Source organism: Desmodus rotundus, chromosome 8 (assembly GCF_022682495.2).
Source record: "Desmodus rotundus isolate HL8 chromosome 8, HLdesRot8A.1, whole genome shotgun sequence".
Classification (NCBI taxonomy): Eukaryota; Metazoa; Chordata; class Mammalia; order Chiroptera; family Phyllostomidae; genus Desmodus; species Desmodus rotundus.
This window is the reverse complement of record NC_071394.1, coordinates 12,974,842-13,208,680: the sequence shown is the minus strand read 5'-3', so window position 1 is coordinate 13,208,680 and position 233,839 is coordinate 12,974,842. Positions and strand designations below refer to the sequence as shown.

General features: G+C 43.5%; 1 protein-coding gene across 2 annotated transcripts; it reads right to left on the bottom strand.

Annotated features, from left to right (window-relative positions):
- Nucleotides 1-6,045: 6,045 nt before the first annotated feature.
- Nucleotides 6,046-202,673, bottom strand: SNTB1 (syntrophin beta 1). Of its 2 annotated transcripts, XM_071222214.1 has the most exons (8): nt 202,548-202,673; nt 201,272-202,052; nt 108,032-108,257; nt 69,563-69,770; nt 32,337-32,476; nt 17,123-17,319; nt 11,814-12,004; nt 6,046-8,937 (listed from the first exon to the last, which is right to left on the bottom strand). In XM_071222214.1, exons 2-8 carry the CDS (start codon nt 201,831-201,833, stop codon nt 8,845-8,847), a joined length of 1,617 nt encoding a protein of 538 aa, XP_071078315.1. In that variant the 5' UTR covers nt 201,834-202,052; nt 202,548-202,673; the 3' UTR covers nt 6,046-8,844. The 2 variants fall into 2 exon arrangements, with proteins under 2 accessions (XP_071078315.1, XP_053785906.1); XM_053929931.2 differs by lacking the exon at nt 202,548-202,673 and having other exon boundaries at nt 201,272-202,185.
- Between the last annotated feature and the right edge of the window lie 31,166 nt (nt 202,674-233,839).

The following is a 233,839-nucleotide window of genomic DNA, read 5'->3' as shown; positions in this document are numbered from 1 at the left end:
ATTTAATGATTGAAACACTACGACAGACGCTACGAAATGTGAAATTGTGTCTCACGGTGTTGATCTGCACTTCCCAGATAACTAATGATGTTGCGCATAGTTTCATGTGCTTACTGGCCATTTATATGTCGTCTTTGGAGAAGTGTCTACTCAAATGCTTTAGTCATTTTTAATTGGATTATTTGTATTACTGTTGTTGAGTTGTAAGAGTTCTTCAATGTTTTAGATTCTAGTCCCTTATCATATATATAATTTACAGGTATTTTCTCCCACTTTGTGGGGCGTCTCTTCACTTTATAGTTTTCTCATGTTTAGTGTATGACCCACGTGGAGCTAGTCTTCTGTGTGCCATGTGAGGAAGGGTCCGCCTTCGTTATTTTGCATATAAATATGCAGTTGTCCAGCAGTATTTATTGAAAAGACTATACTTTTTCCACTGAATTTTCACCCCAATAGGAAGTTCATAAAGCTTTGAGGAATTTGTATAACAATATAAAGAGCTCCCTTGGCCACCAAATTCCAGTAGGAAGGTAGCAGGGCGGGAAAACTATTTAGTTGCAAACAGGAACTATTTCTCATGGAAAAGAGACTTTTTAGAAAGTCATAGCCAAGAGTCCACAGGGCAGAGCCAAGAATAAGGGACTAGGGCACCACTTCCAGGTATCAGAATGAATCCTGGTCCCCATTCCCTGCCCCTGGCAGTGAGAACTGATCACGCATGCCCCGCTGGACTTCAGAACTAGTGTGGACCAGTGACTGGTCCTTAGTGGACAGGAGTACCTGCCGCAGTTATCCTGCCCCTCCCTTACCATTGCATGTCGGGTGCGTAAGTGGCAGTTAACTAGTTTAATTAGTTAATTATGTCACAATATTCTGGATTTTAAGAAACCACACCCTCGGAAGTCTCAGCCCTACCTGGACCAGGTGAAGATCATGAAATACCAGACTTGAGTTGTATTGGGAGGAAATGAACATAATTTGCATGTAGGAGAATGAAAATAATTGTGGCCAGAGAGTGGAATGTGGTGGTTAAATATGACCACAGCGCTTTGAGCTCTTCCCATGAGTTGATGGAGTCTGTTTCCCCAGTCCTTGCATCTGGACTGGCCACGTGACTTGCTTTGACCATGTATAGTGGCTTAAGTGACATGGTGTGAGCTGGAGCCCAGTCCTCAAGGACCTTGCAGCTTCTGGTTTGCTCAGAATCTGGCCCTGACTGTAAGGGAGCCTCCTAAGAGCACTGGTTTAGCTGACTGGGTGATGAGAAGCCAGGAGAGAATGAGGTGGCCCCTTTGACAGCCAGCAGCAGCTGCAGGACAGCGAGAGAGAGGCATCTGGGACCTTCCAGTCCAGCAGAGTGTGCCAGCTAAATACAGCCGCAGGAGTGAGCCTGGGCCAGCCCAGCAAGGGACTGTCTAGCCAACCCACAGAATAGTGAGAAAGCGTATGTTGCTAAGTCGTAAACCACCGGGTTGTGAGATGGTTTGTTTTGCATAAACGTTAGGTTCCATTCACATTGAAGAATTCATTGAGAGGCCAAGTCCACGAAGGAAAGTTGCAAAAACTACCTTCATTACGGCCTTAGTTTGAAGCCCCTACTTGCAGAAAGAAGAAAGCGTTTTGGACTGTATTTGCCTTTCTCCTGGGACCCAGAAAACTTGCCAAGGAAGCCATTCCTTCACCCCTTGTGCAGGTGAGAATCACAAAGCAGAGAAGCTGCAGTTAATGAGGCATAAAATGAGGGTCTTCCTTGGGTGTTGCCTTTGAGTTCTTGGAAGGAAATAGGCTTTATTCATCCAAAGAATTATAGTTGAAATTTGCTGAAAATATAATCGGCTATGTTTCTTGGGAAGAATGGAGTTATTTTTTTTTCCAGCATTCCCAGGCCCTGGCCCAAGTCAAGGCAGAATTGGAGCCATCAGGCCCATGGGCTCCACCTCAGAGGCTGGAGTCCGGGAGGGAGGCCTTGTCCCGGGGACGCCTTCTCCTCAGTGGACAGGCTGGTTGCGAATTGGTCCCCACCCATGTCTCTTGTCCCCTCTGGGGTTCGTGTGTGGCCATCCTCCTGCTCTGCTCCACTCCTCTTTCTTTGACACAGTCTGAGCGACGTTCTCGGTATCGAGCCTCACACTGTCCCAAGAAAAGGCCTTATTTATGTCCGAGAAAAAATGACTAGAGGGTAAGAGGCTTTTCTGTCGTTCTGCACATGAGATGCACACCCACTTGGACACGGCTTGACCATGTTGCTGAGGCACTGGACTTGCTTCCCCCGGTGAAGTCGGATCAGGTATAATTCAAGACCACAGGTGATGCAATCATTCAGTTCTGGCCATATATGCAATCGTTTTGTTCTTCAGGTTTTTATAAACAACTTAAAAACATTATTCACCATTATCAGCACATTGTTTACCCACAACAAGAAAACCTTTTTCAAAGGAGTTTTAAAATGCCCATTTAAGAAATTCACGTAATACAGAAGTGTATTAAGGTCATCCTCGTGGTGCTGGTCCTATTTTCCAGCAATAACTGATAATGAGGGCCATTTTTAAAAAAATACGTGCTTTCAGACATTTTTGCAAGTACAAGCATATTATGTGTCCATTTGTTTCTCCACTGAGCAAACCCAACACCCCATTTATAAGAAGTACTTTTAATGTCCCCTTTGCTGTCGAGGTAAAAGTAATAAAGGTCTTTGGACAAGCTCCCTAGAAAACAAGAGCTGAGTTAGGGATGAAGTGCTGAGGCTCTGTTTAGGAGCTCCAGCTTCAGGGCACTGGAATGAAGAAGCATAGGGAAGAATGGCAGGGAAGGCAGGAAAGCAAGGCAGGGCAGTAGGTCACTTCACTGGCCAGTGCTTCTTGAGAGCCAAATAGGCAGCCAGTACATCCACAGGAAGGAAGGTTACGTACCTGCCCAGCTCCTTCCTATTGTTATCACAAAGATTTCGGTCCCCTACAGTTCTTGGTTGGTCAGGTCATTTCCTTTTAGCAGCTGCTCAGGTTACTGGTCCTTATGCCCTACAGTGTGGCCTGCTGTCCAGGTCTGGAACTGATGACAGAGCCCAGAAATGCAAGCATGCATGTCCTCAGCCTGGCTACCTGGCCGCAGCAGCCGAGGGGGGAAGTCGGGGGAGGATGCATTTCCTGGCAAGCAGTTAGTTGGCTGTAAGCGGCAGAAAGACTTAGTTCAAGCAGAGCTAGTAGTGCCTAACATTGAGTAAGCAGCCCAGAGTCTAGGAGCCTGGCTGCTGGCATTGAGGGCATCCAAGGCGACACACAGGACATGCCTAGGATTGTCTAACCTACGTGCACTCAGGATTTTTTTTATTGCTATCCCCTAACTGTAAGCTAAAAACATTTTAGAAAAGGAAAGTAATGATAATAAAATGATACGCATCTCAACATGGAGGTGCTGGGGTACAACAGCTACACTCAAAGACAAAATGCAGTCATTCTTGTGTAGATTCAGCGTGAACGAGGCACATACAAAAGTAGTCACATGTATTGGTGACTCAAGCACCATCTTCACACTTGCCATCCGTGACTTGTTTTTATAAAACACTTTATAAAATCCCTGAGCAAAACAAAAATGTAGCCTTCCGTATCCATGGTAGTTGCATATCTGGTAAATTCAGCTCCTTTGAGCCGGACAAAAAAACGTTACGTCAAATGTGGTCAGGGTCTAGGCTCAGATAATTATGGTTTTGACCTGCGTGAATAACGCAGGACACGACCATTGTGTGAGGAAGGGTTCCCTTGTGTGTAGGGACTGCCGTCACTCTTGGGCAGTTCACCAACTCCGGCTTTTGTTCAGCAAGTCCCTAGAGCGTGTCCCTCCCCGCCAGGCATTGCGACGACAAAACACTGGCACAGATTTCCAAAAACCCCACAGTGCCATGCTTCTTGAGAACCGCTTCTTAAAGAACAAATAAAGTAGATAGTACATATCTGCATTTTCAGGACCTGCATTTACAAAGTCTGGCCATATTAGCACTTACAGAGGGCTCGTGAATGTAACAGTTGCAATATTCTGATGCATCAGAACTTATTTAGCTCTTGGTGGTCACGGCGGCCTTTTCAGCTTATTACCAGCAATGCTGCAAAGATGACCCTTACGCATTAGCCTGTGTGCACTTAGGCAGTTTGTGTCTCTAGGATGAATTCCTGTCAGACAGAAGGCACATGTATTTTTATTTATTTTATTTTTTAGTTTTTTGGCAGTTTTATAACTTTGACAATCAGCAGTTAGTTCTCATCCACATTAACTGTAGAATTTTGAAAGTGGTGACAGGTATGTAGGTGACCAACGTATAGAGCTTGTTTGGTGAGTCTTCACCCCCATTACTTTTTCTGGACAGCCGCACCTGGGTACAGTGCGGGACTTTGCTTACTCCTGCGGCCCAGATGGCTTTGCCGAGCCTGGGGTCAGCACGCACATCTGGAGCTCCGTCTCCTTCACGTCAGATTTCCGCATCTCTATAAGTGCCTGAGGGGCACGCTTCTTGAAGCCCACTCCGTGGATGCGCTTGTGGGTGTTGATGGTGTATTCTCTGGTCACTACCTGTTTGATGGCAGAACGGCCCTTCCTCCTCTCGCCACCTACTTTGCGGGAGCCATCATGCTGGGCCCAGGTTGGAAAGAGAGCACGTGCAAGGTGTTGTGGGAGAGGGAAAACTGGTACATGCATTTTTAGAAGTTTTATATGTATTGGCAAATTGCTATCCAAATTATTGCTAAATATATGCCTACTAATGGGTGGATATAATTGCTCGTTTTCCCATGACTTCCCACTACTTGGTGTTATGGAGGGTTTTAATCTTGACCAATTGCTATTTTAAAGGTGAAAATTAGGAATTATAAATGTCCTATTTAAAACCATTTCCAGATCATAGTATGTTACCTAGTAGTCCCCAGCTTTAACTTGTCTTTTTATATAAGACACTCGTGTGGGAAAGACTGGACTTGCAGTGTTTTCTAGGGTAGAACAAGGTGATGAGTGAAAGCTAGGCAGACGTAAGTTCTGGATCTAAAAATGGACTGTTGAACGACTGTAGCTGCCTCCACAATGGAGTGGTCTGCCTCGAGAGAGGGAGCTCCCTCCCGGAGCAGGAAATTTTTTTTTCCGGTGGAATGAGCAACTACAAAGTATGTTGAAGAAATTTCTGAGTTTAGTGGCATATTATACAAAGTCAACATTTTTGAAAACGTAGTACCTGGACCATAGCATGTGTGTGATAACTTTAGATGTACAAACTCTTGAAAATTTTTAATTGGTGTATATTTATTTTTATATGTATTTACTGTGTTGCTCTATTAACTAGCAAATCATATACTCTTAAGATACTAAGGTAGTATTGCTAAAATTACAAGTAAACTTTGGGCAATAATGTGCTTGATGACTTCTAAAGTCTCCTCAAAACTGAGACTCTACAGTTCTAGATGTAATCTCCATATTACTAAATTTTCACTTATTACAAGCAATTTATTTAAACACAAGCCAAGTTCTGATATTATAGAATTTGAGTATTAGGAGCTTGGTAGAATCCCATGAAAACTTAGTTAAAAATGAGATCTCTAAGCCCCAGGCAAAGATGCATCCTGAGACTATATAGAACTAAAAAAAAAATTGCTACGGGCACCCCCTTTCTCCACCAGCACCTTCTGACGGCCGGTCTGTAGGAAGAGAGCAACAGGCTGTGTTTGCATGCGCCCGTGTGCTTCTGTGGCCATCAGCAAACCACCAGCCAGTCCCCCGTGCTCAGAGGTGAATATTTATTTAACTCATATATAAATTTTACATGATATCCATGGTGCTATAAACATAGGCACATTTTTTTAAACTCAAGGTACATTCAAAAATTACTCCCTCACCCCACCCACTCCAATCCCCTCAAGACAGAGCATCTGATATTTGTAAAACAAGGGCCGGAGAGGCCCTGGCAGGTTGATTTTAGGGGAGCGCTTCTGCCTTCAGCCAAGAGAGGCCAACAAGCTTAAACAAAGGAGCATGCGTTTTTCAGCCTTTTCATTCCATCAGCTGACAGAATTAATTAAATGCCTCTGCCTGGATGCTTCTTAATGGGGGTATGGTTTTGTTCATCCTACCTAGTTCCAGTCAGAAAACAAGTATAGGTAACTATATTCCCATTGGCCTTTTTTAAATCCCTGTCACATGGCCTGAAGATGTGTCACCCAGCAAAGAGCTCACCTAAGCATGTCTCTAAGAAATGGGTGGTTTCCCACTGAGTACATACAGTTAAACACCACTCTCTTCTGTCGGGTTGCCCTGAGAGGGACAAACATTGTGGATTTAATAATTCATTGATTCACATAAGGGACAGACTGAGCACAGAATGAATTGGGCAGAAACAAATTCCCCAAAATGACTCAGATGATTCATTAATTATATCAGGCATGATCCAGACATATGAGTTTGTGTCATTTGCAACATTCATAACACATATCAAAACAAGATTAAGATCTACACCGTAAAGCCATTGTAACTTGTTCAATTCAAAATGAGAAAAAAATTGTTTGCAATTGATTCGTCATAGCCACTCTGATATGATACAGTAACTTGGAAGAAAATAAAATGATTCATATATACAATTCTCTTAGTAAAATTTTCTATTTCTTGCTAGTAACACATTTTAATTCAGAAAATGCATTAATTTTATTCAAATATATTTTTTCTAAAATATAAATATTTAAATTAAATTTTTATAAATGCAGAGAATGTAGTTTCTCTTGATCCCCACCCAGATAGTAATCAGTCCAAAACTTAAGTGATGAAGAAATAATATTTGTAATTATGATCATTTTGTCTATAAATATATAATAGGATCTTTGCAACTTAATTATGAGTAATTAACTCATACTTCATGTCCTACTGAGCACCTTAGATTACATATTGTTGAATTAAACTATTGGCATTAACATATGTATTTTATTATGTTATTTACAATCACGAGTATAATTCTCTTGTACAACAACATTCCAGTGATTTTGAAAATATATAGTGAAAGAGTGCAGTATAATTCACAAATGCATCAAAGCTTTCATTACTATAATCAGCCTGGGACTTCACTCTTCAGTATTTCAAAATAGGAAACAAACTAAACAAAAAATCAGTGTCCTAAAACTGTGTTTTCCAAAGTTTGGGGGTTTTTTTTGTTTTTTTTAACACTAGCTTCCCGAGATCCTCTGTTAGAAAGTTGTTCTGCAGGTAAATGTAGGGAATGGCACACGGGTCCCCCTTGGAAGCATCACAATGTACATTAAAGTCTCCAAGGAGGCCTGCAGTTGGGAAATGTGCTTAACTTTTCCTAACTTGGTACTTAGCAAACATTGTTGATTACCAGCCTCTTATTTCCATCCGCACAAAACACCACTCATTGCCCCTTGGGACTAGTGTTACATGATACATACTTTGGGAAACACTGATCTAAAATAAAATTTTGCAGCTCAATAATCACTTATGTCTGTGTGAGCAAAATCACATTCCTTTAACACAGTTTCCACTTTGTAAAGCTCTTTGCATAGCTATTTGCCAAAACATGATTCTGAAAAAGCATAAATCTAACCCAGAATATTTGTCTATGTAAACTGTACAGGAAAAGAAGGGTTACAAATGCTTGTGGAAATTCTAGAGCTAATGTTCATGGTTTGTGGAAAGTGACTCCTAAATCAAACATTAAGTGTATTTTTAATGAATTTGTCTTGAAAGATAAAAGCATGAAATCATTAATATGCTATGTGGTGTCTGAAAATATTCTTGTAGAAAAATATTAGGTCATTATATTCTTTCCCTGGAATTCCGAAAGACGGCGGATGCTGTCAGTAGATTTGATTATAATGCTGGGTCCGTATCTAAAACCCGGTATCATCCGCAATTACATGACGCTGCTCTATTACTGATTCGAAAATGCATGCATACAAGCACAGGCAGAAACAAGGGTCAGTAAGTTGCTCAGTGCTTCCACTGAAAACCAGAAAGTGGGGATAATTAGTTAACCCCACGCGAGTTGCGTACATATATCAAATCACAATCTTTTAAAAAAATACCCATACTTTGCTTTCTATAAATAAAGCTATCAGTCTTGGCTCCCCCATAGCAGACCCTGGTGTGAGTACAGCCCAGAATTAAGCATCCTTCATGCACACCACTCTTCACCGAAGCTTTGCAATTTAGGCAGTCTACTTTGGCTCAGATTCCACCAGCTTATAGCTCAGATCAGTATCTGAGGCTTTCTTTAATTCCTGCTCAGCATATGCTAATGAGAATACTTCAGAATCTTTCTACATCACTGAAAGATAATTCCTTTAAAAAAGTAACAGCTGTTTCTTACTTAAATAAAAGGTGGGGTTTCCGTTTAAAGTACTTTTCTCTCCTTATCAGGAAAGGTCAACTCAGAAGTTGGAAATAAATCACAATAAACAAGCGGTCGTCATTACTGGGGAGGAGAGAGGTCAAAGTGTCCGTTTCTCTTGCTATTCAGACCTTACTTACCTGGGCAAACCAGTTGCCTAGAAACTGGCGTGATTAAGATCGGCACGTGCTGTTCTACTGTTCGAGTCCTTGATTGTCAAAAGCTATGCTGTGTATTTCCAGTCGCCCTCTCCTGTTTACCCATTGTGTTTTTTTCTGATGTTCCCGGTGGTGCTTTCGCCCAGGCCACCCCCTTGCAGTTGGTGAAACTGGCAGGGGGAGTCTGGGACAGTTACTCAGGACTCTTGGGATGGAAAGTTGACTGTGGCATGCGACATCTGATGGCACGCGACATCTGATGGCACGCTTCCTGGGGACGTAGCAGCCCTCCTCTCAAAAGGCAGGTCGCTCCTGTGTTCAGGCCACCAAGCCCAGTCTTGTAATTTTAGCTGACAGGAAGGAATGGATGATGAAAACAATTGGCTTGGGGCAGGAATGAAGGTCCAGTGGCTGAAATTTGAAAAGAAGAGAGCGTGAGGGATTTTTCAAGTTAATGCTTGTTACAGAATAGCGATTTACACATCAAACGGAACTGTGCACTTCCTGCTTTTAAAAGTTAACTGGGGCAATTAATGTTTTTAAATCCTTCCCCTTCGAGGAGATTAAAAAATAGCCCTTTTGAACTTATTCCTTACATCTCATATATCTTTTTTCCTGAAATTGGTTCTGTAAAAACATACCAGTAGCATAAATACTGACGTTGCCCTTCCTGACTGTCTATTTATTTTCGGTACCACAATAGTGATACTGTTTACGTTGGATTTGGTACAGCATGAAGCAGCACTGAATCCCACATCTGAAGATTTGGTTTGAGTCCTGACTCTAGCCCTTTTCAATGTAGAATCTTGGATGACTCCCTTGAAATTTTTCTTGGTGCTACCTAACTCACAGGGTAATTGGAGAGTTCAGTGGGACACTGTGTGTGAAAATTCTTTATACATGGCAAACGCAGAACCCATGCTGCTAAGCAGCTGTGTCCTCACTGGCCTCCGCCCTGTCCTCTTGGATTGTTCTAGGCAAGTGCATCACCTGTCTGTTAAGGCCCCTTCTAAAGTCTCACCCTCCTCCTCGTGTTCCTGCAGAGCCGACACAAGGTCAGAGCATGAGGGTCAGGTTGAATTTTTATCACCCGACCCAATTCAGGAGAACAGGGGGAGTTGTCCCCGGTTCTCTTCTGCTGTCCCCAATTCTCTTCTGATGATGGCACTTCTGGAAAGTAATAACCTGATCGTGTGTCTACGAAAGTTAAGGTTTTACATATTAAACAGGCACTGTGCTGCACTTTCTACATGCTCTCTTATTTCATTTTCACAAATTCCCTATCAGGTAGCTCTGGTTATTATCCCTGTGATTTCCATGGGCATCTAAGATTTGGTTTAGTTATAAAACTTCCCGAGATCAGAGATGCTAGACCACCGAGAAACCACAGACTCAAACACAAGTCCGTCTGATGCCAGAGTCCGAACTTAACCACAGTACCCTATTTCACCAACACCAAATGCAGCTTTTGGAAGTCACCTTAAGGATGACCTACTTTAGTCCCTGTGTTTTATGGATGGGAGACTCAGATCAAAGAAATAAAAGGATTTGCCCAAGACAGTGGGCTATTAGCTCCAGACTTAGAGAACGCGTCTCGACCCTCAGTGCAGTGTGTTTCCCACGGTTCTCTGGGCCCTTCTCCACACCGGAAAGGCCTGCTGCCTGCTCCCTGGGGTTGCTTCACCAGAGACTTTGGGGGAGCTGTCTGTGAACTTGAGCTTATCAGAAAAAAAAACCACAACCAAAACAGTCCTTCCCAAGTCAGATCATAATTATAGACAAAAAGGCTGACGTTTAGACATAAACAATTTTCCTCACAGGCAATAACAGCGTTGAATTTTCCAGGCAAGGATAAAGCAGGAGACTGGTTCTTGTTCTTTTTAACTCTTCTAGGGAAAAGTACACAGCTGGGTGATTGGCAGAACAGCAACTGAACTAGAAGCATTCTCAGTAAAATGGATTTTCAGACCACTTACTTATTTCCAATCTGGTGCTCAGGTTGAATTTACTGAGTGGAACATACAAATAAATGACAACCCAAAAATCCCGTAAAAAGCAGCGGATCCATTGTGAAAGTTAGAAAAATGCCTGGCTGGAAAATGTTCTCCGAAAGTGAGCTCAGGTCCACTGTCAGCCGCAGGGCGTCAATCCTATCGTGACTGCCTGTGGCTTCCACAGGAAAAGCATCTGGTATTGTGTCAGGGTGGTAGGTTGGCATGTTCTAGAACAGCAGTGCCGCAGCTGTGGGACTAAAGGTCCCTCTGCTCTCTTAAGTGTGGTCCTGGTCCTTTCTTTCCATTAGCACCTTCTAGGTAACCCTGAATGCTTTTCAGAGAATTACCAGTGAAATAACTGGAGAGAGATGGGGGTGGGGAAGGATAGGTTGTGGAAGGCCAGTAGCTGAACTGAAAAGAGATCTTTAAAACTGAGATTTCTCCTTGTATTTTATATATCCCCCATCCTTGTTTTCATGTGGAAGTCAATAAATATTTGTTGACTAACCCAGTGACTAGGTAGGACCTAAACAGAGACTAGTTCTTAAAAAATCCCAGTCCTTTTTGACGCCGTGCATTCCGCAGTTGAAATGAGATGCTCTGTCTTCCTGAGAAAGGAAAGTGCAGTTCTCACCCTTCTGTGGGACTGAACTAATGCGCTTTCTCATCATGGTGGACGGTAAGGATCACAGGGAGTCGTGACTTTAAACACAGCGGCTATTTGCATCGATAGGAAAAGTATGTTACCTTCACTGGCAAATTTGCTAATTTTGTTGGACACTTGGCATTATCCCCAACTTCTGGACCTTTGCCTGGCCCTCTCTCCACTGCTGCTTGGACTGTGCCCGTGTCCAGCACCTCCCACCTCCATGCTGCCTGCTCCTTTGAGACCTCCCCGGGACTGCACGGTTCGCATCCCTGCATGCATCCTGACACTGAGCGCAATGCCAGGGTGAGATCAGATGCTTGATACTTTAAAAAAATGAATGTATGTTTTGAAGCTAGCAGTCCACTATATGAGAATAATTTAATGCTGACTTTGTAAAAGGCTTCTTTCTTTGGATTCGAATAGGCACATGGTATTCTAGTGGAAAGTAAGACTAACCTAAGGAACTGTAGAAGAATTGGATTCAGTCACTGTTTTTCAAGGATCGGATAAGACAGGAACCTGCAAGTGTGCTTCGTCAATAGTCCGATGCTAAATAACCACCAGGCAGCGTTATGTTTGCGAGTATGGGCGTGTCGTGCAATGAAATACAGGAAATCGTACTTTGTAAAGAAAAGTACACTTACAATCTCTCCATCTTTGCCTCCAAAATCTAAATACAGCATCCGGATTCCATCATCTGAAGACATTTTCAGCTTTTCATACGGAGCCTGAATGATTGTCTTGGGAAAGGCACCCTCCTGTGGTTCGGTGGTAACAGAAAACCCATTGTCATAATGTATGGTCAAGCGGCACTCCTGGTTTTTGTAGGTGCAAGCTGGGTGGGGAGAGAGGAACAGTGAGAGTCAGTCCGTTTTCCCGGGCACTCAATCTCCTGAGTCCCAGGGGCCAGCCACAGGTCTCTGAAGTCAAGAATTAGTAATTCGTGAAAATATTCTCCTTAGATTGATTTTATCTTGTCATTTGACTTGCTCCATGCAACTAAAGGAAATAAGCGGAGAGAATTCCATTCGCTGGGACTCACTGCATCTTATCTGGCCTCCAGCCCTGCTCCGACCATCTGACAACACAGGTAGGGAGGTGTACCTGTCTCAGGACGGGAAAAATTGACGTCTGATTTATAGTAAGCTGCCTCTGAGTCATCATTATCATCATCATCCTCATCATCCTCATCATCCTCTGTGTCTCCCCCCCCCCCAACACACACGGTCAGCCGGTGGTGTATCTCCCACCTGGTGAGAGTGCAAGCATCCCCATCACATCACCGAAGATAACAAATGTGACACAGCTAAGAAGTCAGGCGTGAGTCTTTAAAAAAAAAAACAAATTTTTAGTTTTAAGAAAGTGGAACGAAGCTCATTGTATACATAGAAAAGAGTGCTTTTTACATTCTCCTGATGACCCGAGGACCGTGGGTCCTGGAACAGCTGCCGCAGCAGACAGACGTCCCATGTGGCAGGTCCGTGAAGAGCGCTGTTTCCTCCCTCTGCCCTGTCCGCATGGAGGCTGCCGATCCAAAAGGACAAATGGACCTTTTGGTCAGGTCAGGTGCCAGCTCTCACGTGGCTGCTGCGCTCAGTGCATTTAGAGAAAGAGATGCACTGTGGGTGTCTGAGCTGGATGAAGGGACTGCCACCAGAATCTGAGGTCCCATTGAGGAAGACATGAATATTTACACCCTTGGCCAAAGAGTTCTGACAAGGGTTAACAAGTACCTATTGGATTTTTTGTTTTTTGGCCTCGCAAACACCACGTTTAACAGACCCTGGCAAACGATCAGCCCAGGCCTCCATCAACGTGAGAAGGTTCTTTAGGGACAGACAGACACAGCATGTTTTATTTGCTGGGGATGGGGTTTGGGAAGAGTAGGGTAAGGGCATTATTGATCGCTCCACACCATCATTAGCTCGGCTCAGCATTGTAAACCAAACTCAGTTTCACTTTCCCACACACTTCTGTGCCAGAGCCTTAGCTGAGTATTAACAGGTGAGAAAAGCAACGATGAGCAAGGGGAAGATGTCACAACCCAGATGGTGTAGATTTCAAAATTCAAGTTCTGTCCCCTCTGTGCCACGTAACTTCTCACACTCCAGTGCTCAGGCTGTGGAGGGGTGTGGGGTGGGACCTTGGCTTCACTGAGTAATGACAACAGTGGGGTGGGGGAGGCCTTCGAAGTGTGGCAGAGGGAATAGCATCTGTGTGCTCACAGAACGAGGTGGCTTCTAGTTGAAGGTCTAGTGAAAACACACACCCCTTCCTCTGACTGCAGGCAACTTTCCACTTGTAACTAAAGGCTGATGTTCCCAAAGGTGCCTTCTCTTACAGGTCTTAGTCCTTCCGGGCAGAGCCCTCAGTAAGTCTTGTCATCCTTTGCCAAGGGCCTGAGACCTCTGCCCGCCCTCCTGTCCAAGGGTGACCAAGGACAGCGGCAGAGATGTAGTTATGGCTTCTCATCTTCAATCCTCATTTTTGACAATTTTCACTTCTACAACCTGCAGAATATATGGGTGAATGGGCTCTAACTTTGGGTTTCTTTTTTTCCCTTCTTCTATGTTTGAACTTTAAAGCTATGCCATCAGATAGTCCGAATTAACTGGTTGTGATTATTTTTAATTCTAGTTGACTTCAAATGGTATTCATGGCCTTTATATAATGGAACTGCTTATCTGAAGAGGTTCTCAATCTACACAGGACAAATTGAACGCATTATCAAGTTAATTGAAGCTCTGATTAAAGCCTGAGCCCCTTTCCCCAACTCTGCAGGCATCTTTGTAACTGGGTGGCACCTTTGGTCGTTTCCATAATTTCTTTTCCCCCAGCACCCAGCTAGCTCAGTCCTCCGATTCTTTGGCTGGTCTTATCAACAGCCTCATTGTTTTCCTGTTGAAACAGAGTTCAGTTTATTGAGAGAAAAGGATTTCACAAAATTTGTGGAATGTCAGCTAAACCAAATCCCTTTGGCAATCTTTATTCTTTCCTAAGAACTCTCCTGAAGTTGGCGCAAGGAGTCTGAACTCTGATATTACACATAAACCTTCACTCAATTTAGTTTTCAGCTGGCTTGGGCCTTTTCCAACTCTCCGATTCAAAACCTCCAGTTTTTCCTGCCATGCAGAATAGGCACATGAAATTAAAGATTCAGTGATACCCCACAGAGGTTTTCAATGATGTTGGAGAATTTGGGGGACACTTACTCACTTCAGGGTAATTTCAGAAAAATCGATCACCTTGGAGATGCAGCAAAAACTGTACGAAATAACTGGTTTTTCATATTTGTGTGAGTAGAGGAAATGTGGAGAACCCCCACCACACGTTCATGTGTCTGCCATCTTTCAGAATGCTCCTCTTTGCCCGATGAGGCTGCTCGCTAGCACAGCGCCGCTCACAGGCCGCTGGAGCAGCAGCAGCAGCAGCTCCGCCTGGTGGTTTACTAGATACAAACGCTCGGGCCACCCAGAACTGTGGAACCAGATTCTCCGGGGGTGGCAGTCAGCAGTCTGAGGCTCTTCACAGTAAAATTTTAAAACTTCAAAACTTCATTTTTGTGGTGGTTGTCAGTGCAGCTGAAGTGCAGAAACACTGTGCCCATGACGGCACCTGGGAAATCCTCCAGGAGAGCAGAGCCGCAGCACAGGGCTTTACACCGCCACGGGAAGGCTGTGGATTTGCGTTGTCCAGTAGGGCGGCCCTACAGGCGTAAGCGGCGGTTGAGCACGTGAACTGTGGCAAGTGTGACTGAGGATCTTACTTACTTTTAATGGACTGAAATTTAAATAGCCACATATGACCAGAGGCTAGCGTATAGCACAGAAGAGGTATGGAGAAATAATTACAAGAAAAACCACTAAATACTTAGTGAGCACTTACTATGTGACAAGTACTAGGCGCTTTACATGGATTATTTCTCTCAATTCTTGATGACACCCTATGAAGTCGATACTATTATTTCCTCCTTTTTATGGATGAAAAAGCTAAGAGGTTTCAGTAAGAGATTGAGAAAGAAATAGAGCTGGAATTTGAGTCCAGGCATATCTGACTTTAAAGCCCACACTTGTCATTATTATCTTGTCCTGCTTCCTCAAAGACAGAGAAAAATGAAAGAAGGGGCAAGAAAACATGATAGAGCAGGGGAACGGAGATGTCAGAAGCAGCCCTCTGGCGCTCCAAGTTGGGTTTTCTGGAAGACTGTGGTTGAGGACAGTACGTACTATGGCACACGATGCCCTCTCTATGAGTGACCACGGGAGACCTGGAAGAAGTTGGTCTCAGATCTCAGAACCAGAAACAGTTTATGCTAGAGCTCAGAATTGGGTACAATGGTATATAGACATTGTTAACTGTGTGTTGTGCTGGCGGATGAAGCACACTGGGTTAGATATGGAGCCTACCTTAGCAAATGTATGAGATTTTATAGCCTGCATTGGGTTTGCTCTATCTATCTATCTATCTATCTATCTATCTATCTATCTATCATCTATCTATCTATCTATCTATCTATCTATCTGCCTGCCTGCCTACCTACCTACCTACCTACCTACCTACCTACCTACCTGTGTGAGTGGAGGGTGGCATGAAAATTACTTTTCACAGCAGTCTGAACAGAATCGTTTTTGGAAAACTGGCAACACAGTGAGAAGTTCCACATCTCTGTAGACAATGTCGTGAGTGAAGAATGGACTTTAGGGAGGCACAACACAGAGGTAAAGTCAGTTCTGTTGTTTATTAGTTGCGCGGTCTTGGGCAAGTTACTGAAAAATTTGCGTCTCCATTTGTAAAGTTACGTAGACAAGGGAATCGTGAGGATTATTAGATAGGAGACAATTTATCGTGATGTGTACATTTACACACACACACACGCACGCACACACCTGGATGGTGCTACAACACAGAACAGCATTTATACTGGTATTTCTATTCCAAACTATTTCATTCTTAAAACATTGGTCTTAATCCAGTTAGTTGATCTCAGGACGCCAAAAGGGTTGTTTCTCACGGTATGAGAAACACCAGGGGACGTGATATAGAATGCTTGGCATGTGACAAGTAATCAACAGTATAGCATAGAAGGGTTCTTCTGCACACACATCCCGTTTCTAACCCGTGCTTTCTTAGCGCACTACAAGCACGTGGATTGCACTCACCTGCGTGCCCCTCCGTCCTGCCTGCCTCTCCCTTCATGCCAGGGGCAGGGCTGACTGCTGACTCTCCCTGAGCATAAACCCTTTGCTCTGCTCACCCCCACCTAGATCCCTCTGGTGCCGGCTCTTTTTCAGAGCCTGGTTGTCCAGTTTTCTGATCAGTCTGTGAGCTTCCTAATGTATTTGCAGTGACTTTATTCTGTGATAAAATATTACTCAGAATCAGTTTCTTTTGTTTACAAGAACCTTGCTAGTTTATGCCTCAAAGCTTATACCTCCAGTAAGCGGCTTGGGATGATAGGCAGGAAAGTCACATCTCACTTGCCAAATCACTGTTCTCTTTTCTTTTTAAAGATTTTATTTATTTAAAGATGGTTAGGGAAGGAGAAAGAGAGGGAGAGGAACATCAATGTATGAGAGAAACACCGATTGGTTGCGTCTCGCATGCGCCCCAACCAGGGACCTTGCCCACAACCCAGGCATGTGCCCTGCCTGGGAATTGAACTAGTGACCTTTTGCTTTGTGGGCTGACGCTCAATCCACTGAGCCATGCTGGTCAGAGCTCTCTAAGTTTTCTTGAATGAAGATGGGGTTAGGCTTTTCATAGTCTAACTCTTAGGCTCCAAGTTAGTAGAGCATGAGGTGTGCCTTAATTTAGGAAAACTTGAGTTTACCCCTGGAATTTTAGGAACAGCATTTATGGGAGGCCAGTAATGGGAATTGAGGCCGGGTGAAGTAGAGGGTGCATTCCTCCTGTAAGAGGGTGAGACCGGGAGCCCGTGGCCAGCAGTGCTCACCTGTGGTGACTTCGGCGATGAGTTCAGCTGAGTTGTGGCAACCCTGCACTATGCTCCTTGTCCAGTGGGAGAGGTCCCTGCTGATCTCAGCCCTGAAGAGATGGGTTTCGATCCCCTGCCTGGTACCCGTTCGTGTTGCGAAGGACAGATCCACACCAGCCTGGGGCGATCCTTTCCCTGGCCCTGAATGGACCAGCCTGTTGAGAGAGAGAACAAGTGTTGGCAAGAATGTGGAGAAAAAGGAACCCTTGTCCACTGTAGGTGGGACTGTAAACTGCTATAGCCATTGTGGATGACACTATAGAGGGTCCTCAAAAAATTAAAATTAGAGCTACCTTATGATCCAGCACCCCTACCTCCAGGTATGTATCCAGGAAGTATAATCAGTATCTCAAGGAAATACCTGCGCTCCCATGTTCGTTATTCCCAGTAGCCACGCTATGGAAACAAGCTCAGTGCCTGTCGATGGATAAGTAGATAAAAAACGTGGTATGTACGTATAAATGGAATGCTCTTCAGCCTTTTAAAATAAGGAAACCCTGCCACTTGCAACAACACGGGTAAACCTGGAGGGCGCTATGCTAAGTGCCCAAGCAGCCGGGCAGAGAAAGACAAATACCGTATGACCCCACATGTGGGATCTAAAAGTAAAAAAACGTGAACTCATAGAAATGAAGAGCAGAATGATGGCTCCCAGGGGGCTGGGACAAATAAGGAGAATGGCCAAAGGGCACAACCTTTTAGTTACAAAAAGAATAAGGATCTAATGCATAGCCTGCTGACTACAGTTAATAACACTGCCGTTTACTTAAACTTTGCTAAGAGAGATCTTAAATGTGCTCACCATTAGTATTATATGAGGTAATAGATGTGTTCATGAACTTGATTGTGGTAATTATTTCACATGTATGTCAAATTGTCGAGTCATTGTACACCTCTAATGTATATCGATATAATATTATTTGCGCATTATATCTCAATATATAAAAAGAGAAGTCTCCTGAATCGCATTTCGAGGAGAGTCCAGGGCAGGGTGCGGGAAACGTCTGCCCACCTGGGCCCACGCACAGGCGGAGTCTACCAGGTGCACACTGAGTGCCATTCGTCAGGAGGGAGAAGGGCGTTTGGTAACGTGCGAACAAGTGCGGTAAGAGCTGCCGGAGGTTTCGAAGTTTGGGCGAGGGTAAAGGACACGGAAGACATTCTCAAAAGCCCGGGACAGGTTTTAAAGGGATTGAGGGTGAGGGAAATAGTCATTAAGAAAGGTGTATATATATAAAGCACCAATTTATATTGTGTTTTCTTAATTGCTCAAGAGTGTTTTCATACTTAAGGGTGTTTCAGTTTTAGTTGCGTTAAGAAATCTATCTAGTTTCCTCCTTTTTAACATCTTAAAATCTGTTATCAGTTTGACGTATCTGGTGGGCTTTGCGGTAAACTGAATAGAGATAGGGTTGGGAAGCACAGAAACCTGCATTTCAGCGCCATTCTGCCACTTGTGCAATGCCCCGAGGATCCCTCCCTCCTAAGGTACCGCGGAGAGGAAATGGAATAGTCTACGTACCGTATGTGGCACAGCACCGTAGCAGTATTCAGTTAGCATTATTTCCACCCTCAGTTTTCTTATTTTAAAAGTATCCGTAATTCCTGCCTCATATGATTAGAATTAGAAAACAAAATACATAAAGCACTTAATCCAGTATGTGGTGCATCTTAGGAAGCATTCAGAAAGAAGGGGTTCCCTTATGCCTTGCCTAGCCTAACATGCTCACTTTCTAGCCCCTAAATTTCCACCCAGGGGACGTCGACTCCGCCGCAGTCCAGGGCCACATAAATGTAACAGAGAGGCACCAGTGAAGCAAGAAAAAGATGAACCGCCCTCGTGGAGAATGTCACTCTTTGTGTGTGAATTTCCTACTAACATTTATTTTTCTCCAGGGAGACTGTGAAATTTAAGCCAATATAAACTGGAAAATGCAACTTGTTAGAAAATGGGCATTTAGTAGGCCTGTGTATAAGGAGTGAAATTACTAACAGAGTGTAACAAAGTATGAGAGCCCTGTAGCTGGTTGACCAATAGCATGCATGAGGAGTCCTTGATGGGAAACACAGCGTGTTATAGGAAGTAATGAGAAGAGAGCCTTTGGAAGGAGGCCTATATACTTTGTTATTCGTCTCATCACCAAAACCTCATTGATTGAAAAGGAAAAAGGAAAAAGTTCATTTTTCAACTATCCGACTGAATTACCTAATATTTATGTTAAGGGACAAGCTGATTAGGTATCTGGAGAACAGCAGACATGCTGAATTATGTATTCTTCTGAGTACGCCAATACCAGCTGGTGAAATGTACAGTCCTGTATGTAAGCTGTGAGATAAAGCAACTTCTTTCTTCTGCTACCTCGTGTGTGTGCTGGTAACAAAAGGGTCCTTTTCCCAGATTACAATCGAGTGAACTACATCAGATAGCCACAGGATACATGCGAGTACGCGCCCTCTGGGAGTCTTGTACAGACCTCGAAAATTACTGTATAAATGCATACATATCTATTGCATTTATAGATATGTATAAGAAGAGCTCTGCACATGCAATTCAAGTATGTAAAAGAAAAGCTTGGAAACAATTCTATTAAGATGTCAACAAGTTTCATGGGTGATTTCATTTTTTCTGGTGCTTTTTTTAATTCCTAAATAGTTTTTCTTTAAACAAGTTAAAGATTAGCTTTACAAGGCTGTAAGACCGAGATGAACCCAAATCTTCCACTTTAATTTTTTAGAATGCAGACTTCCATGGCACGGAATACATGCGTTCAGACTCCGTGTGGCGTTCACATTTCGTTCGTTTGTTTGATAGCGGCATTTCCGTGTCGGAAGGCTAGATGAGTTCATCTCTGTTCTTTTTGGCATTTGTTTGTCTCTGAGTTACTCGAAATTGTCCGTGTCTAGCTACTAATACCTAGTGCCTCCTGGCCGTGGCTGTGGAGCAGCCTTTCTCAGAATGAAGTTAACTGATCCACACGGAATGAAACCTACATCTGTGGCCTCATGACTCCCTTACACAGCCCTACTGGCCTCCAGCGAATGAGACGGGAGAAAGGCTGAGACCTTCCAGTTGAAGTTACAGGATCCTTCTGGATTCAGGGCTGCTCTGAGGGGCCTTAGAGGAGCTTCCTGCTCTGTTCAAGTCTCTTTTCTCCTGCTTCCAGCTGACCACCAAGAATCAATCCCTGAATCATTCATTTATTCAATTGATCATCATTCACTAGTCACTAACTGATACATCGCACTAATATGTATGGTGCACTGTTGTGGATTGAATTATGTTCCCCTAAAAGTTACATGTTGAAGCCCCAGTGTGACTGTATTTGGAAATCGGGCCTGAAAGAAGGTAATAAAGGTTCAGTGTGGTCATAAGGGTGAGGCCTTAACCCACAGGACTAATGTTGTTAAATAAAAAAGGAAGAGATACCAGAGAGTTCTCTCTCCCTGTAGCCACAGAGAGGAAAGGCCACGTGAGGACAGAGCAAGAAGGCAGTTGTGTACAAGCTGGGAAGAAAACCCTCACCAGAAGCCAACCCTGGCACACCTTGGTCTTGGACTTGTAGTCTCCAGACCTGTGAGAAAATACATTTCTGTTGTTTAAGGCACCTGGTTTGTGACATTCTGTTACGTCAGTCTGAGCAGACTAATAAAAGCACCTACTCTCAGACTCAGGACTAGGGGTAGTATGAGAACAGACACGGCCCAAGCCCTGAGGAGATGCAGTTCAACAGAAGAAATGCTCTCTCCCTTCCTAATTCCCACAGCCTCTTCACTTCAGGTTCAGCCCCAGTTCTTGGGAGACTCTTTCCTAGAATATGGAGCAGAGTCAGAACCAGCCTCTGGAGATCAAAAAGGAGGAGGATGAGCCAGGGCTGGGTGGATGTGGGGAAGTATTCCTCCTCATTGGGACAACCTGATTATTATGAAGATCTTCCTCCAGTGGGTGAGTCTAAACCACCAGGAAAAGCAATTCCATCACAGGATTGGAGAGCAGTGGATTCTGGGATAAGGACAAAGAAGGCCCTGCAGTTATCAACATACTTATTTTTCATTCCTAGCAAGGTGTTGAAAATAGACGTTCTTGGTTCTTTATATTATCCCAACTAATTGCTTTCAATTGTCCAGAGCAATAATTTGGGAATGTTCCATAGAAATGTGGACATTCCCCAGCTGTGCCATCTTGAGGAGGCTGAAACGAGAGTTGGATATTTTATAAATCATGGAGCTGCAAATACGACACACGGTCACCGGACAGGAGAAGACCCAGATCCTTTCTCTCACCCCTTGTTCTATTGGTGAGAAGTGTGGTGGCTACTAAGAAAAGAGAGAAAAAAACAGTGGAATAATGACGTTTGTAAAGGCTCTGTGAAATCTTCCTCGTGAGATGAATTTGTATCGGCCTATTTCCAGCTCCAAGCCAATAGAATGAACTGGATAAACAGTCTGGGAGTCTACATTGGCTAGCACCGGCTGGTCAGTGACGTCCCAGGGATGGACGAGACCGTGCTCATCTTGAGCATCCATGGTCTCATCGAAGCCATCCCTAGACTTGGCCCATCCAGGAGGAGCTGCACTTAGCGCATGTGACTTGCTTCTTGAGCTCCAAGTTGAGGCTGCCTAAGCAGGCGGTCAGTGGGTATTCTTGGGCGTCCACTCTGTAAGGTTTGGGGCTCATGTGTCAAAGCAGACGGCTCCTGGGTGAGGGGTTGTCGGGGATAACAAACTTGCCATTGACAGCATAGCCATCCGCTGGAGCTCAAGACCGAGCATTGTGTGATCTCCTCAAGGTAGGCGCCCCTCCTCTGGAGTCCCATGCATCGTTATCAGTCCATTTAACCCACCATTGTGAGCCTACCCCCCATCTCCCTCACTAGGCCTTGATGACCTTTGGGGTAGGAGCCTTGTCCCATCTCTCACCGATTCTGCAGTGTCTAGCATTACCCCTGACACATGTTACGTGTTCAATTCATGCAATTCATGTTGGTGGCTAACTAAGAATACAAGTTTTTCAAAACATTTTTAAAATGTGAATTTTGCACAGGAAAGTACACACACACACACACACACTTGACCTATTTTGAAATGTGGGGTGAAAGGTCTAATGGACTCTTCATTTGCAAACCACATTCGAGAACATGTTGCTGTAGCCAGGTTCTGGATACTAAGTACCAAGTAAATGTCGGCAGGATATTATGGTGTTAAAAGTCGTCATTTGGACATTTGGAAAGGTAGAGCTAAGGACAGAATCTGTCTGCCTGAGGTTTTTCCATTCTTCCAGGAGCAGCCTTTTTATATTACTCCCAAGATTCTTCCCAAAGATCTTTCCTGATCTGCAGTCTCAGGAGGGACTCTGAAATAGCTGTTATTTATCTTTCAATTATTTTACATTTTAAGCTATTTGTGTATCCTTAAAATTATGTCTGTCTGTCTCTTATCTGCCTCCTAAGAGATGATAATTTTCTTACCCATCCAGAAAAAGATACTGGCACCCTTGGATGGGCTTGCAAACTACAATTCACACCCAATTTCTAAGTTTTATCTGAAATTGCTTGAGAAGCCCAAGGACATGCTTCATTCCCTGGTTATAAAATTCAGATACACATTCCCATGGTTGAAGGCATAGTTGGAAGCAAAGCAACAAACTCCAGCAAGATTTTACATTTCCTCTTAGCTAGGAGTGTGCATAAGTGAACAATTGAGTAGGACCACATAATATTAGAAAGTGGAGCCTGGTACAGAATATTTAGTAATAGCCATTATTATCATTAGTTCAACCAGGGCAGGATTTTTATTTGAATATTCCCTGCTGTATGCCTGGCACCTAGACCAGTTCCAGGTACAAGACAGGCACTCAGTAAACATTTGTTAAGTGAATGATAAATAAACAGCTACACTAAAAGCAGGGCTATTTCCCAAGGAGTCTGTGATTGGTGATCATTATGAGATATTATGACTTCTCTCCCACCCTTAGTCCCTCAACAGCCTGGAACAGTAGCTGAGGCTAAATCCAAAGAACTTGGGTTTACATCACTAAATGCTAATTTCCAGATTAATTCAGTTCTGGGAAAAAACAAGTGATTTTGAAAGGGAGCTGGGATGACATGTTCTAGGAGATTAGCTTAACATCCATTTCCTGTTGCTTCTTTCAATCTGTTTCTTTCCATTTCCTGCAACTGGTGTTTCTTGTCGTGAGTTGGTTATTTAGGGGGTGAGAGTTCCTTTTTTGGGGGGGGTCTGAGAGTAGAAAGTGATCATTTTATTAAAAAAAAAAAAGACACTAGGATTTCACATTCATGGGCAGCATGGATCCAGTGTAATTTAAAGAATAATATATAAATGCAATGAAGCTCTAACCCAGATACAAAGAAAGGGCGAAATGTCTTAACACTACTTCAGATGTGCAAAGTGGTGGAATCTGTGAGGCTCAGCGTGGCTGTGTGATAAGTGAAAGCCACACTTTCACTCTCGGGTCAGATTCTTTGTCCAAGACTTGAGGAAACTTGGCAGTAGAAATACTCATTCCTGCAGGATACCAAACGTGTCTCTAGCAATAACTGTGGTAGTAGGCACATATTCTTTCTGGCTTTTCAGATATACTCCTATGTTTGACTGGATTTGATGACAACAAAAACTAAAAACCTGTCTCACCAGGTATGCTGATACACTAATTGAACTCTGGATAGTTGTTAGAGAATGTAGCCTAAAATATTCCACATGAAAACATTAATAACCTTAATTAAAACAAAAACAATTGCAATGCACAGATTCAGCCAAATTAGTAAAATTACATATTAGGTAACCGGGTTGCTAAGGATGTTACATCCCCATTTTACTTAATTGCTATAATTAGCATTTCCCAGCAGTTGCCACAATGCAAGCCACAAAAGAAGAAAGGAAAAACAACTGGCCTGGCGCTCTCTAATAGTCTCTCATCCAGTGCCCACTCCTACTGGAGCCCAACAGTCAACAGACTCCAGGCAAGAAATGATAGGGAGAGAATCACTAGGAAGAACCCAACTGGCAGGCAGGTGGGACCCGCCCAGGTACCAACCTCCCTCAGCCAAGAATAGCTGAACAATTGCCTCATGTCTGTCTGCTAAACTTCTTTCATTTGCATATGGTGGTGAAAGAGTTAGGCAAGCTCCCAAGTTTTTATTATTGAGGGATATTGACTATAAGAAAGACCAACTTAAGGTAGGAGAATGAGCAGCAAAAGAGATGGAAGCCAATTTCTGACCATCTGGTGGTATTATCTGGGTGAATTTTCAGAGACAGCTGATTGTCCTCCATACATTTTCCATGGTATCCTGAAATTTCACAGCCACCTGGCAGCAATAATGGGGAGGGAGGAAAGCACACGCCAAGTAGGTGAAAGTGGCATCGATACACTATCATTTGCACTGACTCTTTGCAAGTGGTATCAGGAGCTCCACTTCACAGACAAGAAATCCATGGCTCTGGGTGGTTAAGAAGCTGTCCAGGGTCACTGAATGAGTGTCAGAATTTGAGCCCAGGTCCACATGACTACAAAGTCTGTATCTTTCTATCATGTCAGGAAAAGGGGCCACACTCCAGCTTGTGAACTACAGGGAGGAAGGAAAGTGAAGTCAGATTCATGTCAGCCATGGGTGTGAATCGTCCCAGCGCTTTCCTTCTCCAAGGTCAGCAAGACTCACAGTCTGACAGATATTTTCACGTCACAATCGTACAACATCATGGGAAATTTCCTCTTTTCACTTCATAGTCTTTTTATTATTTAGCAGACTTAGCTAATTTTTATTTTTATTTATTTTTTATTGTTTATGATATTACAGTTGTCTCAATTTTGCCCCCTTTGCACCCTCCACCCCGGCCAACCCCCACTTCCCATAGTCATTCCCCGCACCGTCGTCCATGTCCATGGCTCTGTCATCTGGGTCGACTAATCCCCGTCACCTTCTTTCAAACAGTCAGCTCGCCTCCCCTCTTACAGCTGTCAGTCTGTTCCATGTTTCCATGCCTCTGGTTCTGTCTTGCTCATTAGTTTATTTTGTTCATTAGATTCTTCTTATAAGTGAGATCACACGGCATTTGCCTTTCACTGGCTGGCGTATTTCATTTATCATAAGAGTCTCTAATTCCATCTATGCTAAAAGTAGGACTTCCTTCTTTCTGCTGTGTAGTAATCCCTTGTGTAAATGTACCAGTTTTTTAATCCATTCATCTACTGACGGGCACTTAGGCTGTTTCCAAATCTTGGGAATTTTCAGGCTATCTTTTACATATTCCCTTAGCCCATCTATGCTTTAATTAGTTCAACATAGATCACAATGTGTGTAGAATATGGATTATGAACAGATCTTCAAGCACTTCATATAACATAATCACAATTAAAATTAGTCCTATTTTACTGGGAAAATGAAACCATGAGTGAATAACCTGAACAATTAGCTCCTATAGCACTTGGCTTTTATCCCTTATATTTCTCTTTTACATATATATATATATGTAAAATTCCCCTACCATCAGTCCTTAACATGAGCCTTTTAAAAGTTTCTTAAACAGAACATTCTTGCCCCAGGGAGGAAGCCATCCTTAGGTCACCAGCTGCCAGTGCTGTTAATGAGTAGCATTCAGAACTACCTTTGTGGTGTGCTTGAGGGGTTCCAATCTCCCCATTTCCCTCTCACACTTCTCTCCACAGCAGATAAGCCAACAACTCCTCCATCAGCCCAGTCCTTATATCTCCATGTGTTTGAGACACTATGGTCCCTGATAAATGCAGTATTACATACAGGATCAAATACGTCCAATCACTTATCAGTCATTCACACACTAATTTCCATTATTTTCTCCAATCTTAACAATTGCTTACATTTATCAATCACTTATTATGTCCCAGTCATGTGCTAAACATTTATATATACTGTGTCAATTGGTTCTATCAATAACTGCAAGACGTAGAGGATAGATACTATTGCTCCCTTCACGGTGAGGCTTGAACTCAGATTGATATTTCTCCCAACATCACATTGCAAGTAGTGGTCTCAGGATTCATCTTCCGGTTTGTCTGATGCCAGAGTCCATGGATCTCCCCGCTCTGCTAATTTCCACCAGCTCTGAGGAGCTCCTAAATTGGTAAGAGGGAGCCCCAGGCATATGGGGACACATGGGATGGATGGGTGCATAGGCAAACCACACTTTTCGGTTTGACAGAGTGTAGATCCTTGGGCATGTAGATACTTTTGTGCTACCCTAGGGAATGCCCATGGAAAATGCCCACACTCCCTAACAGTGCGGAGGCCCCCCAGGCTTCGTGTGAAAACCACAGGCAGGTTGTAATATAAATGTTTGACCAATGCAATTGGCCAAACTTCCTCTGTGGAAAGCATTCCTAAAACCCTGAGGCTGGCCCGAGGCGGCAACTACTTTTAGTACTTAGTAACAGGTGAGTTCCTTAGGCACCAACAATGATGCCACAAGAACGATTTGCAACCTTTTTCATCTCATGGCACACATAAACCAATTACTAAAATTCTGTAGCATGAGAAAAAAATGTATTTTTGGCCAATCTGATTTAAAAAAAAAGAATAGGTATAATTTTGATTCATTCACACCGGACAGCTATTATTGTGCCGGTCATTGTCATTTTTCATTTGACAGTCCGAGGGAAAGAAGGTCAGTGCCCCTGACTGAATAGACCTTGCATGCTTTAAAAATTCTCGCACCACACCAGTTGAAAATCGCTGCGCTACAAGTTTAGTAGAAAAGCTCAGTGTCTTTGGATCCCAAGTGGTGTCAAAGGAGAGAAGGGCACATTCATCAGTTTCTCTCTCTCTGATTCTCCGAACCTTTCGCAGGCCCCCAGGGCAGAGAACTGGGCGCAGACCAGCGTCACTCCCTTCACAAGCTCTGTGCTTCTGAACCTTTTGCCAACAAACTGGATGTGCAGAATTTCTGGGCTACCCCTCCCCCAGAATTCCAAAAATACCGTGACCTTAATCCTCACTCTCCTTAGGCCCATCTCACTCGCCAATTAGGATGGCAGTGACGGGAAACCAACACACTGACTCCATATGGGCAGACTTTATTGGGTTTTGTTTTGTTTTGTTTTGTTTTTAATGTTCAGCAACATCAAATAAGCTCTGGCTAAGCAAAAAATGTTTTCCCAAGGACTCATAAAAAGCTGAGGGATGGGAAGAGCTGAAAATACAACATGTTTGCAAACTTCCTGAGTGCGCTGAATATATCGCACCATCGACGCACAGAGGCACCGCCAACGTTCGCTGGCGGGACAGCCGACCCTTGTCAGCGTCTGTGCTTGGTGGTCAACACCAAGCACCCACAAGCACTTCTGGGGCTACTGCTGCGGGGCACAATCAGATTTTCACCTTCCAGAAAAATGTAAATTAGATATGTCTGGGCCTAAGAGAATAACCAAAACAAATACACAAATCAACTATGAACTGTTGAGGGAATAACTCAATTTTAGAAGAAACCCGTTTCTCACTGGCCGTAGTCCCAGCCCGTTCCTCTTGTGCAAGGGACAAAGACTGTCTCTGACATCTGAACAGTGCTTTCCAGCACGGCTGAGGCCAAGACCAGGGCGCTGACCAGTTGCTCAGTCCTGCCAGGTGCCAGGCATCATGCTAAATCAGGCTGCACTTACATCATCACTATGGATTGGATTCTACCCATCACCACCCCATCAGTTCTGTGGTGAAGCCTTAACCCTCATGAAACTGTATTTAAAGGTTATCATAGTTAAATGTGGTATGAGGAAGGGGCCCTGCCCTGATAGGATTAGTATCCTTATAAGAAGAGACATGGGAGAGCTCTCTCTCCCCACCCCGAATGTGCACACAGAAGAAGTTGTGGGAATACACAGCAGGACGCCACCACCTTCACAAACCGAGATGAGAGCTCTTACCAGAAACTGCCCACGCTGACACCTGGCCTTGGACTGGCAGCCTCCAGAACCGTAAGAAAATAACTGTCTATTGCTTATGCCACGGAGTCTAGGTATTTTGTTGTGACAGCCCCAGCTGACTAATACAGTCATCATATTTTAATTTTTGTAATCACTCTGCAGTAGATGTGATGGTTAAGTTGTCAGGAGAGCTAAGGAAATGTTTATATGATACACTCACGATATTCAAAGAGCCACTAAAACACCAGGGAATAAGAGCATGTTCTTGGGAGGCCGCAGAGAACAGTGGTTAGGAAGGTGGACTTGAATCAGAATCCTGAGTCTCTCTTCCTAGCTGTGGGACTGTGGGTGAGTTACGTCACCCCTACTTCCTCCTTTTGCTTGTCTGCGAAATAGGAATAAAACCTAAACATCATAGGGTTGTGGGGGCTAAATGTGGGAACCCTGAGGACTACATTTGCCCAGTGCTTATTAGACACATGTATTCCTGACTCCCAACCTGGCCAGCTGGGCCAGAATCACCAAGGAAGGGTCCTCAGGACAGGAATCTTCAATGAACAACCAGATAATTCTTAAATTGGACAAGTTTTGCAAACTCAGATAGACTCCATGTAAAGCATTTAGCCTTGACCTAGTCTCCCTTTACAGAGGTTATTCCTGGGTTTATCGCTGCCTGGTTTATAGTGAGTCTTCACTTAACATTGTCATTAGGTTCTAAGAAACTAACTTTAAGTGAAATGATGTAATAATGAAAACCAATTTTACCATAGACTAATTGACATACAGAAATATGTTTAAATCAATTAGTCTATGGTAAAGTTGGTTTAAGTCACAGTTCCTAAGAATCTATTTGGCCACATACGTGAGGACATAATTCTATTTGCAAATGGTACTACCACATGGCCTTCTGGATAGTGTCCCCCGGGGTGACTAAATAGCAGACACCTTGTAATACAATTTTAGAAGACATGGCTCTATACCCATAAACAAAAATTAAGCTGTACATTTAAGATGTGTGTACATTGCTATTTCTAAATTATACCTCAATAAAAGATTTTAAAGAGAAATTTAAAAAAGACAGAAGTCCCCGCCTTTAGGAAATGCTCTCGAAGACTAATGATGCTGCCAGATAGGCTGTGGGCCCAAATGCGCGTGTACAAAGGACACAGTTCCACATGCGACTGTATAGAACACACGGGAAAGAAGGTGTCACTGGATGAACCTAACTATGTGGCTATGGAAGCAGCCAAGGGGAACAGTGGGGCAGCCTCTGTAATGGAAGGATCCAGAGTTTTCCTTTGATTCCCAGCACTCTGGCAGAAATGAATGGCCTCAGCCCAGCCTCCGGCCACAGAGAGCAGGCTTTCCCTGTGCAGATGGAATAGCTCCGGGTCTTCAGCAGGGGTGCGCCCTGCTCCACGCCATCTCACTCCTAGGCCAGCCTGAGAGTGAAGAAGGGTACCCCTCCCCAGCATGGTCGTTCAGAAAGGGTCTTTCTCTAAGCAATCCCCAGAGTCGTGTAAGGAAGCAGACCAGGGCCAGTGCGGGTGCAAACCAGAGTGGCTGATGCAAAAGCCAGAAGGTCAGTTAAAGCCCAATTTCCCCAAAGCATATCGCCCCCTGGGCTTTGGAGCCAACCAAGCACATTTGACAGACAAATGCTGTGAAAGAGGGGGGATCAGCCCGGGCTTAAGCATCATCCTGGCCAGAGAAACACTGAGATGGAAACTCTTTCTTTTCCAGGCTGCTCCTTGGGAGCAGGAAGCAAATTACCCAGTAGCTCAAGGAGATGGAGTGAGAAAGAATAGCCAGCACTCTCCTAACACCTCCGACAGACCTTGCCTGGCAGGCTACAGCTGGAGATCAGGGTCACGATTATGGGCCGCATTTTACCACTGCTCATAAGGCAGATACATCTAATACCATTTTTCTCCTGCAGTTCAGTGGTCAGGCTGGGTCACCTGGGAAAGGGCAGTAAGTTGGGAGGTGAAGCACCACCTTTGTGTCTGCTTTATGTTTAGATGGCAGGCAACGATTTTTTATGCTGCATCTTTTTTCCTAAATGCCCAGTTTGCACTGAAGGGGTCGACATTTCCTGTTCCCATGCCGGATGCAGGTTTATGGTTCTAGGCTATTCCTGTGCTTTGTTCACAATCCAGACCAGTAGTCCCTGGGGCATGTGAGCCTATAACAGATGCATTTGGTGCCCCACCCCCTCCAAAAGCTCCTCAGTGTCATTTACTGTGTCTGTGCCCCTGCCCCCGCTTCTGGAAACTTTGCTTTGAAAGGTTCACATCCAGGACTTTCTTCAGGGCAGCCCTGCGACCCGGGAGCCCTGCGACCCAGGAGCCCTGCTTGTGCAGACAACCCGAGGAGCCTCGAGGGGACATCGCCGGGCAGCCGGGGCTTTTGACAGATGGCTGTGGGAGTGCGCAGCCAGTCTGGTCCCTGGCCTGAATCAGGACAAAGTCCGAGGTACTAAGTTACACTCTGGGGCAGTGCAGTCCAGTAGAACTTTCTGTGGTGATGGGAATGTTCTCACCTGTGCTGTACGAAATGGTAGCTGAGAGCCACCACTGCCGAGTACTTGAAAGGTGGCTACTGCAGCGGACAGACAGGAGTTTTGGAACCCTGAGCGAATGAGCACACGCGTGCATGAAGGAAAAGGCAGCCTCCTCCACTGGTCAGAAGGCTCAGAAACAGAGGAGAAAGCCGTGCCCCAGGGCAAGTTTTATTTCCATGTCGCCTGGCCGGGACTGAGAGACTCCTCCTTATTTAAACTTCTGCTCCTGAAAATCATTCCGAGGGGCACGAGTCCAATTTCTCTCCTTAGTAGCTGGAATACAGGGAGCGCGGCCTCATCTTTCTTTGGTTCCGGTGGTGAGAAAGTCTCAGACTCTGAACAGCAGTGTGCGTGGACGGGATTGGCAGGTGTAGCCCGCAGAAGATGGGGAGACCGGCCTGAGTTTGAACGGACCCTGAGACAGAATGTGAACCTCTGTACGGGCAGGTGAGGGTGTCTGGATTCTCATTATTGAGGTTTTTGTTGTTAACACTTAATAGCTTTCCTGCCAAAGATTTTGGGGCTTAGGAAACTCAAAAGTTAAATTACTGTTTAATATTATTTTCTTTATTTTATTAATTTCTAAGGGGTCTAGGTCTGGTTCCTAGCCCTTGACAGCTTCCTCTACTTCCCTCTGAGGCCAGTTACTGCCATCCTCTGGTCCCCCTCGCTGGTCTCCACAATCAGCCGGGCTGGAAGTAGGAGGAATTTCCAGGAGTGCCAGCTACGTTCACTACCACCATCTCCACTGTGTGTTAACCTCTTGCTCCGCCTCTGGGCCTCACTCCCTTCCCCACACCCGGGCCTCCACTGTAACCTATTTGGCACCTCAGTCCCTCCAGAACAGAGAACTTCTTGTTTCTGTCTTTTGCTCAGGACAGGTGCTCTAAAACCTCAGTTCACTATGCTCTCACTGCAGGACCAACTCCTCCCAGAGTTTGTCTCACATGGTTCAACAACTCATTGGACAAATATGTAAGGGCCCAGTACTGCCAGGCATTATCCCAGGGAACATCGTGTTAGCGTTCCTAGTGTCTAGGTAAAGAAACGGGTGTAGGAGTAACTTGAACTGAGCTCATTCTTATAAAGCACATGCAGAAAGGACGGCGATAGAAGCCAGGTCTGGGAGTTCACAGCTACTTGAAGGCAAGACTCAGGTTGGATGTGCTTTGTGCTCAGGATACAGGCCTTCAAAGAAGGGCAGTAGCGCACGATGCATTAAGATAATGTCCCATGAGCAAGCAGTGGGCACCGAAGGTCCTAAGGAACAGACATACACCGGCAGCCCCATCACACAGCTGAGGAAGAACTTGGTATGGAGTCTCGAGGGACCTTCACACAGGACATTCTTGGTGCTACCAAGTGAAGACGTAACTCTACCTGAACTCCAAGATTGGAAATACATGTGCCTCGTTCATCTCAAAAAGGAGGGGATGGACAGCCAGGAAGGTGACTGGGCTGGGACCACTTCATTGGTGTCACTGTCCCTTCATGAGGCATAAGCAGTGTGTTGTGTCTGTGTTTGGCCCCGTGTTTGGCCATAACTGATAATCTGGGTAAAAACGGGTGGCTATGTTCCGGAGGAGCTCTCAGCTCCTGTTGCAACAGTAAGCAGTCGTATAAGGTATTGCAGGCATTGCAAGCAAATAGAACAGTTCAAACTGCAAGCACGTCATTCACAACCACAAGGCCATGGCTACCTGGTGGCAATGAGAGGGTACACGTGAACGGGGCTGAACCAGGCTTCCTTCCGCCGCGGCATGCTGTCATAGATTAAAAGGTCCTTCTCGGTCAGTACAACCAGGGCTGGCTTCCACTGTCTCTCGCTCTCCCCGGGCACCTGAAACAGAAAGCAGAGAAGTGGCAAACCACAGCCTGGGAAAAGAGTGACTGCAAAGGGGAAGTTGGCTTCCCCTGAATCTGGACACCCAACAATGGGAACGTGTTTCAGTTCAGGTTGTAAAACTAAAATGCAGAGAAACCATTCATGGCCTCATGACTCTTGATCCTTTGAGGATATGTCTTCTCGAGGCCCCGAGATGCACAGTCAGTGCAGCCGCGGAGCAGCCCCGTGACTAAACAGCTGTCACTGTTTCACGCCCGCCAGTCAGCCCTGAAATTTTATTTCATTGTGGGGTGCAGGTGCTTGGGAAGTTAGGTGCTCCCGGGGGTTCCGGTAAAGTGCGTTGTTTTCCTTATGAAATGGTAAGGCTTGAATGCCTTCGGATGAATACCCAAAGGCTCTGCAGACGTATTATGGAGGCAAAGGTCTGACTGAGCAAGTGTGCGGTCCCACAGACCTACCCCCAGTCTTGCGCTCTTAGATGGTTTTTGCAATGCGGGCACCATCTTGAACCTTCCTTGTTCTAGAATGTTGAGTTGTATTCATCGTAGATCATTCTTTAGCTCAAGGGCCGAGGTGACCTGGCGGGAGGGATATGAGAGGATTCAAACATCACCTGGACGATGGGACCAGAGGACCCTTAAAGGCCCTTCCAATCTTGGGATTCTATGCAGCTCAGGTCTTGTCTCTGCTCAGGGTAGATCCCCGCAAGCCTCCTGAATGTCTTTTTGTCTATGAAAATGCCCTGCTTCCAATTTGAATTCTGGAATAAATGTTGATGCTTAGTTGGAACAACTCCGTGCTCTAGCCTTACCACTCAAAGCAGGGACCATGTTCCGGGAGTATCGGCATGCGGAAATGCAGAGTCTCGGGCCCATCCCAGGCCTGTTGAATCTGAATTTGCATTTTAACAAGACCTTCAGCTGAGTCATATACTCATCAAAGATTAAGAAGCACTGCTGCAGACGAGGTTAAGATTATCTTGGACAATGGCAACTAATTCAGTGGAGATTCAACCCTCTCGTAACAAACCACTACCCAAATCTATTCCGAATTAAATTAGACGGTAAGCTAAATAAATGATAAAGCAAACCCCTTCCCTTCTCTTGTACCGAGGTGGGAGCCAGGGTGTGCGGCTTTAGGGATGAGTGCTGAAAGCAGAGCTGAGCAGGATGGTGTGAGGGTCGAGCTTGGTGGGTTATGCAGTTGTATCGGTTGCCTGGGTCTGAGTCCCTGCTCTATTACTTATTGCCTTTGGGCAAGTTATTGTTCTGTGTGCTTCTCTTTCCTCACTGATAAGGATAATGTCCCATACAACAGTGCTTAGGGTGCTGACTCTGGAGCTGGGGTGCCCGGACCCAAATCATAGCTCTACGATCCGGGGCAAGTCAGTGAGTAGCTGCATCTCAGTGTCTGTATCTTTAAAATGGGGAAATCACAGCACTTATAGCAGAGGGTGGTTGTGAGGATTGAGTTAAAATGTCTAAAGTGCTTAGCACAGTGCAGAAGCAGCACCATTTAGAGCTGGTCAGGTAGCGCACACCGCACAAGGCTACAGTGGAGGTGAAATGAGACCGTGCGTGTAATGTGCTGAGCACAGTACCTGGCAGATGGCAAGGTCCTCAGTGAAACTCAGGGTGGGCAAACGGTGGCGGATTCACAGATTTCCAAGCTTGTCAAAAAAAAAAGGGTATTCTTTGGAAATGGCAACAATATGACAAAGTAATGATTTTCCTTTGGGAAAAATCATAAGGCCAGCCCATAATATCTTTGTTGCTGACAATGGCAATTCATTCTCCTTGGGTCCTTTCCAAAGTTTTCCCAAGAAGAATTTGTCACACAATGATCGCCTTTATTATTTAATGTCCCTCCTTCAAGAAGTTCAAATGAGACCTCCTTTTCTAGAAGGAAGAAATCCCCTGTGAAGCTATTTATACTGGAATGTGAATGGCTGCCTGGCCTATTTTTCCCTTTATGCATTTAATGAATACTTAAGCCTACTTTGTTTTCCACCAAAACAACAGCTTCTTTAAGAGATCAAAATGAACTGTTAGAGAAGATAAGGTACCAGACCCTACGAGGGGAATAAGCTGCGGTCTCAAGGCATAAAGTGTTTGGGAGGTTTGGAGTAAAATTTTTCCAGCCTCTACATTAAACCTAGTAAATTACTTTTCCAGCTCATTAAATAAGGCTGGGGAAGCTACAAATGATCCTCCCAAAGTGCCTGTCTTCCTTACCTAGTCAGATCTGATCCATTAACTTTGACTGGAACCAGTCATTTCAATGTGAACACAACGAAGCATCATTCTTCAAAAACAATATTACGTTTGCAAAAGAAACCTCACCAGTAAGCACCAACACATGGTACAATGCAGATCTTTCTAATGGCGGAATCACAAACTCACCCACATGTCACGTGGTACAAATAGGTATGAATAATTGCAAGCTCCTAAAACCTTTTGCAGTTTATTAAAGAACCTCGTGCGGACATGTTAACTTTGCTGTGAGAGAAGGTGGAGAGAACCTGTCCACCATCCCCGCACACACAGCTTTCATTCCCACACTCCGTGTGCATGTAAAGGTCAGAGTCTGCCCCTGAGGACAACCAACCCTCCAATGAGAAAAATTTCATGCTGAAGAACAAGGTTTTCAAACCATACTTTGGGCCACAGGAGCATTATATCACAAAGCCTTTTAAGAACATCTTCTTCAGATTTGAGTAGTGGTGCTGCTGTTCATGAAAACCTCCATTACAAATCCAAATTTCCTGGCACCCAGAGAGTCTCCAGTGTGAATGCATTAGCTCTGGAGATGTGTCTGCATTTTATTAAAACATGACTCCTGAACCAGATGTGAAGTGACTTCCATCTCAGCCCCAGCCTCCCAGATGCTGCAGCAGTTTCTTAAGAACTGATCATGTTTCTAATGAAAAGGGTGAAGGGAAAGAAACAGGGAAATAGACATTCAGTTCTGAAATTATTCTGAAGCCTAACTGTGAGCTGGATCCCATCCCCGTAGTTACTTCTGCAGAGCATGAGAAAAGAAGTTTACAAAATGACAAGAAGAATTTGAGAGAGGATGGAAAGCAGTCACTGGTGAGAATGGAGGGAAGTAGACAGGAATGTATCGACATGTTGTAAACCTTAAACTCCCACACTGTTACCTGCCAGTTATGTCTCAATTGAAAAACAGGATCAAGGTAAGGCATCAAGTCCTCCATTTGAGACAGGTCTCTTAAGTAGTTCAGTGGCTTTCAAACTTTTGAAATTCATTGGACCCTCTTCTCAGATGAAATCACAAGCCATAGAACAAAATGTAAGACAATTGAAAGAAGGTATTTATCGAGTTGTAGCCTGGTTCGGGTCCCAGACTTTGGTGGCTTCATCCCACCACCGCCCACACCCCTGGGTAGGGTTCCCAGAACCACTGGGAGACAGTTTGAAAACTACTGACCTCGGCCCCCTGAAATACCTAGAGTCTGCAGCTCATGTTCAAAGAGATGGTTTTAGCAAGTTTTCAGTGCCTTTTTCTGGTGGAAGGTATTTCCACAGAAAAGAATGATACTGTTGCCTGTAGGGCAGAGTTGCAAGGATTAAGTGAATTAGTACATGGAGAAGGCTTTGAAAAGTATCTTGCACCAGTGAGCAAGCAAGCCTTAAAAAATATGTAGTCCTTGCTACGATATCAGTGTAAGAATAAATTAATATCAGATTAAAGAGGTGGGCTAGAATTACTTGCTTTTGTGGGTCTGGAGTCCCCACCTACCAAAGAATGGGGTTAGACTGAATCATTGCCAACAATGTCTCCAACTTCAAAATTGGATCTTTTTTTTCATGTTAAAATCCCCTGCTACTAGGATGGGACTGCTTTAGTTGCTGGGACTCTCGCTTTACACCTCTTCTTTGTTCCGGGGACTCTGTTCACAGGACAAGAACAGTGTGTGTGTGTATCTGTTTTTCTCCCCTCCTGCCAACTCACTCTTCACAACGTACTTATTATCTATTTTCTACTTCAGCACAGGGCGGCAGGAAGAGCTCATTGTCTTTGAAGCCAAACAGCAATGTCTTCAAAATCCCACTGAGGGATCTGAACAGATTAGTCATGCACCACATAATGATGTTTTGGTCAGTGATGGACCACATATACAATGGTGGTCCCATAAGATCATAATGGAGCTGAAAAACTCCTGTTGCCTAGTGACAGCATAACCATTGTGACACCATAGCTCAGCAAATCACAATTGCCTACAGTATTCAGTACACTACCATGTTGGCCAGCCTGGGACATGTTGTAGCCTGGGAGCGGTGGGCTGTACCATGCAGCCGAGGAGTGCAGCAGGCTGTACCAGCTAGGTTTGCAGAAGTGCCCTGTGCGATTATCCACAGTGAAATTGCCGAACGCTGCCTTTTTCAGAACGCATCCCCGCCAAGCGATGCGTGACCCCTGAGCTGCTATGATCACTTGTCCGCTGATGTGTAACCTGCTAATAAGGGCTTCCCGTGCCTATTTTAGGAGGATTAACTGAGACAATGTATATAAAGCTCTTCCCAGAGGGCAGACACTGGAAATGGTACACTATCCCCATCACGTGCCTCACCGGCGCTCTTTCCTCCGGCTACCCTGATCAGGAAGGAAGGTCTCAGTATAAGCAGAGCAGAGTAAAAACCGTTCACCAAGGAAGAAGGTCAGTCGCATCTTTTGTGTCAGAGATGATGGGTATCTTTTATTTTACATCTTTTCACCTGAGATTTCTAGGTATTTAGAACAAAAGACAAGATAGCAGAGTAATAAAAATTAGCAGTTATTAACTTTTCCAAATGCTTTACAAATATTAGATAATCCAGCACCAACTCTCAGAGAGGCAGATAAAGATGACCTTCACTTTACCAAAGAAGAAAGGGAATGTAAGCCATAGACTTAATGAAAACCCAGATTTGGGGTTCGTAACTGGAGTGCTCATCGGAGTCAACCTACTACTAAGCACGGTGAGACTTCGGTGCTTGGTCCTAGTGAAACCCCCTCGGCTGTCAGTAGGGCCCCGCTCCCTGAGGGCTCTAGGGAAGACTCCTTCCTTGCCGCTTCTAGCGTCTAGCTGCTCCCAGTGTCCCTGGTGCTATTTGGCTTGAAGCTGCATCACTCCGATCCCTGCCCCCAGGGCTGTCACAGGGACTTCTTTCTGCGTGCCGTCATATGGCTTTCTTATAAGGACAGCGGTCATTGGTTTCAGAGCCCACCCTATTCCAATACGAACTCAACTAATTCGATCTACGACGACCCTATGACCAAATCAAGTCACATTCTGAGGTCTTGAGTGACATGAACTTTGGGTGGGCGGGGGTCTAAAAAGAAAATCATAAGAAAATGGTCAGAACCCATTACATTGCCAGCTTTCCTTTTGCCTTTGAATGCTTGCAGACATGGAGGGAATTCTGCAAAGTTATTTACTGAGCGTGCGGAAGGTCAGATGCTAATTTGCTCTCACCGAGGCCTTTGATGGCTCTATTAAAAGTGAAGCCTTGGTGTCGGGACTTCATAATAAAGCCAAGCTTAGGGCAGATCACATACACCCAAGGAGATAAGTGCACAGCCAGGGCTTTAAATCTCCTCTCATCATGCAGCTTCACGGGAAGAGGAGGCGGAAGGCAAGTGAAGGTCGAGTCCCTCTCACGCCAGAGTATTTCCACCCCAGCAACCTGGCCTTTGAACTGTTTTGCCTCATTTGCTTACTACTAATGAGACAGCTTTGAAATGGCAATACTCTAAGATACATTCCAGGCAGCGGTCTCTTCTTGCTTTAAAAAAAAAGCGTTGGATTCAACTCGGATTACTCTGTTTCACTGCGAGTTCAGGCTAAATGCAGTCATGTTGGGTTAATAAATGGGAAGAAGCAGATGCACTGACCGAAGCCTGTGCCTTGTTAAGTTTGGTGTGATTTTCCAGCCTATACCCTCCTCTGCTTTGAAAAGCAGGATGAGAGCCTTGCTGGAACAGCCGACCCCCTACCACAGGGAAGAGGAGCTGCCCCCCACACCCCTCTTTCTGCCTTTTTGTCCATTGCAATCTGTTAACTCCCTCTCCAAGGAAGTAGGTGAGTCCCTGTAATTGTTCCAAGCTGGGAACTGTCATTGGACCTCAATAGCGGGTACTGTGGTGCTTGTCAAAGGCGGGCGTCTGTGGCCACTACCCAAATCCCCGTAGCTGCAAAGTGAGAATGCATATGCCCCTGGGGGCAGGATGGCCATTTTGGTCCACATGGGTGGCTCGTTTCCATACCCAGGTGCCCTCGCTTCGACAGGGGCCATCGTGGGCCAGGTGCGTCATTCTCCCATGCTCCAAACAACCCGACATTTATTAGAGTTTGACTTCAGGGCTTATTGGACACCTGCTCAGCTGTTAATAAATGCATTTTTCTCTTGTTTCCCATTAGTACATTATTTCCTCTCACTCTCAGTTGGAGACCCTAGAAAGGAGAAGGGGTGAGTAGTAGTAGTATCTCAATCCACCGCACACTCAGCATTCTGGGAGAGATCTTGGCCGTGAACTCGGGCCCAAACTGGATTCTGCTGTGCCTGCTTCTTTCCCTTCCTGCATTAGTTTACAGCTTATGTTCTCCTTCCCTGAAGAGAAGCCCTGGGTCTACCATGACCACTAAACTATTTTCACCTCCCTCACCCAACTTTCTGGATCTAGACCAGCCCTCCTACCCGCTTCTTATTAGTGAGCCTCAACTTCTGGAAGGCTATCTCACCAACCATTTCATTTAGAGCGAACTTTTATTTGTTACCCCTTCAGTGCCTTGGCTCAGCTGGAACATCCTGGGGATTCTCCCCCAGGCCACGACTGCTTAGTCTGGACCACTTCAAAACACCAGCTGTTTGAAATGGAGACCCGCTGTGTGTTTGATTGCATGAAAGTGAATTCCTTGGGGTGCTCCACAGTGGTTTCTTCTTGTAAACCTGTAAACGTCCCCTTTTCATCTTGCTTACTTGTTTGCTCGGCTCCACCTTTTCTGAGAAAAATCCAAAAGTACATTTCCACACCATGCCCTGACTGTATTATACAATGTCATGATTGAGAAAGGTCAGACTAGTTTGAGGTTTGCTCTATGTTTGGGTTTCTTAAAAATAGTAGTAAGTTAGGGAGAGCAGTTAGGAGAGAAATGTTTAGAGAGAACGTGAGAGATTTTGAGTCATTTAAATCTGATGGCTTAAATATCTACATGGCAGGAAAAGAATTCTCTCGATCGAGGGAGGATGAGCCTGGGGGAGCAAACATGGTTTGAGCATCTACTTGAGATGAGCCTGGTTATGGGTGTATTGCCTTCTCTTCTCCCCAATTAATACGGTGCTGTCTTAACCCCTGTATCACAGGATGTGCCCATTTTTGGAAATACCGTCATTGCAGACATAATAGAGAGCTTTGATTACTCAGAGGAGGATTTAGTTAGGATGACATCATACTGAAACACAGTGGACCCTAACCAATATGGCCGGTGCCCCTAGAAAAGGGGAAATTTGGACACAGACACGCACACGCAAGGAGAACACTATGTGAACCCCGAAGGCAGACATCAGGGTGTTGCGTCTACAAGGCACAGGACGCTTCAGTTTTCCAGCAAACCACCAGAAGCCAGGAGAGGAGCATGGGACAGATTCTCCCTCGCAGAGCACAGAAGCTACTCACCCTGCTGACACCTGAATCTTGGGCTCCTAGCATCCAGAACCGTGAGACGTTTGTAGTAGTTTGCTCTGGCAGCCCTAAGAAAGAATACAAGCACCGTGCTCCGTGTCATCTCCCTTAATCCTTTCAACACTCTGAGGCACTTATTATCCCCACTGTACAGAAGAGAAAACTGTGGTTCAGAGGGGTCACACACCAGCCACGGTTACATAATTAGAGTTATAAAGACATTTACTGTGCCTTCTTGATTTCAGAGCTGGATATTTCCAGATCACAAAGTTGCCTCCCCTAAGAAAGGAACAGGGGGTGGTGTGGGGAAATGAGGGGAGAGGAGGGAGGGGAGACAGCTGGCAACTCAGCGGTGACGGCTCCGGCTGGCCGGACTGCCCAGGGTCCAGCTCTGTGCAGCTGTGCAGCCGGCTGCGTTTGCCCTTGAGATCCTTCATTTTTGCCCTTATTTCTCACCTCTCGGCACGTGAGGCTCCACTGAGGCCAAACATCACTTTAATACCAGTTCCTAAATTCCCCTCCGAATAATCAAAGATCTTTATTCCCCTAGTCCCACACCTGATTAAAGTAATTCGAGATAAAGATCTAAATAACTCATAACCCTTAGTATGTTGCTCACCAAAGGATATTTCTACTTATAACAAGTAGCTGGGGCAAAATTAGTCTGTTATAGTTACTCTTCATTGCACAATTGAAGGGTTAGTAAACGAAGCATAGTTTCTCCTCTAAAAGCATTCCATTATACCATAAATTCAATTTGCATGATTTTTTTTTTTAATTTTAGCAAACCATCTTCTTCACTGCTGGTGCTCACCCTAGTACAAATGTTCACAAATTCTAAGGTAGTAAAGTCCAACTTAATGTGCTATGCAGGTTTAAAATTAAATTTAGCAACAGAAAACAGACAAGAACTGTAGGCTATGAAAATGTGTTTGGGTATTTGAATCGACTGAACTTTTTTAGATATTTGCATCACTAGGAAGTTAAGTGGCTCCTGGCCCTTTCAGCTCATGGCTTAGAAACCACTAGATGCAAAATACACCCTTTCAGCAATGTTATAGCGGCTGATTAACCATAGTCTCCTAGACAAGGAGTCCCAAAGTCAGAGGACCCGTTATAGGGAAAAAATGATCCCACTTTGAGGTAGCTTGTTTTCAGAATTAGTTTCTCATTACCAGGTTGTGAGCCCAGCATCACCAAATCTCTCATCTTTCAAAGAAAGCCATACACCTACACTTTTAAACGTGAATTCTCCCTATTTTAAAAAGTTAGTGTGTTAGCTTCCTCTTGGTGCTCTAAGAAATCACCACAAATGAACATAGTGGCGTTTATTCCCCTGCTGTGCTGGAGGTAAAAGTCCCAAAGTGAAGATGTTGGCAGGGCTGCTTCCACCCGAGGGATCCAGGGAGAATCGAGTTCTGTGACTCTTCCAGCACCTCCAGGCTGCCTGCATTCATTCCTTAGCTCCCAGCCCAGAGCACGTTACATTTTCTTCCTCTGGCACTGAGCCACCTTTTCCTGCTTCTGACCCTCCTGCCACCCTGTTGTTAGGACCCGTGTGATTACATTGGGCCTGCCCAGATAATCCAGGAGAGTCTCCCCATCTCAAGGTCCTTAACTTTATGGCAACTGCACAGTTCCTTTTAGCACGGAAGGCAGCACATCCACAGGCTCTGAGGCCTGGGTGTGGACATTCTTGGGGGGATAGTCCTCGGCCACCCTCAGCTGGCAGCTGATTTGAGTCAGAAAAATAAAGTAGGGAGTGAAGGGATAGGAAGTTCCGCATTTGTTGTAAAATCTCCAGCATGCTCTCTCCTGCCCCTCTGCCCACAGATGGGAGATGGAGAAAACAAGAAGACGATATACTGATGATGATTAAAACTGGGTTATGGATGCCTGGAGGTTCATTATTGTTTTTTTTTTTCTTTTATGTATTTTCTGTAATAATAAAATTAAAAAGTAAAGCAAATGAAGACCAAGGAAAATACACCTGCCAGACAGACATGGCCCACGACGGCCAGATCTCTGTTAAATGACGAGCCCGCGCCTGGCGAGAAATACACAGCACACAGACAGCATTGCTGCGCAGCCATTCACAGATCTGGCATCTCGCTGGGCTGCGAGGAGTTCCCAGTTCCTCAAAGGCCCCTACGTTCTGCTCTAGTGCGCTTGTGACGTAAATTACTGAAGGCTAAGGTACGAGAATAGGTATTAGCTGCTGAGACTGGTAAGAGAAGCTTCCGTGCTCAAAACTCGTGTGTGTGTGTGTGTGTGTGTGTGCATGAGTGTGTCACTCGAAGTAGCCCAGCTGGGAGCTCCCTTGAAGGAAGACCATCTTTGTCTCTGTGAAAAAATGGACCTCTAGTGCAGGCTATGCAAGTGAAGGCACAGAGAAAGATGTGGGTGAGTGATCTTTCTTGGAAAACTGAAATTTAATGGAGAACATGTATATACAGTGGCTTTAAGATGGGGGGACTCTCAATTTTCTTGAACCGGCTCTCACCAAAGGCAAAGGTCTCCATAATAATCCTCTGCCCCTAACTTATAACCCATTCCTACTCCCTCACTTATTCCTTCTGTTGACCTTAAACAGACAGCTGGGTATTTCTCCAGCAAAATGGGTTTATTTGGGAACAACAAAGAATTGCAATTCGGGACATGAGGTCGAAAGGCAAGCAATTCACTGTCCTTCACGTTCTCGTGGTTCCATATTCTATTTAAGTATGCTCAGTGCCCACATAGTACCTGGGATGTAGGGGCACAGGCAGACCTCTGAAGGTCCTAAGTCATATCTAGGTGTCCTGGACCTCCAAACACAGTGAACGGTGTCTAACCCGTGTTGCAGAAAGGGCCCAGGGGCCTGCCATCTATGTGCCCAATCATAGTCCCAATTTGGTAAACAAGTTACCTTTGACTTCCAGGCTTTAATTCTCTAACGCCCAGGAAATGTGCCCTTAAAGGGATACTGATATGTAGCAGAAATTCATAATATTGTAAACAGTTATCTTTTGAAAGAATGACATTATCATTAAATCCAGAGTGCGTTCTTCAAAAAAAACAAAGGTCTCTGGTTCAGAAGTGTTCTGTTTTCGTTTTCATTGGGTGTGCCTCATTTCGTTGTTGATTTCCTCATTTTATTTATTTTGCAAAGCAGAAAGCCAAGAGTTCTTTGAAGGGAGAAGCTGTTGGAGCATCCAGCCTCAGCTCCACATCGGTATTTTCTAAAGTCCCGGCCTGGTCTGGCAGCCATTCGATTATGTCAGACATCATAATGCTATTTACTGTGTGAAAGAAATAACAACATGTTTACTTTCGGTTGACTCTATTAAAGACTGAGAACTAAACAAACAAAAGCAAAAGAAAATTCATTTTAGAGGAATCTCAAAATTTGTGTATCCAAGGACCAAGTGACAAATTCCAAAGTCCACTTATCTTACTTTAGTTTAAATGCCTTTGTAAAAGCTGCCCCAACTGGGAAGATTCATTTTTCTTTCTCTGACCTCCTGGAAGCAAGGAGGCAATCTGGTATTAAGAACATAAATCTTGTTGGCAGACAGTGGTAGTCTGCAAGTTCGCTCAGCTATTTGCAGTGTGATCTTGACCGAGTTACTTGTCTTCTCCACGCTTCGCTTTCCTCATCTGTGAAATGGGGGAGATCAAAGTCCCCCCCCCAAAGGACTATCAGGAGGACAGAGTCAGATAATGTGCATAAACGGCTTATAGCACAGGGCCCGGCGAGCTGTAAGTTCTCAAAAAACAGTGTTTCTCAAAGTTTGATCAGATCACAAATTGCTGCAATTTGGCCTGCTTCCGAATCAGCTGGGCTGCTCATTTCAAACCCTGAGTCTTTGTCCCCTAGAATCCATGTGTTCCAAAGTGCTGGAGGTGGCTCCAGGAGTCTGCACTTGTAGCCAGGGCCCTGGGTGAGTCTTGTGCATAGTATCTGAGAATATCTGCAGTGAGCGTCAATGGCCATGAGCACAATCCAAATATACATAGCGCTCTCATAGCCCTCAGTGATTTCCAAAGATGAGCCTCCTTACATTTCCTCCCTCGGTCTCTCTGGGGCACTAATTAAAAATGTAGACTCTTGAATCCCACATTCACTGGATTCTGATATCTAGGGATAGAAACAACACATTTCTATTTTTGTAACTTCTGGAGACTCTGATACACAGCCTGCTCTGGGATCCCCTGGCCCACATAACTCATTCTGACATTGGATCACAGCCCTTTACTTTTTAACCATCTAGTCAGTGTCTGCAATATGTGACAAAGGGTTGTGGTTGAAATGAGCTGAGCTGAACAGAGAAAGGAGTACCTGCCCAAGGAAACCTCCAAGCTGAGACAGGCTCCGCTCAGAGGTCTTCCCCGCCTCATTTCTTCCTAATGTTACATCCACGGACATTTGATTCCCGCATGGTAGTTTTCCCAAACTCTAGGGGTTAATGTACCATTTTCATAACTTTTGTGCTTTTATGAGAATAACTTCTAGTTGCCCACCCAATACCTGTTCTCTCCTTCTTTTTACTAAAAATACTCCAAAATTATTAAGAGTGGTAATAAATCTAGTTAAAAAATTATATTTCTTGGCTCCTGCTTATCTTTCATATTCGCCCTCCTTCAGCCATTCCAGTGTCGATGTGTAGGGTGGCCCTTTAGGCTTGTTCAAGTACCCAAGTTCGCACTCACTTGGTTGGATCACATGTGCAGGCACCTCCGACACTGAGAAGAGGTCTCTTTCATGTGTGCTGGGACACACTTTGTAGTCATCAAACAGGAAACCCTATAAGTGTTATTTCTAAATAGAAAAGGAGCTGTGGAAACAGAGGATGACATGTGTTTTTTTCTCCTCTCTCAAACCTTATATTCCCTTACGCAAGGCACATATTTGCAGCCAGCATGCTCTTTTTGTGATCCTTAAAAGAATCATGAGGATAATTCCAAGGCTATCGAACATTCTAGGAGAGCTCAGCAGAATTAAATGGGACATGGGAAGGCACTGTTTCAAACGTAGTACCATGCCAGACTTGGACTCTTTCCAAATATGGATGCCTTCTGGATGACCTTGGAACTATGCAAGGGTTTTTAATAACCGAGTTCATATAAAATGAAACTACCCTCATTCTAATTAAGTAGGATACCTTACCTCAGATTAATAAAACTGATAACACTGCCCACTAACTATTTAGAATCTTACTGCAGAGATGGGGAAGAACTACCTTGGCTTCTCCCTGTTCCTGCCTTCCAACTTCTACCAGTACCCCACACCGGCCTCATTTAAGGAGATATTAATGTCTCAGTCACAGGATAACTGAGAATCCAATGAGGCAACATAAGAAAAGTAGGAAGTATTGGGAGCATGGTACAGAGCATTAACAGGAGTGCATGTTGTAGAAGCATGCACTTTATTAGCAATGTTCCCTGGAACCCCACAGCCCCTCTTGCCTTGCAGAGCTCATCTGGTGTGAAATGACACCCACCGTCCTGTCAGTGCGTCCTTAACCCAGTCTGATCCCTGCTACCCCTGTGCTACTCATAGGTTTCAACTGAACTCATCAACAGCACCTTGGACTCTGTGGAATGGCTCGTCTGCGAGGCACTGCACTTCCCTAAAGAAAGCATCTGCTGAGGTGGGTAGCACAAAGCACACACCATAACCTGCCCGATACTGAGCATCATGGATCCCCACACACTGCCGTCCCGGATTTTCCTCGCTCCACGGACCACCAGTAAGTTCTCAAAAATACTTAGCCATTCCAAACTTCTCAAGCACATGCTTCATATCTTTTATTTTGCTCCCAACAATTTAGTTCTTATCTGCTTTTCATTTGCCAAACTCTGTTAGATTTAGTTGACTTCATTGCCACCTTTTGACCCTTAGAGAGTTGGTCATCTTTTTCATTATAGTCTCTTTCTTTCTCTATCCATCTAAAGACCTGAGGATCAAAAGCTCTTCTCGGTAGATTTGCCAGAGTTGCATAGCAACTCCGGGACATCCTCGCTCTCTGCCAGGCAGGAACAGGAATGTCTAAGAATTACTCTGGCTTTAGACTCACAATGTGGGGAGTGTAAGGTTTTGGACAGAAAACCCACTAACCGGGACAACGTGATGGGTTGTAGATAAACTGTAACTGGTCCCAACAACTGACCTCCTTTATGAGTCTGTAAATGCATTCCTTCTAGACTCTTCTCTTGTGCAAGACTGCTCTCGCCTCAGCAAATTTTGGGGTGCTTTCTAGCCTCATCACTCTGAATGTCCTACACAGTCCTGTCTGTATCTTTTTCTCTCCCATCTGCATAAAAACTTAGTTCTTTTGTCCTCACTGTGTGCAAAGGGGTATGACTTAGGTTAAAGGAAATCATTTCCTTAATATACAAGCATTTTGGTCTCAATGGCTGCAAAGATCCATTCTCATTAAATTAAATTGAAAAAGGGATTGCTTAGTTGAAGATGATGATGATGATGGTGAAACGAGTAAAAAAGTATACCACTTGAGTTTAACTTTAGTACTTTCTCATAAAGAGAATATTAGGAGATAATTTCTTCTTACTGCTTTTATTAACAGTCACTAATTATCTACATTTGACCCCAGTCATGAGAAAAGCTAAGTTATCGATGAACAGAGATTTTTCTAAAGGCCGAAGGCTTTGCTGGAAAACTACTGAGATATATATCTACATATCTATCTCTCTATCTATCTATCTATCTATCATCTATCTATCTGGACCCCTGTCAGAATAGTCGTTCATACCACTAGACTAGGCTATCCCAACTAAATGAAATAATATGCATTCATTCCTGTGACAGATACGTTGTGAGCATGTACTGTATGCCAAGCACTAGGAGCTGAGCGTGTTGTAAAGTAGAACCAGACGGCACTCCCAGATGGAACTTCCAGGCTGGAAGAAGGGGCAGACGTTGCATAAATCGTCAAACAATAAATATTCAGTTACACACTGTGGTGAATGCTGCCACTCATCGCGAGGCTTGCGCAGGAATGTACTGAGTCAAGTCCACCTTCTCCTCCTCCGGAGGCTTTGCTATTCTAAATTCTGAAATTCCCTTCGCACTAAATGCCATCAAAGGCAAGTGTTAACATGGTCAGTGAGTTTGATGCACACACACCTGGAATAACAGGTGCATGGATATTGCCAGCTTTCTCTAAATATTTCTGCAAACAGCAGATTCCTTTGCACATGATCCTTCAACCACACCCTGTTCCCATAGCTTTTTTTGGGTAAATGTTTATACAGCTGTTAAAATGAAAAAGGAGGGAAAAAACAACTTCAGGGACTAAAAAAAAAAAAATGTCCAAAACAGATCCTCCCTTCTTTTGCTTTGATTTTCCATCTTCTCAGACTGAAAATCAGATCCAGAGAGTTTGATTCACAGGGAGAGTAATGAAGAGGACTGTGAGGTCACCGGAGCTTCACTGCGGCCACCAGGAGTGACACGTAAAGTGTCTACCAGCCAGCGCAGCTGCCACTGGAAGCGGAAGCCATCAGAAAGCAAGTCCTGGACCCTAAGCTCTGGACACCAGCAGGCCTGGAAGGCAGCCTCGGCCTTGCACGTCACATTTTTTTTTCTTTTTTGCCTTTCATTATGTTCCAGCCCCCTTAGGGCTCACATCTGCTTCCAGTTTTTCAAAATCTTCCATCCAATCAAATATTTGTTGGGCACATCCTGCGTCACTGTACCCCAGGGACTGGATACTGGAAAGGTACAAGTAGTCCCTGTCCCTGTGGGACTTAGAGTCTATGGTGGAGTCAGACTGAAAAAGGAAGGAAGCAAACAAGTGATTAAAAAACTGTGACAATAAACAAATAAGGTGATAAGGGAGCAGGGGAGGGAATAAGAATTTAAATAAACTCATTCTTATAGGATTGTTATGGCTTAAAGGGTTAGTCTTGTAGGAGGTATTTGCATCTTAAGATGGGACAGACAATTAAGCCAAAGAAATGAATTGTTAATGGTGGAATTTCAGCCACAAAACGGCATAATGAGAAAATTATTTGGGGAGATGGCACGTTGGACAGGCGTTTTTCCTAATCCCATAAATCACTTCGTCTAGGAAGCCATCTGGGGAATCTATTTTTAAAGTTGGCCCAAATTCACAAATACGAAAAAAAAGTCCTCTTCTAGAAGTGGGGAAATACCGAACTGCTCAAGGGGGCTCCTTCTTAGGATGGGGCCAGGCAGGCAGGGAGGGAGGACTTCCATAGTTTTACCCAATTCTCTACCGTGCCTCTGACAAAGCGGGGGCAGGTCTCTTCTACAGAGCTCATGTCTTAATGCAGACACCCCACGTGATTTTGCTGTTTCTGAATTTCCGACGTTGATTTTGAAGTTGTGGCAGTGTGTCCCAGCAGCGGTAGGAAAGTGGAACAACTCAGGAGCGTTGATCTGCCTCCCACAAGCAGTGTCATAGATTTTCATCAACATGGGTGACGTGCACATGCCTGTTTGACGGCCAGGGCTCTTGCCAAATGGGCGTTCTTACTGGAGGGCAATTTGCGAGCACACCAGTGAGGAAATGAACATCCTTCACAACAGCACCACAAAGAAGGATCCTAATTAATGAGCTTGCTGATTGATCACCGTTTTGACTGGTAAGCTCTCTTAATGAGGACATAAGTCATCAGCTAATTATACAAAGCAAGCGTTTGGGAGCACCACTATCGGAGGAGGCAGAGCCCGCTAAATTGCTGATCTCTGCAGTCTGGAAGAGGCCAGCCTCTTGCGGAGCCAAAGCCACAGTGGTGGGGCAGCAGCCCCTGCCAGGAATGAAAAACGAATGGACAATAGTGTTGACATTGAGTGCACGTTAATCTTTTTAAATTAATTTTTTAAAACATCACTGAAATGAATGAAAAACAAACCATGTCAATCTCCTTGTTTATTCTCCCTCCTGTTTTGCTTGGCAGGAAGGGAAGAGAGATGCATCTCGATCGAATAGTACACGTCTACGCACACAGATGGTGCAGCAACGCTGTTCTGCCGGCTTATTTTCCAGGCTTCGCAGGAAACATTTGAAAAAGTGGCTCCATATTGTCAGGGACCATGGCACAGACCCTGTTGCCCACGTGAAAATATGTAACCCTAAAGGTCGTAGAGGTGAGACTTGCTAAATTCACATTTTCCACCCTCATCTTCCCTTTTGGGACTCTCCATGAGGCTGGGTCAATGTTGTCAGCCCGCCGGCCCCATAGGTGTCTGATTAATCACAGAAAGACTTACACAGTTATTCCACCCAACGGGACTCGGTTTTGCCTTGCACATTTTCCGTTGCTCGCTATTTGATCGTAGAGCTTCTCACTTTGTCGTGTCCTTCATGAATCCGCTTATAAACTACCTGAGAACTGGTCAGTGCTTCCCACTTTGTGGCCCACTAATGCCCTTGGGCAGGGGTGACCCTACAGGCAATTAACCTAAATTTGCTGATTTTTCTTGATAATGCTAAACAGAGCACTTATAAAATTAGTGGTGGTGGTTATTTGTTTTATCCACCACTAAGCTTGGGATGAATTAGACCATTGTTCACGGGGCTTACAACCACCTGTGGGCCAGGTGTCACAGAGTGGGGAGAAGGGAAAAGCAGCAAAATTATCAAATAGCAATTGGAAGCTCTAGAGGGGAAAAGTAATCAATAAAGAAACTGGAACTATGGTTTTAAATTATTTTTTAAACATTCGTGGAGTGCTTTTCAAGTTCCTTTTAATGGTCTTTTGAAAATTAAATCGTAGAAAGAATAATTAGCTCTGAGACACGAGGTGACAGGAAGCCAGCTCACACAGCTACCAAAAAGGCAGTGCCAGGTATGTAGCGAGTTCTTTTGGGTTTGTGGGAAGCACTCTTGGGTATTTACTTCCCTGTTTGTCAGCAGGGTGTGTTCTTACCTAGAAGACATCTGCTTCAAGGTTAATTCCAGTATCTTCTGTGTAGAGCCTTCCATGAGTCTCTCCAAGCAAAGTGAAACACTGGGTTGACTTCGCTCATAGGTCCCCTCGGCACAGATCACGGTGCCCGAGGAAGCTGCTCAGCTTCAGCTCCAGCGCTGGACAGTGAGCGCTTGAGAAAAGTGGTCCTGATTATTTTATGTTTCCACCTTACATAGTGGTCGAATAATAATACTATTATTGTAGTACTATTACTATTACTATTATTATTACTATTAATGAGACCTCATTATGTCAGATGTTGCTATGGTCTGAATGTTTATGTCTCTCTCCCAGCCACCCCCCCAATTCATATGTTAATGGGGCATCCAACCCGTGGCCCATGGGCTGCATGCAGCCCAGGATGGCTATGAGTGCAGCCCAACACAAAATCATAAATTTACTTAAAGCCTTTTTTTGTTCATCAGTTTTCGTTAGTGTTTGTATATTTAACGTGTGGCCCAAGACAACTCTTCTTCTTCCAGTGTGGCCCAGAGATGCCAAAAGGTTGGACACCCCTGGAAATCCTAATCTCCAAGGCGACAGTGTTAGGAGGTGGGGCCTTTGGAAGGTGAAGCTGTCATGAGGACAGAGTCCTCACGAATGGGATTAGTGCTTTTTTTTATCAAAGAGACCCCACAAAGCTCCCTTGCCCTTCCCCCATGCGAGATACAAGGAGAAGTTTCCATTTGGAAGGGGGCCTTCGCCTGACCACTCTGGCACGCTAACCCTGGACTCCCAGCCTCCAGAACCCTGCGAAAGACATGTCTGTTGTTTTAAGGGCCACCCCCACCCCCCGCATGTGGTGTTCTGTTACAGCAGCCCGAATGGACCGAGATGTTGTGATAAGCACTCTGCATACATTGTATCAGTTAATCTTTACAAAACCTTTGCAAAGTATTCATCATCCCCCTTCACAGATAAGAAAATGAGCTGAGAAATTAAATTAAAGCAGCTAGTGTAGCTCACACAGTTAGTAACTCATAAAAGCAGGTTAAGGCCATAGTTCATGCTCTTCTTTACCACAGTATACAGTGGTGGTTATTAAACGTCAGTGTGCGTCAGAAACTCCTGGGAGCTTGCTGAAAATGCAGATTTCCAGGCCCTGCCATCTGGGGTGATTCTGATGTAGTATATTTGGGGTAAGGCCCCCAAATACGCGTGTTAAACCAGTACCACCCACCTCCGGTCAATTCTGGTGGAGTCCCATGCCGTAGTCTTGTGAAGCCCTAGAGTACCGTTGCTTGCTGACCAGATGCCCAATCATTGGTGGTGAATGAGTGAATACAGCGTTTGTTAACATTTACATAACATGAGGAGTCCCTGGCATTCCTTGTGTCTGTCTCCATAAGGGTAAAGATGAAGAGTTACAATGGTGAGATTGATTTAGGAGACACCATGTTAGACGCATTCAAATGGACTTCTTTATATCCGGATGTCTTAGAGCCTGTAATGTCAGCAAACTATAGCATTTCTTTCAAAGTCATTTGATCGTGGGCTCTATTCCTTCTCTTTCTCCTATATAACTCCTTTCAAACTGTAGTAACAGAGTCTGGAAAGCAGTGTCTTGGCAAATAAATTAATAATAATAGCTCCCATCTATATGAGGCGCTAACAGTTTACAAAGCTTCACCTGCAGCCTGAGTACCATTTCCAGGGGTGGACGCAGGAGCGCAGAGACTGTCGGTGGTTCACCCAAGGAGAAAGAGCTCACAAGAGCAGAGTGAGAACCCGAACTGAGTCTTTTGGGCTCGGTGTCCACTGTTTATCTGTGGTATCATGCAGGTGCTCTTTACTCCTGGATTACCTGAGTGCTTAGAAAAAGCAGTGCAATCAAGTGCAAAGCCATTGATTCTCTCTTTGCCTCAGTTTCTTCATTTCTAAAATGAGGCATTTGCCACAAATTTAAGAGAGGTACCCTGTTCGATGTCCAACTGTGGCTGAGTTTACAGTCATTTTTCTTAACTCCTTGACCACTTGAACGCATCTGCTTTGAACTAGGAGCCGGTGACAGCGCTAGGCACTCTGGGTATAGTAAAATGTTAGGTACAATTCCCTCTCTGGCACATTATGTCTCTCGGAATGTGCTGGTAGAACTTTTTGTGCAACTATCTTTTGAAAAATTGCTTCCAAGGCCAGAGCAGCACACCGCTTTGTACCCTGGCACTGGGTACTGTCTCCCGAAAAAAACAAACAAGACAGTACAGCACTGCCTTGAAATGTCACCAGCCTCGTCATGGTCAGTGCCACATGGCCATAGCTGAAGGTCTTAAATCTACAGTTACTCAACAACAGAGCTGGAACTCAGCTTCTCTTTGGTAATAAAAGCTATTACCTGACTCTTTAAACATTCAACTTCCCTCCCTATTTCACAGTTCATAAAGCACCTCTCTGATGTAGAGGGATTTTTTTACTTAAGAGGAGATAGAAGACAGCATGCTTTTTCTACTTCTCGATGCTTATGGCTCCCCCCTAAGCTACGACATGCTAATTCTGCAACACACCTTTTGTAACTGCTCTGAACGTGCCTGTTAAGGTGCCAGTGCACTTGGGGTCTTACTGCCCTGCTCCTGACTCCGTCTCATTGTGCGTCTGGCATTAGCATTGCCAGAGCCGGGTTAATATGTACAGCATGCAGCTCATTAGCTGCACATTAGTATGAGAGCCAAGAGTCAACATGATGGATCCAATAATATGTTGGAGCCTTGGTCCAGAGTCTCAGCTGAGGCTCATTGGATGCAGAGGTCAGCAGCCCGGCATCGGCTCTGCCGCACCCGTGGAGCACATCGTGCTCAAAGAGGCCATCGGGGAGGACGGCAAATATGGAGCCTCATTAAAAATTGAGGGGAGGAAAAAATCCCTTGGCAAGAACCCCCGGGCTTCACGGTTATCGATTTGCCTTTCCGCTCACATGAAGAATTTATAGGGTCTATCACCAACATAAGAGGAAGCTGAGCATTCAAGTGGCGTTATCATATTTCTAGGAATAAAATAGTACCATGCTTCAGGGATCCAAGCAAAAGTTTAAGCACGTCTTGTTAAATTCAAATGTTATTTTTTATACTCTAAATAGCATAAGCTGGTTTAAAGGTAATGAATGGAAAATTATTACAGCATGTATTTCTCCTTCCTTCTCTCCTTCCTTCCTTCCTCCTCCTTGTTTTCTTCTTTCTTTGCTACCAGTTTCTTCCTTAACTGGATGTAGTAATAAATAACCCTTTAAAAACAAACTGTTCATCCCAGAGTGGAGCCTCTCAAATCTCCCCGGGTCACGCATTATTTGGCACACAAATGCTGCTCACATTCCTCATATCTCCTTTCCTTGGAGGGCAACAAAGCCTAGTGGGAGCGGCAAAAGTGCATTAGGAATGAAAAGCTTCCCCAGATCTCCAGGTCTGTTGTGTTTCAACATAATTACTTAACAGGACGTTTTGGGTAGGACTGTCACACTATTACTAGCAGTTCCTCTTTTATTCCCGGGTGGAACAGTGAGGCAAGAGAGTACCAGCTGTCGGTGATTTTAGAGATGATTACCTGACCCATCAAGGGTGCTTCATATTTGCTTGCTTTTGTAAGCCTGGTTTGAAACAGAAAAGAAAGAAAGAAAGAAAGAAAACCCTCCATGTTTAAAATTACAGAGCATGCAGTGTCCCCATTTTCATAAAACCACTTAAAAATGAAAGGCCAAACTAATCATTGCAACACTGAGAATCAGCTTTCTTGTCATCACAATTCAAAGACTAGCTTTTATGCTCAATGGTCGCAGCTTTTGGGGCAGAATCTCAATAAGCGCTTTGCACCATGACAACCAGGAGGCTTGCACAGCACTTCGGACGGAGCCCCTGTTCCTCCGGAAGGAGAGTGCGGCTCTCCGCAGAACAGGTGGGCTGCACCCCCAAATCAGGCACTCAACCTTGCGCGCAGGCGTTGGCTGGCTCATCAAGAGAACAGAACTCGCCTGGGCTCTGGTAGTTAAATGGTGAGGAATCGGTGTGGTCTCAGGAGTGTTAAAGGAAATGATGGTTGTGCAATCATTCCGTAAAGCACTAAGCAAATATTTAATGGTTCCTATGGTCTGAATGAGTGTCCCCCAACCCCTCTGCCCCCAAATTCATCTGTTGAAAACCTCATGCACAAAGAGATGGTGTTAGAAGGTGGGGCCTTTGGGAGGTGATTGGAACGCGAGGGCAGAACCCACGTGAATGTAATCAGTGCCCTTTAAAGGCGATCCCGTAGTGCTCCCTCGCCCCTTCCACCGGGTGAGGATGCAACGAGAAGTCCGCAGCTCTGACGGGAGCTCTCCCAGAACACGCTGGCACCCTGACCCTGGACTTCCAGCCTCCAGAACTGTGAGAAATGCATTTCTGTGTTAATAAGCCGCCTGGTCTAAGGTATTCTGTTATAGCCACCCAAACCGACAGATTGTTTGTTGTAATTTGTGTAGTTCTTAGAGGTGGGATGTCAAGGAAGACCATTTCTGCGGGCGAGACATCAGAATGCCCACTTCTGAATCTGTCTTGGTACAGTACGTAAAGTCCTAGACTATCTGGCAGAAAAAGCAACATGCTGCACTTCTCCAACTTTTTAAAAGACAGTCCCGAGCTCGCAGACTGATATGTACTGGGAGAATAGAGAACGGGTATGTAAAACTCACTAGAACTAATAGTATAACAGAAAAGACCGCCTGGCCCATTTTGAGTGGTAAGCACTCAAAAATGGTTGTTGAATTATTTTCCATTAAGAATGCATGGCATTAAAAAATGTTTATGGCAGTTTCCTCTTGCAGTTTGGGTGTGGCGCCCCTAGTGGTCAGCCTTAGTTGGCACAATAGCATGCCCAAACACTCCGAAGGCTCAAAACTCAGCTCCCAGGCCCTAGCTCTGAGAGGCTGGAGCTATCGTCTACCGCGGTGGAGGGTGCTGAGCTGAGCCAATCCAGGTGAAAGTGAAAAATAGTGAGAAGACATTTGGACTAAGGGGGATGCCCATGTGACTCTGAAGTAGATTTTCACACATTGCCAAGAAATTGTCTTTGAAGGCAATTCCAAAGAATTCTAAAAATGCAGTACAGCAGCATCTGAGTGAAGTTACAAATGCTGAAGGGGGTTGCTGAGAAAGTGCTCCAGACACCCCGGGTGAATGGCTGTTCTTTAATGAGGCTGTGCATTTGGCGCCTTAAGCCTTTGCACATGGTATTCCTGATACCGAGAAAGTCTTCCTTGACCTGATCTTTAAGATTTGGCTCAATACCTTTCTTACTCTCCTAGGCCAAGCTAGCTGATTCCTTCCTATGAGTCTTTATAGGATCTAATACAGAAATTATAGCAGGGATGGATCTCTATTTGAAATTCTTAGTTTCCTTGTCTATCTCCCCATTTATAAGTTAGTTCCTTGAGAATATCTTGGTATTTCCAACCCACTGCCTTGCCCATTATAAATAACTACCTGAAAGCATTTTCCTAGTCCCTGACATTCACATCACTCATTCCCTTCCTAGCACTTATCACAGTCTGAATTGTTTTTTTCTTCGTGCACCACCCAGCCCCGCGGCAGAAATGCAAGCTCCCATGCAGCCAGGGACTTGTCTGACTTGTTCACTGTTATATTTGCAGCACTTAAAGCTGCCTGGCATATTGCATGCCCTCAACAGGCATTCACCCAGTGAATGAACTATATAGGTGCACAATAATGTTCATCAAAAGATTGAGCAAATAGCTAATCGTACATTTGTTTTTTTTTTAAATCACTTGATTGTTTATAATCAAAAAGACGTTTAACCCCTGAACGATGGTGGAGAAGTAAAACACAGATTTCCTGTAACAGTTCTATCCTGAACTTACGGCTGTTGAATTCTGGAGGAAATGACCTTTCCTCCCTGTTATTATCCAAGCTAAGACCTTGGACATTGAAATGGAGGAAAAACGATGTGGGAAAGGGTCAAATGACAACACACCAAGTGCCATGTGAAGTCGACTCCTATAAAGGCCACTTTCTCAGAATAATATCAGGGTGTAGGGGGAAGCTGCCAGAAACTTGAATGCCTACCAGTTGTTTTTATAGGCCTTGTTTGTTATAAGAAAAGTGTAAATATAAAATGGAGAAAATGACAGAATACAAATCTATGGGTTAGTTTCTACAAAATTCATCAAGAATGCTAAATTCCTACTTGTTCCTTCAACTTTTGATCTCTTTCAATGGCAAGGAAAACAAGAATCATGAATATATTATTTTATGCCTTTGCTTGAAATTCATTTTTATACATTTAGTTACAATTGCTTTACTTAATCAAGTTTATGTAAACTTTGTAAAGGTGTTCTTCTAACTTATAGTTGATTAAATATGGAATTACTTCTACAAGCTTAATAACAAGGTTTTAGATAAAATTACACATGAAATTGACATTCTGTTTAGAAGGAGGTTGCTTTACATGACTTTGACTTACAACATCTTTTCCAGGCATCACGTAATATGCTACTGTATTTACAGACTTGCATTGTAAAATTTAGCAATGGGTCACATATGATCCATTCAAATTTTAAAAATCTTTCCACTTTAAATAAAAAATGCAGTATAATTTACATTTAATATTATATTAGTTTCAGGTATAAAACATAGTGATTCAGCATTTATATACCTTATGAAATGATCATCACGGTAAGCCCAGTTACCATACAAAGTTATTAAAATGCTATTAATTATATTCCCTCTGCTGTACTTTACCTCCCATGACAGTTTTTGTAAGTGTCAGTTCTCACTTCTTAATTCCCCACACCTATTGTGCCCACCCCCCACCCCTTCCCCTCGGACAATCATCAATTGACTCTTCGTGTCTATGAATCTGTTTATTCGCTGTGTCTACAGATCAGTTTGTTCATTTGCCTTGTTTTTAGATTTCACATATAAGTGAAATACATACAGTATTTGTATTTATCTGTCTTACTTAGTGTAATAGCCTTTAGGTCCATCCATGGTACAGATGGCAAGATTTCATTCTTTTTTATGGCTTAATAACATTCTGTTGTGTATATGCATCGCTTCTTTATCCACTGGCCTGTTGATAGACATTTATGGGGCTTCCATATCTTGCCTACTGTAAATAATGCTGCAATAAACATATGGGGTGCATTATCTTTTTAAATTAGTGTTTTAGTTTTCTTAAAATACATGCTGAGAAATGGAATTGCAGAATTGTGTGGTAGTTCTAATTTTAAGTTTTTGAGGAAGCTTCATACTATTTTCAACAGTGATTGCACCAATTTACAATCCCGCCAGCAGTGTATGAAGGTTCCCTTTTCTTTACATCCTTGACAACACTTGTTATTTACTGAGTTTTTGGTAACCTCTCTGACAGGTGTGAGGCGATCTCTTGCTGTGGATTTGATTTGCGTTTCTTTGACAACTCGGGATGTCAAGCATATTTCCATGTCTTTGCTGTAGACCCCTTCTTTGGAAAAATGTCTCTTCAGGTCCTCTGCCTATATTTTGATCAAATTATTCATCTGTTGATGTTGATTGGTATTAGTTCTTTATATATTTTGGATGTTAACCCCTAGACCAGTGATTTTAACCTTTTTCATCTCATGGCACACATAAAGAAATTGCTACAATTCTGCAGCACACCAGAAATATATTTTTTGCCTATCTGATGAAAAATAGGTATAGTTTTGATTGATTTAGAAAAATATAATAATAGTAATTACCCAACACCCTTTTTGCTCCAAAGTGACTTTTTAGAAAATCAGGTGCCTATGCTTATATACAAGGATTTCTGGTACCAAGAATTAACCGATAAGATGCAACTCTATTATAGGACCTATATATTTATAGTTCAGGATGGCATTCACGTGGATGTCTGTCGTTGAGTTCACTGTTGTCATTGTTTGTTACTTGACAATCTCAGGGAAGAGAGGTCAGTGCCCCTGACGAGACAGGTAGCGCATGTTTTAGAACCTCTTGCAGCACACCAGTGCGCTCTGGCACACAGGCGGAAAATCACTGACACTGTTGACTGCAGGTTGTCTTAGTGGGTGTTGTGGCTCTGTGTTGGGAGATCTAGGTATACAAACGGCATGTTCACCTGAAGTTCTCATGAGACACAGACATGCCAACGCGCTCCATCTTCACCGATCAAGTCCCCTGACACATGTTTTCCCAATGCCTCGCTCTCTAACAAGAATCCAATTTGGGTGGTTTAGATTTCTCCTTCTTTCATACCCATTAGTGGGGGTGCAATTGAGCAGAAAGCAGCCCTACCGTTGACAACGAACTAGGGAAAATGAGGTGTAGTAAAAAGTCTAGGAAACCCAACTAAGAAGAATCAGAAAAACCATAGTTTATACAAGATGTAACCTGTCTGCCCCTGACCGGTATGGCTCAGTTGCTTAGGTGTTGTTCCACAAAGCAAAGGGCCACAGTTCGATCCCGGGCAGGGCACAGGTGTGGGGTGTGTTTCAGTCCCAGTTGGGGCACATATGACAGGCAACCAATCGTTGTTTGGCTCCCTCTCTTTCTCCCTCCCTTCCTCTCACTCTACAAATAAACAAAATCTTAAAGATTTAGTCTGTATGCAGAGCAGAGAATGAGAGACCAGAGAGCGAGGAGCGGGGAGGTAGGTGGACATGTTTTGGAGCCACAGTTAAGTTGTTGGCAAATAAGTGCAATGATAAGTATTGCTGGCGCTATTTTAGGAGTCTTTCAGGACGGAAGGAAAATGCCCATTCCTCTTAGGGCAACAGGGGCCATGGCCAGTAGATCATTACGGCCACAATCCCAACTTCCTCCTCCAGATGCCCCCCAAGGTTTCACTCTTTCATTCCCTCTTCTCATTTCCCTAGAGATCTCTTCCACTCTTTGACTCTCTCTGCAAGTTACTCCCAGTCTCTCTTCCTACCTCTTATCTCACCAAAGTTCTAGACCAGTAGTTGCCATATTTCCCAGTTGTGCAACAGCAATGAAAAGAACACACATTTGCATAATTCTGAATAGTTCTGGCAATGATTTGCATGGACAGTTAGGTGCACCTAAGTACAGTGAATTTTGCCCTGGACTGAAAATCACAGATACATGTGTTTTAGTCTCATACCCAATGTAAACTAGCTGCTTGATTATGGTCAAGTAACGTAAAATTGCCAATTCAAGTTTTATTATTTTTTCTGTACATCCTAGCTCTAAAGCTCATATAAGAATCCATGGTTCTTGCCCTGGCTAGGTGGCATAGTTGGTTGGAGTGTTGTCCCATGCACCAAAATGTTGTGGGTTCAATTCCCAGTCGGGGCATGCCTAGGTTGCAGGTTCGATCCCCAGTTGGGGTGCGTACAGGTGGTGATTGATCCATATTTCTCTCTCACATTGATTTTCTCTCTCCCTCCCTCTTTCCCTGTCTCTGTCCCTCCCCTCCCCCTTATCCCCTCTCCCTTTTCCCCTTTCCCCTCTCTAAAATTAGTACACATATCCTTGGGTGAGGATTAAAACAATTTAAAAAAAAAGAATCCGTGGTTCTTAAAGCTCATGGGACAAGTAAGGCATGTATCTGAGTTTGTGTTAGTGGGGCAATTGAGCAACTAGCAACCTCAGCTTAGAGTCCACATTTCCTGACTTCTAATCAAGTGTCCTTTTCATTAAGGAGAACGATAGACCTGGCCAGTGTGGCTCAGTTGGTTGGAGCATGATCCTGTAGACCAGAAGGTCACAGGTTCGATTCCCAGTCAGGGCACATACCCAGGATTTGGATTTGATCCCCAGTCAGGGAGTGTATGAGGAGGCATCCAATCAACATTTCTGTCTCACATAGATGTATCTCTCTCTCTCTAAAAGCAATGGGGAAAAAAAAAAGTCCTCAAATGAGGATAAAATTTTTTTTAAAAAAGAAGAATGATAAATTTATAGAAAATAAAGAATAGCCACTCAAAGACCATCACACCTGCATCTGACTCAAAATTGAGACACTTGACATTTTCAGTACAGAAATCCCTAAGTTACATCAAGTTCATGGCCTGAGAGTTAGTATGTGAAAGGATGATCGTTTAAAACATAGAAATGAGGGTCAGGTGCCTGGACCTGACCACCGTGAACACATCATGTAAAACTGTAATTCATTCCCGGAGACAGTAGTTACAGTTCCTACTGACAACAAGGAATGCGTGTTCTGGCTGGTACCACCGGCCCACAGACTCACTCATGTGACGGACGTCGATTGCCCACCTACTCTTTTGCAGACCCTGCCTAGGCACTGGTGCTATAGGCCTAAATGAGGAATGGTGTCTTTTCTCTGCGAGGTTACAACCTCCTTGGCAAAGACAGATCAAGGAATATTTCGGGGCCTCTGTCTGACCCATTATGACAGGAGAGTGAGTGGGGGTAATGCTGAGAGGCCTGCTTGACCTCTGAGGCTCCCTGAAGATCCTCACTTTCACCTTGACACAGACCGTATAAAATATGGACGTTCCGAAATCAGGTTCTAGAACTCTAGATACACCTATATTTCTCTCCCTACTTCTCAATCAAATCAGTGCAAAGAAATTGAAATTTACTCACTTGATGAACCAGGGAACTGATTCAGCTTATAAGACCTGAAAATACCAACTTGGGGTTTCAAGACGAAAAATGAAATATGTTCGTTGGCATGGAGTTTGTAATATGGCGGCCTAGTCCTGTTAGAATAAAAAGCCCAAGCCAAGAATGTAAGCATGCAAAGGGGATTTAAAAGCCTAAAAAAATAATTGGTCCATGGTGTGAGGGAGGAAGGACTGAGTAAGTGCCAGGGTGAATTACTAAAATCTGAGTACAGTTATAAATAAAAGTACGCTTCTAGGTAACGGCTGCAACCATCAGCACGTTACAGAACTATCTTAACCCCTCTGCCACTTAAAGGTCCCATGTCCATCTGCTGGAATTTTTCCCCCCATGTGAACACCCCAGTGATTTTAGTAGCTGTTGTTGGCCCTCTGCCCAAAATCCCTGCACTAGGTGGGTGCATCCAACCCTCACCTCAGTGTACACTGACTGCTCACAGATTAACCCTTCTGCTTCTCTAAAGAATTGCCCTTGGCTGTTGGGAGTGGTTCCCAGCTAATGGCTGACCTACCGGGGCACCAAATCCTGGCGTTCTTGGCTCGAGGTAGGAGAGCTCTGAGCTGCCTTTCACATGCCACGTCTGTGCTTAGCTTCCTCCCTGTCTAGCTACTTCTCTCACTTCCTTACAGGTTTCTCCTAACAGTTGCTGAATTAAACAAAGAGGCCGCTAGACTGAGGTAGCCTGCATATCTGAGCCTGTAAATGCCTCAGGGTCACAAAATCAAAACCTAAGGACAGCCCACCACAAACAGCCAGCCAGGCTGGAGGCTGCAGCCGATCAATAATGTTCTTACTCTGCTCCAGTGCTTTCTCCGTATGAGCTCCCGTCAGCGCTGCCTTTCTGTTTGCTGCTGGCCGATTGGAATCGATTTTTGCTCAACTCTTAAGATTTTCAGCATGCCTCAGTTTCCCTTTTAACAGAGTCCTCGCTCAGTAATCACTCCCTGAGAAGCTCCATCTGGGACTCGGTCCCTAAAGAATTCTAAGACGTTAATCAGTGGGTTATCTATTTCATAAAGGAAGGACGATCTATAATGCCCAATAAGAAAAACCAAAGTTTAGCAGAGTCCGCTAGCCATACACCAAGGCACAAGGGGCTTTTTATCTCAAGTCCTAGAGTTTTTTCCAAAGCAATCGAATCCGGCCCTTACGACTTTGTGGGAATCAGCCTACAAGAAGGAAACCTGCACGTCTCCATCTGCCCTCCGGGGGCAGCTCTGACATTTCCCCCTTGGGGAGAATGACTCACATAACTAAATTGCACTGTGAAGTCATGCAGAAAAGTGGGTGTATTTTCATGCGCTTATATGGCTGCCTCTGCCACCTACCCAGCCACCCATCCCAACTGAACATCACAAGTTTTATTTGAGAGACTGGACGACGGGGGCAGCCTGAATCAGATTCACATGACTTTAAACATCTATAGTAGAAAACTAGCAGTAAGTTAACCAAACCGTTGTCAGGTTTTCCTCAGTCCTGCCCCATCTCACCGGTGATTCACTGGCGAACTTGATGTCTGCCTATGAAAGCAACACAAGAGGCCTATTAGCACCTAACTGCATTGATGGCTTGTGTTTCCCAGCGTGGCAAAGATGATGCAAGTCAGGGTAGCCTGGACAGTGATGCTGTTTCCAGTAATCAGATGGGAGTTCCCTCGGGTCAGAGACTATTTTCTCCCTGGAAGCAGTGGTGGGGAATTCCTACTTAGGTGAATTTTTTTATGCAGATGGTGGAGCTGGTATATTTAGAGGCTCCAGAAATATCATTCCATTAATTACACTGGCAAGGTCTTGATTACCAGTGGCCTGTTTTAGTCAGGCCCGGGCTATTTTACATTTACACTTGGGATTGTTCTGGTGCAGGTGGGCCATGTGGCTAGAGAATGAGATTGCTGGGTTGGTTATATTTACCTGGAACTTTCTGGGGTAAATAAATTGCTATTGCTGGATGTGAAATTAACGATAGTCTAGTGATATGTGAGAATACAGAAAATAGGTATATGAATGTAGATAGTCATGTTGACAGATATATGTCCATAGAGATGGATGAATGAAGATAGGTAGGTACACATATAGATGGATGAGTGGATAGATAGATATGGGAAGAGGTGGATACAGAGGTGGAGAGAGAGGAAATAGAGATGCAAAAGAAAGGTGAGGGGGAAGCAGTTCTGCCACTGCACAGTTGTGCTGGACAATAAAAATGATTGTGCAAGCTGAAGCCATACTAACTCATCTTACCAATCATTGGAAAAAATGAATCTTGTTCTATGGCCTTTGAAAATTGTTATTAAAACCTTAAAAGTTGACTTACTGTCAGTGATCAGTGCAGAGGAAAGTGAATAAAGTAAAACTGATGTTTACTTAGTAATCTATCATTTGCAACATTAAACAGGTTGAGAATTAAAGGGCCTTAATTCCAAGTCAAAAACTTATCCAGAGGAGTCTGAACAGCGCTTGTTGCCTCGTCCTTGTTTATAATTTACGACACAGAGCGAGCATCTTTGCTAGGCCTAGGAACGTCGTCGTCCTCCTTCCTACGTTTGGATCAGCAACGACAGTTTCTACTTTGTACTTTCAATGACATGGAATAGCTCTAAGAAGTCTGTTAATGTGAAGTTTTCCACGGGCATTGTTTCTTCTGGGGTGCCTTTATCCTCCGTCTTCCTCTACATTTAGAAATTTCCCTTCACTAAGTTTTTTGGGCTGTATATCAGGAGGCTCCTGAACAGTATCAATGCCTGCATTCCCATGGTCAGCTCTTCTTCTATAACTCCATGTACATATGGTTTGAACTTCACTTCCAGAGTTATCACTTTCCATTTTGCTGCCTTTCAACTTTTTGGGACAGTTTCCCTTCTCTATTGTTCATTCTTAGACAATGCCATATAGATTCATCCATTGGAGACAAGGAGAAAACACAGCCACTCTCTTTGCTGTCTACCTGTAAACTGACTAACAGATGCACAGTGACCAACCACAGGCAGCCTTGGAAAGAAGTGACACACCAGTCACTGATCAGAACGCATGTCCGCTATGTGTGGACTGCGGGGCTTTGAGCGAAGATTTTACTTTATGGAATTTAGCCACAGTTAATATACCATGGTAAAGGAATCCGAGCCGTGTTGTTGAGAGGCGGGTATTACCTAATGAAACCACAGAAACGTGCAAATCAAAGCCAGCTGTGTATGTGGCGTGCGTGTAATTTATACGCTGGTCTCCCCCTAACCTGTGTTATCCAGGATGCTTTCCGTCTTTGTAGGAACTGTTCTTTGGGTTTCACAGCACGTAACTAATGCAGAGGGTCATTGTGTGGAATACAAAGGGAGAGGTCTAGCCAGAGAGGTTTGGTTGATTGACGTAGCAGATGGGAGGACCAGGGGAGAGGAAGTCTGCTCCTTGATTCGTGTCCTGAGAGGAAGGAAAGCAGTTGACGAGTGCAATGGACATGGACAGAAGAGTAAATATTTCAGGAAAAGACTTTAGACAATGTTAGTCCTAGTGTGTGGATTCCTCCCGCTGTGGACTAAATGCCAATGTCCCCCCAAATTCATAGCTGAAACCCTACACTGATGGTATTTGGAGGTGGGATCTTTGGGAGGTAATTAGGCCACAGAGGCAGCACCCTCGTGATGGGATTAGTGTCCCTCTAAGAGAGCTGGCCCTTCCCCTCTGCCACGTGAAGGCACAGCAAGAAGAAGGCCGTCTGTCAACCAGGAAGAGGAACTTGACCATGCTGGCCCCTTGCTCTCAGATGCCCAGCCTCCAGACCTGTGAGAAATAAATCCTGCTGTTCAAGCCAGCCAGTCTCTGGTGTTGGAGCAGCCCCAATGGACGAAGACACCCCTTATTTCCATAAAGGCACATAAAGGATTTTGGGTGTTTTTGATATGTCTCTTAGTTCCGAAACAATGCTTTTGGTGTGTGTGATAATGCTCCGACACTGATTCTGGGGTGTCTCACTCCTGTAGAAACATATTCCCTGGGATCCTCAGCGTAGTGGAAATTTCTGGGCTTGGGAATTTGGAAGAAGGGCTCAAACTCTTTCTTGGCCACTCATTAGGAGTGCTGTTAGAAAAGTTACTCCATTTCTCCAAGTCTAGCGCATAGGACAGAGACGATTTTAAAGCACACTGCCTGAGACAGACTAGGAACATCATAAATACTAATTACCAACTTCCTCTCCGCCAGTAACCCCCTTGGGAGGCACAGTGATGGAACGCCCTTGTTCGAAGGAATCTCAAGTGGATAGGAGGAAGGCTGAGAACTGAACTTGAATCCCAGAGCTGCCAGCCAGGATTTGTTGTTTGGTTGGGTTGTGTTTTTGTGTCTTTACTCTGACAAGAAATAGTTTGCAGAGGGAGACAATGAGGTTACACAAAGGCAACGCCTGATGAACTGAGCACAAAACAACTCAAGAATTCTGCTGTGTCCCTGTTTCTTACTGGTTTTGCTAAGGAGCAAGAGAGTCAGAACTTGGTTTATTTTCCTCTTTTCTGTAACCAGACAGTTGAAAACATCTTAATGATAACTGCAAAAGGATTAATTTAAGGACAATGAAAAACTGTGGTTTGAGGCATGATGCATTTAATAATTCAGGGTGTGGATTAGCATTTATGGGCCCTTTTGGGACAGACTGGAGATTTTAATTCCCACAAGGAATTAAAATTTTTGAGACTAAGATGTTTGTGGAAAAGACTTTACGTCGTGCACCTGGCCCGTCTACAGGTGAGGGCACTCACAGGACAAAGCAGGACAGGGCCTGTCACTGCGTGTAGCTGATGGAAGCAGGAAGCCAAAGAGACAAGGAATATGGCCCCAGTTCAAAGGCTTCTGGCCCAGTGCTGACCTCGATATTGTAGGGACTCCAGAGAATGGCTACGAGAGTTCAAAGAAAGAATAGAACATCTCAGTGAATGAGTTGCAGTGGATTGTTTTATAAGTTAAATAAAGGAAATAACGATATCACAGCATTGTCCCGCTATCTAATTATTTCTGTATTTTTATTTACAGTGTAACTTTAGATAAACCACCTTCCATCCTCTAGGTCCCAGATTCCTCATTTTTAGAAAGACGAGGTTGGGTTGGATCAATCTCTTAGGCTGCTACAACAGAGGGCTTACATTTACCTCTCACAATTTTGGAGGCTGGAAGTCTAATAGCAGGGTGCCAACATGGGTTCTGGTGCAGACCCTTGCTGGCTTGGAGAAGGCTACCTGCTTGCTCTACCCCTACGTGGTGGAAAGAGAGAGCGCCGGTCCCTTCATTACCCGTAAAGGGACCGATCCCGTTATGTGCACTCTACTCTCATGACCTCATCTAAACCCAATTACCTCCCCAAGGCCCCACTTCCACCAGCAAGCAGTCCATAGCAATCACCCCTAAGTTTCCTTCTTTCTGGTTTTGTGTAGGAAGGTTCCCCACTGGCCACCAAGTCAAAATCAAACCATCTGTCAACTTTCACAACCTTCCAAAATGGGATGTCATCCAAGTTACTAAGTTTGGTTGTCACCTTCCTCCAGGATGCACCCTCTCCGCACTTGAGACAAGCCTCTGGCCCGCCCTCCTTACAAGCCGTGTTAATCCATTGCTTCCAGTTTTCCCCCCGTGCTTATTCTCCTGTCTTGGAGGGGACTGAATTCTCTCTCCATTGACTCAAGAACAAGCCATTTTTCGGGAGCCATTCCTCCAGTCCCGGACCATCTCCTGGGTAGTATAGAGGAGGGTTTAGGATTTGCACTGAACAGGATTTTGCAAGAGAAGTTGTTATTTCACATTGTTCTAGTTTCTAGAAATGCCAGTTCTAAAAACTTGAAATTAAATACAATATGTACAAATCTTGTCCCAGAGCCACTGTTATTAATCTACAAAGTCAAAGATGAACAGTATAGGAAAAGACAAAAGATATCAAGTGCAGCTGAATATATTTAGGATCGTACTTTATATCTTCAAAATACCAAGCAAATTTGCTGGTATTTGTGATAATATAAGAAAGCCACAGTATTAAGGATCTGCCATTCATTGTAACATTTTGCTAAAAACCATTCGTATGTCTCCACACTAGGATTTAGGATTTAGTATTGAATGTTTATTCAAAAGAGAATTCCAGTTTGAATTGGTCCCCATAAAATTAATTTGTGGTACTCGTTTGAGAAGTTTTTAAGATGAAGGCAGTAAAAGATAGTCTTGCTTTTGATATCTGATCATGATAAATCATCATTTCTCTTATGGATACCATGTATGGTACAGTTTAAAGAAACATCTGTAAAGATTACCTGAAATTATATCAAAACAACGATAATATTCTAAAAACAGGGCGAGCTTTGTTTGCACCTTTATTGCTGCTCCATGGAAATACCTGGTAATGTGTCTACTCATAATTTGGGATAAGCTATAGGCACAAGAAGACAATTTATAAGTGAGAAAATGGAACCTTTTGAAAAATTCATCAATATCATTAATGACCCAATACAATTTTCAACTATCCAAGTAGTAATGACTTTAAATGCAGTTTATATTAAAAGAGATGGAAGAAAAGGACCTTCAAGCAATGAGACCATCTCGCATACTTAGGAGGTGGAGAAATGTGTGTTCTCAACAGCCTCCCTTTGCCCCCAGACCCAGGCTCTCCCCCTTCCACCCCGTGCTGTGCCCTGGATCTGACCGTAACAGAGTGCATTGATGGGTGCCCCTTGTCTTTGACTTCCAGTCAGCTGCAGCCAATGGGAGACTCCAGCAAAAGATCAGCGGCAGGGGTTGGCAGGGTGGTGATTCTCTCCGAAGGACCAGCTCTTAGTGGGTGGCCCTTTTCTACAGCTACAAGTCTGCTCCTTTTGCTGGCCATTTCAGGTTAAGGGATGGTAGTGGCCACTTGCTGTTGTGAGCTCCAGGGTACTTGTCCATCTCTTATTGGTTCCCCTTACTGTGGCCACACCTTACAAGTTATTCCTGCAATAAGTCCTCTCCAATCATCCCCTTTGAATTTGCCATCCAACTTCTGCCAGGACCCTGAAACATATGATACGTCTCCAAGTCCACTCAGGACCTTAACCAAGTGAGGACATTTTTCATCCCAATCAACTTGCCTTTTCTCTCTATAGTCAATGTCTGTTGCTTTTGCTTCCCCAGAATCTGTTTAGTCTTTTCCTTGCACAGCAGCCTGATTTTCCATTAGAGAATCACCTCTCCTCCTCTCTCAGTGCACATGGCTCAGACGAGGCTGATCTCAGCTCCCACTCAGCGCTGATCATATGATCTAAGTCAGTTCAATTAGGCTTGGTCTTAGAACCTCTGTTGGAACTACAGGGGCAAGAAAGCCCCTGTTTCCAGAGATAGCCAACTATAAGGAATAACACAAGCCTGGAAAGGTCAGGCCAAGGAAGAGAACATGCCTGAGTGTAAACCAGCAAAGTGGAAAAGGGTGCAAAGAGATGGATGGGCAGGCCTATCATTATTTGAGTATGTGGATCTCACTTCTTATAAGTCTAGTGCTTGAAGTCTACCTCTAGACTTATAAGAAGTGGTACATCTCCTTTTTTGCTCAAGCTAAGTTGAGCTTTCTGTCACTTGCAAGAGAAAGCTCCCTAATAGGTCTTCTCCTAATGAAAACACATATATTTGGAGAGTGTTACAGATGTGACTTCTAAAACGACATCATTCAGATTTGCAGTGCTGTTTTCACGAAGACCCCTGACACAGAAGGTTACGGGAAGCTACCTGTGGTTTCTGTTTGTTATGATTTTGGAGCTACCACCACCTGTGTTGTCCCTTTAGTCCTTGAAATCTGTGAGAGATGGGACAATCCCAACCCAAACAGCTTCATTTAGTGTTAAACTCTGCAGGCTGAGTCCCACGCATGAACTGGTACAAACAAAGAACAATGATGGAAAACAGCCGAACTCTGTGCCTGAGTATTATTTTCAAGTGCCATTTGACTGGGGCTTCTCAGATGACATGGTTCACTGGCAGGAAAGCTGTTATTATGACAATCATTATTCCCACTTACTGCCTATTAGAATGGGAGTCACTGGGAGGTCAGACTGTCCTAAAAACCCAGTGTTCATGAGCCCTCAAGGTCAAGTTCAAGGGACAGCAATCAGGTATAGGGACAATGGCAAAAGCTCAATCCTTTGAAATGAACAGAAGGGTTAACTCCCAGGAGGTCACTGTAGAGTGAGCTTTACTATCTTCAACATATCACATGGCTTGGGGAAAAAATCAGAGTGACAGTGTTAACATGACCCCAGGTCCTGTCCTCGGCAGCTTCACTCTTCCCTGCGGACAGAGGCTCTTTGTTGTCACCACGTGCCCCGCCCCATTCCTGCTGAATACCATGCTGACCTCCAGGGTCTGCTGGCTTAAGAATACAGATAAAATGTAAGATGACATATGGATGGAAAGAGTCACCATGTAATTGCTGCTCAAAGAAATCCTTGCTGATGCTGTTATTGCTGTTATTTGTAAAGGTATCTGTCTTATTAACAAGCAGGTTCGGCAAAACTACACAAACCCTTTTAAGCAACAATTTCAACTTCCTTACCTCCCAAGGCAATAGCTCTGTTGCAAGTTTGACTTAATGTTCTCTGCCCTTCATATGTAGATGTGAGAATCAAACTATCCAACTATTTGCTCACTCACTCATTCATTCAGCGAACAATTAGTGACCACCCACCATTGGCCACATATTGGAGCATATGTGGGGAAATCAAAGTTGATTAAGACACAGGCCCTGTAAAATGCAAACATGTTTGGATATGGATGAGAAATCTAAACACACCGAATGAGAGAATCAGCCTATGGGATGAGGCGACTGACTTCAGTGGTTGCCACAAGTGCTGGGGACACCCTGGGGAAAATGGTGATTACAGGGGGAACAGTTTGCTTACCTTCTCTGCAAGCCAGCCAAGATGTCTGATCTCTCGGCTCCCGGCAATGCCTGTTTTTCCCAGCTGCTCTCTGACCTCAGCAATCACTCGGGTGAGCAGGTCACTGACGTTGGAATGGATGGCACTGAACCAAGCCTGGGCAGTGGCTGAGTCCTTGCTCCTTAGGATCACCGTGTGCTTAGCATCTGGAGAGTGGATTTCAAGCTGCCTAGAGAAGCAAAGAGAGATGGATTTGATTTTCTGGCCGATCATGCTTCTCCCAGTCCTGGGCTACAAAGGTTAACAAATTCTTTACTCTAATTTTAGACTTGGTCAGTTTTACATGGTTTATCTTAATGGTCTCATCATTCAGTCACTCATGTATCCATCCATTCATTCACTCATTCACCCATTCATTCATTCATTCACTTAGTGATTCACTCATCCATTCATCCACAAGTATTCATTTGAGGGCCCAGGAATTAGTGCAGATACTGAGGGCATAGCTATCCAAGTACCATATCACCTGAATTAAGGATGTCTGGTTTTCCTGTTATTGAGCTGGAGGGCTGATTAGTAGTTTCATATCAAGACTTCCAAACTGTGAGCTGGTATTAATTTCCCTTACCTCTCAATCCACAGAGTATTTTAATCACATGCTCATATGCTCGCTGCTGCTGGCAGAAAACAGATTGAAATATCTAGCCACATACTTAATCTACTGCTGTGTTAATTGTGAGTATGTTAGAGTCAAAGATGACCAAACTTTGCATTCCTCAGGAACCCTGCCTGTGGCGTGTGTACCTAACGCTAAATGCTCAGACATGTGCAGTGAAGAAGTGAAACGGCCTAGAAGCGGGTGACAATGGGAAGGCATATGTGCCAGGAATGGTACGTTTAAAGTCAAACACCAAAGCTTAAGCTAGAACTCCAACCGCATCGCCGGAGGTAGAGCGAGAGATCTGAACACTGTAACTGTGGTAAAAGGAGGAAATTCTAGACAGGTACTTTTTGTGTTTAATATTTTATTTTGAAGTACTTATAGATAAACATGGCATCCGTCTATAAAATAGTGCAGAGGTCTGCCTATGCCCTTTCACGCAGTGTCTCTGGGCAATGGTTATGTTTTATGCAGCTATAATACAATAACAAGCCCAGGAAGCTGACCTGGATGCAGTGTAAGTGTAGGGTTCTGTGCCATTTTATCGTGTGTAGCTTCTTATAACCACCACCACAGTCAAGGAACAGAGCTACTCCATTGTCACAAAGCTCTCTCCAGCTGCCAGCACTCCCCTCCCTACTGCCACCCCAGATCCCTGGCAACCACAAACCTGTTCTCAACGTCTGTGATTTTTAGGTAATTTTTCGTTCAGAGAAAAAAAACACATTTATTCATCCATGGGTATATGTAAATAAATACCATTTATTCATTCATGTTTGCATTAGAGAGACATAGGGATTAGGAGATTCAACACTGAGTAAAATGATCCATTTATTAATTTCCTTTCACCCCTTAATAATTAGGCTACTCTTCCTTGAGTATTTACTACACGCCAGGCAATGTTTAAATATTTTTATATTATTTTATGTAATTTTCCTAATAGCCCTCTGACTGATACTACTAATACCATTTAACGGAAGGAAGAACTGAAATTTGGAGGGAGGAAGTTGGTGAAGGGGTTTAGGCTCGAGAGCCCATGATTTGATTACTGTATTACACCGTCCCTCCTTTAGACTAGAAGAGCACACGCTGTCTTCTGCGGCTGCGCGAAGTCCTCATCTCCCGCAAACAAGCCCCGAAGTGTCCTATTTAGCTCCCAACTTCCAAAATGACAATTTTGCAGATCACCTGGAAATGAGAAGTCCCAAGTAACCTGGCCTCATTTCCATTTGAAACCAAACTTTTAGAGTGAGTAAACCTTTGTGCCCATAAACTTAAATTGTGGGGAAGGAATGGTGTAGAAAGTGGAATGTCTGTAGGGGGGTTTTAGCAATAATTAGCCTTTTTTTTTCGTAAGAAATTTACAAAACAAATCTCATTGAGACTCCAAAGTCTTTATGTGATGAAATGGGATTCTTTACATGACATTTGTCCCATCCAGGAGAAAAAATGTCATTCCTCTTAGGCACTTTTCAAAGAAAAGTCCATCTGGGGTGAGTTTTCTTCCCCGCCCACCCCCCCTGAAGTTGTTACTTGTTGGTGAAGTTGCATAGCCAAACCCAAACTGAGATTCTCAAAAAGTATTAACAAGAGTTCAACTTGCTTTTCAAATTATTTGATCAATATCTATAATTCCAGGAATTTAAAACAGACAAATATTTTTTTTACAGTTTTTCTTTTGAAAACCTGGATTTCTTTTTAAAGAAATGACAGCTTGGGAAGCAGCCACGCCCCAGGTATCTCTCTCACACACAAACAACTGATGTCAGCAAAAAAGAAAAAAAAAGTTTTTCTTTGTTGGGCTGCCAGCATACCCCTGGGGAAAAGCCAGCTTGTAAATAGAGGTACAGGCTAGTGAAGGAGGCCCAGGTTTTTGACATTTACTGTTGGGAACCACCCTGCCTGGTTTCAGAAGCTGTAAACTCCCGTGGCTAAGGCTGAGTGAAAGACCTTGGGACCATAAGCCACTAAGGAGACAAAGTTTATCTCCCTGGCAGGGGCACCACCTCTGTCCACTTTACTTCACCCTGCTTGGCCCCCAGTGCTGGACCAGTTAGCCAATGACAGGTAAGATTCCTCAAGGGAGGGATGACCTAAGACAGGTACGGCAATGAAGAGGCCCTCAGGAAAGGACTTGGGGAGCTACAGAAAAAGGAGATGATGGACCCTCACCCGCCGCCCCCCCCCCCCCTGGATTTGACAGAGCCTGAGTCCTCATTCTGTCTGCAAGAAGTCTCCTAATCTCTTGGCTGCCTTCCTTCCCCTGCCTGAGTTAAGCCTGAAACAATGCCTTAAGCCTGAAACAATGCTGGAGGTGGGTGTGACCCTGTGCTGGAAAGGGCAGATTCCCCAGGCAATTAGGCCTAAGAAAGAATACATAAAATCCTATGAAGCCTACTTTGCTAATACCCTCAATTTAAATGATAAGGGTCCAGGCATGGAATGAGTTTGTTCCCCAAAGTTTTATGGCCCTTTAGCTAACTGACCCTGACTCAGAATAAGCCGTGAGTTTTTTGAATGTTATCTATTATTTGATCATTTCTGCCTGACAATGATTGATGAGGTTTATGTGTAAGCTCTGTATTCCTACGCAAATTAAACCCAATAAAAGCCCATTGAGGAAAAGGGTCCTGGCCCCTCTCCTTTGAGAGATTGGCCACCTTTCCTCCCCAGGCAGATCATATCTTGGTAGACTTATCCTCATGGGTGGGGGAGGGCCCTGCAGGCAGAGCCCCTCCACAATTTACCATTATTATTAATTTTAACTATGATTTTAAGTATAATGTAGATAGAAAAGTACACAAATAGTGTCCGGCTCAAATGTATTTTTGCAAAGGAAACACACTCATGTAACCAATGCAGCAAGCATGGTGAGGATCTTGGACAATTTCTGAGGCCAGGTTTAAATACCAGGCCCAATGCTTTTTAGGGGTGGTTCTCCAAGTGTGGTCACAGACCAGATGTGGCAGTGACAGCATCACCTGGGAACTTAATAGAAATGCAGATTCTTGGTTCCCACCCTGGACCCACTGAATGAGGAATTCCAGGGGTGAGGACCAGCCATCACCCTCCAGGTGAATCTGTTGCAGGTTAGAGAAAGGCTGCTCTGTGAGTTCATGAGTACGAGTACAAGGCTGAGCTGGGCTGTCTGCTGGGTTCCCAGCGGCTGAGGGGGCCAGGCTGACCCCCCAAAGGTGAACCAACCACCCCACATTTGGTCTCTGAAGAAGAACACCGAGGACACAGAGAGGCCTGTGGTTTTTTGCAGTCAAAAAAAGCAGAAGTTCTTATTCAAACATATTCTTCAGACACCCTTGAACAGTTTTTTATAAAACATTTAATTAAATACAGATGCTTGACCCCATCCAAGACCCGCTGAGTAAGAATTTCTAGAGAATGAAGCCCGTGTGTATGCATTAAATGCTGCAGCAATTATGTAGATTAAGGGTCACGGCAACCCCTCGGAGTCCAAGCTCAAACCCTATAGAGAGCTCTGCATACAGGTGATTGTCACAAGAAGGGCGACACAACAGGGGTCTTGGAGAGTGTATTAGTAATGCATTGCTGAGTAACAAATGCCCCCAGAATTAGTGGCTTAAAACTGCACACATATGTTCCCTCCAATGAGTCTGTGTGTGGCATGACTTTCTGAGTGGCTGAGCTGGGTAGCCTGGCTCAGGGGCTTCCTGTTAGTTTGTAGTCAGGACGTCAACACGGGGCTCGGCTGAGGATCCGCTTCCCAGATAGGGGTCACGTGGCTGTCAGTAGGAGGCCTCAGTCTTTGCCACATGGGCTTCTCTAGTAGCTGCGTGAACCCCTTCATGACGTGGCAGCTGTTTTGCCCAGATTGCAAGAGGAACTACTATTCCCTTGATGACCTGGTCTCCAAAGTCACATACCACCACTTCTAGTTCATTCTTTTCATGATAAGTGAGTCACTAAGTCCAATACACACTCACAAGGAGGAGAGTTAGACTTTACCTCTTGAAAGAGTATGATTTCTTGAAAGAAAGAGAATCAAAGAATTGGGGATATATCTTTTTTCTAACATATATTTTTAAAAGTTTTTACTTTTAGAGAGAGAGGAAGGGAGGGAGAAAGAGAGGGAAAGAAACACTGATGTCAGAGAGAAACATCCATCATTTGCCTCCTTGCATGCCCGCCAACCAGGGACCGAACCTGCAACCCAGGCATGTGCCCTGACTGGGAATCAAACCAATGACCTTTCACTTTGCAGGATGATGCCCAGCCAACTGAACCACCACACCAGTCAGGGCTGGGGACATATCTTAGAACCATCACGGAGAGGCTTTAAATGAATGAAGTAACATTCTGGAAAGGGTTTGTTCCAAATGTAAAGGAGAGCGTAGTGTTCAGGACTGTTAACCAGCGGCCCATAAAAAGCCTGTAGATTCGGGTGAAGATGATTCTTTCTGACTAAACTGCAGCTCTCTGTTATAAAATGAGACAGACTGTGGACCCAGACACAGGGGTCAATGACGACAGGAGGGTTGAGAAAGGCTGCCTCATTGACAGCATATGGGAGCAGCATGAAGCCACCAAAAATGAGAGTGGGTTAAGAACTGTTGGCTGGTCTGGCACAGAAAAGATATCTGTGTTTTGTGCAAGGAATAAATTAACTCAGCAATCTACATCCACTTTATCCTCACCCCTAAAAAAAAAACCCAAGGGGAAGAAGTAAGAGGAGCATAAACTTTTCCTTTTAACACCAATGAGCTCTACTACCTAAAGCAAACAGTAAGTACCTGGTAGCACCAAAGTCCCCAGAACTTCTGGATAACAACCCAAGTTTCTAGACAAGGTCAAGTGGTAGTTTTATGTACATAATCTTAGCACATTACCAAGCAAAAATCTGAGATACAGACACTTTGGCCTAATGTGTCATTTAATCCAGTGCAGCACACTCTTTAGATTATGAAGAGATAGAGAGAGAAAGAAGTTCCATGCCTGGCCTGGCTGTGCCGTGGTTCCTCCAGTAACCCATTTCCTTGTCAATTGAAAGCCCATGCAGTATGAGGTAGTTTTTAACCACAGGGATTTTTGGATTCAGTCTGATTCTGAAACTTGTTGGCTATGAGGCCATAGACAAGCTACTTAATCTCCCTAAGCCTCAATTTCTTTACTGTAAAATGGCACAATACACTTGCCTCTCAAAGTTATTGGAAAGACTAAGTGAGATAATATATGCACGAGATGTCACAGTGCCAAGCTGATCTTGATCAATTCTAGTTTCCATTCTAGTTTACAAGGGATAGTCTTCCCAAATGTGTCCAGTAAAAAGGTAGTGGGTGAACAAGGCAGGGAGAGCCCGCTGGGGCAGTTTCTGGTTCAGCTGTTTTTCAGAGGATGTGGACTTGGAGGAACATGCAAACCCCAGGCAACACAAAACAATTATACAAGGACTATTTCTGACCTCCAGGAATGGAAAATATCAATGGAGGGAGATACATGAGTCTTCTGTGTATCTCTCTCCACTGGGACAAACCTGATAATACATTGCCCCTTATTCCACTACCTATTTGTTTTATCCAAATGAACTATGAGAAGCTCACACCAGAAGCACACATTGGCAGGAGTTGTGGCCATCCCTGGAGCTTCAACCACCGATTGAAGTCCCTTTGCTTGTTCAGCGGCCTGAGCAAACCGGTGACTACGGGGATGAAAAAAGATGGGAAATCGTTTCATCCTTGTGAAGTATGTTGCTGAAAACTAGCCCAAAAGAACCCTTTCGAATCATCAAATAGTTCAACTCATCCTTTTAAAAAGGTAGTCTCAACTTCAATAATTACTTCAATTTGTGAAAGTATGGAAGGAAGTAAAAATAAGGAAATGAAGTAAAAAGAGGGGAGGAAGTAGGAGGGAGAAGAAGAAAAGGAAAATAAAAACTCAAGGGCGGAGGGATGCCGGAGTGGTGTGCGAAGACGCCACTGTACTGGGGCTTTGAAGCCATTACAGTCACAGAACCAGCAGAGCCCAATGCCCTGGAAGTGAGAGTAGCACGTCCCTGATGTAAAAGCGATCTGTATAAATAAACGCTTGGGGATGTGGAGACTGTGCTGCAGAGGTGTACAGGCGGGTTCAGTCAGGGAGGAAATTGGGTGACAGGAGGACAAGGTCAGAAGGGAGACTCCCACTGTTTAACTCTGTATCCTCGGGATTTTGTTCCGTGTGTACCCACCGTGTACGCACTGTATCTGGACGGAAGAGGAGCAGGAGGCAGAGGGAAAGAGGAGGCAGAGCAGACCTGGCCTGTTGGTTAAAATCACATTGTCTCAAGTCCAAGCTCTGTCATTTGGAAACTGCGCTTCCTTGTGGACACCTGGGGAAAGCTGTCTGCCCAGGTCTCACCCCCATGCCCAGTCTGTGTGCTTGGGGAGCTTGGTGGTTTGAGGGTTGTAGGGGATCCAATCTGGGCCATGGAGACCCTGGCCCAGGGTTTCTGTAGGAATCATTTTTAAGGAGACTTTTCCCCCCCCTCATTATATATACACAGAGGGTCAGATACAATCCCGGATCTACCAATGGCCATCTTGCCCTCAAGGGCGGAAAACGAGAGCTGAGAGATGACAGACCTGGATCTGGGGTTCCCACCTGACACTCCGTATATTTTTACATTTTGCTCCTACCTTCCTTTTTTGGCATAAGACAGTTTAGGTTGGGTTATTGTCAAGTACAACTAAAAGTCCTAACTCATACACTAACCACAAATAGGTCACTTAATTTCTATGAGCCTTGAGCTTTTCTTTATCCTCTATAAAATAGGAATATTGATGATGATGATGATGAAGAAAGTGATAATAATAGCCTTCACAGGTTACCAGAGCGTCAAATGAGATCATAATTGTGAAAGTGCTTTGTGACTCGTAAATCTTGATGTTCGTAGTTGTCATTTATGCTTTTAACATTTTAAGACTCTTATGTTGGCTCAGTCTCTGGGAAAAGAAACATTAGTGAATACAATGCTTTTGTATTATGTTTCGTATTTATTGAGGCTCTCTCTTAGCCACACTATTAGCAAAGGGACAAGGCATGCATATCGAAACAGCAAATCCCAGTACATCTCCTGGGTTACAAATTAAAGTTGGAAACATGCAGCGACTTCTTTGCACGTGCACACAAAGACAGGCTGTAACTGAAAGCATTCCAGAACACTCACAGGTGTTCAGCATGTGTCGGGTGCCACAGAGGCAAGTAGAGTATGTGGTCCCTGTCCCCAAGACGCTTCCCACGTGTAGTAGGTTGAATAGTATCCCTGCCCCATCTTGCGACTGATTCAGAAATAGGATGTTTGCAGAAGTGATTAAAGTAAGGATGGTGGTGAGATCCTTTTCTCATTAATCTACCTGCTGGACTAGGGTGGGTCCTAAACCCAATGGAAGTGCCATTATGAGAGACAGAGAAGACACACGGAGACCCAGAGAAGAAGGCCACGTGAAGATGGAAGTAGAGACTGGAGTGATGCCACGGAATGCCACGGATCCACCAACCACCAGAAGCTAGGAGGGAGGGAGGGAGGGCGGGCATGGTTCCTCCATCAAAGTCTCCAGAAAGAACCAGTCCTGCCAACAGCTTGATCTCAGGCTTCCAGCCTGCAAAATTGAAAGAGAATACCTTTCTGTTCTTTCAAGTGTTCAGTGTGTGTCCACTTTGATATGGAAACCCTAGAAAATGAATACACCATGTAACTGTCTTCCTGTGCACAAGTGGGGACTGCACTGGCATTTCAAATACACAGATGCGACAGGTGACTTCCCAGATGCAGGTCCCTTAGAATTGTGGCGATCATGCTTTCATTTCAGTGCAGGTTGGAGTTCAAAAGGCTTCTCAGCCAACAAAACAAAACAAAAACCTTACTCTCACCTACATTTGATTCTATAACCCAGAAAGAAAGAGGAACCTTTCTGAAATGAGGGACATATATAAAGCACCTGGGGGTACAATGGCCTGTAGTAGGCCTCTGCTCAGTAATCAGAGTGCCTTCCACTACCTTCTTGGCATAAGGAAAAAAAAATCTAGACAACTTCCTTGCCAGCTGATGAGTCCTATATTTCTGGAACTGAGAAAGAGGAGGGAGAGAGGGGAGGAGGGAGGGAGTGGAGGAGCAATAAAGTCAGGCAGGCTGATTGGAGCTATTTTCAGCAGGCCGGGCTTTTATAACTCCTATTTTGTTCCCTGGTTGAACTGACCACTGCTTGATGAATTGTGTTTATCTGTAGTTCAGCGATAAAGTTCTCTTTTAATTCCCTGCTGAATAGAAATATTTAGGGCAATGCCACAGCTGTGTTTATTCTCACACTCCACCACGGTTATGTAAATACCGCCTATGGAACTATTTCTGATAAAAGCAGATACCAGCCCTGAGGAATTACACGCTCACTCTAGATGTTTGCCAAGATGAGCAGCTTCCATCCAGCTCGGCACAGCGCATGAATGATATCACAGCTTCTCAGAGACCGTTTGGCAAACCTCACAATAAAAAAGTAATTTTCCTCCTCTCTCACTCTCTCAAAGGCTCCCACTGAGCCAAGTAATATTTCCCAGCGTTCCTTACTCCCCCTGTTTAGAACACGGGGCTGACACAGAAAACTGGAAGCCTCCTACCACAAAATTAATAACTAAAACAAAACTTGCAACCTGGCAACAAAGGTTTCAAGTGACCTTACCCTCCAATGTGAGGCTGGAGGAAACACAGAGGAAGGTAGCGGGAAGGACGGGGCCCGTGGGCTTACAGTAACCACTGGGAACCAAAGGAGTCATTGCAGTCGTTTCCATTGCCATAAGCCCGTGATTCCTATCGGGGATAAGAAATGCCTCCCTGCAGACAAAGATACGACATGCCGTTAGCAGTGGCCATCTCTGAATAATGGAATTTAGAGGTATTTTAATTTCCACCTTTCTGCCTTTCTGTAATTTTCAATTTTCTTGCAATGTAATCAGAAAACTATTAGGAAAAAAGTTTCCTGCAGAAAATGAATGTGTGCACACCTTTTGCAATAATGTCATTAGTGAAACAATTCACAAGGAAAAGTATTCTTATGTGAAAAGGACAACACAAATGAGGAAATCGATTGTTTTTAAAATCATCGAATTGGTTGTAACTGAGAGATTTTCCAAGAAAGAGGTAGCACTCACAGTATTCACAGATGAGTCCTTGTCCTGCGGGGGGTGAACGCCGCCACTGCGTGGGTTCACTTTTCTCATGTTCTCACCTCCGTCCTATCAGGTGAATGGTTTTAATGTGCCTACTTCACAGATGAGAAGAAGTGCCTCAGAGGGGCTGGCTTGTCCAACATTCCAGTCAACAAGAAGCAAAGCTGGGCCCCGGCCAGGTAGCACTTGCTTAGAGCATCGTCTGGGTGCACCAGGGTTGCAGATTCGACCTCCAGTCAAGGCACACGCAAGAAGCAGCCAATGAATGCATAAATAAGTGGAACAACAAATCAATGTTTCTCTCTCTCTCTCTCTTTCTCTCAAATCATTTAAAGAAAAAAAAAGAGGCAAAGCTGAAACTGAAACCCAAGTTCATGTGACTCCAAAGCCTGTGTTTTCATCATTGGGTTCTATTTCGTAGGATGTTTGAGAAGAGTGGTGTGTTCAAGAGTAAGGAATGTCATTCATGTTGATTGCTGCTCAATGTCTTTCAACACCCTCCCTGTGTATTTGGAAAGTTTCCCAAATTCTGAGTTGAGCTTCCCCAAGAATGAAGCCAGAATGCATGTTCCCAGTCTCCCTGGCTGCTAGGGCACAGAGCCACTCACTGAAAATGGCAACTGTGACAGAGGCAATGCGAAGAAATAAATGCGTAGGGAATCCATCTTTTGTTAAGTATAGGGGTGGAAGCATCCAGCTCCTCATGGCTGCTGTGACAGAGCCTGGCCACTCCCAAGTTGTCACTGGTGCAAAGTGAGGCAGCTGTGTAGGCTCTGGTTAATTGTGGAAACAGTGATATTTTTTTTTTTCTAGAACACCCCTCACAATGCGGTTGGGTGTTGAGCTTCTTAGCCTGGCTATCTGAACTGTTCAGAGAATAAGTGAGTACCCTAGTATCCTTAGCCAGAGCTGATTCTGTTACTTGAAACTCCAGTCCCCAGCTAAGAATAGAGGTTTGGGAATCTGGTTGCCGTGATGGGAGCTAATTAGGCCATCTAAGGAATGTATCAAGTGTGAGCAGTTAGTGGAAAAGAAGCCGGAGAAGGTGTTCTGCTGTTTTTCTCAAAATCTCATTTCAAAAACAGGTCATGCATGAGATAGTATTCCGCTAAGCTCCGAGGGAACCTGACAATATCTCTCATGTTGGCTGGGTTTCAGTTTTTCAGTAACACATAACTTTACAAAATATGTGAAGAATTTCAGCATGCTGGCCTTTCCAAGGGGAATAATATTGTTATCAAAGTTCTAGAAGAAGAGTCAGCTAATGTCAAACTAGAGAAAACATTTTGTCTTTCCACTACACACTTTATCTGCACCTCACAAAATATTCTGTAGTTTGACCTTGCTCAACTGATTTTTTTTTTTTTTTGAAAAGCTATCTAAATATATAAGGTGCTCTGCAGGTCAAATACATGTACATTTGTCTCTAGAATCTTGGTCCCATACGTTGACAAAGAAATAATGTATTCATCGTCCAATGCAGAGTGTGGCACTAGCGTGTGAGAACCTATTTCCACTTCTTTCGATTGAGATTACTGGGGGCTAGGGTTGTCAGGTTGAGCAGATAAAAATGTAGGGTGCCCAGTGAAGTCTGACTTGCAGATAAAAGATGAATAATATTTTAGTGTAAGTATGTCCTGTGTAATATCTCATGGTAGAAAGGGTATAAAGTAATGGATTAGAAAAATGCAGAGAAAATAAAACCAACAGGACTTCATGACGGATTAGCTCTGAGGGGTGGGGAGAGAATGTGTCAAGGATATTGTCCAGGTCCCCAGCTTAGACAACCGAACGGATGACAGTGCCAACTTCTAAGACAAAAAACTGAAAATGGTTCAGGGTTGTTAAGAAACACTGTGAGTTTGGGTGAATCCTGCCATCTTCACGTAGGTGTCTTGTTAGGACCTCAAACTTGTAAAGTAGACACATGTCAGCTACTCCTCAACCGCCTGCTGATTCTATGGCTGTGATGTCTTCACGGCCTCAACATCTTCCCATTAATGTGGGTCAGATGACCTGATCATCCTTGATGTCCCCTGCCCTCTCCTCCCAGATCCCTTTCCGTCTCCAAGTGTTTTCACTATTACCTGGGGAGTATCTCCCATTCAGAAGAGACAGCAAGACTTTAATTACCAAGTTGTCCCAGTGGAGCTGGGACAGTCACTTACCTGGGATGGAATATAAATGTTTACTTTGTTGGCCAACTTTGATTGGCAGTGGTTGCCTGAAATGATGTCTTGAAAAGGAGCCTGAGTCTCGTTCTAGGCCGAGCTAGGGCAAGTGTCATCATCATTCACTGGTGTCTGCCAGGGGGTGGGGGGTGCGGGGTGCGGGGTGTGGGGTGTGGACTGGCAGCACTCACGATGTCTATTTGACATTTCTAGACAGTATTTTGACATGCAGCTCTCCAGAAACTAGGCCGCCCCTACTTCTTCCGATTGACCCACCTTTGGAGAGAGCCCCGGCTTTTGGTCATCTGGTAACTTCTCTTACAAGACTTATCCTTTTGTAGTTTCTCTCTCCCACTAGACCGTGAACTCCTTGAGGGTAGGATGTATACCAGAATCATCTTAATTTCACCCCCCTTGCCTGACACACGCAGGGAGGAAAAGCTCGGTATGTATTTGCTGGACTTAGTGAACGGATGGCTCTGTCTACTGTTGATAGCTTGTTCCACCTTTATGGTGTCCTCTTCCTAGTCAGAGTTCCATAACCACCTCCCTTTACATGTTTGTTTTCCTTTACTGGAAGTTAACCCTTTCACGCTTGAATAATGGCATTTAATTCTACGGTGCCAAGTACATCAGTTCTAAGTGATAAACGTGGTATATTAAGTAAGTCAAACATGCGTTAGAAGGCTAGTTTCCATGGATGATGTGCAATAGTGGTCAACTCGGAAATGCTTATTTTAGTGTATTTTCGACAACTTGCCATACACAATTTTCTTGGGCTAAAATAATTAATTTGTGATCTTGGGAGCCTTATCCAGATTAGAAATAAAAGCTGGCCGCCTCGCCAATGTGAAAAAAAGGGTAAAAAAAAAGATAATACAGAATTAAAGCAACTAGGAATATTAATCTGAAGTACTGATGTCTGAGAGGTAGGAATAGCAGCACGTGCCATCCAACTGTTACATCAGAGTTTCATGTAAAATACCAAGATTTATCTGTCTGACCCATTTACAACATTGTGAGATGCCTTCTCACTCATTAACTTATGAAATATTTGTCAAGGTCCTGGTCCCTGCTAGGTGTGACATTAGGCACACGAGGAGAAGATTCAGGACAGTTATGGTTCTTCTCATCACCGAGATTATAGTCCAGGAATCTTGGACTAGCCCATGCTTTCTTAAGTATCCAGATTGCATAAAAAATTCCTAACAGGAGAGAGTAATTTGTATCTGTTTCAGGGGCAGAGACTCTTCAGTTACATTCTCAATAAATTACTGAAGCAATAATTTGTCACGTGAAGTTGGCAGTTGCTCACACACAGGGCCAGTGCTTTACCCGTGCCATAATATCACTCATTTATTCAGTTTTAATTCCTACTAAGGTTTTCTTTTCAGAGAGTAGAAAAAAGGAAAAATAATGGCAAAGGAATTGTATGCATCTCTAAGACCACTATGTAAAGAAAGGTGTGTTATTTGTGGGAGGCAGCACATGAAGCCATTGATGTCCTTCAACAAGGATCACAATAATCACCATCTAGCAGAGAAGGGGACCGGGAGAGAAGACACGCATTGGATGGGACAGGAAGAACTTGAAGAGGTTCTATTATATGAAAGGACTAGAGTTAGCCAGGGAATTGTGTGCAGAAAGTGGAAAAGACCACAGGCAATTTCAGTCAGCATGGAAGAACTAAATATAGAGGAAAAGCTGAAACCAAAATTAGCCTAGTTAAAGGTATGAACAAATGAATGATCAAAGGATTAGCAATCAAGAAGGAATTTAGAGGTCATCGTGTCCAACCACTCATTTCAAGGATGAAAAATGAACTTTTGGGGACAAGTGATTGAGACAAGGTCATAGAACCCAGGCTACTTAAGAACCGTGTTTACCCACGTTCCGAGAATGAGGAAAGAGTGGAAAATTATGGTATGTTGGGAACCAACTTAACTTTATAACTTTCCTGAGTGTGGGGCTAGTCGCTCTCTCTGTGTCTGAAACACTCACTATGGTATTTTGAAGATATCTCAAGGCCAAGGCATTTATGAACATGACAGCTTCACAATTATTTTCTCGGCGAAGCCTTTGCGCAAAGGCGCTTTCACCTCTCTCGTAGATAGTGATAATCACTGTCATTACTTGCAGGATTTAAACAAGCACAAACAAATAAATCAGCTCCCCACAAAATTGCTATTTTTAAAGTATCTACATCTGAACGATCTAGACAAGTTTTAAATTGTCATGCAATCCTGTACTGGTTGCAAAAGAGAGCGAAAATCAGAATAATGCAAATGTACCTCCCAGCTTTCAAAAGGTCACACTATAGGAAGTCCAATCTTCCTCCTTCTTATAGTAAATGCTGAGAGGCCCAACCGGTTGGGAAGAGAGTCTATGTCTCTGTGAAGCAGCAAAGCTGAGGGTGAGATTTGTTTTGTTTGGACTTCATTAATTCTATTTTTATTTTTTCTTTTTTTAAGAAAAGAAAATATGGCCCTGGCTGGTGTGGCTCAGTGGACTGAGTGCCAGCCTGCAAACCAAAGGGTGGCCGGTTTGATTCCCAGTCTGGGGCACACGCCTGGGTTGCTGGCCAGGTCCCCAGTGGGGGTGCGAGAGAGGCAACCACACATTAATGTTTCTCTCCCTCCCTTCCCCTCTCTAAAAATAAATAAATAAAATATTAAATAAAACTAAAAGAAAATATGTATTAAAATACTGGAACTGGAAAATTGTTACAAAGGAAGGAAGGCTGCTCAAAGCTTTCTACTTCTTGACATGGAGGTGGAGGGATGGGGGGAGGGGGAAGGCCACGGGTTGTGGGGGCCAGAGAATGTTGTGACTCCTGTGCTTGTTGCCAGGGAGACCTGTGCTCCTGGGCTGGTCAGAGGCCTGCCTCTGCCCCATAGCATCACAAACGTTTGTTCCCTCCGAATGTGCGAGTTGGTTGATTCGACTTTCCATCCAACTTTGCATACTTGGGCAATCTGCATGAGGGCTGCTTACCAATTAGCCTGGGCTGTTTTACCAAGACTTCAATATACCTCCTCCAAAAAAAGAAACTAAAAGCAGCCAGATTTGGGGGTGGGTGGGGTGAGTACAGATAACCTAAACCACACATGAATCATTCTTTCAAAATATTTATTGAATGCCTGCTCGCTGCCAGGCAGTCTGCTCAGTGGTAGGGACAGAGTCCAACAACACGGCCATGGCCTTCAAGGAGCTCATTGTCCATGGGGCTGAAGGAGGATTCGTGGCAGGCAAAGAACCCACTCATTGCCGTCCACGTAGCACAAGGGTTAGTGTGCTCTGAATGGAGGTAGTCGGCCTTGGTCCAGCTACTGGCTATGAGCTGAGCTGCCTTGAACAGAGAACTGGACCTCTGCATTTCAGTTCCTTCATCTACAGACAGGAGTGCACTGAGTTATAACAAATACAATGCTGGGGACAGTGATGATCCTAAAGATTACCTTGGAAGCAGGAGGATAAGTTGGCTAAACCCCAAAGGAGTAGAAGCTGAGAGGAGACCATCCCAAGGAGAGGGGTTGCCTGGCAGATGTGGTTGACTGCACTGCACATTAAGGAAACCGCATGTGGCTCTTAATGGCTGAGAGGAAGTCCCGGGAAGGGGAGGCCGGGAAGTGAAGGTGCAAACAGAGAGAGAGCCTGAAGGGGACCTCTGACAATTCAACTGAAGCAAGGAACAGGATTAGGCTTGTACTATAGTAAGGTCATGCTGGGAAGTGGGGCTGGAGGGGAGACAGACTGGGGGCACGGGGACCAGGCAGGGCGTCTCTGCAGTGATGCAGGTACAGCAGAAATGTAAAGGAGAAAACACTTCAGGTACAGATTAGAGGACACCAGAGTAAGAAGTGCCTTCTATTATGGCCATTTGATTTCTGAACTAATACATTGGGAAACTGTGTTCTCCAAATACTGAATTAAAAAAACACAAAAACACCCATGCCTGGATACAGGAATCTGTTGGGATGGAAGAGGTGGGATACAAAGTTAAATTGAATGGAGTCCAAGCCATGCACAGCCTAGTGAGGGGGATGGGACCAAAGTAATTGCAATACATGGCAGAAGAGGTGTGCCATTAAAGCAGCAAGGCGGGCATGCTGCAGTGCAAGGGTCAGGGCACATCTGCAGGAAAATAAGGGCATCCGAGATGGGGCGTATGGAGCAAGAGGAATTTTGACAGGTGGAGAATGGAGACAGGACATTCCAGTCCTCAGGACACCATGACCAGGGACAGAGAGGCACAAACCGAGGACGTTCAGGAAGAGCAAACAGTTCAGTTTGTCTGGAAAGCTATTTCTGTAACTGCATTAATTTTTTAAAACAGTGTTATTTCGGTATAACTGACATAAGTAAACGGTACATATTTTAAGTGTACAATAAGATTAGACATACATTATACCCATTGTGACTCTTCTTCCCTACCTTCCTTTTACTATCGTTTAGTTTGCATCATCTAGAATTCTAATAATGAAATGAAACAATATATATTCCTTTTTTCCTGGTTTCTTCTACACAGCATAAGTATTTAAGACTCAATCGTTCATTCCTTTGTGTTGCTGAGTAGTAATCCACTGTATGCATGCACCATTTGTTTGTCTGTTCACCTCTTGATAGACATATGGGTCGCCTCTAGTTTGGGGTTATTATAAAGATGTCATTATGAATATTTGGTTTTTTGATGTACAGAGGGTTTTATTTCTCTTGAGGTAACAGCTAGGAGTGGAATTGCGGGATCATATGGTGGGTATATGTTTAACATTTAAAAAATTGCCAGACTGTGTATCAAAATGTTGGTACCATTTTTTTTCCATTCCCAATCAGTACTCTGTGGAGGTTTTAATTCTTCCACATCCTTGTCAAAACTCGATATGATCAGTATTTTTAATTTTAGGCAGATTGATGTGTAGTGGTATCTCACTGTGGTTGTAATTTGCATGTCTGTAATGACTAACGATGTAGAATGTTTTTCCATGTGCTCATATTTCTTACCCATCTATCTTCTATGGTTTAATGTCTGTATAAATTTTTGCCCCTTTAAAAGTTATATTATTGAATTTAGAGAGTTTTTAATATATATTCTGAATACAAGTCCTTGATCAGATATACCTGATAAACACCAGTCTGTGGCTTCTGTTTTTATTCTCTTACATTTTCAATTAAAAAAAAAAAAGAAAGACTACATTTTCAATTTTAATGAAATCCAATTAATCAATTTTTTCTTCGTGGATTGTACTTTTGATGCCACACCTAGAACATCTGCCGGACACAAATTCACAGAAGTTTCAGCCTGTATTTCTTCTAGCAGCTTTATACTTCTAGGTTGTACATTTAAGTTGATGATACATTTGAACTAACTTTTGTATGTGGTGGGAAGTACAGATTTAAGTTCGGTTTTTGCATTTGGATATCCCCTTTTTACAGTAAGGGGTGTCAAGAAGACTGCCCTTTCACCACTGAATTGCTTTGCACTTCTCTTGAAAATCAGTTGTTTATCTACAGGTGAGTCCATTTCTGGACTCCCTATTATGTTCCAATGATCTTCTCATCCATCTTGATATCAGTTCTCCACTGTTTTGTTTTTTGTTTTTTTAATTTTATTGTTGTTCAAGCATAGTTGTCTGTATTTCCCCCCACCCCGGCCAACCCCACTGTTTCGATCACTGTAAATTTAGAAGTCCTGAACGAAGCACTGTGGGTCCTCCAATTTTGCTTTCTTTGAAGTCATTTGGCCCTTGTAGGTCCTTTGCATTTCCATCTGAGTTTTAGAGTCAGTTTGCCAATTCGCACGGAAAAGCCTGCTAAGATTCTGCCAGAATCTTGGTATGCCTTTCCGTGCGAATTGGCAAACTGACTCTAAAACTCAGATGGAAATGGTATGACAATTGCAACTCAGATACAATGGTATGACATTGCATCTACAGATCAACCAGGAGAGAGTTTCCATCTTAACAGTATAGGATCATTCTTTTCTGTATATCTGTACTTGGCAGGTTTAAAAAAATTTTTTTTTCTTTTAGTGCCGGGAAGATACCACTTGACTGTCTTCTCACGTGCATTGCTCCTAATGAAGAAAAAAACCCACACAAACAAATGGTTGCTGCCTCGTCTGCTCAGGCAGCTATCACCGAGTATCACAAACTGGATGGCTTGAAAACAGCAGAAATTTGTTGCTTACAGTACTGGAGCCAGGGGAGTACAAGATCACGGCAGCAGCAGATTCCATGTCTGGTGAGGACCCTCTACCTCGTTCACAAGTGGCCACCTTTGTGCTGTGTCCTCACATGGCAGAAGGGGCCAGACACTAATCCCATTTCATAACGGTTTCGCCCTCAGGACCGAATCCCCTCCCGAAGGTCCCACCTGCTAACACCATCACACTGGGGATTAGGTGTCAACATAAGAACTTGGGGGCAGAGGACACAAACATTTAGTTTACAGTAGCTGCCTTCTCTTTGTTCCTCTATATAACGTGTCATTTTTCTTTGGCAGCGTTTACGATTTTCTTTTTATTGCTGGTGTCGAGCAATTTGATGATAATGTGCCTTGGAGACACTTTCTTCCAGTGTCACATACATAGGCTTTATTGAGCTTCTGTGGAGCTATGGGTTAATAGATTTTTTTAGAAAATCAAATTTAGACAATTCTTAGCCATTATTTCTTCCAACAGTTTTTGTCCTCTGCCCGCTTTGAGGACCCAACTACAGGTATATTAGGTTGCCTGAACTTGGACCATAGCTCACTGATTCTCTGGTCATTTCTTTAAAAAGTTAGCCTTTCTCTCTATATTTCATTGTGGGTAGTTTCTCTGACTAGGTTGCACTTTCTATCAACCCCATCCAGTGTGGTTTTTCATTTCACACACTGTAGTTTTCATCTCTGTGAGTATGATTTACATCTTTTTATATCTTTCTTGCACTTTTGAACATATGAAATACAGTTGAAGTAACTATTTTAATGTCCTTGTTGGCTAATGCTAACATCGTGTCATTTCTGGATCAGTTTCAATTGGTTGGTTTTCCTCTTCATAATGAATCCCATTTTCCTAGTTCTTTGCATGCCTGGTAATTTTTTTTGTAGATTCCAGATATTGTGAATTTTACCTTGTTGAGTGCTGGGTAGTTTTATGTTCTCAAGAGATTTCTGCCCCCTGTTCCCAGGGACACAGTTAAATTACTTGAAAAATATTTGATCTTTCCAGGGGATGCTTTTCAGATTTGCTAGGCAGGACTGGGAGGCGGTGCGTCTAGGGCGAATTCTGTCCCTCTGCTGAGGATACGCCCTCAGTGTACTCTACCCAATGTCCTGTGAATCCGACATTTCTTGGCCCCCCAGGCAGAACAGGCCTTGTGTGAGGGCCGAGCAATGCTATCTCTAACCTTTGGGGTCATCTCTTCCTTGGCCGTAGTTTCCTCGCACACACAAGCTGATTGGTACTTGGCTGCACTCGGGATCCTCTTTAGATCTGCTGCTTTCTCTCTGTGCAGCATTCTCCCCTCCGCTCTCCTCTGGGTGCTGGCTGTTGCCATCCTTCTGGACTCTCAGCTCTGTCTTCTCTGCTCAGGGAGCCTTTCTAGCTCCCCTGGGGCTCCCTCGTCCCGTGCCAAGGCCTGAACATTCTCTCAAGGCATCTTGGGGGTTGCCTTGTTTGTTGCCCACCTCTCAGGAATCACTGCCTAATGGCCCAGGTCTTAAGCACATATTTTGCCTGTTGTTTGGTTGTTTCAGGTGGGAGGGTCAATCTAGTTCCTGTTACTCTACCTTGGTCAGAATGGAAGTCTTGCACCTTCAGTTTTAAGATGTATGTCTTTAAGATATAATCTTTTCAGCATGGTAGTCTTCATGATGAAGGCATTATGGCCTTTGCTATCATCGATGCATTAAGTGACAGATTAGATTGTATTGGCTTCAGCTCAGTTCTAAGGCATTTATTGAGCAGCTACTATGTTATGTGCCTAGCACCGTTTCCAAAAATGAACCAGTTGCCAAAGGTGTCTGGCTTCCTGGCATCACGTCAGCGACACAGCAAACAACTTTGGAAGAAGCTGGCAACAGGGCTTGAATATTGTCCATGCCTTTGATATTCCCTCCTTCTTTCAGGTCCCTGCCCACACCGCCACTAATTCTGCATCAAGGACAGCTGGAGGAAATAGGCCTCTCACGTCACATGATTTTACTCCTTGTAAACAGCCCTTAGGCTTAGACTCAGGGGCAGAAGTTGAAACTCTAGAGCAGGGGTCCCCAACCTCCCTCCTCCTGGTCCGGTCCAGGGACACAGCTCTCATTACCACTTGAGCTCCACCTTCTGTCTCCTCCGTACCACCCTTGTCCAAGGAAAAAATGTCTTCCACAGAACCGGTCCCCGGTGCCAAAAAAGGTTGGGGACCGCTGCTCTAGAGGGAAATAGTTAATGCTGATGAGCTGTTGACCTCTCCGTTTCATGCTCTTACTTTACTCTCATAACCATAATAGGAAGTTGGCTCTACTTCATCTGGGAGGAAATGAAGCCTCGAATGGCTGCAGCCTGGGCCTGAGGGAACGAAGCAGGCTGGAGTAAGGATACCAGGCTGATGACACCAGGGGGCGGGGTTATGTACATATAACCATCCCCATAGCACTTTAAATTTTGAGATGAGCATTTCATAAATGTTACTGGGAGCAGGACTGACCTTACATGAGTTGGAGCAGCTGACATTTTACCTGGACCTGAGTCACGGTCGGCGCAATTCTAAATGAGAAACCAGTTATCCCATCTGCACCGGAGGAACTTTTCTGATCATTTGTTAAAGCTTTTCTTTCCAAGGGACTGAGTGAATATAATTAATTTCACCACCACCCTCCCCTCCTTAATAAACTCCTCACACGTGTGGATTCACGAGGAAATGAATTTCATCTCTAGAAAACAACCGAAAAAGGACATTCAGCTAAAGCATGAGAGATTCGTTTGTTGAAAGCCTAGTGATCTAGTCAAGATGAAAATGCCTCTCAAGCTGTAATGGGATGAATCATATGAAAATGTCGATTCCCGCTCAGCAAACCTGGAGTGGGGTCCCGAGAGTCCACAGTTTCCAGAATCCCCCAGGTAATTATGCTGCCGCCGGTGTCCCTGGCACACCTATTTGAGTAGCAAGGAGCTGGAAGACATCAAGTCTTCCTTTCATTCATGTCTCATTTTGCTCCTAAGTCCCTGGTGTAACCTGAGAACCCTTCTCAATTGGGCTTCAGTTTATTCCCAGTGTAAACTGTTCTCTAAGGTTCCTTCCAGCTCCTGAAGATGTATCATGTTCTGGAAAGAATGGGTCTAACTTCCTTGTACTCATGAATGCGCCCATTCCATTGGCAGCCGTGTATGGACCACCTACTATTTTGGGTCCGACACTGAATAAGGTACTGGCTGAGTAAGTGAGTGTGCACTAGACCAAACCCCTGCACTAAGAAGTCAATTTGGAGAGAAAATCAGGCAGTGGCAACGTGGTGCCATGCATGCTGCAAAGCTGCTTAACAGGGGTTGTTAGGAGCCCACAGAGGTCTGGCCCTCTGTGTTTTGGATGCCAGGAGGGAGGTGTGCACCTCTCTGGGCCAGTCCTGGGACTGTTGATGGAATCAAATGGATTTGAATGACCTCAAATCCATTCTTACACTTTTCCTGAATTTGCTCAATATGACGGGGGTGTGATTACTTGAGACTTCTATGTCACATGGCTTCCGTCCATAGGAGCCACTATCCATAGGTGGATACGGGAGGGCAGGAGGAAGGGAAACCCCTGGTGGCTTCTCAGCTCTCCCTTCACCATTATGAGTAACTCCCTGTATTCAAATCCCTCCGTTTAGAATGCCAGAGCAGCCTGTTTTCCTGGTTGGACTCTGGTGGAAATGCTTGTGCAGGCTGGGTTTTGATTTCCTGTGATTGTCAGCCTTCCTCTCTGCAGGGGCTGTGTAGGGCAGTGCAGGGACAGCTGGGTGATCGATCTGGAGCCGCGCAGACTCGGTCAGACTCCCAGTAGTGACAGTTCTTGGGGCCCTCTAGCACCAGTAGGACTATAGCTCCGGGGCCTCCTGGGAAGAGAAAGCTGTTGACCTTCCCAAGGCCAACCCCAAGGCCAGCCCTCCCCCCACCAGCTCCTCTGCCCTTGAGTTCACAGCCCTTGGGGATTCTAAGCTGAAGGACTGTAACAGCAGTAAGAGCACTGGCCACTGGAAACAAGGAAGGTACTGGGAGCTCATCACAATATTAAACTTCGCAGCTCTTACAAACAGGCCGACAGAGGTCACAGTTCTGGTTCCCCTGGAAAAAAATGAATATGCTGCAATGTGGTCAGAGTTAAAGGATATACTTCTTCTCATACATGGTGCCTCATAGTTTTTGAAACCTAATATACTGAGGCAATCACTGTAAAGAAGGATTTTTCCATCTGGGGACCAGGAGTATCTTGGGAAATTTCCAAGGCACCACAAGGATCATCGTTAAAGAAATTCTAAACATCTGTTTGGCTCTGCCAGTGGCAACGTGGAGACTGTGGGAATGCTGAGTGAGAGAGCCAGGAAGCTCTTCTCTGTCTCCGGGGGCTTCCTGGTGCTCCCTTTCCCTTACCCACTCCTCAGTCCATTCGTCCGTACGTATGTTCATCCAGCGAATATTTATTCAGTGCCTGCCTTGAGCGAGCCACTGGGCTGGGCGATGGGGATCAGAATGACAAACAAAAGCAAACAAGGTCACTGTACTCCCGGAGCTAGAGATCAGATGTTAGACAAATAAAGGCACAAACGAGTGGAAAAGCACCACGTGATAAAAGCTGCAAAGGGCTAACCTATGGAGACTCCAGTTGGGGAAGCTTTGTGTTCGCCGTGGGTCCGAGGGAAGGGGTGATGCGGTGTAGCCATCTTCAATGAGATATGTTTTGTCCTTACATTTGTATAGTTCCTAGCTTATGTAATACTTGAACATACATAATCTTATTTTATTTCCACACTGATGCTGCAATGAGAAGATTTTTTTTAAAAAGAAGCTTGAGAATGACTGTAATGGAAGTTAATTCAAATGAAACTATAAGAGAACAGGTAAAGGGGTAAGGGTACATAAGAGAGTAAATGTTTTCAAGTCTCTGTTCTTCATTTATCAAAAATTGGTGGTCTTATCTTCTAATGTTAGTGATCATAATCTAGAAAGGCAGAAGTGCCACCAAAGTACACACAAATTCTAGCAGTTTAGCTGTGGCAGAATTTGGTTACATTACAGTTACATCTAGTTTTGCTGAAGCAAACAGAGGCAAAGCTACTTTTGGAACAAAGGTGTCCTCTAGTCCCAGAGAAAAGGAGCCTTGGCTACAAATAACGGTCTCCAAAAGCAACAGCTGTAATTGCAGTAACAAAGGATGCTTTTCACATGTTCTGAGTGTGCAAAGGCCCACTGTTCCTTCATCTGGTATCTTCAGGCCTGGCTTATCTACTTTAATGGCTTCAATGAAAAAAACAATGTGGTTGTTTTCAGGCTTTATATTAAAAACTATACAAAGTGGGAAAAAGCGAGGAAAAGTTTCATTTACTAAATACTCCTAAGCTTCAGGAGAATTACTGGGGTCGTCCAGTATCATATTAATCTGCTTGACTGAATGGTTAGTACATTTCCATGATGATCATATTAATTTTGATAAGGTAGATTTATGCTGTCGTATCAAATCATCTTGAAATCTCAGTCATCTAACATAACCAAACGTTATGAAAATAAAGTGGATATTTGCTGTATGTCCAAAAACGATCTGAGGTAGGTGGGGTGTAGCATCTGTCGCGTTAGGTCGCGCAGGGAGCCAGGCTTAAGGAAGCTCCACCAGTTTGTTCGTGCACCTCCACTGACTCAGCCCAGAAGGGCCCACATCATTCCTGCTTATATTACAATAGCCAGAATCAGTCACAGGGCTCAACATTACTAAGGAAGGCCTGCATTCAAGGGAACAAGTGGGCTGTTTGGTGAGCATTACCATTTCTGTCACTATAACGTATTTCCAGAACTCTACAAAACTGGTCCAGCTTGGCAGCTACTATTGTTGCCACAGTGGCCCAAAGCACACCAAAGCACAGTTTCCTGTAAGCTCTTGAGTCTGTACAGGTGAAGGGAGGGTAACGAGCATTTTTTGAGCTCCTACTATGCAGCCAACACTTGGCATGACAGATACTGTGAATTGACGTACTCAGTCTCGCTGAATTCTTTTTATGATGTTAATGCTTAAAGAACAATCCATCTTTCCAGATTCCCTTGCAGCTGTGTTTCTGGAGTCATATTAGGTTTGGATACACACATGTGGTTCCCATGAGATTTGGAAGGTGGAGGTGAAAAGGAGGACACACTCCTAATGTTTTGACTGCTACTGCAGGCAAGCAAGGCTGTCAGTGTCAAAAAAAAAAAAAAAAAGGCAATGGCACCTGGCTTGAAGCATCAGTGTCCAGTCACCTGCTTTCCAGGTGTCAAGAGGCATTGCGAGGTGCCAGCACCCTCAGTGCAGTCTCTTTTTTTCCGGTTTCACTGTTCTGGCAGTGAGTTCCCACGGCAACCTCCTGCTTCCCCACTTTCTGGTTATGTCAGTTTTATAGAGTTCTGAGGATCATTAATGGAGACCCAACCTAGAGTCTTCCCATTTTTTTTTGTAAGCAACTAATTCCTTATATAGGCATATCTCATTTTACTGCATTTGGCTTTATTACACTGCATAGATATTGCATTTTTTAATGAATTGAAGGCAAGACCCTCCACCAGCAAAAAGATTACGAATTGCATTATTGCAAGACACACTTTATTGAGGGGGTCGGGAACCGAGCCCATAATATCTCCGAGGTATGCCTATATTGAGTCCTTCTCTGCTTAAATTACCTCGACTGGTTTCTGTTCTTTCACTGGAGTAACATTTGCTAAATACTGTTATGTACATGAGTTCTTCTAACTACTTTCTCTCTGAGGACTCTTAATGGTTGAAATGAGTGAACTTATACTTATATAGAGTCTAGGTTTGATATAAAATAACTACAAGCATACATGTGTTTCAAGTCTCTTCTTTAGCTTTAAATTCCATGTAAACAAGCTGTATAATAAATTCTGTTCTCTCAAAACTCAGAGCAAAATTCATGTATACGTACCTTATTTTGAGAGGCATTTAATCTCTGCAACAACTCTGCGAAGTAGGTCATATGATGCCCATTTTGTAGATGGGTTAACTGGGCCTTAGAAAGGTAAAATAAGTTGTCTAAGACCACGAAGAACTAGGATTAAACCTAGGTCCTTCTGTTTTCAAAGGCACGAACTCTTTTCACTACCACATGCTGACTTCTAAAAGAACAAGCATTCATTAATTCTCAGTTGCTCTGAACATTGGTTTGTAAAGAAGGGTTGGTTAGTCCACTTAGCTCAATGCTGATAGGTACTAGTAAGGTGTTCTCCTCACCACAAATATCAAAAGCTATAAACATCTGCCTCAAATGGTGTACTTCTCACCTTATGAAGGATTCAGAAAGAAAAGATGAATGCAACACAACTGAAGTTCTGCAAACTAAAAAAAAATGACTAAAACACAAGGTCTATACTGCTGGTTGCATAAAAATAGCACGATTATAACTTTGAACACAGATACAATAGATTTCTGAAACCCGGAAACCTGATGAAAATTGACATCAGTGGAATACTGGGGTTACTACTGTATCAGCAGAAATATTTTGGTTAGCATCCCTACTCGGGCTCGTGCATATAGTTTTATCTGTCACTCTCCTTCTCTACATATGTGACAGCAGGCTGGAGAATTCTGTCATCAAGACTGATGACATAAAATGATATATGGCCTTGGTAGGAGACTACACCTTCTTAGGGACTCAAGTGTGATCCCTGTCTTTCCTGGAGAAATGAATCTAAAGACACCAGTGCACGCCGACCCAGTTCTGCAAACTGTCAGCTGTACCGACGCGGGGTCAGAGAAGTCATGCCGTAGCTTTTCTTTCATCCACCCAAACAGCTGTTTTATAGTTTTCAACACAAAATTTTACCCAAGGCTTTCCCAGCAGTTAATAAAATGATCTAAAAAAAAATTTCACACATCTTCATGACCCTGAAGGAATCCTTTGATGATCTCCTTACGGACAGACGTTACTGACAGATGGATTAATGAAAGGAAAGAGATTGCATTTGCTAAGTGCCTACACGTCCCAGGTATTAGGTGCATATCAACTTATTTAATTCTTAAAACAATACATAGATAGAGACGCTATCACTCTCATTTTATATATTAAAAACATCAGGTCAGACATATGGGGACAGAAGGAGACTAGACTTTGGGTGATGAGCACGCAATGCAATATAAAGATGATGTATTATAATGTACACTTGAAAGTTAGATAATCTTATTAACCAATGGCACTCCAATGAGTTTAATTTTTTAGAGATTTTATTTATTTATTTTTAGAGAGAGGGGAAGGGAGGGAGACAGGGAGAGAAACATCCATGTGTGGTTGCCTCTCACACACCCCCTACTGGGGACCTGGCCCACAACCCAGGCATGTGCCCTGACCGGGAATTAAACCAGCGACCCTTTAGTTTGCAGGCTGGTACTCAATCCACTGAGCCACACCAGCCAGGGCAATTTAATAAATGTTTTTTAATTTGAAGAAGTTAGACCAATTAACTAAAGTCACCCAGATATAGGTGGAAAAGCTAGTAATAAAACCCAGGTTCACCTGGCCTGAAAGTCAATCATCTAGTCACAGCTGCACAAAGCAGCTATTAAAATTATTGCCAGAGAGCTTGAGAAAATAACTCCAAGAATTCTAACTTCGGGATCTAGTTTCGTTTCCAGGTAACATGAGAAAACATTTTCCAATTGCCTGAATATTTAATAATGCAAGAAATGAAAACAAATTGCAGCCCTTGGCCTTCACTGCGTGTTTCGTAACAGGAGGAGGAGGAGAGGGTTTTATTCCAGGGGGAAAAGAAGCAGCTCAGTACCAGTGAAAGTGCATCTACGAAGGGCAGGTGATTCGGCATTTCAGATGAGAGCAAACGAAGATTAAAAAGATTGTGCAGCCTGGAGTTTTAGGTCAAGGGTTACTGCTCAAATGTACCCCTTCCTCAGTCTATCTGTTGCCTTTTTATGGCTATTTCCCTCAGAGCCAGGTTGGTATGGTGATAGCAACATTCTTACCTATGCCTTCTCCAGGCCCCAGCTTTGTCCTAATGGAAGAAGACACTCCCTCTAGACCTCTGTCACTTTCAGAGGAGAGGGCAAAAATCCATCACCAAGTCCATTTCATGGCTAAGCTGCCTGTCCACTCCCTGCTGCCCTGCTCTTGGAGGGAATAAATTGTCTTTCTCTCTGAGCCTTTCGATGCCGCCTCTACTTCCAGCTGGCATCACGGTGACTAAGAATTCTTGATCCAAACACTGGACGGGGCACAACATCTTTTATTCAGCAGAATCCTGTACATATTGATCTGGGACTGTCCAAGGTGTTTTTCTCTGACAAGGTCAGGACATGAAGTGTTTGGGTTAACCACATTTTTCTTATAACTAGTTAGCACTTGTCATAAACATGTCAGATCTATTTGCAAAGAGGCAGAATATAATTACACTTTTGTGATTTTTTTTTTTTCCTATTTCTGCCTCCAAAGTCATTCTCTGCCCTTCTCTGCCTTGGTCCGTGCTCCAAGATGTCAAACTCTATGTACTAATCAGAATCACTCAGGCTCTCTGGTCTCTGGCTTCCGGTTGTGTGCAGCCAATCAGAAGCCTGGGTAGGAGATTCTAGGGCCAGACCGCGGTGTTGGTCTCCCAGCGCTCGAGTCCTCACCAGGCAGCGGTCACTTGCTCCTTTCCTTCCTAAGCCCTGGGTGCGTCTCCATCCATTGTTGGTTCACTTAACACAGCCTGCTCTTCTGGAAACAGTGCCTTCACGCAACACTCCCCAGTGAGCCGTTCAAGAACGCGCACTGGCGGGGCCCTGACCGACACCACCGTATTTAGTGAGTGATTTCTCCGTGCCGTTCTAAGAACTGCGGCAAATACAAAAGAAAAATAGCCACGCTGCTGTCCTCACCAAGCTCGACATTTCAGTTAGGGACATAAAATTCTCAAAGGCAAGTCATACTGTGACTCCCAATCCAGGCAGTATCTCCGAAGATCTAAGCTTGTCCTATGCCTCTCCCTACCCGGATCTTCGGTCCCACCCACTTGGGCGGTGTAATCATCCTGGAAATAGGGCCAGGTGTGTGGCTGACCTTGGCTCTGTGTCCATGGATGACAGGGCAAAACTGGTTCTGGACTCCATTTTCTTTATCCCTCCCAGCCCATTTTATCCCGAACTTCTGCAGAGTCCTTTTCTTAAAATCTCTCATATTCACCCGAGTTCTCTTTATTGTTACTGTCCTACTGCAGTAGAAGCCCAGGTGGTTCTTCATCTCAGTTTCTACAATAAGCATCCCGTGGCCCCCCAGCCTCCAGTCCTGCCTCCTTCCAGTCTGTGCTTCGCCATGAAGCCACTGCTTCAGATCCCTCCAGGGATAAAGCCCCAAAGCTGATCATCACAACCTTTCTGGACTCCGGACGCTTTTTTCCTCATGTGTATAGATTGCTCCAAGGACACTGAACTTCTTCTGGTTCTTAAAAACTATGTTTTCTTCTCACCTTGCTGCCGGAACTCATACTATTTCCTTTGCCCTTCTTGTTTTCCAGTCCTAACATTGGACCTGGCTAACTTGTATTTTATTATTCAAGTCTCAGCATAGACATCGCTTCCATGGATGTCTGCCCCCTCCTCCCAAAAACAGAACTTTGGATTAGGCAGCTGCCCGTGAGGGAGCTTGCCTAGCACCCTTCACTCCCCCCAGTGCCTTCCTCTAGTCCCGTTTTGTAATTGCCGGCTGGTTTGTACAGATTCCCTCTGGATGATAAGCCACGTCAGAGCAAGGACTCTGTCACTGCCAGAACCTGAGCCCCTCACAAAAAAATCTGAATGGTCAAAACTATTTAAAGCTTTGCCTTTAAGAAGGGGAAAGAAATCTCAACCAGGTTTAATGGACCAGCAAGGTCGAAATTCTTATTCTAGTATTAGTTAGGAACGAGGGTATTATCTGTCAACAGACACAGCCCCTGTTGTCCAACTAGCTACATGCAGCTGTCTGTGCCCACCCTCCAGGAAGGAAAGTAAAATTCCACACATATGTGGAAGGGAGGGCAGGGACCCCCTGTGAAGCCCCCCGCTCTCCCTTCTCTCCATCCTGTGCCAGGTGATACCTACTTGAGTAGAAGATGCCCGCGTGATAGCATTGGGGTTATTTTCAGAAGCTTCATTATCTCAGCTGGAAAATCCTGGGACAGTTTTTTGCAAACCAAATGGAATTCAATTAATGTACCAAGAGCAAAGGATCGAGACCTACACACTGGGAATCACATTAGCAAAAATCCCTCAACGCCCTGATGGTTGAGTTCAACCTTTTGAAGTATGCTTAGAAGAGGGGAAACTGAGCTTTTCCTGCAATGGTCCTTAGAGGCACAGGCAAGAGCTGAAATGAACTGATTTTATTGTGTATTGAAATCACCGGGCCATTCTTGGCAAGCCCTCTTCTCCACTCTTTTTCCCAAGGCTGACCAAAGATAGTTCAATTCCTTTATTTTAAACTAGCTTTCTATTGCCAGGGAAACCTTACTAATTAATCTCCCACTGATTAAAAATGTATGATAATTAGGACAGATCCTGATGTTTATCTTTGGAGAAAACATTTCTTAAAAATAACAAGGCTCTGAAAGTTTCTTAAGCTCATTAAAACGAACCTTTTGTGCTCTCTGTTGTATACAAAGATGCAAATTATGCAAGGGTCCTTATGGGGAAAAACAATATCGGCTCGGCCATTCGCGTTCACTGCCTCTCCCTTAAAAGATCCCAGTAAAAAGTCGGTAACATAGGTATAAACTCACAAGAGAATAAGAGGAGCAAGGACAAACAGCAATGGAGTCAGTCAGGTGGAGCCAGGTGACAGAGTGCGGAGTGGAGGGAGAGCCTGGGAAGATGTGAGGCCCTGGGCTCTGCATAACCCGCAGAGGCCTGGAACCTGCAGAGAGAGACCTCGGGGCAACGCGGGGCTGGGGCTGAAAACGCAGGTCTCGTGAGGTCTGCAAGCTGAGTGGTGGGACTCTCGGAAAGCTGACAGATGAGTGTTCTCCCACCCTCTCACCTCTTCCCACTCTCAAGGAGGGAGACTGGATGCATCTGCTTTAAGGAACTCAGTGAACAGAGAGAAAACTTCCAGGCACCAACCAACATTTGCAGTCGGAACGGGTCTCCTAGTAAGGCTCACTCGCCGAGCTGTAACTGCACCAGAATTCTCACCAACTCGTCAGTCTCCCTCCCCATACACAGGCTCCTTAGTCTCCGTGTAAAAAACGGGCAGTTAGCAAAAGATCACTGAAACCTCCAGCAAGGAAGATGAAGACCCAAACAGACAAACAGAAATATATTAGCTGGAGAAACAAAGAGCACGAACACAGAAAACTTTAAAAAACTAATTAATAGTCTCCAACAAGAGAAAATAGGGTATCCAGAAAACAAGAACACAATTCTGCTAAAAAGAAACAGAACAAAAAGAGCTAAATATAATTGGTGAAATTTAAACACAATATATTCATAGGAAAGGTCAAACAAAGTTTAAAAATGTGATGAAAGTAATAGAGAAAGAAACAGGCTTAGAAAATCAATCCAGGAAGTCTGCCAACATCCCTCCAACAGGGGATGTAGTGGGGGGCGGGGGGGGGGAGAAGAGAGAAGAAAACAGGGGAGGGCGTCATCAAATAATTAGGAGAAAATTTTCCAGACCTCAGACATGAGTCAGTGAATTAGTTTACAGATGGTCTGCAAAATAAATGATAAAAAGCCATTGCTTTTTAAATATACATCTTTTATAAGTATTTGATTGTTAAATTATCTACCTTTATTTCTTGATAACATATAAACTTTTATTTAAAAGTGACTTTAAAAGGGAGTATGTTATCTATTTTCTTAGGTCTGTTATGAATGCTCCAAGACATACCTCCTTACTTTGTCTCGCTATGTACACTTAAAAATAATATAGCTCTTTAGGGTTTCATTTTTTGTTTCAGTTTTCTGACTATTTCAGCCCTGAACTTCCCCTTCCCAAATGCCTTTAAACAAATTGTTGAAATATTACTATATACTTTACTTCCTATATTTCTCAAATGGAGAATGCAAGCACCATTGGACCAAATATGGGAGTCACCGCTCTTTTTATGAATACCCTTTTTATAGCAACTAAATGTTTCACTAGGGTTGTCTGAGTAAGAAGCAAGGATAGGTAGGTAGAGAGAGAGACAGACAGACGGAAAGACAGACAGACAACAGGTACAGATGAATAACCATAACCAAAGTGGAGCTCCTGGTGGCTGGTAGAGAGAAGTCCACACTTTCAAATGAAAGTGCTAGATTGTCTAAAATACAATACTCACGGCCTTTTGTTGCTTATTTGTTTGTTTTTAGTTTTAAACATAGTAAAACATCAAGTCATTTTTTAAATTATCGCTGATGAAGTAGAACCATGGACTTTTGTTCACGGTGTACATAGTCCATGACAAGCAATTCCATAGCAACATGCCAAGGCTTCCAGTGCCAGCAAAATGGGGTTCTACAAAAATTCAGAGGCCCTGCTTCTATGAACACCTGGATGTTTTAGGTAAGATATAATAAGAAAAGTTTGCTTGCTTCGTTTTAATGTACTACTTACTGAACTTGCAGGACAGAAAGGGAAATTCCCAGGTATTCAGAAAGGGCACAAGGGCAATGAAAACCAGCGAAGCGAGCATTCAAGCTGACCACAAGGCATCCTGGGAAAGTGGGCTGGGGTCATGGCAGGTGGTGGGTTGAGTAATGGTGGGTGGGCTGAGGACTTGAAGTCTGACACAGAGACGATAGCCAAGGCTTTGCAATCTCCCCAGTTGGGAAAACTGGAGCTGAGGTTCCTGCAGAGTGCCAGAAATGTCAAAGACGGCGTCTTACGAAACAGTCCCGGCCTGACAGCTTGGGGAGACGACCTGGACACTCCTCTCTGCTGGGAAATAAAAAACTCGCCCCTCCCCTTGCACTCAGATATGAGGGTACTTTTTATTGAAAGCTGCATTTATGCCATGGTTATGTTGCCAGGAATGGGAGCATGTCTTCACTAAGTCATCCAATCATCGCAATGATTACACGTGGTCAGTATTATGAAGCACATTTTATAGGTGAGGCATCAGAGAGATTCGATAATTTACCTAAAGTTAAAGGCACCAAGGGACAGAAGTGGAATTCAAAGGCATATTTTCTAGAGTTTTACTCGGTGATAATAGCATGTAGTTAATTTGGGCCTCTGTTTTAGATATTTAAACTGTGTTCACTTACTACAGCACCATTCTATGTTAATCTTAATTTGTCCTTTGTTTCCAAAACATAAATGTCGATCACGATGAGCTGGCGATTGTTTCAGTCACAAGGTCACCAAGATCTGTGCAACCAAGAAGGAAGACAACAGAGCCAGGAAAGCACATAACATTGCAAGCCCCTAAACAGAAGCACTTTTCGCAGGGGCTTACTGTGCAGAGATGATGGGTATAAGCGCCTCATGAGTCTTCATTCTGGATGCACTGAGGGGGGGAGTTTTCCAAACGTGGTCCAAGTTTAAAGAGCACAGTTGAGAATGCTACATATGGGAGGGGAGGCAATAATGTGCCTCCAAATACTGGGAAAAGGTGCAAATAAGGCTAAACTAGTACCATGATGACTCTCTTGCTGGTGGTGGCCATCAAAAAGACTCTGTCTATGAATGAGTAATTAATATATTTGAGATCATCTCAAACTCTAGACAAGGTGACACAGTAGGAACTTCAGCGAGCCAGGACTGGAAAACAAGTTAATTTGGTAAGTGAAAACTAGTCCACTGTTTGGAGGCCCATCAGGAATAAGACTGTGTGAACAGCAGAGGACAGAGGAGAGCCCCGTGGGGGAACCCCGGCCCATTCATGTACAGCGCAAAGGAGACAGGAGACGCAGGAAGCAGAAATCAACACAGCGGCCACCTTAGCAAGGCGCTCCTGGTCTGGGAAGGGACAGCTTCCAGCTTCTTGTCTGAAATATACTGAAGGTCTAATAACATCAGTTGTATTGATAACCTTGGTGACAACTTAATTTCTCAGATTGCTTAGGCTGATGTAATGGCTCATAGTGCTTGTGTTCCTTGGTGTCCTGTTCTCCTGCTTATATTTTCATGTGTCTTCCAGTACAGCCTGCCTGTCACGGGAGGGCATGCAGATCCTCCTCTGTGGGCATTTCTGTTTGTCTGACCATTGCATCGCTCGTTACAAATGAATTCTGGCTTGTTTGGTTAAGGTGAGCCCGCCTCATAGCGATAATCCAATGTCACTGTGCCACTGACCAGGCTTCTGATCCCTGTGGCTGAAGCTGGGGTGCTAGGTGGTATGACGTCACTGAGGGCACATGGTGGGAGCACGTTTGCGCGTCCTGTTGGGCTGTTCAGATGGCTCCTCTCTGAGTCCCAGTGTGATGAATGGAACTTGTCCGTTTGAAACCACAAGAGCGCCTTCTAGAGATGTGCACCATTTTTAAAAAGGTTGTGTGCATAGCTCCATAATTTAATGGTGAAGGTGCACAGTGGTGTGTGACAAAAGCTACATATACCGCCCATATCGGTCCATTAGATTCCAACCTAGTGACAGTTTTGGTTAATGGATTGTCCTGGTTTTTTCAAGTCTGCTCAGCTTGACAGGACAGAACAGTGCTTTTATTTATCCTCTTACTCCTGAGGCTATTTAGTGGAAGATTTTTTAAAGAGAAGTAGCTGAGCCTTGGCTGGTGTGGCTCAGTGGATTGAGTGCTAGCCTGTGAACCTAAGGGTCACTGGTTCGATTCCCAGGCAGGGCACATGCCTGGGTTGTGGGCCATGTCCCCAGTAGGGGGCTCACAACAGGCAACCACACATTAATGTTTCTCTCCCTTCCCTTCTCTCTAAAAATAAATAAGTAAAATCTTTTAAAAAAAAGTAAATAGAAGTACATGAAAAGGCAAAAATACCAAAAATGGAAAGATCAGTATGCCGTTTATTATTTGTTAACATACATTGGGATGCCTGCTTTGAATCACAAAATGTTCTAGAAGCTGGGGTATTCAGATGAAAACATGGGATTCCTCAGAACTCATGGGTCTTATGGCTTTAAGAACTGGGTACTTGAAAGAAAATCGCATGTCATCAAGGGTCCTATCCTGGACGGACCTACCCACACGGTGTAGTGGGACCGTGTTTCACCGGTGCTGAGGCTTCAAGGGTGACAAGGAAGTTGTCAGGGAGGCAAGAGAAGGACGTGCACAAATTGTGTGCGGGCTGCTGGAGACTTGGGGGAGATCCGAAACCTTACGGGGTTTCATGCCAAGCTGAGGAGTTTCCACAGGTGACAGGGTGCCGTTTTGACCCAATGGCTAAGTTCGGAGGATTCACACTCCCTTGGCTGGCTGGGCGTGGGGCAGATGATAGGGGCTGCAGAAAGAGCAAACTAGAAACCAAGCACCTGGCAGGAAGGATGTCCAAACGGCCTGGAGGACACAGAATGTGGCCTGGACTAGGGCGGTGGCTGTGGAGACAAAGAGCTGAATATGAACAACGAGATGTTTTAGAGGCAGTATTTTAAAGAATGTTGTATCGTTGACAGCTCTTAGTAGTGACATGTCCTTGTGGACTCAGTACCTGCTGGGTGACCTTTTGCACAGAACGCGCAGCGATCCTGCCTGCTGTTCAACGCCTGTGTCTATTTGAGAAACCGAACATGAGAGATTTTAATGCAAACTGTAAGTCTCTGTGTGTCCCCACCCGCGGGGATTAGCCCCATGCTGGTGTGGCATTCGGCATGGGTTCTCAGGCTTTAGCAGCCAGGAGACCATGAGGTCCTGGCCGTGGGGCTTACAGTTCAGGTGAGCTGCTCTGCCAGGTGCCCAAGGCAGAAGCAACAGGGTGTCATGATTGAGACATTGGGCTTGGCGTCAGTCCGGCCCGGGTTTGAATCCCAGGTCTACAGTTTGCTTCTACTTTCATTTCTGACTAAGTTTCATGGTCTATAAAACAGAGATTAGACTCCCGGCTCCCTGGGTGGTTATTTGCATATACAAGATACTTGTTTAAATTCACGCTTAAGGGATGGAACTGAGATTCCATCGTGGATGCCGCTGACTGCAGAGTCCGCACACGCCTTCGCCCCCCTTTCTCTTTTATATTTCAGATGTGCATTATTGTCATGATTATTAATTTTTTAAGAAATGCTACAATTTCAGTTTCTAGTTCCCCCTTTGACCCAAGAGTTACTTCATAGAGAGCCTTTATGAAACCATGAAGAAAAGCTTTCTGTGCTTTGTTTTTTTAATGGATTTTCTGGTTTTTTCCCCACTATCGTCAGAGGATGTTGTTTGTATTATTTCTGTCTTATGGAACTTACTGCATGTTTTGCAAGCTAATCTATGGCTAATTTTGTGAGTTGGAACGAAGCGTATTCTTCATTATCAGGGTACAACGTTTGTGATGTATCCAGATCTCCCCTAGCAAGTATGTTGTTTGGATCTTTTATATCTTTCTTTTCCTTCTGCCACTCGCCCTGCCCATGGCCTGAGAGTGTTGCGTTAGGTTACCTAATGTCAGTGTGTTTCTGTGTCCTCTTGCATCACCTGTGGGTTCTTCTAAAGGTCCCCGCCGGGGCATGTGGTGTGCATCCTTGGGAACGCTGGCCTTTAGTGTAGGTCAGTCCTTCTCTGTCTGGGTTTGTGCTTTTCCATCTGCATTTCACGCTGTCACACACCAAGATCAAAATCGATGCTCTCTGTTGTTGTTGCTACCTGGCATTTGCCTTGGATGCTTCCATGTGTCTTGTATTTGGCACGGAGTGCGCAGTTCTGACTGGGTCCACTGCACTCTGCCCAGCGCATAACTGGAGCTCCTTTGTTTTTTCCTTTCTTCTCCCCTTCAGCTGAGGGCAAGACTCACCTAAGTCCCTAATATTTTTTTTCCACTTCATTTGGTATAATTGATAAAACTGTAAGATATTTAAACAGTGTATGTTGGTGATTTGATAGATGTCTACATTGGAAAAAGTTAGTTTTATTATTAGAAGTGTTGGGTCAGCCTGGACTGAAGTCCCCCTCGGACCCTCTGGCTCAGCGGGACTGTCACTCCAGGCCTGCCCTGATGGCTGTCATGCTCCAGCAGGACAGGCTGTCCCTCACCACCTGGGAACCTATGAAACTCATCACTGGTGAACCTGGGGAGCCCTGATCTCAAAGTTTAAAACCACGTTTCCTCAACTGGCCTGACCGAAAAACTCTCAGTATTTGAACTAAGACACGATGGCTCCCACAATATGCTTTCAAATATAATTAAATACCTTGGGAGAAATGTTATAAGATGTCAGTCCAGAGCTGGAAGGAATCCTAGAAATCATTTACTTGCGCTTTCTCCCCAATGCATTAATCACTTCTACAGTATACCAAGTTTCCTAGTCTCCGCATTTTTCTGGTAATGGTGAACAGAGGCATGAGTCTGAAGCCCAGCTATACTATCGATTAGCGACACGATGTTTGGAAACTTATAGAAGCACCGAGTCTCAGTTTTTTAATCTATAAAATGGGGACAGTGACCGAAACTCAGAGGGCTGTTAAGAGGATGAAGCAGGGTTACAAATTCAAGGACTGGGCAGGAAATGTGCAAGACCAGGCAGGTAGTGAAGAAGAGAGTTCATTTCCTTGTCAAAGGAGAAGCCTTTACCAGACGCCAGTAGATCAGAGCCCTACCTGCAGCAACGTGGGCCGAATATCAGCAGATTTTCCGATTTTCCTAGAAAAGCAGAAACCTGGCTTCTTAATGTAAAATTCCCAACTATTCAATGTGACCACTAGATTGGATTTCCTTAAAACACTGGATAGACCATAAGAAAAACATGTGTGGGCTGAGTACACCTGTAGGCTGACACTTTTCAGTCTCAGATCTGAAGTACAAGACAGACACGCGGTAAATTATAAATTCATCAGATCTGAAACCTTAGACCTCAGACTCTTGGGAGAAAGGACAGGTCTGATAGGTTGCTAAGAGCCCAGGGAAGAGGAAACTCTGAGTAACCAGGACATCAACGGTATGCCCAGGAAAGCGGCAGAAATTGAGGGGATACAAACCAGAGAACAGATGGGAGTGGATTATCTAAGGATTCTGCCTCCTTCCAGCCTGCCCTCTCTGACGCATCTTTTGCTGATACCCGCTGGCTCTCTCTTACAACTGCAGACCTCTGATCTCTGTGTAGATGTAACTGACATAGTGGGGGCCAGCGGGACAGCAGGGTGGATCCTGCAGCTGGCTGGAGTCAGAAAGGCTAGCAGCTTCCTTAGACCGAGCTTATTAGGGAGGAAACAAAAAAAAGCATTGAGCAGTGAGCCAAGGAAGCATCTTTCGCCCTGCCCCCATTCCCTCTGGCTTTTTCCCCATGGACTCTGCACCTAGTCAGACAGTTCCGACTGGGGTGGGAGGCCACGGTCCCGTACACATTAGAAATAAGGGCCAGCGGCAGTTCCTATTTTTAGCATTTGAATGTGGATGCAAAGGTCACCAGGATTCCCCACTTGCTGGCTCACTTCCCCCCTCTCTTCTCTACGTTGTCTCTTATTTTCCTCCCAGATGTATGTTTTCTGTCCCCACGAGGTAAATATTTGCTTGTCTTGGCTGGACTCCTTATAATTTCCTTGGCTTGGGTGATCTGTCTGTCCTGTGGCCTGAGAAGTCACGTACAGACTTTGGGAAAAGCACCCCAGGTTTGGGCCGGAGCCACTTCTTTCTCTCAAGAGCTCGAACAGAGGTTTATAGTAAAAAACAGCTTTATCCTCCATCTGATTCTCTAAATACATAGTTGAGGCCCAGGGAGGCTGATTTGCTTATTGCTGCCTACCACTGATAATGAATGATATTATAGCTTCCATTCATGGAAGGGTTTCCTGTGCTAAGCTCCTCACATACATTTCCTCCTCTAGTCTTCACAATCGAGGTGTATGTCTTGATTATTCCCATTTTACAGGTGACAAAGGGGAGATCTAGCGGTTTGAGAAACTTGCCCAAAGTCACATAAGCTGACCATGGCAGAGACCCAGAGAAGACACTTAGGATTCCGACTCCAGGTCTCCGTTTCTTTTCCCGAGCCAGAACTCAGTGTACATGCAGGTTCTTCATGAGGATAGAAGAAAGGAGGAAGAAGGATGGACCATGAGAGGGAGGAGCCTGGCTCGAACACACACGGGCCTCAGCCGTTGCCCTTTGAGGGTGTTCTATGGAAACCACTGCGGTTTCCAGAACACGTGCACCTCTCGGGCAAGAGCCCCCTTGAAATCTCAGAGGCCGAAGAGCTGCTGAGCCTCCGAGAGCTTCGGTCCTCTTTACCTGTTCTCAGGGTCAGCCAGGGCCAAGCTGCGGGTGACGTAGCACATCTTGAGGGGGATGCTCTTCCGATCTCTGTGGAAGGAGAAGGACTGCGATGACGTTGACGACAGAGCCTCCGAGGAGCCGCCCCCTAACCGAGGGGATTCAGGCGGCGGCGTTTCCCACCCAATCTCGGACACCGGGGAGCCTTTCTTCACGTAGGGGGTGGCTTCGCGCATGTACTTCACTGCAAGCAAAAACGGAAAGAGACAAGAAGCTCCTTTCAGTACATCGGGGCTGAATTCCTGGAAAATCTGATTGCATTTTTGAAACTTGGATTAGACAAGCTCTTAATACTGAACAAGATTCAAACATTCTGTTCCTCTCATAATAGTTGCCTTGTTATTTAAATCATATACCAACCCAGTTTTTAGAAATTGCTATTATGACGACCTGAACTTGAGAATTACATTCAGCTTTTTTCAACTAGGACAACTTTTATCTTTTCTGACTGTAAGGTGCATTCTGGGAAAGAGGCTGAAAACCACATGGGCAGAGAACAAGAAGCTAACAGGCTGAAGGAGATGTAATTTGTCTTTACATGCCTTCCCCTGTAAAAGACGTTCAAAGACAAAGCGACTCTGGTCACCACATTCACTACCCATGTCATCATTTTTCTGTGGAGAAAGAGCAATGGGCTTTTCAATTTAATAGTGCTAAGAACATAGATGCAAAGAAATGCACAGGAGAACATGCACTTTTAATGGCAAAAGTCTGCAATAGCAAAAATATTATATTAAGAGCTGAAAACTAGGGACAACTTAAATGCTCACTAAAAAGACAGATTAAATAAATTGGAAGACAGTTATATAGTCATTTAAAACATAAAATATAGATGTGTTGATGTAGAAAGATCTGTAAGATCTATTATTAGATTTTAAAAGTAAAGCACAGAACATACACTGTAATCTTTTTGTGTATAGAGTCATAACTATAAATGCTTTTGTATCTACAACAACTTCTGGATGGAAACAGCGAAAGGTTAGGTAGTGAGCTCTGAGGAGTAGCAACAAAAGTCAGGATGCTGGAGAAATAGACTGTTCCCATTCCTTTACTACACTTCTATACCATTTTCATATTTAGTCAAATGCATATATTACTTTATAACATGTAAAGAATAAAAAATAATTTAAGAGTTAAACAGGCTGAAATTCTGCTGTTCGACCTTCTCTTGGTCTCAGGAAGTTACTCGCCTATTCCAAATTTAAGCAAGTGGTCCTTAGACACCTTCTGCGTTGACAGGGCAACTAGATTGTTGGAGCACATGATATAAACTTCCTGTGCGCTCATGGTCTAGTTCTCTGCTGCTTGGGGAGGACCTGGCTAAGTCCCTTACAGGTACCTGTTATGACAAATGGCAGTGGATTGGAATGGGTGCAAGCTAGAGGGTACTTCCTCTAGATCTTAGGTGAGTCGGTTCCACAAACTGGTGCCTTCGCTGGGCAAGACACAGAGCCAGGGTTTTAAGACTGCAGAAACAGAAAACACGTAGCACGTGTACTCAGGAGTTACAGAATCTGGGATGACTGTCATTGCTGCTGTCGATGTCCCTTCAGATCCCTTTTACCTGTGAGGCACCTGTATCCAAACCACTGTGTGTGGGGTGAGAACAACTCATATCTGCCCCCTGCTCTGCAGAACTCTTCATGGCCTTCCAGAAGCCTCTCTGCCCCCAGACACAGGCACTGCTTCTAGGGAACCGCACCTAGGCCACAGTGATGTAAGCCAAGTATATAAACTATGGCACAAAGCAGAATAAAGCTAAGTTTTATACAGGAATAAAGTACCTTGGAAGAACTCGTGGGAAAAATGGATCTAGGAGCACTAGTGACAGATTAGGTTCACAGCAATTTAATAAGCAGACCAAACATACCCACAGGCATGCAATATGGATCTATACTGGGAGAATCAATCTTAGATATCAAAAATAGCCATATTAATTCAAGACAGAGGAGATGTCATTTAGCACCAACACGTATTTGAAAATATGATTTCAGGGTCTTAACTGACATCACTGCAATTAGGAGAAAACAGCTCAGTGGTCGCAGAAAACTTATTAGCATAGGATGCAGTTATAGAAGAAGAGAGGTTATTCATGGCCACTGTATTTTGGGAATATTATTTATTTCTGTGCGATATATTTAAAGAGAGCCACAGACATACCTAAGAACAAGTGTAGAAAACTTAGGGGGACAGATTTAAGCTGTCCAAAGCTGAAATAAATAGATCTCTTTTGAAGATATGAAATCTTTCATCTCTAAAAATGGTTTAGTAGAAGCTAGAACACTGTTTAGCTTTGTATATTGTAGAATTATACTTATTGATATATAGGAAATACAAATATCAGCTGAAATTGTTTGAAGATTCTTTTTTGCTAGAGAAGACGCAGCAAGAAAGGACACCCCATTGGAAATGGGAAATGGTATCTAATAGAGAGTAATCCTTTTAATTGACCAACCCAAAATACAGATAATTGATAATCAGACAGACAGAATGATAATTTAAAGATTTATTCCTGCAGCCAAAATTCATCAATTTTCATGTGCTGAGGACTGTGCTGTCCATGAGACATGATAAGACATGGTCTCAGATTAAAGGAAGTTCAAACCTAGAAAAGGAGGAAGGCAAGTGTGTAGATGATGTGAGGTCTTGCATTAAATCTTGAACTTGGTTTAAGAAGGTCCCAAGATGGACAAGCCTCTACAGGCCTGGCAGAATCAAGTGCAAACACTTTGTAGAGAAAGGCATTTTCATCCTAGGCTTCAAAGAACCCCTATGAACCATTTTCAAGGGCAATGAGCAGCATAAAATCTAAGAAAGTGTTGCAAGCGAGGAAACAATCTCCTGTGAACAAAAACTCATGAAAATGCTGACAGCAGTAGCAGTCCCACACAGATGACAAAGCGACAAGTATATTTACTATGTGTCAAGGAACAAATGAAAGCTTGGGGAACTCTTCTAGAGACTATTTTTTAAAAGTGACCTAACAGATTGATAAAATAACCAAATAGAATATCCAAATACTGAGTGTGTGGTCGAATTCAGGGAGGGTAAGGTGCTACCTAAAACTAGATTTGACTGCCACACGTGCCCCAAATTATAGTGTATTAAATAACATAGAGGGTTTTTTCTTTTACCAAAAGAAAACAGTAAAAGAAAAAGGCTGCTAGGGTAGCTCTGCTCTCCGAAGCTGTCAGGGCCTCGGATTTCTGCCCCCTTCCTGCTTTGCAACCCTAGCCTGCCTTCTCATGACCCAATAGGGCTGCTTGAGTTCCAGCCATCATGACCAAATTCCCACCAGTAGAAAGAAGGAAGATGGGAAGGATACACCGTCCTTCTTCTTTTAAGGCCACTTTTCAGAAGTTGATCCATTATATCTGCTTCCAATCCACTGGCCAGAAAGTAGTCACATGGCTACTTCTAGATGGAAAAGGAATTTACTCTAAACTCTGGACAACACTGTGCCAAACTGTTTTAAATCTGGTGAGGAAGGGAAATTATTACTGAGAAAAAAAAAAAAAGAAGAGCATAGATATTAGGGGACAACTCTCAGCTTTTGCCATAGGGAAACATCCCTAATTCCATCAGCTTAACACACTGGATTTTGTAACACATACATACATGTAAGTGCATTGGAGCGATCAGTCAAAGGCACGATGACTAGGTTCCATGAACTTTGTTAACTCGCTTGAACCTTGGAACCACCCTGTGATACAGACGTTACAACCATCTGCATTTTACCAAAGACACTGCAGTAACAAAGGGGCTACATCATACACCCAAGTTACGGAGCTGGAAAGTAGCAGACACATGAGTCAAACCAGGCAACCTGGTTCCACAGACCTACTTTTAACCGTGAGGTAACACTCTTTCTCAAGCTTCAAAAAATTAATTGGATGTGTGTGTGTATTTAAGCCAAGGTTTTTATGTACTGTGAGAAAACATCCAATTAAAAGGCTATTGCCTGTAACATAAGAGAGCATAATTTTGTAAGCCTGAACTATTAAATGATGGCATTTCGATAAATTCCTTTTAAGACACTGTGATATGTATTCATAATAGAGGGCTAACCCTGGCAGAACGGAACAGCGAGTGTCTGTGTAATTACACCTCCGTGTGCACACAGGCAGTCACTTCGGGCAAAGAGTGGCCGAAACCAATCAAGAAGCAGCCAGGCCCAGGTTCAAGGCATCTCATAATCAGAACTAATGAATAACCCATCTCCTTTCTGGGCATCACGAATTAAAAACTGTGGGTGAGCAATTAAAATTCCAATCTTCAGTGTAAAAGAAAGGGGAGGAGAGCAGTCAGAAGTGGTCTTCAGACCAATAGCCCACCAAGTCATTTTGCCAGGTTTTCATCTGAAGGACAGGCAGTTGTGGAGTTTTCAAAAAAGCATTCAGTAAAGACCCCCTTTGCAAAGACCCCAAGGTACAACAATGAAATCTTTGTTGGGGCAGCCAGGTGACATTTGAAAGGAAAAGCACACACAGGCTACTAATGAGGAAATGCTTGGGGCAAATCCAATCAACTCTCCTGCCAGCCTGGTTTCTGAGGAGCCATGGAGTCCCTCTGATACACGCAAGGTTTCTTCCTAAAAATAACAACAGAAAACAACAAAAACCACAATTTCCAGGTTACAGGAAGGAAAAGAAATATTTCATTACTGGACGGGATGTGAACACAAAATGTATATATTTCCTACTGTGATTTAGGGAAAAGCTGGAGGCAAGAAACCTGCATATTTGGACCTTCAGTAAAACGTTCAAGTTGGGGACAGTGGGATTTGCTGACAAAATGCAATCTTAGACACTCCCTTAATGGCATTTTCTAGGTCATCTTAAAGGAAAGACACAGAGGGAGATCATCAATATTTCCAAAAAGACCAAGAAATGATGAAAGTGGTAATATTGGCTTCACAGAAGCTATCGCTAATCCTTCAGGAAGCTGAGAGGGGAGGTGGAAAGAGAATTGGCTCCGGGAGCTGGGGACACGGATCACAGTCCCAGCCTGCCACTAACGAGCTCTCCAGCCCTGGGCAAGTTGCTTCACTACCCAGAGCTCATTTTCCTCACCTGTCAAGGGAGGGAACCAAGGTCCCTGCCCTTCAAACAGTCTATGATTCTTTGGGAAGCCGCCTCTTCTGACAAGGTTTTTTAAAAAAGGAGTATTTCTTTTCTCATCTTACCGGCTGTGTCATCGCCAACAAATAGCCTTGTCAAAGTGTATTCTTAGGCCTTAGGCAGGGTGTGTCTTCTGACTTTTCCCCAAACCCTACGGACACCTGACAAATATGAACATAAGCCTGCTCATTGATAAGATCGATGTGCTCGAGTTACTTGTCCTTTGGTTTGGCAGAGTTGCCTGTAAGAATCATCGTTTTTGTTCACTTACCACTACTTAGTCCTCTTCCATGCCACCAGGTGGGTCCTTCATGGTAGGATTTTAAAAGACATTTGAGGGACAGGGACCAAAGGGTTCTCACGAGGTCACAAGGACATTGTGGGCAAGGGTGCTGAGTTTTAGTATGTGGAGTCAGGAGTACAACAAACTGGGTATGAATTGCGGAGTAATCTTTGGTCTCCAAGAAAATAGCTCCCTCAAAATTACCTTATTTCAGTCAGTGCTGTCATTCACTGGCACCGCCCTCAATTCTCCAACTAAGTAGGACCCTTGCCCCCAGAGACACCAGCTGGGCTCAAGGAAAGTGTCTAACTACAGTCACACCCACCCACAGGTGCCCTGGTTGGTTTAGTTACCTTAATTTAACAAATGTTTAGTGAATTCCTACTCTGGGCAGGGTATCCCCGTGAACAGCAGAGCCCGGGCGCCTGGCCCCAGTGCTGCCAGTCCAGGGTACATGTGCCCATGGGGGAGGGCATATTAAACAGACACCTATAGGGCACTGTCCCGAAAGAGACACACACTAGAGGACCTGGGTCTGTCCCAGTCCCCATTCACAGTCTGGCCCCTACCCCTCTCCTGTCTTCCTCTCAGCGGACTCCCTCTTAGTCACCATAGCTCACCTCCCAGCCATAGAGAAACAGTGTTCAATTCTCTGAACACGCCACGTTCTTTCCTGTCTCTGTTCTTTGCACATACGGTCTCCTCTGCATGGAAATCTTTCTGGAAAACTCCTCTCTACATCCTGTGAGTCTCAACTCAGGTAAGACCTCCTTCTTGAAGCCTTCCAGGCATGCCTCCCTTCGGCTCCACCCATGCTTTGTGGCCACCTCCAATGCTAGCAACAGCCTCAGGACAGAAATGTTGTGATGCCAGCTTATGCCACACAAGGTGCTGTGCTGATCATCTTACACACATTTCAACACGTACACATCACACGTGGTTATCTGTTTGCACATAGCTGTCTCTGGTGGAATCGTAAGGTTCCCAAAGTTGAGGGACTGCTTAACAGAAGTTAAAACGGTAGAGTCTTGAATGCATCAAATGTTGACTTTGCTGACTGTGGCAGTTAGTTAACTGTGAGGTTAAGTTCCCTTAACCTCTCCATGTCTCCATTTCCCCATCAGTAAAATGGGGTAGGTAGTAGTGCCTACCTCAGAGAGTTGCTATGAGAATTTAATGAGCTAACACATGCACGGGGCTTAGCACGGAGTCTAGCACATGAGGAGCACTCATTAGTGTTAGAAAAACAATTGATATTCACATCTCTATCCACCAATTAACACAAATGTCTGCCTATAAAACATGGACTTGTTGAGCAAGTGAATAACGAAGTTAATAGGATCTCCAGGATATCATTCTTTGCATGCTTGTTCTTTAAGAAGAGGAGTCTTTGACTGAAAGAGCAGAGGCCAGAGGTTTAAAGACAGAGAAGTAACAGATGAGAGGTCAGCAGTTCACGTCCTCTCTCCTGTACAATGGGGGTTGACAAGCTTTATCTGGAAAGGGCCAGATGGAAAATCTGGGGGGGCTTTGTAGGCCTCAGGGTCCCTGTCACCAGCACTCCATTCTGTTACTGTAGCATGAAAGAGGCCACAGGCAGTGTGGCCGCATCCTAGTAACACTTTATCAGTCAAGGGCCTGGTCAGACCTGCAGGCTGCCATTTGTCAGCTCCAGCCTTAGAACAATGATAATAAGTAGCAAATATTGACTACTTATGACATAGTGGGCCCTACTCTAAATGACTGAACTATAAGAGCTCATTTAAAAGCAATTCTGTAAACTAGGAATATTATCATGCCTCCCTGACAAGCAAGGGGAGGGTGGCATGGAGAGCTGAAATGACTTGCCCAAGGTCACTTAGTGGCCATAGGCAGAGCTGGGATTCGAACTGTCAGTCAGCTCCAAGGCCTCCAGTCCTAGTGGCTTTGCCTTAGGTCCTGGCTGCTGCCTCTACACACGGCCAAATGCTCACGTCCAACCACAGACATTTTAAACACCATGCTTTTAAAAAGATCTTTTTGTCTGAAATGTCCTTCTTATATCTCTTTTCTTATATTAAACTCAAATTTTACCCCCATAATTTGTATTCACCGATCGTGGCTCTACTCTGAAGAAATACACAAAGCACCCCGAGCAGCTTATAAACTGATGAAATTTAAACACTAGGCTTTCCACAAAGAAACAGACAATCCCAGTTAAAAGGTCAGATGTTATTGGGCTCCTGGCCCGCATCCTCTCAGAGCCTGAAGGTGGTGACTGATGAACCTAATGTCTGACAGGCATGGAAGGTGTTGCTTTTACAGAGATAGGGGCTGGGAGAGACAACCAATGCCGGAGATGACAAAATTAAGATCTGAAGTTTTACACTGGCCCAAACTAAAAAGGTAACACATGGGGGGGCAAAAGTGGGTACGCTGGAAACTAATATAATAATATATGTCAACTATAATTGAAAAATAAAATAATTTAAAATATAATCAACAAGTCTTGCACTCACAAACTGGGTTTCTTTGAGTGGGGTGTGGACTCTCTGTAACTCAGTTTCCTCAGCTGATAATAACAAGACCTATCTTGTAGGATTGTTAGGAGGATTAAATCATTTAAAAAAATAATATAAAGCCCCTTGGAACAGTTCCTGGCAAATAGCTGGAACCCAGATTTCACTATTACTGTTTGTTGTCGCTGCCATTGTTGCTATGAAATCTAAACAAGAAAAATGTATTGCAAGGACAGCAATCTCTTTTCTAACTCTATCAGCATCATAAGTGCTTGACAGTATCACTACATTTATTCACTCACTGCACACAAATTAAGCCCTGGCTCTGTCTACTTTGGGGGGCTAGACATTGCAGGGTGAATAATCAGTTGGACATTCAATTTCCTGCTTCTGAGGGTTTTCTGATCTGTTGGGGAGAAGCAGCATACCGACCAGCAACCTGGGAATTGCCATAGAATGTAATCGAATACACACACACACACATACAAATAATAAAAACAGTCTAACCGGTATCACTGATTATGGAGAGTGCCGGGAGGACATGGATTAATGATGTTTACTGACTTCGTCCCTCAGCAATTTGCCAACAGGCTCCTCCTCAGCACAAATAACTGTAATTTCTCTTCCTTGGGAAAACACAGTAACTATTTTACCAGCTACAACCTAACTTCTAAAGACAGGAAGTGAGTAGCGGGCAGAAAGGATGTCTGAATACTCATGTCCTTTCTCCTAGACGTAAGAATGTATGTAAGATTTTACGTCAAAAGGCAGGAAGTGTTGCTCTCACTTCCTCCTTACAGGTACCTCTATAATATTATTCCAGGTGTAGCTTGGTAATAACATCCTGCAAATCAGACTTGGGGCGCAGTAAATTTGCAGTTACTTTTCAGTGGCAGAAGCCCAGAGTCATAAAGCTTTTCCAAAGGAAACCACATGAAGTAAACAAAATATCATTACCCCGGGCGGATCAGCCCAGGTCTGAGATTCGTTTTTCCCCACGCTAGCCTGTAGGCGCTGCAGACCCAAAGCAATCATAGAGGTGGCTGAGGGGAGGGAGATGGGGAGTGGGGCTTTGAAACATCAGGGACCATCACACTCAACCATGTTATAAAAACCTGCTATTTTGAAAGTGCTTTACGGTTGAAAACACTTCCATGTACATAACCTCCTTTCACGCTTTGTCATCTCATCTGCCCTATGCATGAACTTGAAGTCCGGTAAGAGTCTGTGCATTGATTTCCTGGTGACTTCCATGGCCCAGGGTAACAGCCTAACAACTTTCCCCATCAAATTCTACTCCCTCCAAGCACACACATACACACCCAACCACATCTTGCTCAACAGAGCTAATGGCTATTGGACTCACCAGATGTACTGGACTTTCTCCCGAAGGCCAAACTTATCTTGGTCTCATTTGCAACTCTCCGGGGAGAGTGCCAAGAACTGCGAGAAATAGCTCAGGATGACAGAGGGGAAGCCTCAGCAAGCTTCTGGATCTGACTATCAGACCGGGAGAATAACACCTCACATGTTTTCCTCTAAACTTCCAGAAGCTTCAGCTGACTCTGAATAGTTGATAGAGGGGCATGTTTTTGTGGTCTATTTTGCTTTTTAAACAGGTAAGGGGGGGGCAAGCATCAGCATGCAGATAAACACATTTTATAATAAACAGACCCATAAGAAAAGGTAATAATAAAAAAGGTGGCAAATTGAGGTTCAGAGAGGTTAACTATCTTACCTCAGGTAAAAAGCAGACCTGGAATTTGATCTCTCATGTTCCAAATCTAGTATCAAATCTAATAACTCTAATAACCACAGTTGTAACAATACAGGTGGTTCGAGGGACATGAAAGCGCAGACTAGGTTATTGAGGCTAGTGAGTAATGAGTTGCTATTGATGTTGGGAAAATCTACAGATACTGGGGGGATTAAATTAATAAATATACTCTGTAATGATTATAATACAATTTGAATTGTCAAAATATTCCACATCTGTCATAAGGAAACTATCTAAAGGTAAGATAGGTTGCCTAAAAAATAGACCACCTCTGGAGCGTTTGATGAAATAAAAAGGTAACAGAAAATCAGTATTCTAAGTAGAAGAAGAAATAACAGACACAAAAGAGATTTAAAAGATAATAAAATAATACTTTGACAGATTTATGATAATAAATTTGAAGACTTAGATAAAATGTACAAATTCCTAGAAGAAAAAAAAACAACTACAACTGACCTAAATAGAAATGGGAAGTGTGGCTAGTCCTATAACTTGTAAAGAAATGGAAACACTGATTAACATTCTTCTCATGAAGAAAAGACCAAACCAAAGCATAATAGTGAATTCTACCAAATTTTCAAAGAATAGATCATTTAAATCTTAATCAAACTATTTCAGAAAATAGACAAAAAAGCCTCCCCAATTTAGTCTTTGAAGCCAATGTAACATTAATAACAAAACCAGAAAATAAAGATTTCAGAAAGGAAAGTTGCCAACCCATTTCATTAACAAATATAAGTCCAAAAATTCTAAACAAAACATTAGCCAAGCAAATCCAGCCACACAGAGAGAAGACGGTGCGGTCTCGGTCTGAGGAAGCTGTGGGACCTTGCCTGAAAGGGTTGGGTGGACTCTACCTTAGGGTGACAAACATTTAAAGTATATAAAAATTTTTAAACATGATTTCTTAAAATCATGCAATATTTAGAAGTGATATTTACTCTGATACAGTTCAAGTACTCTTTCAGCTGACAGAAAATCGTTGGGTTTCGTACCTAGAGGCAGTAGACCACACCGCTCTTGTCTATACGTAACATCATGAATCGTGAAGTGGGTTGGAAATATTTTTCAGGCTGCTTGTCCCAGGCTTGTTAAAGTTCTGGTTTAGTATCCAACAATAATACCTGGGTCCCCATTCTACCACATTCTACAGAGTTTATCACAATCGATAGCTTGTGCTTTGCACAAGTCAAAAAGATCTCTGGTTCAGATTCTTCTGTAAGTGCAGGCAGATATGCCTGAAAATTTTCTGGTGATTGTCTTGAGATTCATATTGGTACCTAGGCAAAAAAAAAAAGCCTTTTAGAATAGTTCTCAATATGTGCTAAATATTATCCAATTGACCGTTTACTGCAAATACAGTTAAGTCCTCACTTGACTTTGCTGACAGGTTCTTGGAAACTTGGACTTTAGTCAAAATGACGTACAATAAAACCAGTTTGATCTTAGCCTAATTGATATAAACAAGAGTTCTGTTCCTACAGCCTGTTTCTGCTCACAAAACCATCACCAAACTTCTAAATAAAGACCCAAACCACTTATAATATTAAATACTGAAACTAATGCGAGCTATACATATATTTAAGAAAGAAGAATAAAAACAAGTAAGATAATGATTTTCCAACCCACTTATTCCAGTTCAGGGTCATGGGTGGCCTGAGTCTATCCGGGCAGCTCAGGGCACACGGCCGGGTCCATCCTGCACATGCCCTCCCATCCCAGGGGGCACTCAGCTTCACTCAGATGGGGACAAGGTAGACACGCCAGTTCACCTCACCTGCCCATCGCTGGGACATGGCAGGAAACCAAAGTCCTGGGAGAAAACACATGTAGACATGGGGGAGAACATGACAACTCCACACTGACTGGGGCCCACGCTGGGAATCAATTTTGCTTGTCTAATTAACATGATAATGAAACAATATTGAACGAAAGGACAATATTCGAGTTCCTGCTGTATCTGAGTTACACGTTATTATTAACGCCTATTAACAGTTGCAGATAGTGAGGCTTAGGAGGTCAGGAAATGTTCTGTGGAGGAGGAATGAGGATCATAAGCCAGGTTGGCCTGGAAAAGTTTAACTGTATTGGTTCTTGAATAACCCAATACACTTCCTGTTTAGTTTGCGCTTTCCCTTCACAACACCCACAGCCTGCCTCCTGGCCTTTGCTGCTCCCAGATTAGATCAGGGAACACAGAGAGTGTTTCAGAACAGAAGGAAGGTTAAGTCATCTATCTGTTCGTGTTCAACAGCTGCTTCCCTTTTGAGCTTTGATCTTTACCCTTTTGCCCTTAGCTCGGCCCTGGTCTGTCTGCAAAGAAGGCAGGGCCATGGTGGGAACATGGATAACTTGGAACATTAAGAAAATGTCACCAAGGTTGGAACCCATACAATGGTTCTAGGGTGTTACACAGTTTCCAGCTCCCTCTGTCCTTCTGTGCCTGTTTGTCTTGGTCGGAAAGGACAGAAGGAGCTATCATTTTTGGCACACTTTTTTTTTATACTAGACTCTATACATATATTATCTGGTTGAACACACACTGCAACCCCATGAGATTAGTATTGTAAAATGGGAAATCCTGGCTGCGAATTATAGATTTAACTCTCTCATTGTCCATCACCCTGGATGTCCAGGCTTCCTTCTGTGCAAACGTACCGTGGAAACAGTAGCTGCAGATGTAGTCAGGTGTCTTGAACCAAAGAATTCAAAGTATTTCTCCATGGAAAAATGTAAGTGCTTTACTCTCTATTAGAGTCCAAATTTTCACTGCTGTTTTTTTGTTGTTCAACAGATAATGCTGATCTAAAATGTATTACCTTTTAAAAATTAAATTCATTAGGGGTGACATTGGTTAATAAAACTGTATCAGTTGCAAGTGTACAGTTCTATGATACATCTGTATAGTGCATTGTGTGCTAACCACCCAGAGTCAAACCTTCTACCTTCACCATATATTTGACCCTCCCTACCCTTTGCTATCTCCTAAATGCCCTTCTTTTTGGCAACCACAATACTGCTATCTGGTGTCTATGGCTTTTTATTTGTTTTCTTGTTTGTTCATCGGTTGCTTTCAGTTTAATATCCCATATATAAGTGAAGTCATATGGTTCTTAACTATTTTGTCTGACTTATTTTGCTTAGCATGATATTCTCAAGATCCATCCATGTTGTCACAAATGGCAGTGGCAGTGTTTTGCCCTTTCTTATGGCTGAGAAATGTGCTCCACTGTATAGGGACCACATCTTCTGTGCCCAGTCATCTAGTGAAGGACACTTTGGGCGTTTCCATGTCTTGGCCACTGTGAATAATGCTGCAATGAACATAGGGGGTGCATACACCCTTGTGAATAAATGTCTTCACATTTTCAGTAGATACCCAGAAAGTGGGTTGCTGTGTTATATGGTGACTCTATCCTTAATTATTTGAGGTGCTTGCATACTGTTTCCCGTAGTGGCTGCACCAATTTACATTTCCACCAGCAATGAACAGGGGTTTCTTTTTTCCACAACCTCTCCAACCCTTGGTATTACTTCTCTTGTTAAAAATAGCCATTTTAACCTGTATGAGGTGGTATCTCATTGTAGTTTTGATTTGTATTTCCCTAATAGTTAGTGAGATTGAGTATCTTTTCATACATCTGTTGGCCACTTGTATGTCTTTTTGGAAGAGGTGTCTGTTTAGGTCCTCTACCCATTTTTTAATTTGATTGTTGGTTTGTTTGGTTTGAGTTGTATGAGTTCTTGATATATTTTGGATATTAGCCCCTTGTCAGAGCTGTTGTTTGCAAATATCTCCTCCCATTCGGTTGGTTGCCTTTTTGTTTTGTTAGTGGTTTCTTCTCTTGTGCAGAAGCTTTTTACTTTGATAATAGACAAGAAATTTACTCTCCCATTCACTTATTTTGCCTTTACTTCCCTTACCTTCAGGGTCAAATTCATAAAATCTCCTCTAAGACCAAGGCCCATAAGTTTAGTACCTATGTTTTCTTCTATGTAATTTATTGTTTCAAGTCTTATGTTTAGGTCTTTCATGGCTTTTGAATTAATTTTTGGAAATGGGGACAAACAGTGGTCTAGTCGCATTCTTTTGCATGTGGCTTTCCAATTTTCCCAGCACCCTCGTATGTCTTTGTCTTCCCTGTTGAAAATTATTTGTCCATATACATGTGGATTTATTTCTGGGCTCTCAATTCTATTCTGTTGAACTGCATGTCTGTTTTTCTGTTAATACCAAGCTGTTTTAATTATTGTCACTTTGTAGTGTAATTTGAAGTCAGGAAGTGTGATTCCTCTGAATTCATTTTTTTCCCCCCTCAAGATTGCTTTGGTTATTAGAGGTCTTTTATGGTTCCATACAAATCTGATCCTTTTGTGTTCTATTTCTTTAAAAAATATCAGTGGAATTTTGATGGGGATTGCATTAAATCTGTATATTGCTTTGGGTAATATGGGCATTTTAACTATTCATTCCGGGGGCACAAGGATGGTTTCACATACACAAATCAATCAGTGTGGTACAGCACATTAACACAATAAAGGATAAAAGTCAAATGAGCATGACAATAGATGCAGAAAAAGCATTTGCTAAGACACAACATCCATTTATGACTCAAACTCTCAATAAAATGGATATAAAAGGAAAGCAGCTCACATAATAAAGACCATATATCACAAACCCTCAACTAACATCATACTCAATGGTGAAAAACTGAAAGCTTTTCCTCTAAGATCAGGAACAAGACAAGAATGCCCACTCTCACCACTCTTATTCAACATAGTTCTGGAAGTGCCACCCAGAGCAATCAGGCAAGAAAAGGAAATAAAAGGCACCCCTACTGGGAATGAAGAAGTAAAATTGTCACTTTTTGGCGATGACATGATTCTTTACATAGAAAATCCTAAGGACTCCACCAAAACAAAACATTTATGAGAAACAATAAACAAATACAGTAAAGTTGTGGGACACAAAATCAAAGTACAAAACTCCACTGCAGTCCTGTATACTCACAATGAAATTTCTGAAGAAGAAATGGAAAAAATCAATTTCTTTTGCAACTGCAACAAAAAGAATAAAATATGTATTTACCTAGGAATAAACTTAACAAAGGGTGTGAAGGACCTATATACTGAAAACTACAAAGCATTATTAAAAGAGATTGAAAAAGACACAAAGAAATGGAAAGATATTCCATGCTCATGGACTGAAAGAATCAGATATTATCTTTTAGGGTAAGTCTACCAGTCATGCATAGGTTACCACCCGAGCAGGCTCAAGAGGGCTCTGATACATACGAATCAAAGATTTACAGTATAAAATGCTACAATAACAGAAACAGCACCCAAAAAACAAACTTTTGCCATCTAAGCAGTTTATTCTCTTTGTCATGTATCCAAAATAATAATAATAATAATAATAATAGAACTTTCTCTTCCTTTTTTATCTTTAGTTGATGCTCAAACTCTATTCAAATGGATATTCTGCTTTAAGTAAGTCCACCCACATTAAACAATATCCTAATTACTTCCAAGAAATAACTCCTTCTAAGAAATAATTTCTTCTAGTTCTACAATCATTTATGAACACTGAGACATAATTCAGGGAATCATACCCAGAGTTCATGGAATCATAGATTTGTAAGTGAATTACACTGGAAATGAACTTTCTCCGGGAACTTAGAAATTCATGACATTTGTCACAGAGTGAATGACATACATAACATTCTAAATTGTTGCACAGTGCCTCTTGCCAGAATAAGGAGGTCAGGGAAAGCTGTACTGGAACTGAATTTTGGCTTTATATGCATTTCTCTAACATGATAATAAATTAATTCTCTAGCTACTTGGGCAGGCATGGGACAGACAGAGACATATCATGAGACAGTAAACCTGTTAATACCCCCGGGGCATTTCTTTCTCCTTTAACCAAAACCGTGAATAATAATGGGAGACTTCATTGATAATTCACAGACACTTATGAATGGTCTACCAGTGACGACATGTATGCCCCCCAAAGACCCACTTTATATGTGAAGACGCTGAAGCTCAGACAGGTTGACGTACCCAACATCACATGCATACTAAGTTGCAGAGTGGGAATCTGAAACCACTCTCTGGTGGCCCCTCGAGCCATTAACCATTTACATGCTGCAGAGCTTTGATGGTGCCCCCACCCCCAGCCCTGTTAAAGAGTAAAGGCTCCACCCAGGACCCAATCCTGTGCTTTCAGAAACCCATCTCTGTTTCCAGTAAGAAAAACAATGGACAACAGCGTTTTTTTTTTTTTCTGGAATGCATGCACTGACTCCACAGTGGAGTGGTATAAATGCTATTTTTATCATTCTCAGAAATTGTGTTACAGCAGAAAAACATGGGCTTAAGAGTTAGGATCACCTGAGTGGAAGCACAGCTCTCTCCTTCAGCTGTGTAATGATGGGCTTAATCTTCCTAAAACTCTGCCTGCTTACCTATATATACTAATAGAAATCATACTTTTTAATATTTCAGCATAATTTACAGAGGGAAGTGCTCAGACCTTAAGTGCACCATTCAGTCAATGTGGAGGGATGAACATTACAACACAGACCATTTCTATGATCTCCCTCAGGCTCCTCCTCAGTCAACCCCTTCCCGCCCACCTCCATCCCAGAAAAGAAACCCGATTTGCTTATTCTAGAATTTTCTATAATGAAATTACACAGTATTTGTGTGTGTGTGTGTGTGTGTGTGTGTGCCCGGCTTCTTTCACTCAGCATCATTATTTTTGAGATTCACCCATGTTGTAATGTGTAATAACAGTTCATCCCCAGAAACAACAATTTGATATAAGCATTAAGAGATAATCTACATTATTACCTTTTGAAGGTACATCAAAAAATGTTTATTATTATTATTCAAAAGAGGAAGCCCAGGAACTGGAGAGTGCTAGTCCAGAGGAGAAATATCACTCACAGGCTGGGCTATATTTGGAGAAAGGGGTTCACTACTAGTACCCCTAATATCATGTTCTTTATGTGTATAAGGACATCAATACCAGAATCACGTGACTCTGGCATTATATAGTGTGAGTGGATTGAATTTAGCCTCCCAGACCAGAAATTAATTTTATGCTGTGCAGAGACAAGTTTGGTAGCGTACCTTCCCAGGATATTTCTGAAGCATCCCTTTTTGCCTACCACAAAGATGGGGGCCCACCCACGCCAGAAGATTACATTTGAGAGACCTGCATATAAAAATCCACCCATAATGCAAGCCTTCAGCAGGGGCCAAAGCCTACGCTGTCAATTCTGTCCAGCCCTGTAACTCAGTTTTCCGCAGGGAACTGGAGTTCGGCCCTCACAAATGTAACACCGATACCGCACTTTGCAGATTTGGCCTCAATAAATGAATCCATACTCTAACAGGGGTGTCCAACATTTTGATGTCTCTGGGCCACACTGGAAGAAGAAGAGTTGTCTTGGGCCGCACATTATATACATTGCAACATATAATCACACACACACAAATCTCATAATGTTTTAAGAAAATTTGTTTTGTGCTGAGCCACATGCAGCCCGTGGGATGCAGGTTGGACACCCCGGCAAAGAAAATAGAATCAGTGACATGCATATGTTAAGTCCTTTCTTTCTGGGCAGAAGCATTCTTCCCTAAGAGCATAGTCTTCAAATCTAAATGGGAAACAGGCACCATTCCCAAAGGGTTTTCCCAAGAATCTGTCTTACAAAGAGAGAGATCGAAATAATATAACTTCCAAACCCTCAAGCAAAAAGTTCAGAAGCCTCCGTTCACTGGACTAACAGATGAGCTTTGGAAATGACCCCTCCTTCAGGTGGCAACTTGGGCAAGAATGATGCCCTACAGGGAATGATTAATATATATGAAGTTTATTCAAATATCAAGTCACATTTAAAGCCGGGTATCGAAGAAAATCTCAATGTTACCGAAAGCCTGTTGGTGAAAGTTTCTATGCTGCGCCCTGCAGGAGCAACATCTGTTCTCGCATTCAACATGAGACACCTCCGATATTTGCTGCATTTGCTGACTGCCAAAAGGACCTGAACTGCTAAACCTCTTGATCTGTCAGCAGTCTTGGGATTTCTGTGAAAAGATGAGCTAAATAATAGCCCAAATTGGAGAAAGTCTATATACCCCAAAGCCATAGATCCCCATCACAGCAGAATTCTCTTTCAATACACAACCCTGAAGAAGTTGTTAAGAAAAATATACCCAGGCTTCACCTTAGAACCTTCTCTTCTTTTCATTTTCCTCTACGTGCATAGCTCCATGTCCTTTCCAAAAGGTACATTCAACGTCATTCAGTCTTGACTTAACTCATTCACTTCTCCAAAAGAAATTTTAGGTTAAATGCTTGAAAGTCAAAGCATGTGCAAGGTCTCATAAGCTCACAAAATGCTTATGACAGAAATAGGAAATTTCATTCATTATCCTAAGTGTTAATAAGGGACATATTGCTTAGACTCAACTGTTTATATTTTACTTTTATGCAACGCTCAAGTTTCTTTATTCTCACGAAAACAATGAGGCTGGCAGTTAATTCAGCAGAGCCCAGAAAACAACAGCAATTTCATCTGCATCACGTGAGTGAGTTGTGCGTCTGGGGGAGAAAAGTAGTTAAGAAAGGGAAAAAGAGACTCGGGTTTTCATGTAAAGATGTTCGCTTTCAAGAAGTGATAAGCAACAGGAGATGCCTAGAAGGTGTGGCAAACAAACGGGGTGGATAACATTTGATTAAATTTTTACACAAGATTTCAATGCGACGTCATGGGCTGAGAGGGGATTACTTGACACAGAGCAAAGGACCCCATTCCCAGAAGCTGAAAAGACAGCGGTGGCATTCTTCTCCTTGCTTTCTTCTCCTCCTCCTCACTTCACATTTATTAAGCACTGCCTGTATTCAGGTTCCCGACCTGCTGGCAGGGCACTGGGAGAAATGTTTTGAGAAACTAATCAGAGTTTACATTAATCAAAAAGCCAAGCTGTAACTCATCAAGGCACTAGGGATTCAGGAGAAAGCAATGAAGAGAACCAGCTGATATTTGCCTGCGATGGTCCCATTTATCTTCGGGAATTCCTTCTGACTTAACCCAGGTACAGTTCCTCAGTCCCGGCAGCAGGCACCCTGGGGATCCTCTCCTGGGAGAGTCATACCGAAGGGTTTACATCATCATCTCTCCCACTAGACTGGGCTCCTTCTCAGAGGCAGAAACTCGCATCTTTCATCCCTGTCGTTTTACAGCTGAGCTCACAGTGGGTACCCAATCAATGTCTCTGTGAATGGACAAATAACAAACAAAGGAATACATTTTCCTACCTCAAGCACATCTGCCGCAGACTGACTGCAAGAGGATAAAGAATATAATCAGTGCAGAATTCCATTATTATTATTATTATCATTGACAACTTTCACTCAAAACATGCTTCAAACTGTTTTCACATGTGAATGACCTTACATTTTTATCCCTACTGAAGCTATTATATTACATTATGTTGTTTTCTTCACACTTTCACACAGAACAGAACTGATTCCTTAGCCAACATGCTAGGCAAATTATTCTATTTTGTCAAGGTCAAAACTTGGAGTTCGTCATCTATTCTAGCAGCTAACTTTTCAAATATATGTCCTCCCTTCTTTGGGGAGGATGCCAAACGCTGAAAAGGACTGTTTTGGGACGCTGTTTTGGGACAGTCGACACTCAGGATTTTGATAGGTAATAAGAACTTTTAACAATCAGAAATGCCCCCAGCGACAGAGAGTACCTCGTCATTGCAGGGTTCTCAAGGAGGCTGGAAGTTTGCTGGGCAGCATCTTGGAAAGGAGTCAAACATCACATGTCAGTTTAGATGCCCTTGACCTTCTCTTCAACCCCAAATTCTAAAATTTCATGATCTAGCACTGGAAATAGAAGATTTTGCTAAATTCTATGAAGTAGTTTTGGGGACCGCTAAATAATTCCCAGGAGGGCAAAGGCCAAAAGGCCCAGATCTTTGATCTCTCTGAGCAGCAATTTCCTCGCCGATCTCTCCACAGTAGTTTTCATGGATTTTAATATTCTGGCCAAGGAAGCGGATCTTCTCTGCAGGAGTCCTCAGGTTTTCCCAGAAGTGACCCTTCTGTTCATAGTTCCAGGCCCTTTAACTAGTCACTGCATTCTTGCCCTGGCTCATCCTTCCTCATGCATTCTTGTAGATCACTTTTTTCCCCTAGGAAAGGTGGTTCGACCTTGCTATGCAGACTAATCTTTGGCTGCCCAGGAAAACATTAGGCAGACTGATTAGAATGCTTGGATTTTGATCCTCCCGCCACTAAGGACTCACTGATAATGCAGATGCAGTGTAATGGTCCTTCCAGTTCTCTCTAGATGATATGAAGTATCACCTGTTATCACAGAACCTGGGATGCAGCCCGCGGAGCTCCACTTAAACAGGCCCTATTATCCCACCGTGCGGGTCAAGAGCTAAGACACTGATCCCTTGCAGGAGGGTGGCCAAGCTAAAGGAAAGTTTAGGTGAATCCAGTGGCCCAGAGAATGTATCGAAAATGCCTGCTCATCATCTGATTTCTTGTACCCGAATTGCCACAGCATACTCTCTCTCTGATTTCAGTTTTCCTGGTGTAGATTCTCAACTAACAAATAAGCTAAACCTCCAGAACACTGATGTTTGCCATTCTCCAACATGGGGAAGTTTCCTGCTTTGATGGAGAGGGTGGGCAGGAGCCTACGCACTTGGCTTGCATTGTCTGATGGGTTCTTCCCCCTATGCAGATGGTAAAGGTCAAAGGTGGAAGGGAGCCAGGGATGGTCAAGATGGTCTGTCTAGTGTGCACTGTACTCCAGACACAGAAACAGGGCCAGACTCAGAAGCTGCTTATTCAATCCCCACACTTTTAGAGAGAGGATCTTCATTGCATTTTTAGAGAAAACAAAAATGAGATGGAAAACACAGCTCTCTTTCCTCACGTGGCTCAAAGCAGAGAATACTGAAATGGTGCCTGAAGATGGGCTCAAGGTAGAGAAAAAGAGGTCCTACCCTTTGAGCCAGCTAAGAGAGGCTGTTGCCCAGAGCTCTACTCTAAGACGGCTCCGCTCTGGCCCTTTCCCTGCCATGCACCTCTCCCGTGGTTCCCTAGAAACTCCAAATATTATGAGCACTCAGGCAGAAGAGTGTCATTTCTACCCGAGAAAGGAAAATAGAATATTTTCTCTGCCTGGACGTCTGTGATTCCAGAACTTCTTTGATACCAGTGGGTGAGGAGTCCGTCAGGGCAAGGGGATGTACCCATTTGGACCCTGTGCCCCCCTTCAGCTCCCTGTAATTTCCTGTCTAAATAGCCCCACATCTGACTCCTGGGCATGTGGCCATCTCCTTCTTGCGGATCACTGAGCTATGCTCATGGCTCTACGGTTCCAGACTCAGGGAGGACAGCAGGGACACGTGTTCACAGTGGTAGGGCATAGACAGAGCTTGTGTGGCCTGGGGTGTCTGCTTGTGAGCAAAAAGTGTGGCATCTGTGGAACCTGGAGCGGGAAAAGAAGGTGGACAGGCCTCAGGCCAGGGCCACATCTCCCCCTGGTCTCCCATCAGCTCCCCTCCACTAGTTTCTGGAGTGACACTCCAAGGTATCTCAGAATTGTAAATGTGACCCAGCAAAAGAGGTGGCCGAACATTAAATACGTTCTATTTAATGTTTGTCAGTTTGATTGATGACATCAAATCTTTAGACCTATAATAGGTAGACCTTCATTTGTATTCATGCCCAGGACTCTTCAAACATTAAGAGCGGGCCAGGTTCTCAGATGTACCCTGCTCACTAACTGCTTCCGGGAAGGAAAAGGAAAGAAAGACTAAGTATTATTTGGGAGGTGGGAAGTGAAGGTATTGGGGGGCTGGGGAGGAGGCACTATGGAGCCACTATAGCCATTTAAGAAGTTAAAGGAAATTAAAACCACCAGGAAGAAATAAAAATAAAGCACTTTCCCCCTGCTGTGGTTTCCTATAAACTCCAAATGTTACAAGCACTCATATAAAAAACGTGGCAATTCTTTATAAGAAAAGAAGAAAGCATACTCTCTTCTGCCTTGGCTCTGTGATTTCAAAGCCCCTTTGATACCATGAGCAGAAAAGTGCAAATAAGGGCATGCATCAGGGTCTGCCTCAAACCCCATCTCTCCCACTATTTCAGAAGCAACCAATGGAGTAAAAGAAAGCCTTGTCCAACAGCAGAAGACTTGAATGGAGAAGGAACTCATTACCCTGGGAATACAAGTTTTCCACAAGTAGCTTCCAAGTGACCATTCCCAGCGCTGCCCCTCTTCACCCCACGTACGTTCCCTGCTCCGGGCACACTCTCACTTTCTGGGATGCACGAGTAATTGGCTGGGCCAGGTCTCTCTGGTTTGCTCAGAGTGAGATGGCTCATCTGGCTGAAGCTCACGCCTTCCATCATCACCCCACATAATGTTCTCTGGAAGCTGTGGCACAGCCCATGGAAAAAGATGGCCTCATTGTTGACTAACTGTCTTAAGTCTGGCATTTGTCCAAAGCAGAGCCCCAGACTAGACTTGGGCACAGGTGGCTTATTTGAGACATGATTCCAGAAGCACAAACACGGATGTAGGGGGAAGACAGGGATGGGAGAAAAGCCAATAGGGTGTGCTGGTATCTCAGTGTACTATTCAGCCAGGTTTTACCTTTTACAGTCATTCCTCATACCATGGGACCTCTGACCTTTCTCTCTCTCTCTCTCTCTCTCTCGTGCAAGAATCCAATAACATGAATAGTGGCCAAGACTCAGAAAGGCAAAAGCTCTTATCCTGTTTGTAAAATGATTTCAAACTATCCACATACTTCAACAAAAATTTTATAGTCACTATCAAGATTAAAAAGTAGCTGCAAATTTTCTGTTTATTTATTTTTCAATTACACTTTACATTCAATATTATTTTGTATTAGTTTCAGGTGTACAGCACTGTGGCCAGACAGTCACATACTTTACAAAGTGTTTCCCCGATCCTCGGTATTTCCAGGGCCCATCTGGGACCATACATAGTCATTACAATATTATTGACTATATCCCCTTAGTGTACTTCACATCTCCATGACTGTTTTGTAACTACCACTGTGTCCTTCCCAATCCCTTCACCTTTTTCACCCTGTCCCCCACTCCCTCCCCTCTGGCCACCATCAGTCTCTGTCTGTATCTATGAGTCTGTTTATGTTTTGCCTGTTTAAATTTTTCTCTAGATTCCACATATAAGTGAAGTCATACGGTATTTGTCTTTTTCTGACTTATTTCACTCAGCGTAATACCCTCTAGGTCCATCCATGCTGTTGTAAGCGGTAACATTTCATTCCTTTTTGGCCAAGTAATATTCCATTTTATACCATGACTTTTGTATTCAATCCTGTATTGGTGGGCACTTGGGTTGCTTCCAATGAATGTAGGGGTGCATATATCCTTTCAAATTAGTGTTTTGGGTTTCTTTGAATATATGCCCAGAAGGGGAATCACTGGGTCATAAGGCAAATTCATTTTTAATCTTTTGAGGAACATCTATATTGTTTTCCATAGTGCTGCACCAATCTGCATTCCCACCAACAGTGTACAAGGGTTCCCTTTTCTCCACATCCTCACCCACGTTTGTTGTTTGTTGATTTATTGATAATAGTATAAGTGTGAGGTGATAGCTCATTATGTGGTTTTAATTTGCATTTATCTGATGATTAGTGATGTTGAACATCTTTTCGTATGTCTATTGGCCACCTGTTGTCCTCTTTGGAGAAGTGACTATTCAGGTCCTTTTCCCATTTTTTAATTGAATTGGTTTTTGGTGTTGAGTTTTGTAAGTTCTTCATAAATTTTGGATATTAACCCCTTATCAGATGTATCATTGGTGAATATGTTCTTTCCATCCGTGCATTATCTTTTCATTTTGTTTATGGTTTCCTTTGCTGTGCAAAAACTTTTAGTTTGATGTAATCCCATTTGTTTATTTTTTTTCTTTTGCCCAAGGAGACATATCAGAAAAAATATTGCTATAAGAAATGTCTGAGATTTTACTGCCTATGTTTTCTCCTAGAAGTTTTATAGTTTTGTATCTAACAATTAAGTCTTTAGTCCATTTTGGGTTTATTCTTGTGTTGAGGTAAGAAGGTGGTCTAGATTTATTTTTTGTGTGTGTATCTGTCCAATTCTCCGAACACAATTTATTGAAAGACTGTCTTTACCCCATTGTACGTTCTTGCCTCCTTTGTCAACTATTAGATGACCATATGGGCAAGGATTTTCTTCTGAGCTCTCTATTCTGTTCCATTGATCTATGTGTCTGTTCTTATGCCAGTACCATGCTGTTTTCATTACCATGGACTTGTAGTGTAGTTTGATATCAGGTAGCATGATTCCTCCAACTTTGTTCTTCTTTCTCAAGTTTGCTGTGGCTATTTTGTGGTTCCACATAACTTTTTGGATTATTCTAGTTCTGTGAAATACTCCACTGGTGTTTGATAGGAATTGCGTTGACTCTATAAATTGCTTTGGGAAGCATGGACATTTTAATGACATTAATTCTTCCTATCCATGAGCATGGTATTTGCTTTCATATATTTGTATCTTTTTCAATTTTTCAGTGTTTATAATTTTCTGAGTACAAGTCTTTTACCTCCTTGGTTAAATTTATTCCTAGGTATTTTATTTTATTTTTTTTAATTCAATTGTAAATGTGATTATTTTCTTAGTTTTCCTTTCTGATAGTTCATTACTGGTGCATAAAAATGCAACCAAATTCTCAATATTTATTTTACACCCTGCTACTTAACTGAACTTATCAGTTCTAGTAGTTTTTAAATTTTTTTAGTGCATTCTTTAGGATTCTCTATCTACAATACCATGTCATCTGCAAATAATGATAGCTTTACTTCTTTCTTTCCAATTTGGATGCCTTTTATTTCTTCTTGTCTGATCGTTGTGGCTAGCGCTTCCAGTACCATGTTGAATAAGGGTGGTGAAGGACATCCTGGTCTTTTTCCTAATCTTAGAGGAAATACTTTTAGTTTTTCCCCATTGAGTATGATGTTAGCTGTGGGCTTTTCATATGCAAATTTCCTTATAAATCTGGGCTACCACCACACCACAGCTTCTGACAATAGGTGATGCAGTAAATATAAGGACAAGGGGAAAGGGGCAGGCAGGAAGATAAAGAAGAGCTCACTATATAATTTAAATTGCCTCCTGGTATGCCATGTCCAGGACAGCCCCAGCTATACCAGAATACTACAGGCACAGATCTCCATATGCCCTTTGGGGTACCTCGATGCTAAGCATAGTAGACCTTACCTAGCCAAACTCTGAAGCTCTCCTCTCCCCCAACTCCCCACACAACCCCTGTCTGAGGATCCGGCATCCTGTTTCTCTCACAAGCCTGACATGTGCCAGAAAGGAAAGGACAGATTTAAGTACCCTCAGCACAATACTCAGCCAGCCAGTGTCAAGCCCCCTTGACTTTCTGACCTTGTGGCCCCATTCTGACAACTGCACCTATTCCCTACTCCCCAACTCTGCCTACCATCCACAGTGCCTATCTGGGGCAAGTGAACCCAACTTCTCACACAACTGGTTGACTCAAGTGGACAAGTCAACTCCTGGCATTCTGCCCAGCCCACTGCAATCGCCTCCTTCTCAGACCGTGTTTTGACAAGATGTCTTAGAGGCATACATCCTGTGCCATGAAAGGCACTGACTAGGACCTTTTTACAAATCGAAACTCTAAAAATATAGTGAGTCAAATGTCTTCTATGCAGAGATCACAAGAAAGTTATCACTGCTTCGGCAGGACATCGGGCTAATCAGAAAACAGGGCTGCCTAAACTAATCACAGATAATCACCATGACAAGTCAGGAATGGGTGAGAGAAAATACCATCTTTCTTTGGTGAGGAGGGTAGCCAATGACCTTACCCTTCCAGAGAAGCCTTGATCTATGAGTCATCAAGGACTTTCCAAGCGCCTTCTATATACTGTGCTAAATTTAGTAGTTTAATAGACTTGAGTCAGGCCTGGGGAAAAATTTTCTGGCCATAATTAGCAGATTTACATACTTGGGTATATTTCTGAGGCAGTCTCAGGCAGCCTCCCTGTTTTCTAACTCCTGTATGTTTGTTAGACTTTTGAGGGGGCAGGAGGATGCCAAATCAGAGGTCTCCTAGCTGAATTCCAGAAAACCCTAGGATGTTTTAAAGTCCCAGATTTCTACAATGCACGCTTTAAGATCTGATTAAGATTTCACTTTTTAATGAAAATTTACATTTTGGGAGGAAATTTACTTTTGACCATTTAAAAAATGGTAAATAAAAAATGGTGCCCCTGCATTTATTTATATGCATCTTAGATGTTGAGCACACCAAGGCTTGGTGGGCTGCTACAAGGTTAATTCATGTGTGTGCAGACCCTGGAATCAAGCTTCTCCCGCAGCACAACCCCAGCTAATTGCAGCGGCATCTGCTAACTAATGACGACTGCTTACAAAGACTGACCTGTGCGGGCCGTCATCCTCCCATCACACACAATCAGAACGAGGTGCTGAGGAGGACGTGAAATTGCCACTGCTGTCCCTAACTCCCAGTTTGAAAGTGCTGTCTGATCAGAACAGCCTCATGACTCTGGGTGGCTGGCTTCTTAATAAGTAAATGTGAAAAAGCTGCACTTATGAAATAAATTCACACAAACATATCTCTAATGCCACTTTTATTCATGCTCTTTATTGGTGTTCTATATAGATTTGTTTGGAAGAACTAATACGTCCTGATTAAAAATAAGTTGGAGACCACTGACGTAGATGAAGGTAGGGGGTGACCTCCAAAAATCCAAACTGATCACGTCATCACAACACTGCTTCCAACTATATCAGAGAAATGACATTTTTAAATGAAGGAACACTTATGCGTTATGGTATTAAATGAAGAGAGCCTGTTCAGATGAGCTGCCTGCAACACGATATTCTATATCTAGACAGTTGACCCTGGAACAACATGGGGGTTAGAGGCGCCAGGCCCTGTGCAGTTGAAAATCCACATGTAACTTTGACTCCCCCCAAACTTAACTACGAATAGCCTACTGTTGACCAAGAACTTAAATAATCCATGAACACATATTTTGTATGTGTGCTACATACTGTTTTCTTATAGTAAAGTAAGCTAGAGAAAAGAAAACACTATTTAGAAAGTCATAAGGAAGAGAATAAACATTTACAGACTTACAGAAAAAATCCACGTATCAGGGGACCCGCACAGCCCAAACCCATGCTGCTCGAGGGTCCACTGTGCGCACACCACATATTGCATATGCTAGAAGAGACCAAAAACGTAGGTGCCAATGGCGTGAACTATCCAGAAGGCCAGTTAAAACTATTTTTATAAGGCAATGGAACATGGCATCTCCTCAGCATAGAAGGATGGGTGTGATTGACATTACGTCCAAATACAGAAAGTGAATGCGTGGGATGAGCCTGGGGTTTGCTAAGTCCATCCTGGGTGCTTTTTCACTCACTCCTAGCTGGCTGCTTGGCAAAGAGGCCCATGTACATAAGCAGTGAGATGGCCGTACAGCTCCCTGGTTGTGGGCACTGGCTTAGAAATATAGGCAACTGGGTCCAGATTCAAGTTCCAATTCTGTCTCTTAAAAGCTGTGTAACCTGGAGCATACTTGACCTCTCTCAACCTCAGATTTTCTCATCTATAAAATCAAGATGATAATACCTCCCCAGCAGGACTATTGTAAAAAATATTAAATATACTTCCTGCCCTAGCACCATGCCTCACCTATATGGGATGTCCAATCAGTGGCAGCTATTCCTGCTAGGCCACATTTCATGCCTCAAGGTGTTTCCAGTCCAGTGAGGAAGGCGGCAGACATGTGAACAGATAAATCACATGAATACCCAATCGTCACTGCCATGGATGCACAAACAATGTGTTTTGGGACTGAAAGGAAATGTATGTGATGGAGTGAGCACCAGGGAGTCTGAACCTCTAGGTCGTTCACCATCAAGGAGAGATTACTGCAGGCTTAGCCAAGATATTTTGGGTCCCTGAGCTGGCAAGCCAACCCATGGAAACAGAACGCAGAAGGCTTTGGAGATGCGTCAGCTTTTTTGCTGCAGGTTGAGCCTGAGTGCTCGGCAAAGGTGCTCTGTTTCAGGGCCCATTGAACATGTGAATGGGTAGTATGGACTGTCAGAACTCTTGGACAGCCCAGTAAAGTTTGGGCTGGAGTGGCAACCGTGGGCCCAGGCCTGCCTGCTCTAATGAGTTCTAGTTGGTGTACACCTTCACTGTTACTACAGAACGTGGAGTTCCATCATTTTGTGTCACCTGCTAAGCAGGGTGTGTGTCTCTGCAACTCAGAATAAAGTTCTCCCCCCAACACGCTGAACTCCTCAGCCCACACCACATTCCAGCTTTCAAACTCGGAAAGCTATTTTCAGTAGCTGTTCCCTTCGAGGGAACAGGGAGAAGGGATGAAGTTTGAATAATTTGATAGAGAGGAGGACTAGATTTTAAAGACAGAGACACAAATTAGCTCCAAACGTCTTGTACAATCTCTCATGCAATGATTTGAGCTTTGGAGATCACTTTTTTTTTCTTATTTGGTCTTTTGCTGTTTTGATGATATGGAAAGCAGACAAGAAAGATAAGGCCCCCGAACAAGGATGACATCAGCTAGCGAGGGAGACAGCGGGGGTGGCAGAATCACACAGTTGAATTAGTAATACAGCAGGCATAAAGAGTTGGGGATGAGGAGAAAGCTGGGAGACTTAGTAATGGACCGCTGCGGCCCGTGGGATGACGAGTAGTAGGCAGAGCGGGAACAGTAGGGAAGCAGGCTGGGCGGTGCAGAGTGAAAGGACTTAGGAGTTCGCAGCTGCCAGTGGGGTTCCATGCCTCATTCCTTCAGCCTCTTGCGACTTGAACCACATCTGACTTCGGCTCCCTCAGTAGACATCCTTTAGACACTGAAAACCTCCTACCTTAAGCCTTCTCAACTACTCAGCTCGTCTGCCTCAGAACTTTCTCCAAAGCTGCAGAATATTTTCAGCCAAGTGCAGAGGAGTGAATGAGAGTCAGGGAAGGGAGAGGTTAGAGAGGGAGCAGAGTTGGGGTGAGGGGTTGATGGATGATGTTCCGGCATTCAAACCTATCTTGGGGGACAATTACTCTAGGTGTATTCTAAACAGTTCCTCAAAGGATCACCAATGAGACATAGTCCCAGTTGCCCAAAGTGGCAACCAGCTCAATATTTCAAATATTATGTTAGCAATATCGATGGGGTATCAATCTTTCTGCCTTCATTCCAGCTTCTTGAGAGCACCTCCCAAATAAACTACCTGCACCTAAGTCCTATCTCAGACTAGGCTTTCATGGGACCCCAAAGTAAAAGAGGATTGAAGGCAGGAGGTTGGTGGTGGCAGCAGCCTCAACAGAAAAAGAACAGATATGATATACACATGAAAATGTCCTGCAATGTACAATATTAATCACAGGAACACAGGGCCAAAAGGAATCTTAAGATGGTAGTCCGCATTCTCACCGTAAGGCAGCTACTTTATCATCCCAGGCAGGGGAGACTCTCTGAAAAGTTGCTATGTGAAAATATCATTAACAACATCGATGAAGTTAATCATTATCATGAACACTGACAATGAATTAGACCTCTAGTGCCAAAAGCCTGAAACAGGATTATCACTGTTACAAACCAATCTGATCAATGATATGTGGGAGGTCAGCGTGTGAGTTATTTGCTCATTACACTAAAACCACCACCTCGCTCCCTTCCCACCTCAGTACGGGCTTTTGTTTTTACCACGTATAGCCTTCAACAGGATCTAAAGTTTTCCCAGCTCACCGGGGCAGGACCAGCAAACCTGTTCTGCTTACTCTCTTTTAAGCACTTGGTGTTCATTCAGTGTTAGAAGTCCAGTTTCTAACAGATTTCTTTAAAAGTCACTTAAAAACCCGAATATGATTTTAGCCCTTAAATTATCACCCTTCTAGTTTCTTAGACATTCTCGGGGACATTGTTGGCCAGTGAGTAACCATTTTATTGGATAAGGATTCGATTTGTTGCTCTGTAAAAGAACCATGTATTTCTACAGCAAAGCTATTTCCTTGATAAAATCACCTTCTGTGGATGAAACTCCTCTTTCAACACTGATATCAAATATGGAATTCCCAGAATTATTCAAATGGTGAAATAAAGTTATAAATGAATTTCAGATAACATGTAAGATGAGGGTGGACCTTTTGAAAGTGTCTTGATTAAGCAATCATTACAAGGCAAATCACTCTTCAGCAGAAAGAAAGCATGGTGTTTTTTTTTTTCTCCCTGGTGCATAAGGAAAAAATATATATGAGTTCTTAGAGGGAAAATTAGAGCCATTATCTGGACTATTTGGGACAGAGCTGTGGATTGAAGAAAGCTATTCAAGATCCACAATCTTTAGCGAGTACATGTAGCCGGTTGTAATCGACAATGAACTTCCAGTCGCGTTTTGAAGAGGCACATAGTGGCAATGTGCAGTAGTGGTGGTAATTAAACAGCTATAAAAATCTGAAATTGGCATATGGACAAGAAAGCGGCCTGGCATCGCCAGCACTAATGGTCTAATAGCCAATCTGCAGGGCTCCTCTTCAGTTTAAATAATGTCAGCCCGCACTCTCAGTCAACACTTCTCTCCCCTTCTTTTTGCGTTACACTGCAGGAATTGTATAGAGCCTGCTGTGATCGGGAGATGGAAAGGCAGGAAGGTTCTCTTGGATAGAAGTTGGAGCGATCAGAAAATACACCGCATACAAGCCCTTTCTGCTGACCCGCACAGGAAATCATAATACGAGAGTGTGGGATCTCTGACGTAGGGGGGTCAAAGTGTGCCTGGCCTTGTTGCTTGTATTTGCAACAAATTAAAAAGCTGCGTGAAATTGCAGGGGTGCGAGCAGAGAACTGGGCTGCGGTGGTAACAAGTTCATTCCTTCTCTGTGATGGCCGAGGGCTGTGTCTGCAGAGTGCGAATCCTTCGGTCGCAGACTAGCAGCAGGAGGGTGCGTTAGGAGCATGCGCATTGCTGTCAAGCAGATCAGGGTTCAAGTCCTACAGCGGCCACTCACCTGACGGGTGACTGTGAGAAAATTATTTTACTTTTCGGCTCAGTTTCAGCTGTGAAAAATAATGGGGATAACCCTGTAGGCTTTCTGAAAGCCTTGAATGTGCTCGTGTATGCAAAGTGCTTTGTACAGCACTTGGCACAGTAATAAATGCTGGCTACTGCTTCCAGAGAGGAGGAAAACTGCCCGGTTTTTCTTCACTGTATGTAGAATATGGCAGCAGGGCCCAGGTTGGAGTAGAAGCAAAACATTGTAGAGGAGATTCACGACAGAGGATACCTTTCTACCATTCCGGTGTAATATCCACCAGGTGTCTAGCACGGGGCTGCGTGGTTTCTGATGAGACTCTCCACTTGCTGGGGGAGTGACCGGCAAACGCGCTCTGTGTGGTCTGATTCCAAGCCCTGTGCTCTTTTTGCCGCACCTCGTGGCACCTTACTGTAGCGCATAGGAAAGGGCAGGGGTGAGATGCCCGCTTCCTGAGCCCATCTTTCCGAGCATTACTATGGGGTGATAGGACCATGCAAATATTCCTTCTCCTACCCCCTCCCTCTTGCCTGTTGTTGCCTTTGTGAAGGGGTTTGTTAAACAAAATATGTTTTAACTGGCCCCTATGTGTGCAACAATCTTAAAATTATTTTTAGAAAATTCTATTTCCCAAGATAAGAATTATATGAAAATTGTGGGGAAAATACATAAATACACATGTGTAAGTATTTTTATATATCTAGAATATTCTGGAACAGACTGGTGCTTCTGAGAGCCACCATGCCAACGACCGTGCCATGAGGTCCAAGTGCAAACGTGGCAAATGCAAAGGCAACATCTCAACACAGCGCACAACAAAAATGCACTGCCCTTCCCATCACAGACCCCATAGTGGTGTCCCACACATGGACCCCATTCCTATGAATCCACGTGTCTGTTTGACCGAACGGAGAATGTACCACAGGCCAGGGACTGTTGTAATGAACTGTTAATATTCAAGGGGTCAGCTTACAAGGGACCTCAAAATGAGTTTCATTTTGCAACAAACTCTTTTACAAGTGGAACAATTACTGCTACTTATGTCTCTTCAATATACTTTATGCACACCTATATGTACACCATATGTACGGTTCACCCCTGGGGGAAAGTGGAGTCTCAGTTCCGTCGCAAGTGGAGTTGACTCCAGTCAAGGTAATATCTTTGCACTTCGATGTCATCTGTTGTAAAATGGGCATGACAATACCTATCTTTCATGGCGACTTAAAGGTGTTAAATAGTACCTATTTAGAGAGAGCTTAGCACAGTGTCTGCCATGGTGTGGCTTAATAAATAATAGCTAAGACGTTTTCAGTTAAATGAATGGACTGCAGTTTTATAAAACCAAGTCAAATTATGCCCTCTCTACTTTAGTTTGCTCAAGGGGACAGAAAAGAAAAAAGAATGCTTAGCTCTTTTTTTCCTTTCACCACTTAAAAGAAACTACACAACCACAACATGAAGGGACCACACATGGTCCATAAAATGGGAAGCAGTTCCTTCTTTTCAGATCCAGAGAAAATAAAGATGGCCAATGGCAGAGCATTAGCAATGAATCAATAGGATCAATATCATCGCTCTGGGCCAGTGTATGAAGTCCTGGATGAAGCCCGTTTGGAAGAGGCGACATCTGAGACTTCCTAGACTGCTTCATATTTCATTAAAGGAGACACGGTCCCTTATGCTGCTGAGAGTCCTGGAACATCGATGCAGGAAAGGCTCGGTGTCACAGTGGAGGCCACTGGGGCCCACTGAGAGGAGACTTGCCTTGAATTGCTTGGTGACAAGTACCAAACTCAGAACTCAAAGCCAAACCTGCAGATGTCCCCAGCAGAATTCACCAGTCTATCACTCGGCACTCTAGCTGTTACCAGATACCATGGGCTTAATTCTGGGTAATGATTATGACTTGTTAAATTTTTAACTACCCCTAAAATGAACTTCAGCTGAAAACACTGAGCATCCCCAAACGCTGTATAATTTCTGCAAAGGCGGCTGGTATGGCGATTTTATTTCTTGAAAATGGGGAAACAGACTGTATAAGCAGTGAGCATTCTTTCAAAACAGGGGTTTCCTTTGACAGCCCGATGAAGCAATTTGGCTCCTTTGAAGATGCTTATCTCTCCATGAGGGTATGAAAATTAAAAGTTGGGAAGCTCAAAACCTTTGTAAAGAGTTTTTATTACTGTCACTTTTAATAGGACACAGCAGCTGTGTTCTTTTCTTCAAAGCACTGATACGATTTTTGGTTAAAAAAAAAAGGCTACTTTTTTAAGTCTCCTTGGTCTAACCGCTTGTTTCTGCAACCTTGAACCACTGAGAGGAAGACAGCATTACAGCTGAGGGCTTTTTTAAGAAAAAGCAAAGGCACCCAAAATGATGTTTGCTGTCTCTTATGGAACTCATACTTCATACTTTTCCTGTTACTCCTTAGTGCAACCAGGGAGGCAGAAACCTCACTCTGAGGATGTGGGTTCTGGGTTCTTCAGCATGCAAAGTTTTTTTTTTTTCTTTCATATCATTACACCATGTACCTTGGTGCAGAGTTGCTCTCTGAACAGGGAGCACACACATTTCCTTGAGACACTTGCAGGCTGCCAAACTGGGTATAGCTGCCTTCCTAATGGGCATAAGTTCACTCTGTGGGATCAAACCCATCACTGCAAGGGACAATCAGAACCACAGCCATTAGGCCATATCAAGAATGTTAGTCCCTGCGACAAAGATCACAGGGGTGACAGAGAACACTAACTTTACCCAATAGGCCCCGATTAGGAGTACAATTATAGGTTTGCAAAGGATGGGGGCAGACAAATATCATTTCTGAGAAGTACGAAGTGGAAAAACATTGGTGATTTATTTCAGAAGCATTAGGTGGCCTGTTCCTTCCTCTTCTGGAAATGAGTCATCGTACCTGAGGGATCACATACGTGTACGGACAAGGATGTCTATCTGTGTTAAAAATCTGGCTGTGGTTTTCAATCGACGTCTAGGAAAGGTATCTGTGGCTGGCAACTGGTGATAAGTGCAGAGGCATCTTGGCCATTTTTCTCACTAGAACATTAGTTCATGTGCAGGTTACAGCTCCATGGGGCTGCAAGGCCCAGGCGCAGTGACTGACTCTGGGTCTCCAAGCAACACATCTGCTCTAAACTTCCAATGATCCAACCAAATAATGTTTCTCTTTCATCAGCTGCCTTCTGGGAGGGTGTTGACTAGGAACTCCAAGCTCTTTGGGCCCTTCTAAAGGCAGGAAGGGAACATGGGACCGTGTCTCTTATTTCCTAGGTAATGTCAACTAATCAGCTCCAACCTAACAAACACGAATAGCCATATCCTTTCCATTCTCTTCCCTCCCTAAGCTTTCAAGAGTTTCATTGATAAGACCCCTAGGGGATTCAAGAGGTTGGTTATATAATTCACAACATGCGGTGCTGAGCAATCATAAGGCAAACTCTATTTAAATCTCTAGGATCTGGTAATTACAACGGAGAAGGAGGCATTGCCTCAAGGAGAAGTAGGCTGGTGTGATTATTTTATTGTACTTACTAGCGTAACGCCTGACTTTCCCACTCTACTATGAGCTCTGGCAGAAAGGTATTGCACAGTATCTGCCTCCTTCAAGGCTTTGGGCTCAAGATCATAAAGTTTGGCAGTAATAACACCAACCTCAAGGCTTATCATGAGGCATTAAACAAGATCAATGAATGTAAAGACCTTAGCACTGTGCTTATTACATACCAGATAGTCAATAAATATTTTGTTCAATAAAAATAATAGAGGAGCACAAAGGAGAAGAAGGAAGTTTATAACTTAGGAAAGTCAAGATTAAGTTTTATTGACATCATAGTCATGAAAGCTAATATTTATTTAGAGCTTAGCATGTGCCAGGCTTTCTACCACCTTGTTTCATTCCTGAGAGCAGGGCTAAGAAGTAGGCACTCTCATTACACTTCTTAATAGTTGAAAAGGCTGAGGCCTTTGGGAAGTAATACTCTCCGTTACAACTCCCCATCATTCATCCTGGCCCCATGTGAAAGCTGCCACCGAACATCATCAACCAAAAGCCTCAAAAACAATACTTCAAAGCGGAGAAGATCGTGCCCACGAAAGTCCCATGCAAATCGCAAAGCTCAGTACAAACATATGTAAGCTGGCCTCTGATATTTGCGTGCATCATCATTAAGGGTTTTTTTTTTAAAGCAAAATGGACAAGGTTTTTATTTTGTTTTTCCACCAAACACATGCCAGCCTCAAGAATTCCCAAATCTATGCTCCATTCTGTTCCAATAAAAAGTTATCAGAAAACTTCACTCGTCAACCATTTCTGCAATTTAGGACTAAAACTGCAAAGCAAATTATTGTTCATAAGAATTGGTCTTCTGTTTGGCAGCTGAGGTGGGTGTAACATGGGCATAGCAATGAACAGTGGAAGCAAAAATTATTCTCTGAGAGTGGCAAGTCTCCCTTGTGAAACTGTGGCCAGACAAGCGTTTACTGAAAAGCTCGTATAATTTCAAGAGAAAGAACAGAGCTCCTCTGGAGAGGGCTCCATGCATTATTAATATATTAAGAAAAATAATATCCTCCCTCCCCCATTTCCCTAAATAAACCCTTCTGTCCTCGATCAATGAGCCCGCAGACAGTGGCAGATACAGGGTGTCCCTAGTTCCCAGGACCCAGTATGGGTATGAAGTTGAAGGGAAATTACTTTATCTCCTATCCATGGAAAGAAGCTAGCCTAACGAGAAGACAGAACTTTAACAATGGGGGCTTTTCTGGAACAAAGGCATGCTAACACAAAAGGGTACTTCCGTTTAAAACAAAAGGAATTTCCCAATGAAGCCTGTTTTTCTGCACCAGCTTTTAGGAACTGAGGAGGGAGAGTAGCACATGGGGAGTCCCAATGAGCTGGCACTACCTTCTGCGGAGGAATTCAAATAAACTGTTTTTTTGATGTTGAATGGAAAATACTTGGGCATAGTGGGAGAAGAAAACCAAAAAAAGGTGGAAGGGTCAGAAAAGTTCAGGGTCCCCAATGTTTGGATTGAGGAATTAAACACATCTAAAGAGCTGTCATAACAAAAAGATTAACATCAGGTTCCACAGTCCACTGACATTTACCTCAACTACTAAGTATTAAATATTTACAAAGCATTTGGGCTTGTAGAGTGCTTTCTAATTCTCCTTCAGATTTTTGCCTTCTGTCCAGACAGGAAAGTGCTGCTATTACTCCTACTTTTATTGGTGAGGAAGTGACTTATCCAAACTTGCAAAGTTAAAGGAAGAGTTGGGGCTGGCGTGAGTGAAAAGAATACAGCCCATGTGTGGACCCATATTCCCAGAGCACGCAATCCATGCCCAGGGGAAATTCTGTAAGAAAGTAATTATCTGCTTCCTTTCTACTAAAAAAAGGGTAGAAAGAAAGATACTGGGTTCTTTTTTTTGATTCTTTATTGCAGTGACATGAGAAGAATGGAAAGTGATGTACTATCTATAAATATGGCCAAGGCCAAGGTGAAGTTCATAGTGGCTGCTGCCCTGATCACTTTCTCTGCCTTCTCAGCTATGAAGCTATCAGGGTCAGGAACCTAGCACCTGCTATATTTTCAATAGAATAAAGCAACCAAATTCAGGTTCTCCCATTGCCTCCACATCCTTTTTCTATAGAGTGATCTTAAGAAAGCATCATCCATTTCCTTTATGGGATTCTACAGTCAAACAAGAATAGCAGCCACAATAATAATAACTAATGGTTACAGAGCATTTGCCATGTGCCAGACACAAAGCACTTTACATCTAACTGTTCATTTAACCTTCACAGTTGCACTCTAAGTAGTTACAAGTATAACAGCCACTTTACAGATGTGGAAATTGAGGCCCAGAGAGTCTGGCTGATTGCGTCACAGCTAGACAGTGGCAGAGCAAGGATCTGAACCCAGTACTCATGCTCTTGGTCATTAGGCACAATGACATCACACCAACGTCGGGCGGTGAGTTTGCAGGCAGGATGCGTCTTCTCTGTGTTCGGTGCACCACCTCCACTTCTCATGGCTCTCTTCCTCTTGGATGAAGCCCGATCCTCAAACGATCATGGCCCAGCTGTATGTCCAAGCCTACTGAGTCTTGGTGGCAACACATTGATTTTATTTCCTTGTATTAAAAATCTCTAGGTAATTTTGATTCAGGTTCTATGCATTGATATTCAGATAAGTGTGGTTAGAAGCATGTATTTTACCCATTCCTAATTTTTAAAACTATGAATCTGAATCCGAGCATCTTCCCCACTTTTATTCTCTTATGTCCGGGGTGTCTACAAGCTGACTCTTGGCCTGTATTTGTAGAGCTGGCATGCTAAGAGAAAGGAGTATGTGATTAAGACTGGATGTGACCTACAAAGCCTATAATATTTACCACGTGGCCTTTTCTAGAAAAATAAAGGCGGATGTTGTATTTTATATAGTTTCTAAGGTTCACCAGAGAAGTGTATTTCATATTTCTCTAGGCATCTTGCTCTTTCCATTGCCAAACTCAGATGTGCTCTTTATCCGATTAGCTCGTGTGAGAAAATAAACCAGAAAGAGATCGCAGATGTGATCAACAGTTAGTGGGGTGCTGGGAGCTAGCTTGCACAACCAATTTGTGCATATCTTGCCAGATCAGCATTTGATGATTCTGCACAGGCAACTGGGAACCAGCCATGGTGGGAGAGTATTTACACCATGGAAATTAGCAAACACTACCAATGCTACCCAATCCCGTGAGAGAAAAATACATCATAACTCCTCATTCTCCAAAAATATCCTAGGATCAGTGTTAAATGGTGATTTGTAGGAGATACTGAGGTGAGCATATAAATATTGACTTTTTAAAGAAAGTTGAGAAAGTTGGTGTTCAAATCATGAGTCCGAAACCCAGATAGTTCCGGCGGCTGGGCAGGTAGAATACACACAGAATGGGCTGCATGAAAAACAATAGGAAATGACAGAGCCTGTGGAAACCAGAGAAGAAAATCAAAGACATTCAAATTAAAGGGAAAAAATTAAGCCCTTTGCCAGCCAAACAAAAGAGTGTCTGCTCATTTATGGCCTTGGCTTAAGGGGAAGCATTGGGAGGTAGAAAATTTTGCCTTTAAAAAACAGTCTTGGCTGGTGTGGCTTAGTGGATTGAGTGCTGACTTGCAAACCAAAGGGTCACTGGTTCAGTTCCCAGTCAGGGCACATGCCTGTGTTGCAGGCCAGATCCCCAGTAGGGGGTATGCAAGAGGCAACCACACATTGATGTTTTTATCCCTTTCTTCTTCCCTTCCCCTCTCTCTAAACATAAATAAATAAAATCTTAAACATTTTTATGCCTCTCCTGAGCATTTTACTGCATTGGTTTTAAAAGCAATATAAGAGATTTTCATAAGTAAAAGTGTACCAACTCAGCATTATTGAATAAGGGACAAGTTATTGAGAGAGGTGATTGGCTCACCTGTTCTGGAGGATGTTTCCAAATAAAGGCATGATATTAAGCTGAGGCCATTTATTTTTCAGTAGAGGCCAAGAGATTGATTGACAGGAGGGCCCCTAAACATCCTGCTGAACTGTGTGACTCCTAGACAGACTGAGCGTCCTCTTATGGATGGGGGTAGAAGTTTTCCACCTGTTGGACGTTTGCTAACTATTTCAAACTGCATGAGTGGAATTTCATTAAGTGTTCCTTTCGAGAGCTTTTCATGATATCATCATAGACTAGAATAATGGAAAAGGCAGAAAACTGTACTTGAACAACAATAAAAAAATTTTTTTAAAAAGTTCAACAAGTACCTATCTGGACAATAGAACCATTCTTCCATTAGGATAGCTATCAAAACTCTAGCTGTTCTTGGAAGATAAAGTCTAAAAGGTTCTTCCTTGTCTGTTGGGCTTCTGCTCATTCCATGATTATGACCATAATACGAATTAATAGATTTGCTTAAGCTATAAAGTTGGCAAATCACTCTGATACCTTTGGGTTCTAAGTCAGTGACTGCATTAAGGAAGCGGACATTTTTTAGGGGTCTTTCTGCACAATGGTACTTTAGGGAAACCTCTGATTCGTAGGGACAAAGTATGTGAGGGCAATCCCAATGAAGCTTAATCTTAAACTGACATCGAGTGTCTGTGTTTCATTGCCACTTGGCGTCTGGAAATTGCACATAACAGAGGTAATTACAAAAACATGCTCAACACCCTTTCCTGAGCTTCTTGATCAATGCTCCTGATACCTGGCCATCATCACTCTTGTAAATTGATATCTGTAATGCAAGCAGGGGTAGTCAGACTATGAACAGAGAGCTGAGGGAAGGGACATGAGAAGGTCTTTGGTTAAGGCACTGTGAGCAAGGAAGGAAGCTGAAAATCTATGGAGTTTGATTTCTTTACAAGTAAGTCCCTGTCTCCTGATAAAGTAAGACACCCCTTGTAATCTAAGCATCAGATATGAAATAAACAGCAGGTCACCTAGCTGGTAACTGGGGGACTTTTAGAGGGGTGGGGCTTTTGTGGGTCCTCATTCTTACTATGTTGGCAGGTAGTGGTGCTGAAATTACCTCTCTGTTCCTAAGTTTGTGCATCTCAGACTAATACGCAGAGCACAGTATTATTATACCATAGGGTTCGAGAGAAGAAAATGTGCTTTTGGGGAAGAGATGGGTGGGGGGGCAAGAAATCCCTCCTACCAGAAGCTAATGGGCTGGGCAAACTCATGTCTTCACCTCTATTTATTTCTGGTTCATGAAAAAGAGAAGCCGATTAAACCAACCCATGAAAGATGTGTCTGCATCTCTTACACTAAAAATTAGCCAGTACCTCTCAATTCCCTCTAAAAGTGAGCGGGTCCCTTCAAGCAAAGACCCAGGCTAACCACGCAGTCCCCTGCTGCAGAGAGGTGTACAGCCTCCTTGGGCTGCACCGGAAGATGATCATGAACTGTCGTTTGCCTTGGCTCCTCCGCCGACCCTTCTGGAGAAGATGGGTCATTCTTGCTCCCTCAGAATACAAAACTAAACTTGATGTGGCATTAGTTCAATTTTTTAGCAGTAAATAAAATGTAATTCTATCTATGATTACAGGGGACTCAATGGGAACAACTCTTTCTTTTTATTTCAATATTTTATTATTATTATTTTTAGTATTGGTAGTTTTTCCAGGGCAAAAGAACCTGTGAATAGATGCCTCCCATAGATTAATTAGGGGCATACTTTAGCCTCTTAAAACCAAAACAAGAACAAACAGAAAATGCGAATCACACATGTACCTGTTGCCTACTCCCCCTTTCTTTTAATCTCCAAAGCACCTAGGATTACTGCATGGTTTAAAAACAAACGTAGGATTAAAGTAATATGATATTAGTTTTTATTAAATCATTTGGCAGATATTTTTAAAACCCACATATCCCAAACTCTCCAGTTTTCCAATGATGACCTTTCTTTGACGACCCAAATAAAATGGCTGGTTATCCTCCATTAGAGCTCCTTGCCCCCAAGTCCACTCTGCCCCTCTCGGTGCCCTGGGAGACTGACCACTGTGGATGCCAGTGCCCACGTTGTTGCTGTCTGCCTTCCATTCAGTCCAGTCCCTGGGAGCAGAGGCAGGAGAACAGCGATGGGAAGAAAGAGGTCTGAAAGTACTTGCTGTCACAGCCCTGTCCACCTGGATGCCCCTCTGATCCTGGCCACACACAGCTGCAAATGCTAGCGGGGGGCCTCCTGCCATGGCTGCAGTTCCCATCGCCCCTGGTGACATGGCCGTCCTCCCTACCTCCCCAACCTAGGAACGCTGCTGGCTCCCTGCTGTTGCCAGTCCCTGCGTCCATCCCCATCTCCGTGGGTTCCCTTAATCCAGCACACACCCCTGCTCCAGCATTCCATCTCTTTTCATTCAGGACCCTTCCTGATACAGCCTCATCAACTGAGAAAAGTCCAGCGTCCCTCCAGGACTTCTGAAGATGCTGCAGGAGAAGAAAGATTACATTTTCCAGCCACAGTTGGTCTTATTCCTTCCTCCAGATTATTTTTCAAACATTCCATCTGCCATGGTGTCACCTGCCATGCTCACTTCTTTCCACCTACTCCACCCACGGAACCATTCCTGTTTCCCTCATCCTCAGATGCACATGACCCCAAGGTAGCAAATGTGGCCACATCTCACTGCAAGGCTTGAGAAGGATGGAGGAGGACTCCTAATTGGAGTAGAACAGGAAACAAGTTAAAATTAATCTAAGAATGGTGAATATCCTCAGCCAGATTTATTCTGTCACCCACATACTAGGGAATTTCTCTCTGGCAGGCTTCTCCTTAAGCCTTGCTAGCTGCCATGACAATGGTCCTCTCTCTCCTGCCCTAGAGTCCTCTGCCGGCCCCTGCAAACCTTGCCTGCCTCACACCTGAGAGCTCTCTGGGCACCAGTCTCTGCATCCCACAAGGTACTTCTGCTCTGACTTTGCCTCACTCTTATTCTTACAGACCACGGCAAGGGTCTGGCTCAAGGGGTGGAAAACCACAGCCCGAGGGTCAAATTCTCCTATGTTTATAAATCAAGTTTTGCTGGAACACAGCTCCAACCATCATTTATGGCTTCTTTTGGCTACTATAGAGGTGCGTAGTTGGGACAGACACCTCATGGACCACAAAGCCTAAAATATTCACTGTTTGGTCCTTTACAGAAAAACTTGGCCAACCCCTGGTCTACCCTTCTTTCTCAACTAAAAAAGTTAAACAGTTATTTTCCTAAATAAAAGTCACAGTCTTAAGATTAATTTTTTATTAAACTTATTAGGGTAATATTGGTTAATAACATACAAAGTTCAGTTGTACAACTTTATAACATAACATCATTTTGCCGTTCATCAGAGTAGCAACCAAAATGAAGGAGCGAGCTGGCTTTTAAAATGATGGTTTTCATTGTACTGCTCAGTATCACGAATGTTCAGTGTTGAAGGTTGGAGAAATCCTATATACAGACTGTGGGCGTTTCTGAGGGCAGTTTAAACTCGAATACATACAGAGCTGCTAGCAGTTTAATGCTACTTTTCTTAATTTATCCTAAAGGAATGAGTAAGCAGTGAATAAGGATTTGGCTACAAGGATGTTAACATGGGTAGTTTGTCATAGATAAGTAGAAAACAAAATATATAGCCAACAACTGTTGTATATCCATTCAAGGAATACTCTGTAGCAATGAAAAATAATCATGTAAAGTTTTTTGCGTTCTTCCTTTTTTTAATAAGCAGACAAAGGTGTCCATGGTATATTTTTAAGTAAGAAGGGCAGGTAAAAATACAGAATATGGGTTATGGCCTTATTTTTGTAAGTATATTTCTGTATGTATTTGCATACCCTTGTACACATATATGCGTACACAAAATAATCCAGAACAATATACTAATTTTTAAACATGGTTATCGCCAAGTGGAGAGATAAAAAGTGGTTAGTTTTCCTTTTCTTCCTTCTATTTTTTCCCCACAAGAAATGCGTTTTACACTTTACGAGGCATTTTCTGTTTGATGAGATCTTGAATAGACTGCTGGTTTGCCAGCGTTTCACTGTTGGCTGCCTGCTGAAGAATAACTCTTGGCTTCTCCAAATAACCCACAGCTTTCACTCCCCTTTCTCTGCATTCAGGCATTCTCTCAGAGGCATTACAACCTGACTCTATTCAAACAAGTTCTGTTGTAGCAACAGTTGGCATCCTGTCCTTTCTCCTGGTCCTGAAGGCGCTTACATTCTCTGTGTTAGATCAGGGAGTTGTTTGTTTGGGAGTGGGTTCCCCGCCCCCGCCTCCTTTTTAACTTGCTCTAAAAATATTATCAATCCATAAAAATAGAGATGACGGAATACAAAAAATTTGGTCCTCATCCTTCCGTGGTCTGGGAATTGTGGTCTGGAAACTCCATACAAAGGATCTGTTTTCTGAAGCATCTGGCACATGCAGGACTTGTAAAGACTGGAGAGGAAGAGGAGTGGTGAAAGGGTCCTCTATCTGGGAAGGTCAAGTTCCTGTGTCGGACACCACAGGCCCACTTTGGAGCTACCCAGAGAAGAGGAGACAAGTTAGTTCTTGAATTTACTATGTAACTTCAAAGGAAAAATAAAACTCTGAACCTTTTTTCCAGGGCTTATGTTAATAGTTCAGTGCCCAGCAGAAGATGAGAATGGTGTTAAGGACACAGCCTTATTTCATGGATCAGGGCGGGGTTCTCGTTTTACGAAGCCCCAAGCAGTGGGGACAGCCCAGGCCTTGCCGCCAGCCGGACTCCAGCCTCTGAGCCCCAGCCATGTAACTTCGCAGCTGCGGAGACTTCGATGAAGTCATTTGCATTTCTTGGGGCCTCCATTTCCTCTTCTAAATATAACAGAAATAATACTACCAACCTCACAGTCATTTTGTTGTTAGTAATTTTCTATGTAATGGGTAATACAGTACCTGGCATCCACAAAGGAAAGAATAAAAGCTAGAGCTTTACTAATAGTATAAATATAAGTTTAAAAAACATTATTTCCAATGCTGGCAATAAAAAAAATAATCTAGTTTGCCTGTTTTTCAAACTCTGAATCAGAGGAAGGTCTGAAAATTTCCAGGGCAGGCTTTCGGGGGATTGATTGGAAGGTCTGGGTCAGAGCCTATGTTTAGGTAGTTCTTCCAACAACCTGTTTTTCCTCAACTTTTTAAAGGAACTGCTAGGGAAAACCTTCAACAGTCTTCTGGTTGCAGAAGGGAGAGAAAGAGAAAAGTTGCAGAATCTTGTGTCTGAGGCTAACTCTTCCATTACTCCTTCCTGTGTGTGCTGCTGGCCGTTGACCAGACTGCGTACTGAGAAGCCAAAGTTTTTTTTTTAGGCTACTTGAATTGATCGCTTTTTCCAAGTGTAGGCGTTGGATCAATACACTCTACATAACAATTAGAGTCCCTCCACGTATTCTGCGCATTTGATTCTGCTGCTCCAGTAGCAGCTTGTGGTTGTCTGAATGCCGTACTTCTCTTGTGGTTGCCTGTTGAGTTTTTTTGCTTATTATGAAAGTGTGAAAAATGTCGAAAAGGGTTTGCAAAAAAAGAAAACTGAAACAGAGTTTCTATTTCTCCTGAAAGCCCAGCTAGGCGTGGCGCAGCAGCTGCCACCCTTGAGTTGGATTGAAACATCAGTACGGAAAGGTCCGTGCTGGTCTGAGAATCCCCGTCTGCTGAGGTGCCAGTCTGTGAGCTTACCCCACTCCCCGTACGTCTGGGTTCTGTTTCTTTGCGTCAACAGACTGTTCAAGTCTTTGTATCAAAGTCATTACCTGATTCTTTCCAAGTTTTAAAGTTTTCATGTAATCATTTTCTAGTAATCATGGGATGTGAACAGAAATTCCTACTTTCAGTTCTTCAGTTGAATCAATTGTATACATGATTATTTTCATTATGAAGAAGTATTAAGAAAGTTCATTTGATCTTTCAAGGCCAGCCTGCTCTACTAGAGACAAAATTACCCCATTACTTTGGCTAGTAATTCTTCCTTCTTTCCTCCTTGCCTCCCTGCCTCCCTGCCTCCCTCCCTCCCTGCTTACCTTTCTCCCTTCTTTTTCATCACGTCTACCTCCTTCATTTACACATTCATCAGTGTACACTCCACAAAGACAAAGACAGCTTCATCCCTAACTCTTAAAATAATACTAGGCACATCATGAGCCTCTAATGCATACTATTTAAATGAATGAATAAATAAGGTCCCTTTGCTCATACAGACAGTCATTTTGTTATTACTCCACAGTAATGAGAGTAATTTTTACTCCACAGTACTATATAACTATGTAAAGCATTGATTTTTTTAAAAAATAATTATCTTTTGTAAGTATTACTCAGCATAGGTAGCTAGCTATTAATAAAACAGAAGAGAGCAAAATTGGCTAAGCTTAATTAGTCAGCTACAGCTTCACATACTCCAGGGGAGAGCCACACCCCCACCAAGGGAATTAATATCTAACATCCATCCGCTCCCCCATACACACACTGTAGGACAACTTGCTAATCTTCCAGGCAACCACTGTAAAGGGGGAATTCCTCTGCTGGGGCATGCACAGCAGAAGCCAGGATGGGGCAGAAGGAGGTCCTTCTACTTTGCAGCATGCGCAGTAGGAGTGAAGATGACCATAAAGGGGAGGTACCTAGCCTGGGCAAAGGGTTGAATTGAATGAGAGACACAGACCCTCAGAAGATTCAGGAAAGGAACTGGATAGGGGGAAGACCCAACACAAGCCATGAAGAGCCATGAAAGAGATTGGTTAGTTCAAAAGAGAGCCAGCTCTTTCTCAAGCCCAAGGTAATATAGTCAAAGCTTAACAAAGGCCCATTTGGTAGCATGCATTCATTCCCGTGGGCAGCTGCACGGGCACAAGCGTGGGCCCAAGTGGCAGCATGGTGCTCACCAGAGGGCAGCTGGGAACAGAGACCAAGCCAGCCGGACGGTGGTGGAGACTGAGCTGGACTAAGCTAAACTACAGCAGCTTCAGATTCCCTTCCAATTCCGGGCCAATGGCAGAGATTTCCTGGACCCCTTTTTCTATGCTTGGTGAAGGCAAGTCTGGACTGACTTCACAGTAGGACAGAGCTGGGCCACCTGGTTTTGGATGAGACATCGGGCACCTGGGGACAGTCCTTTGGTTTTACTGCACTAAATATTAACCACTACACTCCATCCTTTCATGTGTGGGTCCCCAAAATGCTTTTCTTGTGACTCCGTGGAACAACCCCATGTCCACTGGCAACAACTCCAGGGTTGTTAAGGTCACTCCTGCAATGTCGCAGTCACTATGCTAGCTGCTTGGAGTTGGGGCAGGTGATGCCATGGGCAAGACAGACAAAACCTACCCCTGCTCCCTGGGAACTTACAGTTGGATGATGGTAAGATACACTGAGCAGATAATTCCACGAGCAATTCGATTATTATATGTTCTATGGTGAAGAAGCATAAGGATGTTTTGAGAATGTATGTAGGGAAACCTCATATGTGCACGAAGAAATAGGGGGTAGGGCCAGGGCAGGGCACGGTACCCTGAGTAGTGACAATGAAGATGGGACCTGCAGGGGTGGCAACAGGGAAATTAAGATGTAAGCCAGGAGACAGCATGTAGGAAACCCTGAGAAAAGAGACACGCCTAAGAACCGTAGAAGGGTTTCAAGGAATGAAGTGAACTAGAGAAAGAGTGGTGCAAGACCAAGATGGAAAGGAGTGAAAATCAAGAAATATTTAGAATGAGGAATTGGCAGGGGTTGATAATAAACTCGTGAAAGGGTAGAGACAAAAGCAGCAAGGATGGGCTCAGGATTCGGGCCTTAGTAACTAAGTGGCTTTCTGTTTAACTCATTCTTAGAATTGTAATTCATTGTGTTAGGTTTTGCAATGACAGAGGATGTAAGTGTATACAAATTGCTTAGCTTGCCATGCAAAGTTGCCTGCCTCTGACCTTTCCCCATCTCAGCAATCCCTTCCCCAAGACTGAGCTTCAGGCAAAAGCCCACCTTTCTCCTAATAGTTCATGCATTTGCTTGCCTTTCCTTTTCTGTCCCCTCTGCATGGAATCTCCATTCACCGTTTCCCACCTAATTAAACATTTCCATTTTTAACAACACTGGAGAGTCACTTCCTCTCTAACACCTCTCAAAATAGAACTGACACCTCCCTCCTTCATTCCCCACTGCACTCTACAGCAGCGTTTTCAAACTTGAGTGCTTAGAGTGGCAAGGAGGCATACACGCAAAGGAGAGTCACTTGTGTGTAAGTGACTGTGTCTGTATTGTCCATGGCGTGGGGGAAGGAGCAACGTTGGCTGTTCTAAGACAGACTACCCTATCGCAAAGGCTGCCTGGCTTCAACTGGTTCTTACAGTGAGAACTAGGGGCTAGTGTTACCAGATATGAGCTACTCAGAACAAGCTCAAAATCAGATGGGTGTACATGTACAGGCATGCATGCATATATGTGTGTGCATGTGTGTGCGTCCCAGTTTTTTAATATTGACTCAAAACGACATTTACTTTTTGACCACTGAGAAGACCATTATAAATATGCAGTTTATACCCTCTGATCTGTAGATTGCATCTTCATTGTGCTTACTTGTTCTCTCATGTCTCCCTATCATTTGTATTATGTTTGTTTGCCTCTTAGCCTCGTGTGTCTTCATGGAACCTTCTTGAAGGCAAGCACAGTGGTGTATTCATTCACTGCTGCCTCCTACGGCAGTGTCCCCGGGCTGAGCCCAGTGTCTGGCACATAGCAGGCACTTAAGAAATATTTTGAGTTAATGCGTTTATATGGTTAATCATTCAACAGATTTACTAAGTGTCCACAGTGTGAAATGACTTGCCGAGCTCCTAACCACCTCTAACACCTACCGGCTTGTCTGAAATTCTTTTGTTAATGATGTAGTTGTCGAGCTTGTTTCTCTAGATGCCACCATATGTAGGTAACACACAAAGTGCTTATTATCCATTGATCAAAATCAAATTAATCTTTTCATATCACTCTCTCCTAAATTCCTGTCCTCGGAGGCCAGCCACTATGCTCCAACTTATGATAATGTTGCCAATAGATTCTGTGGAGCGCTCTCTGACCCTTGGGAAAAAAAGATGCTCCAGAAAAGGTAATTGATTGTAAAATAATTGAATACACCCTGGTGCGTCTGGCCTTCTGTTTCAATGGAATAGACTCTCTAAGGGTCGTGAACGCTCATTTGTTCAGAGAAGAGGGATGCTGAAAGATAAGAATGAGAAGCAGAAGGGACAGCTCCATCTGTCACAAAGTGCCAGGTGGAAAATGAAGGGCTGGCTTCTGTTTTACCAGCAAATCCAGCTTTACACATGAGCAAAGGGGATTGTAATTTAAGTACGTGAAAGGCTCCTGGCAAGTTTAGAAGCCTGCTTCCTTCCTTCAACCACTCTCCCAGCCTAATATACTACAGTCCAAATGTTGAAATCTCACCAAATCAGCCTGCTGCCTAACTACGACGCCACCATGCTCTAAGGAGAGAAATCAGTATTGTCTCTGGCTAAGGGATCCCATCTACTAATGAACCCGTGACCGTCAGCTTTGGAGAACAAAGGAGCGAGGGGCAGAGTCATAGAATAGAAAAGTTCTGATGGACAGGACAATGAAATGAGACTCGGTACACAAGCAAAAGGTCCAGCGAGAACACTGAGTTATCTCAGGAAATGGGACTGAGTGTGAAAAGATAAACTTTGAATTTTGATGGAATCTGGTAGACTACAAATGTGTGGCCCATGTTACGATGACACCTGGGGAAACTACGCAAGGACGTTCGTCACTAATGAAGTTCAGACACGACACCTGGATAGAGGAGATAATTTGGGACGTGAAGGTTTTTCAAAGTCCCTCAAGTCACTCCTGACATGTGTTTATTTCTACTTCTTGTTTAAATGCCACCCCTTCGTATCTCCAAGCCAATGAAAAGCCAGAGCTTATGTGCAAGAAGTCGGTCCCCACAATTGTGTCTCTACCTGCAGTGGTGACAGTATAGTTATTGGCACTGGAAGAAAACGTCTGGTCTCACAGCTGGTCCTTTTTTCTTTTCCCTTTTGTGTTTGGCTCATGATTAAAGCTTCCTTCCCTCGTGGGCCAACAGACTATTTTATATTCAATATACATTAAAAACGTCCTCAACTCAGCAGCTCCAGTTATTAGTTATATCATCTTGAGCTACCGACTTAAACTCTCTAGGCTTCCATTTTATTTTCTGCAACATGGGGAGACTAGCAGTATGAGGATTAAGAGAGAAAGCTGTGAGCGTTGAATAGACTGTCTGCACACAATAAGTGCCCCGTAAATGTCAGCCATTGTGATCAGACAGCTTTTCCAACCTGTTCCCCTTCGTTCGTGGTGTTCTAGCTTGAAGCAGTTACCACAAGTCGCTCAACTCAGCACCCAGCTCAGCACGCCATTTAAAATGTTTTAGGGAATCTTGCCGTTATAACCTGCTACCTGTTGTGGGTGATGGTTTTGTTTTTTTCTTGCACATAAACCTCCCCGAAATACTGATTCATGTATTTATCTCATTAAAAATGATATATACAGTGAGAAAAGGAAAATATCAAATGAAAGAGATAATTAACAAAAGCCAAGTCTAATAGAAGGGTGGGTTTACTGGGTTCATTAGACAAAAAGAGAATGAAAATCCAATTTGACATCAGGTCATGTGACTTGGCTAAGTTAAAGTTCCCAGAAACACAGAGGTTAGCAAAAAACAAATAAAAATAATGTGAAAACCATATATGAAGTCTGTCCCAAAGGTATCCAGCCATATAATATGAAAAATAGTGACATTTCTTGAAGAAGATACAAGATATAAGAAACATTGTACATAGGACAATGACACCTCAGTCCCCTTCAAAGTGGGCACCTTGGGACCTCACACAGTTCTCCTAATCGCCATCAGCTGCCCCATCATAGTTTCCTGAATCTCATGGACAGTCTGAAACCTCTTCCATTTCAAAGGTGATTTTAATTTGGGGAAAAACCAGAAGTCACAGGGCACCAAATCTGGGCTGTAGTGGGACTAAGTCACCTGGGTGATTTGATGTTTTACCAAAAATTCTGCACAAGACGTGATGCATGAGCAGGCACTTTGTTGTGATGAATTTGCCAGTCACTAGTTGCCCATGGCTGTGGCCTTCTGAGTCATCCAAATAGTTTTTGCAGAGGAATGTTCAAGCTTAATGCAAAATTTGATACAGATTCATTGCTCTACTCAGTCATTTTGAATGCATGGCCACATGGTACACATGCTCACTCAATGGCGTCTACCACTCACTGACTAGTGCAGTGAAGTCATCATTGTTCACCCATGCGTATTCCAGTCCACTCTCCCTGGCCGCCAGGTTACATCAACATCATGCAAATTTTTCTTGTTATATTAACAATGGATGGACTTTTTCTGGACAGACCTTGTTGTGTATACATATGTAAAAATATATGTGTATATTTTTGATCCAGTTAGGAATGCACATATGTGGAGGGCTGCTTAAGTCATACTCAGATTTCCCACTGAACAGGGGGTCAGCACCCCCAGCTCCCATGTTGTTCACGGGTCAACTATTATATATATGTAAATATTTAAAATAAATGTTATATGATTGATTGATATACATAATTTTGGAAATCAGGATCTGAGATGGTAGTAAGTAGTAACAAGTGGTTGAGCTGGAATTCAAACCAGGTTAATCCAACTCCAAGGTGGATAGTGGTGTATCACTACAAGCAACGGTGTATTGCCTCTCTGGTTAGTCATCTTGCGGAGAGCTGTCAAAGAGATCCCTAAATTAGGTGATGCTCTGTGCAGTATGACTTTTCATTACCTGATCCTCCAAATCATTAAGATTCTAGGATCCATGATGAGCTTATCTAACATTGCCACTCCCTACCCTGAGCACCCCAAGCATTGTTTTCCATTTCTGTGCTTTAATTTTCAACACAACATTTAATGCACATGGCATAAAAGTATTTGTGTGGGCTTTTTTTCTGTTTCTTTCACTGGAATGTAAATTCCATGAGACTGAGAGCTTAGTGTTGTTTACACAAGTTCACATCAACAGATTGCAACAAGGGGGCTGCTTTGCTATGAAGGACACCCCACCCCAGAAGCAGGACTTCCTATCTGCAGCCCTAGTGCCTGGAATAGAAGAAGAAGAATAAAATAGAGCAAATGTTAATTTGTTCAATGAAGGGATGGGTGTAGATGGATGGATGTGAATGAATGGATGGATGGATGGATACATAACGTAGTACGTATTGATTTTGTTTGGTGAAGGACACCCACTTGGGTAATGATATAAGAAAATTTCAGGGGTGCTTATTCACAGGATGAGCTTTGGGGACAGTAAATTGATCTTATTGAATGTGTAAAAGGTCAGGATAAGAGAGCAGAGGGAATTAAAGCAGGAAAAGTAGGCTAGAGTCAAAATTTGGACAGCCTCAAATGCCAAGACATTTAGCCAGAGTAAGAGTATGAAGACCGCCTTTCTTCATTCAGGCGCGTTGAGAGTTGAGCTGGCACTCCCAGTAAAACGCCAGAGAAGAACCCTGTCTACCTTTAGGGTCTCTAATCGCTGACCTAGATGGAATTTGCACTCTGTCCAATTTCCTAGCTTGGGATAATGGGGCTTTTATTTCCCTCAAGACAATTGACTTAAGACCCGAGGCAGAAAACAAGAGAAAATCAACTGCTACTTTCCCAGTGGCCAAGGTGCTGAGATTGAAACCTAAGCCTGCGGGGGGGGTTGGGTGGGGGGAAGAATTTGAAGTTCCAAGGCCTATTTTTGCCTGGCCACACAGTCAGGCCACATGTTTAAGTTGTCTTTTCCAGGGTAGGAGGAATCTCTTTGTCTGTATAGGCACAGTAAAACGTCTCTAACCACATGTCCCTTAGCTGGGGGGATGTCAGGAATGGAGATAATGATGACAAGAACCACAGCTATCTTAATGGAGTGCCTACCTGTATACCGGGCCCTGGGCTATGGTCTAGGTGCTAAGTATTAGTCAGCTACCCTTACAGCAACTCTGCAAAAGGCTCAGGCAATTTCTCAATGTCACACTTTTACTCAGTGGGAAAGATGGAATCAAAAGATATCTATCAGGTTCCCAAACCTGTTTGCTACTGAAAGGACTGCATTCCTGCATGATACTGAGTAATAGGTGCTGCAGCTGCCAAGGCCAACTGAGCAACCATTAAGGGGAACTCTGAGAACTGGGGCAGGGCTGGGTGGAGTGGCAGGGTGATTAAGGAGGCTGAAGAAAGAAGCGTAAGTAGGGACAGATGGAACAGGGTCCAATGGGGGTGAAAGGTAACTCAGAGACAGGAGACCCAGGCCAGGAGGTTGTCACAATGGGCCGAGTGGCCAGACATAGAAGCTGTATTTAAATATTTGAAAGGCCTCAGGAAAGAAAGAATTGATTTTTTTTGTTCTAAAGAAATTTTAAGAATAATTTAATTAATTTTGCCTAATTCTTTTTTTAAGTTACAGTTTATATTTGATGTTATTTGTATTGGTTTCAGGTGTACAGCATAGTGGGTAGACAACCATATACTTGGCAAACTGTTCCCCCTGACTGGCACCGTCCATAGTTATCACAGTGTTGTGGACTATAGGACCTATGCTGTGTTTTACATCACAAGACTATTTTGTAACTTCCAATCTGTACTCCTCAATCCCTTCACCTTTTTCGCTTCATCCTCCAACCCTCCTTCCCTCTGGCAACCATCAGTCTGTTCTCTGTATTGATGAGTCTGTTGCTGTTTTTATTTTGTGTTTTAAGAGGAAGTAAAGTTAGGTAGTATACCACTCATGAAAGCATTCCCAGTCACCCCAGATGTCTCTAATGTCCATCTCTAGTTCCATCAGCTGAACGCTCTTCTCTTCTTTCATGAAAAACTTGCCTCTCTTCCAACCACAATGTTCTAGTGGGAGTGTCCTTCCTTCCTGGCCACCATGACCATAGGTATAAACACCAGAGGGAAGTTAAGCTGATCGGATCTCTCCTCCACAAAAAGAACGTGGGGCACAGAAAGATCCAATCCCAAACCCTTTGGATTTGTAAAGCAGGGATACGTGAACTTGGGAAATTGCTGGTGGCCCTGTTTTCTACTAAGTGGAGGAAGCCAGTCTGAAAGAATGAAGGAGAAGAACAGAGAACACCAGTGATGGAAAGAGGAGAGGAAGGAAGGGAGGCAAGGAAAGAAATGGAGAAATTGATGGACATCCAGAATTCAAACCCAGTTTCTACTTGTCCCTGAAACTTACCCTTCCCAAGTTTTGTCAAGAGATCTAAAAAAAAAAATGTTGCTTTTTTCTAAAACTAGTTTGAGTTGGATTCTGGCATTTGCAGCCACAAGATCTCTGAATAATGAGTGGTCTTTAGTCAACCTTAATGTCCATGAGTTGAGGAGAGAGCACGAGTTCCCCTCCTCCAAACATATTCGAGAAGGGTCTGGGTGATGGTAATAAGACACGGGCTTCATTAAAGTGATCTTTGAATTGAGTTGGCGGTCCTGATCAAATCTAAATACTAGGAGACCTGTGAGACAGTCAAGAGCCTGCTCCTTATTTGTGCCTCAGTCACTTCTACCGGGGCCTATGCTTCACTGTTTCTCCAACCCCATTAATAGGCAATGTGATATGTTGGTGGTCCACTTACCAGACCTCCTGGGGGGATCGCACAGTCACTCTAATAAACAATATAAGAAGGTGGCAAGGGAATATACCTTTGTTTCCATGCCAACCCTTGGCATAGTGCGCAATCAGGGTTGCAGTTTGGGTGCATCGCCAGAAAGACTCAAAGCTACTAGTTAGTCATGCACTGGATCAATCGTAATACTATGAGTTCCAACGAGGGCCCAAGAGGCTGGTGTGGTCACCTCACTTTCCTAAAGCTCACGGGTCTCAGGGAAGTTTTCTTTAAATAAGGAAGTCCAGATTGTACCTCTGCTTGTTGCCAGTACCCGTGCTATTGTATAACCCACAGACACCCTCCTCAGCATCAACCCACTTCAGATAAGGACGTGTTTCTGATGTCTTCCAGCCATTGTGCATAATAGTGACTTAAAGAGTTTGTAACGGGTCACAGTCAAGAGTTCCAAAGTTCCGGTTCTCCAGGGGAGAGCATAACAGACCCACTCTGTATCACAGGAAATATGTAACAGTTTGTGGTTTAGTTTCTTTTCTGATATGAAATGTTTACAAAATTCTCCCCGTTCCTTGGTCATTACTTCCTGCGATTAGGTTGGTGGTCTGCTTCAAGAACTTTTTTATACATGAACCCACTCTCTCCCCAGAGCTGTGTACTTCTTGGTAACATAAGAACTAAAAATGACATTGCAGACAGTTACGCATATTTGAAAGTGGCACTATAGAACTGAGGGGGCCACAGCAGTCACTGGGCATCTCCAACTGTTAAAGGTTGTTATGGAGCCAGAAAGTGCAGCACACCAATGTCCCCCTAACCTGGACATCCCTAAGAAGGAAGATCCAGCCCTTGGTCCGTCATCAAGTTCTTCCTGTTCTACCAAATAGGCTGAGCTCCAGGGATTCTCTCTCTTGCCCAAGACTGACTCCAGTGTTCTTCATTCAGAACCAGTCTAGTACATGCTTATTTGCTGACCCTCCTGTATCCCCCACAAGCCTGTAAGCTCTTTGGGGGTGGGCCTATGTCTTCATTCATCTCTGAATGTGATGACCCTCTCCAGTATTACAGGTGCTCCATGTTGAGCTTTAAATCAAGTGGAGTGTCAAAAGGATTTGAACTTAAACTAGACCTCTGTGCAGAGTGTGCTAAACCAGAGGGCAGCCAACTGATTCTGTAAAGGATCAGATGGTAAATATTTTAGGCTTTGCTGGCCAGAAAACCTGTGTTGCAAAGTCATAATTCTGCCATAGATAATACATAAATAAATGAGTGACTATGTTCCGGGAGAATTTTATTTCTGGATACTGAAATTTGAATTTGATATAATTTTTACATGTCACAATATATTATTTTAAAAAGTTTTTTCCAACCACTTAATAATACAAAAACCATTCTTAGCTCTCAGGCCATACAAAAAAAGAGAAAGAGGTGGTGGACTTCAGTTTCTGGTTTGATGTATAAAGAACCTGGAAGTTGTCACTCCCATCCTCACAACAAGAAAAAGCTGAGAAATTGAATATCAACAACTCTTCTTGGGTCCATTAGAGAGTCGAGGTCACAGGGCAAATCACCAGCGCCAAACCTGGAAAGGCAGGGACATATGGAGAATCACACCTTACCAGAAGTAGAAAGTCCACAGAGCCAGCATGTAGTAGAAAAACTTAAAGTTGTGATTGGCTGAATACCCTTTAATACTAATTACTGGAGCCTGCACTTGGCCTAAGTTGAGAGATTAAAAATTTCTGGAGGCCTAATCTTGAGGGAGCCCCACACTTCCCTGAGTTTTATCTTCACCCATCCCATCAGGTTCTCACTGTGAAGATTAGAGAAAGTCCCTTCATGCTTCCAACAGGGAAAGAGGAAGTGCAACCATTCTGAAATACACCTAGACTGTTGCGTTCTTATTAACACAACCTGCCCTCAAGGAAAACTATTTTCCCAGAGTCTAAACCATTGGGACTTTATCAGAGCCTTACTGCCCTGGAGAAGGGAAACACCCACCTCTGGCCCTTTCCAGTCCTCCAGTCTCACCTAAGAGGTGAAAAAGTGTTTGAGGACCACTCGGGAAGACTTTTATAGTCAAATTTACTCATCTTTTGTTCACTTTCTGCATGGGAAAGAATTCCAATGGGAATTGCAAATGGGAACCATATTCGCAACTGATGGGAGGATAATTTCCTTAAACTATCACAAACTGCCTACGGAAGCTAATCAACCCAACAGGAAAATAGGCAAAGAATATAAACAGGAAAAGAAATTAAAAGGCGCTTAAATCTACAAAGATAGAGGTTCACTGAGGACTGAGACCTGGTCATCAGATGAAAGAAAGCTTCCCCTCCCCCCTCACCTTGCGGTCACAGCAGTGGGGCTCCTGTACAATAACGTGATCACAGCTGAAAAGAACGGCAAGGCTCAGATCCTATCTATGAAGGAGTCTCTAGGGAAACCCAAGACAACAGGAAAGACAGAAGCAGGACATAAGAGGAAACGTAGCCTCTGACACCTGTAGCTATAGCAAACAATAAACACAGCCCAACACCTAGGAGGATAAAACAAAACAAAACAAAAAAGGGTGGTGGACCAGAACTGGCCCCCGGGCCATGGTTAATCCACCCCTCTGCCTAACTCTAAGTCGGTTTTAGCACCCTTACACTGGCTGCACACCCCCGGCAGCCCCTGGTGTTTCAACACCAATCTTAGCAGTAGCGTTTGGAAGCTCAGGCCCACGTGGGAAGACTGGCCAAGAGCCTGCCCACAAGGGAGAATGATGGGTGCTCTGCAGACTCACCCAACCACAGCTCTTTGGTTTTCAGTCATTTTATTTTCTACAGCACATACAATTTAGAAAGAAAAAAAGAAAACTTTGAACACATTCCCTTACCCAAACGTATCAAACATTTTTAATGGAAGAGATGTCTTGCAGCCCTTGCCCACAACCACGGAGGGCGACCACAGAGTAGAAGCAGTAGAAGTGGGCTTTTTCTGGCCGTCAGGTCCCAGATGGTTTTCCACGCTGCTGCACAATATTTATCAATATAATTTTGAGTGGGTATGGGACATCCCATGAAGCAACCAGAGGCTTTTAATGCAAGAGTTTCTTTTTATCCAAGTGATACAGGGTTCCCATGAATGCTGGGTTCCAGCCACCCATGTTTTTATGGCCTCAATGTGTCCCTCCCTGCCCCGTGTGAAGACATTAAGAGGCGGGGCTTTTGAGAGGTGCTTAGGTCACGAAGGTGGAGCCCTCGTGAATGAAATTAGCACTGTTGTTTTAATAATAAAAGAGACCCACAGAGAAATTCCTTGTCCCCCCTTCTACCATGTGAGGATATAACCCAGAGGAGGGCCTCACCAGACCACACTGGCACCCTGATCTTGGACTTCCAGCCTCCAGGTCTATGAGAAATACATTTCTGTTTACAAGGCATCCAGTCTGTGATATTTTATCAGAGCAACTGGAAGACTGAGACACATGTCCTTTTGTTAAGCAGAATAGATAGTAAACTGAGGCAGGTGCGAGGCATGTCTGACCTGTTGATTCAGCAGTCCTGAGCCCGGTCCCATAAGATTTCCAGGCATTCTAAACATCCCAAGTAAAGATAGCCCAGGAGGAGGGGAGTCCTTGAGACTCTGTGTAATGGGAAAGGGAGCCTCTGTAGCAATTTCACTGAGACAGAAATCCTTTACTAGCTGAGAAAGAAAGTCTTTGTAGCTGTATATTAATCCCAAGGTCTAGAAGGAGGAGAAAGAGGGGTACCTAGAAGCTAGCAAAAGCATATAACCCCTGAACCCCAGTAGCTGGGGCACTACGCTTAGCTGTAGCCTTTTTGCTCAAGTGTATAAATAAACTTACTATCTCTTTTCCACTATACATGTTGTCTCTCATGAGTGAGGCAAGAACCAGGGAGATGGGGAAGCCCCGCCCTGTCTCAGGTCTCCCTGGTAACACTTCAACTTATGAATTGCCATTTTTTGTTTTGTTTTGTTTTAATCCCCCACCTGGGAACCTTTTTTCATTGCTTTTAGGGAGAGAGGAAGGGGGTTGGGGAGCGAGAGAGGGAAGGAGAGACACTGATGAGAGAGAAACATTGATTGGTTGCCTTCTCATATTGCTCCCCAACTGGGGACTGAATCGACAACCTGGGTACGTGCCCTGACCGGGAACTGAACCTGCAACCTTTGGGTTACAGGACGATGCTCCAACCAACTGAGCCACACCAGCCAGGGTATGGATTGCTGAAAAAAATAAAACCATCGAAAAAGAACCCAAACAATTCTTTACAAAAATATCTGACCCATTTTCATAAACAACCTGTTTTGCTCAACTTCTCAGAAGTTTTCCACTCTCGGTGGGACAATACCCATGCTTAGAAGCCACCACCACCTTGGATTCCAGAGCACTGAGTTTGATTGCTCATTATGCCCTGGCTCTACTTTTCAGGATTGATTTTAGTGAATTTCAAGAGTCACATGAAAGAGCACTATTAGCACCCGCTGGCACCGGGCATGGGACGTACCAGCATTTTTATAAATGTCCTCCCTGTCACTACAGCTCTATTCCCTGACAAAGGCCCTGCTGTTTTCTACCAACTGCAGCTCCAGCAAATGGCACTTGACGAGGGTGACGGTTCTGCAAAGCAGGCAAAATGTTTACCCGGATGAGACCAGCCAGGAAACCCATTTCCTTTGTCCCCTAATCAGGATGAAAAGAGGGGCTGCGTCATGAAAGGCTGTGCGTGAGGACCTGATCCTGGGCTGTCATCTCTTGTTACCTGAGTGAAAGAAGGGGATTGTTTGGGTTTGGGGGGGTTAGGGGAAGCCTCTGCTTGATTTTCCAATCCAGCTGCTATTCATGCATAGGCTCATTGCCAACATAAATTACTTTGCCATATGTGCCATTCATTCTCTAGTTTAGATTATAATCTAGAGTTTGCACAGTGCTTTTGGCCCATTGCTCTAATAGTGGATCTTATTCATATTTTGTCCCCCTACCTCTGTACAACCTAAGACTGTGGTCTTTGGGAACAGGTTTAATCTTCTTTGTTTATACCCCAGAATCCAGTATAATGTTTAGTACACAGTGGGCACTCAATAAATGCTTGCTGAAAGAAAAGAAGATCCTTGGCAATGGAATTTTTCCTAAACAGGATATTAAAAATAGCTAATACCTGAGCATTTAGCTTTTAAGAGTGCCTGTCAATGATCCATTGTAGTTGGTAGTATTAGTATCCCCATTTTATAGGTGGGGAAACTGAGGCCCAGAGATATGGAGCCAGGCACACAGCTGGGACTGAATTAGCCCCTCTGACTCTGAAACTCACACTCTTAGAGCGACACGGGACCGACTGAGAAACTGCTTCCCCCAGCACAATGCAGGTGACTTCCATGGAAGGCCATGCTGTTGATGTTTTGACAATATGAGTCCAACATCTCTCATTACTATATGTGCTTATTTTCCAAGAGCTGCTTGGTAATGATGCCCATTGTAAAATGCAAAGCTCTTCTTAAAAAGCAACAGTGGACTTCAGAAATAAGGAATGCAGAGCCTTCCTGGAATACTCATAAAAATGGTTGGCTTACGAAGCCACGCACACATAAAAAATCTGCAATAGGAGCTGACTCCATTGTTGGACTCCAATTGTTAAAACGTTCTTTCTTCCTGGATGAGCGGAAATGGACTTCCTCATAACTTGCATTTTGGCTGATATTTTTGTCCTAACAGAATTGACATACTTCTTCTCCACAACACCCAGGCTCATATCTGGAGCTAGTTCCTGGTCTTTCTATACTTAGTTTAGACACCAAAAGGCATATCATTAGTACAACTTGCTTTTAGTACATAGAATGTGTAAGTCATTTTAAAACAATGCACCTTCAACAAAATAAATCACAGGTAGATCAAGATGTAAACTTACATAATAGAACCAAAAATATATTACAGGAAAAATAACCTTTAAAAATAATTGTGAGGTAAGGTAGGTCTTTCTACATATGACATAACACATGAATTTATTTTTTTAAAAAAGATTAATAAATTTGATTATGTAAACATTTTAAAAAAATTTCTGCATAAAACACCAATCCAAAAGAACCTATGCACCCCAATGTTCATAGCAGCATAATTTACAATAGCCAAGTACTGGAAGCAACCTAAGTGCCTATCAGCAAATGAGTGGATCAAAAAATTATGGTACATTTACACAATGGAATTCTACGCAGCAGAGAGAAAGAAGGAGCTTATACCCTTTGCAATGGCATGGATGGAACTAGAGAGCATTATGATAAGTGAAATAAGCCAGGCAGTGAGGGACAAATACCATATGATCTCACCCTTAACTGGAATATAATCAACAAAAGAAAAAAGCAAACAAAATATAACCAGAGACATTGAAATTAAGAACATTGTAACAATAGCCACAGGGGAGTGGGGAGGGGATAGTGGGTAGAGGGGTCTATAGGAGCTACTATAAAGGACACAAGGACAAAATCAAGGGGGATGGTAGAGGTGGGTGAGGGAGGTGGGACTGGCTGGGGAGGGGTGGAGGGAAGGGGAGAAAATGCAGACAATTGTAACTGAATAAAAATAAATAAATAAATTTAAAAAAATAAAAATTAAAAAATTAAAAAAAATAAAATTTCTGCATAAAAATACCATTAAAAAAATCAGAAGACAAATGGGAAACATATTTGCAACTAAGGAGAGGCTAATTTCCTTAAACTATAAAGAACAGCTAGAAGAGTTCATCGACCCAACAAAAACAGGCAAAAATATTAACAGAAAAGACTTTAAAAGGCTCTTCAATCTGCAATGACACTCAACCTCACTCAAAATCAGGGAAATTCAATTCAAACCTATTGTTGTTGGTGGTTTTTTATCATTGATTAGATGAGGGAAGATCAAAAAGTTGGGTAACAATGTAATGGGCAAGGGTAGGAGGGAAAACGCATTCTCAGAACTTTGTTAGTGGGGTGTAGAATGGCACAATCCTTCCAGAGAGTAGTCTTGCAATATTCTCAAAGTCCTAAGTACACGTACCTTTTGAGTTGGGAGAAATTCTAGTTCTTAGAGTAGTTTTACCCATATACAAAATGACATATTTCTGAGAATATTCATTACAGTCTTGCTTGTGATAGAAAAACATTGGAAACCACCCCACGTCCACCCACGAAGGTGTGGTTAAGTAAGTCATGGTGCACACAGACTCATCAGGAGAACGAACAGTGGCACATCCACGCAGCGATTTACCAGGCGGCTGTTAAAGGGACGAGGCAGCTTCTTCAGTGTGACTTGGGAAGATCCAAGAATTCTTGTTAAGTGAAGTAGTCAACGTGCAGGGCAGTGTATCTGGTATGCTCTCATTTGTTTAAAAAAAAAAAAAAACTAGAACACATACCCATACGTAAATTCAGAGACTGTATCCAGAAATCTACACAAACCCTAATAGTGGTTGGCAATAGTGGTTGCTTCTTGAAGGGAGCTCAATGGCTTGGAGCCAAAGGTGGGAGGAAAAATTACTTTCTTAAATTTTATTTATTTACTTTTAGAGAGAGGAAGGGAGGGAGAAAAAGCGTGGCAGAGAAAGAAAGGGAGAGAAACATCTACATTGATCATCATCAGTTGCCTCTCGCACGCCCCCAGCTAGGGACCTGGCCTACAACCCAGGCATGTGCCCTGACTGAGAATCAAACCGGTGACCTTTCAATGTCCAGGCCGGCACTCAATCCACTGAGCCACGCCAGCCGAGGCAGGAAAAATTACTTTTCACTTGTACTTCCTTTGTGTCTGTTGAATTTTTTACATATATTTTATACAATCAAGTAAATTAATAAATGCCATTTCAATAATCCCTAGTCACCCTTAATTGCCCTGTAACTTCTAAACTCAATCTCTCAGACAAAATACGTCAGGTGGAACCCACAAGAGAAAGCACTGTGGTCACTTTGGGACCTCACTCAGGGCCCTGCCCAGTGGGAGTAAACCTCCTTGAAGGCAAACCAATAAATACAAGTGTAGAGTTTCATATGTGAAGCATGAAGTACCCATCCAAGAAAACCATCAGTCATTTTGACAGATAGTTTGCTGCCTCCTGAATATCAATTCTTCCTTTCCTCACGAACATTAGAACCTCTCTAATTCACTTGGGGTGGCTGAATACCCAGCTAAGAAGAAAATCGTATTACCCTGCTGTCCTTACAAGGAGTGGATGGTGAATGGAATGAGACGTAAGCAGAATTTATGGGCAGGGATTCTAACAGGGCTTTTAAAGAGAGATAACTCAGGTGGAAGAAGTGTCTTTTACTCTTCCCCTTCCCCTTCCTGTGACTTGGATTGTGGATATAATGGCTTGAACTTTAACAGCCATTCTGTGACCTTGAGCAAGAAAGGAAAGTACTAAGATTGAGAAGGAGCGTGAGTCCTTGATAACTTCATGGAGCCGCCCCTGGACCACCTATGTCTGCACTTTATGTAAGAAAATAAACCCTTAATTTTTAAAGCTATCACAGTCAGATCTCTGTTACTAAGCAGGCGCAGAGAGCTTAAGTGATACACTCCTTTTTAAAATTATTCAGTATTCAGCAGACATCTTTAATATCTACTTCAATAAGGCTTTATACTGGCACTGGGAGACTGTGAAATTAAAAACGCCTGGTGCCTGCCCCGGGGTATTTATTGACCTAGTGCTGAATAACTGCTAAGAACAGGGCTCCTCCCCACTACTTCCTCCTCCCACTCTCCCCCTTGTCTTCCTTCCTTCCTCTTTTGAAAGTTCAAGGGCTGGTTGGGAGGAAAGGCTAATTACTGTGGGCTAGTATTTTACCTACATTTCCTCCGTTGATTTTCACAACAATGAGATTATTCCCGTTTTTGCAGATGATGGCATTGAGACTCAGGAAGGATAAATAACTGGTAACAAATAGCTAACCGATAGCAAAGCCATGATTCAAATCCAGGTATGACTGATTACAAAGCTCATATTCTCAACACCAACTCATCTCTGTATTTCTAAGTTCTTGATCCCTATGTTTTTTAGGGATGCTTTTGGCACATGAAGTTTCAAATCTATTATGTCTTCACCATCGATTCTACCATTTATCAATGTGGAACCACACGCTCTCTTGATTAAATACTTTTTCCTCATATTGTTATACACTCATTATCTTTTGATTACAAATCATTTACATATATTTGAGTACCAATTCTACAATGGCAATACCACAGTGAGTAAGACATCAAGTCTGTCTTCAAGACAATTAGAGATGATATTAACTAATAGAATACTGTGCAATGCAATAATTACCTAGACAATTTTTATTCATTGGGCAATGAATGCGAATTAGTGCATATTGCTTCATAATCAACTTTACAATATTTTATTATGCTTTACTAGAAGAATTTAAACCTATGTATTTGCCATAATGCATACACTTTGGGGTTTATTGTTGTTCTACATAGACTGTTCCGTAGCCTACACCCAAGGTCAGGTGAATGTCCATTCAGAAGATGGACATCTTGTTTTTAGTTACACAAATGGTTATCACAGAGTTTTTTTCACTAACACAAAAAGTCATATTTATATAATCTAAACAAAAGTGACAAGATTTTAAAGATGAACAGAAATTTAGTGCTTATGTATCTCTCACCTCCACTGGCCTCCATTATCCAGCCTTTATTAATTTATCTAGGTTTCACTCCTAGTCACTACCGTGTTTTTTTTTTTTTTTTAAGTCTCTTAAGAACCTTTCTTGTCTTTTGTATTCTAGTTGGTTTCCATAGTTACAGGAATTATTAGCATCAGCTCTTATGCTGGCCATTAGTATTTTTATTCACCTGACCTTAGAGTTCAAGCCGAGCTGGATGATGATTCTCTGGGGATCCCTGCACTGGGTGGGAAGTGGAATAAATTGCTTCTAAAATCCCTTCCCACTCCATCACGCTCTGTAACTATACACCATGTCTGTAAACTGTTCACACACCCATCATGCCTGTGTATTTCAGTAATACAAACGCCTTGCATGTGTGACGTATTACTTGGATTGCTTGTCCACTGTGTAGACCTTGCAAATGCTAACAACAAAAACAACAACAAAACTAAAAGACAGCAGAAAGATCTAGTGGTGTAGTTGTTTAAAACACAGGCAGTACAGCTGGACTATCTTGGTTGAAATCTGGGCTCTGATCTATTACTGTGTAACCTTAGGCAAATCACTTAGCATCTCCATGCCTCAGCTTGTTCACCTGTGAAATGGGGGTGATGGTCCCTCACAGGCTTGTTCCGATCCATCAGTATGATAAAATACATAAAGCCCTTGCAAAAATGACTCAATAAGAAAAGAGACTTTTTTTAAAGGTTTTGTTTATTTATTTTTAGAGAAAGGGGAAGGGAGGGAGAAAGAGAGGGAGAGAAACATTAACGCGTGGTTGCCTCTCATGCACCCCCAACTGGGGACCTGGCCCGGAACCCAGGCATGTGCCCTGACTGGGAATCGAACCTGTGACCCTTTGATTTGCAGGTCAGCACTCAGTCCCCTGAGCCGCACAACCCAGGGCTCGATACAAAAAAGACCCTATCACTATTAGGCTTTTATCAGGCTTTGTTGTTTCTTGAGCACAGCGGTATCATTATTAATATACTTGTAACTGCAGTTTAGCTCTTTTTGCAATCCCCAACACTGACCTCTCTCACTCTTGATAAATTATAAATGAGGACTCAGAGGAACGCAAGGGAAGATGCTACTTCTCTACCTCCCCAGTAGTCCCTGCTGGGATCAATCGGGAAAGATGGTCACAGCCCAGCCAGGCAGCGCTACCCTTTCTGGAGCCTGAATTACTTAACTGCAGCTGCATTTCATTGCTTTGTTGATCATCCCAAGCGCCAGACAGTCATTGTGCTGTTCCAAGTGCACTGCTCTCTGTGCAACTCACACAGCAAAGGACAGCCCAGCCAGGAACTGTTAACCAGAGACCAGGACCACCTCGCTTAGACCTGATCACATCGCGGTCTCCCACAGAACACACCGTCCTCATGCAGCTCAAGTTCGGGCGGAACAGCACCAACCACTGGCCCCTTCGCCATGTGCCAGCACCCCAAAGCTGAGAGTGATTGACACATGGCATCCCACTGCATGTTCTGACACTCTCCCACTGAGAGGTGGGTCGGTTTCTCTTCCCCTTTAATCTGGATGGGTCCTGGGGCTGCTCTGGCCTACAGGGCCCATGGCAGCAATGATGTGTGGTGCCAGTTTCTGGGCTCAGGCACCTTGGAAAGCTCACTCTGGGGATACCAGCAGCCCTGTAAGAAGTCCAACTCTCTGAGCCCACGATGCTGTTGGGGGGAGCCCAAGCTAGTCACAGGGAGAGGCTGCAGAGAGAGCTGCTTGAAGAATCCGCATCTGATCCAGCCATCTCCGCCCAGGTTGCAGACATGTGATTAAAGCCTTCAGATGCTTTACAATTGGACTGCAACTATATGGAGGGGCCTCCCCCTGAAAAAAAAGACTGCTCAGCTGAGCACATCAACCCCTGAACTGTGAGAGAGAATAATACTTTTTTAAGAAGTTACTAAGCTTTGGATGGTTTGTAACAGCAGGTACCCAGCCCATATAAAACGCCAAACAGAATGCTCAATATATTCCTGATGCCAGATGTTGTTGTTATGTGACTTACCCAAACTCACATGGCACATTTGCTGTTGAGAAGGGCCTAGAACTTAGGCAGGTCTGCACTCTCAGCCAGGCACTCTCTCTACGACAGGAAGTTGTTCTCACTAATGAGTTGGCAGTGGTTATAACCAGCCACTGGATTTTATGGGAAACATTTCTGTGCACCCTAGCTGTGTTTTCCGTCATGAAATGTATCTCTGTCCTTAGTAGTTTATGTCTATGCCAGTTTCAACATCTAACTCTACAGTAATCACTCTTGTGATGCCTTCCTTGTCAATCATACATTGCCAGATTGATCAGCAAACACTGATCATGGTGGAGAGATGGGTGCAAAGAGACAAGAGAAACAACCACCATTCACTTCGCAGACAGTGAGGTCAGTGTGAACCCTTTTCTTAAACCCCCAACATCCATCCCTGCCTTTGTGATATGAACCAGGCTTAATAATCGGGTATTTCTTTGCCCCATTTTGAGTGCTTACTGAAAAATTGGACCTTATAACAGTTTAGCCTTCGATATTAAAACAGAGAATATAAATCTTGAGTGCAAGAAATACCTCTTAAGCCCTGGCTGGTGTGGCTCAGTGCATGGAGTGACAGCCTGTGAACCAAAGGGTTGCTGGTTCAATTCCCAGCCAGGGCACATGCCTGGGTTGCGGGCCAGGTCCCCAGTTGGGGGTGCATGAAAGGCAACCACACATTGATGTTTCTCTCCCTCTCCTTTCCCCTCTCTCTGGAAATAAATAAATAAAATCTTAAAAAAACCCCAAACCTCTTAAAATGCAGACTCTTGACTACAAAATCTCTAACTTAAATGGATCATGCTTATTTTCTTAAGCAATTTATTTCTGGTATCGATCTTTTTATACACTTAAATTTGTCAGCAGTATGGAGTGGTCACCCTAGAATGCGAACAGGAAGAGTCGCTTTGGATGGACTCTTTCCAGATTGTTTGCTCAGTGGAAGGGTGGTGGCAGTCACGTGGCAAGGTCGAGCGGACTGGACTGCTCGGTGACGTTGGCTCTGAGGCTGGAATAGAAAGGGGCCAGCAGCCCAGCAGCCCCGAGAAAGGAAACGACTCTGTCCCAGAGGGAGGTGAATAAGGTTTTGGGAAAAGAAGCCCAGGGACCCAGTCAAAAATTAGAATCTCAGAATCAGGAGGATGAGATGAAAGAGGGTCAGAATGTAGAGAATTAAAGAAAACGGGGGGTGGTGTTCTTTTTCAGTTTCTATTATTTCTGTTACCCAAAGGGTGGAGAAACAATTATTCTTCATGAAAATGCACGTGAAAAATTTAGGTATGCATATACAAATAAGAAAAGGACAGATTTAGGGAGAGATGTCTAAGTAATTTCTTTTCTACTAGATCACAAGTGTTTAATCTCTTTGTGAGAAAGTGAATAAAATGAAGATTATGTAAATGCAAGTAGAATACGCTCACATTTCTTTCTAGTAGTCAGTCAGTTTGGACTGGAAAAGTCCTTAATTGGTTCCTGTCTTCTTCCCAGTTAATCATTTTCAACTCAAGGGTCTGAGTTGAAAACAATGGGAAAATATGCTTAAAACAAAATAAAACCAAACCTTTTCTTTGAAACTTAACCCCAAACACAGAGCTTTCATCAAGCTCCCCAAACAAGTTTATAACAGAATTTAGCCCTACATACAGAAATCTTCAAAAATATGTTGCTCTTACAAGCTCCTTTGGGTAATAATACATGTTTTAACTCTGTCGTCTCAAGAATCTCCTCAGACGTGAGGTCAGGGGCACACTTGTTGTTTTCAATGTGTGGTGCAACAAAGAAGAAAAATGTCTCGTGGCACCCCATACTGCTGGAGTCCACAACGGGGAAATGAGAAGGGTGGGGAACACCCACAGCTGTGTGTGCCTGCCACAGACAGCACAGAGGAGAGAAAAGGCCCTCAACTTACAGGCTGGGGCCCAGAGCAGAAATGGAAGTTCTCTGGTCTAAAGCAGTGACCAAGAACTTTCACTCAAAGCCGGAGGGGCCCTTGGAGGGAATGGGAAGAGAAGAAAGAGGAAGGGAACTGGGAGAAGAGACGCCACCACTAGAGACTGCTGGGTAGTAACAGCTGTCATCAACAGCATCACATGGTGCCACAGCTGGTGGTAGTAGCATCATCACTCCCAGACCAGGGAAGAGGACGGTCCCCATCATTTCCACAATCCACAGAGAATGCACATGCATGATGCTAAAGGTTTCTTTTAAAAACGAATAAGGCAACAGGAGCTGAGGTCTAAAGAAGCAGCTGAGGTTTTAAGGAGCTGTCTGAATAGACTCGGGGCAATAAGGGGGCAAGCTTCTTGGCCTATTTTGAATTGGTCCTAAAAGGCAATTGGCATAGGTGCATGACTAGGGCAGCATCCTAGAAGAAACTCAGACTGTGTTGTCAACTGCAGTTCAGACCTAAAGCTTCAGACGAAATGCTCCTGGCTTTATCCACAGGAAGAAATACCTCCTGATTGCTCATTCTGAGCTTCACAGTAGTAGCTGAGGATGTAAGTGTGAGTAAAGCAGTCTGGTCCTTTAGCAATCTTCAAGTGATAAGGAAAAAAAAGCATGTGACCGATACAGACTGGCAAGTGTGGGAGGTGGGGGAGAGTACAGCCAGCTTCCAATGTGTGATTGCTGTGTGCCAAACACGGTAACTTTATACCTACCTCATTTGATATTCCCAGGTGCCCTCTGAGATAGGTGCTCTGAGTGGGAGATGAGGGCAATGAAAGGACGGTGATTTGCTCCAGCCAATGTGTTTGAGGTTGCTGATAGAAGCAGGGGGCGGGGTGGGGCTTTAAAGACATGTTTTGCATTCAGGGCCACATTCTTTTAACCACTATGAGGTATCTCTACAACGTGCTGTGGGAAGGAAACTAATATTTACTGGAAACAGTGCTATTTTGTTTAATCCTCTCAATGACTGTACTAAGTTGGACCCGAGTCCATGTTATAGACGAGGCCCGTGAGAGTCAGGGAGGACCAGGTTCTCAAGGTCTGTTTGACCTGACGCCAAAGCCCATGTCCTTTCTAGTAAGCTGTACTCCAGATCAAAGGATGAGGCCACCAACTAATTGGGAGTCCTCAAAAGACTTGATAAAAGGCAACAGAGTTTAGCCAAATCTGAAAGAAAAAGTAAGATGTGACCTGTTGTCAAAGGATATTCCAGGTGCCATGACTCACACCGGAGCCAAGATAGAGAAGCATTCGTGAGCTTGCCCCAGGAAGGCACGGTCCTACATTTCGTGTGGCTGCAGAGGGGTTCTCACAGGGCTGCCCCCAGGCTGTGCAGGACCATGTGTAAGGGCATGGATGTGATCCTGAGTCTGGGGGATCCTCAGAGCTTCTGAGGAAGGAGAATGGCACCATCAGCTCTGCATTTTAGACCAATCTCCCTGGCAGCCACGTGGAATCAGGAGCGGAGGAGAGGCAGTAATTGGATTCACAGACATCCAGGTTGTAGAATTGACAGAACATGTGAGTGAGAGAAAGGCAAGTAGGATGAACCCGTGTTTTCTAGCTTGGGAGCCTGGTGGCAGATTAGAAAACTGAAGAGGAAGAGCGGGTTTCGAGGGGGAAATGGCACACTCAGTCTTGGCGTCTTGAGTTTGAAAAGCTTCTGGCACATGGACCAGTGCTATCCACGAGGTAGTTCAACGAAAATTCTGGGACTCCAGGGAAAATATGGAGTTAAAACTTCTGTCGTATTGCGTGTATCTAAAACTTGAAGACAAAGAAATAATAAGAACAGGATGAGACAGGTAAATGGTCCCTCTAGCTGAGTTTGTTGTCTCTTTCCATTTTGGGGGGATAGTGGGGTTGCTCGCTGGGATGTTTTCCCTCTCTCTCTTCCTCATATAGTGGGATTTACTGAGAGAAACTGGTTGAAGACTTTTAGTACAAGTGATACTTGCCCTGCCACAGGCTAACCGCATCCTGGCCGTCCCCCGCTCCAGAGAGAACAGGGCCGCGAGTTCACTGTTGTGGCGAAATCCTGCTCTGCCCCGGGCAGGAGAGTGGAGATCAAAGCTCCCAACACAAATACTGTTCTGATTAAAACCAAACGGTCTGCTTTTGATGTGGGTCAACCTCTATTGTTGGCAGTAACAATGCAGTAGTGTAGCAAGAACATACAGGCAGTAAGTATAAGCCAGGATGTACTCAATTAAAAAAATAAAGAAAATGAGAGAGAGAGAGAGAAGGAAAGGAGGAGGAGGTAAACAGGAGGTAGGGCATGAGGAGAAGGATAAGAAAAAGAAAAGGAAGGAAGGAAGGAAGGAAAAAGGAAGGGAGGGAGGGAAGGAAAAGAAAAAAAAACTGCAGTCAGCCTACGTCCCCAGGAGTGAGGACACTGAAAGGATGGAGCGTGGAGGTCAGTACTTTTTGTTGAGGGTCCATTCTGTGGAAGTAGGGCGTGGACAGGAGCAAAGTGGATTGAGAAAGCGCCACTCTAGTCTCATTGTGCCATAAACCAGCTGTCTGTGGGACTTGAGGATGCCCTGTACATTTTCAGTCTGTTCTCCCTACCAACACGGGAGGGGGAAGGTAGAGGCTATCTCCAGCTCTTTCCAGCATCCAACAGAGGTGCTCTCTTATCCAGGCATGCCGCTTTCTTTCTTCCTTTCCTGGGGGGAAGGATGCCTGATGTCCTGTGGGAGGGAATTTTAGCCGCTTCTACAAATCTCAGAGGTGTAAGGGGCCCAGGCCACTTCCACGGTTGAAACTCCCAGCATGTTAATAACTTAAGAACTGCCAAAGCAGGATCAGCAAAACTCAAGTATATTTTTTTAAATGCTTGTATTTCACAAATTACCTTTATTTACAACCAACATAAAACTTCCTTTGGGAACAATGTCAACAGTCTCAAACTGAGGCCTTTTAGAATATGAAACCCAGGGCTAAAGAGGCCCCTGCTCTTTCCTCATCAGCCTGGTCATTCCAGAACCCTCAGGAGCTCAGCACACTGTTGCCATGTGGTGGGTAAGAAAGAAGAACTTGCTACATGAGTAAGTGCACACATGGAGGAATAAACAGTTTGCCTGTCCTTGGGCTCTGCAAATTTCAGTAGGAAAATAAGATGGCAATAGGGTTCCCGAGAAGCATGTTGGTTAAAATTAGGCCCCAATACAGGACGGATCCTCAGAAATCACCCTTAATCTCTAGATCTAAGGGACACAAATAAGACTCTTCACTACACTTGAAAGTAGGAAAAGTAGCAGCTATAAACTGTAAGTCAGCTATAAGCATGCAATACCAATCTTCAACTAGGATACATTTCTACCACTCAGATTTGGAATGACGAAGGACACAATTTCCCAGAAGCCAGAGACTGCATCCCTTTAAAAGAGCACCTGCCACAGTTTTTATTCATAGATGTTTTTGAGGGAATTGAGAAAACAGTTGGTTAAGTAAATCCGTATTCCATGGATAAACAGGAGACTCAAAAAATTGACAAACATGTTGAATTTGGCAAAACCCCAAGGTCATGCGTCATGTCTTGATGTTATGAGTTATCCATTCCCCATCAACCAAACATGTAGTAGTTGTTCTCAAAGTTTTATTTTCAGCCAATGTTTCCTCTTAAATTTACCGAGTGAGGACTTCTGATTGGTGGCTGTGGAATGAAGAGCCATTTTGGAATTACAGAGGAAAAAAAAGAATCAGCTGCTAAATGTTGGTTTCATACACCTCATCACAACAGGGTCACTTCCCCGGATTGGCCACAGATGTGGCCAAATTGCCTGTGCAAATCTGTGCTTCAGATTCACAGCCCTCGGGAGGAGGCAAGTGCGAAGTGACGCCTACCTTCCTCTCCCGGTTCACAGAGAGGATTAATGAGTTAATAAGCATTAAGTACTTTGCAAGCCACAGGTGACTGGCAAACATTATTAGGACCACATTTTTCCTCCCAAAGTGGTTCAGGCTTTGAGCAGAAGGTTAAATCCCAGGAGAAATGTCTGCTTCTACGGCAGGAAACTAGATGCCAGCTCTCGGGTAATAGGCTGCCTGTGCAGGTGCCCTGCGGTGTCCAGTCACTGGTGGCAGGGACGGATTTAGGAAATATGAAGGCAACAGTATCCCCCAAAGTCCTCCTGGATGTGAGCAAAGTAATGAGCAATTCCAGCTAACAGTGGCATCAAAGCAGCAGCAGGAACACTGGTGAGGCTGGTGTTTCTCTCAACACTTTCCTTTCCTCAAGTCTCAGACTTACTTAGCTGTTTTGCAGACTACAATTCTGGTAACAATGTCTGGTCATGGGCTTCAGCAATACCCAGACTTTGTGTGCAATGAACAAAACCTAGCCGGACTGCAACAATTATGTGTTCTCGATACAACTGAGGTGGTTTCCAAGACTCCTGTAAGCAGGGAACGTGCAGAGGCATTAAGTTCGTGTTAGGCTTAGGCATGTCTCCCTCATATTCCCAGAACACTTCTTTCTGTCTCTGTATTTACTCTCAGAGAACAAACACCACGCGATGGTTAAGTACCTAAAATTTATTGAAAGATCTCCTGTATCCCACCGAATGATGTCCTACAGGGTGAGGCAAAAGGAGGTTTACGTTTGTGAGTAGGAAAAACACAGTTCATTCATATGTTATTATTTATTCATTATTGTATTATTTTCCACACGAACAACTGTAAATCTACCTTTACCCCATGCTATATTTATTTTGCAGCCTAGGGTGTCTAAAACTCTAAGATGACCAGAGTCACCAAAAAGGGAAAAACTTCAGAACTTAAAGAAGGCAACGACCTCTATAAAAGGAGGCCCCGCCCCTAATTTCATCAATGTCTGGCATTGCTGCGAACTTTTCCTTTTCAGGACAAAAGGATTAATCTAGAGGGCTGTGAAGATCAGATTTCAGGATGAGAGAAAGGAGGTGGGGAAAACACATAGGAAGCTATTGTAGAAATTCAGAAGAAAGATGAAGAGATTGAAAGAAATTACGGGTGGCGACAATTCAAATGTGAACTGACTTCCTATGTGTGTCAGCCTCCGTGCTGGGGCCGATCCTCATTGCCATAAAGGGCCCCAGTCTCTGTGAACTCCCAGTGCACAAATAAATAACCATGACATATATTAACTGCTATGACTACGGTGTGAATAAAATGTCCCAAAATCACAAATTGAGAGGAAACTGACTGAGACTGGATAGTCACGAAAAACTTCCCAACAATGACATATTTAAATAGGGTTTCATCCATTTCTGAAGGAGGGAAATTGTTTCCTGGCAGCATGAGATATTTATTCATTCAATCATTCCTTTATTCGTTATTAATTTATTCATCAGGCTCTACCATGTGCAGGCTCTGCATGGGACCCGGAGTAAGTTATATTGAGTAAGCTCAGTGGGGACAGATGAAAAGTGGCAGATGTCAGGATGTGAAGTTTCAGTTGTATCCTGAGAGTCACTAGGGATCTTGCCAAAGATTTCTGAGCAGGCAAATGACAAGATCACAACTTCTATTAAGCCAAATAGTTCTGGCCCCAAATAAAATTTTAAAATGGAGAGTAAGAGAAGCTGATGACTGACAGCTCAACTCAGCAGACACTGCTACAGCCTAGAAACAGATGGTAAGACTCAACCAGGGCAGGAGCCGCAGGCACAGGAAGAAGCAGAAGGATTTGCGGATGGTGTGAGCAGAATGAACAGAACTCTGACAGGTGGGCGGGTACAGAGACCAGGCCTCAGTTCTCTGGGGTGGGTAAGTGGTTAGAGAGTGAGTCTTCAACCCAACGGAAGGGCACAGGGAGGAGGGAAGTTTGAGCAGCAGAGTGAAAGATGATGATTTGGAGTTGGGGCATGTCAAGTTGGAGACATTTCTGGGTCATTCCTGCAGAAACATCCAGTGGACATGCCTGATGTTAAGACGGCAGCAACAGCCAGAGAAAGGGATCTGAGAGTTCTGTGCAATTGCGTAAGTGACAGCTGAGAGTGTGCAAGGAGAAAAGAAGTAGATTACGGACGGGACCTTCCCAAAGCCTACTAGACGCATAGGTGGGATGATGATCAGTGAAGACAGGTATGTGTCAGAACAGGAGAATCGGAGAGGATGCTACTATGAAGTTAACAAGGCAAGAGAGAGTTTCCAGAAAGAGGGCTGCTAAGTAGCATGAAGTGATGAAACACAACCCCTTCTACATTTCTTTTCATACCACCACTAAATTTGTCCCATTAGCAGACACAGCCTTTAATATCTCCTTTTAAGCCATGCCTTCCTCCTATCTATCTGTGGCTACGGCAAATATAATAGTTAAATCTGAAACTCCATTAACATCAGGGTTTTCTGCCTGCACGTTGGTGGGACGTCCAACAGGATCAAGAATGAAAAAGGCACAGCAGACGTGTGTCCGATTATTGGCGTGGGCTCCAAGGAGCTCCATGTGGTCCACAGGAAGACCTCCATCTAGTGTATTTTATTGCCACTATGGATAATAAAGAGGTTTTCTAAATCGTAAGTCAAAGTCATTTACTTAATAGCATTTCCAGAAAAATCTGAACTGTGGAAATGCTGCATTTCCAAGAAACGGTAATAGTTTCTCCAACTCTGTGTCTTACTCTTTGGATAACCAATGGCAATCTTCTAAGAGAAACCGGCAGAACCAAATCAAGCTAGCGCCTCAAATGAGCTTGACCCGTCGACCCTGCCACGGCAGTCTGGTTAGCACCTGATACCAAAGAATAAAGCATCTTACCTCATTAAGCACTTTTTGTTGTTGTTGTTATAAGCTAACGGGATAATATTTTTCCTTTTTAAAAAAGGAGCTTACAATATTTTACGTTCAGTTTTTGTTTTATTTTATTTTATTTAAATATACACAGAAAAGTAGGGGGGGGGGGGAGTTAGAACATAACAATTCTGGCCCAATTAGAGCCTGAGTAATTAAACCAAAATTTTCTCATTGTCTTGTGCTTGCTATGCCCCGTGGAAATAATCTAATCCCTTTCTCCCTTTGATGGAAGCTGAAGCTCTTTTCTCAAATTAGATCCATGGAGAGTGAGATGCCTAAAGAAGCCAGTTGACCTACAGGCTATCAGGAGTGTCTGCTGAATCAGTAATTCCTCACTTTAAATCTAGTAAGTGGTGAGGAGTGAAGAGATAATGCCTAGAGTCGATCATCAAGGCAATGTAGCATAGGCATATTATTAAAGTTAGGGCGGTAACCACTGAATGAGCTAAATATGGAAACTGCGAACCGTGGTTTCCTCTGAGAAGTGAACCGGGGATCTGGGAGGGTGGGGGTGGCTGAGGCAGGAGACTGCTTTTCATGGAAAGGCGTTCTGTACTTCACAGTTTATTTTAACCAATGGCATTTTTATTTGGATAACATAAAAGTAGAAAAAAGCAGTTGAATGTTATTATGGCATGAATGCTAGCTATTATTTTGACTTCTGTAATATAGATTTCTGACTTTGCATTCACAAAGTCACAAAAATATACAGAACATCTTCTGTTTTGCAAAATAAAAGAGTAACATTCAGGGAAGTTAAGTGAGCTGCCCCGGCCTATGGAGCTTAGAGCCCAAGAAGCAGCTTCTCTGGGAGGTCTGTACCCACATACGCCCACATACACCCAAGCTCCTTCGTGGTATGAAATTCACAATTCAGGGAACGGATTCATTCTTCTTCAGGACTTTTCAGACTTACTATAGGTCCTCCTGCAAAATTATTATATTATTGCTCGACCTCATTAGACATTATAAATCACTATAAATGTCTGATGTTAAAGAGAAGACGGAAAGTCCCAGGAGCTGAGGTGTGGAATTGGAATTTCCAAATGAAAGTGGGTCTCTAGGGAGGGTGGAACATGGCTCCCTGTAAACCACTGATGATGTGATTCCATAGCCAGATGTATCAGTCAGCTAGAGCTGCTATAACAAAACATCACAAACCGGGTAACAAAAAGTTATCCAGCAACGAAAAGTTATGTGTCTCAGTTCTGGGGACCAGAAGTCCAAAATCAAGGTTTTGGCAAGGGTGGTTCCCACTGAGGGCTCTGAGGAAAAAATCCATCTGGGCATGTAACTGCCCTCTCCCTGTCTCTCACAAGGTCTCCTTCTGTGCGTGGCTGTGTGTCCAGATTTTTCCCCTTCGTATGAGGATGCCAGTGATACTGGATTACAGGTTCGCACTACTCCAGCATGAGCTCATCTTCCACATCAGCAACAACTCAATTTCCAAAGAAGGTCACCTTTTCAAGTACTGGGGGTTAGGACTTTAACATATGAGTGGGGGAGGGGGACACAATCCAACCTATAATACCAGGAAATGATCAAATCCTTACATCCTTCCCCCAAACATTTACAGTGTTTACTGATGGGTATTTTTTTTCTGGGAATGTATCCCATTAAAAGTTAAAATCAACTGGAAAACAATATATATTCACTTTGCATTTGACTATTTTTAAATCGTTTGTCACATAAAATGTGATAACCATAAGATTATCTTCACTAAAGGCGTATACATTCTAGATGCTTCAGGATCAAAGAAACTATGTCATAATAATTTACATTATAAGTTACACACACACACACACACACACACACAAAACGTTATGTTATAAGCAGAGAAAACGTTGTACAACAAAGTCATCATCCAACAATGTAAAAGTATCCACCCAATAGCTACAGGCAAAGGTTCAGCCCTCAAGTGGCTACATCATGTTTTAAGGGGTCTTGTCAATTCTAACTGTACCGTTAGCTGAGGTCTGAGCCCCTCAAACTGGAAAACACACATAAAAACGTTAAATCCAATTTGCCTTCTCATTGAACGGTGATACTTACCTTTTGCTTTTCACTCAGAAGGAGTGAACGCTCATTTCCAGTCCACTCCTCTTGTGCCAGTCTTCACACCAGGAACACTTCGCAGGCCGTTTTAAGGGGGAAAATTTCTTCTTACTAGGCCTATCTAAACAAAGTTCTCCAATAATATGCAGTTTTATATTAGCCTATAAGGTTTTGCAACTGTGCGTATCTAACTTGGGACAACTATTCTGGGTAAATTTTGAAAACAAATTCTGGCAGCAAACTAATAGACAGTAGCAAATATTTCTCATAAAACTAAGTTATATGAAGCCGATGGGGTTGTGCAGGGTGGAGGAGAACAAAGGGGGGGAATGGGACAACTAATATCATAATCAATAAAAAGTATTTCTTAAAAAAGTGACAGTTTTCCAAATACACCAACTTCTCGTTTTTAGTTTATCTGTTTTCCCCAACACACTCGTTCGCTCACTCACTCTTCACGGAGTCATTCAATAATCATGGATAAATCCCAGCTTACACATGAGTTGCTTTCCTTAAATTTACAATAACACTGCCTGGAACTGGAATGCATCATTTAAAACAAAAGCAATGTTACACATGTAGACGGTCTTGGGTGTTCAATACATGCCTATCCAATCATAACGAGATTCTGAGAAAAAAAATATGTCAATACCTATAATTAAGCACAAAATAAAATGAATTATGTTTATTTAAAAACTCTTTCTCCTTATCTTTAATCTTTTTTAAAACACTCCTTCTTCCTCCTACTTGCTCTGACGGAAGGCTGGCTTCCCCCTGAAAATACTACTTCCTTTGTAACTCTTTCCAATTCTGGCCACTCCTTCAACCTCTATCCAACTTCAAGGGCAAAGAAGAAAAATCAGCAAGCTCCTTGCTCCTTAATGCCCCTTCCAGGTACTTGATCTCCTGCAATCTTTCAACAAATTCTGTTCCTGAAGCTATTTCGAGGTGTGGCAGGCCCTACTCATGACCCCCTTGCCAGAGCGTGTTCTCAGAATCCCTGCTGAGAGAGCACCGGGCTCTCTGGTCCAATTTCCTGGACACAGCTGTCTGGACACAGCTGTCTGGACCCAGGACAGATGCCTCACCCAAGTCACACCAGTCAGATCCCTTCTTTCTCAGGAACTGGGGATTAGAATATGCTCGGTGTGTAAGGCTGTGAAAAATGGTGTTGACAACAGCATGGGAGAGGAAGCCACACATTCATTCACACTCATTCATTCGTTCACCAAATATTTAGTCATTGCCTTCTCTAGCCACGTGCCACAACAGGTCCTTTATTGTACAGTCTTTTCTGGAGGTGACTAGTGGCATAATTGAGCTAAAGCAGAGTATTCATGTAGGAAGAAGAAAAGTAGGCTGAGGCGAAAACTGGGGCAGGTTCTAATGGCAGATGATGAATCTGAGGTTTTCTCCTGCAGTTAAAATGAAAAGGTACTGGTTTTAGAGAATGTTTCTTAAGAAGTCCTCTGCTTCTCCATCACATGGCTTTCAAGACTTCTCCTTTGAATGTAACCCAAATTGACTGAAATAAAATTCCGACCCATCCTTTATTCCAAGGATTGAACTACCTTCTACACTGTGGTTCTCCCCGACTCGGTGCAAGGCAAACGCTAACAGAAAAAAAAGAGAAGAAAGTGGCCATTCTCTAGGGCTTTCCCCCCAGAAGATTGTAAGCACCTTGAGAACTGGTGCTTGGTTCACATGCTTCTCTCTCTGGAACCTGCTATAACACTCACTACCTAGGAAATGCACTAAATGTGTAGGCCAGGACTGAATAGGAAACACGCATCATGAGCTTGGAGATGCGACTGGGATGAAACGAGTTAAAAAACAATCACTACAGATTTATGAAAGAGTACCTCGCTGGGTGTGCAGACTAAATCTGGGAAATGTGCCTCCTTTGGCATAAAGAGGGGCTGGGAGGCAGAAGAGCTGGAATGACAGCCAAATACTTTCAAAGAGCAACATTATGTCCTAAGGACAGGGTGATTTAACGGTATGCAACACACCTGTGCTTGCCCAACGGCAGAGTGATTGAGAAATACTGTTATCACCTTCAAAAGGAAGTTTTGTGAAACACATTAAATACGATAACCTCCTGGTAAATTTCTCCACAGCTATTGAAGCAAGCACTTCTAATTGTGCTGCTAAGAAGCTAAGGCAAGTTGAGACCTAAGGGAGAGGAGGACGCAGGCTGCCCATGAAGAAAGGCTGTTCCCAACTGTAATCCAAGTCTACCAAGTGCTGTGCTCAAGGGACCAGCTCCAGTTCAAAACATTTTTTCCTTCCAGAATCTGGTTTCTTCTGAGAACAGGGCTAATGAAGGTTTGGGCGGTGCGAGGCCAAGGAGCTGTGCAACTGGAATCAGCCTACTTTAACTCCAAACCCCATGTTGTTTGAATGAGTCTAATACGGGTTTTTCTAAGGTGATTAAAAAAATCCTGTTCACAGGTTCTAGAACACATTATCAAAGATGTAATCTGAATTTTAATGCTGCCGCCAAAGAACCAAAAATTTATCAAGAGTTTTTTTCATCTTCGTATAGTTGCTGTTTGAAGCACATGAAAGAATTTCTGTGAAGTGTGACTAGCTCACAGTGTCTTTCTCAAAGATAAAAACAAGCTTCAACTTATTTTTAATACAGGTCAAGCATGATCATTTTTTTATGCTGTGGATGGTGGGGGGAAATCCTGCAGCTGGTTTAATTATGCCAATAGCAGGGTAATGCCCAGGAAATGAAGCTTTCTCCCTGTGTCCGTCATTCCCCTTCATGAATCAAAGTGGAGAAATGAGCAGGCAGCTGGAGAACTCAGCCCGAGGACGGCAAACGCGAGAAACTACAGTCCTCGGGAAGTTCTTTAGACCGTACAACGTTCTGACCCCTGAGTCCACTCAATCACTGTGGACATAATGCTGGAAATTTTTGAAAAAAGGATGTTGCCTCTCTAAACTTCTCCCACCATGGCACTGAGCCCCCACCAGCCCAAGTTCATTTACAACAGCAGAAATTCCCCAAATTTCACGCAGAAAGCTCAGAGGGGAAGGCCTTTGTTTCAAATTGATTAACTAGAGGGTCTTCCGTAAAGCCTTAGGTTACATTCATTCATTCATTCATTCAGTATTTATTAAGTGCCCGCTACATTTCAGGTAATCCTCTGGGTGTTGAGCATACAGCTTCGAAAAAGGGGAAGGAGACATGAAACCAATAAATAATATATAGTATAAGGACTATATATACTGGGTGGGGCAAAAGTAGGTTTATAGTTTGTACAGAAAAATACAAATTGTTAAACAATGATACAAGAACAGACTGTGTTTTGCATACCTACAACTTAAAACCTGCTTTTGCCCTCCCTGTATACTAGAGAAACTAAAATACGTACTGTGCTCTGCGAGAAAGAAAGCAGGTACAGATATGGGGGGGGGGGCTCTTATTGATAACAATCTTGTTCACCAATTTTACAACTACAACACCAAGATACCAATTCTTAAATTTTCAGATGAAAATTGCCGCAGGTCACATTGGTAAGGATTCATTTTAATTAGTAATTCCGTCAGTACTGATTCTAGATTTACAGTCGTCTTTTTCCTTGTTCTTTACCCACCCCAATTTCTTCGTTGCTGCTTCAAACTCTGGTTCCTCCCAGGTTGGGGATGAGGAGCAAAGGTTTGAGAGAAGGAATCACACCCTCCTATCTTCTCCTGAGAAGGGCCTGAAAAGGGCCACAGCCGCACCTTCTGAGCAGCTTCTGGATTTCTTTCTAACTTCACAACACCGTTTTCAAATGATTCACCCTCTGACTAGCATGGCGGATTTGTCACTGGCTGCCTGCTGGCTACGATTTTGAAAGCCATGTAAATAGGGTTGTTGGCGCTGGCAAATACAAGCAGAGGATGTCCAGTCGAATTTGACTTTCAGATTAGCCACAGATGTTTTTTAACATAAGCGTGTCCCATAAAACATTTGGGACATTCCTCTACGTAGAAAAATTATTTGCATTGAATAACTGTATCCTATCCAGCAAACCTACACGTGAAGATTTTGAGGACCTACGTTAATGGTTTCAGTAGCATGGGTATCAGGTTTCGACTCGTCCAGACTGGAGAGAAATTGCTCCCAAGTGACCGTCTTAGTAGCAAGGCTAACGTGCAGGAAAGCAAAATGTAGCAGGGCCATGCGCGTCGTACCAGAGAGCAGTCCCCACCTGTTTTGTGAACACAGATCAACCTGCCATAACCTTTGTTGTCATCCAGCCCTCTGGGTGTGGACTCACATACCCAGAGGTGATGAGGAATTCATTTGAACACTTCATAAAGTCAAATGGTGTCATTAGACACCTGGCAAAGAGAAAAACAAACAAACAAACCTGTGCTAGAATTCAATTACTATGCACTCGCTCCTTAAACGCCTTGCTAAATTTCAATCACGTTTATTCCAAACCTTGTAGAGAAGGTGTCTTCATTTGCTAGGCCTGCTATAACAGAGCACCACATGCTGGGTGCTCTTTCAGCCCTGGAGGCCAGAAGTCTGAAGTCCGGGCAGAGGCTGGGCTGGCTCCCCCTGAGAACTGTGCGGGGGAATCTGCTCCAGGCCTCTCTCTGACTTCTGGTGGTTGCTGGCAACCTTCAGAGTTTCTTGGACTGTAGTAGCATCCCCCAGACCTCCGCCTTCAGGTTCCAACAGTGTACTCTGTGCATGTGTGTGCGCCCCATGTCCAGATTTCCCCTTTCCATAAGGCTACAGGTCATACTGAATTAGGGGGCTCACCCTACTCTATCTTAACTCATCTTAACTAATTACATCGACCTCATCTTAACTAATTACATCGGCAACAATCCCATTTCCAAATGTCACGTTCTGAAACACTGGAGATTAGAACTTCAACATACGAATTGAGAAGGGACACGTTTAATTTACAACGGGGGGTGAAATCTGTCCATATGTTAGAAAGACTTGGAGAGGGAGCCAAAAATGTATAAAACAGCTTTAGATATGAAAACTGGCAGGAAAACATGCGAAGGGGGAGACTCCAGGGGCCTCGGACCTGCCCCCCAGTATCCAACGGTTCCACCCTGCAGGGAGAAAAGGGCTGGTGGGGAGACTGACTAAAGCCCACTGATTTCACACAGCATGGGAGTCAGCAGGCAGCGGTAGACGGAATGGATTACTCTGGGTCCAGTTCAGGTTCTGGCTCTGCAAAAGCATTCCTCCCCGTCCCCAGCACTCAGGACCCCTCCCTTAGGTGTAGCACGAACCGCCTGTAACCCAGACGGTCCGTCACTCAGCAAAGCTGTCGTAGAGCATTGCACGTATTTTCCATGTATGTTCTGTCTCCCCCGTTGTATCACATATACTTTCCATGGTCCCAAAGTATATTTTGTGTGCATGTTTTACGTTATGTGCTCTCCAGTATATAAATATAAACACACCTAAAAATATTAAGTAGCCGAGAATGGAATTTTAAAAATTCATGTCTGAGATGCATTTTTTTTAAAGTTTCTTCTTTCAGACACTTCTTCCAGGACTTATGGGCATTGCTAGAGGATGCACAGCTTATTCGGTACTTGGAACGGTTACAAAGTTATATTCATTTTTCCCTCATAAATAGAGATGATAAGCACACCAAATGGGAAACATAGTCTCCTGGCACTTGATCATTGTGGAGGCAAAGATACATTTTTGGAGAGTACGTTTTCCAGTCAAATGAGGAATAATGATTCTGGGATACACGTTATAATTTAAAATAAGATGTACTCATATAAAAATCTTAAAGTGTTAAAATATTTGAAATCCAGTAAATCCCTTTCAAAATTCTTTTTTCCAAGTGTTAGAAGTACGGATCGGGGTAGCGGAGCTGGCTTTGCTCCTTTGGGCCGTCTTTCTGCCAGGGCTGATAGGACGCAGGCCTGGGGCCTGGAGACCTTCTCGAGCCGGTGTTGACCCAGAGCCACGTACTGGACATTATTTCACAGTCAGTAAAGCTCGCCAGCTGGAGCCGCTTGCTTCTGTGGGTTGGGCCCTGGCTAATAACCAGCAAACAGCTGCTAATGGGCCAATTCTGTTCACTTCACTGAAGATTCTAAGATGAACAAGACCTGATTCCTTCTCTTAGGGTCATCCCGTCCAGTGCAGGAAGACAACTGTATCAATAATCACCAACATACTTTGAACTGTTCGTGCTAGACACTGTACTAGCTTCTGTATTAACTCTTGTAGTTCTCCCGTCAGCCGTGCAAAGAAAGCACTACTGTTATCCTCGCAGCACCAATGAGAAAACTGAGTTCTGGACAGGTAAGGCTATACTGCTCAAGGTCACAAAGCTAGTTTGTCTGCTTTGCTCCTGCCTCGGCCCAGCTTTTGACCATCAGTCACTTTGTGACTCAATAGTTTCTTTGTGGCCGTAATAGAAACAGAGTTCTGAAAAGAGAGGTGTGCTGCTAATGTCTTGTGTGCGATCCAAAACACAAGTAAAGGAAAAGCAATCCACAAGACCCTGAGATTCCAGGCAAAACAGAGAAGACATCTCATGCACATGGGTAATGAAGTGCCAGTGAGACTGAGTCATTTCGAGCAGGGACTTGGGGCTGTTCCCTTCAGCATCTCACGTCCCCACCGCCCTACTAGTGGGTCCTGGGATGATGTCCCAGGCAGTCGTCTGACACTGAGAGCCACGTCACAGGTTCTGCCTCTGGGGCATCACAAACGGAAAACATCTCAAAACAGTTTAAACAAACAGATATGCATACCACGCTGAAAAATGAAGTAGAGACTCAGTACTGTGGGGACATCTGAGTCAACACCGGTATCAAAAAATCTTAAACTATTATTACTATGTTCAGGGAGATCAGCAAGAATATTGTACCCCAAAACAAGAGGGCACTACAAAAACGTGAGCAATGAAAACAAGAAAATGTTCTTGGAACTTAGAGATAAGACAGATGGAATTTAAAAAATCAATACAAGAGTTGTAGATACAAATTTAGTCATTCCTCATGAAACAGAACAAAAATAAAAACAAAGGGACAATTGGAGGAAAAAATAAGGCAACAACAAAAGTCAGTCTATTAGAGTGTGGATACAAAGTGTCCAACGTCCAACTAAAAGGATTTGTGTCCACAGAGAGCAAAGAAGATGCAGGAGAGGAATCGTGGAAGAAATAACACAAGGAAATGTTCCAGAACTTCTGTGTAAGACTCTTCAGACCAAAGATCCCAACATACTCAGTAGATGGCACCCCTAACATATTAGTGCCATGACACTCCTAGGCCCCTAACATACCTACCGATACAGTTTATTAAGTAGTTAAGTCCAAATGACACAGTATGTCTTCATGTCCTAAAAACCTATCGTCTGTTGGGCTTGTAAAACCTGTCAAATCTTAGAATCACAGTAGGTCCTGCCACCCTCACTTCCAGTTCCATGCTGGTTTCCCAATACCTGTATGCCATTTGAATACCTATTTTTTTAACATGAAAATAGGTATTTTAATATTAGAATATCTGTTCTAACATTCTGTGAAACGGGAAAGACGGTATGGGGAAGGGTGGGCAAAGAATGCTGTAAGCATGTATTATTTTGATTCAGACAAATTCTAAAAGTGAAGTAGAAAACAGAGGACAATATATGAATATTGCAAGCAAAAGAGAGAAATCATTAACCTTGATTTTCACTGCCGATGATAGGATGTTTCAGATGAAAGCATTTGAAATGCAGGTCCCGAAATAGCCAAGCCACTCCCTGTATTTTAAATTTCACTCGGCGGTCAGAGCCCTACTACGTCAGTCACCTCTTCTTGGGGCATTTCTTCCCTCTTCAGAGAGCCTTAGCGCCCCAAAAGATCTGCTACAGCATTCGCTCCTCACATCTTACTGTTACTATGATTATTCTAATACAATGGATTCGTAATTCACATAAATGTAATTTATTACTCTACCCCCTGCTTCCCCTCTGGACTGCTCTATTTTAGAAGAACAAGAGGTTCGCCTCTTTCTCTATAGATTTTTGCTTCCTGTACCAACAAGGTCCAACCTTATAAATGCTTACAAGAAAATGAATTTTAATAACTGCTTATGCGGTGATTATACACTGTATCTCATCAACTCAAACTGCCCATTTACATCATAGTTTATCTTCTCTGATGTGGGGAATGTGTCTTATAATCGCTGAAGGCGTGGATAGAAGCCAAGTTTCTTTTTTTAAAGAATATTTTATTTATTTTTAGAGAGAGGGGAAGGAGAGAGAGAGGGAGAGAAACATCAGTGTGTGGTTGCACCTCATGTGCCCCCTACTGGGGATCTGGCCAGCAACCCAGGCATGTGCTCTGACTAGGAATCGAACCGGCAGCCCTTTGCTTTGCAGTCTGGCACTCAATGCCATGCCAGCCAGGGCAGAAGTGGAGTTTCTTCTAGAAAGTCTTTCAGTGGTCCTGCCATTCATCTGGGCCCCCAACCTGAGACCACGTTAGATTGAACGGTCTGCCTAAGTATTTTTTTAAACTCACACTGACACTGGAAATTCCGACCCAAATATTTATTAGAACTGACTTGCAATTCAAAACCTTAGCAACATTGTTTTTCTTCCTTCCACCAGTAGCAAATTTGAGACATGTGAGTTCCTTTGCTGTCCCTTCCTGTCTCATGGGTTTATTTTTTATTTATTCCTGTATAGAAGGAACAGCCCCTGGGTGCTCCAAATTTAAGCAGGTATCCTATTCCAGTCTCCATCGTGGACATTTTTTTCTTTCTTAAGGACACATAAACAGTGAAATATCTTCCACTGGCCTCTGGAACTCCGTGAAATACAATACTAGATAATAGAATAAAAAACTAATCTATAATGCTGACTTAGGCCAATATTTTATATTTTTAATTTAAAAATCGGGCTCCTTTTTGGTTAATAAGATACCCACAATTCTATAATCACTAGAAAATGTTTCAGAGAAAATCTGAATTTCGCTGTGTAGGTTAAATCCCGACGAACCGGCTTTCCCTTCACAAACCGCTTGCCTGCATGTTCCTGCACATCAGCGTTTTAAGACATAGTTCACATTTGCCCACCAAGAACCACAGCAGCCTACGCTGTGGTTGGGTTGATGGGAAACATCTGAGGCCTCTAAAAGTCATCAATGAAATACACCCCTGCAAGCTCCTGATTCACCCCTACAGGGCAGACGAACTAGGCCATTGGTTACATCACCAGGTTCCCAACGCGGCGATTCCCAAACCGTCCCGTCCCCCGCCCCCCGCCCGCCAAAGCCTTCCTCTAACATATAATTGAACCCTCTCTGTAAAAGTAATACTTAGCTAAGCATGAAATGTGACATATTTTATAGTCAGTAATTATTGAGTGCTTACTATGTTCCAGGCAATGAACTAACCACTTTACATACATAATCACTTTACTCCTCCCAGCGAACCTACTGGTTAAGAAATTGAGGCTTGCAGTTTACGGAACTTGCACAAGATCACACAGATAGAAAAGAGCTAGAACAAGAACTGAAGCCCAGACAGAGAGACTAACTGCAAGGCCCACCCTCTAGCCCACTGCGTGATGCTGTTTTGAGGAGGGAAAAAGGCTGTGGGGAGAAACAATGGCAGTTTGAACAGCGATGCAAGCAAACTGACACAGCAATTTCATTAACGCTCGGCAACCCGTCAGAGTGGAGACAGATCTTGGCACATTTATCCGCCTGCTAAGAAAGATGCTTCACACCACAGGGAGAGGTACCAATAGTATTAAACAGTACTGAGCAAAAGTACAGCTCATCATTTTAATTTCTGTTTACGATCACTATTTACCGTGAACTTTTTTTCTGGTCTATCCCATGGTTGGAGTGGGGCTCATTTGCACGGGTCTGTTCGGACATTTACTTTGTGGTGTGTATGACATATTTTCCTCCCAAGTCTCACTCTGCAGGCCAGAGCTGAAGGCAAGCCTTATTATAGATCAAAGCCAGTGAAGTGGGTAATGAGGTTTGGTACATAAAACACTTGGTATAAATGCAGGGGAGATTCTGGCTTTTCTTTAACATTAACTGCATGGAAATGCATCATTTGAAATTGAATCCTGAGGAAGAGACTAGCTACCGAAGAATCATTTCCCTTCACCTAACAGACCACTGGCAGCTGGGTGCCTTTCACAAACTCGGAGCCCAGCGCACGAGTTATTTTTAATGCCCACTCCACGGGGCGACCGCTAAAATGCATCACTGGACATGAAGAGCATCGCCCGCCACATCAGAAGTGGAGAATTGAAGGACTGTTCACGTCAGCTTCACTTAAGGACTACGGTCTGAATTCTTGGGCTGATGGAGAAGCTTGAAAAAGAAACAATGAAAATATCTAGGCAGGCCGTTTTCATCTCCTCAGGTAGAAAGTGTTCTTACATATTCAGACTTGTAAGTCCCTGAGCCCCAGCAGGGCAAAGGAAAGGTGGTTATAAATATACCATTAAAAGGATAATTACGTCTTCCGATAACTTTTAAAATCGTGTCTGGCTCCTCTTTTGTCAACTGTTTTTCAAGACGGGTGTATGTTAAGTAAGTGCTTCCCAGGCCGATAGTCCCTTCTTTATTTCTCCATAGCAAGGTATTGTTTTCATTATTAGTACCAAATGTTTATCAGCATGAGTGGTGGAGGATGGAAATCATAAAAAAGGGTCATTAATTCCCCAGTTCCCTCCCCCCTTTCCTTTCCCTTCCTCCCGCCCTTCCTTCCATTTTTTTTCCTTTTTACACATTTTAACAGCCTAATATGCTCCGGGTGCTATGCTATATGTGCCCGGGTAAAAATCAGACTATTTGTATGACTAACCTCAGGCATTCACAGTCAGCTCCGAATGCCCGACTGCATAGATTACTGTAAGCTCGTGGACTCAGAGGCCATGGCTGATTCCTCTGAGACTTCTTTCTGCCCCTGCACGATGCCTTGACTTTGTGTCCTATGCGGCAGGAGGAGTTTGTGGGGGTGTTAGGTGATCTGATGTCCGGCTCCCTCATGCACAAGCTTACCCCGGATAAATCCCCTAACTTCTGGCACTTCCATTTCCTGCTGTACAAAAGGGAGATCCTAACACCACTCCAACGATCCCCAGAGGGGGGATCTGGTGACAAAATTCGTAACATGAGTGAAGCCACTTTACAAACCTAAGCCTTGCTCGGGGAGGTGCTCCTAAGTATAATTCAGGGTCACGTGGCAGAGTACCAGGGCAGCTGCGTGGGCACAGGGAGCTGGGTCATTTCACGAGAGCCTTGCCAGCCTCGCTCTTGCCACTCGGCAAGGTCTGAAGGTCACATTTCGCCCGCACAGCCACTAAGTTAGCCATAGTGCCTGACAGGTGCACCCCCCTCATGGCATGGTGAGGTGGCGCTGGGCTACTCCTGGCCTTCGGACACTACGTAGGTCAGAAGGGGGATCATGGAGCCGTGATGACGTCCTGTCTTCCACCCACGCATGTAAAGCCTTTCCCGTCTTCACTAAGCACTTGCCGCTCACTGTGGCTGTAACTCTTGCAGTGTGCGGTGTGGCAGCCAAGCTAGCATGGAAGCGTGGATCTCTTTTTCCTTCTTCCCACTTCCATGGATAGAAGATTCATTCTTCCCCCCTCGGCATATGATTTTTTTCTTTCATTATTAAGTAGCGAACTTCCACCTTTTCACGTAAGAAAAGCACATTACGGCTTCTAGTTGGCATATCCAAATGGCCAGCATCACTACTCTTGTGCTTTGGGGCCATTATTAAGTACAATGGGGGTGACAGTGGATCTGATAACCAGGACGGGGTCATCAGTGACTAATGGGCGGGGAGCATGTGCACAGTGTGGAGACGCTGGACCAAGGGATGATTCACATCCCACGCTGGACGGAACAGCGATGTCATCGTGCTGCTCAGAATGATGCATAATTTAAAACGTATTAATTGTTTACTTCTGGAATCGTTCGTTCAATATTTTTGGACCATGGTTGACCGTGGGTAACTCTCCGTGGAATGAGAAACTCTGAATAAGGGGAACTACTGTACTTGTTAAGGAGACTTTTTTCCCATCATCTGTACTGAGGGGTCGGATATTATCGTGGACCTGCTGATGGCCATCCTCCATCAAGAGGGGAGGACAGCCGAGGTGATGACAGACCTGGACCCAGTTGTCCCTGACACTCAGTGAATCCTTGCACTTGTCTCCTGCATTCCCCTTTTTGAGTTGGGTTATTGTCAAGTACAAATGAAAGTCCTGACTCATACATACACTGACCACAGATCGCTCTCAGTATCTATGAGCCCAGAGCTTCTTTACCTGCTATAAAATTGGGATGATGATTATGAAAAAAGTGACAATGACTATAATGACGGTGATAATAACAACCCTCACAGGGTTACCAGAGCACCAAATGAGGTCATAATTGTGAAAGTGACTTGTAAAACCTGATGTCAGCAGCTGCCATTTATGCTACTCAGAATGGCGTGCAATTTAAAACATGAATTGCTATTTCTGGAATTTTTCCATTGAATATGTTGGGACCGCGGCTGACCATGGGTGACTGCAACCATGCAAAGTGGAACTGGAGAGGAAGAGGGACTGCTGTAACTCATTATAACAGCAACAGCGAGCTAGTGCTCCAGACGAGGAAGGAGACAGCCTCACTGGGACACATCACTGCACCCTTGGTGTGTCACTGTCCTGACCAACACGTCCTAATCTGCTTCCTTCATGAAGCTGCTTGTGAGGCTCAGGACTGTAAGGCCTGTGCTTGCATCTCAGCCTCAGCACTACTTCACTGTGTTTCTTTGGCAAGTGGCTTAAGCAATCTGTGCCTCGTTTTTCTCATCTGTAAAGCAAACGTAGTCATAGCATTGGGTTACTGTGAGAATCAATGATTTTGTCCATGTAAAGTGCTTAGAACAGCGTTTGGCACAATGCAAGTATTAGGTGAATGTTGGCCACGGTGACATATATAAAAAAGGGTTTGCAGAAAGTTAGCTATTATAAACTGGTGGAGTGGTACTACCATTCTTATAGAGCACTGGTTCTCAAAAGGGTGTAAGGTCAATGCACCCCTCCCCGGTGGCAGTTCAGAAATTTATACGGGCACTTTAGAGGTCCAGGAGTGTGGGGGTGGCATACTACTAGCATTTAGTGACAGGAGCCAGGGGTTCCTGCCCCTGCACATCTGGGGCAGTCACCTGCAGTGCAAGCTTTTACCAGATCCCAAATGACAGCACCAACTCCTACCCACCGTCACCTGTAGCTGAGCTTGGCTGGTGACATTGCAAACAAGTGCTAGCACCTGTCCCCTTCATTATAACCTCTGTGATCCTTGAGTCATGCATTTATCTTCCGAAGCATTTCCAAAAACTCATTTACTCCATTTTCCACCATATGAATGTTAAAAATATAATAATAATAGGGCATTATATGGATTTTTAAATTTAGAGTTGGGTTATATGATTTATAAAATTCATTTCATGGTAATAAAGAGAGGCATTGGAAAAATGCTGGGTCTGAATTGGATTTGAGGTGAAACAAGGTTTAGATTGGCTTAACCCAGCCCCCTAGCTTTCCGGTGAAAATCAAGGCCCAAACACATAAATCATCTTGTAAAGAGTAACAATTAGTTACAAGATAAGTAACCCAAGTTTTAAGACTCTGTACATCTTCCAAAAAAAGGAAAAGAATCTGTACATCCTAAATGGAGTAAGACTTTTTTTAAAGATCAAATCCTCATCCAATCCTGAGTTTTTACTCTAGCAAAGTCTCAGCAAAATCTTGGCCCCTTCCTCGCACCCCACATCCCTGGCCCACCACCCCCACTACCACCCCTGGAGAAAGTGGTTGTGAAAGTCACATGTGAAAGCCAAGCATTCCTGGGAACAGTCTGGGGGAGAAGCTTTGATGGGCAGGGTCAAGGTCAACGATTGTCTCTGACTTTCTCCTTCAGCTTTCCCCTTTTTCTGGTTCAGTTCCTAAGGAGATCTTTTGGGCCCGGGGGTGATGCAGTCCACCCCCAACCTCCAGAGGCCAATATGAGTCTTCCAGAACACCCTGTACTCCTCAATCTTGACAGAGTTATGGAGGAACTAATTGTGTTGTAGCTTCTACTTCTGTTACAAAAAGGCTGACATGTTTCAAATTACTGTTTTACTAACACTCAAGGGGCAAAAAATACCCTCCTACTGTTCCCACCCAGAGAGGCCATGGCTGCTTATATAGATGTGCCCTGCTCCGCCCAGAGGGTGCCTTTCACCTGGCGGCCTGTGGGAAAGGTGCCCCCTGCAGTGAAGGGTACTGAGTGGCCACTGGCAGGGTGCCCGCTCCCACTCCCCAACATGGGAAATGAGTTCACAGTGGGAAGATTTTTTGATATGAACCTTGTTGACTAGTCCGTTAAACACTGACTTAACTGGCACCGTTTAGCCACTATTTTAAGTCTGAATTATAGTTGAGTCTCCTTGCAGGCCCTGTGTTCAGTGAGGGAGGCCCTGTCCCCTTGGAAAGTGGGGTCATGCAGCAGCTCCCTCTTCATAACCAGGGAGGATGTGGTACCCAAGGGTTTTAGCTCCCTTCTCTTTCTTGCCCCTCCCTGTCAAATACCCCACACAATGGCTGTGTCCTGCTCAGGGTTGTTCCAAGCACTTCAGCATACTTGAGGAGTGGGGAAGGCACCTTGACCCAGGACCTCAGGAAGCTGCCACTGACCCAAGTGCGCAGTTCCACCCAGAAGCTCTGAGTATCAGTTTCGCCTAGAGGTTACACGTATGAGCTTTTAAGTCAGACCTGGAACCTCTCAGCTTTGTTACTTGAAGCAAATAACCTACTGTCTATAAGCTCCAGCTTTCTCATCTGCAAAACAAACAACAGCATGAGCCTCCTGGAGTTACTGGAAGGTAATGTGGACAAATGCACATAAAGTGTGTTACATTTTAAGTGCGTAGGAAATATTAGCAACTGTGATGATTCTTAACATTATAACCTCATAGTACAAAATACAGTTGAATAAAAATAAGGAACATAAACTCTAGTGAAGAATAAAGCAAGGATTATCCCTTGGAAAAAGCAATTTCATCTTCCTTTTATTTGAATTATAAAGATAACTCATCACAGCAGGCATCTGATACATGTGGGTTTTTTTCTTTTATTCTCAGAATGCTCTTCCATACAGCAGCCCTGTAAAGTAAGCATGGCCAGCCGGTATCTTTATTCCCATTCTTTCAGGGGGGTTAAGATGATTCCGTGGCATTGAAACTTGCTGTTCAGTATTTTGTTTTGCAAGGTGTTCCACCTGTAGAGTCAGGGATTCTCCACTAGGGGGCACATGGCATGTAATGGAGTGTGTACTGGCAGCCATGGAGGGACTACACTCATTTCCATCAGCTCCCCCAACAAACCAACCAAAAAAAAAAAAAAAAAAAAAAAATTAACCCCCCCCAGCAATCTAAATTAAAAATCAGTATATTTGCCATATGAACATATCTTTAAAATATCTCCCTTAGCCCTCTCATCCATCAAGGTTACTTCTGCAAAGCCTTTCCTATGTGGAAATTCTAGAATCAAGATGGCGTGTGAGAATATGAGTGAGTAGGTATGTGTTTTAAAAAGCACTGCCAGTGGCCCTGATAAGCCCCTGGGGCTGGGAATTTCTGCACTAGGCTGAGCTACAAAAGAGGGATGTGTGCTATCTGACTTGACGGCCTATGGCCACTCCCACCAAATCTAGGACCAACACTTAGCCTCAGAAGTTGCGGCACAGTTTTGAGTGGGGCCTCTACTTGTTCTCTTCATAGGAGTCAATTTCTGACAACTCAGGCTGGAAATAAGACCGCCGCCCTAGGCAGCTCTTGTCTAGAAGGCCCAGAGGTCTTCCCCAGGAAAAACATCATGTTAGAGGTTTTTACAAAACTCATTTTCAGCTGCTGCATCAAAAAAGTCACATAACTACTCAGGGTTTATTTTTTTCACTTAAATTTATTTTCAAGTGCAGGGAGCTGCCTTTTCTTCCTCTTTTGGAGTGAGAGGTATGTTTTTACCTCTTTGCTAAGTCATTATTTATTCAATGAAAACCAAGAAGAAGGAAAGAAGGGGCATAATGAAGGGCAGTGAAATAAAAGTGACCTGCCTTTGTCCCCTTGTTATTTTACAGTAAATAGTGCGAGCAGAGCAGGTGTCTAGCCGTTTATAGTCCAAACTACACGGGCCCCAGGTCCCACCTGCCCCTTGTCACACGCAGCAAAACACACCGGAGAAAACTTTTTTCTGTTTACTTATGTTAATCATCAAGCCAAAGCAAACAGCCTTCCACTTTCTGTGTCCAGGGTAGCAATTAAATATGAAGACATCACGAATCCTCTAGTCAAATAAGTGGGGGGGAAAAACCCTCTGCATTCTAGGTCAGAGGGGAGGCGGGGGGTTGCATCAGCTGTCACACATAACAAAGCTGATTTCCCAACTGGGAACTTCTCAGTTTCCGCAGGGCAGCACCACAGTTGCTGAGCAGAATAGTTACTGGAGTCCTGAATTTAGGACTTAAATCAACTACCAGTTCACAAGGTCTCACTGGCGCATGGCATGGAGCACCCAAGCTAAGGCAGAGGACGCATACCTAAGTAAAAGACCCCAGACCCCTCCATCTCCAGGTAGAGAGAAGCCGGGTGGGAAGATGAAGTAATTACACAAACAGTGCCGACAGAGGCGTGGCCACAGCCAGCGAAGTGGCAGCGAGACAGACAGGGAGTGAGAAGCGCAGCTGCCGCGGAAAGGGAGCATGCTTTACCTGCTCACTGCCCTACTGCTCTTCTCCCCCACGTAACCACACACGGGGCCTAAACACACCACGCATTCTATTCTCCGTCAGTGACGAGGGGGCTGGGGACAGCACATCTCAAGAGAGTAGTTTCTAAGATGCCTCACAGGAAGGGGACACTGTTTACAAATGCGAAGTTGTTCCCCCACCCCTCCGGAAAAGTACCCGAAAATGTAGGCAGAGAAACCACTTCACCAGCCCTCCACGCAGAGCAACCCAGAATGCAGACTGGCCGACCAAACACCCAAAGGTGAACGCTGGCAAAAAGCCGCAACACGCTCCCAGCCGGTGGCACAACTCCCCGGCCAGAGCCCCAGACTCCACTTTGAAAGCAGGGAGGTGGAGAAGGCTGGTGGGAGTTTTGACGTGCAGAGCTGCCACCGCTCTGGGGTCCCTTTAGGATTCGGCCCTCTCCGCTGGGTTGTAGGGGCTGCTGAGGACGAGACTGTGCGGAAGAGGAAAACTCTCTGAGCTGTGGTTACTCCGCCGTTCGCTGCCTAACGTGGACGGGTGACTCTCTACGTCTGCCCTTCCTTTCCAGCTGCACTTTCCAGTCCCTACACTCCACGTGGATTATCTGCAGATAAAAATAAGGCAATGTGCACTACGCACGCGACCCCGTGCTTGGCACACAGTAGGAGTTCAAGAACCACTTCTGGCCTGGAGTTTCACACACACCCCTACTGGGTCCAATCCTACAACGGCTCTACGGTGGGGATAAGTTGCCCCCTGGTCGGTAAGAGTTGTTAAAATCCCACGTCACCCTTGACATCCCGGCCCCCTGGGGTGTGAGAGCACGTGGGTGCGAGTGTGGGAGCCCTGGGAGCGTGAGTGGGTGTGCGCGCCTGGCACAGCCCGCGCGGCGTTAACCCCTTACCTTCCAGCAGCACCTCCTTGCCAGCGCGCTTCAGCGCCTGCACCGCCTCGTCGTGGGTGGCGTCGCGCAGGTCGGCTCCGTTCACCGACAGGATGGCGTCGCCCACGTACAGGGCTTGGGTCTGATCCGCCGCTAGCCCCTTGAAGATCTTGCTGATGAGGATGGGCATCTTGTTCTCCTTGCCCCCCTTAATGCTGATACCCAGCCCGCCCAGCTCCTGCTTCAGCACCTTCACTCCACGCTTCTGGTTCGAGATGGACTCGGGCACCTGCTCCGGCAGGTCGGTGAAGGCGGTGCGCACTCCAGCCGGCGAGTCCGGGGGCTGCGCGCTGCCCGCGCCTGGGTGCCCGGTGCCCCTGCAGAATGTGCCATTGGTGGTGGTTCCAATGCCGTTGTACGCCGCAGCGCCCTCCTCGCAGCTCAGGACCAGGGCGTCCTCGCTCAAGTTCACCAGAACTTTGTGCCAGCGATCCCGCACCAAAACTTCCAGCAGCCCGCTCCGCTGCGCCCGGCCGCCGCCCCCACCGGCCGGCCCCGCCGCCGCTGCCGCCGCTACCGCCATCTTTCCGGCATTCTTAAAATGCCATGTGATTGCAAAACGGGAGGAAAGTGGGGAAGGGTTGCGCGTGGAGGCCTCGGGGCCCGGGGTCGCGAGGAGAACGCGCCCAGCTGGCAGGAGGCAGCACGCGGGACTCCACTCCGGGAGTTCGCAGACGCGCGAGTTGGCAGCCGCAGCCCAGCTGGTTCCCCCCTCGCCTGATCCTGGGCGGGGTGGAGCAACCTAAAAGAAGAAGGAGAGACAGAAACGGGAGGGGAGAAAAAAAAGCCAGCTGCCAGTTGCAAAACCCCAAAGCAGGGGAGCCGCGAGCAGCGAAGCGCCGCGGACAGCCGGTAGGAGGCACGCTAGCGGGCAAGGGGAAGGGCGGGACCGACCGCTCACCTGTTCCAGCCGCCGCAGCCCTGGCGGCCACGAGCGGCCCTCCCGCTCAGATCCTCCCCGCCTCCCTCCTCCAGGAGCACGTCGCGGCAGGGACAGCTTCCCTAGAGCCTTCTCTCCACCGCCCCAGCCCTCTCCTCTTCCCCCAAGGGCTCCCACCCCGCACCTTCGCTGGGTCGGTGTGTCCTGCCTTGGTCCCCTCACTGGATGTTCTCGAGCTCCCTCCTTCACACTCTCCGTTGAATTGTCTCTTAGTCCTAACCCGCAGTGTCTCTACATCCAAGTCTCCTCACGCTGGCTTCCCCAAGCGAGGCTTGGCTTCTTCTGCTGAGCTCTTACCTGCCACTCACTCCTTTTAGCAAGGCCTCTCAGGTGGACTCAGACCGAGGCCCAGAGTGCTCTGCACGTGGAGATGGGAGGCTGTCCCAAGAACCCGGAATGAAGCGTCAGCATAACCCAATCCCCCCAAACTTCCTCTCTTTAAATGCAGGACATCTTTCTGCCGCATCGCTGGAGAGGTGTCTCTGCTGGCTGGGGTTTCCAGCAGGTCGCTGCCTGCCCCAGACCCCAGGGACAAATGTTCTTCCAGTTCTAACCCATTATATGCTGTAGGCTTCTCACCTATCCTTCCCGGACGCCCCCCCACCCCATATTACGCAATATGCTTCCTGGGACTTCCCAAGATTGACGCTAGGAAGTCCACCATTAAAGAACTCAATTGCAATGGCTTGCATCTCAAAAGTTTCCTATTTAGAATGCAAGCTGCATTTTCCCAGGGGAACAGTAGTGTAATTGTTGGTTACCTTCCCAGGTCCATCTGGAAATGCCAACATAACTCATGTCATCGCTCACCTTCCCAGAAACCTGCTGGTCCTTGAACCTCTCGGATCCATCCCCACACTGAGCAAATCTCATGGGCCTCTCCAAGTATTTCAGGGTCTCAGTTACCTCCCCTTCTCACGTTCTCCCCACTCTCTCCATAAACAAAACTCACAAATCTGCGAATTCTAAAGGTAAGCGGGATCCGGCCAGGTGTCAGGAGGAAAGAAATATTGAAGTCATCGCCCCTGATATGTGCCCTCACTGGAAGTCCTCAAACCCTTCCAGAAGGAGTCACACCTGTCACTGAGAAAGCTGAAAAACTCAGACAACCCCCTACAGGGTGGTCGGTATTCCAGGTGGGGTCACAGAAGGAAATGAAGACCTTTGGGCACTTTTTTTTTTCTTTTTTTGAGGAGGAGGAGAGAATGTCCCTGCAGACAGGTCCATGGGAACCCTTGGGTTAATGCTTCTCTTTTTCTCTAGTTTTCACCCACCAGTTTTCCAAAAGCTTTTTTATGCTTTCATGTGACATTTCCTGCCGCTGGGACAGCAGCCTCTGTGCACAGGGCCAGACAGGGAGCTGGTTCAGGTGGCACCACTGTTGGGTGGGAAAACTAGGCAGGACTGGCCCCTGCCTTAGGGACTGAGGACTCAGGCACATAGCTCTTCGGGGCACCCAGAGCCTGAGCGTCTGCGTTCTAACCCCAGCACACTAAGGTGGAGATGGGTACCAGAATGCCAGTGTGATGACTTAGAAACCAAAACAGATCTGCCTCGGGACCCAGATCCTCCATTCGCATCACACCTGCACCTTTTGCCTCTGTGGCCCAGCAATGTGGGAGGCCCAGGTATGACTAGAGAGAATGTTATCAGTCTGCCATAAGATAGGCAGGCTCTGCAATGGGAATTTCTCAGAATCTCTGTGATGAGCACAATTTTTCTGTGTAAGCAACTTGCCTGAGAAGCGGTAGGTTGCTTGTTGAACGTGGCATCAGAAGGAGGGAAAACAGACATTTAATACCATTAGGCCTGAGGCATGTGTGATCGCCAGAGACGACGTTGCCAATGGAATTATAAGGGCTTTACATGTATTAACGTAATCCTTCCAGAATTTTGGAGGGTACTTACTATTATCATCACTCCCATTAAACAGTAAGGAAGTGGAGATACCTGTTTAATAACTTGCCTGACACATAAGACTAGTCTTGTAGCTAGTAAATGGCAGTCAGGACTTGAAGCCAGCAATGAAGAGTCTGGATTCCACCATTGTCCGACACGCTTCTGCAAATACTCAGAGCCTGGTGTGTGTAGCCCCAGGGCCCACGTGGCACTGAAGCCTGTCTTTCCACATGAGGGTAGCACTGAGGGGAAGGGCCTTCTCCTAGACCACATGTAGGAGGGTCCAGCCAGCCCTGGCTTCTCCTTCTTCCCAAGGTTACAGAATACCCTGCCCTTCCCTGACTGACACTATTTTTTTTTTCTTCTTCAGACATGTTAATATGTTGAAACTGGCAACTACTGGAGTTTTGCTGGCCTAGATGCCCTATCTTATCTTTCAGACAGCCCTGCATACCTGGCCTCTGATTAGTGGTTCTGACTCTCAAACGTATACCTTATTGACCTCATTTCTCCGTTCTGGGTAGGACTACCGCACCGCAGCCCCTCAACACTCACAATTAGCACAGAGTACACTCTCCTAGGTCTCCCTTTGTAGTGAATGGCCACTAGAAAGGACCAAAGAGACTTTCAGTTTCCTCACTTGTGTAAGTGTGGCATTTGAAGCTCACAGCAATAGCAGACCCAAGGCCACATAGGGAGTTCATGGCAAAGTCACAACTCGGTTACCATGGGTATGTGTCCAACTTTAGCATTCTAGACATTATACCTGATGTCTTACCCCACCACCTTTTTCAACCTGATTACTTTTGCTTAGCTCTGTCTCTTGTTCTGTTTCCTCCTTCTCTCCTACGTTGGGATCCTCCTGTGTGTGCCCCTTTCCCGTGGGAGATGCATTCTCCTACAGATGTTTGAATGAACTTAGACTTGCGGGAAACAGGTCACACAATCGTCAGTTCCTCAGAGCTAAGGATCCATGCCTGTCCCTCCAGCAGCGTGTGCAGGAAGGGGTGGTGTCCATCCATTTGTTCCACAAGCACCATGTCCTGGGCACTCTTCTAGGTGCTACAGTAATGGCAGCCGACAAACTGACAAAGGCATGCCCTGGGAGGCTTACACTGTAATGGGTGGTAGAGTGGAGACAGAGAGAGACTGCAGACATGAGACACTTTCATGGAAAACTAGGAAGATAATAAAAGGGAGAAATAGGATCAAGGACTAGGGATCAAGCGACACCTAGGGGGCAATGGCTGTCAGGGAAAGTGTTTGTGAGAAGGTGACTGTGGGTCTGAGATGTGGATGGTAAGAGGAGAGTCTCACAAAGATATAGGGAGGTGGGTCTGGGGACAAGGAAGAGCCAGTGCAAAGCTCCTGAGACAGAAGCAAGCTTGTCTGGTTCAGGGGACCAAAAGCAGGTCTGGGTAGCTGGGGCAGCCTGTGGGAGGGAGAGCGAGGTAGGAGAGGGGATCAGAGATGGCTGGACCAGATCACAGGTAAGGCCCTGGAGGACTGTGACACAGGCCATCCTCCCTGTCTTCTTCGAGGTTCAACAAACATGGTATTTTGGGCTGTCAGGGATTATCTTGATTTCAAAGATTACTTCCTCATACCTACTGAGTAAACTTCTAGTGGTTAGAGCACATGCTTCAATATTTAGGTTTGGAAAATATAATCATTGTGTTTTTGGCACTCTTCCCTAAACAGTGGGTTGAGCATCTTTAAGGCAATTATCCAGTGGACAGGATGGACAGTGGCTACATGGTGAATAGTGAAGAAATGCAGGGCTCCTGGATACCTGGGGGTAAATTAGAGGAAAGAATGAGGGAGGAGCAAGAGAGCTGTGAGAAATGTAAAACTCTTAAGGTGAGTCCCACCTATGTAAATACATGTTGACTAAAAGCTAATTGACTGCCTACTCTTGTAAAATCATAATGCTGGGTTAGTGATTCTTATTTTAAAGATGAAGCATTGAGACTGGTAGATGCCCCAGGTACAGAAGGCTGAGCAGATTCTTTCTTCTCTGGTGTGCCCCAGTCGGCTAATAGGCACTTCATCAATATTAAACGGGTTGGCAAACACCCTGTATTGCACATTCCTGGCATTTACCTGGGCGGGTCCTTGATAAACTAGATAGACCACCACCTAGACTATCAGCTAGCCAGTCAGTCAGGTGAGAGTTACTTGGTTGCTCTCTGTGTTTAGAATGTTGCAGAGGGGACTTTTCCTGTATCAGGCTAGTCCAAGGCAGAATTTAAAGCACTTCGGTGTTTACCCTCCACCTTGTCTAGTTGTGATTCACTCCTTTTACTTCCCTTCCATGCTAACCTGCTGTTGAAACAAACCTTACACCAGCCTTTTAAGATCTGTGATATAAATTGAAGTCGCTTTTCCTAAGGGTTTATACATTTGATCCTTTTTTAAAAAACTGTAGAATTCTAGGTTAGAGCCCATATTAAAGACACTGAACATAATCTAGGAACTTTTTAGCAACTTGGCCCAAATAGGCGTACAAGGTGTCCTGGTACGAAGGTGAAGAGGAATAAGAAGTTGAAGTTTCTCCTATACACATCTTTAAAAAGTTATGAGATGAAATTGGCATGAAATTTCAATAAATAGTTCAGGATCCTGCTAGGCTATCCTTTAGACTCCAAAAGCGGTTGATTGTTAACGTACTTTCGGAACTTCGGAAGCACCATCTCCACCACTTACTGTATGGAATACTTCCTGTGCATTCTCCCTTGATCCACGAGAAACTTCTTCCCCTTCTCTGCCTCACAATCTGATAGCTCATTTATTCCCCCATCACCCAACTTATTTCCTCCACTGCCGCAGATTCTCCCAGATAATCTCTCCATTTGTACTGAACCCTTAGTCCATCAATATGGCCACAAATAGCTCCTCTTTTTTCCTGAACTGAATTCTCATCTTTTCCTTTTATTTCCCAACTCCAGCTGACACTTGGGTTAGTTCCCAAATACTCTGTCTCCCGCCCACTGTATTCTCTGGTAAGAACCTCACCTTCTTTGACTGCCCGGGAAGTCTCGTGAAGGTGACACCCCACATTTCTGATGCCGAGTAATACTTCCATATCACGGCGTGTTGATGGCCTTGCATTTTTCACCACTTAGCACACTCTAGTACTTTCTTCAAGTTGTGTTCTATCTTTTCCTCAAAACCTCTAGCAATCTAGAAATTTTGGGATGATTTAATCTCTAGGCTCTTTTCCTTTTCAATATATTCCTCCATTATCATCAGTCTGACGTAAGTATTTTTAAGGAAGCTTCATTGTATTCTGCTTCTAACTGCGTTTGTGATTTGGAACCAGTCCCTTCACTTCTAGAACTTTTATTCTAATTTGGTAGATTGATAGGAAATAGCAAGGATTAATGACCCAGTTAGTAAATAACTATCAAGTGACTTTAGGTTTTAGAATCGAGAGTTTAAATGTGAAGCTAAGAGAGTTTGTTTGTGGCGGACAAACTGAGTTTCATAAAAGAAGAAGGTTTTGAGCCGAGTCCTCCGGAAGTGCAGACCTTGGAGAATGAGATAAGAGAGAACAAACATTCCTTGCAGAAGAAACTACTCGGTCAAAGCAGGAAGAAAGGGAGGTACAGATTATCATTTAGCAGTGGGCCGGTCAGCTTAGATGGGTGTTGGAAAGAAGCACAGCAGGGATCTGGTGAAAAGACAGTATTCTTAGCCAGAATGTTTGGCTCCAAATGATAGAAACCCAAACAACACTAAACACCGAGGGAAAAAATGCACCTGCTCAAGTTGCCTGTCCAGTAAGGCTAACCTCAAGTGCAGCTGGAATGGATGCTAGCACACCTTATCCTCTCAACTGCACAAGGCCAAACCACCACCACGGGCAGCTCAGCTGCTGGGAAGAAAAGGGCTCTTTTCTCCTTATCTCAATTAGAAAAGGATTCAAATGAAGAAAGAACTCAGATAACTCAGTGTAGGTCACAAATCTACACTGGTGGCCAGAGATAGATACCATGATTGGCAGTCCCCAATAGATCCCCGATGGCTCGCATGGAGATGACAAAGAATTCACCAAAAAAAGGGATACAATTATCAGAAGGAGGCAGGAAGAGGGCTGGGCCAACCAAATAGCTCTCCCTGTAGCTCTGTGTCTGAAGCTTCACTGTATCTGTATCTCTCCACTACAGATAGGCTGGAACCTATCTACTCTGTCTGTGGAATTTCTCCTAAAAGTACTGATTCTCCCTGTTCATGGGAAAGGTATAATTTAAAAAAAATACTGGGTAAAATAAATCTTTTGACAGAATGAGGAATGGGTTACTGGGGAAGGATTGAAGTACCTTAGCGTGATTTACTGCATACAATAAGAACACAAATCTTTGGGGGTACTGAAGACAGGAAAATAACTTCGAAAGGTTATTCAATAGCCTAGGCAGGGATAATGAAGAATCTGTATCCATGTGGAAATAAAGGAGATGGTTTAAAGAAAGATTGAACAGGTTGTGGTAATTTACTGTGGATAGAGAACTAGGAAAAGGAGGAGTCAATGAATTAATTAGCTTTTATTAAATCTTCGCACTGTGTTAGGTCCGGTATGTGCGTAGTATATCATTGGTTACAGACTGCAACCATTTGACGTAGGTAAGGTTACCCCCATATTACAGATGAAAATGTTGAGTCCAACAAGATCACACTGCTGATAAGTGTTTGAATTAGAATTCAAGCCTGGTAATAACTTTGTTCTGTTTGACTCTAAAACTCACACAATTTATTTGTTACAGTAAACTAGGTATGAGCTTAGGTGGCCAGGAAGAAGGTGACAGAACTCATCCAGAGGTGACATGGGCTCTGTTTAGATTTGTTGAGTTTGTGGGAATGGTAGAGCAAGCAACAGATCGTATCCTAAAGGCATTGAAGTCCAGAGCCTGGGTAAGGGCATTCTGATGTCGTTTGCTTAGAGTAAAACCTAATGTGATCACAGGAGAAACTTCAGGAAGAAAACGGTCGTGGCTCCCTTGGTAATGAGAGCCAGAAAACAAAAGTCAAAGAAGGATGCCAGTAACGTGTTGAAAGCAGAACTGACAAGGCCTGCCCATAGAGTTGGATATGGGGGACAATGGCAAGCTTGGTTATGGAGAGAGTAATTCATAACTATGGTAACTTTTAAATTGTTTCTTTGCATAATTAAACTAGAATTATGTAAAAATAGTACCAATTAACTGCAAAACTTGGAAGCCCAGAGGCAGAACACACGTCTAAAGTCAAAGGGCTACTGCCCTACTTCTGAAATGAAAAATTAAGCCCTTCAAGGCATCACAAGACATTGTGTTTACATACAGTGTCTACTGGATGAAGCCCCAAGCCTCAAAGCTCTGGTCTGGCTGGTTAAAGAACAAAGAAACTAGAGCAAGCAAAGGGCAGAGCCTGGAGACGGTCCCAGGCAGCCACCTCCTTCCTCCATCTCCATGGGTGTAAAGGCTTTGCACTGCAGGGGCGGAGAATGGCGGGGACGGTGCCCGGGAAGGAATTCTCCCAGGACCACATTCGAATAGAATGGCCAGTTTCAGGAGTAGCCCGAATGACTAGAGCAGAGAACAATGAGGAAAAATACTTCCAGAAGTATTTTAAAGGAGAAAACGAATCATCACAGGCTGACTACGATTTCATTTTTCAGATATTTATGTTAGGTCTTGGTTTCTTGAGGGCAGGGGCTATGTTTAAGATTTTTTAGCTATTGCCCTGGCTGGTGTGGCTCAGTGGATTGAGTGCTGGCCTGAGAACCAAAGGGTCGCTGGTTCAATTCTCAGTCAGGGCACAGGCCTGGGTTGTAGGCCAGGTCCCCAGTAGGGGGTGTGAGAGAGGAAACCACACATTGATGTTTCTCTCCCTCTCTGTCTCCTTCTCTTCCCCTCTCTCTAAAAATAAATAAATTAATACAATCTTTAAAATATTTTTTTAAGCTATTACAGACTTAAAGAGCTTCCAGGTAACATCTAATAGTTGTTCCCAAACTTTGGAAGGATTTAGAATCATCTAGGGAGCATGTTAAAAAGACAGGCATTGAATTAAAAAATTCTTTCTACATTTATTAGCAGACATGCTTCTAAAGTGAGAAACTTTGTTCTAGATATAATTATTTTGTTGCTGTTGTTTTTAATTTCACTATAATATAGATTCTTATTTAAAATGCTACAATCCATTAATACCACTATTTTGTTTTCTGCTCAGATATATGAAATTTGGCCAGAATGAGTCTCTTCAAGGTCACTTCTGTGTTCTTTCAACAGATCCCTATTGTCTTTAAGCACATTTTTCTTGCTCTTTTTCTTTCTGGCATGACGAGCTATTTCAGGATCAACTTGTATTTTGTCTGTTGAGCTCCAGGATCAACCATTCCTTAAGGAATTCTGGTTCCTTTTAGTGTGAAATGTTATTAAAAGCCAATATCTGGAGACTAAATGTGCTTGTTTCTACTGTTATAAAAGATAGAGTTTGCCCTGGCCAGGTAGCACAATTGGTTAGAGCATCGATCTGATGCACTAAGGTTGCAGGTTTGATCCCTGGTCAGAGCACATAAAAGAATCAACCAAAGGACGCATAAATAAGTGGAACAACAGATTGACATGTCTCTCTCCCTCTCTCTTTCTCTCTTTCTCAAATTAAAAAAAAACCAACAAGATAGAGGTCATATTCATATTCCCAATTCAAATCCAACACCATAAGGTACTTCGTTACTTTTTCTTATTCCATAGTTGTCTCTCAATATGGAGAATGTGAGAAATCTGGCTTTCAAAATGCCAATATATTTATTCATTTTACTATGTCCTACAATATAGGAATAAATTGTTTCATAAATACTATTACTGTTGCAAGAGCAATGCCAACAACAAACCTACTTAGTAAGTTCAAAATGTCTTTGCAGTTTGTTTTTTCTTAGGTTATATTCCAATAAAGGTGCTCAGGGTACCATGTAGATGCTTGATCCAATCTGCCATCTAAATATCTGCACGTGGGGCAGCCTGCAGACCCACAGGGTGGGGCATTGCAAAGCCAGTGGCCTGCGCTCCTCCAAGATGCCGAGTCATGTGAGACAAAAACAGGGTGGAATTTTCTAAAGGCAAGGAAGCTAAAGAGACACGAAAACAAAATGAAATGCGAGATCTTGGATTGAATCATCAAAGAAAAACTACAAGGGCATCGTTTGTGGCAATTTAAGACATTTAAACATAGACTGTGTATTCAGTCAGGTAATTGCATCAAGGTCAGTTAAATTCCTTGGATGGGATAATGGTCCTCTGACTGTAGAATAACCTTGTTCTTAGAAGATATGTGCTCATATGTTTAAGGATGAAATGATGTTTCTAACAGACTTTCACATGGAGAAAGAGAGGAATTATCAAGAAAATGTGGCAAATATAACTGACTCCAAAATATAGAGAGAAAAAGAGAGAGCAAGAGAAAGAGACCTATGGAGCAATCATGGAAAAAATTAATAAGTTAATCTAACGAATGGTAAAATGGGGGTTTGTTGTATGATTCTTTCAACATTTTGATAGGCTTAATACAATTTTTTTTTCAAAATAAAATTGGGGACAATAATGAAGAAATCCAAGCCTCACCTTAAAAGATATTAAGGATTTTGGTCTTGGGACAGGTCTGGAAAGGTACATTGTATCGCAGGGGTTCTGATACAGAAAAAGTGCTCTTTAAGAAAGGCTGAGCAGATACTTGACATTTTATAGTTGGAAACTCAAGGCCGAAGACTTCCTAAGGTCACATATCCTTGGGGGCAAAGCCAGGACTAAAAACTCCCCTTTCCTAGGATTCGGTGGTTCTAGATCAGTCAAACCGAGAGAATACGGGCTACTCAATAAATATTTAATAATTGCTGGGAAATCATGAATGGTAGGGTAGAGAAAGTAGAGGGAACTGGTTTAGTGCTAATTCTGACCCAGGCACTTTCAGACTCTTCCACCACTGTGATCTTTCCAAGAAACTAAGGTGTAGATGAATAATACTCCTCTCCTCTCCTCTCCTCTCCTCTCCTCTCCTCTCCTCTCCTCTCCTCTCCTCTCCTCTCCTCTCCTCTCCCTTCTTTCTTTCTCTTTCTTTCTTTCTTTCTTTCTTTCTTTCTTTCTTTCTTTCTTTCTTTCTTTCTTTCTTTCTTTCTTTCTTTCTTTCTTTCTTTCTTTCTTTCTTTCTTTCTTTCTTTCTTTCTTTCTTTCTTTCTTTCTTTCTTTCTTTCTTTCTTTCTTTCTTTCTTTCCTTCTTTCTTTCCTTCTTTCTTCCTCTCTCTCTCTTTCTTTTTCTTTAAGAGAGAATTTTGTTTTGCCCAATAAAATCTACTAAGAATAAACAGACTGTGTCATAACAAATCCACTATAATCAGGGAGTTCTTAAACTTTTTCAAAGCTAAAGTTATTGTGTTTCTACTTTGGAGAAGAGAGAAGCTGTAACAGTAAGTGAATGATGATAAAGATGACGGTGATATATCAATTTTCTTGAAATCCTCTGCCCTCTGGTTTTCTAATCAGGTGTCCAAATTGTGATAGAGACATAAATACAGAGGAGATATTTCTCCATTACAACCCCCCGCCACACACAAATACCATGATAAATGGCCCCAGTGCTGGGTAATTCTCAGTGGGGAGAGATATATGAACCTGGAGTGCACACCCTTCCTGTAAAGGGCCGGCGCCACTCAATGACAGCCAGCAATTGCTGACATGTATGATGGCATAAGGGCCAGATCTTCCAATTTCCCAAGATAATCAAGGAATATACTGTTCAACAAGTTTTAAAGTTTGGCTTAGCCTCTTAGAATTGCTGTTATCAAAAAGACAAGAGCCAACAATGCTGGCGAAGACGTGGAGAAAAGGGAACCCTGTGCACTGTTGGTGGGAATGTAACTTGGTGCAGCTACTGAACAGTACAGGGGCTCCTCAACTCACGTCTGGGTATTTACCCGAAGAAAGTGAAATCAGGGTCTTGAAGAGATATCTGAGATATCTGTTCTCCCACATTCATTGCAGCGTTATTCATAATAGCCAAGATATGGAAACGAGTGTCCGTGGGTGAAAGGCTGAAAAACTGTGGTGTATCTCAATACAGCGCAATATTATTCAGTCATAAAAGAGAAGGAAATTCTGCCACTTGTGACAACAGGAGGGAATTATGCTAAGTGAAATAAGTCAGACAGAGAAAGACAAATACTGCATGATCTCTCTTATGTGTGGAATATTAAACAAACAAACAAACAAACTCATAGAAACACAGAGTACATTGCTGGTTGGGAATGGGGAATCAGTGAAGATGGTCAAAGGTCATGAACTTTCAGACATGAGATGAACAAGTTCTGGGAATTAATATCTAGCATGGTGACCATAGTTAACAATACTATATCTTATACCCAAAGGTTGCTAAGAGTGTGGTTCTTAAAGTTCTCAGCATTAAAAAAAATTATGTAAGGTGATGGATGTGTTATCTGCCCTTATTGTGATAGTCATTTTGCAATATAAACATATGTTGTACCTCTTAACCGTAGACAGTGTTATGTATCAATTATATCTCACTGAAGCTGAAAAACTTGGCTCATATTTATACAAAATACCATTTGGCTTCACAAATACAATAAAATGAAAGACTCACACAGGCTGGACTTGGTTTTTAAATCATGACGTACCTTCCTATATAAGTAGCTGTATTGGGAGATCTGGATTTCTTTATCAGTCTCTGGGAAAGTTTGCTGATGGTAAGGCCATCCGCAGTACTCTGACACAACTTCGTGTTCTCATAGAATCAAATTTCTGAGCTCCAAGGACTCCTCATCCCTGTTCTCACAATAAATGTCATGTTATAAGACAGGTTATTTTTGGTAACTAGCCAGCTGGCCTTGCTTCCAGGTCATGGCATCTTCCGTCAACCTACACCAGTGCCTGAACAATGGACAGAAATAAGGCGTTAGACTCTTCTGGTTTCCACTGTATGGTTCAGCACCAGACTAGATGCTTTCATATCAGGTTCTTGCAAAAAAGGAACAGAAGAGCTATCAGTGATTTTCCACCTCTTTCTAAATTCCCAGTTATCACAAGGCAAACAATTCCACAAACAGGCAGCAAAAACAAATGAAAAGAAGCCAAAACAACATCATCTAAAAAGTGCTAAAGAAGGGACTTCACAGAGATGAAGTTTGAGTTTATTTAAATCTATAGGTGTTCCAGAATTTTCTGTACTTTGTATTCTCTGTAATCATAGCCCAAAGTAAAATTCTGGGTAAGTACCTGGACTTCGCTTTCCCTAAATGCCCTAATTATTTTAGAATTTAACTTTAGCCACCACAGGCTTCACCCAGGTGCAGGGGCAGCATTTAAAGAGCTGGCAGATCTGCTTCTGAGCAACATTGGGAAGTATAGCCTGTCCCTCCATCACCCAGGGAGTATCAAATTATGTACACATTTCAAGGCTGCAAATTCTAACGATGGTCAGAGATAGGACAGTTTCCAAGAAAAATAGCCTATCTCTTTCTTTCTTTCCCAGGTAATCATAAGAGGTTCAATTTACTGAACCATTCTCAGGTCCTTCATTTTTATATTGTATTACTGTTTGAAAATGTTTTTATATTGATCCTCAAAATGTCCTGGAAAGGCAGGCAGGTCAGATATTGTTAAGCATCATTTACTGATGATGCAAAAACTTAGCAATGCGTGTTACCTTACCAAGGTTACCATACCTCAGGTTTTGTGAGTCCAACGTGTATTTCTTCAGTATCTGGAACACCACAGCTCTGTACATTACTGTGCCAATTCTGTTGAGGCCATCAACTTTTAAATCTGATTCTCACATGTCCCTCTCACCTTTGACCTCAGTATTATGTAAGAATCCCAATAATTTCAGAAACAATTATTGACTAATCCATAAACAGCCTGTGCCAGATACTTTTGTGGCATTAAAAAACATAACGCTCCCAAGGAGTAGACAGGTTGGATTTTAAAGAAAGGAATTACATAAAATTACCAGGAAATGGAGGTAAAACTAAGAATTCTAGCATGAGTTGAGCACAGAGCTAAGTACTTTACACATATTATCTGACTTAATCCTTGGAACAACTCTCCAAGGCAACTGCCATTATCCATCTGGCAATGGAGGAAACTCTTAAGTAACTTGCCCAAGGTCACAGCTGGCTAAAGCCAGAGCTGGGATCCCTTGCTCTTCTGCCAGTTGTCAAAGTCCTGGGGAGTTTCACCATGCTATTCTGACTCCCCAGACACACACGGGAGCCCATTGTGTTGGGGACTGTACACTTCAATGTTCAGGGAATTGTGGAGGGTGGGCATCCTAGAGAAGGGCAGAGCTAGAGAAGTGAGTGTTGAATCAGAACTTGAAAGAAATGGTGAGCATGGATTGGTGCAGACCCGGTGTGAGGAGGGTGCGGGTGGGTTGATAAAGCATGAGTAGTGGATAGGTGATTGGTTGGAGCTGTGTGGCACAAAGTCACTCTCCGAGTTCAGGTGGTTTACCTAGCTGGAGAGCTATTCATTAGCACGGCCTGTTCTTGGAACTTGGATTTGGAACTGTGCCCCTTTGTTCTGAAGGGTAATTTGTTGCTTTTGCCAAGTGCTCTAACGTCCTGAGTTCAGGTACCCCCTGAAGTGGAAGAGAAGCAAGATTTTGCAACATCCGTGGGAGAAGAAGAAAGGGACTCCCAGGAGTAAGGAAGAGTGGGTTGTACCATGTATTTTCCTAGGGGATGATGAAGGACAGTTTAAGAGGCCTCTGGAGGGTGTTACACACAAGTTCTTGGAAAAGTGACTCAGATTCTTAGGGCTCGGACCAAGTGCATGGTGTTGAATTGGATATAAGACAGTCCACCATTCCCTCTATTTCCTGTAAGTACCTTCTCATATTCTTCTTCCTTAAATACCTCGGACCCACAAAAGGAATCATTTTCTATTGTTAGAATTACCAGTGTACACATGAGAGTTGAAGTCAGTTGAGTAGATTAGATAATGCAAAGAACACATAGAGTTGATTGAGAAGAGGATGGAGGATAACAGTTTGGAGAACACTGATGTTAAAGAAATAAATACTGTTGGGCTATGGGTGGAGTTAGGAGAGAACTTCCTTCCTCCTGGTTCATATTTCTATGTTAGGGGACTTCCATTAGATTAATAGTCTTGACCTCTCACTTCGCTGTCAGAGGGTAGAAGAGTGACATATCTGATTGGCGAGTTTAAAAGGAAGAACCGAGCAAGGGAGGCTCAATCTCAGTCATTTATTCCCCTTTGGTATCTACCACCCTACAGAGAGCCCTCTGAAAAGCAATAAAAAGTGTCTGCCCCTGGGGGGAGGCCTGTGGATGTCCATCACTGCCTGGGACTGAGTGCGTAAGTCTCTCTACCTCTGAGTTTCAGTTTTGGGATGCTCATTATTGCTGTACAACTAACCCACATCCCCAGTATAGCTTCCATCAATAAATGTAGCTTGCATTTTTATCTCCACCTGCCTGACTCCTCTACCTATCTCCCAGTTGCTTTCAAAAAGATGCAGAAAAAGGGTGAACTATTCATTGGCCTTCACAGACATACAAGAGGAGAAGGAGTTCTCAAAAGATACTTAAAGTTAATAGCCAGAAGGATAGGAAGAAAACCAGAACAGCATGTATCAGAATGACTAAGTGGGGTGAGCTCCTCAAGAGTGGTCAACAGTGCTCTCTATCTTGGCCAAGAGGTCAAATAAGATAAAGACTGAAAATGCATTCATTGATATTAGCAACCAAGAAGATGTTAGTAACCATGGCAACAGCCACATCAAGGTCTTGTGGGTAGGGATGGAAACGTCATGATGCAGTGGGTTGAAGAGTAAAAAGAACAGCAGGCTTTGATTCCTCTTATAAGAACCTTGGGGAAAAGAAGAGTGATTAGAGTGTAGATAGAAGGAACTGGATTTGCAGGATGATTTGCTGTTTATTTTAATGGAAAGGACTTCAGTTTGTTTACAGAGAGAAAGGGATGAATAGAGAGAGAGGTTGACGATACGACAGAGAGAGTGATCACTGATGGAGGAAGCTTTATGAGAAAGCAAGAGGGATCCTGTGATAAATTGTATGGTTGTTTGGATTGTATATTCCCTCTAAGATAATTATACATCCCTATTCCCCTTGGCTGGGTTTTTACATCTGACATGCTTTGGTCAGTAGGATGTGAGTGGACTCGAGGTACATCATCAGCTCTCTTATTTTTCCCTTTACCATGAAGATGAGGTCTGCTCTCCTAGCCTGCATTCTGGAGTTAGAAGACTTATGGAGTAAGGGCCATCACCTAGCGTGAGCCATAGTTGGTCCACTGATAACACATAATGTGACTGAAAATTACACCCTTGATGTAAGTCCCTGAGTTTTTGGAGTTTGTTATTACATCAAAGCTGACTCACACATATCCCAAGCACAGTCAGGGATACTTGCTTTCAAGAAGAGAGGAAAAACAATTTTCATGCAGAAGAGTATCAATGGTGGGAAGGACACTATGGACACAGATCATTTTTTAGTGAGGGAAGCAAACAAACTGATTTCTGTCAACGTGGACACATGTTGAGAGCACCAGAGTCTCACCCACACTCTTGCTTATGTTTGCATTTATTTTTCCTTAAATGGATGCTGATTTTGCAGGGTTTGTTGGCCTAGCAGTAATTTTCAGACTATTTCCACATCAGAATTGGTACAGGCCTTAGCAGTCTTGCATCAAACTTCCTCATACAGAAGGAGAGAGAAAATAGGCCCACCAACTTTTTGCTTGATAAAAATTTTGCTTTTTGCTTTATTCATTCATTGTCTTACATAATCTATATTTACTGAGTCAAGTACCATACTAGTTACTAGAGACCTGGGACATAACGACAATATATGCCCCAGGTTAATTGGTTAAGACATCCATTTTTCTTTTCCCCCTTGTATTTTCCACTGTTTCCAATTGTACCTCATCTTGCCTCTTGTACCAGGGAGAAGCCTGAGCCTTAGTAAAGCAACGTGAAGTCAATAATTCTTTCTATCTCTTATAAATGCCATAGGTATTTAAAAATACTGTGTCCCAGAGACAGAGGTGAAGTTGTTGAGAGCAAGGAAAAGGAGAGAGATTTGAGTGTCCTCAGGCTGGTAGGGATCCGTACACTACATACTTCTCTGTGGCTGCCCCTGAAGAGGAAACAAGAACTTAGAAGTTAAGACCTGATGAATGCCTAGAGAGGTGGGGCTGATACTGTGAAGGTTCTCTGCTTTAGAAAGAGTTCCCAGACTCCATGAGAGTTACATTTGCAGCCAGAGGCTACTGTGGTCCTTATAGAGAGTGGAGATGAGAACTCCTTTCCTGTACTTTTTTTAGAAATAACTTACGTATCCCAAATTGTGATATGCAAACCTAGGACAGAGAGGGGACCATGATAGTACCTGAGATTGAGTAGTCAGTCAGCCTGATAGGAAGGAGCAGAGGATCAGAACTAAGTTGAATTCAAGAAAACAAGGGGAATGATATTTTTTCTAGTTCTCAGTTTATGCACCCTGCATCATGCAAATCTTTTCTCCCCAGCATCCCACTCTCCTGACAAGTAATCTTAAAAACAGTTACTTTTTAGATCTTTAATAGCTTCCCAAAGCTCCTAACTACCATGGATTTCTGGGCAGAAATGTTTCCCTCTTCCTATAGGGAGTTTGGCAATGTAGTCTGTGGTATCAAATGGATTATGGGAGGATGCTCTTTTTGTTAGGAATGATTCCTACTGCCAAGAGCAAAGAGCTCAAAGCAATAAAGTGTTCTGAATCTAACACCTATGTTTCTGGGAGAACGATTTTGAATTAGCTGAGAAAGCCCAGAGGCCAAAACTAAGATATGATTCCTCCTGCCCAGGGCTAGAGGCAGAAGACAAAATCAACAACTTTGGTAGCATCAAACATGAAAGCTAGCAAAGCCAAATATTGACTTCTGTCCAAAGGGCAGAAGAGAGAGGATCCAAAACAAGACATGAAACCAAATGTCACAAGCCAAGAACAAACTGGATTGAAATGGCAGAAGTTTGGAAATAAGCAGAACTCCCAGCTAAGCCATGTCCAGACTCCTGACCCCACAAACCATGAGAGAATAAATGCATGTTGTTTACAAGTCACTAAATGTTCAGTAATTTGTTATAAAATACACCCTCCTTAATATAACCTGATCCTTGGGCATCTTTTTAAATGGCTGTAATATTAAAGTGTAAATACATGTGTCTTCAGAACCTCAAGTCTCACTGTTGTCCTGGTGCGCTTAATGTTCCAATCACCCTGAACTTATACAACTCTCCAAATCTGTCATCCTATTTCATACCTCTACTGAGATGCCTCTCATTCCCCTAGTCTACCTAGAGAAACTCCTCCTGAGCTTTCAATCTTAGTGCAAATACCTCCCTGGGAGTCTCTGAGCTTCCCAAGTGGAATCGATCACTCCTTCCTTTCTGCCATCAAGGCACTTAGAAGCATGTTTGGTCATGGTGCTTGTTGCATCGTTTTATGACTGCAGATATATGGGTCTGTCTCCCCTCTGGACTTGAGATGATCGACAGCACAGGCTGTGATCTGCCTGTCTCATTTGCATCCAACGCCTACTACACGATGTAAAGGGAAACTTCCCAATTTTAAATTACAGCCATCTCTGCAGCCCCCTCAAATTCATCTAATGAACTTCCTTGATGGTGGAAAGTGTCTTTGTCGAGCTATAACAATTCCTTACTCAGTGGAAACTCATAAACCAATCTGATCAATTTTTGAAATTAAGACATTTGTTTAGAAACCAGATTCTCAGCATCACATATCATCCAATTCTGAAAAATGTCAGTTCTGTTCATTTTCTATATGGACCAGACAGATGGTCTCAGGATAGAGTCTGGTTGCTGACAATAATTTTGGTGCTTTTCCTTGCTCCCTTAGCTCTTCTGACCCTGGGGTGCCATTTAATAAATGGGTACTTCAGTCCATTAGAAGCCACCTGGGTGCATGAAAGAGTTGACCCAACATCCCCACATGCCTACTTTACAACTAGCAAATTGCTCACATATTAGGCTGTTTTATTTATGGAACAGAGGCTTTAAGGCTAATTTTTAAAAAATGAGACATTTGGATTAAATTTATTTCTAGAATATTCTCTTAGAACAACTGCTTTTTTCTTTAAACAAGTGTCATGAAAAGGCTTATTTTTAGACAGCAGGTTTGTAAGAGCTGTGGTGTACTTGGCTCTATGATAGATTTTTATAGACCTCTCACTTTTTCAGAGGAGAGGGCTATTTATGTTGCTTTACACATAGTTTTGACTCCGTAGGGAAGGCTTATAAAAATTATTTTAGCCTTTGGAAAAAAATTTAGTCAGTTCAAGTGCCATATCAAACATTCGATAGCCAATAAAACACAGTGTGGATAAAAATATAATTTGGGGGAAAAAATGCCAAGGAATATTTGGATAACATTATAAAGGGCATAATATTCTCTCTTTGCATTTTAGAAAAAAACCTGAGATAAATCTTGTTACTGCTTAGTTAGTCATTACTGTTATTTTCATTTCAATACAGAAAATATCATTTAATAATTCTTCCCCCTCTACAGAAACAGGATAGAAATAGCATAACACATATTCATGGGCCAGGTGTTGAGAATGGGCTGCTTCAATAAGGTCTAGTTTGCTGAGAAATATGGAAATATTTCTCACATATATAGAAACAATGATATGGAAACAATGAGAATAATGGGCTTTCTCCTGTGGCGCCCACACAGCAACATTCTGTTTTCAGGAGGTGCAGAGCATTGCCAAAATGTTCGCTTTCAGTGCAGTGAATTCCCATCGCTATTGTAACAGTAAAAATAAATATATTTTTGCATATGAAGCCTTCACTTGTGACTTCATAAATAGGACGTCTAGGTATGTTGTTCCCAGTCATCGATGCAAAGGTGAAATTGTTCTTTCATGGCAGGTGGGCCAGTTAGCATCTTTGAAAGGAGCCATCAATATGGTAACAAAAAACTTGGGTTTGCTGATGAATAATGGTTTCATCTCAAAAAGCACTTTGAAAACATTGACTAATTAATATAACTGAGAAGACAACAAAAGTATGTTTTTTGCTCTTAGGCTTTTAGTTCAACAGGAGCACTCTGGGAAAGAAAGAATGATCAATAGGTGAGTCCCATTTCTCCTCTGCCCGCTGTAATGTCAGTTAATGCAACTTTTCTGCAATTGTTTATGTCAGAACGAAGACAACTTAGGTTTTACTACAGGAAACATTTAAAAATAATAGTCATATTTTATATCTGAAAATATGGTGGCAGAGATAACCCAAAACTGCTAACAAAAACGCCTCAAAATGGTTAAGTTTAGACAACATCCTTTTGAATGCTCAGCTTAGATTATCAGTAAGAGGGACGAAAGGTAAAATTATAAATACATGCGCACCAGTATCTTTACAGAGATTCTAAATTTGAGATTGCAATTAGTTGCAGTCTCAAACCAATTTTTTTCTAGATAAAAAGGGACTTATTGGCTCTTAAACTACAACTTCAGATGGGTCCCAGCTTCAGGAGGGCTGGATCCAGTAAGCAGTCAGATGACGCCGTCAGTAAACTGCCTTGTTCTCTCTGTGTCTCTACCTGGCCCCGCCCTCCTCAGCTTTGGATTCATTCTCATGAACTGTTCTAATGTGGTGGTTAACATGGCTGCCAGAATTTCCAGGCTTACATCATTCTCATAGCTAGCAATCACAGAGAACAAAGAACTCTTTCCCAGAGTTACAGCAGAAGTCCTGAGGCTGAACACTGATTGACCTGCTGACATCACATGCCCATCCCTCAATGCATCCTTTTGGCCAAAGGACATAGTTCTCTGGCCGTATGTCTCCCCTGAATCAGAGGGATGGAATTCATCTTTTCCATGCCACATGGACCAAGTTTTGGGAGAAGGCATGATCCTATAAAAGGAAAAGATGTGGTGAGAAGCAAAACAAACAAACAAACAAATAAATATATATATTTAGTTATAGATATATCTCTATATCTATATCTCTATATATAACTAAATAAATCCAACTGTCTATTGCAGTTGCCACTTATGCAGAGGTTACCAGATAACTATTTTTATTTTATGTATTTTTCATTGATTGATTGCTTTTAGAGAGAGAAGAAGGGAGAAAGAGAGAGAAATATCAACTTGTTGTTCCACTTATTTATGCATTCATTGGTTGATTCTTGTATGTGCCCTGATTGAGGATGGAACTCTCAACCTTGTATATCGGGATGATGCTCTAACCAATGGAGTTGCAGGGTCAGGATGAGATAATTATTTTTATCTGCTTTATCTTTAATCAGGGAAACCAGGGACCAGCAATGCATACAATATCAAGTGGCAGAAAACAACTTGTCTTTTTTCTCCTTTTCTTGCCTCATGTTAGCAATGAAGCTGAGATATTAATCTAATTTGAATTTACCTTTATACATTGTCCTGATTTATTTTTATTTTTCCCCAGCATTTTCAAGAGCTGGGAGAATGGTGCCATCTTTAAAATCACCAGCTAATCACTAATAACATAACGCAGTGCATACTCAGCACAGGTGGAACTAGTAACTAGGTGCACTCCTAGTACCACCCCCCCTTTTATTTAGTACCCTACTGGAAGAGGAGAAAGTGCTGGACCCTAGGTCAGGAGGAAGGAGGTGGCTTTCCCTTGGCCCCATATCCAGTATTTAGAGAAAAAGGAGGAACAATAGGGATGAAAAGATAGGAAACATTGGAGGGAGACTCAGAAAAAGTTTCTGTTGTTAATGTGGGTCACGGGCTGCCTTAATTGAGGGCCATATGGAATTAAGTAATATTCAACAGGGTGATAAAATCAAAACATCATATATTGAGATTATGTCAGTTAAGTATTTGATAAACTGTAAGTTACTATGTGAATTTGAGAAATTCCACTATATTTTATCTGGAGTTTCTCTCTCTCTCTCTTTTACAAATACAACTCACCAAGATGTATTCCACAGAACATTCTGTGACATAGACTGTAAGAAAATATTTTTACAAACACATAAATTTGGTAAATCCAACGCATTTTGTACTTACTTTGCCTTACAGTTCCCATTCCATGTTAAAATTTATAAATACAGAAAACTTCAAAGTTTACTTAGGCTAGTGTTGAGCGTAAGACCTCCTACCCATCCTCCTGTATGTGTTTGTGTAGTAAAGCTTGTTAACATCATGTCTTTTACACATACTCTGGGAAGAACGAATTTTTTCACGAGGGAACAAAACGGGACATCGATATTTGACTTACGAGTAGATTTTTGTGCTAATACTTCCCCTTTGTCTGTCGCCTTTCCCTCTCCATATTCCATTCCCACAGCCGCTGACCTCTACTAAATGATCTTAATCACAAAAATGCTGGTTGCCTTCCGACAGTCTCCTTCACACTTAACAATGAAGCAATTGGCATGTGTCTTTATGAATAAAGGGTGGAGGGGTCAGAAGCTTGCCGGAGGTCATGTGGTTAAGGAAAGCGATAATGACTCTGAATTACTGCTAAAAACAAAAAATAGTACCAGCATTGTGAGGGTGTTTAAAAGGATGGTGAGCTTTCTGGAGACAAGGAGGTGAAACCTCTCTGTCTTCTTTTTTAAGCTCCCAGTGAGAGGTTCTCATATATGGGAGTCTGCTCAGTTTGTTATTACCCCAAATGTTGTTGCCTTAACTCATTGTTCTCAAGGGTACTTGGAGATGAAAGGCCACTTATATGCTCACAACAGATACAGCTGTGGTGACAATTATGTGCTCCATTAGAGAGTATACATGTTTATCTGTATTAACCAACCCAAATGCCTAAAATAGCTAAGATACAAGGTAAGGGTACGGTTTGGAAGATGTGATACAGTTAATATATCATGGTCGGCCCAGGTCAGGTTTGAGGTTATCCCTTTTGGATTATCGGAATGAGAATATGACCACATATCTGCCAATCAATGACTGAACCAAACATCTGGCTGGCTAAATACAGGGAGTTTAGTAGTTACATACTACCAGGGGAAGGAAGGGATGGATGAATAGAGGCACGGAAAGCAGGTGGTAAGCACAGGGGGCAAGTCTGCTCATCTCCAGGGTCCATGTTCTTCCTACCACAGGACCTTGAACCTATTAGGCTTTATCAAGTGAGTCCCTCAAACCCTGCGAGTCTTAGTTTTTCTATCTGTAAAATAGGAGTGGCACGACCGTTTTTCATTTACTTTGCAGGACAGTTCTAAGGCTGAACAGAAAGAGATGAGACATGTAAGGGAGTTGCTGTAAGTGGAAAGCAGTACGGACGTCTCTGTACATTTCACAGCACAGCCATGTATTACATTTATATCCGCTGTGGACTGGGAGGTGTGATAAATATAACAAGCATGCGGTATATGTGTGGGCCAAGTAAGGATCTGCACCTAAGTGAGCACTCTCTCTGCGGTTGGACAGATGGACTACACAAAGTACAGGGAAAAATCTTTAAAATAGGAAGAAAAAAATTAGTACTGCTGGATTGTTTTAGTGAAGTGCATAAAAACCACTTTCTGAGTTGAGAAAGAGTGATGTGCACCTTGGTTTAAGACAGTTATTTGGAAAAGAGTTCAACTATTGCTCTGTGGCCTTACCCTCCATTTTTGTCTTTGTTTGCTGTTTTTCTTTTCATTTGGTGTTTTTTTTTTAACCTGACAGACATGTTTCAGGTACCCATAGGTAACCGATTGCCAGATGATCACATTCGATGGGTTAAATTCTCTCCCCTAACACTTCTTCTACCTGAGAGATACTGAAACTAACATTTCAGGGTTGCTACAGGTTAGGATTTGGATTATCACTTGGGAGCAGGAAGATGGCTTCAAATATACCAGGTGATGATGGAAATGAATCTCTCCCTGCCTTCAGCTGAGGCTTCTTATGAGGATGACTTCAGCCTGCTTTCGCTTGTAGGACTTCTGGTGACACCTTAAAGGAAAGATGAGAGCACACACAAGAACTTTGGTTTCCTGCTAATTCTTCCTGGGTATTTTGGGCGAGGAAGAAATATTTCTCTGCTCATCCAGAGGTCATAAAAAGTTATTTCTGGTGGTAACTCCTTATGGGCCAGTCCCCAGATTTAAATTCTTTAAGGGAGAGGTAAGAGTTTCATGTGAGCCTGTAGGGTCTCAGTTGCTTTCAGCTCAAAATAATCCACGTGCCAAAGAAGTACATCTTGGGGAGGCCTGTTCTGAACCCCTTTAATATTTCATGTTCTAAAGAACAGTTATTGAATTAGGAGTTTTCGTTGTCAGCTTTTTAGGCTTGCTGGTTTTGTGTGGATGTTGAGTTTTTGGTTGTGTATGTGTGTTTTAAGTGCCTAGGCTTGCAAAAGTCAGTTCCTGGATTTTTTGTATGAGCCCCAGGTAAACTTTGTTCATCTGTCACACTGAAATTGTCTAGGCTTAGGTTAAAAAACAAAACAAAGCAAAAAAAAACCTTTTTTTTTTGGCAGTGGAGACCACACAACTCTTGATTAAGGTGTCAAATTTATAGACTAATTGACCTGGAAATATGCTTTTAATTATTGCTTTGGATGGTTCTGGAATTTGTACTGGGAGATAAGACATTTGGCTTCAGGAGGTAATTGCTGTTGCTGGGGGCTGGGGATATATGTCATTATAAGTGCACAAAATTGTGCAAACCAGTTCGGTTAGTTAACTCTGAGAGTTTTACAGCCTTCAGGGTTTTTTCTTGCTAAATTGAAGTCAGATCTGTTTTGTAGAAGTCACATATACATGGCCTTCAGAGCCTTTTAAGTTGCAGACAGGTGTTGGGGAAAAGCCCCAAAGTCTCAACTCAGGATCAATTCCAAAGAACTGACAGTAGCCTTATTAAATTCATAATAGCTTTAATAGGAGAAACTTACATACTCAGGCAAAGCCGCTGCTTAGAGTGGTGGTGGGCCAGGGAAAAGACCCCACACCTCTCTCAGGACAGGATCCCCTTTGTAGGGGGTTGATAGTAAAACCATACGGTGGGGAGTCATGAAGACCACCAGAAAGAACAGTCCATTCCTAAATTAACAGATGACATCAGGCAGTTATCACATTCTGTATATTCATTAACCTCCTCCCCGTAGGCATGATGTTTATCTTTGGGTGGCATTGCTGTTTTCCGGGTAGTCACCCAAACCTAATGCTACAGAGTTGTAAACAGAGAGTTAAATAGTCATAGAGTCCATCATTCCCCAGATGCCTTTGCTGCTGGAGCCATACTGCCTCTCTAAGTGAGTTCCCCTACAACAGGGTTTGAATCCTGGACCCTCCATCTCCTGGCCTTGGGAGCTTGGGGAAAGGCTTCCCCTTGCTGTGCCTCAGTCTCTGCCGGTTGTAAGGACCTAGCTGTGTACCTGGCAAGATGTTAAAATGTTTGAATGATCCTAGCACAGTGCCTGGCACATCATTGTTATTAACTAGCACCCCCCAGACGGATGATATTTAAAATCTTTGTTTGCATTTGAAACGTGATTCAGTTTTTTTATTTGTTATTTTGTGTGAGGAGATCTCAAGACAAGTATTGAAACTTCCCATTTTAAAGATAAGAAAACCGAGGCTGAGAGGTATAAAATGAGTTGTTCGAAGGTTGCGCTGCAAATCATAGCAGAGCAGGAAACTTGTCCTACCTCAATATTACCCCTTATTGTCTCTCACAAAAAGCCTCTACCAAACCCTACGCGGGTGCTCTTGAACTCTTTTTCACCTAGGCCTCAAGTTTGGGATTTCCGTGTTTATTTCCACGTGGTTCAGTTTCAGCAAGATCCTGCTATGTAGGTTTAGCCAGAATCCTCCACCCTCAGTATCTAATCATCCTTGAGATCTAACTGGGTTCTTCATCTTCTACCATCCCCCAAGTGATGTCTCATCACCCTGGCCTGCCTTCGGCATGAATTCTGTTAGGTTGGTTGAGTGAGAGTTTCCGCTTGCCCTAATGTTTCTTCATAGTCATTTTTAATTGTTGACCTTAAACAGAGAGCCAGATAGTCCTTCGGCCAAAATGGGTTTATACCAGAGTCACAAAAATTGCAATTCCTGACACATGGTCTAATGGCAAACCAAGCACACTTTCCAGGAAATGTAGGAAAGGCTGTTCTTTTATAGTAGAGAAGAGGAAGATGGAAGAATTATTATAAAGAATTCCTCCTATTGATTTCCGGAATCAGCATAGGGTATGATACCTCCCCTTTATAGGCCCTCCCAACTCTGATTTAAATGAGGTTCCTGTCCCTTAATCTCCACACAATCTATGGTTCCTTGCCCTCCTCCTTGGCTATGAGTTCCCACTTGCCCAGGCTGTATTTGGAACTGAGCCCATCTCTCTCCCCCAACGAAAAGACCCTACAACAGTGGTCCCTATGTCTGTCTCCATAGTCCCCCTGTGAATGAAATCAGCCTTCCACCTTGAACAAGTGTCATGAATACTTTTTTTTTTAACACTTAGTAAGTAGCTTGACTTTTAGTAGGTTTTAATAACATTTTTGTTGAATAAATGATTGAATGAAGTACCTGAAGCAAAAATCCTGTGTATTCCAAGTTCGTCACTATTTTTATTGTGCTTAAAGCTGCACATCTAAACCAGGGCCTTGTTTTTTGCTAACAATAGGAGAGCTATAGCTATGCAGGTAAAGCAGAGCTTGCTTAATATCAGTGTGAACTGAGCCACCCTTGTATTTTTCAGGACGAAGTGAGGGGTCCCCTTTTTAAATGAGGCTTATCGAGCGCACTGTCTTCAGGGCACTGTCAGGGCACTGCGTTCAGATGGCTGAAGCACTCGCAGCTCTCCAGAAAGGGTGATTTACCAGCCACAACCCTCTGATCAGATCATCTGAGGGGACAAACCCTTGCCATCTGAAGTCCACACAAGTCGCAGGACACGCTACATCAGGGAGCAAGTACCTGAAAGAGTAACACATCCCTTTGATTCCCTGGGTGGTACGCTGTACAAGGACGTCCTTTCCTTGGGTGGACAAGATAGCATTCATTCAACAAGAAATCTGAGTGGACTTAATATTTGAGTAGTAAGTAAAAAATGCTGGGAGAAGATGCTTATGTGGTACTTCTTCATGGCAAAAAAAAAAAATTGATGGTGAGCTAGAGATCTCTAACAAAAATATTTCTGGTGGCACAGCCCACAAGGGTGAAAGCATGTTGGATTGGGACAAAGAGACTGGTTCCTAGTTCCAAGTCCGCCATTTGGTAGCAGTGTTGCTTTAACCAAGCGACACAGCCTTTCTGGGCTGCATCCTCCTCTGTAAATGAGCTGCTTAAATAAATAATATCAAAGTTTCCTAAAAGCTTTCAAATTATGAATCTGTATTTTCTTGAGAAATGTTTTCAACACACTACAATTAAAAGAAAAAAGCCTTCCTGCATTAAAAAAAAATAAGAAGAAAGAACTGGGTGACAATCAGCATTGAAGGAGCAATTAATGCCATTAGCATTTTAAAAACTCAATGGCAATATTTTCTGAACAATGACTCCTATTGATGGCATGAGTGGGCCATTGTGCCTTCTGCCAGTTAAACAGACACCACTTTATTCTTAGCAGCTGTGATCCCTAATTGGAAAGGGGACTGGTCCAAAAATGAGAAAAGGGGAATCACATCACAGCGCTGAAAAGCAGCATGGAGCCGAGCAGCTTGTGCTGCTGGTCACTGTTCCTCTCTTTAGCTTCTTGTCAAGGAATTTGCCCTTTGGAGTCTGGAGCCCCACAATGGCCCAACTTTTGCTTTTGGAGTATTTGCCTGAAACGTTTCCTCTCGATGTCTTTATTGCTAAAAATGGTAAAGAAAGGTCTTATTGATAGCACCGATTCTTCTCCAAAGCGGTATCCCCCACACTCAAGCTTTGCTACAGTTTAAAACAGATTCTCATATTTTCCATTTCCAAATAATTTTGAGATAGGGCAAAGCAGAAGAAAATGTATTGATACTTCAGTCAAATGATCAAGTTCTGAGGATAGCGAATTCTCTAGATTTATTGAAAGAAAGTGGCCATCAGCTCTTGCTGCTCCCTTTGCTGGGAAAGCTCTTCAAGTCAATGGTCAAGGCTCTCGTTCTCACCCACTCTGGGGCTTTGCTCCTGTATCTTCAGTGAGCCTTTTCCTGTCCACACTTGTGCCCTATCTCCCACTCTGTTCATTATTCCTCACCCCTGAAATATTTTTTCATCACAGCCCCTCTCCTTTTTAGCTCCAGCACCTCACGAAGGGTAGGATCTTGCTAGATTTTCTCTGGACCTCAAGTACCTAAAACAGTGCCTCATACACAGTATGTACACCCTGCATATTTGCCTGCCGATGACTGAATGCTGAATGCTTTCTTGTACCCCATCAGAAAAGCACTCTAAAAATGTTTTGTAAATGAATGAATCGATCATTAAGAGAGGGAGTCCTTTGAATTTCTGCTGGCCCTGTGATTTTCGTTCTGGCAGAGCACAGAGGTAAACTGGCCTGCCATATAATGTGGCCTTTCTGAAAGCCACCTGCTTCTACAGTGTTTCCTCACTGCTGATGGTGAATATACCCCCTCCAGCAGAGGAAGGGACACCAAAAGACATGCTAAAATTTGCTGTGATGTCCCTCTGCCTGTCTTACATATCATTAAGTCTTCCCTTAATTTCTCCTGGAGCCCTTCTTTCCTTCTCTCCTCCCCAGGGATCTCTTAGCTCAGATTCAAAGAGTTAATTGTGTTAGAGTGGAAAAACATAGAACAAAAGCATGTTAGATTATGGAAGAGCCACCCAGTCTGGTGACTCCATGCTTTCCCAAACCTTATAATGACTTCAAGAGCTTTTATCAGTACTGCCATTCAGGCCTCACCCCAGGATATTAAACCAGAATCTCTGGAGCCAGACCTACACCACAGTACAGTCATACCTTGCTACTCATTGGCTTCAGACCTCATCAAACCGGGTACTTGTCACATTTTGACAAGAAAAAAATGTCTCAGGACTCGGTGCTTGCTTGGGACTCACTCATCCCACTTGCTAGAACTTGTATGACTCCTGCCGCTGCCCCACAAGAGAAAATGCTTTATCACTTAGTACTTGTAGGTTTCGGCACTCGTCACGAGTTCTGGAATGAATTAATGACAAGTACTGAGGTACCCCTGCACTTTAAAGCTCTCTTGCTGATTCTATTGTGTAGAACCACTGATCTATTCTGCCTCTCATCCCCAATTCAACGGATGAGAAACTTGGACTCAGATATATTGAATTAGCTTCCTATGGCTGCAGTAACAAATTACCACAAACTTTATGGCTTAAGACAATAGAAACAAATTTTCTAGGGCTTCTGGAGACCAGAAGTCCAACATCAGCATCATTGAGCCAAAACTAAGGTGTTGGGAGAGTTGTGCACCCTTCGGAAGCTCTAGGGGAGAATCCTTTCCTTGCCTTTTCCAGTTTCTGGTGGTGGTGGTAGGCATTCCTTCATCTATTGGCTCACAGTAACCCCTTCTTCCATCTTCAAGGCCAGCAGTGTAGCAGTGCAACATCCTCAAACCTGCCTTTCCTCAGTCTTCCTACGGACTTCTCCTCTCTGTGTGTCTGAAATCTCCCTCCGTCTATCTCTCATAAATATACTTGTGACTGCATTTAGGGTCCACTCGGATAATCCGGGGCAACCTCCTCAACTCAAAATCTTCCATTTAATCAATTCGCAGTGATCCTTTTCCCATGTAAGATAACATGTACAGGAGATTAGAACTCAGTGTTTGGGGGAACCATTATTCAGCCAACCGCAGGCATCCAGGGACCGGCCCCAGATCACACGGCTGAGGCTAGCAGGGCAGGATGGATCACGGCTTCCTGTTGGAGGCCTTTTTGACTACTTTTACAGCAGATGGTCTTCGTACGGTGAACTTGACCCTTTGACTTATAATGGGGGAGTGGAGTCTCCACTATAAATTATATATTGACTAGATCTTTGAGTAATAATATTTTTAAGAGTTGGGATATATATTTCTCCCCATTGACTTTCCTTCTGATGCTGGAAGCCTTCTGTAATACCAGATATTATTAACTAAACATATATTACTTGTTAATTTGAGGAAAATCAACAGAGAATATCAGAGAAGATAGCAGTCACTCTTGAATGTTGAGCCTAGAAAATTTCAGAAAAAAAGGAAGATTACTTGATCCCATATATCTTCTCCAGGCACATTGAAAATATCCCTACTCTAGACTGGGTGAAGATTCTTCAGTGTCGAGGAGAGAGAAGGGAAGGGCGGCATGGCTAAGACGGAGCTGCAATGTCAGGCCTGAGCCAGGAACATCCGGAGCTCATGCCAGGAAGCAGCATGGGTTCCGTCATTGATCTCAGACCATCTACTTTGGACAGACCTTGCCATTTACAGCCTCCTTGTCACATCCTGGACATCAGTAGGAACAGTACCCAGTTGTGTCTTAGATTTAGTTAGTCTTCCTCTGACACACTCCGTGTGGATGAACAGCACAGTTACCACGGTCAGAATGCTGAGGAACAGAGGAGAGCGTTTTGAACACCTAGGCGGCTGAAGGTGGTGATAGGGCCAGAACAACTAGCTTAAATGCTCAGTGGAACAGTAGTGGAATATATCTATGTAGGGGAAGAGGAAGTTTTTCTGTACCCCTCTTGGTTCTTTTGGCTGGTCTAATAATTAAATTGACATAAGACAGATTAACAAGAGAAAGTAACCACATTTAGTTACATACATATACAGGGAAATACCACGTATATCAGAGGTTCAGAAACACAAAGGCAAAACAGGCATATATGGCATCCTGAGTTAAAGATGGGGTAAAAGCCCCAAGGCTTCAGAGGGAAGGAGGGCAATTCACAGGATGGTAATGGCGACGTTCAGTAATTAGAAGTTTGCTCTGCCATGTCGATAGGTCATAAAAAGTTATTTCTGATAATAATTCTCATTATGGACATGGCCCTGGGTTTAGTTTCTTCTATGTAGTTAAGGGAAGAACAGAAGTTACTTTTGAGCCTGTGAGGTCTTGATTGCCTTCAGCTCAAAGTGATCCACATGCTAAAGGAGAATGTCTTGGGAAGGCCTGCTTTGAACCCCTTCATTCCTTTTATATGAAGAACTAGCATTTCTAAAAATGCTTTATGATCTATAACGTGCTTTTATGTGTATTCTGATGAGTCCATTATATTACTGAGATTGTATTATTAAGCCTGAGATGTTACTTACAGCTGGTATGTGGCCATGGTGGAATGTTAGCCAGGTCCTGCCTGATTTCTCATCTTTGGCTTTTTCCACCACCTTTATGATTTGCCTCAGGAAGATTACAGAGATTCTATCAGCCAGATGCCAAGAGACACTCCCCTGACTCTGAGGAACCAAGACTTGCCTTGAGGTTCAGGGTCACGAGCCATCTCATTTACTTCCAGGAAGACTCATAACCCGATCTCCATGAAAGGTTTATCTTGTTATTCAGACCAAACACAAAAACAAAAGATCAAATTGGAATATTTCTGGGTACAGAAAACAGGCAAGACTAAGTGGCCTTTAAATATTCAGTTTGTATGGGAATTAGAGCAATAGTAATAAAGGTACCTTCAGAAAAATAAATTAGGTATGGAGAAAACATTATTTAATCTTAGAGTTAATCACTAGCCTGGAAATCAGGATACTTGGAAACTAGTGTGGGAAACAATTGTGTAAATTTAGAAATGTCACTTACTTTCTTTATGTTCCTTTTACCTCATCTCTATAAAATGGAAATGATATATGGCCTGCTGAGAACATATATGAAGTTTTTAGAAAAGAAAAACATACTAAGTTGAATGCAGTATACCAATATATCTAAAAATAGATGAATCTGGAATGTGTGTGCAGTGGGTTTCACTGTGTCCCTCCCAAATTTATATGTGGAAGTCCTAACCCCCAGAACCTAAAAATAGGACCTTCTTTGGAAATAGTGTCACTGCAGATGTAATTAAGATAAGGTTGTAACGGAGTGAGGTGGGTATCAATATGACTGTGTCCTTACGTCAAGGAGAAATTTGACCCACGCACAGAACACCAAGTGAAGATTGGAGTTAGGTTGCCACAAGCCAAGGAACTACCAGATACTAGGAGGGAGACTTGTAGCAGATCCTTCCCTAGAGCCTGCAGAGGGAGCATAATCCTATCAACAACTTGACCTTGGATTTCCAACCTCTGGAGCTGTCAGACAATAAGTTTCTTTTGTTTAAACCATTCAGTTTATGGTGCTTTATTAAGACAGCCCCTGAATGGCATTCCTGTAATGAGGAATAGATGTACCTTTTTTTTCCTCCAATCATTCCATGTAACAGATCCACTGATCCTGTTAGAAGTTTAGACAATGAACATAACATTTTGGTGAAGATCAAGAAGATGAGTTCTTTTTCCAGTATGTAAGCGCCTTGATTTAGATATAAAAATAAATCCTAGAGAGCTCATGTAGTTTGCTACGATCCTCTTAGGACCAGAGCTAAATGTGTCAAATTATTGGATCCCAAATAGCGCTGATGACAAAGCCGCCCCTGGTGTTGGTGGGGGGTTGTATTTGGGTGTGGGCTTTGTTCATTTATTTAATCAACTGTTATTTATTGAGTGTTGATTATGTGAAGTCTTAGCCTCCTCCCTCAAAATAAGGAACAATTTAATGCAAA

Bases quoted from the DNA above. Each gene is read 5' to 3' on its own strand.
- SNTB1 (XM_071222214.1), bottom strand. From the start codon at position 201,833: ATGGCGGTAGCGGCGGCAGCGGCGGCGGGGCCGGCCGGTGGGGGCGGC. The intron at 32,477-69,562 runs GTAAGCAAACTG...TTTCTGTTTCAG, and splicing joins TTGGCTGGCTTGCAGAGAAG to GTGCCCGGGGAGAGCGAGAG. The intron at 12,005-17,122 runs GTGAGCACTGCT...CTCCCCACCCAG, and splicing joins CATCGCCGAAGTCACCACAG to CTTGCACCTACAAAAACCAG.